The sequence below is a fragment of the Alligator mississippiensis genome, chromosome 12, assembly GCF_030867095.1.
Source record: "Alligator mississippiensis isolate rAllMis1 chromosome 12, rAllMis1, whole genome shotgun sequence".
Taxonomy (NCBI): domain Eukaryota; kingdom Metazoa; phylum Chordata; order Crocodylia; family Alligatoridae; genus Alligator; species Alligator mississippiensis.
The window spans coordinates 21,030,092-21,296,068 of record NC_081835.1 but is presented as its reverse complement, the minus strand read 5'-3'; the positions used below and the strand labels follow the sequence as shown (position 1 = coordinate 21,296,068).

Below are 265,977 nucleotides of genomic sequence, written 5' to 3'. Positions count from 1 at the left end.
GAGCCTATGAACTTCACGTCATCAACCTTGTGGATACTAAAAATCATGGACTAAATATAGACATTGGATTTATGTCACATTAGTACCTGCCTGACATCTGACTTCCCAGGTACCTCTCCACTATTTAACTGTTATGTTCATCCCCCTTCTCCCTCCCACCCAGCCTGTCTCTCACCCACTAACTCCTCAATCTACATCTTCACTGACTGCCTGTCTTGTGTGCAGCCCAGCCCAGCCTCTGGCTTCTTTACTTTTCATTCTACCCAGGAAGAGCACACACTAACTGCTGAAACTTCCTTAGCCTGATGAAGGATTTTTAAACCCGAAAGCTTTCTTAAAATTTTTTTCCAACTATTTAAGTTGGTCTAATAAAAGATATCAGATTCACCCAAAGAACCTTGTCTACTCAGTTAACCTACCTTTAATCAGGGCACAGTCCTATTGACTTCAAAGCTGAGATAAAAAATAAAAGTTGCTTAAAATTTGTTTCCTAGATGTATGATAAAGTTAGAGACAATGGAGTCTACATAAGTAAATTAGATTTTCAAAGAGGCTGACCAATTTAACTGTCTCCATTGACTTCAGTGAGCACACTTGTGTGTGTAGCCCCAAACATTCAGCATCAATAATTAGGTTCCAAAATATGAATTAGGATAGCATTTTTCAATGCTATACCCCACTATAGTAAAGCTGGCCACTGCCAGACCCCTCTACTTCAGCTGTTGCCATCACTTTCTTAACTGCTACTTCCCTCATCACTGATTGCTCCCAATTCCCATTGCCACACCAGCAGCCGCATCTACACGAGGCGCTGACTGCACAGTTGTTACTGCACAGTCATTTAGTACTTCCATACACAAGTACTAAATGACTGCACAGTAACCAGAGTTACTGCACAATAGTGTCCCCAGATGGCTTTTTGGTGATGCTGACAGTGCAGTAGCTTGTTACTACAGCGCAGTAGCATTGTGTCACGCTTTGTGCAACATGACGCTACTGCGCAATAGTAACTCTCCTGCTCAGTAGTAACAAGCTACTGCGTAGTCAGCGTCTTGTGTAGACACGGCCAGCAGCAATCAGTAGTGAGGGAATTGGGAGCAAGGGGAATTAGTGGTGAGGGAACCAGTTGCAGCTGCCACAATAGGGGCTGAAGTAGGGGGTGTGGTCAATTGCCACCATCATTCACATGCGTGCCCCCAGGAACCTTTTGTGCCCCCCTAAAACGGGTGTGTCTACACTTCGGGAAATGCTGGAATCTAGCACTTGTCCCCATGGTTTTAAGAAAAATCTTTGCCCATGTCAGGGCTCCCTCTGGCAGATTTAAAAGCAATATATTTTCAAGTAAATCACAAAGGCCCTATTCTTGCACATTCTTTCGTGTGTAGAGCTATCATTTAATCTACATATGAAATCTTACAGGACTAGACCCAATACACTCTTAAATACAAAAGACCTCTATATCATAATTTTCCTAACTCAGTCTGACTTAAGATACAAAATTCCTGAAGAAGGCTCTCCGGTTTCTCTGCTGATTTTGATGTGGATGTTATCTCAAGAAAGCCAGGGACGTGTAACATTCTTAAGGTCTTGATTTTTTTATTTAATCAGCTGGCCTTCTGATGGCCTTAAAAGGAAATCTTGGAAACAATTATCTGGTTTCCTCTTTTCTCATTCCAGCCCTTGATCTGCACTGTTAAAGGGCTGAGTTGCCTCAGAAGTCACAACTCCACTCAGACACTCACCAATGAGAAGGAAGTACAGAAGAAGAATAGAGTTGCTCCTTAACTCTGATCTGGCAACCTCACCAACACACCTTTCTTTTAAGTGAGGAGGAGAGGAGGTAAGAAAGGGAGAAAAACAATGAGTATTTGTTGATCTGAATCTCCCGTGATTTCACTAGAAAGATATCAGACAATCCACCCACTAACTAAGCAGTAGGTACAGAAGGCAGCAGAATGGTAAGGGTGAGGGATACTCAAGAAGGAGAAAAGTTATTCCTCATATAAATAGACTACCACCAACAGAAAGCATTATTTATGGAAGTGGAAAGAACAGAGTAACAATTAAGGCATAAGGAAAGAGGAACTGAATAATAAATATTACTGGTAAATACTATTTGAAAGGGGTATTATAGAAATTCAGTACTATTCAATATTGCTATCCAAAGATTCTGCTCCAGTAAACACTTTAAACTTTTTATGATTAATGTTTAGGATAAATGGGGGTGGCAGAAATATCAGAAAATATAGCAAAGTCTATGCCTGTTAGGGTTTTCATGATATTTACACCACTCATGCTACTTATGAACATTGTGCTGCAGTTTACTCATCATGATGTGATGAGTAAACCCTAACCTAACAGCTATGATATACATTTTGAATTCTTGCATGCCTTAACTGCATGCTTCTCTTGAAGATGACATAAAGCTGTAGCCTTAACTATCATGTAATTTTTTTTGGCATCAATGCAAACTTCAGAGCAGAAAAGGAAAAGGGTAAACAAAAATAAATTATAAAAAGCAAAAAGAAAAAGACGTAATAGAGGCAGTAAAGTTTTTATTGGAATGCTTAGAGAAAGCACATGACTTATGGCTGGCAAAGCAAATGTAGCAGAGGGTTTTCCCAGTCGCATGATAATTAAATTTTTGCAGCACTAAAATTAGCTGTATTATAAAGTTGCCACATATATACATTTTTGCAGCACAACCCTTCCTGAGGCTGTTGAAAGCCATTTAAAGAATAGAAGGAAGATTTTGTACATAGTTTACAAAATTGGATGTCAAGAGACCTAGAATTTATTCCTGGATCTACCTATATAACTTTGGGTTGGGCACTTCCTCTTGCCTTCTTGCTTAAATAAAACACACACACACAAAACACAATGCACAACCCCGGGTGTGTGTGTGTGTGTTACATATAATTTGTGTTTCTTCTTTGGTAAAATATTGTTTACTTTAAAAGAATATCCACAATGTTCTGTTTCCCTGAGCACAGTAGGAAAAAACAACAGGAGGCAGTTTCCTTTATCAGAATTTCCAAATCTGCCTCTCCAAGCTCCTCCCAGAATAAGTATCATATTTCACAGTGTATAGGTCAACATGGTGTATAAATTGACACCATTTTTCTGATTCAAAATATTAGGAATTTTGTAGATCCAGTATATAAGTTGACCTAACTTTGGGGGTCAAAAATATAGGGTCAACTTATACCAGCCCCTGCACGTCTTCACTGTGGGCCAGGCACCTGGGGGACAGATACATGCCTCAGCGCCCCTCACAGTGCACGGGGCCAGGTTCAGCACTCAGCTGGCACAGCCCCATCCACTGTGAGCAGTGCTGCCTGGGCTGTGCAAGCTGAGCACCAAGCCTGGCCCTGTTGCTGCAAGTGATGCTGCCAAGTGCTGAGCCCAGCCCCATACCCTGTGAGCAGCACCGGGCTCAGTGCTCAGCTGGCACAGCTGGGCTCGGTGCTCGGCAGCACCACTTGCAGCAGATGGGGCTGGGCTCAGCGCTCAGTTGTCATGGCCCAGGCAGCACCACTTTCAGGGGACCGGGCTGCACCCACTGAGCACTAAGCTGGCTCTATCCCTGGCCCCATCCCCTGCGAGTGGCACTGGGCTTGGTGCTTGGCTAGCACACCCCCATCCCTGGTGAGCGGTGCTGCCTCGGCCGTGCCAGCCGAGCACCAAACCCAGCCGCATCTGCTGCAAGTAGCACTGCTGAGACCGGCTGCACCAGCTGAGAGACTCGCCTCGCACCACTAGCAGGGGACGGGGCTAGGCTCGGTGCTCAGCAGCACCACGAGCAGTGGACAGGGCCAGGTTCGGTGCTCAGCTGGCACACCCCATCCCCTGCAAACAGCACTGCCTGGACCACGTCAGCTGAGCGCTGAGACCAGAGCCACTCACAGGGGACAGTGATACAGTGTATAAGTCAAGGTTGAATTTTAAGAGTTAAAAATTGGACTTCAAAACTCAACTTATATACTCTGAAATACGATCTTGTTTCTTGAATTCTTCCCATAACTATGTACCACTTCTTCTACTGCATACTGGTCTTTTCTTTGCTTTATTAAGTGAGCCTATACTTTGGGAAATTCAACTATTGTAAAATAAGAGATATTTAGTTGCTCCTTCATTCAGACTTCAGGAATAAAAGGTTCTTGGTTCACTGATTAACATTTATAAGGGCCGGGGCTTGAGGCTATCATAAACACTTTCCAGAATAATGATATTTGTTCCTTATTACAGTCCTGAAATCAGTGGCTGATGTCATGTCAACTTGTGTCATTATTTGTCTCAATTCATTATCATGTCATTATGACACAATGTCCACAGGGTGATAACTGTACCTTCTTGTGCTGTCTTTTTGTTTCATTCATCCACTGCTCCATTAATCTTCTATTTTATTTCCATTTCTACTGTGCTGTCTTCCACACTATGCAGTAGGTTCATCTACACATGAGCTTTACTGCTGAGTAGACTAATTAGCTCCGCAGTAAAGCATAACTATCTACACATACATCAGTATTAGGGTGTAGTCAATTAATTAACTTTGCCATAAGATAGTACTGTTGTGGACAGTACTATCATAAGACAAAGTAATTTACTGTGCTTAGATGCATGTGAAGACACTGATAGCTGGGTATAAATTGTGCCTGTTAAGCCCAGGCAGCAGGGGGCCAGACTCCTGCCTGCTGCCTAGCCACACAGCTCTGCATGCTACCACCTGGAACCTGGGGCTGATCCCCCAAGCCCTCTGCCAGCCCAAGTCTGCTCTGCCCCAGCTCAAACTGTTGCTGTCCTAGGTACAAGAGTAGATGCTGCGCCTGGGAGTAGTGTACTCTGGCTCAAACTGATTTGAAGTTTATTGCATCACATTAATTGCACATGTAGCTACATCTAGTATAACCAGCAGCTGAAGTTGTAGCACTGTGCCTAGTCCATACACTACCAAGCAAGTTCAACCTTATAGTGAGGGCAAACAAATAGACAGAAAATTAACCAGTACTCTTAAAATATTAAAATGTCTTCTTTTTCCAGCTTCCACTACAGCTATAGAATCATTCCTTACAAAGGACATCCCAAGCCCAATTAAAATGGTTAGCTTTAGGATTAAATTAGATGGATTACATTCAATTAATGCTTTTATTAAAGATAAGCAAGTTGTTTAAATTATAATTTATAGACAATGATAAAATTATAAATGTCTTATAAGTATAAAACAAATGTAAATTATGATTATTGTTCATGTCAGAGAATTTATCAACTTTATTTCATCTCCTCTCTTCTATCTCCTCAGCTCCAAATATAGATTCACAGATGCTAGGGTCGGAAGGGACCTCAACAAATCATCAGATCCAGCCTCCTGCCTAGGCAGGAAAGCGTGCTGGCGTCAGATGACCCCAGCCAGATGCCTATCCAGTCTTCTCTTAAAGACCCCCAAGGTAGGGGTGAGCACCACCTCCCTTGGAAACTCATTCCAAATTTTCTTCATGGCCACCCTTACCATGAAGAAGTTTTTCCTGATATCTAGCCTAAATCTGCTCTCTGTCAGTTTGTGACCATTGTTCCTTGTTACCCCAAGAGGCCCCCTGGTGAACAGAGCATCTCTAACACCTTTCCTGACCTCCTTTTCCAGTATAAGCATTCCTAAAGCTTCCCTTTATTCCTGAAAACCATCAGTAAACAAACCCGCTGTTCTCTCTGTAATGTTTCAGTACTACTCTCAGCTCCCTATCATCTGATGTGTACAACTCAAGCATAGCCCTCAGTAGGCACCCACAGTCTCCCAAATCTGCATCCAACTCTCCTCTGCAACAACTCCCCTTTCACCTCTTTAAGTTCCATCTCTATAACTCAAACTAAACCACCCAATTTCTTTTAAGGTTCTCTGTCTTCTACACTTCCTTTGTTCCCTACACCAGGCTTTCCATTTTTTCTAGTTTACAGTTCCTAATTGGCTACATTAACATAATTAAACATTTTAATGGAAATGTCTATCAGAAGAACTTTTTATTACACAAATGTATTCATTTTATTCAGAAACATACTTTTAAATATCTGTAACTAGGCTGCACTAAATATAATACCTGATTATCCAACTTCATTGCATCTAATTTTTTTCATTTTTTTAAGTGTAGTTAGTTTTCCTTTACAGCAATTAGTATAGGCTGATACAGCTTGGTTTTCTGTCCTTGTTAAACAAAGACAGGTATTTAGCTGTATTAATCTGAAGTCAGGAAGGTAGGGTAGATTTGTACCTTAGAGACTAACTAAATCAAAGACGTATATAACATACACTTTCATGACTCCAAGCTCCCTTCACCAGATGCAGATGAAGTCATAGAAATCATAGAAAAGTAGGGCTGATAAGGACCTCCAGAGGTCACTTAGTCCAACCCCCTTCTTGAGGCAGGATCATCCCTATCCAAACCACCCTATACAAATCCATTGTCTAACCTATTAGGAAAATTACACAGTCAACCCTGACACAACCACAAGACATAACATGCTATAACCTGCCACTGGGAAAGTAGGAGAACCATAGTGGCCAAAGTCCTGCTCCTGCAAAAGCTGTTAAAATATGCTTGCGAGCTCAAGCCAACAAAATCTTATGCTATACATCTGTGATTTAATTACTCTGTAAGTACAAATCTACCCTACTTTCCTGTCAAATAAATCCATTGTAAAAGGAAGTCTATCTCATGACCCAAGAATTCATTAATGTTTGCAAATTTAGGGGTTTTTTTAAAGCTAGAGCTGTAAATCCACATGTTAACCACAAGAGGGAGCAAATGGCATACGAGAAAATTATATCCCTTATCGAGGTTGAAAATCATTGACTTAGCTGTGAGGCATATACGAATTTTAAAGTTCATAATAATGGCAAGATTAAATTGCTTGACATATGGATGATTTATTTTACAACTAAAGGAAATATTTCTTTTCTATTCTTTTGCTTTCCTAGATCTCAAAATATTTTACACTGTTACTCTAAATAATATAGTTAGAACTATTATTCATAGAGAGAAATTAACTGGCATAGAAAAAGGGGAAAGATATATTTTCATTTAGACATAAGCCTGAGGAATAGAGACACAAGGATGCAGTCTCAGGCACTTGGAAATGCAGATAAGAAGGCTGTTGTATCAAAAGTGATGCAATTACATGGAAAGGTATAAAGGAAATGTAGCAGGCTGTGGGGAAGCAGGACTAGGGAGAAACAAGGTAGAAGCCACAGGCTGAGGCCAGGCAATAGAGAATAACGAGCATTAGGAACACTGTACATAAAAATTCTATTTCACAACAGCAATAGTAGACTCTGCAATTCCTATATTCCAGGTAATTATTAATGGCAATGATGATAATGGCTCTGCAAAAAGTCAGAAAACGTTCACTCATCTTAAAGTGCATAGGGTTAATAAGAGCAGGCCATCCTGCTGACAGATGAAAGTTGGCTCAGCAGGATATGAAGAGACATACTTGATGATAATGCCTTTGACTGCAACTCTAAAAAAAACCAGTCTGTATGTTCCCTCCCTAATCCAGTGCTTTTCCTGTGCATTGCAGCATATATGCAAAGCACCAGGAAGGTTCTCACCATGTCTCAAAGCAGAAAATTATGCTGTTTGAGGCAGTGAATTACAGCTGGGAACATTACCTAGGACCTCTTCTAACCATTCAAGAGAATGACTGGGCTAGTCTACACAAGACGATACTGTGCGGTCATTACTGTGCATTTATTTATTACCTGTATTAGCAACTACTAAATACATGCGCAGTAACCAGAGTTACTATGCAGTAGCATTAGCAAATATTTTTTAGGTGATGCTACTGCACAGTAGTGTAATAACACTGCGCAGTAGCATATTGGCACTGTCTGTTGCAGGATTTTTCGGCAACTGTGTAGTCAGCGTCTTGTGTAGACATGCCCACTGTATATTATTTCTGAGTGGAAGTCATTTGTGATTTATAACATGATTCAAACATTCATTAGTCATGAAAAAATTAACTATTTTTTGTGTTTTATTTGCTATTTTATAGTATATTCAGAACCCAGTTTGTTCCATTCTTCCAAGATCAGGAGCACTCTAAGTTGTTATGGTTAAATGTAAAACAGGCTGGTACAGAACACATACATTAGACCAGCTCTGGACCAAACAATAAAGCACAGCACTAAACCTTTTGCTGATATTCTCCTACCTCACTGCCAAAAGCAAGTGTCCTGCAACTACACAGATTAGGAGGAATTCAATTTATTGCTTTTTGTAATCTTGCCAAGCACAATAATTTCTTTTCTATTAATTAATTCACTCATTCATTTATAGGTCAATCTACAGAGGGCAAAACTGGAAAGCTATTGTGCCATACAGGCCCAACAAATTCTCAATGCTTTCTAAGGCTTTTCTGGTTTAGTGTAAGAAAGTTACTTAGATTCGGTCCAGTGCAAACCACATAATCTGCAGTGCCCCAAACTCCTGTGGTGTGCTGACTTCCAGGAACATAGATTGCTCACACCACGATTGTGTTCTTTGTGCTCCCTCCTACACTCTAATCTCAAATGCAGAGCTCTTCCCCATCCTACCTTGTCACTGAGCTAGGGGGGGGCTATGGCAAATTTTCGGGTGCCTGCAGCCCCTCCCCCCTCCCCCTCGCCCTGCTCCCAATGCCGCCACTGCCTGGCCTGAGTGCAGCCTGGCTCCAGCCCGCAAAGGCAGCCAGCCTGGCCGGCATGCAGCTCTGGAGGCACACGCCCCACCATGCCCTCCAGGTGCATGCCCCACCGCTCCCCAGATGAGCCATTTGTGGTCCTAGCCCATGCCCCGCCCCAGCTGTGCAGGGCCTGCCCGTGCTCCAGTCCTACTCCCCCCCTCACAGCTGCTGCAGCCCTGGATGAGCCACCTGGGCTCAATCCTCCTGCCACCCACCCGGCAGGGGCCCCAATCACCTTACCCCTTCTCCTGCCTCTGCAGCACTCTGTCCCTCACCACAGAGGCCTCCATCTGCCCCTGCCCCTTCCCTCCCCTATGGACTGACCTGCTGGACTGGGGCGCGCACGTGCATGCACATGTGCTCAGACCCCCCCCCCCAGCCTCAGACTGACTCCAAGAGCTTCCGAGATCAACTGATTGGTGACTGCTGCTTTACGTTAAGGGAACGTGGAATGAGTGTCTCTTCAGCACCTTAAGATCTCTGTATAAAGGAGAGTCCTAAGAACACAATTTTCCATCTAGTTTGTGCTGCTGCAATAGTAAAAGCAACCAGATCTTGTGCTAAGGGTCTAGTCCTAATTCAGTCAGAGAGGACCCAGTTTTACAAGGTGCTGAAAAGTCCCAACTCCTACTGAAAAAAATATGGGCTAGGTTCAGTTACATTTATCACACATAAAGTGCACAGAAAGTGCCTTGCAGCCTTAACAGAAAAGACGTTCATGGCACATAGAGTGCTTTAAAAATGGCACTAAATTAGCCCTGGATGGATGTGATATCGGACTGAAGTGCTTTAGGTTTAAGTGCCTTGCCATCTGTAACACATCCCATTGTGAGTCAAGGTAGACCACATTCTGCCAGCATCCCATGGGGATCTGCAGCACCCCGCTCACCCCACTTCGCAAGGCAGTGCTCTAGCCTCAGTCAGAGCTTGTCTGTTTTGCCCAAGCTCCAGGATGGCCCCGCGCTCAAGCTGTCACTAACCTGAGTCCTCCCTTCTGCCAACTGTGAGCCACAGTCAGGCTAGGGGCAGGGGAGAGGAAAGGGTCTGTGTCCCTGCACCAGCCCCAGCACCAGCACACCCTCCCAGGCAGCCGGAGGGCCCTGTGCACAGGCACAACCCTGCAGGATCTGACCTGGCTACCCCAAGACCCAAGCCAGCAAGCTAGGCTCTGGTCCATGAGGCAGTGGTCGTTGTTCTTCCAGTTGCAGGCAGGAGCTGCAGCTTGAGGCTGCGCTGCTTTTTGCTGCACCAGGAAGTAGGATGGTGGGGGGATGGAGCCCCCCTGCCATGTGCTAGTTCTGGTCTTGAGGGGGGCCCTGCCCTGGCCCCAGTTCCCAGTGCAGCAAAAACTGGCGTAGCCCCAAGCTGCAGCTGGGAGAACAGAGCCCCAGGGCCACACAGCCTGGCCCACCCTTCCCTAAGACCCAAGCCAGCAACTGGGGGGGTCCACAAAACAGGGGGGGGGGGCTCCATTTTCAGCCCCCCCCATCTCCCTCAGCCTCTGCTGTCAGCTGCCAGCTAGCAGGGGAGTAGGAAGCTGAGGAGTGGGACCACCCTGGGTGCCTCCTGGGAGGCATGTAGAAGTGCCCCCAGACTGCTGGCCTTGGCCAATGCAGGCCACTTCCATGCCCCACCCTCTGAAGGCAAACGTCAGTTATGTTCACTCCTGTACTAATCTAGGGCACTTTGAGTCAAGCGTGATACTTAGAGCGTTTCCACCTCAGGCTTTTTGAATGTCTGTATTTAGCCACAGTGACTATATGAGAGACTTGGATATTTCTAGTAAGTACTACTGACATTCATACAGTTGCTATTTTTTTACACTACTTTTTTATTCCCAATGCTTCAGTTTGTTCCCAGTACTTCAGTTTTTCATTTATCCTTTACATAAATAAAAGGATAACAAATATTGTTTTTGGTCTATTGCTGTTATTTTATCATTTTCCATACTGATTTTTCAACAGAACAAAAAGCCTTGAATCCTCATACAATTATGTAATAATTAGTCCTATACTATGATAGACAATATCAAACAAAAAACTAATTAGAAAATCAAGTAAATTCACTGACTCAAATCATGAGCTGCCACACAACTGGTTTCTAAACAACCTTTATTTTCTGTTCACTAACAAGCCATAATCTCAAATGTCTGCAATTACTGGCATTGGACTGAAATTAGTGGCCTATAATAGTCTTATGGCATGGTGGGGAAAAGGAAGCTGTTTGCAAATGATGCTATCTGTCGTTGAGACTAGTAAAATAAACCTTGGAATTCCTCTCTGGAGTCACATTTCCTTGTAGTAAAAGAGTTGTAGATCAGCATGGCATTAAGCTCTTCATACACAATGGTAAAAACTCTTGTTCTAATTTTATTACTTCAGTAAAAAAAAAGTACAGGTAGGATCACTTTGGGCCATTAATCAAGTATGGAGCTGATTTTTCTCTACATATTAAGGAAATGAAGCTTGCAGGTTTGCTACCACTTGCTGCTGACAAACAAAATTGGACTTTGCAATACAAATGTAAAATTGAGGATAGTTTGGAGACTGGATAGGAAATTAGTAAAGGAACATACTAAAAATCTTTAAAAATACTCTTCTATGTTACAATAATCATTTATATTATTAGAACTGAAAACATATTTAAAGTCTAACTTACAGCTTTTCTTAGAGGACAAGGAAAACTGATATAAAAGTTTCACTCTTGTTTATAGTCTGTGGACAGTTTTAGTTTCTCACAACACAGTGCAGTGCTGCAATGTCTTTATTTGATTTGGCTTAAGCTGTTTCTAATAAAAAAAATAATAAAAGCACAGACTGAAAAAATAAAAAATCACAGGCATATCCCTACTGATAGCTTCTAACCCTAAGAACCATTTTTTTATTTTGCTGATGTGTACATTGTTTAATTTGCATAAGGAAAATATCAGCGGTGGTAAATATTTTCTTAGTGTGTACTGATCATTTTAATAAGTAATTTTTTTTATTCATATAGATTTATTTCTGGTTCTTTCTACTTTGAGTTTCTATAGCAATTAATATGTTGTGTTACACCATACCAATACTGATACAAAATTAATTCTACTTAAACCTCTGCAGAGGGAAACTATGACACATATGTTGCTTTGGTTGACAAGTGAAGGAATTGGTGGAATGACATTTTTTATTAAGACCCCTCTTCTAGACCTTTGGAATTCACTCCTGATCTTGGTTGGACCTAGCATGAATCTGATTATTGTTGGGCCATGATACAAAGGATATCTTTTTTTGGTGGGTGATCTGGGCATGGTTTTAGGGATAGGATTCTTAATGTATTGAGGGATGAGTCAATGAAGTCAACAGAAGACATGGCCCAGCATTTTTAATTCTCTGTCATAACACCTAAAGTCTAATTCAGGAAGGCACTCCTAGTTAAGACTGGGCTTTAGGACGTGTTTACAGTTATGTCTCATTGGGACCATCACTCCCTGCAAGCAAAGTTCAATGGAATGGACTGAAATGCTAACACACGGAGCTGGCCTTAAGGAAAATGGCGCCCTGAGTAAACTTGTCCTTTGGTGCTGTCCCCTCACAGCATGGTGGTCTCTGCACCCCTCTGCAGGATGCCTGCCCCTGACCCTTGATGCAGGTCCTGGACTCATGGGGGGACTTCCCCCCATGCCCTGGAGTTGCAGATGGTGGTGAGATGCATTTCCCCTATGCTCCCCAGCAGAGGGGACCTCCTGGAGCCACCCAGGTAGCTCAGTAGTGTCCATGGGACAGGCACCTGCAGAGCACTGGCCTGTGCCCCAACACAGCAAAGACTCCTTGGTGGTGTGATTCTGGCTCTGCATCTGTGCAGGCCCAGCCCTGCCCCTGCAGCTAGGCTGCACCCAGAGGGACAAGTGGGAAGTATCCAGCACGGGCTAAGTCTTGCACCACACTGCTCCATCACCCAAGCTCTCCAGCTGTACCTGGCCAGACACTGCCTTCAGCACCAGGCTCCCCCCCCAAACCAGTGATTATCCCGTGGCTGCGGGATTCTGTGGGCAGCAGAAAAAAGCCAGTACCATGTGTGTGGCACAGAGACAGTGGCATTGTGGGAAATCACAGTCTCCTTCCCCTCCCATCCCCTCAGGGGTTGGTGGGAGGAGGAAGACAGATCAGGGAGATTTGCCTAGGAGAGCAGCACCAGGGAGGAAGAGGGCCACAGAATGATTTGTGCTGGGTGAGCTCCTGGTTCCCATCCCCCGGCCCCAGCTAATAGAAGAAGTCAGCCTAATGCCACCACTGAGCAGGGTGGGGCAGGAATGGAAGGGGCTGGGAGCATATGGGTGGGGGTGGGGGGTGGGGTACTGCAGTGGCAGATCACTCCTGCACCCACCTCCAGGTCAAAAGCAACTCAACAGAGGGCTCACAGTCCACACTCCCTGTGCAGTTACCCGTGTCGCCAGAGATTGCACTCAGGCAGCTCCAAATTGTGTGTGTGGTGCCCTACAACCAGAGCACCCTGGAAGGCCACCCACGTCACCTATCCTGAAAGCCAGCTCTGCGAACACTCAGGAAACTGTTCATCAACATCAGTAATTGTCATAGCCTCATTTCCATTTTATACGTGGTAAACCAATGCAGATGTTGTGACTTCACAAGGCCACACAGCAAGCCTAGGACAGAGCCATTAGATTTAAGAAGATCTGGGTTTGCTGGAAGAATATGTAAATGTAATACTTTGCTTTCCTAATAATATCCTGAATGGGTGATATATAAATTAAAGCCTTTGGTATATAAGAATGAAAGGATGTAAAACTGAAAAGGAATCAAATTGTGCATTCTGTGGTAGATGGAATCACCTTTCTAAAAGTTGCAAATGGAGTAATACACCTGAAATAAGTTGTGTCTACCCTGTGCATTTAGAATACTTGGGTTGCCTGAGCCCAGATTTAAGTATGGCACACTGAATTGTTTTATTCACTGCTTTCATAGGTAAGTATTTATTGTCAATTACCTCTGTATCTGTCTTATGAAGAACAATCCAACACTTTGGGATAAGAATGGAGTCTTTGTCTTAGAATACTCGATAATATGCTGGTCCTAATATAAAGAAATGTTCCGTGCCTTGTTAAATGTGGAGACAAATGTGAAGTTGGTAGTCCTTCTGTACTCTTAACGTCTCACTGCGCTCCACCTTTTAATACTCTGTGAAGAATGAGCAGTCCAGATACCATGCCAAGAGGAAGCCAAAAATATTGCAATGGGCAAAAAGCTGATAACATTATTGCACTAAAGAAACATTGTGCAGTGTCACTGACATTAATACTAATGAAGACATCCTGCTGTTAATGTTCACTAATTGAGAGGGCCACCAGAGTTGGAGCTATTATTATTCTCCTATTATATTCTAGTCCTCCTTTGTAAATTGCTTTATCAGTTTACCATTACTGGAGACAAATTCCGTCATGAAAGACATTAACCTTATTGAAGTGTTTGTCAGATAATAGAGTTTCTTAGGCATTAACCTGACTGGATTAGACTAATCTGTTGCTGCTGGAAACCTTGTTTCCAGCATTAAGTTAGACAATAGCTTCAAATTACCTGCACTGAGGAGGTTAAACTATGGTGCAGATCATGTTTTGAGGAAGAGAAAATGTTCCCAACATTTCCAATACCATCCTCATCTTCAGTACAGGCCGGATCAGGTATTCAGGTTTCTCATTCTCTCTAACTAATCCAAATGTTGATATTTTTCTGCTAGTTTATGAATATACATGGAGTTTGAGCTCAGCTATTTTTTTTACACAGTTTACACTGTTTACATTTTAATGTTATACCTTTGAATTGTTGTGTTAATAAATATAATTGTTTTATACCTTTTTGTATTTGAGCATTATATATTTCACACAAATATTTTGATTTTACCAGTTTAATTACATCAGTACAGTATTCTATATTATATTTCCCTAATTGAATTCTGAACATTTGGAAGATTAGGCTAAAAGTTGACTCAGAGCTATTCAAGATAACACTACTTAAATTCAATGTAAAGTATGAATTGTTAACTTTGCTCACCTTAATTTTATTCTTAAGTGATACAATATTTCCAGAATAAAAGCAATACTTACTAAAGTTAAGGTCTATTTTTTGTTAAATCCATAAAAACTATATGTTATTAATCAATGAAGCTCTATATTTCACATAAATAAAGCACCAAAGAAGTTGCAATAAGCTACAATGTAGCTTGGAAGGCTTATTTAATATTACTTTACAGCGATTATTTTCAGGAAAGTTCTCTCTCTCAAACCTCTAAAATATAGCAACAGATGTCTTACATTTGATATTTGGGAATGTATTTAATTCCTCCCATAACCTCTACAGACTCTTTGTAAATGCTAGGCAATATAAGAACATTTTTTTCATCAGGCAAAAGAAGCATTCAAATAGAATTTTCTTTCCATTCTGCAGACTAACTAACAACTGGGGTAGAAGCAATAAGGAAGTTTGAACAATCCCCATTTTCCCTTTATCCATGAATCTGCTAGTCAACTGGGTTTAGGAAAATCTGAAACTAGCAGGATTTCCAACTAACTCTATTTGAAAGTTAATTTTAGTGGGACTTTAAATCTGCTTTCTTCAGAAGCAGAAAAAGGCAGGGCTTTAATATACAACGCCTATCTCTTACAAGAATATATCTCATTGAAAATAATGTTCCTTGGAAAGTTATATGTTTGCTTAGTCCTCTTTATATTAAGCAAGGGAAGTGAAAAATAGAACATTTAACTGTTTTTCCACTACAGAGAACTGGAAGATTTAGGAAACTCCAGGTTGTTCTTGTTCTCATTTTTTCTCTCTCTGTCTCTCCTACCTCTTTTATGTACAACTGAGCTATATTATTGATAGGCTAAATTCCTAGGGGATTATTAAAATATCTGACTCCATAGCAATTAAATATTTGAGATAGCAGTTAATGCTAGAAGGAAATAAAATTGCTCTCTAACTTGGTGGTTAAGGTAGACACCTGGCAGTTCTGGATTCAAATCCCTGCTCCAATTATATTCATTTTTCTTCGTGGTTAGGACATCTAACTAGCAGACTTGATTTCAAATCTCTGCTCTATTTAATATATATATTTCTTTTACAAAGAGTAAAGCTTCAGTGAGAGAGACCCACCACAAACTATAGCTCAGTGGTTAGGCCATTCTCCTGAGGTGGAAGGATTTGGGTCAAACTTCTATTCTGAATCAGCCAAAAAGGAGATTTGAATCTGAGTCTTCAAACTTCCAGGTGATTAGTGTAAGTTTAAAAGTGTATGTTACTAGTGGGTACTAGCACTCCTGGTTTTCTGAATGTAGCCCTTTGCTTTTGTTAAAAACCCCTAAAAGTAAAACAAGACTATTAATTTTATGGATCAAACACAATGTTTCTATTTGCAAATATTCTGAAAAATCTCAGTTTAGTGTTAGATTAAAACTTATTTTTGATTTAGTTACCACCAAACTTAAAAAAAAGTATTTGCATAGTCTACAGTAAAATCTGGTTAATTCATTATTCCACAGGGTTTTGGTTTGATGGCTATTTATCAGTGAATGACTAGTTCTCAGGACTATTCATTTTCAGCTTTGTGTGAAGTGTATTTTACAAGTCATATTAATACAAAGTTAAGAATGATTTTGACATTTATAATACAGAAGAAAAACATACAAAAATAGCAAGTGCAAATTTTATGAACTCTGGCTTGCTATGAGACCTGTATGATTACATAAACTAACACCTAACAGGCAACTTCTTACTACCAAGATTCAGAGTGCTTGTGCTATAAGAATTATGTGATTCTGGGAAAAATTAAATAATTAGTCAAAAGATTTTTGTTTTGCATTCTTACATGTACACATCACCAAAATGGAAGATAATTCTGCAAAAAAGATTTGTTATCATCTATGTTTGGTTGAACCAAGAAAAGCTAAAGAGTATCCAATGCTTTGTAAGTATCAGCTGGCTTGACAGTTCACTATATTTTCAGTTGAGCTATAATCATGACCAAATTCCACTGTGATTTAGTATGTGTGTACATTTGGGAATGACTAATTATGCTTTAATAGATTATGGAAAAGTATTTAATAGATTATGCAAAAGTACTTTGTGTATAAAAATCAATGTGCTCAACTTCTTAGCTGGGTAGGGATATGTTTAAGCATGTGCATAGTTACTTCCCTATGTGAGGGTGATGGGAAATAAATTAAGTTTCTTTAGTAGAAGGCTTCATGCCTTTTTTCGATTAGTTCGGTGACAAATGCCAAGATCCCTGTTTTTCTTGTATCATCTGATCATTCTTTACCACTAAAGGCCTTATGGAAAATGTAATCACCCTGTTGTGAGTTATATTAGAAAAAATAAACAAATGATACAAGATAATAATTCTAAATTGGTCTGTTCTGAGGTCACTCAGCAGCTCCCAGGTTGAAGCATTCACAGGGACAAAAACAATGGGGAAGCTGGGATCAGAGTTAATTAAGAATTAACTAGGCAAACATTAGCTGCATGCACAAGAATAACAATATGAACATTACAAAAAATTATGATATTTTAAACTTATTTTCAGACTGGTCAATTGTTTGGCTAAAATACAAATGATCACATCCTTACTGCTAAACATCTTGCCTGTCACTCATAAATAGTCCACAACAAGTACACTGTAAAATCAGTGGGGGGAAAATGTAATTAAATTTCAGTAATATATATAATCAAAATTTGCTATAACGGCAGTAATGTTTTGCATAATTATTATTTTTAGCCAAACCTTTACCTTTCAAAGTAAGTGACATTTTTTAAAATAAAATAAGCCACTTACATTCTTGTATTCCTGCTGATTTTTCCTAAATCAGCAACCTCAAAGGACCAAATCCTCAGCTGGTTTATCCTCAGCTGGTTTAAACTGATACAAGTCCACTGTCTTGGATCAAGCTAGACTGATTTATATCATGTGAAGAACTACTGCAGCATTCTTCTTTGTAAAGCAAAAATATCTTTTTATCTTTTTTTCTGAAAATATTTATTAAAATATAAAGCATTTTTTACAAAAAGTGCACACTTGTAATTTGAATAATGTAATAATAAAGTATTTACAGTTTAATGAAAATCCTGATAAGCTTTCAAAACCAGATGTAAAGTTCCAAAGTAAAAATACTACATCATCAGTATTTAATACAAATTATGAATAGCAAGTAACAACTCATGTTTTACCACAGTAGCATAATGGTGAACCATCTGGCTTCTTCCTATTCTAGTAGGTTGGAGGTGAAAGTGTTTTTCACCATTAGAAACTGAGATTCTCTGTGGGATCTTTTCAGCTTTGCACGACGATTCTGGAACCAGATCTGAAATTTAAATAAAAGGAATACTTATCTGAAATTTGTAGATTTTCCTTTAATATTTTAAATGCAACACTACATGTGGAATAAATCTAAAAAATAATTTAAAAATTCTGACAGCTTACAAGCCAAACACAAGTTTCAAAACAGCAAATGCAGGTATATACTGGTAGTAATCTGTAGTCATTTTAATGATGTTAGCCAAACAAATTTAAAGAGAAATAAACTTTATTCTGTATTGCAAAACTGAAGATGCTGAGCATTCTGAACTAAGTTGCCAGCGGGAGTCTAGGGTACTCAATGCCTCAAAGAAGTACTTAGTTGCAGTATTAAGCTGTTACAATCTGATCCAGCTCCTGTGCAAGTAAATGAAAAACCTTCCATTGACTTCAGAGGAAGTACAAAAGACCAATCCACAGCACGCTGAAGTCAACAGGATGAATTCTATTGACTTTGGACTCTTAAAATACCTGTGCACACTGGGCTCTCAACCAAATAATATATAAGTTCAAATGTGATTTAAAATTTTTTTCAACCTACCTTAACCAGCAAAATCTCTTGAAAAGTATCAATATGTTTGCTTGCATTTATTTATATTAGCTTCAAATTTAATTTTCAAATTTGGTTCCAAACCCACTACTGACAGGGTTTATAACAACTTAAAAAGAGTTTCAAACTTGAAACACTACAGGGAATGCTTTATGGTAGATGGAAGGATAATGACACTAAATGTAGCAATAAATGTCAAATCAATACTAAGCCGGGGGGGTGGAATTTCCTTGACTTTCCTGCTACAAGTCACTGCAAGCATAATGAATATTAAAAAAGTACTAATTTGTTAAGATACATAAGAATCACTGAAACTCAGATTTTTGCTTCTATCTATCATTTACACAATAAAATGACAAGATAGTATGCATGCGGTAACAGAAATATTCTGATTTTTTCCCCATGTTACCTGGATTCTGTCTTCATCTAAATCTAGTTTGTGAGCTAGTTCTTCTCTGACATCAATGCCAGGATAGGAGTTCACTCTAAACACACTTTCCAGCACTTCAATCTGAGGAGAATAAACAAACAATGCATTAAAAGCAATTGTGAACTATATGCTATATAACAACAATTTTACAGTAAAAGACTTTCCAAAAAACTTTTGTACAAATTCTAAAATTACACACCAGTGAGAGTCAGCTCAAATAAGTGATGGTACTTTGGATTTACGCCAGCCCTTAATTATACATACATCTTGCTACTCTTCATACAGTGGGATACAATATTTTATTAAGCAGTCATTACAGGCTTCCTACTAATTAATGTGTTTTACTAAACTATGAACATAGGAAAATACATATTATTGTATTTATAAACAGGTAATTGAAACCCTACCTGACTTCTAGTGAAAGCAGTTCTTGGTCTCCTGCCCCTGTACCAGCTCAGTTCTCTTTTGTAAGACACCTTTTCAGTAACTGAGAAATATTTTTCACATTTCAAAAGTCTTTCCTCCTGCATTAGGTAATTGTTAGCATGCAGTAATGGCCTTTCACAGGAAATGGCAGAGAGCTGCAGTTGTGGGTTACCATCTTCTCCTAAAACTAGGAAAAATAGAATTTAAAGTTAACAGCTCTGTATTTGACATAGTTTTCAATTAAATATTTGTATTAAAATGTAATCCTGTAACAAAATGAACAGTACTTGAATGTTTCATGGATATGTCTAAATGTGCTTAAATACTTATGGAAACACATGATTAATAATATATACATTTTACCATGTTGTAAATATACAATTGTGTTCAAATATGAAATTGAAGCTACTGGCTTACCTGAGTTGTTGCACGTATCTATCCATGGTCTGTGAGGTTTTGCAGCTGGAATGCCTTCATCTTTCTGCTCTAATCCCAAGATACTTTCAATGGAAAATGAGGAATGTGTGGCTTTATTTTCCATGGAACCAGATGCTTTCTGGCAATTCTGAGATGCTGCTGTATTGGCAGAAGGTAATGATGTACTTGCCATTCTTTCACCTTCAGTATATGTGGTGCACAGACTGTACTTGCATTTTCTTGCATTTTCTCTTTATAACTGTGTTGACAAGGGGGTTGGATTTGCTACGTCATTAATTAAAATCTTTTATTAGAAAGTTTTAGCATGTCAATGAAAACTCTCCCACCAAGAGGCACGAGGAGTTAATTGTTTATTTGTTTGCAAGTAATTAGCAACTAATGGTGACACTAGGGGGCCACCAGGAGGGACAAAAAGTGTTATCTCTTCTAACCAGAACATCGACTTAACTTTCTCAAAAGAAGCTATGAACAAATATAGTGCTTTCCTTTTATTTGAAATCATTAATGTATAAAATCATTTTTTTCTTAAACTTTATACTCTAATGGACTCCACTTACCTAAACATAGCAGTATGATAGGAAACCAGTCAAGTAATAACTAATCTCATTTAAGTGAATTTTCTTCCAAGGAAATTTAAAAAATAATCTCTTAATGCTATTAGGGTAATCCTGATGAAAATGCCTCTGTTTTTTCATATGCATATGTAATGGTGAACGTGGTCAATAAAATAACAATAGTGTTTGGCATAAGGCACACTACAGTGGGTTGGCAATGTTGTCAAAGCTCAGTGTAATTGCCTTCCAAGTGCCTGGATTAGTTAACAGGAACAGTTGCACCAAATATTTAAAATAAATAATTCACACATTCATTTGCTTCATTTTTGTATTAAAATAATGTTGATATTGCTTTCTTGCAGGATGGTATACATGAAAACTTTTTACCAGCTTTTTAAATACTTGTAAAAACTTTTTTAAATGAATGGATTCAACGTGTCCTAATTTGTAGCTTTAAAAAAGTGAGAGCATATTTTGCTACCAGCTGTTCATCATAATCTCCTGTTTGTTTGTTTGTTTTAAACCAAAGGGAGCTTATTCCAATCAGCACTGCTAGTATTTGAAATAACCAAAGAGAGACAGAGAGAGAGAAGCTTAAGCCACTGTTTCAAAGTTCATAAGGGTTTGAAACTGGATTTGTGAATCAGCCTGTTATAAGGAACTACATCTTGTATAAAATTCAAATCTGGATTCATGTTCATATTCCAAACACCCTCAGCATGCAGAAGTGTTTGGATCTATCTTCTAGTACAAGACTATCTTTATGCATAATATATTTTTCCAGTCTCTTCTCATTGTAAAGCCAACTTTTAAATCAAGTCCTGACGTATGCTGCAATGGGATGGATAGCTCATTATGCAGACCTGTGTGCTTTCAAGGGCAGAATCTGGCCCACCTGTTGGTGTTTTTCTCTGCTTTGCTGATTTCTTCTGCCACTGTAAAATTGGATACATGAAGTTTTGGATTAATTCTGCTTAAATAAAATTCCCACCATGCACAAAACATGCAACAACTACTCTGATGCAGTTAGAAACATGGTAATTCTGGGAAACGAAAGATCTATGTGATATACACATTAAAAACTTCATTAAAACTTCATAAAAAAACAGAATTTCAGTACTGACCTGAGAGATGGTTTTACAAATATAAATTGTAAGAATTTAAAAACTGATAGCTGCATTTATTTAAAAAAAATTTTAAAAAAAATTAAATCTTAGTCCTTTAGTGGCTACTTGCACTGCATTAGATGCAGTTTCTTCACCGTCATAACCATTTAATGATACACATAATATTTGTTTATTTCAGACCTAGGTATGACCGTAAACTGCATCTGACTGGAGTGCCTGGTGGCAATGTGGTGGGGCTCTTTGTGGAGGGGTAGCTCCTATAAAATACCACACTATAGCAACCTCCAGAGTAAGGAGAGTATAGGGCACCTCAAAACCCTAGCGCCCACTGCTTTGTGGGTACTTCTTGGTTGGAGAAAGGCTAAGGGACATCACCAAGGATCCTGGTTTTCCCTGATAAAAAATCACAGATTTTCTGATTAAACCCCCCAAAATCCACAATTAAAATTAAAGACCCCCCACAGCCCTGCTGGTGCCCCTTGCTCCCCACCCCAACCTGTAAAGCCCTGCTGGTTCCCCTCACTCCCCCAACAACAACAATCCCCCAGCCCCACACATGCAGGCACAGACATAGGCATGCAGGCACAGGCACAGACAGACACCCCCCCCCCCCCCCCGGAGGTAAGTGTGTATGGGGGGAAGGGGTGGGAAGGGGGAAAGGAAAGGGGCTGGGGGGAGCCAGATTGAGAATAGAAGGTGGGAAGTGTGTCTCTGTGAGCTGCTCCCAGGAGCAGGGCCAGGTGAGCGAGGGCAGGGGAGTCCCTCTGCAGGTCACACATGTGCCACCCAGTTGGAAGGGAGTGGGGGTTTGGATGCAGTTTGCCATGGTGGGTCACCCTGCAGCTGCTTTGCCGCAGCCAGTTGAGCTCCCCATCCCGTCAGTGCCCCCTAAGGGCTGCACACACATCTCCTGGCCAGACAGCTGGATAAGGGGGGCTGCCACGACCCCACACCGCCACTGCCATACTGCTTGCCCACAGAGCTGCATGTGCAACCGGCCATGGCAAAGCAGCGCAGAGCATGGCAGCGGCAGTGGCAGCAGGATCAGGCACAGGGACATATTCCAAAGCCCTGTCTTCTCAATCTGGCTCCCTCTGGTCAGTTTCCCCCCACAGCCAGCTTCCCCCTCCAGCCCTGCCATGCAACCCCCAAGCCCCACTTACTTTACAGGCTCCAAAAATGAACAGTGAGCCTGATCCAAGCCTTGGGTGAGTGCAAGCCTCAGCCCACCCCCACCCCTCTCCCTCTCCCTCCCGACAGGGCTGGGGGTTTCCCCACCCTTTTTGCAAATAGCTCTGGCAGGCAAATAGCTCTGGAACTCTGCCAGTCTGAAGCACTCTTTGCAAAACCGGGAAATCCGTGGGAAATTCATGGTTTTCTCTGTTTTTCTGTGGGAAACGGAAAACCCAGATCCCTGGACATCACCCTAACAGAAATGTCCCCTTACTGAGGCATTAGTCTGAAATTCTTATCTGTTGCTCTCTGGCAGAAGCTACAACCATCAAGGAACTGAGCGTCTGGACTGGGTCTGGCCTTTGGATTCTGTCTCAGTGGTCTAAAGAGGAGATAGTAGGTTTTGGGTAGCCTCCACTCCTCCATACTCTTGCCCAGGCATATGCGTCAAAGGTCTTGGTGACTAGACTCTTATGCATACACCATGATCCAGAGGATTGACGGTTGCCTACTAATATTTTAGAACTTTCTCTTTCTGTTTTTACATGTAAGGCAGGAGATGTCAACTGGGGGTATATGTACCCCTAGGGGTACTTGCACTGGTCTTAGGGGTATGCACAGGTGGGTGGGGATGGAGCACTGCCACCTCCCAGGAGCAGGGCTGGGGTGGGGCGGGAACGCCCACCAGGCTGGGGTGAAGGCAGTGGCGCCCCTCTGTGGGGCAGGAAAGCTCGCACACAGCAGCTGGTGCTGTCACACACCAGCCCAGTAAACTTCCCAGCCCGCTGCCCTCATCCCAGCCTGGTGAGCTTCCCCACCCTGCCCTGCCCTGTCCTGTCCTGTCCTGCCCTTGCTCCTGGGAAGTGGCAGTGCTCTGTCCTCACCCACCCGTACACCGCCCCCATCTCCCTGCTTCATGTTTGGCTGTGCACCTCCCCACCCCCCCCGCCGCTCAGCGTTTGACCACACACTAACCCCCCTCCCGCCCCGCCCCTGCTTGGCGTCCGACTACATGCTAACCTCCCCCTCACTCGGCATCTGGCCGCGCACTACCCCTCCCCCAGTGTTTGGCTGCATGCTAACCACCCCCCTGCGTGGTATCCAGCCACACGCTCCCCACTCCCCTGGCGTTCAGAGGCTCCTCCCCTGCCACTCAGTGTCCTGCTGCCGGGCGGGGGGTACTTAGACTAAAAAAGGTTAAAAACCCTTGATGTAAGATAATGAGGATCTTCAACAACATGCTCTCAGCTTTCTACAGAAGGTGCTCAGCACCTTTCAGAACTGGACTTTTCATGATGTTACAAGGAAACAGAATGTGGTGGTATGAACCAGTGCAACAACTGTAGCAGTATCAAAGGATATGGCTAGAACCTGACAGGATGTAAATGTTACATATGCATGACAGTGATGTAAGTGTAGTAAAACTGTTCCATCTTTAACTTTGCTTCATTCAGAATCCAAATTATGGTAATTTAGCTCATTTTAATCACTACAAGATCATGCAGATGCAAGAATCACAGCCTAACAGCTGCCCCGCAGTCCTGAGCAACAGCTCTCCTTTCCTTTTTAAAGTCACTAAAATGTGCATTTGTCCATACCCCTGGTAGTTCCCAAAGAACATTTTAATCTTTTCATGTCCTTGTGACAAAGTATTTAGCAGAATTCGCAGATTAATTGGAATCTGACAGGGCTGCACTCTGAGTGCTTCTACTATGGCCTCAAACTTGTGTTATCTGAACTGTCAATCATGTGCCTTAGCACCCACACCGTCCCAGCCCCAACATTTTAATTAAATAGGCCAAAAGTCATCACTAGTCTCAGTTGAACTAATCTGGTATTCATAGAACTTGAAACAAGACTGATGCTGCCATCTAGTGTCCACAGCTTACCAGTGCTAGATTTGTTCAAAATTTACATTTCCTAATAATATTATACAAAACAATGGCACTAATAAAATCATAATATTTCTATGAAGTCCTCTTGTTCCAGGCTGAGAGGACTTATTATAAGTTAACTATAAATAGTAAAGAATAACCAAAACACATTAATAAAAAACAGGAGAACTGATTTCATGACAATAAATTATCAGGGGGAAGCTACCAAGGATGAGTATACCTACTGGGCTCGCACTTACAGGGAGGCAGTTAGAAAGGCCAAAGCAACTACAAAGTTGAGGCTGGCAACACAAATTAAAGACGACAAAAAGTCTTTTTTTAGGTATGTAGGGAGTAAAAGGAAGACGCAGGGCAGCAAAGGACCCCTACTGAACAAGAAGGAGCAATCAGTGACAGACAGCAGGGACAAGGCTGAGCTCTTCGATGAGTTTTTTGAGGGGTCAAGATAAGTCTCCTAATGGGTTCTTAGATGGGCATCAAAGGGACGCCAGCCTACCAACTTTCAACGCTGACTTGGTGCAGAGTCCCTTGGATGGACTGGATGTGTTCAAGTCAGCAGGCCTGGATGAGCTGCATCCGAGAGTACTGAAGGAATTGGCTGGTGTCATAGCAGAACCACTGGTGTGGCTGTTTGAGCACTCATGGTGCTCAGGTCAGGTCCCGCAGGACTGGAAAAGGGCAAATGTGGTCCTTATTTTCAAGAAGGGGAGGAAGGAGGATCTGAGTAATTATAGGCCAGTCAGTCTCACCTCCATCCTTGGAAAGGTCTTTGAAAAGATTCTGAAGGATCATATTTGTGCTAGTCCAGCGGGAAAAATAATGCAGCAGGGAAACAAGCATGGATTCATAGCAGATAGATCATGCCTGACCAATCTGGTTTCGTTTTATGACAGTCACAATATGCTTAGACACAGGAGTAGAGCTGGATGTCATTTTCTTGGACTTTAGCGAGGCCTTTGATACGGTATCTCATCCTATTTTCATAAATAAAGAGGCTGTGACAAAGATATTTACATGGTCCGGTGGGTGATAAATTGGCTTAGCGATCACACCCAGAGAGTGCTAGTAGATGGGTCGGTACTGACCTGGAAGAATGTGGGTAGTGGGGTCCCGTGGGGTTTGGTCCTTGGACCTGTACTCTTCAATATCTTCATCAGTGACTTGGATGTGGGTGTGAAGTGTACTCTGTCCAACTTTGTGGATGATACTAAATTGTGGGGGAATGATTGCAGGCAGACCTGGACAGGTTAGAAAAGTGGGCAGTACACAATAGGATGCAGTGCAAAAAGGACAAGTGCAGAGTGCTGCACCTAGGGCACTGTCATAACCCAGTGAGTTTGGTGCCTCGGCACTATGGAATTTTCTTGACACACGAGAGCCTCTTGCACAGCGAGGGTTTTTGCTGCATAAAGAACCCGCGTGCAGGAGGGAGTTCCCGCCACTTTGCAGCTGCCTTTGCAGGATGCATTTTCTCTTTGCAGCATGGAGGTGCATGGTGCAAAGAGTTCCCGCCATTCGGATGCAAATTCATGCCCCGCAATTGGCTAGTGCTAAATTATTCACACGTGGCGGCCGGTAATTGGCTTGCTGGCCGTTTAAAAACTAGCGCGACTTCCGCCCAAGTCCAAGAGCTTTGAGCACGCTGCAGAGTGCCTCTTAGAGATCCGACTTGCGGCTAGCTGATCGATAGACTGATCACCTATCGATCCTTCTTCCCGTCGCCGAACGCAGTCCCAGACGTACCCTTTTCCCGCCGGCTTGAATTACGGACGAGTTTACTGGCATTGGCCTCGCCAGCTGGAGCAACTCACATTGTCGTCCAGACGACCGAACCGTTTCCGTCGCAGCCACCCGCGACGTAAGTAAAGTTTTTTGCAACCATTAAGCTTGTCAGCCTCTCTATTCACCAGCCCGCCCTGATGAACGGGTAAATTCTGAATCACCTCGAGTCGGTTCAGCCCGGCCAAGACAGGCACAAAAATGTCCAGCGCACCTACTGGCTGGGAAGTGACCCTCACAGCAGCACAGAAGCATAAAGGGATCTTGGAGTCATAGTGGACTCCAGGATGAACATGAGTCTTCTGTGTGATGAAATCATCAGCAAAGCTAACTGCACTTTATCATGCATCAGCAGATGCATGACAAATAGAACCAAAGAGGTGATACTTCCCCTCTATGCAGCATTGGTCAGACCATAGTTGGAGTACTGCATTCAGTTTTGGGCACCATACTTCAAGAAGGATGTTGATAGACTCGAGAGGGTCCAGAGGAAGGCCACTCATATGGTTAGGGGCTCACAAGACAAGCCCTATGAGGAGAGACTGAGGGACCTGGACCTCTTCAGCCTCTGCACGAGAAGGCTGAGAGGGGATCTTGTGGCCACCTACAAATTCATTAGAGAGACGCAGCAAGGGATCGCAGATGCTCTGTTCACCAAGGCGCCTCTTGGGGTAACAAGGAACAATGGTCACAAACTGACAGACAGCAGATTTAGGCTAGATATCCAGAAAAACTTCTTCACAGTAAGGGTGGCTAAAATTTGGAATGGGTTTCCAAGGGAGGTGGTGCTCTCCCCTGCCTTGGGGGTCTTTAAGAGAAGGCTGGATAGGCATCTGGCTGGGGTCATCTGACCCCAGCACTCTTTCCTGCCTAGGCAGGAGGTTGGATTTGATGATCTGTTGAGGTCCCTTCCAAACCTAGCATTTATGAATCTATAGAAACAGAAAGGAGAAATTTGGGAGTTTCAGGAATTAGTAATAATGTCATGGAGGATTACTCATATCTGATGGGTTTTTGCTTCTGAGAAATCCATTGCAGATTAATTATTTTATTTCTTAAAAGATATTTTTACAATTTAAAGAGTATTATTGTGTTTAGACTCCCCACATGAGTAACTCTCTCTGAAAATAGTGGGGGGGGATGCTTGTTTTGTTTTGGGAGGGGTTGTTTGTTTTTTGAAGTAATATGCTATATATTGTACTGGAGATGAATAAAGAACAGATTGAGATTTTTGGCAGGAAGTTCACTTTAAGGGCTTCGTATTTCAACATTTGCTGTATCCATTTGGAAAATACACTGCTTGTTCATTTTAGCTTTATGTGTGGGGTGACACCAGATATAGCTTGTGGAGCTGTGGTATGTGACCCATAGAGCTAGTAGTGGGGCCAGGAATTCAGGGGCAGGGCAGGGCTTGCCACCCAAATCCTGCTGAGCATTCATGCTGACAGGGGTGGGGGTGGGGGGAAGCATCATTTGCTTGAAGTTGGTTTTATTACTAACAACGAAACCATGTCGGAACTCTGAGCCAGTTGAGCTCATTATGCAACCAAGCTGAATTTCTACCTTCTAGTACCAAGCCTGTTTGAATGTGTGGTTTTTGCTGCAGAATATTTCTCTGTGCTCAGCACAGATCTAAGAACTTTTATTTTCCATCTGTAGTAAAGAAAACCCAAACCAAACAAACAACTGTTGTCACCTAAAGCAACAAAGAAATGAAGCAACCAACTAAAACTCTTCTTCCTTGACCCTACTTGGTACCATCTTGAACCATGCTAAGGAAACACGTCCTCAAGCATACATATTGTACAAAATACATATACTGACTCAACTATAAGCAACCTTGTCAACTGTACTAATTTGTCATTAGTTAACTGAAGTAAAAAAGGAAAGCTATGTGTAACAATTACAAATCATGAGCAATGCTGTCACAGGGCTGTCACATAGATTCATAGATTCATAGATGTTAGGGTCGGAAGGGACCTCAATAGATCATCGAGTCCAACCCCCTGCATAGGCAGGAAAGAGTGCTGGGTCTAGATGACCCCAGCTAGATACTCATCTAACCTCCTCTTGAAGACCCCCAGGGTAGGGGAGAGCACCACCTCCCTTGGGAGCCCGTTCCAGACCTTGGCCACTCGAACTGTGAAGAAGTTCTTCCTAATGTCCAATCTAAATCTGCTCTCTGCTAGCTTGTGGCCATTATTTCTTGTAACCCCCGGGGGTGCCTTGGTGAATAAATACTCACCAATTCCCTTCTGTGCCCCCGTGATGAACTTATAGGCAGCCACAAGGTCGCCTCTCAACCTTCTCTTGCAGAGGCTGAAAAGATCCAGTTTCTCTAGTCTCTCCTCGTAGGGCTTGGTCTGCAGGCCCTTGACCATATGAGTTGCCCTTCTCTGGACCCTCTCCAGGTTATCCGCATCCTTCTTGAAGTGTGGCGCCCAGAATTGCACGCAGTACTCCAACTGCGGTCTGACCAACGCCCTATAGAGGGGAAGTATCACCTCCCTGGACCTATTCATCACGTGCCTGCTCCTTTAAGGGCAGAAGCAGCCTAGCCAGAGAGCCCTACAGGCTAGGAAGAGCTTCACAGCTTCAGGTTGCCTGAGCTACAAGCTAGTGAAAGAATTAGCTGCCACCTGCATGCGGTCAGCTGACTCAAAGGAGGCAAGGCCTTGGGTACATATAAGCCTCAGGACTGGGACTGGCAGGAGGTAGTTCTCTGGCAACTGCCAGGGGAAAGAGTTCCTGCATGAAAGAGCTGCCCTGAGATGTCTGGTCTGTTGCCTATAGGACTCATAAGGTACCCTGGGCTGAGTAGCAAGCTAGACTAGGGGAGAAGTTTGCCTTCTTAAAAAGGCAGAGCATGATCCCATCATTATTGTTATGTTATAGCCAGGGGCATCGACCATCCCTGGGGACACTGCACTATGACAAATAGTCTCAAGGTGCAGCAAGAGAAGTTTAGGTTACATATTAGGAAAAACTCTCATGAGGAGGGTAGTAAAGCACTGGAACAGGTTACGCAGAGAAGTGGTAGAATCTCCATCCTTGGAGGTTTTTACGGCCCAGCTAGACAGAGCCTTGGCTGGGATGATATAATTGGGGATGGTCCTGCTTTGAGCTGGGGGTTTGACTAAATGATCTCCTGAGGTCCTTTCCAACCCTAATTTTCTATGAGCTAGTACATGGCGTATCTAAATTAATTCAATGCGTAAGCTATTAATTTAGAGAAACAAATACAAAGGAAACAGTTGCACCGTAACTGTTATGTCTGTATGATCCTGTTGTAATATGAATGAGTTAAATCATTCTAACTTTGACTCTGAATGAATCGGGGTTAAACTGAAGTGGTTTTGCAATGTGTATTACAATAATCGTGCAAGTATAGTAGTTGCATTATATCAACTTGTATCTGTATCCTATGCTATTACTACAATTGTTATGTCTCTCTAAACACGTGGGGCCCAAAACAAAATTTTGGTGGGATCTAGCCACTGATAAACAGAGACACTCCAGCCTCTTATTTTGAAACTAGGTACTGCTATTTTATACCCCTGAGCCACTGGTAAGGTGGGTTTAAGATGGGGGTGGGCAAAATACGGCCTGCAGGCTGGATTTGGCCTGCGAGGCCATTCTATCTGGCCTGCGGGGCCCCTAAAAAATGTAGAAAATTAATATTTATCTGCCCTTGGTTTCTGTCAAAAATGACGGGAACCAAGGGCAGTAGGACCCAGGGGAAACCTGGCAGACTCCCACAATAGCAGGACCTGCCCAGCCCCACCTCCCAGCCAGAAGCCCCAGCAAGGGCTTCTGGCCCAGGAGCATGTGGCTGCCCCATGCCAGAACCTCAGGTAAGGGCAGGGGGGAGAAGGACAAGGGGGGAACCTGGGCAGGGAAGGAGCACAACAGGGAGGGGAAAACCGGCTCCTTGCCCGCCCAGTGCCCAGTTACCCATGCTGCAGCCACTTGCGGCCCGCCTGGGGCTGCCTGTGCCTGCTCCAGACAGCCCTGCACAGGCTGCGAGCGGCTGCAGCAGGGAGTGTCAGCCACAGGGAGGGACAGGGGCTGCTTTTGCCTCTCCTCCACGCTCAGCTTTTTCCTGGGCACCTTCCCTGCTCCGTCCGGGCATGGAGGAAAGCAGCCCCTCCCCTGCCCTGTGGTCAGCGCTCCCTGCTGCAGCCACTCGTAGCCCACAGCGGGCTGTCCGAAGCAGGCACAGGTAGCCCCAGGCGGGCTGCGAGCAGCTGCAGGGCGCCAGGCATGGGGCAGGTGAGGGGCTGCTTTCTCCTGCCACTCTCAACACCACCTTGTAATGCAGCCCCACTGCCAGTCTGGGCCCTGTGCCAGCTCCAGGCTTGCCTGTCGGGGCTATGCATGGCAACAGCAGCTGCAACCATGGTGCAGGGGAGGGGCCACTTTTCCCACCCCTGCACTTAGCTTTTCTCTGGGCTCCTTCCCTGCTCCTTCCTGGCATGGAGGAAAGCAGCCCCTCCTCCGCCCCATGGCTGGTGCTCCCTGCTGCAGCCGCTAGCAGTCCACGGCACAGGCAGCCCCAGGCAGTCTGCAAGTGGCTGTGAGGCACCAGGCATGGGACAGGTGAGGGGCCACTCCCCCCACCCCCACGCTCAGCACCACCTTGTAACCCGGCCCTGTGCCAGCTCCAGGCTTGCCTGTCAGGGCTATGTGTGGTGACAGCAGCTGTGACCCCCTCCACCCCCCAGCACTTGCTGTGCTGGGCAGCGTTTGCCACTGGTGCCTCTAGACTGCCCAGCGTGTGAGCTCCGGGCAAGCAGGAGCAGCCAACACTGCCCAGCACGGCAAGCGGGGGGACTGCAGCTGCTGCCGCCAACGGGCAAGCCCAGAGCCGGCACAGGGCCCAGGCTGGCAGTGGGGCAGGTTACAAGCTGATGATGAGCTCAGGGAAGTGTCCCCTCGCTCGCGGCGTGGCCGGCACCCTGTGCTGTAGCTGCTTGCAGCTTGCGTGGAGCTGCCTGTGCCTGTTCCAGACAGCCCCACGTGGGCTGCGAGCACCTGCAGCAGGAAGCACCAGCCATGGGGCGGGCAAGGGGCCACTTTTCCCCACGCTCAGCACCAGCTTGTTCCCTGCCAGCGAGCAGGGGGTCGGGACTGTGTGCTGCCCCTTGCCTTTACCGCGGGGCTGTGGCACATGGGGTGTGAGTGGGCGGGGAGCCAGCAGGAGCACGGGGCCTGCACCGGTGTTCTGGGACCAGTGCTGGTGGGGCCCAGAGCAGGGTGGCAGGAGCACAGGGTCCCAGCTGGCAGGGGCTCCATGGAGCTGGGCCAGCTCCCCCCTCTCCCTTCTGGTGCAGCCCAGCCCCGCTCCACAGACCCCTGCCAGGCTGCACCTCACTTTGGGCCCCACTGGAGCTGGCCTTGGGACACTGGTCCCAAGACATTGGTCCCAAGATGGTGACCAGGGGGCGGAACACCTGTCAAGGGGTGGGGCATCTGTCAAGGGGCGGGGCTACCCATGAGGCCCTGGACAGCCTGCCAAAACTAGGTAAGTGGCCTGAAATAAATTGCCTGCACCTGGTTTAAGAGCTGGGTTCGAGTTATGCTTAGGTGGAGGAAAAGAGCAGCTTGACAGCCCCAGCAGCAAGTTCTCCGGGCTACGCACAGACATTAAAAAACCTGAGGTAGAATTAATTTAAGTTATGCAATTTTCTGTAAGTGGCATAGTTCAGCAGTTTAGACCACTGGCAAGTATAACGCACATTCACCCTTTAGTTGAGGGAGGGGCAAAGACCAGATTCTAGCGCTTTTAAACTAGTTTGTGTGCTGAACTTCTGCTCTGTTATGGGTATATACTGGTTTCTGAGCACTTATACCAGTAAAAGTGTAATGTCTGTATGAAGAACAGAGCAGGCATGTATAGCCAGCAAGAAATGGAGGCAGTCCACCTTAAACTCACAAGTTCCCCAAAACTACACAGCACTTAGGCTCTGCCCTCTCCTCTCAGGTTCCTCATGTAGCATTCTCTGAGAGATCAGTCAACGCCCCCCTCCCCCCCCCGAACCTTTCAAAAACCAAAATTCTGAGCAAGAGAGCTAACGAGGGAGCATGTGACAACTGGCCGACCTAGGGCACTGCCTCTCCCTCTGTCCCAGGCAGACAGGGGTCTTGGATCCAGGACCTTGGGCTCCAAAGGGCAGCAAGGCAACCACTGGGCTACAGCTACAGCTACAACTCCTTTTTGCATTTTTTGGTTTTCTTCCTGCTCTGTCCCTTCCTGGGCTGACATTCTTCCAAGGAAGTGGGCCAAGCCCACCTGATTTGCTTCAGACTACATGGCGCATCAGTGGCTGAGCAGGGAATTAAAACAACTGAACCCACGTTCTTTGACTTCTGAATATCTTCCAAACCAATATGTAACACTCTCCCAAAGGACTTCAGGAGTTTCACAATTCATTGCTTACCTTTCCTTTAATCTATTTTTCAAAAGCATTGTATCTTATATAAACAAAGATCAAATAAACTCTTCATAACAATGAAAATACTGTACATTAGTTAATCATTAGCTCCATTAACTGGCTTACCATACTTTCTAATCTTGCTTTATGCTGTCTTTTCTACAGCTCAAATGATTTAATAGTGGAGAAAAGTTTACTTGCTTTGTTTTTAGCCCTAATAATAACCTTTTTTTTAATTGTGATTTTTATTTTTTATGTTTATATGGATTGTTTCAGAAGTGTTAAAGTCACCTGTGCCCCCAAGCCAAATCCAGAATGCAGAGCTCCTCATGGACTGAATCTAGCCTGCAAAGAACCTCCTGGGCTACAAATCAGACCAGATGGTAGGGAAAGTGCAGTGGCAGGAGAAATGGAAGCACACGGGTTAACATGGCCATTGCTTGCCCCCCATGGCTGACACACATGCTCATCCGGTCTCTATAGCAGAGAATTTGGCAGCAGGGTCCATCCCTGCTCACTCCACTCACAAATTCCTGGCCCTTCTGGAAGTCCTACAGACCACATGTTTGAAACCCCTGGATTGTTCTAACAATTTTAAATACACAGCTTTTCTTTAGTACTGGCTACTGCTGGCCTTTTCAAAGGTCCATATATATATATTCCTGCTCTATTTTATTTGACACACATACTTTTTTTGCATTTTGACTGGAATTACAATTTTGATTAATATTTTGTTTAATAAGGTGGGCATAGAACTCCTAAAACATTCACGATTAAAAAACAAATCTCTTCACCTGTAGGAATCATTCTAGTCAAAATCGATCCGAGTCGGGGTGTTCTATTTATAGAAGCAAAAACATTTAGGATAGGGACAGAAATGACACAAAAACCAGCACAAGAGAAGATCAGTGCATATAAACTGCTTTCAAAATAGCCAAAAATGGTTTAAGGTAAATCTGGATGGAGGTAGTATCAGATTTAACTGATTTGGATTAAATCAGTTTATTGAAATTCTGTCCTAGAATCTCCTCCAGATTCAAGTTAATTTATAGTCCCTGAGCATCCCAGGATACTTTGTATCTCCCCCATAAACCCCTCCTTGCAGAGTGGGCAGGCTAGTCTTATCCCAAACTGTCTGCTCCACCTGAGCAGGAAGGCATGCTCTAGCAGCCCCAGTCTGTGGCCCGAGCCACTTCAGCTAAGTGTAAACAGCTTAAACTAACCTGTGAAGAATTAACTGATTCAGCCTTGGGCTTTTTGACTATCTATACGTAGCCTTTAAGAGATGGGGAATTTTGTAATAGGCACATTGCATTGTTATGCCCCTTCACAACAGTTTTATGGGAGTTCCTACCAGTATACCAATCTCCAGCAGCAATCTGGTTCATCATAAGAAGGTGGGAGGTCTATTTTGAAAGTTTATGCTAGTCTTCCTCTAAACAGAAGGAATGCTTTTCTAAAATGGTATTTCTTTATACAGGTAAATTGGATACTAGCTGATTTGTAACTTGATAATGTATAGTACGAAAAAAAGTTATGGTAGGAAGGAACTCATCCTCCCTAACAGTCAAGGTGGTTGGAGAAAATAACAGAAGATATGGAGAGGAGGAATCTTAGGAAAGGGGTGAGCCTTGTAATGCCAATACAAGAAAAATGCTTTCATAGCAAAGTTATGCAAATGTTGCTACCATTGTACTGACAATAGTAATCATAGAAGTTTTGGGAAAAAGTATATTGTAGATAAGGCAAATATGTTTTGTAGCGTTATCATTAACAGGTGACTAATAGGACTTGGGTAAAAAACAAGTTAAAAAAGGGATTTCAAATTCTGTTGCGATATACAAAACAGCACTTTACTTTACAACCACAGAACCATGGTTTGATATACCAAGTTCCTAAGTTTTTGTTTTTTGTAATTTCTTTGTCAGCAAAAAATGTTTGCAGCAAACTCCCATAGCAGAATGCAAACAAGGTTTTTGAACACAGGTGTCAAATGCTGATGAAAATGATGCTGGGGTGATGGAGTTCAGTAAGATTTAAATATGTAAGCCTGAATGGGGATGATCTGTTTCTTACAAGTCTGCAATCACTACATGGTGACAACAGTTTGTTTTTCTGGTTTGGAAAACTTTTCGTGTTCCAGGTCAAATTTAGCCAGATCAGTTCCAAATCCTTTTGATTGAGCAAAACTCAATTGTCCAATCACCGTATGTGGCACTGGAACCAGCAAGTATCCTCCACCCCAGACTTTTCAGCCTGGGGCTTCAGATAATTCCAAATCCATCGGCAGGCATCCTATGTGCAGGCCCAAGTAAGCATGTAGCCAAGATCCTCCCATTGGAAGCTGGCCAGAGGAAGCTAATTACAAGACTCATAGGGTGTCCTGTCCACAGTTCATTTGGACAGAGCTACACCTTCCACTACACAATGCAATTAAAATCCATTTTGGCTTGGGTACCAGACCAGTACAGTGACTACACTTGATCTCAGCTGACAAGAGGGTGACAATGTAAGCAAGGTTCAAAACCACCTAAGACTAAATGTAGAATCCTGATGTCAGGAACCTACAACGCTTGGTGGGGGCTGGGGGGCAGGGTTGTGGGATGTCATACACATTTTCTTGGGGTTGTTTTATTGATAGGACATGTGTAACTTCTACATATATGTAAAATCAAGCTGTACTTAGCGCTGTCATTATGTCTGCCTAAACTGTAGTATTAAGATACAAATGTGATGTTGACATATTCCTATATTTTAGCCAAGAATATTTAGTAAGGCAGTGATTAACTGGAAGGACACTTCTCACTGTAGGGAAATTAAGAGACAATGGGTGCATCTACATGTTCATTAATGTACCATAGTTAGTATGTATTAAGTTTAGTACTTGTATTATCAGGTACTAAATTAACAGACAGTAACCAGTATTAATGTGCAGTAGCACACACCTTCTTAGTGATGCTACTGCGTAGTAGCCTAATAATACTGCGCAGTAGCATATTACCATTAATATGCTACTGTGCAGTCAGTGTCCCATGCAGATACACCCAGTATTGCTAGGATACTGAAATAGTAATCTTTATGTCTGAAATGATGCAACTATTCCCCTGGTTTTAATTAGATCAGGAAAGATGTTTAGTTTGGTAAACATGTACATCCTGGGGTAGGGAAATGGGGGGCTGGGTAGGAAGTAGTAGTTATATGCACGGAGTGAGTTTCCTAAGAATCCAATGGGTGATGCATGTAAAAGACCATATAAGAAACCACATTCTAACTTTACATTAACAACGAGTTTTTGTCTAAAGCTTTCTGGACATAAGGACTGCTTGAAGGTGTTTAAAAAAAAAAAACCCAAAAGGTGCTTTACTTCAAAATCCGCATGCTCCTGCACCGAGCCCAGCATATGCCCAGAAAAGGCAGCACATTGGTTGGACCCAGCTCACCCGACATCTCTATAGTTCAGGCACTTTAGTGGGGCCTTTCTGGCAGCTGGAAAGCATAGCTGTTTGCTGCAGCTTTTATTACAAAGACAGGACATAACTTCTCTGATCAGCTGCCTAGGACCACTGAGCTCCAGCTGATCAAAGAGAGCCCTTTGAAGGAAAAGGCAGTAAAGACCTGAGTATTTCACCCTTAATTCAGCAATTTACTGCATCTTCAACTGGATGTGAACCGCCTATATAGGAATAATCTGAGTTCTACTGTTTTACTATAACTTTGCTAATTGGGGGGGCGGCGGGTGTATCTAAAATAGTAATCCTAACGCAACCGTTAGTGTGGATGCAGTTATACCAGTCAAAAGGTGTGATTGCAGCACACTGGAAAGGATCCAGCTCCCACCAAAATCAAAGCGTACAGAACTACTGCGCTTACCACATTGCGGTACAGCTGGGAGACATGGATGTTTTGACTGGAGAAGCTCTACCAGAGGCAGTTTCATGCCCAGCTCCTACCAAGGCGCAGATGGGCAACACGTTCCCAAGCAGCTCCTGGAGCACAGAGAAGAAAGGGCGACTACCCACGACACTGCTTTGAGGGCCTCCTAAAGGCATACTTGATCACACCCTCACGCACCAAACTCCATTTTGAGGTCTGGGCATAAGCCAGCAGCAATGGAGCACCCAGAGAAGGCAAGATGCAGGCCTGGACGAAGAGGCACCGCCACCAGGGCAGAGACACCAACAGCTGCATTGCTGGGCGACGGCTGTGTGATTGCACGGGCACTGTGTAGGTGTGCAAGGGGTGGCGGTGACAGTGGTGGGCACAGGTGTGCAGGTGATGGGTGTCTGGGTGACCGCTACGTTGGTGAACTGGCAGCTGTGCAGATGGGAGGTGGATGCGGCGGGCACCAGCCCCGCGGATGTGCCCACAATGGCAGCGTGGGTGACAGTTGCGTAACAGGTCCGTGGGTCCGCCAGGCGCTGCCTGTGGGACGAGGGCCACATGCGTGGGCGGGTGATGGCTGTCAGCACAAACGCCTCGGAGCACGGTCCATGTTGCAACAGGGGTATTTAATGGCCGGTGCCACCCCGAGGGAAGGGCACCGCCGGGCGGGGAGGGGTTCACGGCAGCGCGCGGCCCCCTCCCCTCAGCACCCAGCGCGGGGCGCACGCAGCGGACCCAACTCCCGCCCACGGCCCGCCCCGTCCACCCGCCCGGGCCGCGCGATTGGCGGCTCCGCCAGCCAACGAGGAGCGAGGCGAGTCGATAGAGCACCCAATAGCTGCTCGACGTCGCTGCGCGACGTTGGGGCGGGGGTGGGATTTCCGGCGGGAGCTCGGGCCCGGGGCTGTGGCCCCGCGGAGGCGGCGCCGGGAGGAGCCTGTCCGCGGGGGGAGGGGCCGCGGCGGCCGCCTGGGCGCACACACCGCCCCGCCCCGTCCCGCCGCCGCCATGCCCGGCATCGACAAGCTGCCCATCGAGGAGACGCTGGAGGACAGCCCCCAGGTGAGGGGGCAGCGCGGGGCCGGGGTCGGGGTCGGGGTCGGGCGGGGCTGTGCAGCGCGGCCCGGCCCGGCCTGCAGGTGCGGTGAGGGGCGGCCGCGCAGGCCCCGCTGCTGAGGGGAAGGGAAGCGGGGGTGCCCGGCGCCACCTGCTGCGAGGCCGCGCGTTGCCGCCGCCGCCGCTCTCCGGGCGGGGCCGGGGGGCTCCTCGCCTGGCGTCGGCCCCCTCCCCAAGATTGACCTGGGGGGAGGGCGGATTTCGTGCTTGCCAAGCACGTGTCAGGGCAGCGACCCGACTGGCCGGCCCGGCGCTGAGGGCGGCGCCCGGTCACACCCATTGCTTCACTTTTTTTGGGTGGGTGGCCGTGTTTGCCATTAGCGCTTCCCTCTGTCATGGGAGTTGAGCCGGGCCTGTCCCCCCCCCCAGCCCATGTCCACTTACCACTTGCCTTTTGGGCAAGTCCAACCTTGTCCCTTTTTTTTTAGCTGCCAGTCTCCAGCCACTCATTTTATTTCGACCTTCGTGTCATACAGCAAATGTCCCAAGCTCTTGGTAGCCCAGGCATGCAGGTGTTAGTTTGGGGCCAGGGGGGTTGGTCTCTGTTGTGTCCCCTGTAGGAGGACGTGGAGGCTCTTGTTGCTTAGGGAACTCGAATGTTGCCATCCAGATCCTGCCACTATTAAAATCCTTACCTAAAAAGCTGGCAAACAAGACTTTTTTTTAAAGTAATTTCTTTAGGGTTTTTCCTTTCCTATCTGTAAACTACTGACATCAGCACATCACTATGCTGTGCTGATAACATAATATAGTGCAGCGATAACATAGGCTGACAGAGTCCCTATGTTATTTGGGAACAAAAGCAGAGAGAAGTGTGGGCTACGGAGCAGAAGTTTTCAAAGGAACTACCATCGCTAGAGCTTCGCTTAAACGGCACTTCAGTACGCTGTTGCTCATGGGGGAGCTAGAAGGAGAAATGAAGACTGAGGAGTGCTGACCACCACCGTGCTGAGAACGTTTCGTTTTAATGTGCACTGCTTAAGATTAGACCCAAGTCATATTTGAAATACAGATCTGTAAATACTCTGCAGCCTAAGATGACTAGCTTTGATCTCTTCTTCTCTTTGCTGCTTTTATGTTTTCTTATTATGTATCGTGTATATTCTTATTCTACTCAACAGCAGAATATTTTCGAAAGTATTGTTGAACAAATGTCCTATGACTGTTCTCCATACAGGGAATGAAAGCTATGGCTTCATTTTAATGTGGAGTCCTCAGTGGTACAGTCCTTGCTTGATATGCAGGAGACCCAGGTTCAGTTCCTGGGTGCTTCTACACCTACAGCCACGGAGGCACCATATGTCCAGCCTTTGGATTGTGGCCTGAAGGGGAGATGGAAGGTCTGGGCAGTCTCCACTTCCAAACTCCTATTTGGGCATGTGCTAAAAGTCTTGGTGACCTGTTGCTTGCCAAACCATTTTAATACACATAGACAGTCCCAAACTGTACCCATATGCAGAAGGCAAGGCAAAGTGGCATCTTAGAGACTGCCTTCTGCTTGACTTCATACTAGCATCACTCTAACTTGTGTGTATGGATAGGGTAGAAAATGCCATCTTCCTAGTAAGTTTATTCCATGCATTCTCTGATGCTGCCCACCTCTAAAAACCTGTTATCATTTTGATTCTATTATTTCAACATTAAACACACAATACCGTGAAGCAGAATTTAGGTTTTTATTTCCTCCCACTATTATTATTATTATTATTATTACTACTACTACTACTACTTTGATGACTACTATTACTATTCGGTTGTTATGTCAAGAATGGCATTCTTCATTCAGCAGTGGGCAATCTCTGATGATTTACAGCCTAACAGACACATACTAATGTACATAACTTTCTGATGGAAAATCCATAGTCTGTTACTGCTCTCATTTTAAATGACGGAAAACATTTTGTTCTCTTAAACTGAGGTGGGGGGAATTCCTTCCTAATTTAGGACATCAGATATCAGCCTGAAGGGTGATATTTGATGTTCTAAATTTCAGTCTTTCCTTTTATTCAGTTGCAGAATTAGTCATCTCTCAACACGATAGAAAAAACCCATTAACTTCCGTTCAAGATGGGATCCACTCATTGGTATTATGGAGAATATCAAAACCACCATGAGATTGTTACTCAGTTTAGTAAAATGGTATGCTGTGTGTTATGATTGTTTAGACATGTAACATTAGCTCTTTATTTGATGCTCTCCACAAACTTATGGTCTGCCTTTGAAAACTGTTGGACTATAGAATAACCAAAAAGACTGGGAATAAAGGCCCTGTTCAGTCAAATACCTTAATCTAGTAACATTTTTCATGTTTAAGAGGAAAAAAAAGGAGTAATTCCCACCTCCATCCAAAGCCAGATGCAGTAGTCTCTTACATTTTAAAACTAAAACATTACAAACATTAGTACTGCAATTTGAACACAGTTTTATTTAGTAGTTATTATTTCTGTATAATCTCATTTTGTTTTGTCTGTGATTGGAAAGGAAATCAGACTCTCAATACATTTAAGTTTTTACCTCCTTTGCTTTCATAATAACAGTCTCATAATGAGCAAAGTGCGATCAAGTCGTAATATTTTCTCTTCAGCCTTATAACTATAAATTCTAGCTGTTATTTATAGACTGAAACATCTTACAACCTGATTCATTTTTCAAGCTGTACATGAGTGCTACAATAGCTTTTTCCTTATTACTTGCTCACATTTGAGTATGCTGTCTTGTTAAAGGTTGTGTATTGGGTATTAGCATGAAACATGCATACACAGTTCCTTTACACCTGAAGAGTAGAACAACATAGTAGGAATTCTGAAAGCACAGGCATTTGTCAATGAGTATCTGCTAAATCTGTAATTCAGGGCTTCAAGTAAGGTCCTGGCAGATGTTAAAATAATGGTGCCTTTGATATCGGAGGAATCTTATTTGCCATCCCACATGTGCCTGGCAGGATACATAATGTTTAGGACAGGACATAAAATTCCTCAGACCCCAGTCATGTGACTGCCTGGGCCTGGGTCTGAGACAGTCCCTTGCCCATTCCCAGGGTTCAGGTAGGGGGTGGTTTTGTCCTGGACCCCAGGGTTGCAGGTGTCCAATTCAGATGCTCAGCTGAGCATTGAGATAGAGCAGGGGCTGCTCTGTGCCCAAAAAGGCATGTGTGGAGCCCATTTGGTTAAAAGTCAGTGTGCTGGGTCTCTGGACTCCAAGTCTTTAAACATCACTTACAGCCCAGTTGCATACACAGTTTTTAGACCCATGTAGACATTGACATAGGCAGCCCCTGGTCCCAGCTGGAGACCTGGGGCTGCCCCTAGTTTGATCCTGGGGATCAGACAGGGGACCTGGGTTGCCTGGCATGATCCTGACACTCAGCTGGGAGTGAGGATCAGGCAAATGGAAGCTCCAGGTCAGACATGTGGCTCACATTCAATTTAAAAGTAGGATACAAACCATCCACAAAAGGTGTAGCACTTAAAAAAAGAAAAAAAGTGTCAAATGATCTCTCTATTCTCCCTCTACAGCTGAATTTTAAGTGAAAGCTATTTACATAAATATTCAATGTTCATACAAGGCAACTTTTAATGTTGCAAGTAGAATATCTTTGTGGCTGGTTTGCCATTTTATCATATAAATTAGCTGAACTTATGGCCTGCTATAGTGATGAATGATTAACACATGTCATGCCACAAATGTCATGTACCTAAATGCATAAGGTACATTTAAGTTACCAGTGCACTGACAAAACTACTTTGTTTTTGAGCTAGTATGCTGTAAAATTATTTTCCTTTACAAATGATAGAGAGAAAAACAACTAGAAAGATAGGGTAGTACAAATGAGAGCAACTCCCCTTATCTTTAAATAAAAAAAAGTTCGAAGATTAGAAGTTAAGAGTGAGGGTAAGGGTAGATGGGTACATTTGCAACAGTTTTCTTGTTTTCCTTCCTTTACACCTATGCCCCACCCCCTTATTAAAATATAGATTTTTTTCTAGAATGGTTTTTGGGAAGAAATCCTGAAAAAATACCTGTTTTGAGCGCATGATCGTAACAAGGCAGGGTCAGATTTCATGTTGTATTTGAACCTGCTTGCTGTAGGAAAGCCATTTAACCTTGTGCAATAAATGTGTTTGGCAGATAGGAAAACAAAGGTATTTGATATGTAGAAAAAGATTGGAGGGGAACAAAACATTCACCTCGATTCTGTAGGTGCATAAGCAGTGTTTGATGATGCTTGTATTAGTTAAAACGGAGGATGTTTTCTCAACACTGGTCCATTTGACCTATTTTAAGAGAGCTTGTTTTTAGGATGCTACCCCAAAATGCTCATGCATTTTATTTGATAAATAAGTGAAATAGATTTAAAGGGCAGTTATTTTAGTAACTGTTTTTGAAGTCTCTGTTCAGTGCATTTTAAACTTATGCTTTCGAGCTGCAGATAAAGGGTTAACCCTGAAATCCAAACATGCAGTAACTTGAGGTAGATAAATGACTGATAGTGTTTGCTATTAAGTCATTAGGATGCTGGTATGACTCCCTGTTAGAATGAAGATTGTTAGTATTCATTCTGTAATGGCAGGAAACATAAATATGTTAATAAGGCATAAGCTTCCATGTTCAAGTTGTATTGGTATAATCAGACACTTTACTGTTAAGGTAATAAGGCTCATTCCACTATTAAGTGGGATTATGAAGCCATTAATTCAGCTTTATTTGGCTAAAAACAAGTGTCAATCATCTCACTTGTCTTTTTTCTCTAAAGCTTTGTTTTCAGTGGAAGTTAGATAAATACTCAATATTTATACCAGGTAATTTTCAGTGTTGATCACCAGCAAATCATGGTCTCTGATTTTTGTCAGGTTTGCAAAATGGATATCCTTGTAATAGCTCACAACTTTCACATAGTTGTAGCAAATTTCATGACCAAATCTGATCTAAGTGCACACAGCATGTTTTATCTGCAGTTTTGCATGCTGTATTTGTAAAGTTAGGCTTGCTTTTTACGTTTAACATTTCAGAATGATGTGACTGTTGGATTTTTGGGCTTTTATGTATTATAGCATCAACTAATGCAAGATAAAATAGCTATTGCAAATTTGAGATTTGATAGTGCAAATGCTACAACAGGAATAAAGAGGGTAGAGTCAAGTCCTTTATTGAAGAGTAGTAGAACTCAGATTGAGAAACAGATGCCCAGAACCAGTCTCCCCCTAACATCTATGTGTATGTGCAAAGAAGGGTCAAATAGCCTAAAATCTACTGGTTAACTTTTAATAGTATATTTTTTGGGGACACTTAGTTGACTCTGACACTTTGTTTTTCTGAATATTTGCAAAGCAGCTAGGCCATTATTGCATTATTTAAGCAATTTACTTAGAATATCTTAAGATTTTGCTATAAAGTTATTTTGAACTGGTTTTTAAAAATTGTAGCAATGCGTGATAGATATTCAGTTAAAGTATGGATATAGCCATATGGAATTTTAGAGTGCTGTACCTTCCAGATACAGTTTTTACCTCAGGTTCCTTTCTGGTGATCCAGTCATTGGGTGGCTCTTGGGATATAGTCCTCCAGTTAAGCTTTGTAGTTTCACTTTCAGCATACAGAATCTGAGTTCATAGTTCTTCATTGCTCCTCATCAGAACATCTGGCATTGAAGTCCTTCACTATCTAGCAAGAGTTGGAAGCCTGTTCCCATTTCAAATTAGTATTATTTAAGTTTAGTAGGATTTAGCACTACTGTCTCCAAACAGTACAATATAAAGAAAACTAAATCTTTTGATTTTCTAGGTTTTGGTCTGCAGATTCTTTACTTAGCAGCAGTTTGTTGTTCCTTATTGAGCAAGAGTTTATGATCTGTCTCTCCAGACCACTTTCTACCTAAAATTTCACTTTTGTTGTAGGTTGTTTTTTTTTTCCAACCTGCACCATGGACTATTTGTCTTCTGTAGAGACGTGGGGTTTTGGCTTTTTAAAACCCTTTCTGTCATCCTGAGTCTACAGCTCTTTTAGCTATGGCTCCTAGAGAGCCTGTCCAAGACTGAGCTCAAGCCTGTCCTTATATTTGGGACCCTACAAGTCACATGGCTCTCACCTGATCTCTGGACTTAGTCCTATCACCTGGGAGGCAGGGTAGCCAGACACAGGTGAGGCTCAGCATACCTCACTCTTTGATACGCATATCAAGTAAGAAACTTGCAGATATATTTTTAAATAATACCAAAATTTTAGTAAGGTTAGATGAAACTCTAAACTTTCAGTTGGAAATGTACTCAGTTAAAAAAGACCTTTTTTTTTTTTTTTAATTGAAGCTTTTCCTGTCTCTCCTTACAAATGAACATTGTCTTATTTGGTTTTACTATACAATTCACGAAACACATCCTGTTCAACTTTAAATACAAGGACATTCATTCCCTTCTGAATCTGGTTTTAAAAACAAACCCACAAATGAACATGCCATCCTTTCTGTTTTTACAGACACGTTCCTTGCTTGGTGTATTTGAAGAAGATGCTGCAGCAATTTCAAGTTACATCAACCAATTATATCGAGCCATGCACCGAATTTATGATGCACAGGTAAAGTTGCACGTGTTCTTGAATATATTTAGAAAGCTTATAAAATAGATTTAATATTGTTTAACCACTTGGTTAAATACAGGAAATTATATTTTTAAACTTTAAAATTTTAAATTTCAGTGAAATGGATTAAGGAAGAAAATTACTCTTTTCTTCTATGTTAAATAGAGATGTAGAGTGACATTCTGTATGTGCTACAGCATACTGTTTCTTAATAGAATTTTTCATACCAATTAAATGGGCTGTTTGCTTGTTAAAACATTTGCTACCAGATTTGCCTATCACTTTGGGGTGTGCTCATTTATTAGGGGTACATTTCTGGGGTCTCTGTAATTGTATCAGTGTGCTGCTTGTGTTACTTATGTTTCTATGTGGAGCTGTATCTCTCCCTTCTGCAAGTCCCTACCCACAATGGAGCTATCTTGCAGGACTCAGGTTCAGTGGAGCTGGGTTCCTCCAACCAACCGAATCAGTCAAACACATATACGCACACAGATCAACAGGGCATGCCTGAGTCAGGCCAGATTATTCAGCATTGACAGGTTGACACCCTCATGTGCCTAGAACTCAGTTCATCAGGGCAACAATAAAATGAAGTCAGACACAGGCATACGGGTTAACAGAGCCCATCTGAGTCAGACTGGATTATTCAGCATTGACAGGCTGACACCCTCATGTGCCTTGTACTCAGTTCATCCCTTATTTCAGCAGGACAATAATAAATGCAGTTAGACACACACACGCTAACAGTGGACATCTGAGCATTTTCAGCTGATAACTTTCATGCGCCTCAAAACTCAGCACATCCCAATCTCTTGTCACAATGGTTTTAGTAGTCTTAACTCCCTTGATGGGCGGACCTCACTGTAGTTTTGGGAATTACAGGGATCTTTGGCTTGGGTAAAGGAAGCATTGCTGCAGAGCAAATGGGGAGGTCAAGGGGAAGAAAGAGTAAATGAGGTTCAGAGAGAGAGAGTATAGCAACCAGTTTGACCATAAAAGTTATTTATTTCCAGGTATGTGAATTTATGATGATAGCAGTAGTAATAGCCATACAAAAGAGACAAATAAAACAGGTACAATATTACATGGTTTCAGTTAGGTATTTGGGGAAGTCTAGCTCAAGTTTAATCAGCAAAACTCGGGCTTAGAAAGCTGTGCCTGGAGTAAGAGAAACAGAAGTCAGGTTTAGAAAGCTGTAGTAAGAGAATTCTCTCTTACCTGGAGTAAGAGAATAAAAGTCAGGTTCCTAGAGTCAGAGAGAGAGTTGGGGGGTCTCACCACTCAGTGAAGCTTGAACCAGTCAAGGTTCCCAGGTGTTGGTTGGAGCTTACAGACAGGCAGAAGTACTGAGCACGATCAGTGGAGGGACTCCAGGTAGAAAAGGAGTGGAACTGGTGCAGCTTTTGGATCCAAGCACCAGGAGAGAAACTTGAGCTTGGGTTGGGGTTTTTGTAGAGAACTAACAATGGCTCAAAGGAGAACACCAGGTTTGTTTATGGGTAAACAATGGCTCATATCCTCCGTAATAGGAACTGATCACTCTTGGCTATGGGTGGCATTACTCTGATTATGCTCACAATGCAGACAGGCAGATTCAGTGTTTTGGGTACCAATCAAGGAGTCATTACTAGAGTTGATCTGATAAATGCTGAGCTGGGTGTGTGCAGACATGGGCTGATTAGCATTTGGAGCAGAGATATCCCATCATGCAGTGCTCCCCTGCTTCTCTGGTCCCAGAATTCAATGCAGTCCTTATCTTGGAATCTCTGTTCTCCATTCTGGATGCTAATGAAGATGCTTTCCTGTCCCGTCTCCCATGAAAATGAGTTGTCATCCAGTTCCATCTCCAATGTACATGAGACCAAGGGAGTTGCTTCACTCCTGTCACCCTTGTCTGGAGGGATTTAGGTGTGTCTCCCATTGCATCTTCATTGTCTTTTGTAAGTCTTTCCTCTAATCAGTTCTTATTGGGAGGGCTGAGTTCTTTGCAAGTCAGACAGGCTGTGTACTGTGCCAGGGTTCCCCAAGAACACAATGCTGCCAGGTAACACATGTTATCATGCTTTTACTTGTCTGGATCATTTGCTGCAGTGATCTAATTGTATAAAAAGAGTTGATTGGGATATACTATAAAAAAATGGGTTACTAGATCAAGCACTTTGTGTTCAGATGATTGGACTTCGATGTTGGAAGTAGCAGCTAGTGATTTTTTTTTAATGACCAATTGAGATTGTAGCTGTAATGTAAAGTTATAAATGCCCTTCACTGTTGTTGTATTTACTGTCTCTTGCTATCATTATTTCCTGTGTTTTGCATTTGCTTCCTTTTGTTTCCATTTTGACGGTGGTGTGGTAGATAAGTATTTCTTCTTGTGACCAACCTACATACCATCTGCATGTTCTTATGCTACTCATTTTATTGCCTTCCTTGTTTTGCTTTTTATTTCTGCACCCTTGATGCTCAAGTATATTATAAAGGATGCAGGTATTTCCTATTATGAAAATGCTTGTGTAGATCATTGCTTAGATCCCATCTGTATAACTTTGATAAAATGTGTAAGCAGACAGGTTAAGTTTACCATGCTAATTGACCGCCTAGGCAGGCTCCAAACACTGTGGGAGGGGAGAGGGCTACAAGGCAAGAAGGCATGGGGTTGATCTCATATCTAGAAGTGCAGAAAAGCTTCCAGGGCCAGACTAGACTGTTCTGTGGAGGGGTTTATAGGGAAGATGCTTGGTGGTTTGGGCTTCAAGCCAATCTTAAGGTTGGCCCTAACTATCTATGTAGATATAACTTTAGTGGCACAGCTTGTTCTAAATTTACCCTTCATATGTGATACTGTTGATACTTAGGAACCATGATTGCTAGTTTGAACTAAAACAGCTGCATCATAATAACTGTATAGAATACTGTTTTCTGCATGGAGACTTTAAACCCATTACTGAGGGTCTAGTAACTCCACATAGTACATTGTAGGTGCTGTTGGTGTGATATCCAGAAATACAGGCCTTCCACAACTCATGTAAACGTCAATACAAATTGTGGATGCTCACATCCTTTTAAAATCTGGCCGGGTGTATTTTGAGAGTGCTAATTTAACCATATTCAAATTCCGTCCTTTGTTGTCTACAATTTCTGCACATTGATATGAAAGCTAAATTAGGAAGTAATCAATTTTCCTTCTTTTTAACCAGAATGAATTAAGCGCAGCAACTCATCTGACTTCAAAACTTCTGAAGGAATATGAGAAGCAGGTATAGTATAAATTAGTGTCCATTTCCAGTAGTTTAGAGCATGGACTTTTGTAAGTTTTTCTTCTCCCAGAGCACAGTGCAAAATTGATCTGGGTAAAATCTTATCAAGATAAAATGTGTATTGGTAGCAGCTGACTGCTGTTTAATTTTATTCCATGTAGAAGGTACCCCCATTTTTGGGGGATGTAAATTAGTCTTGCTGTGATTCTGCTTCCCAGAGCAGTCTTTAGACTATTCAGCTCCATCACCCTCAGTAGTATTAGAAAGTTCTTTGGCTAAGTGAATGCTTGTCCTCTGGAGAATTTTAAAGGGACGGCAGCCTAAACTAATGATCTATTGCAAGGTGGCAGCTTTAATTTTAGTTGCCAGGTAAGAGAAGAGATGGTGTGGTCTGAAGTAGGGATGAAAAAGGATTAAACAGTTAAGCGACAATTATATTTATACTGTTTACCAGTTAGTGACCTTTGGCAGGAACAGAGCCAGCCCCTTATGTCTTCACCATGCGCCCAATGCTGCATGGGCCCCAGGCTGCTGGCAGGGAGCCTCTGGAGGGGCACAGCAGGCTTGGCTGAGCTACTAAGGGGTGCTGCCAACTGCAAAGTCATGGCTTCCCCTTGCCCCCAGGGATTGGGGCTGCAGACCTCTCCTGTACTTGGATCCTGCTGCCATGGGGAGAGAGGGAGGGAGATGCCAGGCCCTGCAACAGGGGTCAGGCAGGCCTTCCCTCTGCAGCAGCGAAACTCCTGGCCCTGTGTTGGGTTTGCCCGGCCCCCCAAATCCCTGGCTGTTGTTCCAGTTCTTTTTCTTGCATAGTATGGATCAAGGCTGTACCAGCTTTGGAGCAGATGAGGGCCACTTACCACAGAGGTCCCCTGTTGAGCCACATAGCAGGGATCCCAGGCCCTGCAAAGGCATGGGCTCCCTGTGTCTAGGGTGGGGACAGGAAACAGAAGCCAGAGGAGGAAGGGGAACCCAGAGAGTCAGTGCATGGAGGGAGTGGCACTCAGGCAGGAGCCTGCAGCCTTTGAGTTGGACAGCCCTGGTATGGTTTATTGTAACAAAGCTGTGATTAGTTTGCAACAGGAAATATACGTATATGTAAGAGTGTATTTGTGTGCACAGGGTTAATTTAAATCAGCTTGATTTTTTTATAAAAAGAGTTGAAGTTTAAATTCAGCATTAAAGTCAATAACTGTGCATATTGAAATGGGTGTAATTTATGTCTTTTTGGAAAATACTAGTATTAAAAGCAAAGTCCATATTACAGGAAACAGTGAAAAAAGAAATTTAGAGAGCTTTACATATTCTTACTTCATTATATTTAAAATAATTTTGTCTGAAAAAAATCAAAATGGGCTTAGAGATAGGTTCAACTTATAAGGATCAGTTACTTTTGTTCTTTCATAAATAAGAAGCAGATACCTACCCGAGCAGTTTTTATTACGGCATAATTTTATTAGAGCCCCATATCATGAGATGGTATTTAAAAGTATCAGTTTTTTAAAAAAAAATGCATTTAAGACTTGTTAAATGTTTCCAGTTTTTGTAAACATTTTGGTTGTTCTTTTCAACCTTTACTCCAAAAAGACAAGACTAGAAATTTACTTTCATAGAAGACTCTTATATAATTACCTGATAAGATCGACAGCTTTAAAGGTTAATATCTAATGTGAGGCTTGTGATAAAATTGAGACTTGGCAGAAAAAGAATAAAATCTTCATTTTCTCAGGTCCAACCTGCACCTTTTCTGAACCCTAGAACACATTTGAAAGATAGATTTAATGGTTAAAAAACAAGGTAAACTTTTCTGTAGTTTTCATAAATATTCATGTTCATATAAAAGAAATATGTTAGTAAAATGACACATGTAGTGGTACTAAATCTGCACTGGTATCTTAAGTTCCCAATGTTTTAGTTTTCATACATAGCATACATATATTCTGTTGTTAACACTGCTGTATGTATGACAGAAGAAAGCTATAACCAACAGATTTTCTTTTTTATTTTTATAGCGTTTTCCATTAGGGGGTGATGATGAAGTTATGAGCTCTACCCTACAACAGTTTGCAAAAGTGATAGATGAGGCAAGTGTTTTTGCATTTAGCTTATTTTTTTCCATCTACAGCAGGGGTGGGAAGTTATTTCGGGCGGAGGGCTGCTTACTGCGTTTTGGCAAGCTATCAAGGGCCACATGCTGGGCAGCCAGGGGCAGATGAATATTCATTTTCTAAATTTTTGAGGGGCCCCGCGGGCCAGATAGAATGGCCTGGCAGGCCACAGCTGGCCCACGGGCCACATTTTGCCCTGATCTACAGATTCCTAAATTAACTATCATTTGCTTCCTTTAGCTTAAGCATTCAGAAATCTCTTTCATTCATCTATACTAGTAGTAGTACAACAGTAGTAGCAGTAATAGTACAGCTACTGCTACTTCTATTACTGTTACTACTTTAATTATCATGTATTCTTGCATATAACATACCCCAAATATAACACACCTCATTTTTTGGAAGGCCCCTAGCAGGAAAAATAATCTTATCTTGGAATATGGGTAAGTAGTCTCTGGGGCTGGGGGCCATGCACAGGGGCTCAATCTGGCACTCTGCACTGAGGATACATGCCAGGTCCAACCCTATGACGCCCAATCCAGTGCAGTGGGGAGGGAGGGATCAGTGACAGCATGGAATGCTGTTGTTCCCAGAGCTGTGGCAATTAATGCTGACATCTCTCTGGTCCCCCTTCCCCCAGCCTAATTTCCAGATCCAGGGGGAGCCTTTTTCCTTGATTGTAATGCATACCCCAGTTTTCCATTGCTGGTTTTGGGGAGAAGGTGTAGGTTATATGCAAGAAAATACAGTACACACCATTTATATAAAGATTAAAATTGTTTGACCGGAACTTATAGAAGCAATGTGACAAAGTACAGTTTACGTAATTTAGAAACAGTGTCTCTCTCTTATTCTGTACTTTCATGTTGCTGTCTGCTACAAAATTTATTCTACAGAACAAGGAGCTACTAGACTTATTTTATTAGCACCAAATGCAGGTAAATTTGACACCAGTCTTTTCAGATGAAGATGGAAAAAAACTTCTTAATAGAAGTCTATTTGAGACACACACAGAGTCAAGATTGGGACTGCATCATGCCAGACAACATCTTCAAATATCTGAAGAGTTTGTAATTTAAGCTAAGAGGAGATGAACAAGTAAATGAACTAATATTAAAGTACAGTAAAAAGGAAAAGGTGAGGAAAATGAGGAAGGTGGGACTGTGGAAAGCACCTTCTAGATCATCAAGTCTCCCTCCCTACTATTGAATGAACCACCACCTGTAATCCCTATCATAGTTTATAGAACTCAGTCTTAAAAGCACTTAAAGCTTTTTGCCCCTCCACTTGAAATGGAAGGCTGTTCCAGAAAATGTTTGCTGTTATGTTTCACAGATTTACTAACTTCTGGCCCTAATTTATTCATGGCCAGTTTCTGCCCATTTATTCTTGTGCTGATAAAGTTGTGTAGCTTAGTAGCTTCATTCTGGTGTTAACTTCATTTGGTTTTATAGATAAAAATCAAATACCCTCAGCCGTTGTTTTGATAGGCTGAACAAGCCAAATTCTTCTATTGTCTTCAGATGGCATCTGATGAAGTAGGCTGTTGACCATAAAAAATGCATGCTTCTCTGTATGAGTTAGTCTCTAAAATGTCACCTGGCCCTGCCTTCTGCATGACTTCAGACTAATACAGTTAACTATTTCTTTCAACAGTTGTATATAGTGATCCAATAAAAAATATTATCAAACCTGTTTATTTTTATTTACATAATGGAGTTTAAACTAAAGTAATTGTTTTATCTGTTGTTTGGCTTTAGCTAGCTCCTTTTTTCCAGATGTGAAGAAGGGGATTTTGTACTGAAAGCTTGTCAGACATCTCTCCCAACTAGATAGTTGGTCCATTAAAAGATATTACTAAACAAACCTTGCTTCTCTTTCATATCAAAATAACTTTGTTCTTGAAGGTTACACTTTAAAGCGAGGAGGAACTGAAATTTAACATTTCCAGTGACTAATTATACTTGTGTTTTTCGGTTTTCCCCCAACAGCTCAGCTCTTGTCATGCAGTACTTTCAACTCAACTAGCTGATGCCATGATGTTTCCCATTACTCAGTTTAAAGAAAGGGATCTAAAAGGTAAGGTAATCAAATAATCAAATAGCGGCTGTTATTCAGAAAGATGCAGTAGTTCATCTCAGTGTTCTTGCAGTGCAATAGTAGGCTATTTAAATATGACAAGTTAGGGAGATACAGAGAGCTATATTCCTAATATAAACAGTTAACGTTTTGTCACTATAGAATGCTTTTTCCATGGTTTAGAAGTTAATCTAATATAATTTCAGCAAAAACCTGAATTCCTTTCTATAAACAAATTGACCTGTTTAAGTTACAGGCTTTGCACTCACTTTTCATCTTAAGTGACACAGACAGATCTTGATTTCTAGCTAAGCTTCAAAATAATTAGCAGGTCATTTGCAGGCTATTTGTTGTCCCCTGGATGTTTGTCCACATTGCAAAACCACTATATAATTTGTAATTACTGGCAGTTTCTCTTCGCGTGGAGCCCAAGGATAAAATAAGTCATAATCAGTACGACAGCTTGCTTCATGCTACCAGTAAAGTAAAGGGTCGTAGGCAAATGTCTAGGCTTGGCAGGATTTGATTTTTATTGATAAATAAACATCAATAAATCATCAATAAATGGTCTCACTGCATACTTGCAGACCAATGAAAATATATTTTCATCAGTAACAATTTAAATTTATAGAAAGGGGACTGTAACAGGGAACCCTTACCTTGTTACTGGACAGTGGATGAAAGAGTGGCGGAGGGGTTAAATAGGAAAACAATGGGTGGCCTAATGACTCATCAGTTAAGCAGTTAGTTGCTTCTTCATAGGTGGGTGAAGTGGGCTGGATAACAGGCTACTCAAACAAACCCCTACCCAAAGGGCAAAGAGTATACTAGGCTCCAGCCTGGTGGCAGAAGGGCCCTGGCTGGGCCAGATTGGCTAAGCCAGTGGTGGGGCACCGGCGCTGAGGGTGGCCATTGCAGGGAGCTGTGGGAGTGCTGGTGCCCTCCACTTCTGATCCCTGCCTGCCTTTCTCTTTTCTGATAAATGTATATGTATAGAATAATTTAGAGCAGGTATGATTTATTGATTTATGGAGATTTTTTTTTATATATATTTTGATGTGATTTTTATAAAGCTTTTAACAGTATACCGTCACCATTAATTGTCTGCCCCCCACAGGCCTAACTTCACACAGTTCTGAAAATTTAAAATTAATAAATATTGAAAAACACCCCTAACTTCGCACAATCCTGAAAATTGTGATAGATAAAAATCAAAATGCTTAAAAATAAATGTTTATATTAGCTGTCAGAATTATTAAAAGCTAAAAATAGAATTCTGCCAAGCCTACAAATGCCTAAAGTTCCTGGTTTTTATGAGTAGTGTATTAATACCTTGGCTAGACAACATAGAATCATAGAAAAGTAGAACCGGAAGGGACCTGTAAGATAATCAAGCCACGGGCAGGAGGTAGTTGGTCTCAAACGGGTTTAATGAGTTGCCTGTCCAGCCTTCTCTTGAACACCTCTAGGGATGCCGACTGCACCATCTCTGCTGGGATATGTTCCAGATTCTAGATATCCTTGCAGAAAAGAAGTTTTTCCTTATGTCCAGCCTAAATTTTCCCTAAACTAGCTTGTGCCCTGCAACAGGAGGACGGCCTGGGTCACCGTGCTCTCCCCTGCTGCCTCCTTTACTGTGTCAAGTTACCTATTACCACCCTCCAATTCTCGCCCGCCACAACTTTGATCTTATATATTTTATAGGGAGGCTGCCCTTCGTCTGCTTGCCCACGGTTCTCCTGTTATCTCTAGGTCTCCTCCGGTATTGAGTATTCTGTATACTCCCACCTTATGGGCTATGCGTGGCTCCAACCACCTCTTTGCCACGCCCCAAGCCTCGCAGATGTGCCTGACGTTGTTCGATCTGTCTCTGTCTCTCTGCGCCCTCAGTAATGCCACCCTCTCTCCGGGGCTCACCATGCCCACACTGGGGCTCCTCAGCAATGCCCCCTCTCTCGGGCTCCTCAACTGCCCTTCTCTGGGCTTACCATGCCTGCGCTAGGGCTTCTCACCAGTGCCCCCTCTCTGGGGCTTCTCAACTGCCCCTCTCTGGGGCTGGGGTCTGTGTTCCCCAAATGCTGCTCCCTCACTGGCGCTGGGTCCCCACACTCTGCTGCGAGTCCCCGGTGAGGCCTCCTCCAACCCCTAATAACCTCACCCAAACCACCGGTTACAAACAGCAACACAAACACAAGCCCTCTGGCTATAACTTAAATGGAAGCCGCTTGGCCATAACAACATTCAAGCCTACCCGGGGATTCTTCATCTCGCAGCCATGTCAGACGCTGCTCCTTCATCAGGCTTCTCCTCTCTTCCCTAACGGAGAACTCCTTCCTCCTTGACTGCTGGCAGGGAACTTTTTCTGGCCTCAGCCCCTGGGTTTTATATAGGAGCCAGGCCCTGCCCCTTCTGGTCAGCTGACCTCCTCTGGTTGCCCCAGCAACCAGCAGCTGGACTCATTACTCACTTGTAGGGCTCTTCCCCTAGCAGTTTTCTCCCTTCTTAGGAGCAGGGCACCTAAGTGCTCTGCAACATGCCCATTGGACTTCATCCTCCCAAGAGGTGCCTTTCTGAAGAGTTGCTCCCCTAGATCTTGGTGTTTGTCCCTGACATACTTGTAGGCAGCTATCAAGTCACCTCTCAGTCTTCTCTTACTCATACTGAACAAACCCAGTTTCCAGAGTCTCTCCTCATAAGGCCTATTCCCCAGCTCCTGGTCATGCATGTGGCCTTTCTCTGTACCCTTTTGAGCTTATCCACATCCTACTTGAAATGTGGTGCCCAGAACTGGACACAGGACTCCAGCGGTCGCCTCAGCAATGGCAATAGAGCGGGGAGGAGCACTTCTCTGGATCTATTGGCAGCAAATCGGCTGATGCATGCCAGAGTTCTATTTGCCGTGCTGGCAACTTCATTGCACAGATGGCTCACATCCATCGTCTGGTCAATTGTCACCCCCAGGTCCCTTTCAGATGCAGTGTCAGCCAGTGGATCACCACTCATCATATAGTTATGAGGAGGGTTCTTCCTACTCAGATGAAGGACCTGGCACTTGCCCCTATTGAACCTCATCTGATTGCATTCAGCCCATAGGACCAGCCTGTCACGGTCATTCTGGATCCTTACCCTGTCCTCAGATGTGTCTGCATTTCCCCACAGCTTGGTGTTGTCCTCAGATTTAATCATTGTGTTTTCCACTACCTCATCCAAGTCATTGATAAAGATGTTAAAGAGCACAGGCCCAAACACTGATCCTTGAGGGACACCACTTGAGATGACCCTCCAAGATGAGGCTATCCCATCAGTTAGAACTCGTTGGGTTCGACCTTTGAGCAGGGTTGCCAACCCACCTCACTGTAGACTGGTCTAGTCCTGTACCCTCCAGCTTAATTGAGGAGAATCCCATGAGGGACAGTATCAAAGGCCTTGCTGAAGTCTAGGTAGATGATGTCAAGCACATGTCCCATATCCAGTTGGTTAGTTATCTGGTCATAGAGGGATACCAGGTTTCTTAGGCATGACCTCCCCTTAACAAAGCCATACTGGTTGTTTCTTAATACCCTGCCAGTTACAAGGTTGTGGTTGATGGCCTCCTTGACAATTTTTTTTCAAGATTTTTCCCAGAACCAAAGTCAGACTGGCCAGTCTATAGTTGGCAGGGTTGTCCCTCTTTCCTTTCTTCAAGATGGGTACAACATTAGCCCTCTTCCAGTCGTATGAGATGCTTATTTTGGAATATTTTGCTTTGGCTGTTAAGTGTAATAGTGTTTTGTTGAAAATTGTCTTAAAGACAAAATGGAGTAAATAAAAATATTTTGATATGTAATTGAAATGTTACTAAACCATCCTATGCTAAATTTCCTATGGATATTTGAAAAGATGTTCTTGTTTCTGAAAGCAGGTTGTTAGTGGAAGAAGTGATTGTGGGACTAAATATGCCAAAGTTATTTTTTGGAACAGGGAAGCAACCATATTCCTCTACTCATATCTAAAAATTGTGCCACTGTCACAACTCTTAAAGACTTGAATATTTAGGGGTGTTTGAAAATGGCTCTTGATGATTTACTGACAGATGAAAACTTGCCCACGGGAAAGGTTATAATCTTTAGCTGATGCTGTACCCAGTAACTAATGAGATTATGTTCTTTTCATCAAATCATAGAAAATTAAGGTTGGAAGGGACCTCAGGACATCATCTAGTCCAACCCCCTGCTTAAAGCAGGACCATCCCTAACTAGATCATTCCAGCCATGGCTTTGTCAAGCCAGGCCTTAAAAACCTCCATGGATGAAGATTCTACCACCTCTCTAGGTAACCTGTTCCAGTGTTTCACCATCCTCCTAGTGACAGAGGTTTTCCTAATATCCAGCCTAAACTTTCCTTGCTGCAATTTGAGATCATTGCTCCTGGTTCTGTCAGTACTGAGAACAGTCTGTCTAGCCCCATCCTTTTTGTAACCACCCTTCAGGTAGTTAAAGGCTGCTATCAAATCCCCCCTCAGTTGTCTCTTCTGCAGACTACGATAAGCCTAAATAACTAAATATCTTTTTGTACTTTAAAATATTTACTGTAAGGCTTTCCTGCTCCTGGTTCACAATTACTTTATAATGTTTAAAAGTGAACATGAATATTATTTATTTATGTTGTCTTAGTACACAAAAAACCCACTCCAGATTGAGACACATTGTGCTAAGCACTGCACGTATACCTAGGAGATCACATTTCCTTTTAGATCTTTTAATTAAAATTGACAAGACAGGTCAAAAACATAAGCAGATATCAAAGATGTTTGTTTTATGAGTTACTGTCTTAAAAAGAAAACCTTTTCTAAGCCATTCTCTTTTTATAATTTTTCTCACTAGTCGTTACTTCGTTGTAACCTTTGCCCCAGAAGCTTTTTCTTTTTCTTGGCTGACCTCTGAACAGAATTTTAGATGATGTCTTTGGGTTACTGACTTCTCAGATTCTTTGAGAAGAACCTTTTTCCCTTGACATAGTACACTAAGAAGTGTCTTTGTGTCTGATGGCAGTATTTTATATGACTCAGTCCCTCAATAGAATCAGTCAGTTGGTGGAGAAATACCTCTGCTACCGCTGTACACAGGAAAAGGACACAGCCTTCAAAAGCTGTGTATCTGGGAAAACGCTTAAAGCTTAAAGCTTTTATGGACCAGTAGTTTCTTCTGGAGGGGCTGTTTCAGAGAGTATTTCCTCTTCAGCAGAAATTGAAGAACTTCTTTAAAAGAAGATAAAACTAGAGTGTTGTAGATATATGTAATAATGTTGTTATAGTGTTTTATATTCACCTTTTGACATAAATATGTTCTTTGTAGAGATACTGACTTTAAAAGAAGTTTTCCAAATTGCAAGCAATGGTAAGTGTATTTTTAAATGTTTAATTTGATGTGAATATGTATCATTTTCATATCTGGATATAAAATTAAACTTATAAGACCCCAGCTGACTTCCTGCCCCTTGGGCAGGGGGCTGGACTCGATGATCTTCCGAGGTCCCTTCCAGCCCGAATGTCTATGAAATCTATGAAGATACATTTAAAAAGGGTCATTTTCAGTGGGACCCAGGCACCCCTCTTTCCTGACATTTGAAAATTCCAGCCTTGACCCTCAAAAGTTTGAGGCAAACAAACAAATCTTACTTAGAAAACTTAGTGATGACATACTTCAGCATTAAAGCAGTTACTGATAACTGTGTGGGAACAAAATCTGGAATGAGGTAAAAAAAAAATACAATGGTAAAAAGGTGATGGTAATTAGTGTTCAGTTGCCTATGAAAAATATATGCTTTATAAAAATGGTTTTATTTAAACAATGGAAGTTTAGCTCCCTACAATTGTTATTCTACTTCTTTTTTTCTTGCATTAGACATTTTAAGCTTAGTTTTAAAATGCAGTTATAGAGGGTGGTTAAGATTGCACTATTCAGAGAGTTTCTTTAATTCTAGTAATTATTTTGCTGTTGGTTAATAAATGGGAAAAGTCTATATTAAATCTAAATGATTTCTAGATTAGAAGGTGTTGGTGATATTGTTATTAATAAAATAGCTTCTCTTTATAGAAAAAATTGCTTCTCTTCATCTTTGCCAGATAATTTTATATTTCAAGAAATTTCTAATTACATGAATACAAGCTGAAGTAGCTATGGTAATTGAATAATTGTCAAGAGGCCAAAAATTGTTCATGAAATTTCATTAAATCATAGAGTTGTTAGAGTTTTAATTTTGCAGACCTATGTATCAGCTTGGCATTGAACAAAACCATTTCAACCAAAGATTTTTTAAATTTTTTTGTTGATTGCTTGTTGTTATTCCATGTTCTGTTTTCTAAATGTATTTAATTTACTGAATTATTATAAAAATATTTTTATTGTTTAGATCATGATGCTGCCATTAACAGATACAGTCGGTTGTCGAAAAGAAGAGAGAATGAAAAGGTTTGTGTGATGCACACTTTTAAGCAGTCATTTTGGAGGAGGTAAAGCCAGAATACGTGTTCCAGAACGGATATAATGTCAACAGCTGCAAATATTATGTAACATTATAGATGCCTCTTGGAATCCAATAGTTTAGGTTCTAACAGCATAGACAACGATTAAAATAGACAAAAGCTTTTTTTTTTTCCATTGCAAGACTGACACATAATTCAGGTGTTTGGATGAGAGAGAGAGAACTTCTCAGTTCTGGGGAAAAAATATTCTGTTTCATTACCAGGAACGCCTTTTCCCTGAATTCTGGAAAAGAAGTCATGGGGCAAGAAAGTATCATTTCTTATAATATTTTATTAGGGTAAAGATTACTGTGACTGTGTTGGCACTTGTTTTAAAACCTGTACAGAGAGCACATGATGCCTAGTCTTGAACTTTGTTTTTTTTCCCCTCCTTCTCTTTAGGTCAAGTTTGAAGTTGTAGAAGATGTATATACTTCCAGGAAGAAACAGCATCAAACTATGATGCATTATTTCTGTGCATTAAATACTCTTCAGTACAAGAAGAAAATTTCTATGCTAGAACCTTTATTAGGCTACATGCAAGCTCAGGTGAATATTGCAGGCACTGAAAGCTGTGGATTTAAAATAAGGTGGAAGGGCACCAATAAAAAGTCTTCCCTCATTTAGGTACTGCCTAGACCTGGAGGTGCACAAACTCACTAGGTGCCTCCCTGTTTACCTAGCATTTTGTTTCTGCCCATGCAGATATCTGCCCTGGCATGAGCAGTTCAACTTCTCTCCCCTCTGAAGCCTGATTGGTATCCAGAAACTGGGCACTGTGTAACTTAGGGCTGTCCAGCTGGCAGCTTGTGGGCCACCTGTGGCCACTGGGCTCCCATTCTGGGTGTTGCTTGTGCCCCGCCCCCCCACCCAGTGTGCTGCTGCTGCTGTCTCTGGGTTCCAGTGCCCTCCTGATTTCACTGCCTGTCCCTGCTCCTGGGGGTGGAACAGGACTATTTACAGGGCCAAAGGTATCTGTGGCTGGTCTGTGGCCAGGAAGCATGGGGCACCTGGGAACTCCATGCAGCTTGCCATCATGATATGGCAGGGGAAGGGGTGCCTGCTATACAGTGCAGTGGCTGGGGGCACACACAGCTCAGGTGTGCTGGCACAATGCAGTGGAGTGGTAGCTTGCTGCATGGTTCAGTGATTGGGGGACACATGTTAGTGGCCGTGCTGCCTGCACCCCACAGTGTGAGGGTTACCTGGTATACGGCCCATGCAACATATGGGCTGGAGGGGCATGTGGTCCCTGGCCACTAAGAAATTGGACAGTCCTCGTGTAACTTATCCAAAGGTTGTTTAGCGTAAAATCCTGCAAGAAGCATGGGATTAGGGAAAAGTGCCAGGGACTTCTTTTCAGGGAGAGGGAGTGCTCTGTGCAGTAGATTACAGAAACATGCTCCCTTTGCTCCAATAAATCCTGAAACTACCATGTGTGCCGAGAAGAATCCTATAGGAATAGTTCCTTCCAGAGTAGCCTGCATCCTGATGGTTTGGGTTTGGCCTGGGAAGTGGAAAATACAGGTTTAGAATTGATAGTGGGGCGGGGGGAATTTAACCCTGGTCCTCGCTTCCTGGTGAATGCTCTAACCATTAGTCTGTTGCATAAAAATGGGTACTAGCACCACTCCTCATCCTCCTCTGACCATGCCTTGAAAGAAGAATAAACCTTGCTCTTTTTTTGGAAAGAATGGTTATAGGATTCCAGCTGTGGATCCCAAGGGGGGGAGGGGGGTGGATTTCAGACACATCCCTTACTGTTCCTGAAGGTATCTCTAAGGGAATTGCCTACTCAATGTGCAGGTTGTTTCCGATTACCCACCACTGCCCATGTACTGCATAGGCAGCCTACGAGTCTAACGTAGGGTTTTGGATTACATTCCAGAGCATAGATGCCTACAAGTTAGATTGGGCAGTGCCTCCTTTTAGGCACCTGTTTTATTGGTTCTAGCCCTCCCTCTTTAACGATGGCTGCCAAGTAAGTGCTTGGCACTAGCAAGTATACGGGGAAGCTGAGAATGAAATAGCCTTGGAAGGATGCCATTTTTCCCCCCTCTGAAGGAAAAAGTAATTCTCACAGGTCAGGATTTTGAGGGAATATGTGGGGGAAACGCATATGTTATTTTTCCTTTGGCAGCTGTTTGTGACAAGACCTAGAGTCATTAAAATCACATGCCTATCGAAGATGTGGAATAGATGGAATGTTATTCAAAATCATTCTGAATCAATTTTGTTACTAGCTGAAGATAAAATTGTTGATGATAAAGGTTTTTTTTGTGTTAGTAGTCAGAGTGAGGGTGAAGGTGACAAATCACTGCCTATATCTCAACCCAGCTCAGTCCCAGAGATAAACATTGGACTAAGTTTTGAAAAAAACATTTTGGACATATTTGATTTGGATTTCTTGTGTGACCATTCTGGGTGTGACCCCACTGCAGTCATGGCAAAACCGCCATGGATTTTTCCAAGATGCAAGAGTACAAGTGTCTCCTCCTGTGTCTTCATGTAAAACTATCTAAGATTAATTTCAAATGACTTTCTAGGAAGAGCATCAATGAAAAGATTTTCTGTACACAACATTTTGTGGTGACAGTATTCTTAAAACATAATTGTAGAGACTTCGGGAGAATGTTCCATTACCAGAGGAATTTAGTCTTCTCTTTCCTCCTTTCAAAATAAGATTATCTAATCCCCGAGTATTGATTGCAGTGTTTTCATATTCTTCTTGAATACAAGTATTATTCTTATGTTTTGCAGCTCTAACTTGGAAATAGGAATGAAAGATGGAGTATTTTTAAGGGAAAGCAAAATGACAGAACAGTATTTCATTTCTCTTAACTTGAGATGCTCAGATAGGAAAGAGGGACATGTTTCATAATTAAATTGTGGGGGGGGCACATGGCTCAAAGATTATTTGAATTCCTGAAGTTTGATCTGTTAATAGTCTGTATGGTATCATTCAGTAACTGATTTCCCATTTTTCTCATCCTTTTTTTAAAGATAAGTTTTTTTAAAATGGGTTCAGAAAATCTTACTGAGCACCTGGAAGAATTTTTAACAAATATTGGCACAAGTGTACAAAAGTAAGTTTTCTTTGTTCTTACTTCTATCTGTAAAACAAGCAACATGAATTGATTTTCTTTGGTGTCTCTCTTCAGATAGATCATCTCAGATAATAATACAACATGTATTTTATGTTAAGTGTTCGCAGGGAAATGGAATCTGAAGTAGAAAACATGCAACAGACCATAGAAGACTTGGAAGTAGCTAGTGATCCGTTATACTTGCCTGATCCTGACACTACAAAATTTCCTGTCCATAGAAGTCTGACCCGGAAAGCTGGATATCTTAATGCAAGGAAGTAAGAGCTACCTTCTATTTAAAATTTTCAAACCACTTTACTCAAAGTCAAGCTAGAAAAAGAACCAGTATCTGTAAAACCAGCTATATTGGGTTGTAGGTAAACATTTATATGGCCAAAATGAATTGATTTGCTTCCTTTCTATTTGCTCCACGCGACAGATTGTAATTATAAATTATTTTATACTAATTTCTAGTTACTAATTTTAGTTACTGGCTCAAGTAGTAGTAGTTTGCAGTTAGGTACAATTATTCATTTAGTGATGGATCTTTTTTAAAAAGAGTGAGTATATCCTCTGAATGTTACGTTCAGATGGAGACACTGATATGTCTAGAGATAGTGATGTGTGTGTGCAAGGTTATAGTGACCCAGTTGCAGTCAGAAATAGAACTGAGACCTGATTGCAGTGTAATGATTACAGAACTGATATACTTCTTAATTTAGACTTACTTGCCTAAATCTTGCAGCTATGAAAGCAGTTGGGAGATATGGATGGATATGTTTGTTCAGCATACATTTCAGATAAGAGTTAGGATTATATTATTCTAAGAAACACTACTGAATATTAAATTTCCTTCATTAACATAATTAGATTTTTGTGAACTTCAATGACTACTTGAAAATGTGGTTTTGCCCGCTGGAGGGAGCTATTGTTATGCCATACGAAAGTAAAGACAACCTGTTGCACGTTATAACTGGTTAAAAACAAATAAAAGCTATAAAGTTAGGAGTACATTTTCTGACTTATACCATGCTCTACATACAACCAGAATTTTTAAAGAATCAAACTTCAGTTGTTATTACTAGTGTAGGAAAGAGTTTCCCTGAATTCTTGAAATAGGGCACAATTTCTATAGTTAGTTGGTCTGTATAGAAAAAGGTAAAGTTCCAGCATACGTATGCTTGATGCAGTACCCCAGATTACCTACCCATTAGGATATTCTTTTTGTAAACATCTTCAGAAGCAATTATGTTGTGTTAAGTATCTGTGACAGCCTCCTCCTGTGAGTCAAAGATATTTGCATGAAAAATGGCTGTGGTGAAATTAACGTTTCATAAATTAGGTTTTCTTAGTTAACAAATTAAAACTGCATAAGTGCCCGTGTGGCAAAGCGGGGCTCCCTGACTAGCCACACTGCTGGTTTTCCCACTTGCTTTTGAGCACACCACCCATCCAACTCACCTGCCATGCCTTGTTGTTAATTAAATTGTTAATTAAGGCAGGAGGCTGCCCATTCTTGCCCTGATGCCAGGGGGTGCTATCTGCGGTTCTGCTCCTCCCCTACACTGCAGCCCAAGTCTCGCAGATGGCATCCAGATGACAGTCCTTCCAGCCTACAGCCGGATTAAGCTTAGGCCTCATTGTCAGGCCTCAGACATGCTCACATTCATACCGCCCTCCTCTCACTAGGACCTCTCATACTCCATCCTCTTTTATGTGTCAACAACTTATACTGCCTTGCTCCATCTTAGAGTGGGCCCCTGAGGCCATAGGCTTTAACTAGCTCATACCTTGGGTGGCAGATGTACCGTCTTTTGGGTCTCTCCCGCAACCCTCACCAGGGTAGTGGCCAGCCAGTTACCTGACTGGGTCTAAGCTTGCTCTGGCCCCTCCCAGGGCAACTCTGTACACTCAAACATCCCTCTGTACACTCCCAGCCCTCTGGTTCTTCCCCCGCCACTGGGGTCCCTCCTCTCTGCACCCTTTCTAGGGCCACCCCCCACCAGGGGGTTCTTAACCCACACCACGACTGGTGCTCCGGAGCCTCACAGGGACTCTCACACCCGCCCTGGAGCAGCAGGTGATTGTGCTCAACTATAGGTCTTACTTCCAACTCACACTCATCCTCCCAGTGGTGGAGGACTTACTGGGGTCAGAACTCTCCCCTATCTCTTGGACTGAGCCCCTTTATTTGGCCTCTGGCCCAAACTACAGCCTCAAGCATCTGAAGACATACCTTGGCCTACTCCCCTCACATGGGACTGCCCCTCACTGGGGCTCCTCATCTCTGCCCCCCTCACTGGGGCTCCACACTGCCCCCTCACTAGGGCCACCCCTTCACTGGGGCTCCACATCTCCGCCCCCTCCCTGGCGGGCTCCTGTGTCCATAGCAGTGTCTGGCCCCAACTACCTTTCTTCGGGGTCCTACACCCCACAGGGCTCAAGTGGCTGCAGCCATGCCTGGCCCCAGCTACCTCCAATGTTACGCAACCCACCCGAAGGTGAGGGCTGGGGCTCAGGGTGCCCCTACCCACCTTTCACGGGGGGTGGCATTTCTTGGGGGCTCCCGCACCACTGAGAGTCCCGCCAGGCCACCCACTCCCAGCAGGGTGCAGTTTTAGGTCATGTCCCAGACCAGGAGCCTCCAAACCATCCCCCCACAACTCCTGCCCTTACCTCCAGGATGTTGCATGCAGCCAGGTGATGTTACTGCCTGGCTTACCAGCTGCAAACTGCCCTGTTTATATAGGCAGTCAGAGATCTAAAATGGCCACAACAGTCAAGCACCTGCTGGCTGCTTGGCTCAGCTGTTAAAGTGGCAGGCACCAACAATGCCCTGCCACACCCTCAAGAAACTTTCTGTTTTAGTACTAAGAGGCTAAGTGAAAGGAAACTCTTAACTTTTTTTGACAGTGTATAAACCAATGCCCCAAACAATACTAATCAAAATAAAAGGTTTTAAACCTCTTCTAATTAAGTTTCTTACATAGTCAGTAGTTTGCTAATACTGTTTTCATGTGATGTCTTGTACAAGTCTTGAATATTTAAAACCTGTTTAGTATTAAAAAAATAAGATTAAGAAAACCAACCAAAGTATATAAATTTATATGAGACTACGTGAAAAGCCACATTCATAGGAGACCCAGTAAAAAAGGCTTTTCTTCTCTTTAGAGAATTTGGATGCCCTGCTTGTCTTTTTTATCTGTTTATTTAATTTAGAGGTCTGATAGAAATATAATCTATTAATTGAACGTCTGATTTCTTGTTCTAGTAAGACTGGCCTGGTGTCTTCTAGTTGGGAGAGACAGTTTTACTTCACTCAAGGTGGAAACCTTATGAGTCAGGCAAGAGGTGATGTAGCTGGAGGGCTTGTCATGGACATAGACAACTGTTCAGTAATGGCTGTGGACTGTGAAGACAGAAGATACTGCTTTCAGATAACATCTTTTGATGGAAAAAAGTTAGTAGATTTCAAATTTTTCCATGTAATATTTGAGATGTTAGTTTTAAAAAATAAATCAGGTGTCTTTTGTTACTGTTCATAATTTGGGGTTTTATTGTCTTTTACCTGGTTATACTGAGTAACATAGTTGCATGAAGCTCCTAACAACAAAAATAAGTCTTACATAGGAACTATAACATGCTCTTAAATTCTTAACAATCCTTTTTCATATGCTATAATGCTTTCTTACCTGTATCAATGAAATCATCTACAATTCAGTTCTCTCTTATTTCCTTCCTATTCTCCCCAATAATTTTAGAAGTGGGGCTGCTACAACATAAGTATTGCTTTCTCTGAAGAGTTCCAATTCAGTGTGGAACACCATAATTATGGTTTTTTTCTCTCTAGAAAGGATTGTTCAATATTCAGTTCTTTTTTTGTATAATGATCTCAACATCACAGGAGGAAAAATAATTGGGAGCTATCAACATTCACATTTTGCTTTTGTTTGGACAGTTTTATTTGGACACTTTCAGTTGGGTCTCGGTGTAGTAATTTTGAGCTGCCTTCTTGGGACTTAATGTACTTATTACTTAGACAAAAAAGATTTTTGTACAGCTACGGGGACTAGACCTTATTTTGCAACTGACAAAGTAGGTTGTTGCCTACAAAAGTTCATGCCTCTCTGAACCTTCTCTTGAACGTGCCACCCTGCTGTACTGTTTGCTTGACTTCAGACAAACATGGCTAACCATTTCCCACATCTTATTTCAGATTTTGTTCTAAAATGCAAACACAACTTTTTTTTTTCTTTTTACCTGAATAGGTAGGGGGAAAAAACAAAAACAAGTGTGTTTGTTGTTATATTTATTATTTTGACTGGCGCATCTGAAATAGAAGTATATTTAAATAGATTCAGAGAAATGATATTTTTTTTATAATAATCTCTTTTGAATGACAGACTTTGCCTTGTTTTGTAATTTCTGCCTATTAAATAATTAAATAAAAATATTGCTGCTATTAATTTAGAAAATAACTTCAAACCTCATAGGCTTGTAGCACTTTTATATGTGGGGTTATTTTGGACAACAGTACTCTTCTGCTAAATTATTGTATAAATTCAAATATAATTCTTTCCTGCCTGATCTTTTTATTAGAAATACAATTACTTATATCTTTAGTTGAATCTAATCTGTGCTTAGGATACATGCATAGCACCTAGGACCTGGACTTGTGACCCAATTTACATCCATTAAACAAACATCGGACATGTGATGCAAATTCCTGCACTAGTGAAACTTACTAGAATCTAGTATAGAATTGCCCTGGGGTAAAAATAGCAGTAAAAATGTTACACCAGTAAATAGATTCTGTGTCCAACCTGAGTTGTTGCCAGTTTCTCAACGCCAAGCAAATATTATATGCTCCCCTTCACCTACTGAATAAGGTGTTGTAACAGCACTTACTGATGCACTACCCCAAGATACCTAGTCATCTCTCAACTTTAGCTCCTAGTATAATTTACATCAGTGTACAAAATCAATACAGACTACACCAGCATTGTGCTGGGTATTCCATAGTGTTACTAATAAAAATTAAAATGAAGGAAAAAATGCACATCTAGACAGGAGAATCACTGAAAGCTGCTTTGTTTTTAAACAAGACTGAAAATGTTTTCTGTTCATGTTTTGTTCTTTCAGGTCTTCAATCTTACAAGCAGAAAGTAAAAAAGACTATGAAGAGGTAAGCTTATAGCAAGTGCTTGTGAAAAAATAATTGCATGAATGAAATATTTAAGGAAAAAGGCCATCATTACCACCTAGGAGGCCCAGGGTAAAGAGTGACTTCGTAATTTCTTGTATTCAAGCCTTCTACGTAGGAAGGCACCACTGTCCCAAGCATGGGAAAAATCTGTGCCAGCAAAAGTCATTGTCATTGAGGATCTATAGATCTAACATAGCAGGGGGAAAATGGCTGGAGTAGTAATTGACAATACATACTTACTGCCAGCTACTTTTTGGCTTGTTGTCAACCGAGATACCCTGAATGCCCTACTCCAAAACAAGCATGTTAGAAAATCCAAATATTACATTTTACCTCATCATTTCAGTTGCTTCACAGCAGTTAGTAAAGCATCTTATAAATCATATGTAAGGAGTAAATACAGAATCTTAGATCACTAGCCGAAAGCTGAGAGTGGAAAGGAATTTTTTTGTCACCTTAGACAAAGAATGCCAAAGAACAAAATGGCACCCTGCCCTGTGTTGCACAATCATAGATTCATAGATGTTAGGGTCAGAAGGGACCTCAATAGATCATCGAGTCCGACCCCCTGCATAAGCAGGAAAGAGTGCTGGGTCTAGATGACCCCAGCTAGATACTCATCTAACCTCCTCTTGAAGACCCCCAGGGTAGGGGAGAGCACCACCTCCCTTGGGAGCCCGTTCCAGACCTTGGCCACTCGAACTGTGAAGAAGTTCTTCCTAATGTCCGATCTAAATCTGCTCTCTGCTAGCTTGTGGCCATTATTTCTTGTAACCCCCGGGGGCGCCTTGGTGAATAAAACCTCACCAATTCCCTTCTTTGCCCCCGTGATGAACTTATAGGCAGCCACAAGGTCGCCTCTCAACCTTCTCTTGCGGAGGCTGAAAAGATCCAGTTTCTCTAGTCTCTCCTACTGGGCTTGGTCTGCAGGCCCTTGACCATACGAGTTGCCCTTCTCTGGACCCTCTCCAGGTTATCCGCATCCTTCTTGAAGTGTGGCGCCCAGAATTGCACGCAGTACTCCAACTGCGGTCTGACCAGCGCCCGATAGAGGGGAAGTATCACCTCCTTGGACCTATTCGTCATGCATCTGCTGATGCACGATAAAGTGCCATTGGCTTTTCTGATGGCTTCATCACACTGCCGGCTCATGTTCATCTTGGAGTCCACTAGGACTCCAAGATCCCTTTCCACCTCTGTGCCACCCAGCAGGTCATTCCCTAGGCTGTAGGTGTGCTGGACATTTTTCCTCCCTAGGTGCAGCACTTTGCATTTCTCCTTGTTGAACTGCATCCTGTTGTTTTCTGCCCACTTGTCCAACCTATCCAGGTCTGCTTGCAGCTGTTCCCTGCCCTCCGGCATGTCCACTTCTCCCCATAGCTTTGTGTCATCTGCAAACTTGGACAGAGTACATTTGACTCCCTTGTCCAAGTCACTGATGAAGACATTAAAGAGTATCGGTCCAAGGACCGAACCCTGCGGGACCCCACTGCCCACACCCTTCCAGGTTGAGACTGACCCATCCACCACGACTCTTTGGGTGCGACCCTCTAGCCAATTCGCCACCCACCGGACTGTGCAGTCATCCACATCACAGCCTCTTAGCTTGTTCACCAGTATGGGGTGGGATACCGTATCGAAGGCCTTCCTGAAGTATACGACATCCACCCCTCCTCCTGTGTCCAGGCGTTTCGTAACCTGGTCATAGAAAGAGACTAGATTGGTCAGGCACGATCTGCCCGCCACAAACCTGTGCTGGTTTCCCCTCAGCATAATTTGCCCTGCCGGGCTCTCACAAATGTGAGCCTTGATAATTTTTTCAAAGACTTTACCAAGGATGGAGGTGAGACTGACCGGCCTATAGTTGCCCGGGTCCTCCTTCCTCCCCTTTTTGAAAATGGGGACCACGTTAGTCCTTTTCCAGTCCTCCGGGACTTGGCCCGTGCGCCACGAGCGTTCGAATATTCCCGCCAGTGGCTCTGCAATGATGTCAGCCAGTGTCTTTAGCACCCTCGGATGGAGCCCATCCGGGCCTGCCGATTTAAAGGCATCCAGTTCATCCAAATGACTCTGCACCACCTCAGGATCTACGTATGGAAGTCTGGCGCCTTGCTGCTGCCTCTCTACAACCCCAGTGAGAGACTTGTCGTGCCCCTCACTTAGGAACACTGAGGCAAAGAACTCGTTGAGGAGTTCAGCCTTGTCCCCCCTGTCTGTCACCAATTGTTTCTGTCCATTTAGCAGGGGTCCTATTCCTCACTGGGCCTTCCTTTTACTCCCAATATATCTAAAAAACAATTTCTCGTTGTCTTTTACTTGGGTTGCCATCCTCAGCTCCATGGTAGCTTTGGCCCGCCTAACTGCCTCCCTACAAGCACGAGCAGAGGAGGTATATTCATCTTTAGTGATCTCGCCTTGTTTCCACTTTTTATGTGCTCCCCTTTTGGCCCTTAGGCTGCCCTGGATTTCTCTGGTCAGCCATGGAAGCTTCCTGGCCCCTTTCCCTTTTTTGCCTCGCTCGGGGATCGTCTTGCTTTGTGCCCGAAGGATCGTTTCCTTTAGGCACAGCCACCCTTCTTGGGCTCCCATCCCTTCAAAACTCCTACTCTGCAGTGCATCCTTGACTAATCGCCTGAGTGCATTGAGATCAGCTTTCCTAAAGTCTAGCACTTTCACCCTACTAGTTACCTTACCCACTCGACGTCTTATGTTGAATTCTATTATTAGGTGATCACTGTCTCCCAAATGGCTACCGATCTGGAGGTCCCCTATCATGTCATCCCCCGTTGCCAATACCAGATCCAGTATGGCATTCCCCCTAGTGGGACCATGCACCTCCTGTGTCAGGTGGAGGTCCTGTACACAGGTTAGAAACCTGCGTGAGTGATGGGACCTTACTGTCTGCGTCTCCCAGCAGATGTCCGGGTAGTTTAGGTCCCCCATAACTACCGCCTCTTTAGCTTTTATTATAATCAGAAGCACAGATTCATGTTTCAGATGAACAAATCTTGATTCAAGAGACATAGCTTGTTTTAGTTGTTGGTTGCATTCAGAGCTCCTTATAATTCTCATAATTACTACTTCAAAAGGGTGGATAAATCTAGCTCTATGGATTCTAAAAATAAAAAGTAATATGACAGACTACAATGAGCTAACAAAAAATGCTGCTTCTTAGAATTTAGGATGCAGTGGGACACCTTCCTCCTCATTAAGATCTGAAGACTGAAAGGGTTTTCTAGAAACTGAGAGGAACAAATCAGCTAAATTATAACATTTGCTGAATCAAAATTGTATTTACTGAAATGAATGTATAACAATCTGTTTTTGTGCAAGAAACACTGCACTATCTTCATGGTACTGTGTAAGGAACCTAAATTCTTCAAAATTCTTATTTTATTACTCTCTCCACACCCACACAGACCTATGGCTCATTGTTGAATGAGCTCATTGATGTAAAATGAAACAATTGCTTTTTTAAGGGCAGATCTTTATTTTTGCTAAGCTGCTCCATTTGGCTCAGCTCCTCTCCTGGTCTTCAGTTCTGTTGTTAAGCAGCCCTGCTCATAACTTCCTGTCCTCCTATGGTCCATGGAGCTAACTTCAGGTACCATATTTTCTTATATATAACGCATACCTTTCTCCCCCTCCCTTCCTCGCACCCCTCCCCAGCCAGCTGGGGAAAATTGTGGTGTGCATTATATGAAGAAAAGGGCTCTTCCTGGGCCTGGAAAGTTGGGGTGGGGAGCAATGGCACCATTAATTGCCACGGCTCCCTTCTCCCCCCGTGCCCCTGCTGCTGCCAAATTTCCAGACCCATGGGGAGTTACCCTTGCCAACCACATGCTGGACTGAGACAGCGCACAGAGTTGGTCTGTGACCACACCCCACATGCCAATCCAGAATGCAGCCCTGGACCTGATGTGTGGCTCCAGAGTCTGCATACAGTCCCTGCTCAGCGTGCAACCCCAAACTAGTTGACCAAGTTGGACCTGGCACACAGCCCCAGTGATGGCATGACCCCCAGTCTGGAGACCCAAGGTCTCTGGTATATACGTGTACACTCCCAAGGTAAGATTCCCCCCCCCCCCTTTTTGGGGCCTTCCAAACATCGCATGTGTTATATTCATGGGCATGTTATATGTGAGAAAATATGGTATCTCATCTCCCTATATCTCTGGGCCTTAACTGCTTCACTCTTCTTATGGTCCAGTTGATAAACGTCTGTTCCTGACAAAAAGCTATACTGAAGCTTTGGCTCAGTGGAACAGTGAAGAACAAGAGGGAGCAGCTGGCAGATTATAGTCACCAAGGGAGATGAAAAATAAAATATGTTCTAGATGTTAAAAAAAAAAAAAAAAGGACTAACTTCACAGCAAAAATATTTTGAGGGGAATAATACTTTGTTTTGTAACCATGGGATGTCTGTACACTTGCTCCAGAGGTGAGGTGGAAATATTAAGCAGGTGTCTTAAAATGATTATGGATTATGGATATAATGAGGCTCCCTTTTTACTTTTGCAGTGGATTTGTACAATAAACAACATTTCTAAACAGATATACCTAAGTGAAAATGCTGAGGTAAGTATAATCATTGATGGTATAATATCAAAAACTAACAAAGAATGTCTTTCAATTTGGTGCACATGCATTTTAAATGAGATTGAGTGGATGTAATTTGGTAGTGTGAAGTTAAGTTATGCTTCCTTCATATTTGATCATGAGCTTTTCAAGGCAGGAAATAGTTGCCATTATTTTATGAAGTTTGAAAAGCAAGTACACATTTTTTTTAACGCAAATGGTTAAGTGGAAGGCATACTAAAACTTGACATTTTATTGTATTACTATATTTAGGATTAGCATAAATCACTATGGTGAGTTATCTTAATGGGTAATTTTACTTGTGAATCAAATTAACATGGGCGGAAGCCAGAGCAGAGTGGCGCCTTATAGATTAACTAATTCAGAGAGGCATGAGTTCTTTTCGGCTACATCCTAGTTCATCAAATGCCATGAATAGTTTATGAATTAATAATGAATAGTAGGTATGGATAGAAAGGAGACCAGGCATGGTTTGAAAACAAGGTAAACATGCATGCTTTTAAACAGTGATTTTTTTTTTATATTGTCTTGTATGTCAAATACATCTAAAAGTAATATAAAATATGTTTTTGAAAATCCTTCTGCCGATTGCCAAATTGCAATCTGCTTGAAAGGAAAAAGTCAAAAAGCATTATCTAAATGAAAGTCTGAGTTAGGATTTTTCAAAGGTGCTAAGGGAATTAGGTACCTAATTGCAAGTGACTTTCAATGGGAAACAAACACCAGACTCTTTCAGGCAGATTTGGTGTTCCTGCCTTAATGTTAACTAAATAGCCTTGCCTGTTGGGAGTATAATGATTTTACTGTAATCCTAATACACTGAGCTTTTTTAAAAAGATACACCCTAAAAAAGTGTGCAGGCATAAACTTATTGACATCTGCTTTTATAATATTTTAAATGGCTCTTATCCCAATCTTACAAAACAAAATGACACGGTACTTTTGATGTGGGCAGGATCTAGGTGCTGAGCTAACTTTTGGAAAAAGGAATCAAAATCTGAAATTCAGAAGTCTGTAGTCAGATAATCAAATACGGTCTCTGAATCTGTACCCCAAGCTTAAGAAACATGTTTATTTCTCTTTTTGAAAATGTGGGCTTAAAATTAAGGTTATTAGTGATCATTATTCAACAAATGGATGTTGTTGGTAGACTTTTACGTAAGGCAAGAAATTTATATTAAATGAACTGAATATGCTAATATTTTGTTTTATCACTGTATAATTGTTATGTAATTATACCAGATATGCATTCCCCTAATTCATTTGGAATGTGTTGCTTTTCCACACTTTTCCATAAACGTAATTAATCAGTCAGAATTGCAAAGAACCAAATCCGTTATTTGGTGAAACGGTGTTCATGCATTATACATGCCCAAATTTCACTGAAAATTGTGAATGTCTCATAGGCATCTTCACACTTCATTGGTTTGAAGATGTGGGGGGGTTTTTACTTTATTCCTCAAATGGCTTTTTGCGGAAGCTGACTTTCCCTTCTCTTGCCCACTAGGTATGCTTATGTGAGTTGAAAAAACGTATTTAAAAGAACAGCAATAAATATGCACAAGTGTATTAGTGATACCACTGATAGGAATACGTGAATCCTGCAAAGATTAATAAAGATGAAATAATGAACACAGTATTTGTGTTCTGTCTTATACGAGTAACTGAATATTCAAGAACTCACTTTGGAGGAAATATTTACAATTACTTGTTTTCCTTAACATAGGAAATTGCTGCACGGGTCAATCAGTCTGCTCTTGAGGCTGTCACCCCCTCTCCTTCCTTCCAGCAGAGACATGAGAGCATGCGGCCAACTATGTAAGTTACAGAACAGGGGATCATTTAAAAAGCACATTTTTAACAAGTGTCCAGTAAAGGCATCTTCAATGATGACAGGATCTACAGAAACATTTTCTCCTATCTCCAGTAACCTTCTAATGGGGTGCAAAAATAAACAAACCCCGAGTTCTTGAACAATTCATTCAAATACTTTTTTGGTAAATATTTTAACATATTAAAAGCAAATGATCCAACTTGCTATTCTGATTTTAATAGTTTACTATATGCTGTTTTTTCTCACACACAACACAAACCTTTTTCCTTAAAATCAACCTGCCAAATATGGGGTGCATGCTTTAAGTAGGGAAGCTGATTTTCTGACCCAGATAGAAGCACCTTGCTGTGATTCATGCACACAAACAGCAGATGTTGCAGTTACTTTTTAGTCTGCTACAGGTGTTAGTTAACTTAATGGTTTATTGTTCTTCACTCCAGAGGTGTTAACAGCCATGTTGCCTTTTAATGGTCTTGATGTTCCACTAATCAAGCTAGCCTTTCTTAGGATAATTTTACTGTCTGCTAGCTGGTCCCAGTCTCTCCTACTGTTTCACAGCCTTAGCTTTTTTTCAAAACCATAGATCCACTCATAGAGACCAGTCAAGTAGGAAAGGGAGAGTGAGTCAGCTGAAAATTAATCTCTGTCCCTATTCTATCTATCTATAATTCTGGAAAATAGTTTTTCCCCTTCATTCTGACTTTCAAAAACAAGGTATGTATTGTTACAGTCTGCATGTGAGAGAGTACACTATGTCATATGACTTAAGATTTCACATTCTGGTATGTTGTTGTCTTATTGTGTTGATATCAAATACGGTAGTATATGATATAAACTGGCTGAGAACCTAGGCTGTATTCCTTTACTTTATAGTAACAATCTTGTTCCTCAGCAATTTCTTTTAGCTAATACTTGATTTGTTTTAGTTCCTTGTTTTGAAATATTACATTTGTGTCCACCATGGAATCTCATTTGTTGTCCAGAAGAATTGGGACAATCTTCTTTGTTCTGTTTTTGTTTTAGACAATCTCGTCCTCCCACTGCTCGAACTAGCAGCTCTGGGTCACTGGGATCTGAATCGGCACCTTTATCAACCCTTTCCTTGGATTCACTTGTTGCCCCTGACACACCTATACAATTTGACATAATTTCTCCAGTTAGTGAAGATCAGCCTGGCCAAGCAAAAACTTCAGGGCAGTCTGGCAGGTAGGAGGACCAGTTCAGAGAAAACTCTTTAAATTCTTTTGTTTTATAACAATGAAAAACTACTTCAACACTGTCTTTGCTCAGATTTTCTCTTGTAACGAGTGTACAAAGATCAGGTCTGCAAAACAAATATTTTTTGTCAAATGTTCTTATAAAAATGCCACACATCTGTAGGATTCAAAACATTGCTTTTATTTTTGCAGCAACATTTCTCAGCTGATGCTTTTTAATCTTTTGGTTTTAAAAAGTATATTTTCCTTTCCTATTGCTTGCTCACCCAGCACCTTGGGTATTTCCTCTTGGAAACTCAAGAGAAATTTGGTAGCCCTGACTCCAGGTGATGATGGCATTCTGATGACATTCTTCTTAAACCAAAAGGTGAGTGAAAATGATCTAGGCTTCTAGAGTATTCTTTTGCACAAAAAAACTTGAAAATTGCCAGAGTTCTCTCAAAAATAAAGATCGACTTCTTTCTCCTATTTTATTTATCTTCCCATTCAAAATATAAATGCCTGATAGTGTGCTTTGCCTATAGAGAACTGCACATGCAGAATTCAAGTACAGGTAATATCATTTGGCAATAACAGATCCAGTTAGTGTCAGTGAAACTGAAAACTAAAATCCATGGCTGAATCACAGAATTTTGAGTGGCTCTCTTAGAAAAATACTTACCGTGTGAATTGTTGGACACTGTTGGAGTGTCTGCTACCAAAATGAAGGAACTTAGATCTCTCACAATCACAAACAGTTACAGTGTTGGGATGTACATTATTTTAATTCATTTTTGACAGTTTCCTTTTTTCCTTTTTGTGCAGCAGCATAGTTTGACTGCTAAGTAGTGCATCAGATTTATTACATTACTTTGATTAAAATAGACCTGAACTGGATTCTAGAAAACACTTACTATAACAGCTGAAACTAAAGCTTGTGTCAACAATGATAAATTTCCTATTATATACATTCATTATGTTGTCTTGGGTGGGAAATGTTACAAAGGGACACAATCAGTATTTCCCAGTAAATATATGTTAAATAGATAGTTCTCAAAAGAACTGCTACATTTGATATACTTAGATAACATGCTATTCCTTCATACCATTACAACAGTACTCTTCAAATTAGTTCTCTCAGCTTCAGGTATCAATATAAAATGTATCTAATAGATTTTCTTTGCATTTTGCTAAACCACAAGAAACTTAGAATTTAGTAACTCCATCTGACTCTGATTTTAAATGATAGGAAAAGACTGAGCACTGAAAACTCTAGTAGTGGGTATTTTCCTAACATACTGGAATAATGAGCATTCCTTTTTCTGGGATTTCTAGTATTCTCTTTTTTGTTATGCAAACTTTAGTTCAGAGTTCTGTTATTTAATTCAACTGTTTCCAAAGGCCATATACTCGACTTGTAAGAAAGATGCTGGCATGCCAGGGGCAGATGTCAGGGGAGGCACAAGAGGCCCAATCCTTGTTGTAGCAGTGCAGCTCCGGTCTCTTCCCTACTGTTTGCCCCTGAGATGCACGTGCCAAGCAAAAGGCTTTAGTGCACCACACTCTGGCACCCATGCCAGGGGTTGCCTACCTCTCTGTGACATATTTTAAAACTGAATTTCAGAGCATGTGAGAGACACTGAAAAATGGCAGCTTCACTTGTTTCCCCGCAAATCTTGATTTGAAGTTTAAATTCCTTATCTGCTACTTACCTGAAAATTTTTGTCAAAGGATGTCAGTTAGCCAAAAGAAAGCTTTTCATTTTCCCATTCTCTTTAAGAATTTTCACCTATTTTCAAACCTCTCCATTTTCTGTTTTTACATTTCTTCCCTTCTCTTGAAAAACATAGATTGGAAGCCTAGAATATTTTCACTTTATTGTGATTGAAAGTAATTATGTCTTTGCCAAAAGCCAGAAATAGCCAAATTTCTCTTGACCATCTCAGGGGTAAAATCCCAAGAAAGATTTCTAAGAGCTGCATCCAAGACCATGCCAATGACTTTTCCACAGGTATTTCAACAACTTGAAAAAGTGAGGGAAGATGTGCTGCTTCAGTCACTCACTGACAGGACTAGCCTTTTTGTTTAGTAAGACTCTCTTTTAAAACTAGGATTTTTTTTTTTTTAAATGTGACTCCTAGAAGTTGGATTTAACAATAAATTTATGGGCCCAAATGCATTCCCACAGCAGTGGAATAATGTTAGCTGATGTTTGTCAGCTCTCTCTGTTCTGAGCCCCCCCCACTCAAATGCAGCAGCTTGGGTTTTGTCCCAGTGGTTAGTAAATCATTCTTCATGACTCAAGATGAGCTATCCATTTTGACCACCATCTCATGAAGCTATTAAATGATGCAGCATGAGTAAAGATTGTTGCAATTTGGTTCTTGCAATCTCCTCATGTAATATTCTAATTTCCTAATAGACGCACAAATCCATTCGGTGAATCTGGAGGCTCAAAATCTGAAACAGAAGGTAAAATAGGATTTTATGAAATACAGAATTTCCTTGATTGAACTACTTGAATGGAATTACTTTCTACGGAATATATGTATATATGTGTGCATGTGTGGGTATATATATATATATATAATACACACACCCACACACACATATATACATATATTCTGTAGCGTGTGGGTGGGTGGGTGGGTGTGTATTACACACACACACTGATATATTATATATTTTTATAAAATATCAGTAGTCAGGCAACATATTTGGTTGTTTTCTTCCTGTGTAAATGCTGTTTCAAAGATAATTATCTTAACACCAGTTTGTGAAATTTTGGATTAAATTAAATGTTGCCTCTGAGTCATGTGAATTAAGTCAGACTTCAGTCTGGAATCCTGTTAATTTTTTAATATAGATCTTTGCATTAAGTCCTTTATGTTCACTGAATATTTGTGAAAGAGCTTCATAGATGGATGTATAATTTGCTCTTTAAATAACTGTATCTGGCGTTCTGTAGTGCAACTTTCAGTTAATGTGTGGGGTTGGATTTATTGCTTGCAACATGTTATTAATTTGGAGATCTGCCTTTTTAAAGGCATACCTAGAAGGAGTTTGTACTGCTTATTAAAATCTCTTCTCTGTCCTAGATTCCATTCTTCATCAGTTATTTATTGTACGATTCCTTGGCTCCATGGAGGTAAAATATGATGAAACTCCTGATGTTGTTTATGAAACAATGCGTCAGATACTAGCAGCCCGAGCTATTCATAACATTTTCAGGATGACAGAATCACATTTATTGGTCACGTGTGACTGTCTGAAGTAAGTGTTCTTCATGCATTTTACTGAAGTTGGCTTCCACAGATATTTGCAGTGGTCCTTTCCGTTTGCTAAAATTTACTTTCTGATTTTTTTAAAATATTTTTTAGGTTAATTGATCCACAGACACAAGTTACAAGACTTAGGGTAAGTTACGTAAAAGCTTAAGAAAGAAAATTTGTATTTTACATTTATTTTTCCATTTTCTGTCTACCTTTCTTTTTGTTTGTACACAGTGTTAATTCCATATTTAATAACACTTGATCAAGGTGATAATGCTATAATGAGATTTTTAAACAATTTCCCCCATAGCTTGTATTATCATTTTTACAGAATTTGGACTTCAGATATCTAGGTGGAACACACACTTTAGGGGATGATTTTCATTTGATTAAACAAGCATTTTAATTATTTTAAATGCAAACACCACAGTGAAAGAGCAGTCAGTCTGTTAAAAAAAAATCTGACATCTTTCTATTTTAGCATTGCAAACAATTATTGCACTTCCATTTAATCTCTTTGGATTGTTTTAGATATCTAAAGGATTTAAATGTGTCTGTAAGTGTTTTAAGGTGTACTTTTGTTTATTAAGTGTGTAAAACTTCATAGAAGTAAAGCTAGTTAGGAGCACTGAGGTGATTCTCAGTCCTTAGTGGAAAGCTGTCTCAAGACTGGAAATTGAAAAGTTTTAACAAGTTATCACAAGCCCATTGATCTAAATTACTTTAGGATTAATGCAGAAAACCCATATCAAGTGATATAAATTAAAACATTAAACTATTTCAAATCTAGGTACAGTAGTTTTCAATCTTTTGTGACGTTTTGTAAGTAATCCAACCTGGAAATGTATAGCCTTGACCTCTTTTGGTTGTGAGACTGCACGCACTACAATTGAATACCTTACAATTAGGGAAAAAAAGAGAGAAAGTAGTTGGTCCCCCTTTTGCTTGCATAAATCCAAAGAGCCAAACTAACTTAGGTCAAAAGATTTCAAAAACAAATTTCCTTTGGGTTTTGACTGTAAATTATAAACTTAGTCCCAGAACTAATTGGTATGGGAGAGATGGACATCTTTAAGAAGTGGCAAGGGGTTGTTTGAATGTGCTTAAAATCAGGAACTTCAGACTTATAATTGTAATGCTTGCTGGATGCAAATGCTGTCTTACTACAGAATGATGTATTTTGGAAAGAATGAATACTGTCAAGTCACTGAATTTTTCTTGGATAACCTTTCTTTCAGTGTGCTCCCATGCAAACACATCACCCAAAAATTTGATTCAAGGTGCAATGAAAAATATCTTCACCCAGTGAAGTTAGTTGTCTTTCACCCAGTGTGTTCATTTGTTTTGTTCTTATAGTCATCTACAATACATTAAAATGTAGTGCATACCTAAATCCCATTATTTGATCCTTTCTTTGGCAGTTTTCTTTGCCCAATATAGCTTTGTATGCTACACATCAGGAGAACAAGCGCCTTTTTGGATTTGTGCTTCGGACTTCAGGAGGGAGAGCTGAGAGCCGTCCAACTTCAGTCTGCTATATTTTTGAGTCAAATAATGAAGGGGAAAAGGTATTCTTCCCAAGCTATTTATGTGTAAACTGCTTCATTTGCCATTTTAAGGGGAATAGAAATAATGGCCAATATTAACCAATTATCAGTAATTAGGGGTGAGGAGCATTGGCAAGGAGTTGGAACAATCGCAAATTAAGCAGAGGCAAATTAACTAGTGTTTCCATACTTTTACCTTGTTAAAACAGATGTGGATTACAAGATTTTAGCTCCCATTCAAGCTGAAGGAGTTTTGTTTGTAAAAAATTGGTTTGGCCTTGGACAAATGTAATTTTTAATGACTTAAAGGTGGAAGAGAGTTGCTGCTTCAGAGTTTGCCTCTGCTGTTAACTTATACCCTAATAGCAAGACAAGTGACCTAAATCACTGTAACTTTAGTGCTGAATGAAAGACAGAATTTGATACTGATAAAATTGTTCTGTATATCTATACACCCCATGAGTCCCAGGATCTGAAAGTACTTTAATACACTGACCCTTTATGAAGCATTAGGAATTTGTCTTAATTTTAAAGGCATTTTTGTTCCATACTTACTGGATATTTAATGTTTTTTGTTTAGATCTGCGATTCTGTTGGATTGGCAAAACAGATAGCTTTGCATGCAGAATTGGTAAGAGTTTTAAGTAAAAAAAAAAAAAAAATACACAACTTTGTTAGGGTGTGTTTAATTTATGTATTGTATCTAGATAGTTATAGCATGGTGCATCTGGCAACAGTCTATATTAAGAATGCATAAAGAATCTATTACATATATGTTGGTATGATTTAAATTTACCAAGAAGAACATAAGGAAATACTGGGTCAGACCAATGGTCCATCTAGCCTAGGATCCTGTCTCCAACAGTGGCTGCAGTGGATGCTAGCAGAAGAGTATTATTGCACCAGCTAGATCTAGAGTTATCTATCCCCTATCCATTAGCCTCCCTAGCATCTACCATTATTGGTTTAGATATACCAGATATCCAACCTTTCTGTTCAGAAAGTGATAACCAGGATTTAAGGGGATGGGCAGATGGATACATTATACCAAGCTAACTGTGGTAACAGTTTTGTGTCCATATCTATTCAGTGTTGTTAAGTGGAAACTAAGCCAGTAATTTAAGCCTACTTCATTCAAGGGTAATCTGATGAGACCTCTTTTAACTCTATATTATTACTTGGTCCTGTCCACAGCAGAGTAGGTTTCGTACCAAGATTTACTGGCAGGTGGTTTTGCAGCTATATTGTGTTGCTCCTTTTGGCAACAAATACTTCAGGAATCAAACATTGATATTACTGTCTTAAAGAATTTCCTGTAGTTTTTTACATTCTATTTAACGAGGTGTAGTCTTATATATATCTTTGCACTATAGGATCGTAGAGCATCAGAAAAGCAAAAAGAAATAGAAAGAGTAAAAGAGAAGCAACAGAAGGAACTCAGCAAGCAGAAGCAAATTGAAAAAGTAGGCCTTTTACTTACTATTTTACTAATATTTTTCTTATTCATGAATATTTAGGCTGCTTTTCATAGCTCTGAACCCAAAGCTAAAATACAACATTCGTTAGAAATAGTGGAAAAAGATTGGTTTGTTTTGGGGTTCTTAGTCAGTAAGCAGTAATTTTGTGTAAATAATAATGTGGCAAAAGCCTCAATCCTCATATCTGTTTTGGCAAATGCATGCGGTCCCCTGGGCATTGAACTTTCCTTGTTACTTCAGCAGAGGGCCTGCATGGCCAAATGCTATGTGGAAATTCCAAAGCTGTAATGTTAGTGTAGATCCTGATTTGTACAACCTAAGGTTGTAACAGGAGGTGTAATTAAACACAGCTGAGCAAGAGAACGTTTTAAGAGTTAAGCTGTTTTGAAAAAAATACTTCATCCAATCTCTCCTGCACAAATTACTAATGCGTTATTTTACTAGACTTACATTTAAAATATAGCAAAGTAAATTTTCAGGTTTAGATGACCTCTTATGTTGGTGTCCAACTCGTTTGGCCCTGCAGGCTGGATCTGAAGGCCAGAGCTGTATCATCTGTCCCACAAGGGTGAAGTTTGGCTGTGGCACTGTGAATTGCTGCAGTACCCAGAGCAACAGTAGTCCTGAGAGCCAGATGACATGGCTCTGCTTTCCAGGTCCAGCCCATGGGACTATTCACAGGCCTGGAAATTTGGCAGTAGGATAAGCACCAACAGCATTAATTGCTGTGGTGCCAGGAGCTGCTACAATTAACGTTGCCATCCCTTGCTACATCACCGAATTTCTGGCCCCTGGGGAGCCCCACAGGGTGGATGACATGGCTTCGTGACTGGATCCAGCTTGTAGGCAATACCTTGGTCATCCCTGATCTGTTACATAATCTTCTGCATCAAATATCGTTATTGTCAAAATGTTTAGTTATTTTGCTGCAATGCAGCTAATTGGTTCTAAGTTGAAGTTTGCCTGGGATATAAATGCATGGCTTCATTTAGGGGCATGAAATATGGCCTACAGAACCCTGTCATCTGGCCAGAGGGTCTTATAGGAGGGCCAGGGATTCAGTGGTGGGTCAACTATCAAAATCCAGGGCATGGAGCCCCTTTGGGGATGCATACTGGCAACCAGGGGGTAAGCAGCAGCTGTATTAACCCCTACACCACTGCCATTTGACCCACCATCATCACTGTATCCAGATCCAGTCCACGAAGAAGGACGCATCTGATGCCTTTGGCTTACCAGAATAAAATAGATGCTTTTGCCAGCTGTGTTTCACATAGTGACAACCATCAAAAAGATTTTTCTATTTCAGTTTCTAAAAAGTCCTTCAGAATCTGCTCTAGAAGCAGTTCAATAATCAAATTGCCCTTGCTTGGCATTAAATACATCTTAGATTTGTACAGTACCAGTATCCTGTTTTCATTGTGGAAAATTTTGAGATGAACGTTATTTTTATTTCTTCTTTCCCTCTTCTCTTCTCAAATTAGGACTTGGAAGAACAAAGTCGATTGATAGCTGCTTCCAGCAGACCCACTCAAAGCAGTGGAGAGGGACAATTTGTAGTCCTTAGTAGTAGCCAGTCAGAAGACAGTGACTTGGGAGAAGAAGGAAAGAAGAAGAGGGAGTCTGAAGCCTGAGGTTACTTGTTTTATTAAAAATAGAATCTTTGGATATACCTGTGGTGAAATGGCACAAGTTACAGAAGAAGCAAAAATAGAGCTGGGAGTGTCTGCTTATTAAATAGAGACTTAATAATAGGTGGATCCAATTTATGCTTTACATTTTCTTTATATGTTAATTTACTTTGCCTGTTAATGTAAGAATATTCCTTCTTCCATATGTTAGAAGGAAGCATGGCAGTACTGTTGTATTTGTTATCTTCTCAAGACTTTTAATATGGAAACTTTTTTTTCATTTGCCTGGTGGTGCAACTGACTGTTTTGAAGCAAAAAATTAATCTTTTGACTGGACTTCAACAGTACACTGTAATTCTGTTCTTTGAATTGCTGTAAATAGAACAATTCGCTGGAAACAGAAGTGGGCTTTAAACTAAAACAGCACTATTCAATATCTAACTTGTTGCAGAGGATTGTTTCTGGAGATAGTTAAAAAAAATAGCCCCCATTAACACCAGTCAAATGTGCAATAGTTCTAGACTTATGGGAAAAGGGATTTTAATTTTTGTGCACTGAATGGTACTCTCCTGGTTTTCTACTGAGCAATTTCAGGACAGTTGCTTAAATGACAAAAGCATTTTACTCGTATTAAACCTGGATAAAACTTAAAGGGATATTTACATCTTGGTGCCTGGGGAATTGCATATAAACCTTTTCACATCAAGATGGAGGGTATAGTGTAGACCTCCTTGAAATGCAAGAGCCGCATTCTAGTTTTCTCTTATGGAACTAGTTTAGGGATGTGAATGGTTAAACGATTAGTTACCAGTTATCACTGGGGCCGGGCAGTGTGGGAAGGAAGTGGGGGAAGAGAAACCCTGTGGTGCCCCAGCAAGAACTGGAAGGCGGCAGGGCAGGATGGAGTGGGGGAGAGGTGTCTAATACCTAATAGCTAGGCTACACAGAGGGAAGGAGGGGGAGAGGAGTGGGGAAGGGGAGGGCTGACTAATATACTGCCTAATACCTAGGCTATGCAGAGCAAGGAGGACAGGGGAGAGGAGGGGTTGCCTGCTTCCTCCCTTGCACTGGACCCGCAGCTGCAACAGGCTGGTAAAGCCTCTTGCTGCCTGCCACTCTCCTCCTGCACTGCTGCAGCGGGCCACAGAAAGCTGTGCACTGGTGGCTGCAAGTCTCTCATTGGCTGCTGCCCTCCTCACCCACCCCCCAAGGGCTTCCTGGGCTATGCTGTCTGCCTCTACCTGGTGGGGCTGCTTTGACCCAGCTTCTCTTGCTGCTAAGGGTGGGTGGGTACAGACCTTCCTCCATAGCAGGGCAGGCACCAGCCTGGGCCTAACACCCGCCCCCCGACTTTACAGAGCCACCGGCTAGAGCCCAACACTGCTGTGCCCATTGATGCCTGACCAATTAATTGTTTAACTTGTTGCATTTACAACAAGTTAAATGAATATAAATATGTATTTAATTGGTATTTACATCTTTAAACTAGTTATGGTTAACAGGGACTTATATTTATAGAAAATTGAACCCCAAAGGTTTTGTAAGTATGTCGGTGTTATAAGAATATTTGAGTTTGAACCAGTGGTTTGAAGAGAACATACAACCTATTAACTAAAGATTCTGGAAAGCAGGTGCAAAGCTTTCTGCATAACTGCATGAAACATTTGAAAAAACATTAAAGGGCAGCAGAGAGAACACTAATCCTGCTTCTTCCATGCAACCCAGGGAGCTTCTTTTCAAAATAGTATCTGCTTACAGCTCTACAGCTTCCTGACTGTTCTCAGTGTTATTTTTATTCTGTATACAATTTACTGCATACTAATATTCCCAGGGCTTTAGAATGCCAATTTGCCAAGATGGAGACACAAATAGCATAAGCTATTTTTTCCTTCAGGTGCCTGAATCTAGACTCATGAAAGGCAGCACGACACCAGGAACGTTAGTGGTGGTGTCTCCACAATTGTATTAACTAAAATTTCTCGCTCACCTTTGTCACTGACATCTCTTTCTCTGAACAGCATCCTTTTCTTCTTTCAGACCAGATGACAACCCACTTCAAGCTTATTACATCTTGCTCTTTATCTTCTTTCCCTACATGTTAAAAATACAAATAAACGCTCCAAAAAAAGGTACAAAAAAAATACATCACCTACGTAACTCATGCCAGTGCAGGTTACTTAATGTATTGGCCGACTTCATGTAGGAGATAGTTCCACAAAGTAATAGATCTGTCGAGGTTTTCTTGATAGACTAAATTCCCCTTATTTTCATTTCATCCATTTTATTGAAAGGATATTTCACATTTGGGATTTTTTTTTCTCTTAATAGATAGTTTATCTCTTGATAAACTACCTTAACTAGAAATATGTTATAATCTTAAACATGGAACAGCTCTACAAGAAAAAGAAGGAAAAATTAGTACCTAGAACTTACTATGATACCTTGATTTTTCAGATGTAGCTGGACATTGCATTTCTTCCGTTTGTTTATAAGTTTTGTAAGTTCTTCCACTAGCAGCACTATAGATGGTTCTTTGTGCTGAAGAGCACAGGAGTGAGAAGTATCTCATTTCTATCATTCTAAAAAGACACTTTTGGTCACTAACAAGACCCTACAATCCATTTGAAGTGAAAGTTGAGGTGGAAGTGTGCCATAAGGAGTGTATTGAATGAAGAAGGTGATCCCTTTGAGAAGGGAAATATGGTGTGATGGATGAATGAGGAGAGGTCCTGAGACTTGGAAATAGCTTCAGGAGTGTAGAGGGGGCTAAAAAGGCTTTAAGGAGATCCAGGAGAGTTAAGGAGGCAGAACTAGTGGATGGCCTGCCCAAAGATGTTAAAAGATGAACCAGTGGAGAGCAGTCAGAAGAGCAGAGATTAGGAATACTGAGTTTGCAGTATTAGTGGGTGAAATACCTTGAACTGTGTTGAACTACCTCAGTACAGAGAGGGCAGTTCAACTTACTGCATAAAACTTCTCCAATGGGGCAAATGTAATTTTGTCCAGGGGTCTGTATTTTGTGTCTCCCCTTCATTCATGTTTAATTTGTCATTATGGCAACTAAAAAACATAGTCTCTTTTTGCATCGTGAATCTGGATGAACTGGGTCAGGGAGGGACATACGTTGCATGTATCTATGGTTATTAGGCAGGCAAAAATAGTAAGTCTATTGAGGTGCACCTTGGTAGGAAATGCATGAATGAAGAACTATCAGTAGACATTTGCTGTACGAAGAACCAGCTCCATGGTGGAGAACTGCTACCACCTGCTGAAAGCAGATTAATGTATTGGTGCCACCTGGCTTTCACCCAGGCTGTGTTCTCACTTCTCTAGAGACTGCATTACTATTTACCTGTTATATAGCCTATGGCACAGTAGCTTTTGGCCCTTTGGAACAGACTTTACTCAGCAATGTGTGTAAGACAGTGTAGCGTGATGGTAACATAATTCTGTAGTAGACCCACTAACCACTAGCCTGTGGCATACTCTATAGTGTCTAAGCTTGCAACAAGGAAATCTGCCCTTGCTGGCTCAATTGCTAGTTCAGGATGCACCGTGCTGGCCAGTGCATGATATAACAGTTAGTTTTTGCAGCTGGGCCATTAGTTATTTTACAGTATAGTTGCTAGTTTCAAACTAGATTTTTAGATTACTTTTTGTGCAGTAGCATATATTTTTCCCTGTATACAAGATGCAGAACTTTTGATACCCCCTTGTTCTGTAAAATTAGCAAATCAGTCAGTGGAGGGAGTGTTGCTCTTGCAAATACTTTTCTTAACCTTTAAGTAACCGTAATTGAATGCTGTCTGAGTGAAGAGTCTTAAAACCAACAAAAAAAGTGCTGGTTTCAAGACTTGTATAGTAGCCTTAAATACAAATATTTACTATACTATACAGATTCCATGTTCTTTTCAGAGCTGTTTTGGCAGGACTTCGTCTCTGTTAATCTTTGACCATGGTTGTTGGATTGCTATAAAAGTGCACGTGGGTCTCTAATATTGTTTATTTATTTTTCCAACACTTTACACTCCCATCCTTCTGCTTTTTATTAACACACCAATAGACCTCCTAAATGCAGCAGCTCAATTTGCTGTTCTACAGCATCCAAATCCAGCAGGTTTACTTTTTGGAAAGTTCCCTGGAAAGATTAGGTTTTTTAGGTGGCTTTTAACACATTTGGTTTTATGGCAGCAATGATGTCTAGAACCAATTCTTATATTGATAAATTGCATCTTAATGGATATTACCACATATTTTTGGTTAATTAGATAGTATGTTTATTAAACTATATACACCTCACTTCTGTTGAGGTGAATATCTTGTTTACCTAAGAGGTAAATATTAGAATTAACAGTAACTTAATATTTACAAGTTAAAAATACACCCATTAATACATGTAGAAACTGTGTAACAAACATCTAGGTTAAGTGCTTATAGAGCTAAAATGCATGATATTATAATATGTATAATACCTGGACATTTCCTTCATGGCCATAACCGATTTTTCTTTAAGCACATCAGTTGTAAGTAGAAGATCAAGTTTAAAGATGTGTGTTCTCACTCCCAAGGATCTAACTACAATCAGGACAAGCTATGCATAGTATATTATAGTGTTTACCTCCTGAGGCCTGGAACTGAATCTTAGCTGAAACACTGAGTCAGGAACCATAAAAGAGTTTGTTGTGTATTCAGCAATAGAAATGAATCAAATTATGCCCAGTGACATGGATCCAATTCACCAATAACTCCAGAAACAGTTGGAGTTTTCAGTGGAGGCACTCTTGATATACCATACACAGGACCATCCCCCGGGGGGGTGCAAATTGGGGTGACTGCCCAGGGCCCTTTGCTTTGGGGGGCCCCACGGAGCCGGGTGGAGCAGTGGCGGCATGGAGCTGGGTGGAACAGCAGCTCCACATCCAGCTGCTCACTATCCACTCCCCCCCAACCCCGTTGCCGATGGTGGCAGTAGCTTCTTCAGGTCTGGGATCGGAGTGGGGGGGGGGCCCGCATGGGCTGATTTGCCCCGGGCCCTGCACCCTGCTTGGGTCGCCTCTGACCATCCATATAAAAAAGCAGCATTTGGTGCTGCATGCAGTTGAAGATGAAGTTTTACAAACTGAATTGACTGTTCAGAGTTTAGGCAGAAACTGACCAGGCATTTAACAAGCTGACCAGGTTAAATGTTTGGGAGGAGAACGTTAAACTTGAATTAAGCAAAAATTCCCTCTCCTGACAGACAAGTAGTTTGAATCCCTCACTCTTGCATCAGTTGAGGGATTCAGATCAAGACTTTGTGTGGCTTTTATTTTTTTATGTCCCTTCATCTCTTGGCATCACAAACCTCCATGGCATACCAAACCTCCTAAACATTTGGGCAAGCAAAAAAGGGGCTACACCTTCCTTTTTTTAAAGAACAGCAACATGATTACAAATGACTTTATCATTGACACCCACTCAAAAAACAAAAAAAGCCTTTTCTTTTCGGGCCTGCTTCTGTCTCTGCTTAGTTTAAGAGAAAAAGAGCCCTTGAAACTGTGGAGTGAATTCAGGAGAGGGACTTACCTTTCTTACTCTGTCTTTCCTCCTTTGCTCTTCTTACAGATTTCTTCTTTCTTGTGAATCAGAACTAATCCCCAAGTTTCTTAATCAAGCAATAAGTTAACTTTCTTCTGATTACAGCGCTAAGTTGGCATGAACAAGTAAGTCAGTTTGCCATTGTGAATGAATTGATATTCCACAATGGAGTTCACATGCAAACCAGGAATTTTACACAGTATATTCAGGTGACTTGTAATGTGGTGGCTTGGTCAAATTCTTATAATGTGCTGGGTTGATCCTGTTCTAGTGAAGTATAAGTAATTTTGGAATGTTTAAGGGTTCTATAAATTTTTCCCTGAATATCTGTATTAAAAAGCATCACCTCAAATGGTTAAAAATAGTGTCAGTTTGACAGTTGTGTTTAAAACTCAGAAATGGATATATTGACCTGGGCTTCTGTTAACATGATTATAGGTTCAGTTGGAAGTTGGCTTTGTACAGTAACTATTTGAGTAAGACTTGTTTTAAAATATAAGCAACTTGCTTTTTCCTAATACTGACTTCTAAAAACATGCTCGTTTTCCATGAAGCATACAGTAATTTCACAAATAGTAGTAGCTGTATGTTGTCAAAATGTACTTTCAGTTTTATGTCAGTAATTCAGGAATGCTCCCCAGGTATATTCAAGGAAATTTACTGTACTTAAAAAGGTCAGGAACAATGCTAATTTATATCTGCGAAAAGGACTGAAGGTTAAAGGTGAATTTTTTTAACATATTTGCTGGCTGTTTCAATGCACACCTTGTTTGGTTTTGTCACATGAGTGTGTAGCACTTTCTAAAGAACTGTGGTTATGTTACCCATCAAAATTCATGTGTACAGAAGCTTCAACCAGCACAACCCAGTAGATTCAGACCCATTAATGCAGATACTGACTCACACTTCCCATGTGCTTCACTAGTTTTGTTCATTACTTGATTAGACCCCATGTGAGACAGTGGCTCATAACACAGTAGCCAAATCTGTATTTTATAAGGTTTGTAGATTTTTCTGGAGAAAAACAGACTTTTGAATTATGTAACTTAAGTGATACAGATGCATGTATAAATAAAAATCTATACTTACTTGAACATAAACTTGATTATGAAAAAAATAAATACTATTAATGCCCATTGGGTTAGTGAACTACTCATTTTTATACATCCACTAGTTTCTTTTGGGGTATTTTGAATATTTTTCCTACCTTTGCAAGTTCTCAGCATTTGTAAATGTATTTAGATGTAATGCACTCTGTTAAAGCACAGATTCATAATGTCTTTATCTACTGCATAATGGTAATCACAAACCCACCCACGGGGTATCCCTGGAGCCCCAAGTTTCTCCCCCCGCTATCCTGCTGCTCGTCTCTGACCAAGGTTTTCCCTGGGATAACTTGATCCCTGCAAGCCTCAGCTCCACTGACATTCTACTAGGCCTCGCAGTTGCTGCAATGGAATCTTTACCAGCTCCAGGTAGTTTCTCCTTCAGTCGTGAAAGAATTTTAGGTCTCACTTTCTGTAGAACGGGCTAACCTGGAATACCACTTGCCCTGAGATCATGCTTTACCACAGGCAATCAGTAAGGAGACAAAACAAAATGATTTATTATATAGGAGAAAGGAATTAAACAAAAATTGACCAAGTCTGAAGACAGAACAAAAAAAATAACAAAGTTTTCTTACCCTGAATACAACCTGGTGCCCTGAGAATCCTGCCAGTATTTCCCAGGGTCAGCTTTCCTGCTGATCCTACCAGCCCTGACCTCTGAGCACTAGAATCTAGAGGTGCACTGATAATGTCAATTTTCCTTTTATCGGTGCCGATACGATATGAACAGCAATCAGCATTTTTGGCTGATGTGGCCAATAATGTCACCAATAAAATGCCAGATGCGTGGGCGCAGCTGCAGCATGCACATGGCCAGGAGTACAGTCCCGCAGCTTGGAGAGCAGCATCTGGCCAGTAAGTCTGTTGGGAGGGGGAGGGGAATGGAGGGGCAAAGCGCGGCCCCCACAGTGGTGCTGGGGCTGGCACTGCACAGTAGGGCTGTGCAAAGCTTTGGTAGCCAATTCTATTAGGAAGAGATTCGGCCCGATTTGGCAGCCAGATCTTCGAATCTGAATTAAATTGGGAGACCCATTAAAAGATCCGAATAGATTCGAAGCTTCAGAAGACGCAGGAAACAGAAACTGAGAAGAGGGAGGGGGATGTAGTGTCTTCCATTTGTGGAAAAGGCTGAGAGGGAGGGAAAGACTGCTCTGATACTGACATCTGTAGCTGGTCAGTGACTGTGATCTTTCTCTTGAGTTCCCTTCCAATCACAGTGCTACCATCCCTGCTGTTTTCATCCTGTTCCGCCTGAACACACAAGTGATACAAGTTTTGCTTTCAAGTTTGATGTGCACTTTCAAAGAAACCCCTGCACCTATTTCCTTGAAACTTGGTAGGCATCATGCGCTCAGAAGGGGCTACCATCCCTGCTGTTTTCATCTGAATGTGCAAAAAAATGACAAAGTTATAGGTATTTTAGTGATTCCCCATTATAGTCTATGGCCGAATCTGAATCGGCCTAATTGAATTGGGACAGTGATTCAAATGACCGAACTGAATCGCTGTCCCTCCAAATCGGTCAAATCCGCAGTGAATACTTAATACTTTGCACTGGTCTACTGCACAGCTGGGGCACAGTGGGACATGGGACAGAGCCACAAGCAGCTCATCTGGAGGGCGCAGGGGCGCACACACCCTCAGATCTGTGCACAGGGTAAGTGTAGGCTGTTGCTGGGGGCTGGGACCAGGAGCAGCGCTGGGCTCTTACTGTTAGGGGGAGCTGGGCTGGAGCTGTGCTTGGTATTGGTGACAGCAGTGCTGGGAGGGGGCTACAGGGTGGGCTATAGCCACCCCAAAATTTGCCGTAACGCCCCCCCCCCCCCCCCCCCCCAGCGTTGCCGCTACCTGCCCCAAGTGCAGCCTCGGCCCATCCCCTTGCCAAGAAGAGCCTGGTGCTAGCCCCATGCACAGATCTGGAGGTGGTACATGCCTCCCCTGGGGGTGCGCACAGCAGTGGGAGCTGCCCCCACTCCCCGCACCTCCCAGACAAGCTGCTCATAGCTCTGTCCCATGCCCCACCCCAACTGTGCAGTGCCTGCCCCAGCCCCTCCCTTACCATGGGGGCCTTATTCTGCCTCCCCCACGCCCCTTCCCCCCAACAGACTTACTAGCTAGTGGCTGCTCTCCAAGCTGCCGGGCTTGCATATCAGCAATCGGATCAGTATTGGTTGATATGGCTCATTAATAATTGGCCATCAGTATCGGTCCAAAAAATCTTTATCAGTGCACCCCTCCCCCATCAGCATTGTCCCAGTTGCTGATGATTTTAAGAATCTGCCAGAAATTTCTCTCTTTCCTAGGACATCTGGAATTCCTCTAGCTAATGACCCATGTGTCTGCCATAGCTGTTGTGGGGTTGGTTTCTCCATTAGAGACAGATAGTAGCTTGGGTGATCATTCCAAAATTAGTCTCTTCTGATGCTTGGGAGTGGCACTCATTCTTGTCCTAATAACACAGTGGCAAGAGATACTTAGCACTTTTGCCTGCTCCCATTTCCATTAGTTCCTTTGACTAAACAATGTCCAAGATCATACAGGTAACATATAGACAGCATAATATAATCCATATAGTGCTAAAAGCAACATGAATGAGTACAGCATAACACTGACTTTCCAAAGAGCCCACACATGCCATACCAGCAGAGCTAACTCAAGAAAACATGCATGAAAATCCCATGAATACCTCAAAATATTTTCCATGTTTCAGGGGTATAGGTTGTAGCCATGTTGGTCTAAGGACATTATCCGCATATGTCCTTAGACCAACACAGCTACAACCTATACCCCTGAAACATGGAAGATATTGAATTTTGCCTTTTGAAATGGAAATTACGCAACATGAGAAGGAAAGAAGCCAAAATTAACAGCGACATATATTTTCTAATTCTATACAAGAAACAACATTATTCCCACAGGACTAAACATCTACAATCCTCTGACTACTATACACAACTCCAAATATTCTTCACAACTTTGCAGGAGAACTTCAGAGAAACTTAGAAATCATCTTCACTTAACCTACTTCAAAAGAGATCAACTCAGGAAGGAAATCACCACATGCTACAACAACTTAGAAAACCCAGACATCTTCCCAAACATTATACAATGTATACAAAGAGACTACCAAAGATTTTCTACAACATCCATAAAACATAAAAAGAAGAAATGGAAGCAGTTACTCCAGGAACATCTTTCCCAACCACAAAACAACCATCAGAGAAACAACACCAATACCGTACAGCATTCCAGCCTCAAACTTGAAACTAAAAGAAGCGACCAACCATTAAATATTATCCATCTCTCCATTCACACAGTTACCAAAGCTGAAAAACCTGTCCTCCCTAAAGACCTGAATTTCTGTCCAGGAAAATACTCTAATAAAATACCTCAGTGTGGAGAACTAAAAGAATTCTAACGCCTCTGCCTCCAGGAATATTTTCACAACCTAAATGAATCCACTTCCAACAACATTTTATCCTTTGGCCACATCAAGGAAAAGATCAACCCTGCCTCACAGAGGACAAAATTCTAACCTTGACTGCTGTATTGACTGCTTCAGGAAAAAAATGAACAATGAAATAATCAACAACACACGCCACCATAACAACCTCTCCGTCTCAGGGAGAAGGGCCATAGAATCTCTTAAAATCTAACCACCAAATAGTAATAAAACCAACAGATAAAGGAGGAGCTATAGTTATCCTGAACCGTGAAGACTACATAAAAGAAGCCAACAGACAAACTCTCTGACAAACCTTGTCTGTCAAAATATTTTGGCGTTTATGACAGTTGCATTATCACTTCACCCCACAAAGCATTGACTGATCAAATGAAAATATGCATTGATATGCCATTCTGGAGTTCTCTTTGTCAGAGGTGCTACAAGAAAAAGCTATTTTCAATTCACCAATAAAGCCTAGTCATGACTTGGGTTTTACACCTCCCAGATTCTTCCCAGCTGTTCTATTGAAGATTATGCATGCCATCGCCTCTTTCCCAAAAATATAGCAATGGGTAGACTATGACCACCACTGCTACATGAAAGTGCAAGAGCCTGGTCCAAGATGTATTCCAAACATCTGCGCAGATCCTTTTAAAGAACAATTCTGAAAAAAAACTAACAGACTGCCCTAGATCTAGAACAACGCTTACGTAGCAAGGTGGTAGGACAGTTCAGTATCTGAGAATGAAAAGCAGAACTACCTTGAATCTCAAGAAAACAGATTTCTGACTAAAAAAGCTTCAGTGTCTCACATTCATTACTGAATATCTGTTTATAACTGGAGAATAGCTGCTTAGAAGTGACCAATGACTAACCAGATGAAATAACCAAATGTAAGTACTGTTTACATCAGTGTTTAAAAGTCAAAACTGTGTCAAGCAACTGCAACTCCTTCCCTCTTTTTCATAGGAAGGCACAATGGAAGCAGAAGATTAAACAGCCTCTGCCACTTCTAGTTTTAGTTCAAAGCTAAACTGCTGCAGCAGTAGCTGCTCTCACCACATTTTGGTCCAACCAAAAAGCAGATAGAACAAGTAGTAGCAAAACCTCTTCAACTCAAGGTTGTGGGCCATTTGAGGGCTAATTTCACCATTCCTTGAATTATTTGAAAATGTTGACATAAATGTGTTTACTAGTATAGTTTCAAATTATTACTGCCATATCCTTCATACATCTGTTATATGATGGAAGCTCTCTCTGCTATTAGGGATGGATGCTGGCATATCTAATACTTACTCTACTGTAGTTTAATTCCTTTGCATCCAAAAGAAATAGCTGGATTTGTGATGCCTGTAGGATTTTAAATCCCAACGGGAAAAAAACCTGCATGAAACAGTCTTTATCCAGTTGCACGTTCTCTCTCAAATACAGGACTACGATGCTATCCAGTTGATGTCCTCAGAAAGTTCCTTTGAAGTTCCCTTGTCCATAAAGATCATATTCCTTGAATAGTATATATTCTTTTAAAGGGTTGGGTAGAGGAAGGAATGTCATGAAGACAGGACAGCGCAGACGCAAGCGCCCCATGCATTTCCGGATCTTCAAACGACAAAGATGTTTCAAAGTGCGAGGATTTGCTAAAAAAAGAAGAAGAATTTTCTCTTACTAATCAAACTATAAACACTTTATTCCATTTTTTGTGATTGCTCCATCCCACCTTTTAAAGAATTGGGTCTAGATTCTGATTCATTTATTTGTGTTGAATAATACATTGAGATTAGGGACTTCCATAGAATTAATGGTACTTCTTCTGGAGCACCCAACATGTGGAAGGATATCAGCATGTGGTCCTCTCACTTGTCACCAGTTTCACTTGCAAATGCCATCAAACAACCTACTACATTTATTCAAACATAAGACAACCCCCCTGCAATAATTAGATTCTATTCTATAGGCATCAGGACAGATATGAGAGCATTTTGACTTTCCCCATTATGCTCCTAGTCATCCTTTCTCCTTTTTTGAACTCTTCTTTGCAGTTAAAATACTATGGAAAAATGATCAGGGTAAAAAGAGTTAATATTACCCAATATGGCTGCATTAAAATGTCATTTGAAAGAAGCAGAGCTAATTTATTGAGTTTCTTTCAATAAAGCCTATTGACATTGCATGTGGCTATATGGAGGGGAGGAAAATAATTTCGTTTTGAACACACAAAGGAAACGGCAGCAGGTAGGCTGTAGTCTGCTTTGTTATTAGGAAACCACTGAACATGAATAGTTCTAGTGCCGTGATTCTTCTGAGTAATGTTTATCTTAAACACCTCCAAAGCCTCCAGTTTTTACAGGCAGTCCTCAACTTACGGCGGCTTGACTTGCAGCAATCCGCATTTGCGGTGCTCCACATTTTACACCCGTTATTACTAACGGTGCTGATCCTCGTACTTACGGCAGGCAACGGCGGAGGCACCGGGGCCAGCGTGGGACACTTACCGGAGGTAAACTCAGGCAGCAGCTCCTCCCAAAGGCCATGTGATCCCAGAGGCGAGACAGGGATGGGGGCTGGCGCAGGGGAACTACTCCACTTCCCAGCCCTGATGCCACGTGCCTCCTCGCTCCCAGAGGCATGGTGAGTTGGGGATGGGGGCTGGTGCGGGCTATCCAGCTCTGGGGAACTGCTCCGTGGGCTCTGCCAGCTCAGAGGAACTGCTCCACACGCCCCCATCACCTCAGGGAGCAAGGAAGTACATGGCATCGGGGCTGAGGAGCAGAGCAGTTCCCCGGAGCTGGCAGAGCCCACGGACCAGTTCCCAGCCCCCGTCCCCGCCTTGCCATGCCTCTGGGAGTGAGGAGGCGCATGGTGTCGGGGCTGGAAAGCAGAGCAGTTCCCCGGAGCCGCCAGAGCCCGTGCCAGCCACCAGCCCCCATCCCTGCCCTTGCCTCGCCTCGGAGAGGAGCTGCTGCTTGCCCTGCGTGAGGACTGAGGAGCTTACCTTCAGTAAGTATCCCATGCTGGCCTCGGTGCCTCCCTTCCAGTTCTATCAATCAATTGTGTCCGGCCCATGGCCTTCTGATTAAATCATTTCTAGTTGATTAAATAGTTGATTTAAATATGATTATGGTCACTTCTATAAAAAGTTAGGCATCAGGCCCTTGGTCAGGAACATAACCCTTTATTATAACATTGTTTCTAAGGGAAAATCAGATTTGACTTGCATTGTTTCGACTTACAGCACCTCTTCCAGGAATGTAACCCGCTGTAAGTGCGAGGACTGCCTATACAACTATTTTTACTTCTCTTGGCTGCTTAATTGCCTTTTGTTCTAATAATAGGCAGGACAAGATAACAAAAAGCAGTGTCACTGTGCATTATGGAAACAGAAACAGTCTCTGACACTTACTTATCATGGATTCAATTTCTGGCCACAGCTCCTGTTCTTTGAGAACTGGTTTCAGCTTACCGCAAATGTTAACATGATCAATGTAATCTAGCATTACTCGCACTACTTTCCCAGACAAGTGTCTCAGCCATGACAGCGTTATCACCTCACAGAACTGAGAAAAATCAAAAGAACATTCAAAATTTCTGTGAATCATTTAATTTATTCCCCAAAGGTCAAAACAACCGAAAATAAGTTTTGGAAAAAAAAAAACAAAAGCGGGATAAGTGTTCTACAATCAGGGGTTTCTCTGGTGGTCACTGAACTTACGTTACATCAGAGTATAGAAAGCTGACAGCCTTTGCAAAGGCCTTAGGTGCATCCATGTTTTTGGCACTGCATCACCTAACTTTAATCTTCCACTTGTTAGAGCAGAATCCTGTAACTCCATGCTTACACTCGCTATGCACTACAGAGAGGGGAAATCACTTTGAATTGGGACCCAAAGCAACCTTATACTCTACAGGGTGCTACATAATTCTAGTCAATGGGAAAATGCTGTGTGCAGGGATGTTCCTGAAGTCCCACGTCTCAAGGTGTATCCCCCTGGGAACACACCCCTGAATGCAGCCATCTACACAGTCTTTCAAAGAACTGAGCAGGGCTTCCCTTCCTTCTATGCCTGTCTTGGATCCTCAGATGTCAACTGTATTTTTGTCAGCTGCTGACTTAACTCATGGATCAAACAGTCTTTTATAAGAACCAGACTGGTATTCACTTGCATTCTTTGATATATTTGAATCCATTAAAGCTGCTTTATTCTAATGATTTATCATAAACAGGGCTTTGTGACCAGTGTCCACTAAATTGTCTTCAAAACTTTGTCTACTACCTTTACCCAAATTTTTCTATATTGGCAGATTGTAACACATTAATCAAAGAATGAACATATCTTCATTTAATTCTGAGGAGTACAGGCAGCAAAACAATGATATGCAACGTCTTTTGAAGTACTTACCATTGTGTCTTTGATAACAGTAGAAGTCCATCCTGCAAACACGTATTGGGAATGGGAGTTGTCTCCATGAGGACAATCAAAGCAGCGGTACACATCATACCCATAGTTCAACAACATCCTTAACGTGACTTCGTCTTTCAGAGCATACTGCAAAGCCGATGGGAAATGCGTTGTATTCACTCTGCAGAAGTAATTTACGTTGGCCCCATGGCGAAGCAAAAGACTCATTAACTCATAGTTGCCCATCCTCAAAGCTAATTGAAGACAGTTAATGGGGTCTTGATTTGGCAGGGCTCCAGCATTCAGGAGCAGTTGAGCTGAACAGATATCTGCATTTGAGACAGCAAAATATAAAGCTGATTTCCGCTGGTCATCATAGCCCTTGCGAATTCTCTGACCCAACATGAAATTGGCGTCAAACCCAGATTTGAGAAGAAACTCAAGGCACTGAGGATGTGCTCCTGCTGCTGCAGAGTGAACTGGACTTATCCCACTCTCCTCAATGGCATCAAAATCAGTAACTGGAACCAAGCACTTCAAAGCTCTGAAGAAAAAAAATGAGAATTTTAAATATACCGTTGAACTGCTCTGTGCTAGAACCTTTGTTATGAGAGTCTGAATGAGTTGGATTATAGAGTTTAGCACAAACTTTGCTCTGCTTACACTTAAGTTAATCTTCCACAAAGTCAGCATCCTGGCAGGTAGCATATCTTCACTGGTTTTATCCTCTAACTGTCATAAGGTAGCCAGTCTCTTGATTTCAAAACTACTGCAAAGGATCAAACATCGTATCTGTCTATCTTTCCTTTCAGGAACAATGAACGTCCCCTTCTCAGTAAATGGAATGACCTTATGGCCTTTTCTGTCAGTCTGAAGAAGCCTGCTAAAGGTTCTATAGTCTCATTTCACCTGGAGATCCAAGAGCGGTTCCTGCTTGGTTGACTATAATGTAGTATCACTAGGGGTTAAGAATTAGGATTTCTCTTCCTGTTTTGGGCACTGATTTATCTATAATGAAAAAGCCAATACTGGCTAGTCTCTCTCTTTCTTGATCTGTAAAGTGGGGGTAATTTCCTACCTTATGGGTGTGTCTGATAGAATAATGCATTTAAAGCTCCTTCATCATTCCCAATTCTTAATTTTCAAGTACATTCCAACTCACAAATAGTGTCCTCTATATGCAGCTCTATGGATAGGCAAGTGACCCGAGTGCTTTGGTACATTGGCATCAGCCCCATACTCCAGTAAAAGAGCCACTGAATCTGGATTTCCTCCTCCGGCAGCTTCAAATAATATTGAAGCACAATCAAAGGCCTGTGAAGAGACATCAGCACCTGGGAAGAGGGAGCAAGGATTTTCACAGCAATCTTTGCAAGTATCCACCTTCTGTTCCCAGCTCCCAAATGTTTAGATTGGTGTGACTTCTACTCTGTCTTGCAGACAACACATGCATAAAAGGAAAAATAAAAAATATACCAAGCAACAGAACAGATTTAAAAAAAAAAGAAGAAAATACTTTTCATACACAAAGACAAGCAGACTCCAAATGGAAAGTGGTTCATTTAAAAAGCCACTGTCATTTTCCAATTACGTTGCCTTTGCAGGCGAGAGAGAATGCATGCACACACCCTGGTGACAATTCCATGTCAAAACAGTTAAGACTTTAGGGGACTGCGTGCAACCCCTTCACTTCCAGCACTGCGTATTGAAGGCTATAAAATAATTCACCCCATAAGCATATTTCAGAGTGTATAGACAGAAATAACAACTAGGGATGTGCGAAACAGCAGGATTCCTCTTCGACTTCCATTTTGATGTTTTGACGAAACACTGTTTCATTTTGAGTTTTGTTTTGTTTCGAAATCACTGTTCCATTCCGTTTCATTGAAATGGTTTCGCTGTTTCGAGGTTTTGCCCATAGGCTATAATGGGGAAGCACGAAACAGCCTATAAGTTTATCATTTCTTGCCTGATTCTGATTAAACTTGGAGGGATGGTAGCCCCTTCTGAGGCCATGAAGCCTACTGAGTTTCAAGGAGATCAGTGCAGGGGTTTCTAGGAAACTGCACCTCAAGCTGCTGACAAGCAGGAGTCAGGGAGCAGGAGCAGTGTCCTGTGATCCAGCAGGCAGATCTGCCGGACTGGGAGGAGTCACAGTGTCCTGTGATCCACCCCTGGAAGGAGTCTGGCAGAGCCCCTGCAGCCCTCCTGGGGGTGCGAGCAGGCCCCCGATCTGCCTGTCGGATCACAGGTCGCTGCTCCTGCTGCCTGGGATCCTGTGCTGGAGAACTGAGCTTGGCTGGGGGAAGCATCTCCTCCAACCAGGCTGAGTTCTCAGCCCCTCACAGCACTGGGGAACTCAGCCCAGCTGGGGGAGGTGCTTCCCTCAGCCTGGCTGAGTTCCCCAGCTCTGTGAGCCACTGGGAACTGAGCCCGGCAGTGGGAACTGAGCCCAGTGGGGGGAAGCTCCCAGTCCCGTGGAACTTAGCAGTGACAGGAGGCCCCGGCTCTGCCCACCTTCAACCACCGGGCTGAGCTCCATGGGGCTGGCAGAGCTGATCGGTGCACAGCATGGTGGCAGGAGGCAGGGAGAGCCATGGCTGTGCTCCCTGCCGGGCTGAGCCACATGGGGCTGCAGCCCTGGCTCTCCTGTCTCCCACCACCTAGCTGGCTGCTGCAAAATTTGAAACATTTCAAAACTTTTGAAACGTTTTGACTGGCCTCATTTTGTTTCAAGGCTGTTTCAAAGCCCTTTGTTTCGTTTAAATTTCACTGTTTCGAGCTCAAAATGCAACAAAACAGCATCGAAACGAAACAGCTGGCAAAATTTCGTGCAGCCCTAGTAACAACTTGTATTAATATCAAAGGATACCGATACAAGTTGCTACGTTCTGCATGATTCTGTAGCGATATCCAAGTGTAGCAAAACCATTCAGACTTTAACTCTGGTTCATTCAGACTCAGAGTTAGGTCGGGTTAGCTAACTTGCATTGCTATAAGATCATGCAGATGTAAAAGGTCATAACAGCTGCTGGGTGTTCCCCAGCAGCAGTTGACCTTCCTTTTTAAAGTGGCTAAAATGTATGTATGTCCATACTCATGTGCAACAAAATCCCATTGCATTTTAACATGGCTGGGAACACTCAAACTGCTATGATGCTAACTGCTTTTTTTTTTGGTTGGTGTACATAAAGACAATGTTCAGCGCTGTCAGCTTCTGTCTTAATGATAGAAATTTGATGCTTACAAAGCAACTTTTTGTAGAAAAGTTAATGAAATTTAAGAGGAAAGGAAAATGCTATCTTATTCCCCCCCCACCGCCACAAATTTAAGAACTATGTAAAGGATGAAGCACCATCTTAAGTCTGAAAACTTGTAATGAACTGTGACTAAGGGACCAGGGACAGACATTACTCATAAACTGGAATAAGTGAGCGGAAACTGGTTTAAACCTGTAACAGAACATAAGTTCAGTGCACATAAACCAGTTTCAAAATGGCCAAAACTGTGGTTGAATATAGTATCAGACTTAACTGATTGAGCTCAAACCGGTTTATGCAACTTCTGTCCCAGACCCCTTGCTGGTTTAACTTAAACCAGAGTCCCTTAGCATCCCAGGATGCTCTCTGGGCTGTGCTCTCTGTTTCAGCCCAGCAGGTCTGGCCCCAGCCCTCTGCTTCCTAGTTGGAGGAGGGACAGGCAGGGGCAGGGGCAGGGGCCTGGCTAGATGCTGGCCCAAGAAGGGGGCAGGGAAGAGGTTTATTCCCCACTCCCTTCCTCCCCTGTCCCACCAGTGCAGACCTGCATGTCTCTGCTGGCTGCTCCAGCAGCAGGGGCATGGCCAACCCTACTAGGTCAAAGTGAACTGGCCAGGGAGGGGGTTTAATTTCTATGGCACGGATAGCGTAAGTGGTATTGAAATTGAATAGATTATGCAATAATCCTAAGGGGTATCAAGTACAAATAAAGTTTATACTGTATACCCTATGAGGTAAACTCTTCAAGCTTACTGAGGAGTCAACAATATGAACGCTAGACTATAATTCACTGCCAAAGCAGTTCACAGAAAGCTAATGTATATACTGATATCTGACCATAATGTGCTATGTAGGTAGTAATATGCCACTCAAAACATTACTCTTGGCAATGCAATATTGTATTGGTAAGTGAGCTAACAGTTCTTCTTTGCTTCTGCAGGCAAGTCATGCCCTTTTGATTTCCCGTGACTGGAAGGAAGATAAGCTTTCTCAAATTTCGAAATCAGGAATATCTCTTTCAGTGCACTTGACTATAATTTCAGTCCTTGAGCTAACAGAACATTTTAGGTTATTTCTGGCAACCAGAAGTTCCTAAAGCAGAATGTTGAACTGTAAAGATCCTATAATAATTCTCACCTTTTTTCAGTAAGATTTCCATTATTTCTGTATGCCCAATCTGTGCTGCCAGAGCGAGGGGAGTGAGCCCATAGGCACTGCAGGGATCAGGATCAGCTCCAGAACAAAGCAGAAGGTTAACCAAGTCCTTCCTGCCCAGTCTGGCTGCCTCATGTAATGCTGTCCTCTTATTGACGCACTGTAAATTTACATTTGCTCCAAATCTGATCAGCAGGGAGGCGATTTCATACGAGTCATGTTTAATTGCTGCAAGATAGTAAGTGAAGCATTAACTATTTAAATATTATTCAACACTATTCTATATACTATTGCTTCTAGTCTGCTTTAGTCTCTGCAGTGTTATTTATATATCAAGAAATGTCATGCAGCAGTGAGAGGTTTAAATTAGCACCAAGCCTGTTTTTCAGTTCCTGAATAACAAATGTTATTCCCTATGCAATTCGTAAAACAACTTATTTTGCAGAAATTGTTCATTGCATATTTTCTCTCTCCATGTTGTTCCATACTGTAGTAGTGAAGTCCTTCCCTGCTATTAGATCAGGGTGAGCAAAATACGGCCTGCAGGCTGGATTTGACCCACCAAGCCATTCTATCTGGCCCACGGGGCCCCTAAAAAATTTAGTAAATTAATATTTATTTGTTCCTGGCAGCTTGTCAAAGCTGACAGAAGCCAGAGGCCGTAGGACCTAGAGGGAGCCCTCAGCAGGCTTGAGCAGCCCCACCCCACCTCCAGCCAGTTCCCTGCTTTCCTGCCACCACCCTGCTCCAGCACCACATGGCTCCTGGCTGCATCACCAGACCATGGGACCGTGCTGGTACAGGGGGAGGGGAGCGCGTAGGCTCAGGGGCAGTGTGAGTGTGTGTGTGTGTGTGTGTGTGTGTGTGTGTGTGTGTGTGTGTGTGTGTGTGTGTGAAAGAATGCGCACGCAGACACAGGCAGAGTGTGTGTGCGCGCGTGTGCAGGCATGGGCAGTGTGTATGTGTGTGTGTGTGTTCGTTCATAGGTGAATCCCACCCCCCCACCATACACATGCACCCACCCACACACACCCTCACACTGCCATACACAAACCCCAGAAACCCTTCCCCCAAACACAGCCCCCCACAAACCCCATACCCACCCACATGCTCCCTCAACCCACATACCCCCCCCACAAACCTATACCCTGCCTCACAACATACAAGAGTAAGACTTCATTTTAAGCTATTGTGCAATCATCTCTATGTACACAACAGAAACACATGTAAATCAGGACAAATATATGTTTTGAAATCAGATTAACAAATGTTGTAGATGTTTGCTTTTTAGAATATAATTTGGTATTTTTCTGGTTCCAAGATGGCAAAACTCCTTCCTGAAAGGAGTACTTCCAGGGGCAAAGAGAGGGACTTCTGGTGGCAAAGGTCAGTGGCTCAGGTGTGGGACTTCTGATCACAAGGTGGTGACCAGGGGGCAGGGCAACTGTCAAGGGGTAGGGCTACCCACGTGGCCTTTGACAGCTTGCTAAAACTTGGTAAGTGGCCCTCCACCTGAAATAATTGCCTGCCCCTGCACTAAATGGATTCAGAACTTTTGGGTGCTGCTATCCTGTGCATAAGTGACTGGCCAGCTCACACAACTGAGATGAATCTTCATAAGCAGCATGTGTTATTTACTAAGCAAACAAAAGCGTAAAACTCCTTGTTAGAAAAACCTGAGCTATGAAGAGAGCAGTGATCTGACTTGAAAAGATTCTAGAGAAATAGAATTAGTAGGCAAAAAAAAATTCCCTTTCTCTGTTTGATCTGCTATGCTGTCAAAAGTAATGGAGTGTCATAGAAAAGAAAAAAATGATGCAATGATAGCATTGATGATTTTACCAAATGATGCAACGATAGCATCTGACAAAGTGGGCTGTTACCAAGAAAGCTCACGCCTCTGAACCAGTTAAGTCTCGGAGGTGACACCCTGCCTTGCCTTCTACCTTCTATAAAAGGTAATTTCAACTAAGTTTAGTTGTTCTTTGGGAAGTCCAAGGAGGCCAAGACTGTCATGATTGCTTACTCTGCGTTTTTAAAGGAAGAGACACTGAGGCTGTGAGAGGAAGCCAGTGTGTAGGCTTCAAGACTTATGTGCTTTCAGATCTTGGGAAAAATGGGTGAGTAAACAAGCTAAAGACCCTGGATATTTCTGAGACTGCAGGGGAAGAGGCACCGAAGAAAGCAGAAGAAGCTGTCTTGTAGACCTCAGTGAAGGTAACATGAATCTTCTGGAAAAGATCTGCCATTTTCCACCTGGACCACTGACTCTTTGCAGCTAAAGATGCCTTGCTGATGTAAGGTCACCTAGACCTCTTTGTATGTAAGAGGCTGCTAGAGAAAGATTCTCATCTATCTTGAACTTTTTACTTCTTAACTTCACCTTGTCAACTTTTGTATGGGAGAAAAACTGCTGCAGGGCCTGGTTTGATAGTAAGAATCCAGAAATATGGGCTCTTCCTGGCGCTGCAGCTCCTGTGAACTTAGCTGTGTTATGACCCTACCGGGCAGGCCCTGGCTCCTTAAATGTTGGAGCAGCAGCTGCTTACTATTTGGAGCAGGAAATTCTCATAGGTTGCCGTAGCCCACTCCATTTCCGAACTTTTTACTCACTGAACAAAGACACTGGAGCTCCAATTATATTGCTCCATCTCAGAGTAAAACAAGCGAGCAGTCATACCTGAAAAGAACCTGATATAAAGAAAATAACATACCAAAAATTCTCTATAGGTGCAGACAGAAGTGCAGCTCTAGGGTCTAATTCATGGCACTTCATAGAAAGTGCTATGAGTTATACCGATCCTCTAGCTCCACTCCCACCTCTCCCTGACTCTCACAGGGAATACAGCTCCAATTTAGAGCTGATCCAAGAAAAAGGCTGCATGTCTGCAGCCTCTTCCCCTATTTCTACCCTCCCCCTCCCCACTCCCCTCCTGTTCTGACTCAGGAGGGGAGGCAGAGAAGGTGGGGGAAGGGAGGTCTGCTCTGGGGTTCACCCAGCAGCACTGGAGTGGGGGGTGCACTTGTGTTTGGTCACAGTTCTAGAGCACTTTCAGGGGCCAGATCGAGTGAAAACTTGTCACTTCTGTCTGTGCTTTCTGTCTCCATTTAATGGCAGAAAGGAAGTATTCATCATTTATCATTCCAAGCAATGATGTGGTTAAACTCAAAACCTATAGGATTTTTTTGTGGCTGAGAAAGTATTTGGTTACTTTTAGAACCATTTCAGACCTCCAATAGGTGTCTCTCCAAAATAGATTGTCTCATAATATTGTGACAGTTTGCCTGCTACTCTTGGCCACATTCCAAAAGTGCAGAAATGCTGAAAAAGTATCTGCTCTTAGGAAAAAAGGCTGGCTTCTTAAGGAAAGATTCACAGAACTGCTTATCTTGTTTGAGAAGATTCACCACCTCCAATTAGCTTTATATATGGCTCATATTCATTACAGTCAGATCTACTTGAGAAAACCTGTTTAAGCATACAGTTGGGAGTTGAACTCATGTTTCCAAACATAGTGGGCATTAGGCTTTAGTGTGGACTGAGGACCCTGCTAAAGCACCACTGTCACTGAGATAAAGGAACACAGTCTGTTTTTTCGTCTTTTTCAAAGTCAATGCAAATAGATTAACCTTTAATATACAGGATTTTTTAATATATTTTTTCAGCCAACATCAAAAGATGTTAAGTAGAAATCGCTCAATAACACATCAAATATAATTTACCCAACAAGAAAAGTTATGATTTACCTATAACTAGAGAAGAGTCTCCTTCTTCATTCTTAATGTTGGGGTTGCATCCATTGACCAGGAAAAAATTGACATTGTCTACAAAGCATTTTTCTACTGCCAGAAAGAGAGGAGTTTCTCCTTTCAGATTGGTTTGCTCCCACACAACAGGATGCGAGGCTGAAAGATACACATGAGAACTGCACGTTTGAAAAAAGAACCAATCGTCAAAACTGACCTAGCAAACCTCTTCACACAGGGAACACAGATGGCTGTTTACCTTTCAGAGTTATTTCTAGGATGTTCTTGTTTAACTGTGCTGCAGCTTCATGCAGAGGAAGCCAGCCTTGGTGATCTGCTTCCTTAAAAGCAGAATGGTGCCTCATTAACTTCTGCAAGACTTCTTCTTGGCCTATGAAGTATTGATTCATATCCGTATTATTAAGCAGAAAGCATTGGAGTCTAAGATCCAGTGACACCAAGGAGTATTTTGAGGACCATTAATCCCATTAGTCCCACTAGAACAGGCTTCAGCTTCTCAGAACAGCTTTCTATCAAATAACAGTTTAAAGTAATGCATCACTAATGGTACTGATTAGGCTCATCTTCCTTCCACAGACTGTCTAACCAGAGTTATAGGCTTATAATGCATGTGAAAAAAAATAGAAAAATCTGAAATACTGCCCCCTCTGAAGTAGAACATGAGAGAGGGTTAACAGCACAAAGCACTTTCACTTTGTCAAGAAAAAAAGTCCAGAATCTGACCAGAACTCCAGAGCTGCTTTTACTACCCCAGCTTGTGCTACAAGTGCTGTCTTTAACAGCCTCACAGTCAGGTCTTCAGTTTGGGATCTCACCATGAACATGGGATCTTTAGCAGGACGGGATTCAGGATTTTACACCCACATTTTCTGCCTTCCAGAAGAGTGCCCTAGCCACCAAACTACTGGCAAAGCTGAAAAGGAACTCTCCACCTGCCCTGGAAGTTGTTGCAACATGCAGCAAAGAATTCAAGATTCTTTGGGCCAAAAAGAGACAAGAAGGTGCATAATTATTGATCCAGCCTATTGATCAAGGCACTCATCCAGGAGGGAAGAGTCCAGTATTGCACTCCCTGCTCCAAGGTCTGTTCATACAATTTACATTGACTAGTCATTGGCTGAACAACAGAAACGTCTGTGGAGCAGGGACTGGAACCCAGCACTTGGTCCTCTCAGGCGAGAATTTTAACCAGTAATAATAATTTCTCTTCTCCTTTCTCAGAGCCACTAAGTATTTAACTATTGCACACAGTGTGATACATCTGCAACTGGAGAATACTCTGAAGCCTGGTAGTTTTGCCACTCTCCTGGATGCTGAGAAATACAAGCTCAAAGGCCCTTCAGTTAGGAAGAAAGGATGATGCTTCTCCTATAGCTGTATGACCACCAACCTATTGGTCCTTCACTTTTTTTTCCTCTTCCTCCTCTTCTGTGAGGAGGCATCTAAATCTAGGACACAGTTCAGAGCTATGAATCCTGAGTGGCAGAAGATGCCTCTTTCCACCCTGAATTAAACACCTAGAGTCCCAGCACGTTTTGCTTTGGCTACTTTAGCTTCCCACTCAGCATGCTGGCTCTTATGGATTCCATTCTCCCCAAGCATGGTACAGGGAGCCTGGACACCTAACTTGGGCTGTCGATTTTACAAGACAGTTTGGCACCTAAAAATTAGGTGATGAAATGCTCAAGTCTCTTTTCAGATCTAGCCCTAACTCAACTTCCCACACAAATCAAATGAGGGTAGAGGAGGGATGATTTCTGTGTTTGTACTTAACTGTCCGAATAGCTGTGATTATCTTCCCATGTTCTTTGCTTGTAACATATCGAAAGCTGCATAAACAAAAAGAAAAAATAGTTATCATTCAAATCAGTTAAGGGAAATACTTATTAGTAAAGCAAAGATTAAAAAAGTAAATGCTGCAATTATCTGCTACTTATTAGCAGATCAGAGTCGTTCTGGTCTGTTAAAGTGTAAATATTCAAACATTTACTTGTTTGTTTTACTTATTTTCTGTTATCTTCCCATTTAGCACTAGTTACCTATTGTGACTAATCAATGAAACACATTCACTTTCACAGGGAAGCTGCATTTCATATTCTTTCATAACAGTTCCTACATTACATAGCAGGGCCAATAAAAAGGATAAGTCCAAACTATTATTAGATCTTAGTTTAAATACAGAAGAAAAAATTTTACTATATGCCACAGCTGCACAAAACACAGGAATTTTGCTGTTAGAGTTTATACAAATATAAGCAATAATTCTTAACATGTTTAACATTTTTAAAGGACTATAAACATAAATACCATCCTTTAAATTTCAGTCCACATAAAACAACAACTCTCTCCACCCCACCGCCCACACTGTACTAAGAATTCTTAGTTTGTGCACAAAATACTTGGTTTTAATATTAAAACATCAAGGCAAAACAAGGGCAAACTGCTGTTCTACTCTCTTCTGCATCATATATATTTTCTACCTAGACCTTACATTTGCTTTGGAGTTTGATGCAAAATGTCACCTGAAAAACTTAGGAGTCTTAGTTACCCTAGTGATGTAAATTTTCAACAAACCCCGAAGATAAGTGAGATTCACCTGGTTTCTTATTTCAGTGGGAAAATTTCAAATATCTCACCTGTATAGTATGTATGTATAAAGGGAAGGGTAACTAAAAGGTACTTCTCAGCAATGTTAAACCAGATGAGAATAGTAAACATTACAGAGCAGCATTACACGTAACAAAACTCCCACATCTAGACTATTACATACACTGCAACAAAGATACTGCTTACATTACCAGAATTTAGTTAACAATGCATGTTTACCTATCAGTCTCTGCTGAATCTGTAACTGTCTCACTTTTATGGATATCCTGCAAGCTTTGTTGGATAACATACTGAGTAGCAATCTCATCATCAGAGTCATCATCATGTGTATATGTAGAATTATACATGTCAAATTTGCACAACTTGGACCACAAACAGTGAAGGAAAGCAAGTCTCTTCTATTAGAAGGCAGTTTTTAAATCATCAGATTAATTCTGAATTTCTGGCAACAATAGCAGCTGCAGAGGACTTAGGTACTGAAAGAAATAATAAGCATAAATAAAAATGCAGAAACAATACCCTGGCTTCCTCCCCAGTATTTAAATACTGTACAGTCAAACAGTTATTTTCTAAAATACAGCAATTATGTTCCAGTGCATTGTTTTTCCCTAGCTTTTTCTCTTGTCCCACTGTAAGAAAGAAACATTTAGAATAGCTACAGTACTTTATCATGCCAATACATTAAGAAGCAAAACCTCCTAATTCATTAGTAATATTAATAACTCCTCCCTCTTCAGGCTTTTTGCCTCCTTGCTTCTCCTTAGTAGACCATGGTATTACGTATTCTAGATATTTCCTTTGTAGGAAAGAGGGGATGTCCAGTAAACATTTCCTATTGTTTTCAGGGGGAGGATGGGGGTCAATTAATAGATCACCGAGGACCATCTAGGCCATAATTTACTATAAAAAACACACTGTAGAACTATGTTAGATTGTATGTTTGAGTCTTCCAGCTGAAACTACACCAAAACAATGTATACCTGAAAACTGCCAGGTAGTCTGATCCACATAATGTGCATCTTAAGGACCCATTTGGAGAACAAGATTAAAGCTGCTCTGAACAACACTAAGTGTGTCTTCATCATCAGTATGTGTCTGTATTTCTCTAAACATTTTTCAAGCTCCAAAAAAATTACTTACCTAGTACATCAGGTGTACATTGACATCAACACTGGTGGAATAAATGTTTATTGGAATAAATAAAAAGGCATCATATTAATATGGCCTACATTAGCAATATAGGGAAATGACACATTAACTAACATCAAGGTTTGCCAAATGGAAAGGGTTAAGTTATGTAAAAATAATTATTTTCAATCTTTTATCAACAATCGTAAAATAATGAAGATTAAAAAATGGCTAATATTCTCTTTTTAAAATGTGGCAATTGGTTTTGATTGAATGATTTATGGACATTAATTATCATCATCAAACAGATCAATATACATTTTAAAAGGAAGCCAAAAAGGAGAAATAATTGCATTTAGCAATCAGCTTTAGCACAGCTTTCAAGGTAAAGTGGATAAATAAAAATACAGTGACTGCAATGATGACTCATCCTCCTGCAGCATGGTTTGGGTGACAATGCAGATCTGGCTGCTGTTAGAGGTGAATTCCACATATTGCTGTTTTTGCAAAGTTAGATACACACTGATTAATTGAGGGACAATTTGTTAGTGTCAAATCCTACCACCCATTTTCACACAGACAAAACTCCCAATATTGCCTTTCAGGGGGGAGTCAAACTAAGTAAGAACTTCAGAACTAATTCTCATTTACCTACAGGCTAGACAGAATGAAAGATGTCAACAGGATTTTTGCACTAGTTGGAATAATCCTAAAACATATTAAGGCTGAGCAGCAAGGATACATATTAAGCTTGGATAATATATTCCCTCCATTATATATATACTTACAATCCTAAGATGTCTCTACAATTAATATATATATATATATCTATATGTAGCAGAGAGATAAATTAGTAAAACCTGCAAACAAGGAAGCATTTGCCTTATAAGTAGTTCATTAAACTGACCAAAAGACCACCAGTATATACACACATTTTAAAGCTATAATTATATTTTTGGTAAACAGTGCATTAAAAAATTAACAAAAATTCACAAAAAATGTATTGTTTTCCTCACCTTTTTTTTGCTTTTGAAAGAACACCAAAGACTTCACATTTCAAACAAGTGAATCTTAGGTTGAAGGTGATATGTTTATGTATTGAAAAGTGATCTCAGCAGAGTTCATGTCCATTAATAGCTCACTATAAATACTTGATCATAAGATACTCTGGGACTTTTTCCATGTTTCTTACACATACATTAGCTATCATGATATGACTTTACAAGTTACACCAGTAAAAGAAGAGATTATAACTCCAGATTCCTTGCTATAAGACTCCAGATGTAATTCCTTTAATAATATTAATTTTAAGAGAAGTTACAGGTTCATTTTCTATATCCGATTTAAAGAAAAATCCTTTTTACATGCTGTATATGACAGTTTGTTTAAAGAGGAGGAGATTCAGTACTGGAAGTTTATCTAAAAGGAAATCGCAGGTAGCAGGCACAACATGATAGGGGCTCAAGTGCAGCCCCTAGTGGCAGACTGAACCCACATCCTCTGAGGTGTTATCTCTTTCACTCGCCTGCCATGCCTCAATGGAATTGGGCTGTCTCAGGAGGTTGCCTGTAAGTCCCCTGGATGGAAGGTGCTACTCTGTTGCTCCTGGACTCTAGCACAGTTCTGAGGTCAGATCATCCAGCCAACCCTGCCTCTTTTCCCTTCTCTCTAGAGTAGGTGCCTGCACCACCTCTGGTGGGAGTCTATTCCAGGCCTTGGGGGCTCAGACAGTAAAGAAGTTTTTTCCTTATGTCCAGCCTAAAATCATCTTGGAGGAGTTTGTGACCATTGGTCATTGTCATCCATTGGGGAGCTCTGGTGAACAGACGTTCCCCCAGATCCTGATGCACACCCCTTATGTACTTAGAGACTGCCACCAGGTCACCCCTGAGCCTGTGCTGTCCCAGGCTGAAGAGTCCCATGGCTCTCAGCCTCTCTTCATAAGGCCTATTCTCTTGTCCTCTGATCATGAGGTGAAGTACCTTGCATTTTTCAGTATTGAATGTCATCAGGTTTGTATCTTCCCACTTTCTAAGCCTATCCAAGTCAGCCTAGATCACCAGCCTATCCTCAGGTGTGGATGATCTACCCCAAAGTTTAGTGTCATCAGCAAAATTGGCCCGTCCACTTCTGACGCCAGTGTCCACATCATTGACAAAGACATTAAAGAGAACTGGTCCAAGGACGGAGACTTGGGGAACCCCACTGTTCACAGAGCACCATAATGATTCACTTCTGTCAACTACTACTCTCTTGGTCCAGCCTTAGAGCCAATTCCCCAGCCATCGAACTGTGATGTAGCCAAGGCTACAGCTGGCCAATTTTTCCATGAGGAGATTATGGGACACCAGATCAAAGGCTTTTTAAAAGTCCAGATATATGATATCAATCTCTTTTCCCTCATCCAGGTGATATGTCACCTGGTCATAGAAGGAGGTGAGATTGGTCAGGCAAGACCTACCTGCAACAAACCCATGCTGACTGTCCCTCAGGATATTGCCATCAGCCAGCTTGTCAAGAATGGTCTCTTTAATAATTATTTCCAGAATCTTATGGGGGATTAAGGTCAAGCTGATTGGCCTGTAGTTCCCCAGATCTACTTTCCTCCCTTCTTAAAGATGAGCACCACATTGGCCTTCTTCCAATCTTCAGGTACTTCAGATGAGTGCCAAGAGTTTTTTAATATTTTTGCCAATGGTTGGGCTATGACACCTGCCAGGTCCCTAAGTACTCTGAGGTGTAACCTATCAGGACCAGTGGACTTGAAGGTGTCCCAGCCTCTCAAAGTGTTCCTTTACAAGGTCTACATCGATGGTAGGTATAAATTCACCCTCACCCTGGCTGTTCCTCATCATGCTAGGCAGGGCAGTCCCTTTGGGCTGATGAAAAACTGATGCAAAGCACCCATTAAGCAGGTTGGCTTTTTCCTGGGTGTCAGTTATCAGTTGTCCCATTTGGTGTAGGAGGGATCCAATGTTACCCTTGCATTTCTTCCGACTCCCCACATATCTTTTTATTGTCCTTGATGTGTAGCCAGATGGAGTTCGGTTCCAGCCTTGGCTTTCCTGGTTTGCTCCGTAAGGTATGGACAAGTGCAGAATACTCCTTGGTGGTGATTCTAGTCTTCCATCCTTTATAAGCCTCTCTTGTTAAGTGTAGGAGGTCCACGAGTTCCCTACTGAGCCAAGGGGGTTGCTGTGCCCTTTTGCTACCCTTCCTCTGAGATGGCATGGACATGGACATGTTTAAGTGATCAGAAACTGGTTTAAACCTGTAACAGAACTGATGTTCAGTGCACATAAACCACTTTGAAAATGGCTGAAACCAGTTTGAGATAAAGCTGGCTGAATGTAGTATCAGACTTAACTGATTTGGGTCAAACCAGTTTATGCAATATCTGTCCCAGACCCTTAGCTGGTTTAAGTTAAACCAGACTCCTACAGCATCCTGGCATGCTCTCTGGGCTGGGTGGGGCTCTTTGCTCCACAGCAGACCTGGCCCCTCCCCTCTGCTCCCTGGCTGGAGCTCCAGGAGAGACTGCAGGCATCTGCCTGTCTTCCCCCTGTTCCTCCACTCCCCTCCCTGTCCCCTCTGCCTTATACAGACACCTCTCAGCATTAGCTGGCATACCACATGCTGGGTGCAGTCCATGCTGTGCTAGACGGAACGAAGGCAGAATCAACACGTAGCTAGTAATGTCCTTTTGTTTTCCTAATGGGGTGATAAACACTGAGTTATCAATTCCCTGCTGGGCTGGTCAGAAGTGTGTGTGTGGGGGGGAACCTCTCCCTAATCAGAGTGTCCTGCCGGGGCCTGGCCACACCCCCCGCCCCAGCTCAGCACTATGGAAGGGAAGGGAGGGTTGCTTTAGTGCCCCCCCCTTGCTTCTAGCCTGAGCCACTGCAGGCATGTGCCTGCATTTCTGGGATGTCTGTACTGTTACGAACTGGTTCAGCCTAGTCAGGTTAGACTAACCTGCAAAGATTGAATCAATTCAAGGTCAGGCTTTTGAATGTTTGTCCCTAGCCTTAAAGTAAAGGAGCCTTTGTTCCCTGTTACAAGGTCAAACTCAAGAGTTTGAATAAATCATCAATGCTTATCAGTGTAAACCAACATAAAGAAAATAATAATACAACAAAATGAATGTTTTATGTTTTTAAAAGAAAAATACTACAATAGAAATTGTTCACAACCTGTCCAACTATAATTTTCATGTTAATGCAATTCATAAAAAAAATGATAAATATAAATACTCATGTGTACATGGAGTGAGGATGAACCTAGGCTAAGATGAATGCCATGTATCAAAAGCTATGGGGCTTTGCAAGTTTTTATATATTCATATAAAGGAAATTTTTAGCATTGGGTACAGAAAGTTAGCTTCTGTATTTTTTTTTACTATTTGAATCAGGTGTGTATTCACATTCCACTTTGTCCCTCTGCTGGAACCTGGCATAATGGCAGAGATGGAGAAAGCTATATTTCTGAGAGTCTGCTTGTGCATCTGGATGCTTGAATGCTGGTACATCTGGACATTTGAAGTTCTCTAGTACTATAAAGCTTCCCATAGAGGAGATTGAACAGTTTTCACTTTTTCCTCAAGATAATTTTGCAATATTAAAAGAGGGAACAAAAACACCTGTACACTTGCACGGGATCCTATGCTGAAAATGTATCAAATGAATACGCCAGATTCATTTCAAAGATAGTAGTAAGTAACATCACATATTCATTTAATTAAAAATATTAAGGATTAAGAAAAAGTTTACTGGATCTCCAAAATATAAAGCTGTCCCTTTGACACAGCATGCTGTATTTCCTGTACCCCGGAGAAAGAGCAAGACATATATGGTGACATTTGAATCTGATTTCCTCAAAGTTAGTCATCCAGCTGGCAGAGCAGAGCAACACCTCGCTTGATCCAGTGCTGGACTGGTTGATCAGTGTCTAGCAACAGCGCAATGACAAAGTTAGTGGAATGTCCAGTAGTTGATAAGGTTCCTTTACGCTCACTTGTCTTGTACAGTGGACAAATGTAGGCATTAGATTTCTTTATGTCTGATTTTTTATCTTCAAAAAGAAGAAACAAAACCATAAATTAAATCTTTCAGGTATAGTGTATCGCAGAAAATCATCAAATTTTTACTCTAATTTACCATTCTTAGCTATTTGCTAAAAATTAGCTATTTGTTTTCAGTTTAACTTAAAAAAAGAAATTCCTTGTTTTTGTTTCCTTACAACAGGAATGAAGGTTTCTCTATGGTCCTAGCTGCTGTTCAAATCTTTAAGAGGTATTCAAATCTAAATAGGCATAGCATAATCAAAGCATTTGATTCAAATACTGGGGTTATAGTTTTAAAAGCCAGTAGATGCACTAGTTCTATATGTAAAAGCTAGGAAAATTTGATTCAGCTGCTACAGAACTTAAACACAGTCATTTGAATTCCAAGGCCATAACTCCATGGGAATTTACAGTGTGTCTAGATTGTTTATGCATAACTTGGATAGACTTAAATCATGCTCTTCTGACAGAAATGAAGTTCAGTGAGGTTTCTTCCGATGTCAACAGGAGGCACAGATTAGACGAAGGGGTGGGCTGCCTGGTAGCTAGTTACAGCTCAGCTGAAACTAGGTTATGGTGAAGAATGTTGTTTTAAAAAATACATGTGCATTTTTTGACAGTGTACTGCTCCTGATCAAAGAAAGGTGGAACTAGCTGAAGGATGCAAAACTAAAAAAGTTTAGCAAACCCTGGACAACCGCAGACACTAACAACATTCTGAGCAAACGTGGGGGAAATCTTGGCCCTGTTTAAGTCAACTACAAGGTCCCACTGACCTCATCAGAGTCAAGATTTAAAAAAAAAATGCTCTGCTGGCAAGTCAATTGTTTTGCCTAAGGATCCAATTAGTAGATAGTGAAACGGATTTACATAAATATATTTGCCTCACTAGCTCCATCTTGTTCTAGTTCAGACCAAATAAATCTTCGTGGGGAAAAGGAGAAAGAGACACACTGACCAGATAAATACCAAATAAAAGACTGGGTTTAGGCAGGTTAAAAAGTCAAGGTCAGATATATAGATCATTATTTATATTTGGGCTATCTGGTGGGGGACAAAGGTTGGTCTTTGATTGCAGAAAGAAACACGTTGCTGCCATTTCATGCTGCGTTTTAACCCAAGGAAACATTTGTTTCAAACCAACTTCACTTACTTGGTTTTATCCAAATGATTGGCATCATGTCAAAGAGCAATTTGGGATACTGCTCAGCTAGTATTCCTCTGGCAAAAGACAGCAACAAAGAAACAATTATTAAAATCATATTACAGGCATCTATAGTGTTGTACAAATAATTGCTTTTTGATTTGGGGGGTCAAAACAAAACAATGAAAATAATGTGTTTGGACATAAAATATTTTAAAATTGTTTGTTTGTTTTCTTTGCCAAAATGAAAATCACATTTTGTTCTGCATAAAACGTCCCATCTGTCCAGAAACAGAATGCTTGTTTGAGGTTCTTATAGGAAAAGCAGAGAAAATACAGGGCTATAACACAAAACTACTGGAGGAACAAGACATTCTTCGAAAGCAGCAACTGAAATCAGACTTCTCAGAGGAGTGTAGTCTGTACAGTGCAGGGCCTCCTGAGGTGGGTCTGTTGGAGCTGTTCAACTTTTTATAAAATGCTCAAGTAATCATTACAAGTAAACATCCAGAAAGAAAGCTGAATGCTACTCAACCTGGTAGTTAGGAAACTCACATGTGGATAAAGGAAATATGAGTTAAACCAGCCTCCAGCAGGAGTTTCCCATTCTGTAGGTGACTGCTCTAGCTCCTAAGTTGCTGCATAATAGGCCTATGCGAAGCAGCAAGTATTTGCTTTGGTTTCGGCCGATTTGGAGGGACAGTGATTTGATTCAGTGATTCAAATCACTGTCCCAATTCAATTTGGCTGATTCAGAGATTTCACTACACAGTCAGCAGTCGATAAACTACACAAACTATAGACTATTTGATAGACTATACAGACAGCAATTTTCAACAACGCTGGATGCAGCTGCCTCCAGCTGGTAAGTCTACTGAGGTGGGTGGAGAGGGGAGGGAAAGGGTGTGAGGGGGGGCAGATCAATGCCCCCAGAGCGAGGGAGGGATTGGGGCTGGGGCAGGCAGAGCCAGGGCTGTGCTCCAGGTGGCAACCTCCCTCAGCTCTGGCTCCGCCCACCCCACAGAGCACAACCCAGCAGCAGGGGCTTGCTGCCCGGAGTGCAGCCCTGGTTCCACCTGCCCCACAGAATGCAGCCTGGCAGCGAGAGGCTAGGGCTAGCCTCCCGGAGCGCAGCCCAGCCCAGCCCAGCCCAGCCCACCCCATGCAGATCCGGGAGCACATGCCCGTTCCCATGCCCTCCTGAACCGGCGGTGAGAGCTTCAGGGGAGCCACCAGAAGAGCAGCTCCCGGATCGGTGATGCGCAGCAGTGTGCAGTGGCAGGAGCCCCCCTCCCCCTTCTGCCCACCACAACAGACTTAGCAGCTGGAGGCAGCTGTGTCCAGCATCATTGAGGACTGCTGCCTGTGTAGTCTACAGTCAAATCTCCAAATCAGCATAGAATCTCTCTGAATTGATTTGGAGGCTTCCGATTCAATTCAGTCCTTTTAGTGGGTCTCCCGATTCGATTCAGATTTGGAGATTCGGCCGCTGAATCAGGCCAAATCTCCTCCCAGAGCTTCGCACAGCCCTACAGCATAACTCCAGTTCCTCCTGTTTTCTAGCTCTGCCATTCTTTTCACAGGCTAAAACTAGTTAGTGAATTTGAACCAAAATTATAAAATTCATTTTCAGTTAGTTACCCTTCATTTATCGTAGGATAAGAGCACATACACACAGGAAGTTACCAGAAAGTAATGAGACCTCTACCCTTGTTGACCTCACCTTAACTTGTTCATCTGCCCATGCCCCAAGAATAGGACTAGGCAATAACAATCCATTCTCTGCTCTGACCTTGCAGTCCCTGTCTGTAACTTCTGTAATAAAACATGCTACTTTCCTTGCTCAGCTGCATTATCTTTAAAAAAATCCATTATAACACAATTATGAAAATTTAAAAGCTGCTCTAGATTCTAATTTTGTGCAACAGGCATTTGTATTCATGAAAATGACTGTGAAAATACAAGTGGAAACAGTCATTTTGTTTGTATAAATCAAAAGGCTGGATTTTTGGAGGACAAATCCATGCACCTTGATGTTCACTATGAGCCTTCTTAGGGCCTATATCATTCACCATTGATACAGAAACCTTAGAAAGTAGCAAAAAATATCTGTTCAAACAGTTAAAACCTAGTGGGACAAATTATGACATTCTTTGCATGGAACCAAAGGATGAGATGGTGCTTAATGTCACCCACACTGATTCTGTACTAGGTGATTCACCTCCGGAGAGATACTCAGTCCCTGGCTCATGGGCTAGATCCAGTGCCCCCACAGTGCCATGTCACCTGACCTGCAGGGCTTCCCAGGGACCAATGGGGATCCCTATGGGCCATGGCCTTGTGTGCTAGATTGGGTGCACAGGGCCCAATCCTGGCATGCAGGGTCCCAGAGCCCAATGCCAGAACTTTGGCCAATGCAGGACCCCGGGGTCCAAACCTTGTATGCGGAGCTGGCATAGGGCCTCACACCCCAATCTCGGAACATGGGGCCGGGCAAGGGCAGCGCAGGGCTTGATCCTGGTATGTGGGGCCAAGTGGAAGTGGCATAGGGCTTAATCCTAGCATGTGGGACTAGGCAGAGGTGGTGCAGGGCCCCAGAACCCAATCCTGGATTGTGGCACCAGACAGAGCCAGCGTAGGGGTGGAATGGGGCCCAATTCAGGCATGCAGGTCCAAATCTGTTGTACAGGTTATGATCCAGCCTGTGTACCAGTCACCACCAACCTAAATGATGGGTAAGTTGGCTAGAGAAAAAGAAGGCATGGGTCACATCACTGTTTTGTTGCTGGAAGCAACAGAGCTATTCAAGTACCAGGGACATTATGTAAAAAAGAGAAGAAATACTAGATCAGAGGTAAACAATGATTTTTGGGCAGAGTGCCAAAAACACCTGCAACCTCTACTTGTAAGATGTTGGCCTGCCAGGGGAGTTGTGAGGGGCCTGATCCTTGTTGTGGCAGCGCAGCCCCAGCCCCTTCCCCATCATTTGCCCCAAGGCACGAGTGCCAAGCAAAATGCCTTCGTGTGTCATGCTCTGGCACCTGTGCCAGGGGTTGCCTACTTCTGTACTAGACTATTCATGCAGGAGAGGCATTGCTCCTGAGAAAGTATTCTGAAAACCATGAACTTCTAAGGTATCTCAAATTGGATACACTGAAACAGGGTAAGAGTGGTGGGTGGTGGTACCCAGCCAGTTTGAAAGTCTTTTGAATCTTTTGTGACTTGCACAACAGGGAAATTTAATGAAAAGAACTGCATTTTGTTTTAAGCACATTCCAAATTCCCCTCACTGTAATATAACAGATTCATTGCTTTTTCCTATCCACATCTCATGGTAAGAAGGCAAGTATTTTAAATTGTATTAATGAAATATTTAAAACGGTGCTAAAATATTTAAGCAAGTTAATATATGCACACAGGAATGCCTTCCTTAAAACGGTAGTCAAATATTAAGTACTGACTTGGTCCTGTCCCAGCGAGCTCCATCTAAGAATAATCCATGGATATAAACACCGTCTTCTGGTGCAGTATCAGATGTATCTGTAGGAATAACCTAAAAGGAAATAACTTACGTTACATGTTAATAAGCCGCTTAAGAGACCCTCTTAAGCTGTTTAAGAGCCATTAAACCAATACCCAACTGCCAATTTTCAGAAGAACAATCCAAAGCCAGGAGGAGAATCACATATCTTTCAGCGAAACTTTATTTACAGTACTTGTAAATACAAGTACTATCCTGCTGAGGAGTAAAAAAACTCCACAGCAGCACACACGTAGATGCTTGAGGTACTAGCTAGGGCATGAGGGTGCTTTAGCGTGGGGGCTGCCTGCTGGGTAGCCCCGCACCGAAGCAGCCTCACGCCCCAGCCAGCCCCTCTGTAGCACGGTGAGGTGGAGGGAGCAGCACTAGCAGGTTGAACCCTTGGTCCCCTGCCAGCCAGGGCTACTCTGACTTGGCTCAATTTGCTGCTGTCCCAGGTGCATGTGCAGATGTGTGCTTAGCAGCAATAAGCTCTGGAGCATTAATAGCACATGTAGATGCACCCTTCCTGGTACTTAAGAAACTCCATTTTTAAGTGATTTGCTTGTGTAATAATATGGTTCTGTGTAACCATGAGAAACCTCTTAATGGGTTTCCTTTAGAGGTGCAAGGTTGAGAAAACATTACATACTAATATAGTGGGCTCGCAGAATCTACCACTACACTACTGGTTAAGATCCTGACGGGTTATGTGCAAGTAACGCCTCCAGTAACAGACAGGACTCCTCCACTTAATGTATCACACAGCAATACTGGGGCCCAAATCAGAACACGTTTACAACTTAGCCATACCTGAAATTCATATCCCAGGAGGTCAATGGGGATGGTGTACTTCCTGGCATAGTTCTGCATTGCTCCAGTTAAAAAGGCTTGAGTAAAATAGAATCCTGACAGCCAAAAAACAGTGGGCTTCCCTAATTCATACCAATCCTGTGAAAAGGAAAATGGAGATAGTTCAAACACCTTTCCTATTCAGAACCAGGCAGTTTTCTTTATAAAATTATCATGACTCATTATTCTGAATCATATTCCACAAAACTATCTTAAGAAAAGTTACATATAAAACAGTAAATGTTTTGCTAATTCTCCAAATACACACTCATTTAAAATCAAATAGAAAAGATCATTAGTAATTCTCTTGTTTTACCTGTAAGAATTTCAGCCTAGCTAGAAAATCCAGGATATAACTCCCCAATGGTTTAAGACTTGGGTATGAACGCTGAGCCCAGCTTTCTGGAACTTTTCCAATAAGCAGACTGCCACACAGGGCCTCCAGCTCTGAATCCATAACCACCAAACCTTTAATAGCCTTTTTCAGGTTTATTAAAGTAATACGTATAGTCCGGATTAAACTAGAAATAAACAATAAAACAGCAGAAGTGTCAAATGTAATACAACTGGTTTGATATCACGTCACATCTTTGGTAAGGCATCTCATCAGTGCATCAGCTAAAAAACATTACATTATTGCAAGGTTATGAATTAAGTGTATAATGAGCTGTTTCTCCTCAACAGGAATCCAGGTTTCCATCTCCCACAGGAAAATAGAGAAAAAAGCTGGTTTTCCCTTTACCAGAGAAAAACACAGATTTCTCATTTTAATGAAGAAGCACATGTCTTTTGCACATTTGCAAAGAGCTCTCTGCAGGCTGGCAGAGTACCAGCCTGCAAGGGTCTGGGGGAGGTGGGAGGAGGGCGGTCGGGCAGGGGGTGTCATGTGCATGTACATACACATGATTGCCAGGTAGTCTGGAGAGCAGCTCCTGCAGGTGAGTCTGGTGGGGTGGGAGGGGGGATTAAGGCCCCCATAGGAAGGGAGAGAGTGAGCTGGGCAGGGCTGGGGCTGCTGCCCAGCCCAGGTGGTGCATGGGGCTTGGGGCCTGGAGCCAGAATGCGCAGCTGCAGGGCCCAGGCACGGAGTGGGACAGAACCACAGGCGGTTTGTCCAAGGGTGGGGGGGAAGGGCTGGCTCCCTGCTGCTACACACACTCCAGGGGAGCACAAGGGGGCATGTGCTCCCCGGACATGTGCAGAGAACAAGGGCAGGCTTCCCACTGCAGGCTCATGCTCCCTGCCCTGCTGCCCTCCCCCTGGGGCCTCTGGGGCCCAGCAGGTGGGAACCAGTGTGGCAGGGCAGAGTGGGGCAGGGTGGGAAGCTCCTTGCTGCCACTGCACTGCCATGGTGAGGCATCACCTGTCTGTCTGGCAGCGACAGAGTCGTGCCCCTCGCTGCTGTTGGGCAGGCAGGGGGCGCCTCGCCATGGTGGTGCGGAGCTCCCAGTTATGGCACCAAGCTTCCCTGCCCAGCCCTGGTGCGCCATGTCCCACCTGCTGGGCCGCAGAGGCCCCAGGGGGAGGGCAGCAGGGTGGAGAGCCCAAGCCCAGAGCAAACAGCCCCCCGTCCCCGCAATGGGCTCTGCTCCAGCCTTGCCGCCTGTGGGGGAGAGGGAGCTGGGCTCCATGCACCATTCTGGTGCAACAGCCACTGCTTCCTGTGGGTGACAGCTGGGGCTTGAGCACTGCTGTGGGGATCAGGGGACTGCAGACCCAGGTTCCTGGCCCCATAGCCCTGGCAGCTGGGGCTCCACTCTGGCAGGGCTGGGGGGAGCAGGGGTCTATGGGTGGGGAGCGAGGGCACAAGCAGGGTTGGGGGAGGCTGTGGATGTGGAGTGAGGGGCACCAGCAGAGGTGTGGGGCTGTGGGGGATGTGGCTTGGGAGTGAGAAGCTTGGACCTGAGTCCTGGTGAGGTAAGGGGGCAGGGGGAGCTCTGATTTTCTTTGATAAAAAACCCAAAATCAAATACCAAAATGTATAGGTATTTAGAATGTATGCTACTGAGGCACTGGTAGGCTTCCAAACTGCTTTAAAATTGTAAATGAATTGTTTTAAAATTGTCAATAAAATATCGTGTTCATCTGATACCTATATATATAGTGCCATTTAATTTAATTTAATCACAGATTTTGGAAGTTCTATCAGAATTTGTGATTTTCATCAGAGAATTTGTGATTTTTTTTATCAGAGAAAACCAGGATCCCTGCTCATCAACAACCTGCAAAATCTGCAAAGGTAGAGATTGTGTTCATATTGTTGCCTGTTACAAGTCTTTTTTTCAGTGTGTATAAATGTACGTTAGGAGACACCTTGGTATATCAATTGAAGAACATGACAATCAAACGACCTGAGCTCTACTTCAGATACTGGCACTGACTTGCTCTGTCACCAGGAAGAAATCACTTTAATTTACAGTAATGTCTAAGTTTCTCCATCTGACTTTCCAACATCAAGAGACTTAACCCATTACAATCTGCAACATGTCAGAAATGTCTGGAAGAAAGGTCAGATGGAAATTTATCTTTGTTTGATTATAAAGAGTTGAGAGAGCAAAACACAACCTGAGCTTTAAAACCCCAAAATAAAAGAAAATTATGATCCAGAGCTGAAGCTTGCAGGTGCCTGAAATTCCCAAATCTTTGGGAAAGCTTTTGTTCAGCCCCAATGCACCAGGAAGATGCAGGCCTTTGCAAAAAATGGTAGTACCATGCAGTGGATGCTTATGAGGAGATAATGATTCAGTGACAGATTTATACATTCATGTGTTTCTCTTTATGTGAAATAAAATATTTCTGCTACCATACTTTTAAAATCTAATGAGGTATTTTGTTTCACACATTTTCTTGTTTCATACTGTCTACACTCTGGAAGGATAGTAAAACAATAATCCTAAAAACGCATTGGGCGGGGTGGTAAAGGGAGAAAAATAGTAATGGGAAAGAACATTAGGAGTTGGGAAAAGGAAGGAGTCTAGACTAGTGATTTGAAGGAAAGAAAAAAAGGCAGGAAGAAGGGGCAACCAGGGAAGGGAAAAAGAAAGTGTTGAAGACAGATGGGAGGAGGTAAAAAATAATAAGGAATAGAAGTAGGAGAGGGGAAGACAAGCACAGAATCAAAGAGATGGAAGAGAACAGGTGAAAGCAATGAAAATAGGAAGGTAAAAATAGAAATGAAAAAAAGCAAACAATGCATAAGTTTACATGCACATCCTCCAATTCCCCTTTCCAAATCCTCTCCTCCGGTCAGCTACATGACACACCTTCCCAATCAATTCATCTGCCCATTAGGGCTTCAACCATAAATTACGCTATGGTCTGCCTTTCCAAATGGGGGAAAGTGCTTGGATTGTAGATATCAGGGAATTATAACTGGAACAAAGAAAACATGCTCTCATGTTAAGAAGTGAGAGTCCACACTGGACACACTGTGGGATTGCCTCTTATGGGAATGATTAGAGGTGTGTTTGAATTAACTAACACAATTCCTTACTTGTTAAATCTCTCCATTTCTTGCACCAGCACAGTGTTCATACTTTCTTCATATCTCACAGGATACTTTAGTAGTGAAGCCTCAATGTCAAAATCATTTGGAAGCTGTAAATGTCAACATATTTAAATATACTTTGACAAGTGCAGATGAATTATGACTTATAATTGTTTTTAACTCATACTCAAAGCAAACAAGCTCATAACAACAATGTAACCACCACAGGAAAAGATATTCTGTAACACCCTTTAATGAATATCTGATCAATACATATCTGATATTGCAATTAAAAATGTCACTTTAAAAATGACCTTTAAAATTTTTAGCATCATGTACAATTTTCAATAAGTGTTTAATGGTTGTAAAGTGGTTCTGTAATACTTAATTGACTTCCCAGGCTAATTGCACTGATTTCTCTCCTTCCTGTTTTCTGCTGCTCAATGACACCTCTTCCAGTCTACTTATACTTGCAGCCTTTTCCCCGACTGGTAAGTTTTGCACTTTTATTCTGTATTGAATGGTCTAATACTTCCCACAGCATTATTCCCAGAGCAAAATGACACACAGGGATCACAGATTTAGTACAAGAGGGGTAGCTAGGAGGTGAGGTGAGAAAGAGAGGATCCTACTACAATAAATAAATGTTCTATTAAGAAAAACACTGTTCTCTTCCAAATTATTACACCAGGCTCAGCACCATGGTATCTGACCCCTTCCAGAATTATGAAAGCAAACAAGAAGATCAGTTGATTGTAACTACTCTCTTTTCCACCCCTGCACAGTTGGTGTGAGAGCTCTGAGAGTTCTTGTAGCCCAAGTAAGTTAAATGTCACATATTGGGGTAATTCTTATTGGGGAAGGAAGGTGGGTGGGGAGGGGTGAGAGTGAGAGAGAGAAAGAGATTGTGTCACTATCTGAGGCCAGACCCCAAAAGAGATCCTCTGTACTGATGAGCTTCACCTGGAGAAGAAGTTCCATTATTCAGGAGTCATAAGGGATGGTCCTAGTCTTAGGGAGAAAGTCTTGTAGGTATCTCGAGCCTAGAACTTTTAGGAAATGTCATCACTGTGGTCACAATGTATTCCCAGTAGGGACCATTCTGAGCTCTCCCCAGTCACTCATACTAGCACACTACAAACCCAGAACTATGCTGGTGAAGACATCACAGGACACCATGAACGATGCATACCCCTGGCAGCTGGGGGGCACAGCTGCAGCAAGAGTGCGGCAGCGATAAGCGGGAGCTCCTGCAGACACCTCCAGCACTGCTGGCGGTGGGCGGGGGTGATAAGCACCGACCAGGGGTTAACGACCACCCACAGATGCCACAGGCAGGCTCTGGGGCAGCCAGCAGGGATCACTGACTGCCTGCAGATGCTGCCAGCAGTGCTGGTGGGGGAGTGGGGTGGTGAGTGGCAATTGGCCACAAGTGCCTTTTTGTAAGGGGTGCACCGCCACGCTCAGGGAGTTCACGTGCACTTGCGTGCACCCCTTACACATTGCCCCTGCAGGACACCCATCTGCAGCTGCTCTCAAGACCTCGACCAATGGCATGCTTGAGAATAGCATGATAGATACCCCAGAGTATCTTCAGAGACGTGCATGCTTCTGGGTTAGGAAGACATGAATGAAATAGGTGGGTGGGGTGTCACTGTATCAATCCAGGCTCAGACATGCCACCCTGAAGTGTAGAGGTGTCACTTGTGCATCAAAAATAATAACCAGGACCTTAAACAATGTACTGTGTGAAGTCAGCAGAGACAGGCTGTAGGTTTCTCAGCAACCTATGTTGTTACTGAGGAAGCTTTTGCATTTTGGGCAGTTGCAGTTTTTTTTAGGATGGATGCTTTCAAGCACAAACAGACTGTACTTCTGCCATCTACACAAGAGGTGAAGGCAGCATTTGAGGCAACACAACCACCTGTCCACCATGCAAATCAAAATCCTCAGGAGGGCCATAAAGTTGGCCAGGTCACAGAGAGAATATCTGTAGGGGTGAATTAGCAGAAAACTTTAATGGCTTTCTACACTACCTTGCTGAGAACATCGTCAGCTATTTCATACAAAGTACTGTCGCTGCTGCCAGTAGAGCCTCCCTGTGTGCTTCCTCCTTGTGTTAATATCAGAGACTCGAAGAGGAGTTTTGTTTGCTGGAGATCCTTTGAAATATCCACATTTTCATGCAACCCAAACACCTCTGGCTGTTGACTAAATGGAAGATTCTACAACAAAACACATTAAAGAAATACACATCCTCATTAGATAAAACAGTTCATTTACAGGTCTGAGCCAAAATTTATTGAAGTTGCTGAAAAAGCTATCACAAACTCCAGTATGAGTTGAATCAGGCCTTTACAGAACAACTGCACACAATAATACTGGCTATAGAACAGCATCTTTACAAATGCAGAAAGCCATTGTCAAGAGATTCTCATCTCATTGCCATCCTTAGCTAACTGCTGACCACCTCCAGGAGCTGCGCACACTGAACTGCAACAAGTGTGGAGCTTCAAATCCTAAAGATCCTTAGATCAGTGGTTCTCACCCTTTTTGAACCTGTGAGCCACCTCAACATCCCCGCAGAAATTTATGCAACTCCAGAACTGAAAGGAGGCAAGCAGAATCTGAAGTAGCGTGGTGTGGACACCTTAGTGTGGCAACACATCAGTGCAAGGCCATGCCTTGCAGTTACTCAAGCTAGCTCTGCACATGCTCTCTTCCAGTTAGGAGTGATATGGCTGCATTAGTGAAGAGCTGCACTTGGGCTAATGAGTGTGCATGCAGGGCTGCACTAGGATAACTATACTGCTTCTCATTTGAAGGTTATTGCACATGGCGCAGTGTAGCAACTCAGCCCAGTATTGGCTTGTGCCACAGGAAAATTTGGGCTGGAGGAATGGGGTGGTATAACTTCTCCAAGTATCCCCCTTGCAGCATGGCCATGGCATAGCTGCAGTCAACTGGTTAAGAACCACTGTCTTAGATCATGAAAAAACCTACAAGGGAACCCAGCATTTAGAGGTAAAGGACACCCAGCTAAGAAGGACACACAGGGAAAAAAATGTTAAAAAAAAACCTATTGAGAAGCCTGACCCCTGAGGGCTGCTTACTTACATATTGGTTTCAGCTTTTGCAGACTTTGCTTCTACTTTTGCTAATCTGAATCCAACGTAAGAGTAACAAGAAAAAATTACACCACCAGCCATGACCATTAGGATCTGTTTAAAGTGTTTCTCTTCCCATGTTTCCGAAGTCACCCATCCTAGGAACAATTCCTATGCCCATAAAATGAATCCTTGTTCCCAGCCCAAGACACCAGCTGCATTCTTAGCAGATGTTCTGAATGAAACCACCTAATATTTCACACTGATCCCTTTGTGCTCTGGTACTGTCAGACTTCACAAGCCAGTGAGAGACTGAGCAAGTCAGTACTTTGATGAAAGACCTCTTATAAAATATCTAATGCTGCAGTGCTACAGTGTGCTACAAAAATACTTCTTAGAGACATTACTGCCATGGCGTATGGTGTTCAATATCACTGAAGATCCATTTGCATTTTTTTGTATGAGCAGGCCTGTTTTTTTGTATGAGCAGGCCCTGATGCCTTAAACTAATTTGTTTGGTCTAAATTCCCTTGACACCCTAATTAGATATGGCATTCTTCACTTGCTATACAAAATGGCAGTAGCTTATATCCTGTGCTCTACCTTGGAAGTTACTTCAATTCAGTCATGTAAAGATATTGTGAAGATTAATCATTGTTTAGTAAGGCAGTCTGAGATTCTTGGAGGAAAGATACTATAAAAGTATTAAATATTGTTACAATCATTCTAGCATTAATTTCTTACATTCACAAAGAGGAATTTTTTGTGTAATATCTGAACAAATAAGAGTTAATATATATCACTGAAAGTTTTTTCCAGCAGTAAGTAATCTAAATTGACCAAACTTCTTGAGCTTTCAGTATTCAAAGAAAATAAGATACCTTAATAAATTCAAGATAGTCCTCATAGGTTCCTTTTGGTGGCGCGTAGTAGTTCCCACTGGGAGAAAATCTGTAATGTGGATTTTCAATTATATCTGGATTATAAAAATCATCCAGCATAGTCAGTAGCAAACGTCTGTCCCAATCATCTGTCACTCGACCTCCATAGTTACATTCACCCGTTAGATAAGATATAGCTTCAAATGGCACCTGGTTATACTCATTTATGAATAACTGAAACAGAAAATACAGGCAAATCTAAGAGATTTCATACCACCCTGAAGCCCTACAACTAAGCTCACTTTATAAGTCTGTACAGTGGTTAGAGAAAAGGCACATGATCCATTATTCTGTAGGAAAGGAGAGGAGATGGGGCCAGAAATCTACCACTATTCTCCCATGCAAAGACCCAGAGAACTAGAGTGGCACACTGCAAGGGGGGAGTATGCCATAAACAATGCAGAACTGCAAGAAAGGTTGCTCTCCTCCTATATAGAAAGGAATTTAAATTATGAAGTCTTTTCTCAGGTAGAATTCCCATTCGAAGTTAATAGTAGCGTTACTGGGGTAAAGACCTCAAGATTCATCCCAGAATTAACTAACCATCCAAATTATTCTTACAGTATTTATAGTAATACTGTCAAATGCCCATCAAGAACGACAGGTGGGGATAGAAGCCTGCATCCATCCCACCCTGGCCAGGGCTGGAATTGCTTCCCAGCTCCTCCCCACCTGCCACTTCCGGCCAGGGCTGAGTCTGGGTTCAGGTACGCTCCCCCCTCCCCTCTGCCACTTCGGGCTGGGCCGGGGCCAGGGCTGAGCCCACTCTCCCCCTGCCCCCCCGCCCACCACTTAGGGCCAGAGCTGCCCCCGCATCCCGTCTGTTGCTGCTGTCACCTCAGGCGGCAGGGTGGCACCTTGCCCCCACACTCTGCCACCACCATCATGGTGGCATGGCCGCCAGCTCCTGTCCAAATGCTCACACTCTGGTTGTTTCAGACAGTCAATCAGAGTGCGAATAAAGCAATAGGGACAGACAGACTAAGGCTTTTATAATATTAGAATATTTCCTCAGCCTACTTTTCCTACCAAACCATATGTCTTTCTGTTGCCAGTTCCCTTGTGATGTTTCTTGGGCTAGGAAGACTTTGCATTTATCCTAAGACCAGGTGTGTCTGTTTTTGTACCGGAACAGAAAAGTCCTGGTGACACTTTTTGAAAGCTTTTCCAATTACTCAATTTCAACATTTGTAATTACTTCCCTAAACTCTTATGATTCTTGTCTATGTAGGTTAGTTGGTCACAAACTGACATGACCCCTGGACCTACTCGGACAGGAATTCTCTGACCATCTTCTGTGTCTCAAAACTTCTTCTGATAGTCAAGACCAATGACCAACCCCCAAAACAGCTTTCCCTAGAGTAATATTACCCACTAGAAAGTGATTCCTCTTTTAACACACAGATTTAATTCCATTGTTATGCATTCTAAAAGGCTTTGTGAACACTTTTAGATTTCTCTTAATCTCATGAATGACTTAATATTTTCATAAATATAACAACAGTCTTCATTATTTATCTCTGTCTCAGCACCCACAGAAACATGAATTATAGTTGTGGAAATCTGCCTACAACTGTATGAGCATGACACAGCTTCTATTATGCTGTACATTACTTTACCTGCAGCTGTCTGATACTGATTCGCAAATCTGATTCATTAAATCCATAGGGGATATTCCAACCAAGAGGCCCAAATTTCCTTCTTTCCTGAACCAGAGCATGAAAAAAGCAAACCCCAAACAGCAATTTTTCCCATATCTTTAAGAAAAGAAAACAAAACAAAACAAAAAATATTATTAATTAGTCTAGCTGCACATGATCTTCAGTTTAGGCAGATAGCTGGTAAGCAAACACAGTAAAATACCAAACAGTGAGTGTAAGATAAAAGCACTGGAATTTGAATATCATTTGATATTTTTGAAACCTTAGTATATAACTGTATAACAAATGTACTCAATATTTGATGTGCTAGAGGCTAATCCTGCCATACCTTACTACTAAGGTCCTGAACACTGCCAGTTGGTTTCACTGAATCCAATAGTACTACATTCAGAAGCAAGAGTCTGCAGGACGGGACCCTTCTTTATTAACTAGTAACAGATGATAACACTGAACTCTGCTAATGAGAAAATCTTTCCAATGATCATTAGCTCAGCAATGATTATCCTGTGTTTTTATGGGAACAAGATTAGGTTAAGATACTGGTGATGCGATAGTGTCAGGTCTCCTTCAGTTCTGTCAAACTTATCCTTGACTTCAGTTGATTGCCAACTGGGATTAAGGAAGGGTTTCCCCTGTCAGAACAGCACAATAGTCCCTCCTCCCCCTATCTCCACTTCTGTATGTTTAATAGGCATGGCTCATGAATGGTGTTTGTGTATCTGGGTTTTGCTTGGAAAGAAGTGATTTAGTAGTTTTTTTCAGTTTCATTTAATTACTGTACCTTTACATGGAAAGGAGTCCTTTGCACTAACTGTGCACTTATTCCCAACAAATAACAAGCTGGGAGCAGTTGACAATGTGCTGCAATGAGTGGTTCAATAACCAATAATTCTTATGGCGAGGGACAGACATTACACATAAACTGGTTTAAGAGATCAGAAACCGGTTTAAACCTGTAACAGAACAGATGTTCACTGCACATAAACCAGTTCAAAAATGACTGAAACTGGTTTGAGATAAGTCAGATACTACATTCGACCAGGTTTAACTGATTTGGATCAAACCAGTTTATGCAATGTCTGTCCCAAACCCCTTGTTGGTTTAAGATAAACCAGACATCCCCAGCATCCTGGCATTCTCTCTGGACTGGGCAGGGCTCTCTGCTCCACAGCAGGGCTGGCCCCTCCTCTCTGCTCCCTGAGCAGAGTTCCTCCGCACAGACCTGCAGACACAGCAGGGTCTGCTGGCTTCCCCATGCCCCCCTCCCCTTCCCCCCCACCACTTACTGCTTAAGCAGGGATCTCTTCCTCCCATCTCCCACAGCATGGACCATAGCCAGCATGTGGTAGGCTAGCTAGTGTTGTATAAGGCTCCAGCAGAGTGCAGACACAGCAGGGTCTGCTGGCTTCCCCCTGTCCTACCCACACTCGCTGCTCAAGCTGGAAATCCCCGCCTCCCTCCCTCCCATCTCCCACAGCATGGACCCCAGCCCCATGGACCCTAGGCATGTGGTATCCTAGCTAATGCTGAGGTGTCTGTGTGTGGGTCCCTCCAATTCGTTGAAACAGGCAGGCAGACAGAACAGAGCTTTTGGAGCTAATTAACACCCCAATAAGCTGTTTAAGAAGAATTTGAAGTAATGGGAGAGAGGCTATGGTTTTGCTAATTGGGCAATAAACCCTCTTATCAATTCTGGGCTGCCTTGCTTCCCTGTCAGTTTGCTGCAGACAGTCTGACAAGCAGGGAGGGAGATTGAAAAGCTCTGTATCATCAACAGATGCATGCACTGCACACCCTCCCTTTCCTCAGAGTTTTAGCAAGGGTCTGGGGGCTGACATCACTCCCACCCCTTGTGTAGCCAGCAGGGAAAAGCCTGGGACCTGCAGGCAGACCTTCCTAATGAGGAAATCCTGCTAGGGCCTGGCCATGCCCCGCCACTCAGTTTAGCTCTGTGGAAGGACAGGGAGGGCTGCTCTAGCTCCCCCTGACTTCTAGCCTGAGCCACTGCAGGCATGTGCCTGAATTTCCTCAGTCCAGAGGGATTGTCTGTATGGTTGGCAACTGGTTCAGCTTAGCTAGGTTAGACTAACCTACAAAGGCTGAATCAAGGCTTAGACTTTTTGAATGTCTGTCCCTAGCCTATAAGGCTAAGACTGGTTGAAGATTTTGTTTTATGGACATCTTGCACTGGTAGAGCCCCATTGAGGGACTTCCTACTGTTTTTGTTTTACTACAGGGTAACTGGCATGGGGATTTCCAGCTTTGATAATTTAATAACACCTGAATGTTCATTTGACCTATACCTGCATGGGAGTCTTCCTTCATTTTCTTTATTTATTGTCACTCAGAACAGGAGTTCATAATTTTAAGAAATGTTTTAGATTTGAATTTGGTGATAAAGTACATTTGCTGATTAAAAACATATTTAAAAAATTGCACAAAGCAAGCAAATTACCAACTCCTTTTCAGGGCAGCCAGAGAAGAAACTGGGATCAGAAATGGGATCAGAAAGATACGATTGTAGTAGGTTTAACCGGAGGCCAGTAGGAGGTTCATTTGTCATCTTTACTCCATTCTGCAGAATGGTAGCTGGAAACTAGATGAAACAAATAGTAACACTGCATTAGGTGAATGTGGAGAATTGTTACATTGTAAGGATTAGTGCTTCTCTGTTGTGTCTCTTACCAGATGGATACAGCATATAGCTCTTTCTTCAAATGTATATATTACAATGTATGTATTAAAACCGGCAAAAGATTAGATGTCTCTTGGATGTATTTGTATTTTTAAGGTGTTCTTGATATTCAAAGCCTTAAAAATTGAATGCACAATGCCAAATTCAGGCCTTAGATAATTTGTGGCAAACTGATGGAGAGCAATAAAATGTGCAGATTGTATGCAAAGGGACAATGCAGTCACTTGTGTTCAACAGATTTACATTTCTGCCTAAAACATTAAAAACCCAAGACCCATCCTTACTGGGTTTTTTGTATTGTAGACAATGACTAGACTATACACTCTGGCTGGAACAACCTCTGCCTATATGAGCTAGGGGTATAAACACTGCTACAGTACACGAAGACCTAACAGCAAAACCACTTTTTGCCAACATAAAAAAAAAAAGTTAAGGATACTTTCACATTTTCTCCTCCTTCCTAATAAGAATGTGTTTTCAGGATTAGGTTCTTAGACTGTAAATTCCTCAAAGCAGAAGAGGTGCCTTAAAATGTTTGCAAAGCACTGAGATAAGACTTTATCACTTTATAGTTGATTTTGATAAAAAATGCATTAGTTTTTTTGTAATTTAAAATTAAATTTAAAATATTGACATAATTTTTTTCACTAAAATAAATTAATGTACATGACTCTTCTGCAAATAAAATATCATTGTTTCATCATGATTTGTTCCAAGCAATAAACAGTCAAAATATAGATGCTGGAACTGAACATAAAGCAAAACATAAACACACTTTTTAAGTACCTTGTACCTTTACTCTCTTGACCATTAAAAATTAAAACCATACCTTTGAGTGCAAAACATAAATATTAAGCAGAAAATTCACTGTTTTATAATAAAAAATCTACATATATTTTATTCTAATATTTGTTGATTCTATTTTGATAAAATAAATAATTTCATAATAATCTTGTAGTAGGATTGGTATATTTTTTAAAAATGCGCCCCTTCCTTGAGCCAGAACTGCATTGTGATTTTTTTTGGTGGAAGTGTTTATTACACAATTTCAAACAGATACTATGCCTTAGGAGATGGATAACTGGTGAGCCAAAGTCTGAAGAAAGGATGACAGGTTTCACTGTTAAATTCTTCACAGATTTTCTCTAGCATTGGCATCCAGGAAACAGCCAGATGACAATTCTGCAAGCAAACCCAGGTCCCTTCTTCCATTCCTTCTTTAATCATTTTTGCAGCAATAGGTCCTTGTCCTTGTCCCAGTGAGATGGCTTGAAACTTATTTCCAACCATGCTTTTATCATTTGCAAATTTCAGAAGACCTTGGATGAAAGGTGCAATCTTTCAGCATTTGAGTAAAAGTCAATTAATCTTTGATGGCAGGGAAGGGAATTAAATAACTCTTTTGTTGAAATCTATGTACAACATAATGGTATATTATTTAGATGCAAGTTTTTTCATAATTTGTCAAATGTTACAGTATATAACCAGCCTGACCCAACAACATTCTAAACCTACTTACTAAGGTAAAAATGAACCCACAAGGTGCAAGAAAAGGGAGAAACAGGCCTTTAATCTGAAAAGCTGTACATTTATAATAGTCTGTATCTCTGTCATTGTGTTGTAGAGCTAGGAAGTAAAAAACTCCATAGCATATACTTACTGGACATAGGATCTGCTCCTGGAGATAGCACAAATATTAGTGGGATTGTTGAGTTTGAATCCAAGTAACTTTTTGTTAGATCAAATGGTGGTGGCTCTACAAACTTCTTCCCCAGTTTATCCGTTACAAAGATTGTTATGGCCAGACTAATCTGTTTAAAAGAGTAAATATAATTTTTAGCATATAAGGTTCTGTTGTATGCAAAATTGCTTTCATCCTATTTGTTGTTTCTCAAATCATTATGTAAACCAAAGAGCTGGATAGGGATAATACAGCAACTGAGTAGCACAGTTACTCTGTCCAGCTCTTCTATATCCTTGGGACCTAATCCCTGGTATTCTTGCAGCTATCTTGTGCCAAGCTGTGATGCTGACACAATACAAAGAGACCACTGGGGAATGCTCCCACAACAAGGGGCAGGCAAGGACAGAGTCAAGAAAAAGTAACAATTCTGCACTGAATTAAAACAGTCTATTATACTGCTATTCCAGCTACAGAACTAGCTGAAGAGTCACTCAGTGGACTAACAGAACTGTTTGGAACATCTCAATCAATGACAGTGGATTCCAAGGAGGGTATGACAAGGGATAAATCACTCTAGATAGACTCTATTCATATGCTCTCCCTCTAAAGCACCCACTTTTGTCACCATCAGAGACAGGATACTGAGCTAGATGGACCATTGTCCTGACTTAGCATGGTACTTCTTAGGTTCTTATAAGCAACTCAGGTTTAACAGAGTTAAAACTGGCCAGCCAGCATCCTCAGAAAAGGAAGGATGAACAAGGTCTCTTCTCCACTGCATGCTGGACAGGGCCAGATTAACACATAGGCAAACTAGACACATGCCTAGGGCCCTAAGTGAAGAAGGGACCCAGCTGTGCTTACTTCACATATTATAATTATTGAGTGAAAAAGTAATATAAATATACAGTATTAAGTCGGGACCCACAAGTTTGTTTGCCTAGGGCCCACTAAAGGGTTAATCTGGCTCTGATGCTGGGTAACTCAGAACCCAGCATTAAACATTAAAACTAAATTTGAAGGAATCTGATAATGTTCAGAAAATAAGACCTTTCAAACATCCAAGCTTAGATAAGATAACATTCTTAATACATGTTTCTGAGGTCCTACCCAATAGGTTACACATGTTGCCTAGTTGCTCCATGACTCTTCCTCCAACCACCAGCAGCCACCTGCTGTAATTAAAGGGCTCTGTTACTGTCTGGGTGATCCCACCTCCATGATCCTCTGCAAGAGACAATGGGATGTACCCTCTCATTCTAGCTTTTGAGCATCTACTCCTAGTGGACTAGAAACTTATCTGCAAGACTATCCATTTACAAATCCAGGACTCATTCATGGAATAGGGGGGACCTTCAAAAGGACAAAGTAGGATTGCATGGGATGAAGCACTCTCAGTGGAGAAGTATAATGCTCTCATTTTATCATTTTAGCTGCATTGCCTTCATGTTGTCCACAGCAAAGCCTGGCCTGAGGTAGCTGCCATTCAGCACATTTTACTTTTCATGAATTCTAATAGAAATCTATGTTTTTGCCTTGAAAGATGCACAGAACATAGATAGATGTAATTAAAAACTGAGCCCACCTACTACTGTTGTACAGACAGAAACACAAAAAATATATATTTATAAAAAAGGAGTTTTTATTCCAAATATTCTGCAATTTTAGGTGATGTTAAATTTTAAATTAATACTGATTAAAAACAATGCCTTCTGATTGTTCTTACAGTGCTGCTATGACTCAAAGAAAAATTAAGTGCAACTAAACAGATATTTGAAACAATCAAGTAGTTATAGATCCCTAATATCTAAGAGGTGAATAATACTTGTAAGTGGTACTTTAGGCTTACTTCGAAGTCATAAACTGATCATTGTAAGCAAGAGCTAAATATATAACGCATATATTAAATATGTTCACGTAAAACTAGAACACATCTGATGATTTTTACATCAACGTCACTGGAATTCCAGAAGGCAAAAGTGTAAGAAGAAAATGTAAACTTAACAGAACGTATATTCTATTTATGTTATTTTTAGTTAACTGAAAGAACTATGTGGTCAGGTATACATACACACCACCATGAATACTGCTTGCCCCCGGTGGGTGGGGGGCACAGCGAGCTCCTGCAGGCAACAGCAGCGCTGTCGGTGGTGGGAGCATGGTGGTGGCAAGCAGGGAGCTCACATAGGCAGCCATGGCACTGTTGGCAGTGGTGGGGGAGGGTGGCAAGTGCTGACCAGCAACCGGCAACCACCCACAGATGGCACCGATGGCGGCCAGCAGTGATCACAGACCACCCGCAGACACCACCGGCAGTGTGGGAGGCAGGGTGGGTGGCAAGCAGAGACTGCCTGCAGGCACCACCGGCAGTGCCTTTTTGCAGGGGGTGCCCTGCCACATGCAGGGAGTGCATGTGCACCCCCTAAGCATTGCTAATGCACACCACCTGACAAGAAGGAGGCAAGCAGTTACTTTTGGGTCAAAGTAACTCCTTGTTACTTTGTGACTATTTATTTCTTTGCCTCCTCTTTCCTTTTGATACAAATTTAATAATCTTAGAAAAGGTAAATTCCAGAGAGACCTAATCAAAGAGCTGAGTCTCCTTTGCCTGCACCTCCTACCTGGGCAGTGCTGGTAAGAGTCCAAAGTCAGCAAAGGGCCCCAGCAATCTGCTATGAGAGGTCTAGCCATAGCAGATCCACTTTACAGTAACTGTATTTTTCTCAGATGTAGCATCCACTTGTATTCTTATCCTGATTCACTTATACTAAACATATTCAAGCTCATAAGTTGCTGGTGTTGTAGATGCACTTTGAATATCCTCAAGGTGCATCCACAAAGTATATCAACATATAAAGGGAAGAGAAAAATTACCCTTCAGTTCCTTCACCAATACAGAATCCAAGCCAGTGGTTTCCAAAGTGTTTCAGCTATCAATAAACAAATGAGCATGTAAGTGTTACCTCAATGGTGCCAAAGTTACAAGTATCAGGTGAGGAACTGGGGATGCTGTCCTCTTACTAGGAAGTGCACCAAATGGTCTGGTCCCAATGTTGGGCTTTGCAGGCCTTTCAGACTTAGAAGGGTGAAGTTATCTTTGTCTTCCTATCTAAAGAGCGGTGCTCCCTCACGCTCCTGCTCCCAAAGACTCCATCTAGGGCAGCCTTAGAGGAAGAAGCACAGAGGCTGGAGGCTAGATAAGAAGATTCTTGTCAGGACAATTTTGCTTGCCTGGAGCTGAGAATGGCCTCACTGAATGGTCCAAAGGAAAGGTTTGAGGCAAACCTACCAAGTTCTTTTTTGAAAGAGACCAACAGACAGACAGAACATTTTTTAGTATGTACCCTCTTTTAAGGCAAACAAAACCACCTTGTGGCCATCATTAATGATAGCCAGCCACTTCATAGGAAAGATAGTTCTTGAAACTCAGACTTTATTTAAGGTCTTGGCTAACTGCCAGTTACCAGAATTTATTTTCCTAACACAAATTTTAAAAAAGTAATGTTTCTGAATGGCTAAAGACTATATTAGATGCACTAAATCCCTGCTAACACCAGATGCCTTAAAGCTACATAACAGTACAATTTGCTGAGTCCACCAAGAATATGGATCTTACCATGGCTCTGAAGCTCTAAATCATTAGAAGGGGGTTTCTGAGCCCCTTATGCCTTGGTATGTATAAGAGTGATGTACAAGAGTGATGCTGTAGCAGTGAAACAGATGATGAAGCAGATAATGCCCATGGTACAGGATCAAAGCACTTATGATGGCCAAAAATCTTCCCACCCATCTTAAATATACAAAGTACACTTGCACTGGAGGAATGCCAATGTACAGACAAGCACTTGAAGAAGAAACTAGATGCTATAACAATCAGTACAAACTGTATTACGTGAAGTGTTATCATCTACAAACACATTTGCATATCCTTTTACCTTGTCTGGTCTGAGGCACCGAATAATGATCATCTTTTGTAGCTCATTCAACATCGTATTCATTGGTTTTGGTAAAGGAAGGTTTTGTGGATCTTTATCATCGTAGATTTTTCGCCATTCACTTATGTTTTCAGTAACATGATTCCTAAAGGAAAAAGCACTGACTATTATTGTAAATGTTGGAGTTTAGTTTTTCATGCTGATTAAAGATAATTAAATTGGAAGATCATGTGCAATGCAATTAATAAAATTCATTCTATATTATCATCGCTTCCAGCAATCTGCAATGAATCCTATGGTTACTCTACTACTTACTAGACCAGGGGTGGGCAAAATACAGCCCGCAGGCCGCTTTCAGCCTGTGAGACCATTCTATCCAGCCTGCAGGGCCCTTAAAAAAAATGTAGAAAAGTAATATTTCTCTGCCCTTGGTTCCTGTCAAAAGTGACAGGAACCAAGGGCAGTAGGATCCAAGGGAAGCCTGGCAGGCTCCAACAACAGCAGGGCCACCTGGCTCCACCCCCCAGCTAGAAGCCCCAGCCCTTTCTGGGCTGAGAGCATGTTGCTGCCCTGGCTCAGGAAGCTCAGGTAAGGCTGGGGGGGGGGACACATGATCCTGGGCAGAGAAGGAGCACAGGGGAGGGAGGGAGGGAGGAAGCAGCCCCTCCCCACCCATGCCCGGTACCCTATGCTGCAGGTGCTTGCAGCCTGTGTGGAGCTGCCTGTGCCCACTCTGGACAGCCCCATGCGGTCTGCGAGCGCCTGCAGCATGGGGTGCTGAGCATGGGGCGGGGAGGGGCTGCTTTCCCCACCCCACTGCGCTCAGCACCAGGCTGGCAGTGGGGCGGGTTACAAGCTGGTGCTGAGCATGGGAAAAAGCAGCCCCTCGCCTACCCCCTGGCCAATGCCCTGTGCTGCAGCCACTCACAACCTGCCTGGGGCTGCCTGTGCCTGCTCTGGACAGCCCTGTGTGGGCTGCGAGTGCCTGCAGCACGGGGCGCTGGCCATGGGGCAGGCAAGGGGCCAGTTATCCCCATGCTCAGCACCAGCTTCTTTCCTGCTGGCGAGCAGGGGTTGGGGCTGTGCACTGCCCTCCGCCTGTACCACGGGGCTGGGGGGCACTGGGTGTGAGCGGGCAGGGAGCCAGTGGGAGCCCGGGGCCTGCACCTGTGTCCCAGGGCCAGTGCCAGCAGGGCCCAGAGCAGAGTGGCAGGAGTGCGGGGTCCCAGCTGGCAGGGGCTCTATTGAGCCAGGCCAGCTCCCCTCTCCCTGCTGGTGCAGCCCAGCCCAGCTCCCTGCCAGCCTGCAGCCCAAGCTGGGCTCCACTGATGCTGGCCCTGGGAAATTGGTCCCAAGATGGTAACCAGGGGGTGGGGCACCTGTCAAGGGGTGGAGCACCTGTCAAGGGGTGGGGCTACCCATGCAGCCCTTGACAGCCTGCCAAAACTGGGTAAGCAGCCCTCCTCCGAAAATAATTGCCCGTCCCTGTACTAGACCTTCCCTGTGCTGAAACATAGGTGCCTCTTCTCCCACTCCCCCCCCCCCACTGCTGTGCAGGAACAAAGCCTCTATTCTGCTTGGCTCTGACCACCAATAGTTCCTCCAGGTCTGCTTGGATCTTGGGAGATGAATTTGTTTTGGGAAGTGAACCTCATGATTCTTCCAGATAGATGCGGCAGAAAAACCCACTCCCAAACAAAAGAATTCTGAGATTTTCCTTTCCACAGGGGAAGCAAAGGGAGATATTCTGGGCCTATCATGAGTCCAGATCACAGTCCGCTCTCCCCCCTGACCCTTCTACTAAAGCTCATCTTTATCTTTAATAGAAGGAATGCATGTAAGATCGATCCCTCCTGAAATACCTTTTTGGTTGTTCTGTCAGAAAATGGGGTTTGTTCCTCCATGAAGTAAGCTACAGTGCTCAGGCCCAAGCCTCAAAGATGCCCCCAAATCAAAGCAGGTTATGCTATTTGTGTGCACTGGCTCTAAATTCCTAGGGCAAGGGTGGGCAAAATATGGTCTGCAGGCCATATCCAGCTTACCAGTTTGAACCTATCTGGCTTGCTGGACGCTGCCAAAAGCTTGAGGAGGGAGGGCTGTGCCCTGCACTGCTCTGCTGCAGCCCAGGCCAAGCAGCATGCAGACTTCTGAAGGTGAGGCATACTTTATGTGGTTCAGTTATAAATATAACTTTAGTATTCTAGGGTCTGAAATGACTTAGAAATATTTATTCCTTTTACCAAAATGAGTTACAGAGAATTTCGCACTGGATGTTTATTGGTACCTTAGTCCTCTAAAAGCTGGAATTTCACTTGCACGACACAATTCATCCCAGCTCTTATCTGGTAGCCACGATGGATCTGGGTTCTTGTATTTGTTCTTGAGACCTACTCCTCCAGTTAATAAGAACATAAATTCTTGAAGTTCTATGTCTTTCTTAGCCCTGCATTCAGAAGTAATGCCAGATAATGCTCAGTTATATGAAAAAACAGTTTGACATACCATAACATAAAAATTGTTTTAAAAGAATTATGCTCCATTATTATCTAATAATATTTATATTACAATAGCACCTGAGATTCCTGGATCAAGATCAGTTTAAAAGTGGAAGATCAAACATACAATCACACGTACAAGTTCCCTTTTATGCTTAAATCAGTGGTGGTCAACCTTTTGGCCCCATGGACCAGGTGAGTGACCTGGGGTTGGTCTGTGGGCCTGACAGCCTTGCAAGCCAGGACCAGGTCCTGAGGCCCAACACCAACCCCTCCATGCACAGGGATTGGGTCCCAGGGGCCTTTTATCACCCCTTCCCAATCTTTCACACTGGTAGTAGATTCTGGAGCCTGGTGCCACCCCTGCCTAGCCCTGCACACTGGGATCAGGTGCCCATCCAATATGCAGGGCCTAGGGCTCCCCATAGATCTGGAAATCCAGCAGCAGGGGAGTGGTGCCAACATTCCCCCACCGCCAATTTCTGGACCTGGGGGAGCTCTGAGGGCTGGATGACATGTGGGTCAGGGGTTGAGCACCCCTACTTTAATGATTGAAAAATTTTTAAAAAAAAATCAACTCTGCCTATCAATAATAGACTGGTTTCTTCTGGGTTTTATGGCAAAAGCGGGTCTTCTACAAGACACTTGAAGAGGAGAAGATAGTAGCTTTATAAATCAGTTCAAGAAGGGTGTTGAGTCTGTAAGGTGACAACATGGAAGGAGGTGTGGACACATTTGTTTGAGAAGTTGGCAAATGCTGTATATTAATATGGTTTACAGTTAAGCAACATAAATAACTCCCCAATTTTTTTAGAAACATATACATAAAAATGCTACTGTAATGCTTCCAATAGAGCAGGGGTTTTCAACCTTTTTTAATAAGTGTACCCCTTCTGTCTCAAAGTTTCAGCTCATGTACACTGTAACAGGAGGGACGGCAGGGTCGCCGTGCTAGCCCTTGCCGCCTCCTCTACTGTGCCAAGCTTCAGATTTGCACCCTCCTATTCTCGCCCGCCACAACTTTGATGATATGTTTCTTTTGTAGGGAGGCTACCTCTCCTCCACTTGGCCACAGTTCTCCTACTCCGGGTGTCTGGCGTGTCTAGGCCTTGCGGGCCTTCTCTATACGCCACCCTTCTCACCGGGGCTCTTCCCTCTGCACGGCTGCCCCCCCCACCGGGGCTCTTCCCTCTGCACGGCTGCCCCCCCCACCGGGGCTCTTCCCTCTGCACGGCTGCCCCTCTCACCGGGCTCTTCCCTCTGCACGGCTGCCCCTCTCACCGGGCTCTTCCCTCTGCACGGCTGCCCCCCTCACCGGGGCTCTTCCCTCTGCACGGCTGCCCCCCTCACCGGGGCTCTTCCCTCTGCACGGCTGCCCCCCTCACCGGGGCTCTTCCCTCTGCACGGCTGCCCCTCTCACCGGGGCTCTTCCCTCTGCACGGCTGCCCCTCTCACCGGGGCTCTTCTGTGGAGCTGGGGTCTGTACTACCGAACTCCGTACCCTCACTGGGGCTGGGGTCCTCACTCTATTGTGAATCCCCTATGAGGCCTCCTCCATCCCCTTATAGCCTCACCCAAACCACCGGTGTTAAACAAACTGCAAACACAAACAACAACATAAACACAAGCCCCTGGGCTACAACGCAAACATAAGCCTCCAGCTATAACTAGGCTCAGGCCTACCGGGTTCTCTCTCCTACCACGGTGACCAACGCTGCTCTGGCATTCAGGTTCTCTCTCTTCTGGCCAGAAGTTTCCTCATCCTTCCCTGTTGGTAGGGAACTCCTACTGTCTTAGATGCCAGTCAGCAACTGCCTCTGGTCTCGGCTCCCCTCCTTCTTATAGGAGCCAGGTCTTGCCTCTTATAGCCAGCTGACCGCTGGCAGGTGTGGGTCGTTTGCTGGCTCCCGTTGCCTTGGGAACCAGCACCTGAGGAGTTTTCCGCGCTCTCAGTAGCAGGCACCTTAGTGTCCTGCTACATACCCCTTTATATTTTTTTCATTTTTAACATTACTGGCAGGAGCACACAGAGCCCTCTCAGCATGGGACAGCCACATGGGCTTTCATGGCGCGAGGGGAACCAGCCGCAGCCACTGGTTGCTGGGCTGGGGTAATAACACTATGGCACCCCTGGTTGCCCCCAGGCAGGGCTGGCTGCACACATCAGACAGTGCTAAATGGCGCCCTGTGTCATGTCTGGCAGGGCTGGGGAGGGGGGCGAAGGCAGCAGTGCCCCTCTACAGGCTGCACAGGTGCCACTCAGTGGGATACAGGGTGGGCTCGTACATGACGGTGGCAGCAGCAGCCTACAAACAGCCTCAAGCCCTCACAGGGTCCCAACCAGGAGGCCTTAGGAGGAGTCCTGCAGCCTCTGGCAGAGGCATTGTGGGCCCGGGTGTGAGGGACGGGCAGGGCTCAGCAGCAAAGGAAGAAGTCACTCAAGTGCAGGAGGAAGAAAGTCAGTGAGTGCCTCAGCCCCTGTAGGACAGTGTGGCTCCTCCCTGCTCCAAGCTGTGCCCCTCACCCATGGTGCAGCTCGGCTGGGCTGTGAGCACAGGTGCTGCTGGCCACCAATGCTGTGCTCCAGCTGGAGCTTCTCCAGGGTGCCCCAAAGGCCCACTGTGGCTGAGCTGGAGCCCTGCTGAGGAACTGCGCCTTTGCCGCTGCCTGCCCACCCCCCGGGGCCAATGCCATGGGGCTTGCCCAGGCTGGCACAGAGCTGCACTGGTGGGGACAGCCTCTCATGGGTTAACATACATCCTGGCTTCCTGCTGGGTTTGGAGCTGCCAGATGTGCTGGGCCCAACCCCCACCTCCCATGTGAAATGCTTCCTTTTAATAAAGGGAGGGAGTAACAGCGGAGTGCCCAGTGCAGCTGCCAGCTCCCACAGCTGCACCCTCTCCCGGCTGGCCCTGGGCCCACACAGTGCTGCAGCCCTGCCCCTCTCCCTACCTACCCCCCTCATGAAGCAGCTCTGCACCCACAGTGCAGGGGGCTGGGGCTCGCTGTATGTATTGAGTGGGGAAGAGGGCGGGCTGCTGCTCTCATGCTGACTCTGCCTCTGAGACAATCAGGAGAGTGAGCTGGGGTGGGAGGCGGGGAGGTGCCCTGGTGTGTAGCATGGGGCCGGTGGCATCTGGTGGATCCCTTCCCCTCCCCCAGGTAAAAGGCAAAGTGCGAGAATGTGCTGGGGAGACATCACTGCCACATCCCACCTGGGGCATACTCCATCCCTGCGCTCTGTCCCCGCTCACACACCCACATACTCCATACGATCTTTCTAAGTACCCCTGGGGGTATATGTACCCCTGGTTGACAATCCCTGCAACAGAGAATTTATGCTTCTCTTTCCTCTGCCAGCCACTATACACACACACACAACACACATTGTGTGGTAGGATCAGCAGCACTTTTTCATCTTTGCCATGAAGAAATGGGCAAAGACACAAAAGTGAAAAGAAAGGGGAGGTGAAGAAGAAACGACCAGGTGACCTATCACCTGGACAAGGGAGATGAGATTGATGTCATATATCTTGACTTCAAAAAAGCCTTCGATCTGGTGTCCCATGATCGTCTCTTGGAGAAACTGGCCAATTGTCGCCTTGGGTCCCCCACGATCCACTGGCTGGAAAATTGGCTCCGGGGTCGGACCCAGAGGGTAGTAATTGATGGAAGTCACTCATCGTGGTGTCCTGTGACCAGTGGGGTCCCCCAGGGCTCTGTCCTTGGACCCATACTGTTCCACATCTTCATTAACGATGTGGACACTGGAGTCAGAAGCGGACTGGCCAAGTTCGCCGATGACACCAAACTTTGGGGCAAAGCATCCACGCCAGAAGACAGGCGGGTGATCCAGGCTGACCTGGACAGGCTCAGCAAGTGGGCGGATGAGAATCTGATGGTGTTCAACGCCGATAAATGCAAGGTTCTCCACCTTGGGAAGAAAAACCCGCAGCATCCTTATAGGCTCGGCAGTGCTATGTTGGTTAGCACTATGGAAGAAAGAGACTTGGGGGTCATCATTGACCACAAGATGAACATGAGCCTGCAATGCGATGCTGCGGCTAGTAAAGCGACCAAAACGCTGGCTTGCATCCGTAGATGCTTCTCAAGCAAATCCCGGGACGTCATTCTCCCCCTGTACTCGGCCTTAGTGAGGCCGCAGCTGGAGTACTGCGTCCAGTTTTGGGCTCCACAATTCAAAAAGGATGTGGAGAAGCTTGAGAGAGTCCAGAGAAGAGCCACGCGCATGATCAGAGGTCAGGGAAGCAGACCCTACGATGACAGGCTGAGAGCCCTGGGGCTCTTTAGCCTGGAAAAGCGCAGGCTCAGGGGTGATCTGATGGCCACCTACAAGTTTATCAGGGGTGATCACCAGTATCTAGGGGAACGTTTGTTCACCAGAGCGCCCCAAGGGATGACGAGGACGAATGGTCACAAACTACTACAAGATCGTTTCAGGCTGGACATAAGGAAGAATTTCTTTACTGTCCGAGCCCCCAAGGTCTGGAACAGCCTGCCGCCGGAGGTTGTTCAAGCGCCTTCATTGAACACCTTCAAGATGAAACTGGATGCTTATCTTGCTGGGATCCTATGACCCCAGCTGACGTCCTGCCCTTTGGGCGGGGGGCTGGACTCGATGATCTTCTGAGGTCCCTTCCAGCCCTAATGTCTATGAAATCTATGAAAAGTTTTACAAGGAGTAGTGATATATGCTAAGCAAAGCTGTTGAAAAGAGAAACCACTACCTTGGAGAATTTTAACCTGAAACATTTTTAAAATAATGGCAATTGTTATTTAAAAAAATAACTGCAACCCGATTACACAGCATCATCCCACCTCTTTGCAAAGGGCAATAAAGACCTAATAGGAGGACGTTAATAAAATATTTGGGGGAAGTATAAGCATTGACTTCATGACGAGGCTTTAAAGATAGAATCATCAAAACACGTGCAGAAGTATTCCACCATTTGCACATTATTTCAGTAAAAGAGAAATAATTGTTTTGTATTATGAAGAAATTCCAAAAAATATGAATCTTACATGAGAAGGTTACAGCATAGTAAAAAGGAAAACAGCAGCTTGTCCTTCTCAAACAAAGAGCGACACACATTACAATACAAGTTGTATGTGAAGTGATCATTCAAGTAACGAAGGCGCTTCTCCAAAATTTTAGATTTATTACTAAAAGAAAAGAAAGAGAAAGAGAACATGAGTGTTTATATTGAATCAATGAAGCAAATAAAAGAAAATAAAAATAATTTTGAACAGGTTTGTAGGATATAGACTAGGGCTGAAATTGTCCTTAAGGAAACTATGCACCTAGCTCTCACTGAATTCAATTACATTCAAAATGAGTTAGGCATCCAACTCCCTAAGTCTTTTCTGAAATCCCAGCCAAAATGATTTTCTGAAATCACTATCACACTTGGGTATCAGAACTCTTACCACTTCATCATAGTTTTAATTCAACACCAGACTTGGACTCTTCCAAGGCACACTGCAACAGATATCTATAAGCAGTGTTATTTTTTGAAAAACATGATTACAAAGGGAACCATTTGGGATGCTTGGTGCAGGGGCACACTAAGCTGAAAGTAAAGCACTGTTTTGTTGTGTTTTTTCACGCCTGTAATGCAGCCTGCATTTACTAAATTACTTATACAAAAATGTTGGGTGAACCGGTCAAGCTAAGAATTGCATTTCTTTTTTTAGTAAAAGATCTATTGTATTTGAAGAGTCTGTGCTTAGAGAGAGATGAGTCAGTGGCTAATGGTCCCTTTCATATGACTGTTAGGGCTTATCTAATTCACATCTTAGGGCTTATCCAGTTCACATCTTAGGGAAGTTGAACCCATCCTGTCCACACTACTGGTAATCAAATTGAAGAACTGTTATCAGGCATGGGTGCTGACAGACAAGGTAAAAAAAAAGCAAACTCCAGTGCTTTCCTGAAAGAGGAATCCTTTCCTGCCGCCCAAGTGCAGGGAGGGCTGGACCTGATGATTTGTAGGGTCCTTTCCAGCCCCTAAAAAAACTATGAAACTATGAATCGCATCAACTTGACCCAGCCCCCCACTGTCTGTATAGCTCATGTGCTTCAGCAGGGCTTTTTGGTGCTTTTATCTAATAGCTAACTGAATCAGCTTGTGACAGGGGGCTTTTCCTGGGCCATATCTCCACGCTGGCCCACCCACCTGTCTAGGGCAGTCTGCCCCGACTCACCTGCCATGACTTGAATGTTAATATAATTTTTTAAGTGGGAGGCTGCTCTTACACTACCCCGACACTAGGGGGGCATTATCCATGGCTCTGACCTCCCCTACACCATGGCCTGTGCCTTGCAGATGTTTCTCCAGTTGGTTGGCACTGGGACCCGAGCTCCGGAGTCTCACCGGGACTCCCACTGCACCAGAGCTCATGGTCCCAGCACCCTCACGTTGGGTTTTTTCACTCTGAGTAATTCTGCCCTCTTACCAGGGTCACTCCTCTCACAGCCCCCTCAACCAGACCACTCTTCACTCAGCCCCATCACCAGGTCCACTCTTTTCACTTGGCACCCTCACCAGGGGTCCACTCTTCTCACTGGAGCCACACTCAGATCCCTACTGCAACCTCAGGTCTCTCAATGAGCTTGGGCAGTGCTCCAGGTCCCTCCCCTGACCTGGGACCTGCCTCAGGACTTCTGTGAGCCTGAGTGAGCTCCCCCTGCATGATCTCAAACCCACCAGGGATGTGGGGCTGGGGTTAGGAGGCACCCCATACTCACCTTCCACTGGGGAAGGTGCCTGGCTTGGCATTTCTGAGGGGTTACCCCAGCACAGGTAGCCCCACCAGGCCTTCCTTCCCCAGCAGGGTGCAGTTTTCTGTCATGTCCAGGTCATGGGGCATCCTCCTTCCCCATAGTCCCAGCTCTTACCTCCAAGATGTTCCAGGAGCTGCTCAGCCTGATGTTGCCTCCTTGTCTTCCAGCTATGAACTGCTGGGCCAGCCTGTGTATCTGTGCCCTAAAATAGCCACCCTAATCAGGCACCTGGTGGCTGCCTGCTTCCAACCCTTAAAATGGCAGGCACCCAAAGGTGCCCTGCCACACAGCTATTAGATAAAAGCACCAAAAAGTCCCGCTGAAGCATGTGAGCTATACAGACACTGGGGAGCAGGGTCAAACTGATGTGATTGAATCAGTTATTATAAAAAAGTGCCAAAAAGCCGCACTGAAGCACGCAAGCTATACAGATGCTGGGTGAGCTGAGTCAAACTGACATGGTTCCACTTCTGGGCATGCACTGTGCTTGGTGCAGGGGCACGCTAAGCTGAAAGTAAAGCACTGTTTTGTTTTGTTTTTTCACGCCTGTAGCACAGCCTGCATTTACTAAATTACTTGTACAAAAATACACCTGCAACCACTTGTAGAAAAAAATCATACCGCCAAAATTTGAGGATGTTTCTGGAAATGTTTCGATACAAAGAAGAAGAAAACCTGATTTAAATCCTTTAAATGAAGGGAGCTGTTGGTGAGAAGAGAAAGAAATATATGGGATTTTACCCAGAAATATTTTATTTACCTGTCATGAATTGAGTTGATAAAGAGGTTAACAAACCAACTGAGAGAGTACTGGTACATGGGATCAATGTTAGCCAGGTCTGCAATACTGAAGAAGAGCACTGATGAATGCTTTGCAATGGGTCTATAGCCTTCTCGAGATTCTGCTAATTTAATTTCTGTTTTCTCTGCAACCTAAAAAATGACACACAAGTTAAAAAAAAAAGCTTTTAATATTTCCCTTTGTACAGAAATAGTTATTACTACACACTCATTATTAAAATTCACTTATTGTGCACTGTACAATACATTTTCCATGCTCAGATATGTTTGCCATCTAAGGCCTCAGTCCTGGAGCGAGCCTTAGGTGGGTCATACAAGGGCAACTTGACTTCAGTGACAGACTACATGGAGTGGAGTGGAGCCAAAGACAGAAAGGCCAAGACAAAACTAGTCAAGACAGTTCCACCAAGTCACTTGGCATAAGACGCATCAAACTCAACAATTATGTCTTTAAATATGCCTGGATTTCAAATTTTAAAACAATCATTCTAGCAGTAGGTATTCTACAATAGTCACTTTTTATAAATATATTATATGAAAACAAAGAAACTAGAATACATTTAATATAAAAGTTGAGAGTTATTTGTTTCTTATATATTGTAGCTTTAAAATTGCTAGGTACTAATAAATGAATTGCTAGATAACAGTAGGTGTTAGTTCTGCCAGTCTACATCCCTATGCTGACATGCTCTAAACCAAGGGCTGTGAAGATGAGTGTGGAGAAAACAGTACAACCCCATCCCAGTTATTTTTATATCCCTAACCTAGATGTGTGCATTTTGTGTGGGAATTCGGCTCAGTAGTTGAGAAGAAGGAATGGGTTAAGGCAGGAGGGCTGGGGCTGGGAAAAGATTACTATTATAGGTGGCAAATGCTTCGGCCCCTTCTCCGAAGGACAGAATTCCTGTATAAATTAGTGCCGATTATCATCACAATGGAACCCAGGTTTAGAGATAACCCTCTGCTATTTTCACTACAGGGCACAATTCTCCACAAATAGGATATTTCAGAGAAAATTCAGAAATGGCATCTCAATGAGTCTCTTCTTCCCAAAACGTTTCTCCAAAACTGGGGAACAAAATAACTTGCTATAATTAGCATATATAGCTATTCTCAGTGTGCACAGCCTCCTCTACTACGTCCTGTGGAATTATTATTCTCATTTTACTTATTGGAAAATTAACATACAGACAGATGAGATTCACCTGTGACTAACAAGATGAGTTTGAGGCAGTTGCAGTATTAGAACTTAGAAGTTACTGGCATGGAATTTCATATCCAGTTGCCTAGGTAATTACTGTCTCCTTTAAAATGTTGCTTTCTATTAGTTTAACACTTAGACTCTTACTTTATCCTAATATAGAGCCCAATTCTGAAGTCCTTACTTTTTACTCCATCCTTATTTGGGCACAACTCCTTTTGAAGACTGATATTTGCCTTGTTAGGGCCGGATTAAGCCATAAGAAAGAACTTCAGGATTGATCCATAGTTTTGTTTTATGAGTTGATCTTACCATTTCACATGCAGAGTGTTTTCTTTATTTCACTTCTAATTCATAGTCTTCCTGCTAGGAAGCAAAGCTTTAGGTTTTTACACAGCACATTATCCAATTTAATTTTGTGAGCACTCTATTAATTTTAAAGCAAAGTTTAACTTTGCTTACTTGTTGCTTCTTAGTGATTTCATTAGACATTATTTTAGCAGAGTCTAAGACCATAATTGCAGTCTCATCTTCCAGTATATTCCCTTCCGATACTTGTAAAGTCTCTAAAATTTTCTTCTCAATTTCTTTTAGCTGTTTATTATTGGCCGCAGACTGAAGGATGAGAGCATTCCTCTCCTCTTCTAATTCTGGTCTAAAAAAACAAAACATATACCCAAGTTAATGTATTATGTATTACACATTTTGATACCTGTATACAGTTAACCTATATTTGTAAAATTAATATTTGCCAAGATTAGTGCTCATTAATCATGTTATATTAGTGCTACAGAAAGCAATTACTTTTGGAGATTTTGTGTAGTATTCCATTAATTTTTTTCCATTTAGAGGAAGTCACTTAAATTATATTACAGCTAATTCTCACTATTCACTCTATTTAACAAGATATTAAGGCCAAAGCTAGACATTTGGGGTAATTTTTTTCTTATATTTAGTATATTTCCACTAACTTCAATAAAGTTATGTAATCATAACAGAATTTGTCCTCTAAATCCTTTATGGGCTCTAAGTGCTTATCATCTATTTGGATGCCTAAACATGTAACAATTTAAACTCTGTGCTTTAGTTTTATGGTCTAAAACTTTATACTCAGACTCCTGGAAATGTCAGCTAATATTGATTTTCTTGTACTATAACACTTGTATCTGAGTAAATATTTGCACAAGTATTGTACTGCCTGTGCTTATCATATGGAATGTTCATTAAATGTAGTCAGATTTTTAACAAGTGGACTCTAACATGTTTAACCAGGCAACCTGTAAAAGACAGGACCATCAGAAAATCCAATTAAATCTGTTTCTATGTGACAACAAATAGGAACTGGAAAGATTTTCAGTTACCATCAAAAATTAAAAAATAAAATAATTTAAAAATCCAATATCCATTTTACATGTGCAAAGTTATGGACTAGATAAGAAAACAATAATTATGGTTGTGCAGTAGTAAAGTTAAATATCCATATAGTTTTCCAAATCTCATCTGAATCTGAAAAATACTGATGGCCCTTGCACACATCTTAGATAAGACAACTGAAAAACCAAGGCCTCTGGTTACACATTACATATAACATGCAATTAACTGGTTAACTGCGCAATAAATTTAAACTGACCACACATGCAAAGTAAGACCAGCCACAAGTGTAAAGTAACTATCACACAATTAACCAGTAAACTGTGCAATACATTTAGACCAGCCACATGCTATAAAAATGGAAAGAGCTATTATAAAAAGAACCAACAAGCTACAAAAGTTAGTGCTTTTGAAAAATGTGTAACAATTCTATATCTGGTTTCTATCTAGCTTTAATTTGAACATGTAGCAGGGCCCCAAGATTATCTTATTAAGGACTACTTAGAACAAAGAACAATTTTGTTTTTGATATAAACATATATTTTATTTGTTTCTAAAGCTGCTAGTTTAAAATATTTAATTTGGTTATTTTCAATAAACAAACACTTACCTTTCCTTTGCAACAACAATACCTAGCAACTGGTCTTCAAGTCCCTCTGGAGTTATCATAAAGTTGAGTAAAGAAACTTTTGTAGCTAGTTCAGGCAAATAATGTGGATTTCTTAGTTTTGTAGTAATAAAGAATCTGAAATCACTGGAATACTCAATAATTGCCTCACCAAGCCTGATACAATCCATTCCCCCTAAAGTTAAGAGAATAAATATTTGTATGAGTTATTTATGTGTTTATCTCAGCTATTTTCACAAAAATATTACTCCTGTGATCAAGTAAAAGCAAAATTCTTCCTAATAGCAAATCAAGCATGCTCAAGTGGTAAGCAATCCTAGCCCCAATGAAGACAATACTGAAGTCCACACAGACTCCCATGAGGTTAGGAATTTACTTATAGGTGAGAATAATAGTGTTTCATATACTGCTAATAGTGTTTCATATACTGCTGCACTACTCTACTTTTAGTGTCTGTATAAAAATTGGAAAATAATTTTTTTTAGGTTTGTTCTCAATTTTCCTATTCTTATATCATTGTAACTACGCTAAATCATACAATAAAGCAAGGTATCAAAATGCATAAATGGCATCCTAAGCAAGAACATATTTTTATTATAATCCAGGTGTCCTGATGCTATTTGTTATGCTTTTTTAAATCTTAGGTTGTTACATTCTCATAGAAGTCCTCTTATTTGCCTGCGAAGCATCATGTATACTGACGACCTGGGGAAATAACAACATATAGTAGGGGATAACAGCATATAATCTATAATAAGCTGCCAGTCAGCAGCAAGAAGGTCCTCTGAGAGGGGAGGTTGTTCATGACACAGCTTCATACATATTCTCTTCTGACTATTCAGATGGAAGCTTTAGACGGGTGGTTTCTGCCCAGTGAGTGCCTGGAGCTCTGGCTCCAGCTCTGCCTGCCTTCTGCCTGCTTGGCGAGATGAGCATTTCCTGAGGGGGAGGCGGGGAGGAGGGGAGCAGGTGGAAAGCAGCTGGAGCTGGAACCAGAGCTCTGTGCACTGGGCAGAAGCCATAGGGCTAAACTTCCACCTGCCCACCCAGAGCCACGTGGCAGCAGTGGTGGCAGCTGGAGGTGAGGGAGGCAGAAGAGCCCCACTGGCCCTGGCCAGTGCACAGCCTGTGGTGTGACTGCAGCTGGCAAGTGCTACACAAGACAGGGTGTGTGGCAGGGGCTGCAAGCCCCTGTGGTGGGTGGCTGCTAGGCTCTGGGCCTGCTGGCGTCTCTGAGCCAGCCTGGGCAGTCCACTGCTGAGCCAGCTGCTGCCCGTGCCCTGCAGCCTGGGCCGGCCCCTGTGCGTCCACCTTCAACAGCACCTGCAGACTGGCCCAACTCAGCCCACAGCCCCAGCACTGCAGCTGTGGTGAGGTAGGTGGATGCTGGTGCCACGGCGGTCAGTTCTGGCCATGCCCCGACCCCTGCTGCTGGAGTGGGGAGAGGGGCAAATGCCTGATGGGCCGCTACACCCGGTTCAGGCAGACCTCAACTACAGTCCCCCAGTGGGAGTGGGGGAATAAACACTAGGCCTGTGCGAGTCAGCAGCGATCCAATCCGGCTTCGGATCCAGCTGCTTTGGATGGCCGCGATCCGATCCGGATCTCCGGACTGGGTTTCCGCCTCGATCCGGCCGAAGCGGCTCCGAAGCTTCAGAGCCACCTTGGAGATCTGGCCATAGGGTATAATGGGGAATCAATGAAATATCTATAACTTTGTTGTTTTTTGTATGACTTGGATGAAACTTGCAGGGATGGTAGCCTCTGCTGAGAGCATGAAGCCTGCCAAGTTTCAAGAAGATTAATGCAGGGGTTTGGGGGAAACTGTACCCCAAATTCTTGAAAGCCAAACTCCTGTCACAGCTGTGTTACAACACAGGGGTGTCAAAACTGCAGGGTGGTAGCTCTTACTGAGGCCACAAAGCCTGCCAAGTTTCAAGAAGATAGGTGCAGGGGTTTAGGGGGAACTGCTCCTCAAGCTGCGGACAAGCAAAACTAGTGCCATGGGTGACACTGCGTGTGTTAAGGTGCAGCAGGGTGACGGCTGCAGGGATGCTGACCCCAGTATGATACCTGCCAGCTGTGGAGGGGGTTGGTGCAGGGGGGCTCTGGGGCCCTGCACGCCTAGCTGCTGACAGACAAAACTGGTGCCAAGGCAGTGTCTGTCTTGGGGCAGTTGATTGCCTGTATTGATTCTTTCCTCTCCTTAGCCTGGTTTTGTAGGTGTTAATTGTTGCTCATTAAGTCGTTATGTAGTAGCTAGGTCCTGTGTATTGAGCTGGTCCCTGAGTCCCTGGTCCCTGAGTGAATCATGATTGATTAACTGGTAGCTGGTAACACAGCAGTGTAGCAGCAAGGCCTGCAGTAGTGTCTCCCCTGCCCCAAGACAAAGAAAGTCAGTCCCACAAGCACCCATGGCACGAGTTTTGCTTGTCTGCAGCTTGAGAGGCAGTTCCCCCCAAGCCCCTGCACCAACCTTCTTGAAACTTGGCAGGCTTCATCCTCTCTGCAGAGTCTACCACCCCTGAAAATGTAATCCAAAACAGACAAAAAACAACAAAGTTATAGATATTTTATTGTTTCCCCATTATACCCTATGGCCGTATCTCGGAGGCGGCTCCGAACTGCTTCGGGAAGCCTAACAAGGCCAGCACTTCGCCCCAGATGTGCTCCTTCAGACCCCAAAGCCTCCAAAGCTTCTCCAGATCCAAAGCTCTGTCCAAAGCCTCGCAGGGCCCCAGCAATTTGTGGCACACCTACCAAAGGTATGTCCGCACTGGACTAGAGCCTCCCTAAAGAAAATTTCTGACAGTCCTCTTCTCCAGAGGAAGGTTCTGCATCCTTATCTCCAACACCAGGTATCTTACTAGAGAAACAAGTTCACAGCAACCTGTCATGGCAGCAGACTGTATGGAGTCTACTGCTGCAGGTTTTGTGTATACAGTTCAAAATCATAAGTGCTTTATGCAGTTGTAAAACTCTACAGTGTATTTGGGATTTTCCAGGTGCACCCTAGGAGATTTCATAGATTTCACAGACATTATGAAAGGCTGGAAGGGACCTTGGAAGATCGTCGAGTCCAGCCCCCTCCCCCCGGGGCAGGTCAAAGGATCCCAGCAAGACAGGTGTCCAAATGTTTCTTAAAAGAGTCCAGAGTAGGTGCTTGCACCACCTCTGGAGGGAGTCTATTCCAGGCCTTGGGGGTCTCGGACAGTAAAGAAGTTTTTCCTTATGTCCAGCCTAAAATGGTCATGGAGGAGTTTGTGACCGTTTGACCTTGTCATCCCTTGGGGCGCTCTGGTGAACAGGCGTTCCCTCAGATCCTGATTTACACTCCCCATATGCTTACAGGCAGCCACTAAGTCACCCCTGAGCCTATGCTTTTCTAGGCTGAAGAGTCCCATGACAGCCTCTCAACATAAAGCCTGTTCTCTTGCCCTCTGATCATGCACATGGCTCTCCTCTGGACAAACTCAAGCTTTTCCACATCCTTTTTAAATTGTGGAGCCCAGAACTAGGTGCAGTACTCCAGCTGTGGCCTCACCAAGGCCGAGTACAGCAGGAAAACGGTCATCTTGTGGTTAATCATGACCCTCAAGTCCCTTTTGACTGTGGTGCTAGCAAGCGTAGCACTGCCAAGCCTATAAGCGTGATGCGGGTTTCCCCCTGCCCCTTGCAAGGTGGAGTACCTTGCATTTTTCAGTATTGAATGTCATCAGGTTTTTATCCGCCCATGTATACAGTTCAAAATCGTAAGTGTTTTATGCAGATTTTCCAGGTGCACCCTGGGAAAGATGGCTGAGAATTCATACTTCCCTTCATGACATGTTTCAGTATAAAACAAATACTGTTATTTAAATATGAAAACATTTCTTTTTTAAAACATGTTCTCTTTTTAAAAAAGAGAACATGTTCATGTTCTGCCCTATTTCCACTATCTTATTGACTTTTCACCTTTTTTATTTTTTAACTGGAAAGGGAAAAAACAAATAGGAAAGGAAGTAGAATGATGGGAGGGGGATCAAAAATGTATTACTGCCCAGTTTGTTTGCTTTATTTACATCTTTTCCCAACCTCTCCAGAAGGAAAAGGCAAGTGAAATTCAGCCTCAAATCTGGGCCTGTTCTTCATAATTGCCATCTTCTGACTTTATGAGGACATTTACATAAAAAACTGCATCCTTTGAAAAAGCTGCAATTTTTCCAAGCTTTTGCAAAAAATCAGTGCAATAAATATTAGTGATTATTAAGTTAAAACATGCTTTAAAGATGTTTTGCAGTCTTCTATACTTTGGGGAAAAGAAGATAATCAATGTCAATAGGAGTCTTACCTGTATGGAGTCAAGCCTCCTGCATTTAAATCTACCACTTCTGTATGATGCGAATTGCAAGAAAAAAAAATCTATAAAGTGATATTAATGAGCTTTAAAAATAAAACATCAAAATCAAAATTTAAAAGGCTATTATCAAATTACCTTCCTCTGTTCACAGGCAGTGATAGTAAAGAAAGTAAAAAATATATATTAGCTGTTACAATATGTCAACAGAGGAGCATTAAAGATGCATACATTGGGACTCATAACTAAAGTTCTTGTACCTTGTTTAAAAGTTTGTCTAAGCAGCAGGGGTTCGAGTGATGGATCTAGTTCTTCTCCAACATTTTCTAGCAGAAGCGGAGTTCCAAACTGAATGCAGTTCTCCAAAGTTCTCATGTAGTCTGTATCTGTGAGCTTAATAACACTCAGCTGGTTTTCTTTCTCAAAGTTCTTTATCCATTTATTTGCTTGACCCTGTGGATCAATCATTAACGGCCTAGAATGTACAGGACAAAAATTCTGTTCAGTATCTTTGAGTACAAATGCCTTTTAAGTCTGCAATTATTTTTACCTTGGACTAGCTAGAAAAAAAGTAAGACATGCTCTAAAAGCATGTGTTTAAAAGGATGAATGTCCAGTGAATATTACAGTCATATCTGAAATAATTTAAAATCCAGGGAAAATATGTTCATAATCTTTTCTGAATGTAGACTAGAGTCCAGAACTTTTTTCCAGCCTCTCTCAGCATTGCCAGGTAGGTGTACAATAATCATAGTATTTGCATGACAATTTCAACCCTTGTATGATATTAAAAGTGTTCAAAATGTATGATGATTTTTGAGGCAGTTAATTGATGCAGCATATGCAAAACCCAAGTCACTCTCAGGGAGCCTTAATCAATTTTCAGCTTCACTGTCAGCACTTTCTTATGACTGCTTGCCTTGAAATAAAATGCTTCAAACTTTGATGATCCAGTTTTCACTCACTCATTGGAAACTTAAGAGTGAGCAATGTAAAGTAAATAAGAAGGAGGCTTATTTGCATACTTGCTTGCATAGTGTTTTTTTCAGTATACAATTGTTTTTCAGAAAATATGATAATTTGAGCTTCTAATACGATAATTTCATATTTAAGACCAGACAATGCCCATTTTCCCATGAGAATTCTCATTGGATAAAATTGTTTTATGTTCATTTTCACAATATTTGACTCTATTTTAAACAAGAATTGCCAGTAATTTGAAACTAACAGAACTAGTATCTCACAGGGTCTGGGAGGGTGGTCCTATTCAATGGATCTTTACCCACTGCATTAGCTGAGGTTACATTCCATACTTTTTTGGAAGAAAGCACAAAAGTTGTCAGATATATTAAGTTTCCCCCTAATAGCATCTCTCAGAAGGGATCATAAATAGTAAGCTAAGTGCCTTCTTCCAGTGGGTAATAGTTTCCAAACCAGAATTAGTAACAGAACATTATTAATGCAGATTGTAATTTGTTATTCATATTTAATGACATTCTATGCAAAAGGAAATAGGCAGACCTAGGATTTTGAAAAGGGGGATGCAGATGGTGTGGTGCATCATCACGTATAACACAATGCATATTTTTATCAAGTTAAAAAGATACTAGAACCTTTAATAATAAAGTAGTGGTCTAGGGTTATATTGCTTAACTTAAGATTGGAGCAAAAACAAATATAAATACAGTAAAAGCTCTGTTATCCAGCATCCATGGGGAATAGGGGTGCTGGTTAATCAAATATGTTGGTTATTTGAGAGCTTCTTTTCAGCGGGTTGGAGGCGTCTGCTGGTGCACCAGGGCTTTCACTCCCTGGTGTCAGTATGCCAGGGGACAGGGAGGGAGGCCCTGTGCAGGCTGCTTGCCCTGGGCTGTGGTCCTCAAGGAAGAAGTGGGACTTAATGAAACCAAAAGTGCCACGGTGGGACTTCCGGTTTTGCTTTTGCTGCATCAATTCACTGCCGTAAACAACGGATGCCGGTTAATGGAGCATTCCGGATGGTAAAGTGCTGAATAACACAGCTTTTACTGTATATTGGAATGTATATTAATTAATCTGTCACACCACATATTATGTATAACTGCCCCCCACCCGCAAGCAAGGAAAAAAAAATCAAAATATATTATTTCATTAGTCCTGCAATCATTAGAATTAAATGGACATCTCTTTTTCAGATTCGTAAAACAAAATCTAGCCTTCTTGAGTATCTTGACAGGGCATCCAATGCTTCACTGAAAGTTATTTCCATATCTTAGTTAATATTTTTAGAGTTAAAAACTGTCTGCAGGGCTGTGAAACAGGAGTCACCATTACTAGGAGCAGCTACCAGACAGCAGCAATGCAGCTAAACATTAAGACCATTTAAAAGGAGAGAGGGTTGTTAACACCTGCAGAATGAAGATTTTAGAAGGAATCAAGTAGATTATATTGAGCCATGAAGTCAATTGACTCCAACACTGCTGCCTGAATAGAAATGCTGCTGCCACTACCAAGTTGGTTTTAAAAACTTTGGGTGGAGCAGGAACCAAAGCAGGATGCAAGTGCATCAGTGCACCCCCTGCTTAAGTTGGACCCAACTCAGCAAAATAAAGCTTGAATTGGATGTAAAAAGGCAAAGACCTTGGCATGACCTTCTGTACAGATGTGGATTTCACCCAAGAATAAACATCTCTAAAACATGTTAAAGATTTATGGGTTTCCTGGTAGCCATAATGGTAACGCTGAAGTTTTTGCTTCTATTCATTTCTAAAACTGTTTAAAAGGAGAAGCTACTTGACTTTTCTTGGCTGTTTCATTAGTCAACTGATTTACTATAAAAAGCCACTGCATATAGTAGAGACATTTAAAAATTAACAGTAGCTGTTTCAAAAGAAAGTTTAAGAACATTATAAGATCTACCAATGACAATTCAAAATGAAGAACTAATTGTAGTCAATAAGGGAAAAAAGTCAGTAATTGCAAATACTAGTCCCAATACTGTAAGATTTTAAGCCCTCCCCATTTCCATTTAAAGGACTGGGAGATGAGAATGCACAACATGCCTGAGGTATTAGTTTCCTTGTTTCTAGTAAACAAGCAAAATGACATTTTATCTGAAATCTGTTCTTTTAGCAAATTATTAGCTTCTTTGTTACCTACCAGCGTCTGGAGTTATCAACAATCACACCGTTATCTATAGAAAACATGTCTGTTGGCAATCCAGCAATATTCCAGGCTCGGATTTTTATTGGGTCACCAAGGGTTTTACTCAAAGAGAAATTCTCAGAACAAGGGATGTTTTTCTCCTACAAGAAAAAAAAAATCTATTCTATATTTATCTTTTATTAAAATACTGCTTCATCATGAAATATTAGCTTATTAAAATGCATAAGAGACACTGCATCAGAGACACAAAGGCAGAGTTTCATAGGTGCGTAAGAGTCTAGGTGCAAAGAGTGAAGAAGGATAAGATGTAGAACAGGCATACGAACAACTATTTTAAATAACACTAGTTACTGGTATCTGATTTCTTGTCCTTAGTCTTAGGCACATTCTACTGTGGACAACTCTGAAGTAGTGCCCAGTATACCTGGAGGCAGGTCTCGAAGGTTTGCACAAGCAATATCTGAAAGACTCCTTTACCAAAGGTAGTATTTGCTCTGCAAACCTCTACAGTGGCATAGTGCTTAGTGACATGCACAAGCCTTGCACGTATCTGCATAAGACAGAGATGTTTTATGGAAAAGACTGATGTTGCTTGGGCCCTGAAGGACTGAGCTCTGATTAGTGCCAGTATGCTCTCACTTTTGTGATCTCATAATAAAATGTGATCTGGTGTAAGATCCAGGTAGACAGTGCTAGTGTAGAAATCACTGTTGCAAATAGAATTGACTGTGTCTCACTTTCATGGTACGCACAGAATCAGAGGTGTAGTTAAGAAGGCACACAAGAGCTTCCCATATCCTGCAGTGAAGAAGGCATTAGATAAAGAGCCCAGGATGAACTTCACCCTCAGAGCAAAAGGACCAGCACTTCCTGTTGATGTACAAAGCAAACCAGTTTACTTGTAGATACCCCCAGTTCAATACAACACTTGTAAGATTAAGTCCTGACTCCACCTTATTTGTGACAGAGAGATATATCTGCTGAAGCTGTTGACTTGGGTATTCTGAAAGCCTGCAAGCTGTACCACAGAGGTAAAATAAATGACACGCACCAGTCTCAAGGTTGAACTGCTTCCCTGCATGAGAGAAGTTACACCCTTGTTTTATGATATGAAACTGTTTTGGAAGTTCTGTCCATCCTGGTCTGAACACAACATCTCTTGACACAGTTTAAGAGTAACTGGCAGGTTCTGCTTATAGGACTTTGCTTCAGGACATTGTTAAGTAGCTTTAAGTTCCCTGAAAACCTTACAGGTCATCAGTATGTACACCCCAGCCAGAAAAAGGAGGCATCAAATCATAGCTGAACTTCCCCTTCCTTTTTAGCCTCAAAAGTCAATCATTTGTAGATGGAACTTCCTTAGGATATGGGATTTCCCCAAAGAGTAAAGGTATTAGTGTGCTGTAAGAGACAGACTGGAACTCTCTGTCACTCTAAGGCTAGGGACAAACATTAAAAAAGCCTGAGCCTGAATTGATTCAATCTTTGCAGGTTAATTTAACCTGGCTAGATGTTTACTGTGGAGTTGCTTAAAATCTCAGTATCTACACACGTAGCCCTATTGGGCCACAGCAAATTAATAAATGCCACTGTAGGTTAGTACATGTAAACACAAGTACTATCCTATGGCAGTGTTATTTAGTGCACCGCAACGCACATGTAGATGCTGACAGGGCTGGCTGGGGCATGAGGGTGCTTCAGTGCAGGGGCTGCCTGCTAGCTAGCCCAGCACTGGAGCACCCCCATGCTCCGGCCAGCCCCTCCATGGCATGTTGAGCCAGGTTGGAGCAGCCCTGAGCTGACAGGCTGATGCCCTGGACCCCCTGCAGCCAGGGCTGCTCTGACCCAGTTCAACGTGCTGTGGTTCTGGGCATAGGTTCAAGTGGTGTGCCTGGGAGCAATGAACTGAGCTGGAATTTATTGCATCACATTAACAGCACGTGTAGATGTGCCCACTCACATGGAGAAGCTGCATGATACAGGACAGGGGAGCGTATGATTCACCAAGAGAATGACAAAGACCAGAGGAAAAATACGGAAAAGGAAAGAAAAAGTGTTTTCAAGTTTTAAAAAAGAAAAGACAGAAGATAAAGAAAATGAATTCAGAATCTCAGTCTCAAGCCAAGATGGTAGAGAAGAGCTCAGGTGCTGGAAGCACATATCTCTGGATCTTTGGCATCCAGCACATAGAAAGGTAGGGTACAAATGCATGGTTTGGGTACTGCTGGGGAAAAACATCTTAAAATGCAAGTGCCTGAGGTACATATACACTCCAAGGGAATGCACATATGGAAAAAACATACAAAGGAAAATTTCTGGATTTGGCTTTCAGATTTTAAAGCATTTTGAAAATGTCTGGTATGAAAGCACTATTTAAATCCAAGATAACTTTTCTAACCTTGCACAACTTGCTCCAATCTTTTGTACACTCTTGTCGGAAACCAGCAGTGAAAGCACCCAGATAAGCTATTACTCCAGCTGATACCAGAACATCTCCTGTCAAATTATCATAGGTATTTTGAAGATCTTTTGCAGCATTACACCATCTAAGAGCAAAAATACAGAGTAAAAGAAGGTTAAAACCTCTGCATGCACAGTATTAGTAATAGTACACATTGTCAACTTGTATTCTCCCTCTTTGTTAAGAGTGAAATTCAAAGGGAGGATTAAAACATTGCATTTATGCCCTTAACTGTTGCTATAAAAACCTCCTGATTTTTTCCAAGTGTTTTGATGGGTCCCTTTCAAATGACAAAGGTAAACCCTTTGGAAATTTCCAAAGGACCTGAAATATCACAGCCTCCAAATGAGGGGGCAGAAAATTAAAGGCTCAGAAAAACAGAACTTGGATTTGTGTATGTGGCTGACCTTGATTTTTCTCCACCAAGGCCTCCAATCAACTTTTCTGCTCTTTCTAGTTTCTTAGCGCACAGATCCACCTGGAATTCTAGACGAGCCTTTTCTTCAGTTTTTTCCTCAAAGGTTTGTTGCAAAGCTGCCAAACGATTTTCCACTGATGTAAGCTCATCTCTCTTCTGATTTAATAGTGCCAAAGTCTCTGCTAAAGACTGCTGCGCTTCTCCTAAACGGGCTTTCTTAGGAGCAACCACCTATTCAATTAGAATTAATGCACCAATATTAAACCTGTATATTACAACTTTCCTGTTGTAGTAAGGCTGGAGTACTGTTGTTGCCATGATGGCCCAGGAAATGTCCAAGAGGCAAGAATTTTTTGTGATATTTATCAATAGACCAACTATAATTGAGAGAACTATTGGACAAGCATAGGCATCAAGGGTGCTGGCAGACATAAGGAAAAATAAACAAACCACACTTTAATGGAAGCAGCAGCACATTAGTTTGGCTCAGCTCCACAGCATCTGTATAGATCAGGTGCTTCAACATGGCTTTTTGGCACTTTTAGCTAATCGCTGATTCAATCAGCTATTAGATAAAAGTACCAAAAAAGCCTCACTAAACTGCCAAATCTATACAGACATTGGGAAAGCTGGGTGCAATGAATGCCTCTTCTGGGCATGTGCTGGGCTCAGCGCAGGAGTACTCCAAGTTTAAAGTAAAGTGCTGTTTTGTTTTGTGTTTCCATGTCTTCAAGAAGCCCAAGTGTCCTTCATCAGATGGCCTGACCTTGATGCCTGAAAGCTTGTCTAGCAGCTCCCCCAACTATGCAGTTGGTCCAATAACAGACATCACAAAATCGTTGCCTCTCAAACTTTAGCTGATACATATGTATGTGCACCAGTAATTTAACATAACACTTTGGGTCAGGATACCAAGGGGATAAAGGAAAAGATTTTGTAACATTAATATCTGGGAAGATACCATGATGATAAATAGAGAAGTGGGTCCTGACATTGTAAATGGACTACACCTTACTGAGTGTGTTAGCTGACTGTCCTCTCTAAGCCAATATATATATTCAGTTTATCTCACTTGAATAAAGAAAATAAATATTAACCAGGCTCTGAAACTTATGCACCTAAGAAAGAAAACTGCTACAGATGCAGCAAACATAATATGGTGATGCTTGCCAAAGACTTGGAACCAATATCGATTATGACAACAGCAATAGCACTATTAATGCCAAAAATATCACAGGGAAATAGATGATGACTACAGTAAACGGAAATGGGTGTGCTTTTTAAATTTCTTTCTCTATGTTAAAAAATCTACATAAAAAACCTCGAACAACATGGTTTCTACATATCTTCCACTAAGCAAAAAAAATGCTTCATGTATACTATAAATTATTTTCAATTTATAAATGGCAGTTTAGGCTGCATCATTTGAAATAAAAGCATACAAATCATACTCTTTTAAGCTTCTTCAGTAAAATGGACATAGATCGTGATGCAGGTTCTATTTTATTAACTATCGCCGCTCACAGCTTTCCATTTGATCTGCCCTCTAAAAGCTTGACCACTTCACAAGCATGGACTGTCTGGACCATGCAATTTAAGATGGCCTCTTTTATATATGTAACTGCTACTACAGTTTTAGATAGAAGTCGAAGTTCTGCATATCAGTCTATAAGTTATTTGCACCTTGCCCCTATCAAATCTGACAGGTATCTGCTTTCTCATAAACAATCTGCACAGAATTAATTTACTCTGGGCTTCTTACATTTTAAATGAATCAACCTTCATTTAGTTTCTGACAAAGAGCCTTTCAGTTTCAGATTAACTGCAATCATAATACAAAACCTAGATTTGCACCCCTCATATGTATGTGGTTTCCAGCGGGGTCACTGCAAGTCTGCAGGGCTGGAATCAAAACCATACCTTTGCAATTCTGTCATAGACTTCCATTGCCATAATCCATTTACACAAACCCTCAGCTGCTGAAGATGCTTTAGCCACCTTAGGGGGATCAAACTCAGGATTAGTCAGATAGTCAGAACGAATCTTCTGCATGACAGCCACCTAGATGATAAAAAACATGACAGCCGTATGAAAATGCTATTTATCAAGGGCCCAGTTCTGTACCATTTCTTCACTGGTCTGATTTAGGAAAACCTAGCTTTCTTAAAAGACCTATTGCTTACACATTCCTGGATAGCTAAACCCACGCAGAGAGAGACTTTTTATTCAAACAGATGACAGACAACAGCACAGATCCTTCTTCCACCACTGATGAAGAGAGGAAAGAGCATCTTTGCAGACAGGCTCACTAACCTAGTGAAAAGGGCTTTAAACTAGGTTTGCCAGGGGATGGACATGAAAGCCCTGAGGGTAAGTGGAGAAGTCAGTGACCTGGAGGAAGAGCAAGCAGGATTGAACAACAGGGGAGGTATTCTCATATTTCCTGACAAATCAGGGCAATTGACTAGTTACAGGTGCCTGTACACAAATGCACAGAGCCTGGGAAAGAAGCAGGAAGAATTGGAAGTCCTTGCACAGTCACAGAGCTATGACATGATTGGATTAACAGAGACTTGGTGGGAAAGCTCACATGACTGTCATGGATGGGTACAAATTGTCCAGGAAGGACAAGCAGGGGAGAAGAGGAGCAGGAGTTGCACTTTATGTAAAAGAGCTGTATGACTGCTCAGAGCTCCAGTATGAAACTGGAGATAGGCCTGCTGAAAGTCTCTGGGTTAGAGTCAAAGAGGAGAGCAACAAGGGTGATGTTGTGGTGGGAGGGTCTGCTACAGACGACCACACAAGGAGGAATTGGTGGATGAGGCTTTCTTCAAACAGCTAGCAGAAGTTTCCCGATCATGGATCCTGGTTCCATGGGAGACTTCAATCACCCTGACATCTGCTGGGAGGGCGATATAGCAGTGCACAGGCAATCCAGGAAGTTTTTGAGAGTGTGTTGGGGACAAATTCTTAGTGCAAGTGCTGGAGCAGCCATGCTTTTCTTGACCTGTTGCTCACAAACAGGGAGGAATTGGCAGGGAATGTAGTAATGGATGGCAACTTGGGCAGCAGTGACTACAAGATGATTGACCTGGAAGATGGGATGCAGTGCACTCTCAGCATGTTTGCAGATGAAACCAAGTTGGGGGGAATAGTAGATATGCTGAAGGGTAGGCCTAGGATTCAGAGAGACCTAGACAAATTGGACAATTGGACCAAAAGAAATCTCAAGGGGATCAATCAGGACAAGTGCAAAGTCCCGCACTTAGGACAGAACAATCCCATGCAGTGGTACAGGCTGGGAACTGGCTGGTTACGCAGCAGGTCTGCAGAAAAGGACCTGGGGGTTACAGTGGACAATAATCTGAATAACAGGTAGTGTGCCCTTGTTGCCAAGAAGGTTAATGACATGCTGGGCTGCATTGGTAGGAGTGTTGCCAGCAGATCAAAGGAAGTGATTATTTCCCTTTATTCTGCACTGGTGAGGCCACATCTGAAGTACTGTGTCCAGTTTTGGGCCCTCCACTACAGAAAGGATGCGGACAAATTTGAGACAGTCCAGTAGAGGGCATCGCAGTAGAGGGCATCGGAAATGTTTAGGGGCCTGGAGTACATGACTTATGAGGAGAAGCTGAGGGAACTGGTCTAATTTAATCTAGAGAAGAGAAGTCTGAGAGGGAATGAGAGGGAGCCCGGATGAGCTCCATCTGAGGATGCTGAAGGCACTGGCCAACATCATTGCAGAGCCACTGGCGGGAATATTTGAAAGCTCGTGGCGCACGGGCCAAGTCCCGGAGGACTGGAAAAGGGCCAATGTGGTCCCCATCTTCAAGAAAGGGAGGGAGGAAGACCCGGGCAACTATAGGCCAGTCAATCTCACCTCCATCCTTGGCAAAATCTTTGAAAAAATTATCAAGGCTCACATTTGCAAGAGCCCGGCAAGACAAATTATGCTGAGGGGAAACCAGCACAGGTCCGTAGCAGGCAGATCGTGCCTGACTAATCTAGTCTCTTTTTATGACCAGGTTACAAAACACCTGGACACAGGAGGAGGGGTGGATGTCGTATACTTAGACTTCAGGAAGGCCTTCGATATGGTATCCCACCCCATACTGGTGAACAAGTTAAGAGGCTGTGACTTGGATGACTACACAGTCCGGTGGGTGGCGAATTGGCTCGAGGGTCGCACCCAGAGAGTCGTGGTGGATGGGTCGGTTTCGACCTGGAAGGGTGTGGGCAGTGGGGTCCCGCAGGGCTCGGTCCTTGGACCGATACTCTTTAACGTCTTCATCAGTGACTTGGACGAGGGAGTGAAGTGTACTCTGTCCAAGTCTGCGGATGACACAAAGCTATGGGGAGAAGTGGACATGCCGGAGGGCAGGGAACAGCTGCAGGCAGACCTGGATAGGTTGGACAAGTGGGCAGAAAACAACAGAATGCAGTTCAACAAGGAGAAATGCAAAGTGCTGCACCTAGGGAGGAAAAATGTCCAGCATACCTACAGCCTAGGGAACGACCTGCTGGGTGGCACGGAAGTGGAAAGGGATCTTGGAATCCTAGTGGACTCCAAGATGAACATGAGCCGGCAGTGTGACGAAGCCATCAGAAAAGCCAATGGCACTTTATCGTGCATCAGCAGATGCATGATGAATAGGTCCAAGGAGGTGATACTTCCCCTCTATCGGGCGCTGGTCAGACCGCAGTTGGAGTACTGCGTGCAATTCTGGGCGCTGCACTTCAAGATGGATGCGGATAACCTGGAGAGGGTCCAGAGAAGGGCCACTCGTATGGTTAAGGGCTTTCAGACCAAGCCCTATGAGGAGAGACTGGGGCACCTGGACCTCTTCAGCCTCCACAAGAGAAGGTTGAGAGGCGACCTTGTGGCTGCCTATAAGTTCATCACGGGGGCACAGAAGGGAATTGGTGAGTTTTTATTCACCAAGGCGCCCCTGGGGGTTACAAGAAACAATGGCCACAAGCTAGCAGAGAGCAGATTTAGACTGGACATTAGGAAGAACTTCTTCACAGTTCGAGTGGCCAGGGTCTGGAACGGGCTCCCAAGGGAGGTGGTGCTCTCCCCTACCCTGGGGGTCTTCAAGAGGAGGTTAGATAAGCATCCAGCTGGGGTCGTCTAGACCCAGCACTCTTTCCTGCCTATGCAGGGGGTCGGACTCGATGATCTATTGAGGTCCCTTCTGACCCTAACATCTATGAATCTATGAATTTAATGGTAGCCTTTGACTACCTGAAAGGGGGGGGCGGGGTTCAAAAGAGGATGGAGTTAGACTCTTTTCAGTGGTGACATGACAGAACAATGAACAATGGACTCAAGTTGCAGAAAAGGAAATTTAGGTTGGATATTAGGAAAAACTCTCTTACTAGGAGGGTAGTAAAACACTGGAACAGGTTACCCAGAGAGATGGTAGAATCTCCATCCTTGGAGGTTTTTAAGACCCGGATAGACAAAGCCTTGGCTGCGATGATCCTGCTTTGAGCAGGTGGCTGGACTAAATGATCTCCTGAGGTCCCTTCCAACCCTAATTTTCTATGATTCTAGACCTGCACTGAGGGACTGATCTAAATCCTGACAGATTGTCATTGGTGAACCACTGAAAGTGGTGAACGAATTAACATATTTCCTATCTACCCTGGCCATGTTCCCCTCCTGGCCAATGTTATCCATGTGCTATCCTGTATGGGCGTGTGAAACGGGCCATATTCGATTTGGATTCAGCCCAAACCGGGGACAGTGATTCTACTTGTTGATTCGGATCACTGTCCCTGATTCAATTTGCCCGAAACCAAATCTAAAGATTTGATGCTGATTCAGAGAATCAGCAACTCGGCCATAGACACAGCTTTAAATGTTTTTTCTACATACCTCAAGGTACCAGACATGGCCTGTGAATGCTGTGATGCTGGGGTGGATGGAGCGTCCCATAGGAGCACGGGGGGCCTCCCACGTACTCAGCAGTGAACCCAGAAGTGAACCAGAAGTACTTCCAGTCCACTTCCAGGTCCACTGGGAAACATGCAGTGGGGACCCCCCACATCCCCTCAGCTCAGCGATTGGCCACAGGGGGATCCCGGGTGCCCCCCCCAGACCCAGGAGGTACCAGTCACCAAGCCAGGAGGGCATGGGGGTGGGCGAGGGCCCAGTGTGCTCCCCGGTGGACCCAGAAGTGGACCGGAAGTGCTTCTGGTCCACTTCCAGGTCTGCTGCTGAATGCACTGGGGAGCCCTCCGCACTCCTGTGGGACGCTCCGTGCACCCCAGCATCGCAGTGCTCATGAGCTGCCTGGTACCTTGAGGTACATAGAAAAAACATTTAAAAGCTGTGTCTATATCCAAGTTGCCAAATCTTTCCAAATATTGGAGAGTTCCGATTCAATTCAGAGAAATTAGAGGGTCTCCTGATTTGATTTGGATTCAGAGATTTGGCCACTGAATCAGGACAAATCTCCACCAAATCGAATCAGGGACTAAAGCTTCGCACGTTCTTATAAAAGCTCCCAGGTCAAAGAGATTTCCAGCTTTCGATTCAACTTCTTTCTCATTCAGATTATTTCCACTGAAGCTAGGAGTGAATTTGCTGCCTGGTATATTAGCCTATATGTTTCTTTTTTGGAAGCAAAGTAATCATTTAAAAAAGCACTGAATAAACACTTACTGGAATATTATCTTTGTCATATTCTTTCAGATCCTTCAAGAAATTCATGTCACCCAGAAGTTTCTTGCTAGGCCCCCAGTAATCAAAGACCTGAAAAGGGAATTGGAAACTAAAATATGAAATTTTAAAAACTAAAAAAAATTCATAAATAGTCTCTACTTAAGACAAGCATGTATACTCATTACAGAAATTTGTTAAGAATCAGGAACATAGCACATTTCAAGATTTAGTCCAGAAGGGTGATATTTTGCAGACTTAATATACTGTATTTACTCAAATCAAAGTCAACCCTGAATTTAAGATGACCCCCCCATAATTAGATTCTATATCAGGAAAAAATTATAAATTTGTTATAATTTTTCAGATATAGAATCTAATTATCAGAGGGTTGTCTTAAACCCAACATACATTCATCCCCCTCCCACTGCTACAGCAGGAAAATTGTGACTGGGGTGGGGGTCAGGTGGTGGTGAGGGAATCAGTTGACTCCCCTTGGCCTCAACATACCTGACTTCTTCCTCCTGCAGCCTACCTGCCTCCCTCTCCCACTGGTACCCCCTCCCCACAGCCTCTGTCCCTCCCTCCAACTCTCCACAATCTTTGCCCCTCCCCACCTGCTCTTTGCCATCTCTGCCTCTTCCCATTCCCCTCCACCCCTTACTGTCAGATGCTGCTTGGGTTCTGTTCCCTCCTGAAACACAGCACATGAACGCTCAGACCCTGCCAGGCCATGCAGCAGTGTCAAAGCTGCTGACTAGCTGGGCAGGGGGACAGAGTGTCCATGTGCACTGTGCCTGGGAAGGAATCCAGCCTGAGCCAGAGCCAAGCTACATCTGACAGTAAGTGGGGAGGAGGGGGAGCAGAAGCTGCAGAGGGAAAGTGGAGTCGGGGAGAAACAGGAAGTTGTTTTGGGTCACTTTGTAGGTGAATCTAAGACAAGGGATTTTTCTCCCATGCTGACTGGAGAAAAACACCCCATCTTAGATTCAAGTACATTGGTACTACTAATCCAGAGAATCTGCCACTATTTCCTCAGATATATTTCTAATTTATGGCTTTATCTACCCTAATGTCCTAATATCAGGAAGAGGTTCCTTATCTAGATGACAATGTCAAGAAAAAGAGGAAAAAATTCTGAACTGCTTATGTTTCATGAAGATGACTTCTCTCTAAGGAGGCAGTCAGGGACAGAGAAGCCTCTGTCAGAGCAAATATTTCCCCAAATCCAACCTAAAATCATACTGGGGGAGAGGTGGTCATTTGGAGATGCATCCTTACAGAATGGCAAGTAAATCACCTGAGTTCTCTCACAAGCGGTTCCATAATACTACAGTATACAAGTTAGAAGTTTTGTTTTCTCCTTATGGTGGTAGACAACCTGCATACACGGTTTTATTATATATGGCTTTGTAAACATCTGTCAATTTTATGGGGTCTTAAGAATATGTATTTATATTTTTTCATTTGAGAAAAAGGGATATGTATTGAGAAGAATTAAACATATTATGAATTTTTATTTGAAACTTGCTATCTACCATTTTACCTTGCCTCCGGTCCCTGTAGGATCTGCAATTTTTTCAGGTTTTATATCTTTCATGACACAGACAGCAGCCATCACTAGTTTGACACCAGATGGAGGATTTTTCATTGATTTCACAATTGTTATGTCAGAAGGCTAAAATGAAAGCGACATTTTAAAAATAAAATGCACAGATTAAAGTATTATATTACATTAAAAATATTAAAGTGAGGTATAATCCTTTAAAGTGCTGAGAGATTTTAATTCCCACTGAGACAGTAAGAGCTGAGGATGTTTGTTCACCTTGTATGAGGAAAACAGCTTCCTTCTATAATAAAGACCCATGTGGTTTAAACGGATGACAAAAATGTATAAAAAGTAGTGTTCAAACAGGGCAGTCCTTTCTTTGTGTCCCAAAAGCAAAATAAGATTCTAAAAAAAGTGTTCTGGCATTCAGAGAAATAATGCAAGGAGAAAATCTACTGAACTGCAACTGTGTATCTTGGTGTCAAAAACAAACAACAAAAATTTTAAAACTTTTTGTTTCCTTCTTAATGTATTCTTGGGCAAATAATTCCAGTTGTGCAGAAACATTAAATAACTCTTTAGAGAGTTTTTTTTAGCTTGCCTTCAGAGTGTCAAGTGCAGCAAGTGCTGCTTCAAGGGCTGGAATTGCTTCTGCCAGGTCACTCTCACATTCATTTTTCAATTCCTGGGCTTCTGCTGCTTTCTCTGTTGCAATCTCTTCGTCTATTTTCACAGTTTTCCTTTTTGCTTCCACTTCTGCAGACTCCTTCTCTATAATCTAAGGAAAACAAAGATCGTCAAGTATCTCATAAATAGCGATTAATTGATCAACTACCTGAAGATATAAATTCGAGTGGTTGTTTTAGCTGATTGTACATTTCAAGTTAGTACATAAATCCTTTTTAATTTACATTAATCTAATGTGCATTAAGAATTATCTCCTGAACATAAACTGAAAAGATCAACACATAAACAGAATTTTGTAAGAGTAACATGACATCACTGAATTCATATCATTAGGTATACAGACACAATTAGGTAGCTGAAAGAATCATAAATAGCTTTTAATCTGAAACTAGACCTGGAACCGAGAGTGGCGTTCTCTAAGTAAAGGCACTCTGGGTACAATATCAATTCTGGCCTTAGAGGCATCCAAACCACAGAGTCTTTATGTATTTTACATTAGACCATCATTGCTTAAAAAAGCAGAAATCATGCTAGCAGCAACAAGGCCTCTTTCCCTGTGGAGGACTGTTGCAACCACCAAAATAGAGAACTCCCTCTTGCTTGTCTTCTAGCTCCATGACTCCTGCAGTTTTGTATGCAGAGTGACACGTCGGTAGGAGAGATGGAGGATGTTCCCCATACAAATAAATCTGCTGGTGGTTATGGCATGCTTTGGGGACGTGGGACTTGTGGGTTTGAATCTTTTCAGGCTGGAAAGGGCCTATAACCCAGGCCTTCAACTCCCTGGGTGAATATTTTTATTTAACAAGCTACTGGGAAAATGGTGATCACCATCTCCCCTGTCCTCAGCATTTCCCACTGCCTAACTTTTGGCACCTCTGGGCTTCCTGGGTTGCCCTTTGAAGGTACTTGCTTTACTCCCCTCTCTGTGGAGAAAACATATTCACCTACACCTGATCAAACTGTACTGTGCTCTTGTGTCAAGACACCTAGATGTTGGACATTCCAACTTTGAAATATAGGCACCCCTGAAACCAAACTGGATTGTACCTTAGATCAGTGGTTGGCAACTTTTCAGAGCCACAGCCTGCAACTGTTTCTCCCTGCCCCTCAGCTATGGCACGGGCACAGCTCCTCACTAACCAGCAACAGCACAGCAAAGTCTTTTGCTGGGGAAATGCTGCTAAAGGCCACTGCCAAAGCCACACATCACCATGGGCCGGATCCAGCTTGTGAGCTGTATGTTGTCAACCCCTTCCCTCAGTCCCCAAAACTTTGAAATTCCCATCATAAAACACACCACATCTAACAACAAGATTATATTAAATACAGACAAGACTTTTAAAAGTGTGTTTAGAATATAGAAGGTAGAAAACTTACTGGATAATGTTGTGTACATTAGGCAGCAACTTAAAATATAATTATAGTCTGTAACAGACTACATCTATTGTATTTTCAAGTGAGGAATCAACATTATTCAGTGTAATGATTTTCCTGCCCCTAATTCTCCCCAGTTTCCATAAAATTAACATTTAGTTTCCTCAAAGCTTACTGTACAGCAATTGTTGGAGATTCTGGCCTGGAATACAACTTTATGAGGAGGAAGATATATAAATATATTTGCAAAAAATATTTTTAAGGTATAATCAGCTTCACAAATACATCCATAGTTAACTTGCCTTTCTCTGGTCCCATCATAACATCCTGGAAGACCAATCATATGTATTTACTTGGCTTGTAATACTTAAAGAAGCTATTCTCAAAATACCAGCCTATAACTTCAGTGCATGTAATGACAGGCATTTCAAAATTCAGGGTCTTGTCTTGTACTCAGAAGTCTTATTCCCCAATACACTGATGAATGCTCATACCCATGGAAGAACCAGATCTAATAGCTAGGAGCTATGAATTTCCCTTCCAGAGCACAAAAAAGACCTTCTCTGCAAAGCCACTCTTCATCCCTCTGATTAAGAGGTTTGAGGGATCATTATAACTATTACATCCACAATTCTCACAACTACAGACCTACTGAAAAAGAACACAGTCCAAAGCCTGAACTCATATCTCATGTCTGAAATAGCATACAGGAATACCAGAGAACAACCCCTCCCTCTCATTCACTTGAAAGCCCACCTCTGAACAGTTAAGGTTCTGAGGTATGGACAAAATATACTGTACAGTAGGGCTGTGTGAAATTTCAGCAGCCATTTCATTTTGGAGGTGTCTCGGGCTGTTTCGGCACCTGAAACACTGAATCTAAATCAAAACGGAAGGCTCCAAAACATCTCCAAAATGAAATGAGGCATCCAAAATGTTTCAGAAATGTTTTGGAAAATTTCAGAATTTCAGAGCCAGGCTTGCAGGGAAACAGCTGTGCGCTGCTGCCCTGCTGCATGACTCGGCTCCAGAGGGAGCAGAGATCCGCACTGGGGGGGTCTCTTTGCTGCTGCTGCCCTGGTGACACAGAGCTGCACGGGGAGGGCAGCGGTGGCAAGGAGACCCCAGCACAGATCTCTGCTCCCTGCAGAGTCAGGTTGTGTGGCAGGGCAGTGCTGGTTCCTGCTGCACGACCTGGCTCCACAGGCAGCAGAGATCCAGGGCAGCGCGGGGTGGACAGCAGCGGTGAGGAAACCCCTGGCATGGATCTCTACTCCCTGTGTAGCCAAGCTGCACAGCAGGGACCAACAGGCTTGCTCGCTACTCTGCACTGCTTTCCTGCTCCGTGACCTGACATGACAGGGATCAGAGATCCTCGTGGGGATCTCCTCGCCTCCACAGAGGGCATGGGCCCTCCCTCTCCCCTGGACGAGCCACCCACAGTCCTGTCCTGCTCCCTGCTGGGGCCCTGCAGCCCCCAGCCCCGCCTGGCTGGGGAGTAGGGCTGCACAAAGCTTGCAGCCCATTTGAAACAGATTCAGAGGAGATTTGGTGGAAATGAAACAAAACAGTGATCTGAAACACTGAAATGAATCACTGTCCTCTGAAACAGCCGAATCCGAAACTGAATTGAAACACAGCTGTTTCGCACAGCCCTACTGTACAGTAAGCATATTATTATGCAGATGATGCTATGTATCCATACTATTCACACTCATGCTGTAAACCACATTTGTGGGATTATTTGCATTAAAAAGCTAACATTGAACAATCTCTTTTCAGAACTCTAGCCTCTTCCCATTTGGACAGGCCTTACCCAGTTGGTATTTTGGATTCATGCAAAACATTAACAAAGTATTTGCAACATATAAAAGAACTCCTAATCAAAGGAGCTGTAAAATATATTACTGCACTGAGTCTATTGTACACCTTAAGTCAGGGGTGTCAATCTCAGCTTCTGCCCCAGGTTGAATTTGGACCAGATGGATCTTTGTAGGTCAGATTCAGCCTGGGGTATGTGGCAGCAATGATGACAAGTCTGACTCCAGCCCAAGGCATGTGGCAGTGGTGATAACAGCTCCAGGGCCAGCATGGGGGCATGCAGAGGCAGAATGGCAGCTCCAGCTTCTGCCGTATGCCTGCGCTGCATACACTACAGCATAGTGGCAGCACTGGCTCCTGTGCAGAGCATGTGGTGATGACTCCAGCTTGGGGCAGCAGTGGAGTTTGTGGTCAAGAAGGTAGGCTGTGGCAGTAGACAAAGTGGCTGGAGGATGATCGAGGCTGTATCAGCCATCATTTACCCTCCTGCCACCAATCACTATGCCCCATCCAGGCACAAGGGCCCCAGATTCTGTGGCAAGCCACTCCCCTCAATTTCCAGGTGCCTGCCAGGACAGACAGAGCAGCTCTACAGGGTTATATATTTGACACTCCTCTCAAAGGGGTTTATTCCTGAAGAATAGTTCTGACTTTCCTCTTTATCAGGGTGCCACAGGATATGGTTCTCAACCTTTTTAGACTCAAGACTCCCCCCCAGAAAATGCCAGCTCTTCACTTCCACTCTTCTTTTTGATTATGTAAAGATAACAGCAACTTATCCTTATTCCTATTTGACATCTTAAGAGTTTGTTTTGTGAATCATGTGCCAGTGTTTGTACTATGGGGTACAGCTTGCATAGGAGCTTTCATCAGCAACAGCTTCTACTGAGAGGATATACATGTCCATACCTACTGAAAACTTTGGAAATCCCGCTTTTTCAACATGATAATTCTTAATTAAAATAATTTTCAAGCCATGACAGAAACAGAAAATTAAGTATTTTATCAATGAAAAAATATCGGTATAGTTCTACCTTCATCATATTTGCATTATCCAGTTTAGCTTGCTCCAGTTTAGGCTTCAAATCAACCAATTCTTGCTTCATTTCTCCAACCTAGACAGACATTTCTTTATAAAATTATCACAGTAGCAAATATATAAAATAGTGCAAATAAAAGAAAAATTTAACTGTGATCTTAAATCAAATATATTATTCAGATTCATCAATATTACTCAGAGAAACATCAATATTATAATAATAAAAAGTATGAAAAGAGCATGTGAAATTATATTCTACTGAAATCAGTAGTAAAACTGTCATGTACTTCAATAAGGCCAGGATTTTATCCAGCAAAGGGTTATCCCCTTGTTATATGTTTATACATATAGCATAGGGAAGCTAAGATCTCTAATTATTATCACAACAAAATAAATACATAATGACTGCAGAAAAAGGGAAAGAGTCTATTTATGTTGCTTTTAGTTTCTAAGACACTGCTGTGAGTGCAATAACCACTGAGGGACACTGCATGAAGGGAAGGTTACTGAATTGGAAGGGAAGATATTTGGACGATCTGGGTGTGGTCCATAAGGGAATGCACATTTCCTGAATACACACAGGAAAAAAAATCATGGTTCTATTTTTAAGACTGAAGCCTATAAAACCTAGTAATCTTTCCCTGATTGGAGATTGAAATAGGAAATTAGAGACAAGTTGATAAACTGAAGACATGGTATTTGGAACAAAATACATGTGAGATATTAAAGAGATTTTTCAAGTTAAATCAAGGCTCATGTTTGGATTATTCACTGGAACAGTCTCACAATAACACTCTCAAGCTTTCTGTCCAAAATGCATTGTCTTGGATTGTGAAAATCTTTCACCTTGTACATTAGAAATCTGTCATTTTGGTACATTTTGTACAAACCACAAATTCTGTTGAGATTTTGGCCATATCAGAGCCAAAAATGTTTTTACTGGTTTTCATTAGACTTAGTACTGAATTCAGAAGGGGGTCTGTGATATAAGAATCTGAATTATGCTCCTCACCCTGAAAAATGTTGTAGTTGATTCAAAGTTCTGCTTTGTGCTTGTCTTTCTAGCAACTGTTGTTTCTGGTTTGCATTTTGGTGCTAAGCAAGTGCATCTGCTTACCTGCGATTCAGCAAAAGCTAGTTTATCTAGTCCATTTATATATCCTTTTTTTGCTTTCATCACAGTGTCACGTTTCTGAGTCAGAAGTTGTCGGAAGGCAGCAATAAGTTCAAGGTAAGATGTAGGAGTGACATAATTATGTCGTCCTAAGTCTTGCAAGAATCTATGGAATAGAAAAATTATTGTTCTAATTATAGCAAATTGAACTTAAAAGGTGGGATTAAAATTAAGGTCTGACAACTAACAGGAGGGTCAGTTAGTTTAAAGAACGACTGCTCCACTTCTAGTAGTGATTTGTGATGTTGTAGACATGAGGGTCCAGAAAAAATGCAAGAGAGAAGGGTTTTTTGTGGGTAATATCTTTTATAGGACCAGCTGCATGGATAGGATAAACTTAGAGAATCTTTAAAAGTACCCTTCCTCAGGGCTCAAGTAAAGAAGCCTGGGAAAGATGCTATCCCAACCATACAGTTAGTCCAATAAAAGATCCCACCCACAAAAACCGTTATTCTACTTTTAAAGATTTTCTAAACTTGCCAAGATCTTTATAATACAGTTGATCGGTAAAAGAATTTAATTAAGCAATACAGTCCAGCAGCCAGTTTCTTTACTAATATTTTCTTGCCTATAACCTGAATTTCAGGTTTTTGTTTTAGATTATTATTTTTCATTTTACCATGTTCAATAACATACGAAGTAATCATTTCCATCTTTTTACATTTATTTACATGAAAAAATATTGGACTGTTTTTAAAAGATATACAAACTAACTTTGAAGAGAGTGACAAAACAGAAGTATGGAAGTGTTTACAGATGGGTACAACTTCTTGACGTTCATTGTCTGTGAGCTGAAGTGTTTCTAAGAACTTATTAGCCACACGTTCAAGGGCTTCTTCAGGCCAGGGCTGGGGAGAAAATGAGAGAAGACATAAAATTTATTTATTAAAAAAGTCTTTTTTTTGTTTTCTTTTTACAATTCCTGATAAATAATCCCTTTCATAAATCCAATTCAGTATGTCTCAAGCAATGTTTTGTTGTTAACTGAATAGTGGATCCAAATATAGTTCAAGTGCTGAAAATACCAGTTCTATAAGAATTGATTTTTACAGCAATTAAAAGCAATTTTCCAGACATTCATTCTTCTTCAGAACCTCTATGTTTAGCTTCCCTAGCAGAACAGATCACTACTGAACACCATCACAGAGTGAAACCTCTCTAATATGGCCAGTCATTTTCCCTTTGCTGCCAAAGTGGAGCAGACTCCTGTAAGCTGGCAGCAGTAGTTGTGAAAATTTTAGATTTTCAATTGACTGATTTTAATATAAAAAGACTCAGGTTAATTATTCACTGCCCTATCTAGTAACAACATTAAGATGTGAGCAAGTATTTTAAAATAACTTCATGTGCCTTGAGATAGAGACTATCATATTATCTGATAAGATTTAAAAAAACCACAATCACCAGAAAAGTAAGCAAAGATCATTAGACAGCATAGTTATTCATGGGAGTAAAAACTGTCATAACCATCATAAAACATCCTGCATTGAAAATATTTTTAAATCTTTTCAACTTGCACAGGACTGCATGTCATCTCTTGCAATTGAGTGAAGATGGCTTATTGGGATATCTTGTGGTTCAGATACAACCCACAAGACCATCATCTGGCTCATGAGTCCAAACATTTGGCAGCAGGAGAGTAGTGTTTGCATTAATTGCAACTTCCCTACTCCCATATTTCTGGACCTGTTGGAGCCCTGCAGGCCAGATGACATGACTAGATCGTGTTGGTTTACAGTGGGGCTGGTGCGAAGGGTTGGGTCAGTGTGACACAGCATCTGGTGTTCAGGGTCAGGCTGGCACGCAGGCAGATCCAGTAAGTGGGGTTGAGTTGATTAGTGACCAGATCTGGCACAGAGGTTTGGACCACACAAGGTGTCAGGCCAGTGAATGAGGCTGGGCCAGCACACCAGATTGCACCCATGGACCAACCCCATGTGCCATATCCAGCCTTTGGACTGGCCCTGTACTTCTCATTTGACCCGCAGCACCAGAAGGTTAAAGCACAGCTGTCTTAACTATTTTCAAAGAAAGACAGTTCTGCCAACTGGGTGGTAAAGGAAGATTTGGTATGAAAATATAGAGATTATTAGAAAACTGAAGTTATTTGTAAAGACAGGAACAGAAATATTTCTACAAACCTGGAACCAGTCAATAGTACAACAGTTGATGAGGGATGGGAACTGTCTTAGACGATTGCGGAAAGCATCTCCAATTGGGCTGAATGCAACTACTACATGGAGATTTTCTTTGCAGCGGTTCACAAAGAAAGCAAACAAGGCCAAAGGACTGAGTTCTTCATGTTTACTGCCAGCTTGAGCTACTACACGAACACCCTGGAAATAGCATTTGAGATAGAGGAAACTTACTACATAAAATTTAACTAATTATTTCAAAGTGATTTAATGATCCTATTTATGGATTGTTTACAGCAGCATCCCTCTGATCTAAAATGCAGTACAGGTAAAATAAGAAAAAAAAAGATGATAAAATAAACTTGGAAGAGCAAAAGCTAAATAATATTGTTGGGTGGCACACTAGTATTTGTCTATAACCCTGACACCCCCATACTCTGCTTTTGACTACTTGAGAATTTTAGATTAGAATAAATATTAAACTGACTAATTTGGTCCCGAAAGAGATATTATAAATCATCTTTTGAAAATTACTGTTTGAAATGAACTCCCTCAGGGAACAAAGTATCTTATGCTTTTAGAACTAACATAACAATAAAGTGCAATTAAAATCAATCTTCAACCACTCATAAAAAACATTAAAAGAGTTATAAACAGATGGGACAACTTATTATCTTCATTATTAGAAACGCCACTGTCATTAAAGCGGATGTTTTTCCTTATCACATCTACATTTTAAGTGCCCTACCAGTCTCCTAACTAAAAATTCATAAAAAATGAACCACTTACTAAAAACATTTTTGGGGGCAACATTCAAAAACCTTTCATTAAAAGATATGCTGCCTTTACCTACAGGTAAATGAAAATTCAAATTTCCAGACATCAAAACATGTCACATTAAGACTTGTACAAAAACGCCTCCTAGGACACTCCCTCCCGAGATTTTGACTAAAAGAAAAAGCATGTCCCCATTACCATCTACTACCATGCTGTCAAAGCAAAATTACCTTCCATTATGTAGCAAGGCACAAGAAGCACTTCGAAAAGACTATCGAAATCCCCATAATTCAAATTACTTTTCCACAAAATCACCGCTATTTGTTATAATCTAGCAATTAAAATAAATTTATAAAAAACCCAGTAAAGTTACAAGAATAGATTCAAGGTTAAATTATTCTGATGCAACATATTTTCATGAATAATGAATTTACTCTAGTTGACATATTACAAAACAATTACTACATTTAACTGCTACATCACTATTTTAAATTAAAGAATATGTTCAAAGGAACCATAAAACTGACAGACCTATAATTCATCCAACATACTTTACTAAATACTTGGCTAAACTCAAAATATAATTCTATAAACACTGAATCAATTAAATTTATAACCTAACTTCTTACCAAAATATATGGAGTGCTGAATTCAACATACTGATTAACATACCACATTGGGGAGAAAAACACAAACATATCAAACAACATAGCTAATTAATCAAAATATCTGAGTAGGTACTGAAAAACAATTTGAATGAGTGAAACAAAACACCATGGATGGTGTGCTTAACATGGACTTTTGAAAAGACTAAAACCTACATTTTCAACGTATTGTTTATTATTTTTAGGTGCCCAATTTAAGACCTACAAGGCTGATGTTCAAAAATGCAGAATGACAAAAATTAGTGAGCACTGTGTGAAAATGTAAACCTAAGCCTGTTTTATGAAGGTGTGACTGAATAAATATATTTATGGATCATTTCTGCCCTCTGATAAACCAAAGCAGGAACTTTGTTGTAAGCTGCAAGTGTAATGGAGAGCAGAATTTTGCTCTTAACACAGCATTCAACAAAAAGACAGAAGCAGACTGCATTGTCCAGGGAACTTTTTGGGCTTCCAGCAAGTGAAACACAGGCCATTCATCTCCTGTGCAGCATAATTAAGTCTTTAGAACATTTGCAGTTATTCAGCGTTGGCTACATGCAAAGATTAAATACGTGATGTATTATGGTGGGCAGAAGTACAAGGGCAAAATAAGAGGCAGATAGGTATCAGCCACTCCATTTTACAAATATATTAATTAAGGACATCTACACAAGTAAAGGCAGTCTGTTGGGAAGGCACTCTAACTCACGTCACTTTGTACAAAGTGCCGTGAGCTAGAGTGCCATTGAATCCAACCAGCATTTGCCAGTTGGCTAGTGGGGGCATGGAGTCTGCCTGGAACAGCCCTCGCCAAAAAGCAGGGGCACACCAGCAGCCTCCCAGGAGGCTGCCAGGCCACCCCTCTCCCCAGCCCTGCCTCCCCCTGCCAGCTGGCAACTGTCAGCAGCAGCTGGGGGAGAAGGAATGGAGCCCCTCCCCCACATAGCTCCCTCTCTGCTACCCCTGCTGGGATCTTGGGGGCAGCCAGGCCAATCCTATGCAGCAGGGGGGCTCCCTTCCCCACCTTCCCCCACCCCATGCAAGCATATTGACAGCAGCAGAGTCTGCCATGTCCAGAGCTGGGGGGAAGGGGGAACAGAGTTCGCCACTGCGCGGACCTGGCCAGGCTCCCCACAAGACCCCAGCAGGGGTAGCCAGGTTGGGCCCATGAGGTGGGGGGGTTCGTCCCACATGGAGGTGGGAAGCGAGCCCCCCCGAGCCTCAAGGGCCCAGCACAGCTGCCACCAGGACCCCAGTAGGGGTAGCTGGGGACGGAGCACATGCAGCTGGTGGGGCTCCCTTCCCCCACCCCCTGTCTCCCCTGCGCAGCGAGGAGACTCTTGCCTTCTCTCTGTGGCAGCCCTGCAGAGCTGCATGGGATGTGGGCAGAATTGCCTGAAATTAACACTCACAGGGAACCTATACAGAGGCTCCCTAAGGTGCTCTGCTTTACAGCACCACGTCTGACACTTCATCAGATGCGGGTTAAATTTTCACACAGCTGGCCACTTTAAAGTGCTCTGCAGCCATGAACATTTAGCACTTTCAGGGGCCTCATCACGCGGAAAATGTAACTTCTGAAAACACCCTTAAGGACTGTAACAATGTTCAGTAGGAATCATTAAATGAGATGTACTTAGCCTAAGACACTCTCTTTATTAAATTTGTACTATGCTAAATTCTTCATGATAGATCAAAGCAAAAAACCCTCAGTTTAAAACCTATTTTGTTTTAAAATTGTGTGGCAGTGGCTAGTTGATGTATAGTCCCCTTTTTAAAGCTTATTAAGGAAGAGTACATTTCAGAAATATATAATCAATTCATAAGAATACCTCCATAATCTCTTGTTTTTCATCTGGTGCAAAAAGGTTGGGTACTTCCCCAGTATTGAGCACACTGTCAATATCTTCCAAAAAAGCTTCTTCTTTAATCTGCGTGTCTGTGATTATAAAAACAGTTTTCAAGCCCTTCACACCTGCATTCTTCAACAGGTTCTAAAAGATAAAATCAGTTCATTCAAAACATTGTACTATCTAGAATACTCCTCTGGAAAATTCAGAAACATATATACACATATGTGGTAATACTTACCTTCAGATCATCCCTCCACTCATTCAAACCATAACTCTTAGAGATCTCTGGCTGAAAAACACACATTTTTGCCATGAATGTAGCCAGACGAGTCAAGGACTGACGTCCACTTCCTCCCATTCCAACAAGTAAGGCATTTCCACCTGACTGCTTCAAAATACGGCTTATCCGAGACAAATGTTCCAACACGTACCTAATGTTGAAATACATTAATCATGATGATGACAAAGAACAACTTATGTACGTATGAGATTTTTCTAAATCAATACATTTAAGTTCTGTCAGGAAGTTAGGAAAGTTGTAAAGAAAAATATGTCTTCCCAACATAAATACAAACACATGACCAGCAACAAACTGATCGTTCAAATCTGTTAAAACTATAACCACTTTACACATATCACCCTCTAGAGATTGGGGAAAGGAAAAAGAACAGGTCTGCATTAAGAGGTACATCAATCAAAAAGAAGGAAATAACAGAAAAGAACCTCCCAGTTCTAATGCACGGTAGTTCCATTACTCATACATTTTTGGTAATGTAAAAACAGTATGAATCTATTAGGGAAGGATCCATAAGCAAAAACATGGGACAGATAAAATATTTCCCACCCCCTTCAGAATACAGAGTATAGCTTATCTGGGAAACAGAGTGAAACATTCTTTGGAAGAAGGCATGGTTAGGTGACCCAACCTCCAATCTATTGCAGAGATGCTGTGCCTTGGAATACGCACTACTGCCCAAAAGAAGAACACTACTTATTGAATGACCAATGGAAGAGTCATATATATGACAACTCAAGTGGACCACTATGCTACAATTACTCAAATGTATTATATTAATTTATATTCATATTACATGTCACAATAACAGGATTGGATGAAGGAATTGTTAGTGGAATTCTAAATGCATTTTCCTGTGTTAATCTAAAGGAATAAGCATAAACGTGCACATCTTTTCCAATGAAACTATTTGTATTGCCACAGATATCTGCCAATAGGTAAGAGAGGTGTGTGTAGACGTGTGAAAGGACAGAGAAAGGCAAAAGGCCACTCCTATGCAGAAGTATGGAAGAGATGCTCTCAGACTTTCATGTACCTGTGGGATGGAAATGATACTCGAGTTTGTCTGAGTATTCTAACTGTTCTAATGAATTCTACAAAAGAGGACTGGAAGCTTTTTACTGTCATCTGCCTTTTTAACAGGTGGTTTATTATCAGCCTGAGCCTTGTCCAAATCAAAATGTTCTCCTTTTACAAGCGGAAGTGGAATTAGATGGATGAAATGCAATACCCTTTAATTTTTTTTCCTTTTAACTTTTAAGTGACATATCACTTCATGTACTTTTATCAGATACCAAGGTTTTAAAATAATATGCTTAAAATATAATAAACTATAAATATAATCATTATCTTTGCATTTATATAACTTTGCATATAAGGTTCCTTAAAGATGGGTTCATATTATTCCCATTTTCCAGATGGAAAAACAGAGACAGTGATTAAATGATTCATTGACATGTGATGGATTAGAAAGTATATTACCATTCTCTAACTTTAGGTCTCAGCTGTAATCAGTAGACAAGAATGTTTTCCTTATGAAAAGAACCACTTGAAGAAAGTAAAAGTTAGTGCACTGGAGCAGGAAAAAAAGCTACTGTCCCACCCTCATTTCTGATAATTTTCTCAACTAGCAGATAAAGAAGCATCTCTACCAATTTACTCACCCGCCCCAGAAAAGGTCTTGCTTTTAACTTTTACTAAGAGGGAGCAACAATTCCTTTTTAAGGAATGTAGGGCTCATTTAAAATGATGCAAAAACCCAAAATTTTAATAGTATTCTTATGAGCTAACTTTTTTCCTATTATCATCTCAAAGACAATAAATTTTGACTTGTCCTAATTGGACAAAAAATACATCAGAAGCTATGTCAAGATTTTTGTATGTGCATTACATTTCCAGATCAATGGCTTAGGCTGCATAGCCAAAATCTTATAGACAAGCTACAGCAGCAAAAATGGACCATAGTTGTGCTGCACCTTAGACTCAGGGTAAAATGAAAGTCTGGAGTCTGCTAGCAAGGACAGAAGGTCCATCCAAGCTTAATGGTCCACTGGGATAGTGTTGTTAAGACATACCAGAGTGAAGTGGCTAGCACCATGTCTGGTTACCTTTGATTGCATGACCAAATACCCATTTATAGCTAAATCAACTGTATATGAGCCCAGAGGAGGGCTAGAACTCATGCTTCCAGAACTGTAGAAAGACACCTGAAGTGCTCTGTCACCATGCCCCTGGCTGCAAAACAAGTGGTATGACTCCCCACGAATTGAAGAAGTGCCAATGCACCAATAGAGCAGCACTGGAATTGGTGCAGAGGTTTACAGAATGCTACCCCAGAAGCAACTCAGTAAAGGGCCCTCATGACAAAAACATCGCGTCAGTCATCAAACAGCTAAAGGAATAAGCTGCATAAGCTTCCCAATCAAATCACTTCAATTGCCCAAATATCTGCCAAGAGATAAGACAGATTGGTCTAGACATGTGAAAAGGAAGAGAAAGGCAAGGTACACCTTCTAAAATATAATATGGTCACATTATCTAGCACCCCAAACTACCATATTTTCTCAACTATAAGATGACCCTGATTATAAGATGACTCCCCAATAATTAGACTCTATATATAGAAAATATATAAATTTGATACAATTTTCCAGGTATAGAATCTAATTATGGGAGGTTTGTCTTTAATTTGTCCCCTTCCCACTGCTACAGCAAAGAAAAGAAACCTGGGAGGATAGTTAGTGCCTTTGCCCTCTGCTCCCCAGAACTTCTTTCCCCTGCAGGCTCTTCCCCTCTTCCTCACTGTCAGACTCTGCTCTCCCTGAGCACGTGGCAGTGAGGAACGAATTTGAAAAAACTGACCTTGAAATAAATAAATATCACTGTAGTAAGTTACACATAGCACATATAGACCTAGTTCACCCTGAATTGATTCATTTAACCTTTTTTGAGGTAAAGTTTTAGCACAGGTATTCCATAAACACATTTTTAACTAGCATTTTGGCACTTCCTTATATATAGCATAAACAAGGCTTTTTTGGGGGAGGCTTTTTTTTTTTTTTTTTTTTTAAGGAAAATTTTTCACGTTCCAAGCCAAATCATCCAAATCAATCCCAAAACCACGAGTCATTCAAGAACCACATATGGCCCTAGTACTGGCAAACATCCTCCACTCCCACCTGAGGCTTCAGATGTTTCCAAATCATTTGGCAGGCATCTTACGTGCAGGCCCAAACCTGAAGGCTTGGGGTTTGGATGCCCCCAGGTTTTGCTTGCCCTCAGCCATATGGCTGTAGGAGCAAGCTAGGGAAGAGTCTCCCAGTTCCATAAAGTGGGCATAAAGCAAGATCTTCTCACTGGAAATGGAAGTGGGAGAGTAACTATCAGGGATCCTGGTTTTCTCTGATAAAAGAAATCACAAATTCTCTGATAAAACCCCCAAAATTCATGATTAAAATTAAAAGCCCCCTACAGCACCCTCTAGCCCTCCTGGTGCCCCTCACTAACCCCTCAATAACCCCCCCAGCCCTGCTGGTGCTCCTCACTTGCCCCCAAAGCCGTCCCAACCCTGCTGGTGTCCCTCGCTGCCCCCAAAACAGCCCCCCACCCTACTTGTACCTCTTGCCCTCCCCCACAGCCCCTGCCCCCCACTCCTGCCAGAGGGGACCTCCAGCTGCCAGGTCTGTGGGGCCAGGGACCCAAGTCTGCAGCTCCCTGCCCCCAACAGCAGGCAGCTGCAGCAGAAGCAACATGGAGCTGGCTCCCCTACTGCTCTGCCTGCTCAGGTAGGTGCGGGGCTGGCTCCTGGCTCCCCCCAGCCCTGCCGGTGCCCCCCAGCCATGACCTGCAACCCCCCCCAGCCCGAGGGACCCCCAGTCCCCTGCAAGCCCCACTTACCTCAGGCTCCAGGAGCAAAGAGTGCAGCTGAGCTAAGTGGAACTGTGGCCAACTGAGCACCTCAGGCCACGCCCTTCCCCTGTCCCCTTCCCTTCTGGGCAGGGCTAGGGGTTTCCCACCCAGTTTCCAAAAAGATCTTGCAGGCTGGAGCTCAACCAGCCTGCAGAACTGTTTTCAAAAGCAGGGAATCTGTGGTTTTCTCTGCTAAAAGGAGAAATCCATGTTTTCTCGGATAACAAAGGGCAAATCTGTGGTTTTGTCTGTTTTTCCATGGGAAACACAAAACCAGCATCCCTGGTAATTATACATTACCTCTGCCCAGGTACTACCCAATGCCAGAAAAACAGCCATCCCCTGCCCCTGGGAAAATTGCCTTAGTGGTAACAGTACTTCCCATATCTATCATAAACAAGGCATGATATTAATCCAAAGCCAAAAGGCCCATGATTTACTATATAGTTCACTGGGCTGGGCCCCACCAGAGTCAACAGCATTCCAAGACACAGTGCCCCCACAGTTCAGAACTACTCAGTATGTGTGCATTCCAGATACCCCTGACAAAGGATACATGTGCTAATGAGCACCCACTCATGACTGGAACTGAGCATTCTTGTCATGAGCTCTGGGATCCTCCAAAACAATTATATGCAGATAAGGCACAGGGAAATCTGGTCTGGCTTCACCTCATGGGCTACACTAATCATATGCGCCAGCCTGAGAGAGGGACTAACAGAGGGATTCTGAGTGAACTGTTTGGGGCCCTGGCTTGATGTTTGTTACATGTTTAAGGCTGGTGAAGAAACAGGACTCATTGGAAATAGGAAAGAAAGGTGCAGCTCAGCTGTGGGAGTGAAGAGGAAATCAAAATGTATGCAATGTAGTAGATCACCCAAGCTGAGCGGCAGGACAGCATGGAAGAAGACAGAGGCAAAGATGAAGCAGAAACTGGGGCTGTGGCACATGCACTCTCTCTCCATGTGGGGGCGTGTCATGCTTGTGAAGGCGGTGTTCTTACCAGTGCTTCTGTACACGGCACTGGTCTTCCCCTCTTCTGAGCGTGTCACCCACAGGATCCAGAGGTCCATGTGCATTTTCTTCTGGGGCTCCAGATGGGAAAAGGTCACCCAGAAGACCTTGTACAAAGACAAGGGGTCCAGGGGCATTCTCCTGTTCCTGTAGGCCAAGTATATGAGCCTGATCTGCAAGCTGGTGACGGATGCAGAATCCAAAACCGCTTGCCTCGTGAGATACTTCGTAGGGTACATCCTGAGACACTGGGGAGTATTCACCCCGACCAACCATAGACAGTGGATCTTGGGTGCACCCTGGTTCTACGAGACCCTGAACCAGTGCCACAGTGTGTACGGCAGGGGAGAGCAAGTATTTTGGGCAGAGAGCCGCTTACTGGGTTTTGGCAAGGCATCAAGGGCCGCATGACAGCCAGCCAGGGGCAGATAAATATTAACTTTCTAAATTTTTTAGGGGCCCCATGGGCCAGATAGAATGGCCTGGCAGGCCGCATCCAGCCTTCGGGTTGCATTTTGCCCACCCCTGGTGTATGGCCTGCAGAACGCAGGCCCAGCGACCATGAGAAACCACAGCAAGATCCAGGACATGGTGAGACTAAAGGATACTACATGTCCCATGGACCTGCTCCCAGGTGACATGTGCCAGGCTGTGTGGAAGCGCATCCACCACAAGGATCTAAGCAAAGATCACAAGGACCTGAACTAGTTCATAGCTCACCAAGCTCTACCAGTGAGGGCCCGAAGACATAGAGGGGGCAGTTGGGGAGACCCAGCTGCCCATGGCCCAACTGCCACAGGGCCACTAAGACAATTGACCACCTCCTCTGGCTCTGTACCTGCACCAAGGAGGTATGGAAAAGGGTGAAGCAGCTCTGTGAAGTGGTGACTGGTGTCAGCTGGCTAACTAGAGAAGCAGCGCTGTATGGGCACCTCACCAAACACTAGGGGAGCCCGTCACTCTGTTTTAATCAGTTTGTGTCCTGCATCAGGAGCAGCCTGTGGAAGGCCAGGAACCTCCTGTTGTACAGGCAAATGGATGCAGAGGTATTAGGCTGCGTGAAATTGGCTCTGAGCGAACTCCAGACCTACTACCAGAAATTGGTAGTGGAGGATGAAGAGGACGTGGCCAAAGTCACCTGGCACAGAGACATGTGGCACAGGATCATCCAACGTCCCCCGAGTGGAGAGAGGGGCGGTGGCAGCAAAGAAAAGGAAGGGACAAGCGGAACAGAGGATAGCAACAGCAGCAGCGGGTCCTCCAGTGGGAGCTGGAGCAACAATGGAGAGGACACTTGAACTGAGTATGTGACCCCACAAGCGGGGTGGGGATGGAAAGGAAGTGTTGCCTGGTCCGAGGAACCAGGTTTTCCTTATTTGTTTTGTGTGTGTTGCACACGATGCAGATATTGTAATGGGTTCGGGTGGCCAGAGGGCCTTTGTACGGGTGTGCGGGTGTGGTTTTGTAATGGGTGAAGGTTTTTTTCTTTTTGTGGTGTGATACTAGGAGTGTAGATACATATAATCTTAGATAGATAGATAGATAGATAGATAGATAGATAGATAGATAGATAGATAGATTTTTACCAAAAAAAAAAATCACCATAACTTGAAAAGGGGGGGACTGCACTCAGTGAGCACTACCACACATGTTATTCAGATGGGTACACTCAGCATGTTTGCCCAATATAGACAATATATTTTATGGTCATGCTCAGTGTTGGCTGCATTTAATCAACCTCATAATTGGTTTCCATTACTGATCACATATTGCTTTTAACAGCAGTTAGAAGATAGACAAAGTACTTAATGCACTTTTCCTATATACAATAATATAATACAAAATAACACACCTGAAAATTACAAGGTTCATTCTTGTCTTGTGGGTTTGGTTATATTCATCTAAACACTGCTCCACAACATCACTGAACTGTTGAACACTTGGAATTTCAATATAAAGTCTTTCATCTCCTTCAAGGTCAGGGGTCATATAGTCACCAAATACTAAACTCCTAGTATCTTCCTCAGTCACCTATGGTATAAATTTCAATAAATTATGAAGTGAAGTTTAATGATCAGTTTCTTAAGTCAGAACTTTCCAACACAAATTAGATAATAAATAAATGTACACAAGGTGACTGGTGCCTCTTGAGTCAGCAACTGGGGTGGGGTGGGGCCATGGCAGCTGATCCCACTGAGGGGGGTGGCCCCCACAGCCGATTACACTCACCAAAAAATGATTTTGCTAGCAGCCCTGCTCCCCGGCCAGCGCTCGCAGGGTGTGTACCGGCATTCCCACCTGCCCTTCTGCCCACCAGCTAAACAGGGAGAGTGGCCTGACAGGGATGCACTGGTGCTTTCAGGGGGTGCATGTGCACCCCCTACACGTCGCCACTGAATGTACATGAAAATGAACAGAAGCTCTGAAATGCATTACATTAGGGAATAGCCAAAATCACCAAAATAGTATTATCTATTCCTAGTTTCTATTGCTCCTATACTATGGATGTGTCTACATGAGAAACTAACTGTGTGGTAGCTTATTAACACTGCCCAGTAGTGTGCAGGGCAAAACCCATGCTAATATGCTACTGTGCAGTAGTTTTAGGCTACTAGCAGTTAGCATCACTAAAAAGCCATGCATTGGCACTATTGCACAGTAGCACCAGTTCCTGCTCATTGATTTAGTACTTGGTTATGCAAGTACCAACTTAATGCACAGTAACTACAGTGCATTAATGAACACATAGATGCATCCAGTATGTAGTAAACATATTTATTAATTCTTGTAACACAATTAACTCAAATTGATTCATATTCTCATACACCAAAATAACCAAGACCTCAAGGGCATCATAAATTAACGCCAGCATGGATGTAGTATCCTTCCTCCTTTTAGGAAATCTGAACTAGAGCCATAAGGTTAGTTCTTCTCCTACACATAAATTAACTGGTTAAAGACAAAAAGGGAGGGAACTTACATAATGAAAAACATCCAAAACGTTAGAATGCAATAACAATTACAGAAAACAAGTTATGATACAATAAGCAATTTATAGGCCAAATCCAAAGAGGGAAGGTTTCTTTATCCATTAAACCAAATTTTGACAGTTCATTAAGAATCTTTATCATCAAATTTCCTCCTGTAGATACCACACTCACAACTGAAACATTTCATTTGGAAAATATTCAAATGAAACAGTTAAACCTTTTCAAACATTTTCTTCTCAATTTTAGGACAAAAATAAATACCAAATTTTATACAAATTCACAAACGTTTCTGTTGACAGGAAATTGCATTTTTTTGGCCAATAATTTGCCTGGCCCTAAATTATGATACGGAAAATAAGGAAAAGGAATGTTACAATGCCAAAAGTAATACTTACAGCTGCACTCCCTTGTTTAAGATGTGCAAAAACTTGGTCAAATCCTTCTTTGAAATGCTCTTTCACTATATCTTTCACCAATCTGAACAACCAGGCTCTATCAGCATCATCAACGAGGCGGTCATAAAATACTCGAAATACTTCATGAACAAAGAGACGAATCATTGTTTGCTTTTTTTCAACTGATTCTTTCTTAATGAGCAAGCAGCCTTGGATAACACGTGAAAAGTCACGCAGATTGAATGTATAATGGGATTTGGCTGGTGTGGGCAGGAGGTTTTTCATGGCTTTCTTATACACCTTAAATATGAAAAACAATGAACAAAAAAAATCTGTAGATCATATTTTTCCAATAACAGTACTTTACTTTTCAATAGCCTTTGATACAAGGAATTAAAAAAGCACCTTGAAAATATTCAACAACCCTTAGAGTAGGCCTGTACAGTAGACACATTACAAATCTAAATCCACAAATGTAAGGTACAACAAGTGTAAATGAACTATACATAGAAAACCTGTAGCAGAGCTAGTATTACAATCCACGCCTCTTGTTCCCAGCTCTGTACTTTAACCACAAGACCCTTTTTCCTCTTGTGAAAGACTGAATCATAGAAAATGTCAGTTTCAGATCTTTATATGCTGAATCACCTATATTTTGAAACAGATTATTTAATTTCCAGAACTCCAACATAATTGGGAAAAGCTATATGAAATCCCTACACCATGGATCAAATAGTGAAAAAATAGAACATTCATGAAATTCTTCTTACCTCTAAAGTACCACTGACAATCTGGTTTCCAATTGTGAAGAATTCAGGGGCGAATTCATTATTTCGGAGGTAGAAGGCTACTATGGTAGAGAAGATACGGACCATAGTTTCATCGCTAAAGGAATTAATGGTGCAAATGTTGAAGTGTCGCAGAAACCGAGATGTAACAGGATTCCTTCCACCACCTGGAGGTCCCATAGCAGCTATCAGCTGCACATCAACCAGTGTAATTTTAGAAGTATCCTTTAAATCATACCTTCAAAACAGATTGCAGTGCAATATTTACACAATTACAACCACAGAAGGTAATTTTAAATGTTAGACATACCTAACATTACATATTATTTTAGATATGCCACTTTAGCTTAAATTAAGACAACTATGTCTATGGACTCCAGTTAAACAAGGTGAAGCTTCCTTTGGGTTCATGAATTCAGCCGCATGATTTCTCTGTGTATAACTAAGGTTTTAATCATTAGTTTTAACTTCGGATACACAAACCATGGGATGAAATTCATACATGAAAGCTAAAAAGATGGCATTTGGAAAGTTATACAATTGAATTTTTTTTTGTTTTTTGTCTTTAGTTCTGGAGATTACATTTAAATAAATGAATAACATAACAACAATTTACTGAAAATTTTAACTGTCTTGAATAATTACCAAATTCCATGATCAAAAAACTGTCTTAAAAGTTCAATAGGAGGCTGAGCTCCATATTTCTCCAAAGCAGGCATATTCATATCATCCACAAAGATGACACACTTCTTTCCCATAGGAGGGCCAAATACTCCTTTACGTCTTTTGTCTAGCCTGGCCATTATAATATTCTACAATGCAGAACAGAAACATTTACAACATGGATTTAATATATAGGTCAACCATATTATATTAAAAATAGTGTACTGTATTTTAAATTTTTCACAAACATTTATCATTAAGAAGATGCTGAATTTGTAAATATATATGTAAATATATTTTTTCATATTCTTCAGTGTTATTCTACATTTATTTGCTGAACTTATTGAAATAATATAATGTTTTAATTTATTTCTGATTTCATATTTGCCTGCCAGCTGACTTCAGGCTTTTTTAAATGATGAAAGTCAATAATGCACTTTGGTGGCTCTGCTAGATCAGAAGAACAGTCAACACCTCACTGGAACAAGCCCTCAGTTTTTCCAGACCTTGATTTCACAATTCACTGCTTGAAATTGGAGCATATGCCTGCACCCACACAAGCTCCCCTTAGAACATCCATTTGTAGTTAATTACAGATTTAGGACCTAAATTTAATCATGTCAAGGAAACCACTCATGAAAGATACATTACAGTACTAACTCAGGGCATAACCACACAGGGAAACTGAGCCACGGGGAAAAAGAAGTGGCTGCTGACAAGTAATTACTCCAGATTTAGGTGGGACTTCAACATGCTATAATTACAGAAAATATACAATACCTCCAGTGACAGAGAAAACAGGTCAAATTTCCACCAGCATCTACAGCTGCACATGCAATTTTAAAGCTAAACAACATTAATCCTACAAAAGGATCCACCCACGTGGGTATTATTCAGGCAAAACGAATCACACGTGCAAATCCCTTTACAGCATCAGGACTAAAGCTTTTATATAACAAAAAGCTGTCATGTCTGTATGTACAAATAAAGAACCTTAGCTAGAAGCCTACAGTAGACATTCATTTTGCCCAGTCAAACAGATTGCACACATACACCTGAGTTTTTGTGATGATAGAATGATTAGATATAAAAGAAACAAAGCACTTGGCTCATAAAAACTTAGATATAAAAATCACTGGTACAATGTTAGTGTCTGAAGATGTGGTTGTAAATATGGACATTTCCAAGTGTTTATCAACATTTCAGCAATGTATTATTATCCAAAAGCAAAGAATAAAATAAAAAATACCAGGTTGTTTTAAAAATAAAATGAACCTCCCACCTTAGTGTTACATGTAGCTATATCTTCCCTTTTAATACCACAGTTTATCTGTGTTGAATAACAATAAGTTATTATTTGATTTTCTTATTGTTTTATATTTTTTCCAAAACAAATAATTTTTATTTCTTTAAATTTTAGATTTCTAAAACCAAATCCCTCTGGCAATTCTTATGATCTAACAATAAAAACATGTGTTTGATAAATATCAATTAAGCATTAATAGATTCAAACTTCCAAATTAAATCAAGCCACAGATTTACCCACTCAGGCAAAAGCTTGGGTAACCAAATAGGCTCTGCATTACAGCATGAAGATTGACAAAAGGAGCTGTGAATTCCAGAGCTAAGTGCAATGAGTATAAATACTGATACCTGGTTCATTATTTCACTGACCTGCCAATACTGTACTAACATAAAAAGACATCACGATAAAAATACCTTAGAACGAAGAGCCAAAGTTTGTCAACTGAACAAATCCCACAAACTCACATTTGGCTCAAAAATGTATATACAATCTAATGCAAACCATCTGTTCTCACCAACCTGGGTTTGATTGGCACTGGTCCGTGCTGAAAAATTAATGAAGAATGGAAAGTAGCACTCCTTTTCCAAATTATTCATTAGCTTGTCCTTTACATAGACAGATTTCCCAGTACCTGTTGGTCCCACTAAAAGCAATGGTCTTTGCAAAAACAATATACAATTATATTAGTCTATCAAAAGCAAAATGGACAGCATAGAAAAAAATTATAAATCAAATATACCACATAGAAATTAAACACTAGGGGCATCTTCACACATGTGCCAGGAGCAGGGAACACTTTAATTAAAGCAGCTCCAAGAGCCACTCTAATTAAAGCACCTGTAGAGTCTCTTGTATTCAGTATCCCATGCTTTAGTTGGTGCACCCCCATGCCCTTTTGAAGTGTGGGGACACTGAATACACAAGATGCAGAGGCTGTTGGAGTGCACTAACTACAGTGCGTCAGAGCAGCATCCCCCACACATCTACAGGCATCTAGAACACTAGAAATTAAAAGCTACATTATTTTGTTCTGCTTGTAAATACAGCTTATTTTTAAAAAGACTGATGATGATTAACTTCTGTTCTTCATTATGCACCCAAACAACTCCACTAACGTGAAAAAGCGTTTAAAATAAGCCTGGTTACTGGTGTATAAATGAGAATAGAATTGTGCAGCTTATTCCCTCTAAGATAAATATATATGGTCGGAACTGCATCTCAATGCATTTACAAAGTAATCCTATTTTGGCATCCTTTAAGTCTAACACCATGACATAGTAGTCAGACAGCCTTTTCTGAATGTTTCTAAACTGCAAAAAATGTTACCCACTGGAAATAAGACACTAAAAATATTGATCTGGGATTTCCAAAAGGATTTGTTTAACTCCCTTTGAAGGTTAACGGGTTATGGACACTTAACTCTTTCAAGTTACAATGAAAACTCCTGCCATAATCAAAATGCCACTAATGACACATAAGCATAGCCCCTCTCAACAAAGGGTGTCTGATACTGGCCAAATTATGACAATTCCGGTTTATCTTGAGGGAGGTCATATCTGGAGGAGAAGGGACAAAGTGGAAGAATAATTCTTCTGCCTCTAGGTACTGAGGGGGAAGGAAATTTCCCCTAATAATTTTAAGAGTTATGTTGCAGTTTCTTGCTTTAGAAACCTTCCCTCGATTCCTGTGTATTTCATTCTCTAGCTCTGCTCATTGTTGGCATAGCTACTGTTTAGCTCATGACTAATTTAAGACAAAATAATCATCACATTTCATTAGAAAAGGCAGTAAGATGGTTTAAAATCTCAGCAGTAATTCTAAAAGCATTGTAGAACACTGTAGAATGAATATATTTTTTAGAAATAATAATATAATGGAGCAATAATAATATAATGCTGGGCCATAAGAAGTCTAATACTTTTAAAGTGTATTAAAAGGATGTAACCAGTTGCATTGAAGGCTGTTTTATGTACACAAAATGGGTCAAGAATATTCTAATATTGACAAACTCGGATCCTGATCTGAAAAATACTGATATGAATGGAAATACTCTTTAGATAAGGCTTTATAAACAAACAATTAAGTTATTCACGGTTTTACATGGAATAGATTTTCTTACTTTCCATAGGTGATGCATAAGTCCATTAAATAGGTATATCTGACTGTATCTATTGTTGGAACGATGATATCTTGAATCTTAACACTTTTGTTATCACCATATTTAATGCTTTTAATGGATTCATTCCAATGTACCCAGCGTCCTCTACCTTTCAACTAAGAAGAAACATAGATTTTAAGTAGTGTGAGAGGTTAGTGCTGACAGACATAATATAGTACATGTAAAAGGTTTTCTCTAGCACTTCATTCTTTTACATGTGAAGGAAGTGAATACGCTTCTGTGATACTTAACATTTTCCTCACTGCATTTGTAATAAGCAAACCTCACAAGCTGTGCCACTCCATTAAAGTGAATATTTAAAATTCAGACTTCTGTTTTACCCCTCCTTATACAAGGTGCTTTAAAGGCATAAACAAAACACTTAAACATTAGGGATGTAAATATCATTTTTAAAAGTATCTGTTTAAGCTCCTCCAAACATATCTGTTAAACAGTTAACCGATAGCACATACCAGGTTTAGTGACCTGCGGCAGAAACAGCCCCAGCCCCTTACGTACGTCTTCACTGTGCTCCAGCCCCAGGCCACTTGCAGGGTGCTACTTGCAGGGGGCAGCAGGTGCAGCTAGCCATTAGGGGATGCTGCTCAGCTGCAGAGCCAAGGCTTCCCCTTGACCCCACGAGCAAGGGCTGGGGCTGGGCTGGGAATGGAACTGGAGCTGGAGATCTCTCCTGAGCCTCGATCCCGCTGCCACAGGAAGGGTTTGGGGGAGGGGAGGAGGTGCCAACCCCCCACAGGCATCAGGCAGGGCCTTCCCGCTGCAGCAGCAAGACTCCTGACCCCACAATGGGTCTGCCTAGCCCCCCTGCAGTGTTGGGGCCAGGTAGGGCGACAGGCTTCCTGCACCTCCCGCTGCACCTGTGCTACTGCGGCCCAGACATGGAAGGCTCCTCTGTGCTGCTGGCACAGGACCTCCCCAACTCGGCTCAGGGGAAAGGGGGTCTAGGTCCCAGTGGTGCTGCATCCTTCCCCCTCCCGCCTGTGGTGTTGGGGGTGCACAGAGACTGGCTCAGTCCTGAGATGGGACTGGGCACATGGCTGGTTCGGCCTGAGGAGGCGCTATGGGAGCTGGAGCAGGTAGCACCAGCTGGCTGCCAGTCCCTCACGCAGTAAGCATGGACCCGGGGCATTCCTGAGGGGCAGTGGCACAGCAGCTCCAGTCTGGGAGGTCACTGTTATAGCTCCAATGCTCCTCTGAGTACCCCTGCTGCACTAGCATGGCTTGTTGCCACCACTCAGGAACTCCCTGGGACCGCACTCAACACTTGAGGGGTCAGTGGTGATCCCTCAGCCTTGAAGCCACCTGCTTCAGCTGCTACAGCACCTCCTCTAGCTGAGCCAATCCCATGATCAGCCCCACCTTGGGTCTGGGCCAGGCCCTGTGTGGCCCCAGTGCCACAGGTGGGAGGGGGAAGGACTCAGTGCACTCCCCTGGACCTCCCTGCCCCCGTGGCGAGCTGGGGAGGGCGCAGCCCAGCAGTACAGAGGAGCCTTCCATGTCCGGACACAAGCACAGCGGGAGGTGCAGGGAACCCATTGCCCTGCCCAGGCCTTGCTGCTGCAAGGGGGCTAGGCAGACCCACCATGGGGCTGGAGTTTCACTGCTGCAGCAGGAAGGTCCTGCCTGACCACTGTGAGGAGCCCAGCACCCTTCTCCAACTCCTCCCTATGGCAGCGGGATGTGGGCACAGGAGAGGTCCACAGCCCCAGCCCCAGCCCCAGCCCAGAACTGTGGGGGCAAGGGGAAGCCTCAACTCTGCAACTGGGCAGTGCCCCCAGTGATTCAGATGTGTCCGCCATCTCCTGCCCCTGTGACTCCCCACCAGCAGCCTGGGACCCACGTAGTGCCAGGAACGTGGTGAAGATATAAGGGGCTGGGGCCAGGGCTGCTTCTGCTGGAGGTCGCTAAACAGTAAGCGGTAAGTGGTAAACAGTATAAATATAATTGTCTTTTAACCATTTACATTCCTATTAAACATGTATATAATATCACAAGCAGTCCTCGTAGGAAAATGTATCTGCAAATGTGATTAAAGTATAAGCATGTGCTTCCTGGACTTAAGTCAGATTGCCCTTCTGTCTAAAACCCAGAAACCTAATGGCACCTCCCTGGGTCTCGACTACAGCTCACTCTATATAGCTAATATAGATTGGCAGATATTTACTGAACAGTTGTTCAGTCAGTGCATTAATGATTCCAAAAAAAATAATGCAATTGTTAAATAAAGTAGTTTAGTCCTTCTCCAACCCAGAATATTCTTACTCCAGCAATTCTCCCCCGCAAAAGCGTTAAGCAGCTAAGTTTTGTTTCTCTCATTTAAAGGATATATTTGAAGTACTATAAAATGAGCAATCATACCTCATACATGTAGTCATAGACCAAGCCTTTATCATCAAAGGGACAGTCCCATTTACCCACAACTGGTGGTACTGGACTGGATTCAGACTTCCCTGCTACAATTTCCCTCAGGAAAGCATCAAAAATAACTCGACTATCACTGTCACAACTTCCACCAATGGACCAAATCAAAGAGAAAGCAAAGCAAGCCTGAGAATGTAAAAGGATAAGAAATGACAAAGTGACTGGTCTGCTAAAAAAAATAAAATATGCAGAATATTCTTATGTTGAACGGTTCTAATGGCAGTCATTAAATTAGCTTTTGAGCCAAAGGCAATCACAGACCTGGTTAAAGATGGGGAAAGAAGCAATTAACCCCCATATTTAGCAAGATAGCTAGAAACAATTAAAGCTATTGCCAAAGGCCATGTGTACATGACATGAGATTTAATGTAGACCACCACAAAATTTAAATGCAGCTTTTTTTTTTTGGTGTGGTGCAGTTCTGTTTGCACAGCCCGGTGTTCATGTTTGCACAAATGGCGCTTTCAAGCAAGTTAAGCCCCTGTGTGTCATTCCCTGCAGATGTCAGTAGAGGGAGTCAAATACCAATTTATCCCCTAAAATGTTTTTCCTATTGCATTACAACAGGAGGAGCATGTGAGCCAACTGGGCTCCCCAGTCCCTGGACTCTCATTGGACTCTGACTGGTCACTGTCACCCCCAAATCCTTCTCACTCATACCCGCCTATGCTTATTCGGTCTGGTCTCCCTCTACATCAGTACATGATCGCAAGGAACACCGTCCCAGTCCCAAAAGACAAACGGCACGGGTGAACCCTTCCCTCGCATTGGTTTCTTTCCTTTTCCCTTTCCATTCCACCATGGAATTTTTATTAATATAGCGGCTTAATTATTACCTATCATAAAAGTATTGGGTGGGTGGGTGGGTGTCCGGTATGTAGCTTGGCAAGGCTTGAGCAGAGCTAGACTGAGTTGTTAACTGACTTCAAATGCAATGCCTAAGAGCTGGGTTTGAAAACTCTGTGAATGTGTGCTACATAAAAGCCAGAGAAACTGTTGTCAACGTGAATTTGAAAGGAAGCACAGAAAGGGAACTTCTTACGTACAAAAACTTATGACACGTAGACTTAGGAATTTCTGAGCAAGGAAACTCTGCTGTTGCTTGTTTCCACTGTATTCAGGGTAACAAAACTCTGTGTATATTCTTTGTATATAAAAAAGAGAAAATAATAGTAACAGTAATGTGACCAAACTCATCTTCAAGCTCCTGTGAAAACCTCTGAACATGCAAGGCATAGATGAAGCAAGATGCAACTTTCTGTTGTCTGAAGCTAAATCCCTCCTAGATCTCCCTACTGAGGACTGTCACAGTAGCAGAAGGTGTTTACCTGGAATAACTGAACTCACTTAGATCCTAACAAATAATTTATCTAACATCAAAGACAGATCCAACAAAAAAAATGTGTTTCCTTTTAATGGTCTTCACTAAAGAGTTCCCTTTGGTTTCAAAGGTTTTGTAAAGACATTTTCAGTATTAGTGAAATGTCAGGAGAAAAAAAGTTCTGGAACCTCAAATGCAGTTTTTAGCTTCAAATAATTCAGGGATGTCTACATTTATATTTAAAAGCATTTAGTACAAAGTTACTAGTCACATTAAAGTGAGCAAGAGGGAAAAGGTTATGTGGATGCTCAGAGCCTCCCCTACTTGAAGAAAAATTATAAGCAAGAATGGAAGATGATAAGGCTGACTCTAGTTGACCTTGTCCTATATGGAATGGATATTTTATATATTTACATTACAATTAAAACTACAGTCTGGAGTCTTTATAAAGCATTAAATAGTTAAAATTTTTAGCTAAAGTAATTAAAGTGCCCAAGTTATTGACACATGGCCAGAAGTGCCCTGTAAAATGTAACACTAACTCTTTATCAGAAGACAAGTGTTTCTTGTGTATTCATCCTGATATTGAAGAGGAATGTAACACTGTTGTGCTTATTGTAATAATTTTCTCATTTGAAATTGCTGTCTCCCAGAACTTTGAAAGTTAGCAAAAAACAACTACCATCCCACTCTTTATCTTTATTATAAACCTTGGACTTGAATCCTAATGGCTGCTAAATATCTGCAAATCCCAACGATTTCACTGAAAATTGCAGAGGCACAGTGCTTCTTTTGGGATTAGACCCACTGTAAGAGCTATCTATACAACAAGAATTGTAAGACAAATATTTCTAATGTTTTGCTGTGTTGTGTAGACCATGCGTCCTAATGCTAAAATTTTTAAAAACTAACTTGTCATAAGAGGAAAATATATTCATCCTTACAGCATACATAAAACATGGGATCGAACTCTAGATGTCTCCAAAATGAATGTGACTCACTCCACCCACATATAGTTTATATTCAGACTCTACATGAGTGGAATACAAGGAACTGAAAAAATATCACCCCCCAACCCCCCTCCCCACAGCTCTCCAGCAAACCCAGATCCAGATGCCTTTCTGCAGTTCCCACTTCCCCTTATGGGCTGAAAAGGCAGGTACAGTTCTTCCATATTAGCTGCATGGGTCACAACATGGATCCATTATCACTCCCTGGATGCATTTACAGATCAATGTGATCTTCTAAACTAGTCCTGCATTAAACGATGCTGAGGCTAATCCAGCAGCATAAAGGTCTCTGTGTATGGCCACTCTTCTAGCAGACTCGCAGAAGTCTTTATGTGGGACAAAGTAACCAGGGCTTTGGGGTGCCCTTCTGTGTAAGAAATTAATCTCAAGCATGGATTCTAGGAAAATCATCAAATAAATAGGTACAATCATTTTGTAAATAGTTGCAAATCCCAAGCATTGTTTTAGCTTAATATTCATTTTGGACCTTTCTATTGGAAATGTCACTCTTTTAAGAACATTTTAAGCTTAACATACAAACCAGAAGCTGCCTTTCAAATACCATGACATTCTGCACAACCAAATAAGTGAATTAGTGTTACCTGAAAATTATTCTTTCCCCAAAACATAAACACACACATTGATCACTTGCTCTAACTGAAATATAAATCTAATTGTAATATTATCCAAATTAAAGGAAAACAAACAGAAAAATAGTTAAACTACATCCACTTATGTATCTATAAGAACCTAATCACTGCTGCCCCTGAGCACCAATCAAAAGAAAAATAAGAAAGCACTGTCATATGCTCTTGCTCTCCCACTGCCAGGCAGGTTCATTTTGAACATCTGTACACACGAGTGTATATGTATGAAGGAACATTGGAGGAAAGCTAAGGCAAAGAGATGAATTTCACAGGAGATCTGTTACTGGTTAATTAATTTCCTTCCTTTTGAAAAGTAAACCCAGGAAAAGACCAACCATAATCCATGAGCGGATGTTTTTGTTTGTAGGATCCTCTTGGAGAGTTTTACATAGCAACATTTCAAAAAGTCGAGTTAAAGACACAACAGTGTTGCTGTTGCTTGTGGGAACCAGCTCCTACAAGACACAAGGAATGGAGAGTACAGAGTATGGTATCGCAAATACTAAACATATTTTAGTCTATCATCTGGGGTTTTAATTGGAAAAGTAATTAAATTGCATATGGCTCTAAACAAAAGACGGAATGGAAAGTATACAGTACTTTCTTTAATTTTTAGTAGAAAATAGTTTTCCCTCCTTTAGTGCCTAAAAACCAACCACTTGACATAACTAAAAAATAAAAATGAAAAATGACAAGAATTACCTTGCACTGTTTTTGATGAACTCTTAAGGCTGCTGGAACTAACCAGTTAAAAAGCCCAAGCAAAAGAACTTGATATTCCTTTTCATTCAGGGGTTCTGGCAGTTTGCTCAACCAAGAAGTTACCAGTGGCATCCAGCCTAGCTGTGAAGGCTCCAAATAAATCATACCACAACGACTGACTGTAGCTGGCTAAAAGAGAATTTTAAAGATCCAATCATTATGGCTGCTTGCAGATGTTAACTCCCCCCAACCCCCTCTCCCCCTCCCCCCCAAAAAAGGCACTTTAAACTCAGTGCACTCCTGTGTTGAGTCCAGCGCATGCCCAGGAGAGGCAGCATCTTAGTTGGACCCAGCTCGCCCAACATCTGTATCAGGCACTTTAGTGGGGCCTTTTGGTGATTTTATCTAATAGCTGATTGACTCCATTATTAGATAAAAGTGGCAAAAAGCCCTGCTGAAATGCCCAATCTATACAGCCATTGTGGACCCAGGCTGAAGTAACGTGCTACTTCTTCTGGTAAAGCACTTACTTTTTTTTTTTTACGTCTGCAACCAGCCAATATGATTAACAGGATTTAATACATAATTTCATTTATGGACTTACTGAAGCCTGAGACAGGTCCATTGTTTCAAAGATGAGACTCATCTGAGGAGACATTTGGATGATTTCCCCACTCATCAAACAAAGCTTGAAAAAATAAAGAAAAGAATTTCTTTAACAAGCATGTTTAGGTTTCTTTAGCTACTAAAGAAAACTGTATATAGTTCAACCACCTAGTAAGAAAACTGTATATAGTTCAACCACCTATTACACTGTAAATTAATATGTTATATCTGGATGATGTCCCTTTCAAAATATGCATAGTCAACAAGTGTGAAAGTCACAATATTTACTCAATACATGCCAATTTTTTACTTTTTGGTTCAAATCCTGCACTTAATCCTCTCATTTCTTTTGCCCATTTCAGGCCTTAAATATGAAAATGGGAACTACCTATGAAATTAACAGCAGCACAGGATTCAAATGATCCCTCAGACATTGTTAAAAGAGAAAAAACAGGGAAAGGGCAAATATTTGATCCTTACTTATGCCACATTTATTCTTATGAATGTTTTGACTTAAATGGCAGACAAGGTTCTTTGGGTGAATCTGATATCTTTTATTAGACCAACTCAAATGGTTGGAGAATATTCTTTCTTGCAAGCTTTTGGGTACAAACACCTTTTATCAGGGAGCATCTGCAGTTGTTCTGTGCTCTTCCTAGATGGAATGAATAGTCAAAAAGCCAGAGGCTGGTATACATGCAAAAAAGCCAGTCAGTAACAATGTAAATTGTCATGATGTCATAAATCCAGTTACTACACCCCACAATCAAACCATCAGCATTCCCAGATCTTACACCTGCACCTCCAGAAATGTAATATATCTCATCCAATGCACCAAATGCCCTGATGGAAAATACATAGGGGACCAAACAACTGCGCACCAGAATGAACGCACACCAGAAATCTATCAGAGCCAAGAATACCTGTGGGGGCACATTTCTCACAAGAAAACTACTCTCTCTCTCCAATCTCCCAGCTGAATCCTCAAAAGGGAATTTACAAAACACACAGATGAGCCCTTGAACTTCACTTCATCAGTCTACTGGATACAAAAAATTCATGGACTAAATATAGACACTGGATTTATGACAAATTACAACCTGCCTAACATCTGACTCCCCAAGTACCTCTCCACTATTTACCAGCTACATTCAGTCCCCTCCCCCTACCCCTCAACCTCTCTCTCACCCATTGACTCCTCAATTTACATCGTCACTGACTGGCTTTTTTGCATGCATACCAGCCTCTGGCTTCTTTACTATTCATTCTATCTAGGAAGAGCACCGCAAATGTTTCCACCGCCTGATGAAGGGTGTTTGTGCCCAAAAGCTTGCAAAGAAGATTTTTTTCACAGCTATTTGAGTTGGTCTAATAAAAGATATCAGATTTACCCAAAGAACCTTGTCTGCCTATGTCCTTAGATCAACACAGCTACTACCTACACCGTTGACTTAAATGGAGTTCTTATCTGCACAGGTGTGAAAAGGCAAACACACACACTATCTTTTATGGAACTTTACAGAATGATTGAGGTCTTAAGTAATTATCTTTCAACACCAAAAATATCAATTAAAATATTTAATAAAAACATGCTTCAACTTCTGGAGTCTCATGCTTCAGATAGGAAACACTGCGACAATTTTTTCAGGACCAATAAACTTTTTCTAGGCATTGTTTAAACATTCAGTATCCAAGACCCTGGAGACCCTTCCATCCATTACTCCTTGTAGTCCTTGCTGGGGCCTGGGTTAATACCATTGATCATCAAGCCTGTTAACAGCATGAGCAATAGATCTTGATGACTGAAAAGCAAACTGTATGTAACCTAAGCCAAAATGCTGGGAAAGTTAAAAGCATTAGCATTTGGGCACCTCAGAAGGTCAATAGATAGAAAATGGATAAGGTGGGTACAAGACACCAAAACAGAGATCAAACAGGAAGTTATTTTGACCAATGTATAAAAAGGACCCTTGAGCTCTGAATACTTTGCTGTGTTTTATGCTACTGCCGTGTTTGCAGATAACCTAGCTATCACCAGGGGCAGATCAAGGACTGGGGACAGGGACTGGATAGTGGCAGGGGAAATGTGCAGGGGGTTCCACCTCCCCAAACCTGCTCTTGGGGAATCAGGCAGGGAGGGGGAAATTACTTTTCTATTGCATTGTTGACACTGTGCCCATCCCCAGTTGAGCTCACCCTGTGTGGCCCTGTTGGTGCAGGCAGAAGGAGCTCTGGAACTTCCCTTGTCCCCGGGATAACAAGTAAAGCAGCAGCAGCATGTGGAGTGTCGCAGGGCACTAAGGTGCCTGCTCCTCTAAGAGCAGAGACTGCCGGGGGAGAGAGCCCAAAGAGCCAGACAGGAGCCCAGGTGCAGGTTACCATGGCAACCAGCTAATGAGGAAATTAGCCTGCACCTGCACCTGATCAGCTGGCCGGAAGAGGCAGGGCCCTGGGCCCATATAAACCCCAGGGCTGGGACTAGTGAGTTCAGTTCCCTGCCAGCAGCTGACAGGGAAGGAACCTCCAGGGAGGAATGGCCCCGAGATGCAGCAGCCACCAGATACGCTGCCCTTAGGGTTAATGGGGCTCCAGGAACTCACAAGGTACCCTTGCCTATGAGGCACTTAGAACCAGGGAAGAAGTTTTGCTCTTTTAAAGGGGCAGAGCACACCCTGAACAGTGTTGTTTTGTTATAGCCCAGGGGCTCATGTTTTGTTTGCTGTTTTATAACACCGGTGGCTTAGGTGAGGCTACTGGGGAAGGAGGGGGCCTCATTGGGGGCTCACTACAGTGTGGGGACCCCAGCGCCAGCATGGGCGCAGTGACAAGAGGGTGACCAGGCCCCGGTGCCAGAGGGCACAGTGACAAAGAGGGTGACTAGACCCTGGTGCCACTGAGGCGCAGAGATAGGGCTGTGGAGAGCCCAGGGAGGACAAGGGGGCCAAATTATAGCAAGGCTCAGGCGAGACAATGTTGGTACCATCTGTGAGGCTTGCGGCATGGTAACGGGGTGGTTTGGAGCCATGCATATAGCCCAAAAGGCTAAGAGTGTCCCATAAAGCATCCATCAGGAAGTGGGATGCCAAAGGGTCTACAAACCCCAGGGTTCGGTGGGGTGCAGCAAGACTGTGTCCAAGTAATAAGATCAAGGGTAGCCTCCCAATATTAATAGTACCAGCAAGACATGGCGGGCAAGACAGAGGGTGCCTGTCAGATGAGATTGGCACGATAAAGGGGCCCTAGGGGTATCACGGCCATCCCTATGGACACCATCCTGCTACGTGGAGGAGCAGAGGGAGGGAGAGGGGAGGAAATGTGTCTCTGAACACCAAGGGGAAGGGTGGGGCTTTAGGGAATTAAGAAGTCCCTGCAGGTGCCTACAGTGCACTCCAGTCCAAAGGGGGATGCAGCTGTGCCTCTGCACCCCTTCTGGATCTGCCTCTGGTTAACACCATGACTAAATGGGCAATGGATATTAGTGTCTAAGCTTTTTTGTGAGCAATAAACAGAGAAGAGCCCTTAGTTATTAAGAACCAAAGCCTGTGGTATCTTTATTATAATTAATAAGGTTTTTAGGAGGAGTAGTAGATTCTTGGCCTTTTGGCTCAGATCAAGTATACTAGCTTCATCTGTCATGCCTGACTCAAGTGCCTGACACTCAACAGTGCCATTCAGTATGGGAATTGCAATAAGAAGTGCTGAAGGTGAGGCTATGAAACAGGGACCCTCCCCCATGCACTTGCAAGCCCCATGCCAGAACATGGCAGCTCCACCACAACACTGTCCAGGACCAGCTGGTGAAAACCATCCCAGACTCGGCTGGGACCATGTCTGCAAAAGCCAGCTGTGCCCAGATATTGTTGTGGCCAACGAGAAGAACAGGTGCATTGTGATGGTTGACCTCACCATCCTGTTTGAGAACTGGCAGCTAGCCTTCGTCAAAGTCTGCAAGCAGAATCTGGCAAAGTACAAGCTGCTGGTGGACACCCTGAGGAGATGGGGATATGAGGTGATGGTCAAGGTGCTAATCATCAGGGTGTTCAGAGCATGGGAGCCCAGCAACAAGAGCATCCTGCATGCCTGCAGAGTATCCCTCTACTGTGCCAAATGGATGAGGCGCCTCATGGCGTCTGACACCGTCTGATGGTCCAGGGACATCTATGTCGAGCACATCACAGGTGAGTGCCAGTATGTGAACTCCAACAGACCACCAGCTAGAAATGGCTCAAAGGGGACAGGCTGACCGCCTCCTCCAATGGATCATGACCGAGAACACTTATACCTGGACTCTCCCTCACCTTCCCTTCCCCCCCCAATTGTATCCTGCATGCTGTTACTTGTATCTGCGTGTATCCTTTAAAACTCGCTACTTTGTAACGATGCGGCTACCTTTGCATGGGGCATTTTGCATCTTCTCTTCTTTATAAGCATTGTACCCTTATCCTCCACCCCAACCTACCCCCTGGGCTAAGTAGTCTACATTCTATGTAATATAGTTGCATCTTCCCAGTAGCCACCCTGGGCTTGGGCTCTGTATCTCCATCTACCTCCTCAACTCTAACTACCATTTAACATTCGCAGATGGGATCCCAGCATCACACATCGTTCAGAGGCAGCTTGATGTGACCTGTACTACTTCACCCCAACCACACCTGTCACTCCTAATGGAAGCCACAACCCAAGCATAATTATCCACCACATAGTTTATTTTTTATTTTTACCTTTTTATTGTCATCCAGCACTGTGTTCATACTCTCAATCCATAGAGTATCAATAGGGCCATCAAAAATAACCCATTTGCGTTCAAGTGTCTCAGCTAAAGCAAATTCCCGGAAAGTGTTAGCAACAATTCCATCTGTCCACTGGGTTGAGAAAAAATATAAAAGAGATTTTTTTTTTTTTTTTAGTTATAATTCTAAAACCAATAGGACTACTCACATGCCTAAATGCTTTGTTGAATCAGGTGTCTATTTGGCTCCAATAAACAAAGAGAAAAACTCATTAAAAACCATCAGGAACATAAATGTTTTTAAAAATATAGTTTCCACTTTGCCAAACAGTGGCAGAATTCAGAGTCCAGCAGGTTGGTTTCCCATTTGGAGCAGATAGATGAAAAATGATCAGGTGTTTTTTGGCATAATTTAAAAAAATGTAATCAAGTCTTTTTCTCCCTCAAACAAGTACCCTGGAGAAAAGTGCAGAAACTTGAGATAAAAATCTTGCGCACACTGTTTTGCATTTGTTTCACCCCCAAGGCCTCATACAATCACATTGATTCAGTTTCCTCTTCCTGCCATAACCCAATGAGTTTTACACTTGGGAAGTCCTTAGTCCTAGTACTTATCTACCCATCTTTTGTAATGTTTTAATTCCAGAGGTTTGGAAACTTATATAGTTAAAGTGGCATAGTGTAGACACAGTGGGTGTCTTTAGACATGCTCCAGGGGTGGGGAGAGGGCGCTTTAGAGTGGCTCGAAGAGTCGCTCTAATTAAAGCACTCACAGCTTCTTGTATATTCAGCATCCTGTGCTTCAAAATGGCAGAGGGGGCACTTTACTTGAGGCTCATTTAACGAGCTTTAGTTAAAATGCCTCCACCACCATTTTGAAGACTAATTCAATCGAGTCTGCTCTGATATGCTGTAATTACAGTGCTTCAGCACGGTGTTCCCACACATCTACAGGCACCCAGTTATACCGGTTTAAAGGTCCTCAGATTCTCACTACATATTTCCTTCAGAGAAATAAACTATACCAGTATAATAGCCTTGATAACAGTATTATTGCATCTGTGCTAGGATTTGTACAGCTTTAAGGGGTTGGGGGGAAAGGAACTTGATAGTGGGGGTCTACTACAGGCTGCTACATCAGGAGGAGGAGTTGGACCTAGAATTCTCCAGACAGCTCTCAGAGGCCATAAGGTCAAGGGACATGGTTGTTATGGGTGACCTAAGCTACCCAGACATCTTCTGAGAGGAGCAGTCAGCGAGATCCAACCGTTCACATAGGTTCTTAACCTGCATACAGGACCTTCACCTAATGCAGGAGGTATATGGTCCCACTAAGGGAAATGCCTTGCTAGACTTTGTCCTGGCTACAGGGGATGATTTGGTGGATGATCTACTGACGCAAGGTAACCTAGGGGACAGTGACCATCACCTGATTAAATTCACTATCCGGTGTAGGGTGGGAAAGATAACCAGTAGGGCAGAAGTGCTTGACTTCAGAAAGGCTGACTTCAGTGTGCTCAGGAGATTAGTTAGCGAGGCAATGAAGAACAGAATTGGTGTAGACCAGCTAGTTTCACCTCTATCCTTGGGAAAATCCTTGAAAAAATTATTAAGGATCACATTTGTGAGAGTCCAGTGGGGAAAGCAATGCTAAAGGGCAACCAGCATGGATTCATAGCAGGTAGATCCTACCTGACTAACCTTGTTTCTTTTTATGACCAGACTGGATTTTAAGAAGGCCTTTGATATGGTACTTCATTATATTCTCATAGATAAACTACGCGACTACAAAGTAGATGACTACATGGTTAGGTGGGTGGCAAATTGGCTTAGGGGTCATACCCAGAGAGTGGTGGTGGATGGGTTGGTATTGACCTGGAAAGATGTGGGCAGTGGAGTCCCACAAGCCTTGGTCCTTGGACCGGTGCTGTTCAATGTCTTCATCAGTGACTTGGATGAGGGTGTAGCAAGCGTTCTGTCCACATTCGCTGATGATACCAAATTATGGGGTAAAGTTAACACACCAGAGGGTAGGGAACAAATCCAGGCAGATCTGGACAGGTTGAAAAAGTGGGTGGAACAGAATAGGATGCAGTTTAATAAGGACGAATGCAAAGTGCTGCACCTAGGAGGAAGAAATCAGCAACACACTTACAGGCTGGGGGAGGACCTTCTCAGCAGCACAGCAGCAGAAAGGGATCTTGGAGTCACTGTTGACTCCAAGATGCAGATGAGTCATCAATGTGATGAAGTGATCAGTAAAGCCAACCATGCTTTATCATGCATTAGCAGGTGCATGACAAACAGGTTTAAGGAGGTGATATTTTCCCTTTATGCAGCACTGGTCAGGATGCAGTTGGAGTACTGTGTCCAGTTTTGGGCACCATACTTCAAAAGGGATGTGGACAACCTCAAGAGGGTTCATAGGAGAGCCACTCGTATGGTTGGGGGCCTGTAGGCAAAGTCCTATGAGGAAACATTGAGGACCCTAGATCTCTTTAGCCTCCGCAAGAGAAGGTTGAGAGGGGATTTTGTGGCCACCTACAAATTCATCAAGGGAGGGGGCAGCAAGAAATAGGGGATGCTCTGTTTACCAGGGCACCCCTTGGACTCACTAGGAACAATGGTCACAAACTGATGGAAAGCAGATTTAGGTTAGACATCAGAAAGAACTTCTGTATGGTAAGGGTTGCCAAAATCTGGAATGGACTTCCGAGGGAGGTGGTGCCCTCCCCTACCTTGGGGGTCTTTAAGAGGAGGCTAGACAGGCACCTGGCTTGGGTTGTCTGACCCCAGCACTCTTTCCTGCCCAGGGCAGGGGGTTGGACTCGATGGTCTACTGAGGTCCCTTCTGACCGTAGCATCTATGAATCTGTAAGTATGCTGGTATAAATACAATGGCCTACCACAACACCTAAAGCACTACTTAAACTCTGGTCTTTTCAACACTTGAAAGTTTTTGTCATCCATACATCTGTACCAGCAAACCCTTTACGAGTGGTAATTCAATTTAAGCTTGCAAAAGAATTATCTTGGTGGTACAGCTTAAACCAGCTCTTTGAAAGCTACCATGGAGCTGAGGATGGCAACCCAAGTAAAGGACAACAAGAAATTGTTTTTTAGATACATAGGGAGTAAAAGAAAGGCCCAGGGAGGAATAGGACCCCTGCTAAATGGGCAGAAGCAATTGGTGACAGATAGGGGGGACAAGGCTGAACTCCTCAACGAGTTCTTTGCCTCAGTGTTCCTAAGTGAGGGGCACGACAAGTCTCTCACTGGGGTTGTAGAGAGGCAGCAGCAAGGCGCCAGACTTCCATGCGTAGATCCTGAGGTGGTGCAGAGTCACTTGGAAGAACTGGATGCCTTTAAGTCGGCAGGCCCGGATGATCTCCATCCGAGGGTGCTGAAGGCACTGGCCGACGTCATTGCAGAGCCACTGGCGGGAATATTCGAATGCTCGTGGCGCACAGGCCAAGTTCCGGAGGACTGGAAAAGGGCTAATGTGGTCCCCATTTTCAAAAAGGGGAGGAAGGAGGACCCGGGCAACTATAGGCCGGTCAGTCTCACCTCCATCCTTGGTAAAGTATTTGAAAAAATTATCAAGGCTCACATTTGTGAGAGCCCGGCAGGACAAGTTATGCTGAGGGGAGACCAGCATGGGTTTGTGGCGGGCAGATCGTGCCTGACCAATCTAGTCTCTTTCTATGACCAGGTTACGAAACGCCTGGACACAGGAGGAGGGGTGGATGTCGTATACCTGGACTTCAGGAAGGCCTTCGATACGGTATCCCACCCCATACTGGTGAACAAGTTAAGAGGCTGTGATGTGGATGACTGCACAGTCCGGTGGGTGGCGAATTGGCTAGAGGGTCGCACCCAAAGAGTCGTGGTAGATGGGTCGGTCTTGACCTGAAAGGGTGTGGGCAGTGGGGTCCCGCAGGGTTCGGTCCTTGGACCGATACTCTTTAACGTCTTCATCAGCGACTTGGACGAGGGAGTGAAATGTACTCTGTCCAAGTTTGCAGATGACACAAAGCTATGGGGAGAAGTGGACACGCCGGAGGGCAGGGAACAGCTGCAGGCAGACCTGGATAGGCTGGACAAGTGGGCAGAAAACAACAGGATGCAGTTCAACAAGGAGAAATGCAAAGTGCTGCACCTAGGGAGGAAAAATGTCCAGCACACCTACAGCCTAGGGAATGACCTGCTGGGTGGCACAGAGGTGGAAAGGGATCTTGGAGTCCTAGTGGACTCCAAGTTGAACATGAGCCGGCAGTGTGACGAAGCCATCAGAAAAGCCAATGGCACTTTATCGTGCATCAGCAGATGCATGACAAATAGGTCCAGGGAGGTGATACTTCCCCTCTATAGGGCGTTGGTCAGACCGCAGTTGGAGTACTGCGTGCAATTCTGGGCGCCACACTTCAAGAAGGATGCGGATAACCTGGAGAGGGTACAGCGAAGGGCAACTCGTATGGTCAAGGTCCTGCAGACCAAGCCCTAGGAGGAGAGACTAGAGAAACTGGACCTTTTCAGCCTCTGCAAGAGAAGGTTGAGAGGCGACCTTGTGGCTGCCTATAAGTTCATCACGGGGGCACAGAAGGGAATTGGTGAGGATTTATTCACCAAGGCGCTCCCCCCCGGGGGTTACAAGAAACAATGGCCACAAGCTAGCAGAGAGCAGATTTAGACTGGACATTAGGAAGAACTTCTTCACAGTTCGAGTGGCCAAGGTCTGGAACGGGTTCCCAAGGGAGGTGGTGCTCTCCCCTACCCTGGGGGTCTTCAAGAAGAGGTTAGACGAGTATCTAGCTGGGGTCATCTAGACCCAGCACTCTTTCCTGCTTATGCAGGGGGTCGGACTTGATGATCTATTGAGGTCCCTTCCGACCCTAACATCTATGAATCTATGAATGGAATAAGCTAGGTGAAGCAAGAATTTGTGCTAGTATAATTGAGTCTACAACACGGCTTTTGTTAGCATAACTTTTCCATTAAACATGTTATTTTTGTCACACACCTAAATTTTACTAACTTAAGTATGTTAGAGATACTTAACGAATTACACCCTTCCCTGGTATAACCATGCCAGCAAACTTCAGGACAAACAAACCCTGTATGCAGGCCAGACCAAAAACTGTACAGAAGGATTATATAACATGACATGGCCAATTATGACAAGACATTTTAAAAAAATAAGCATATATACACACACATTACCTCATGAGACACAAGATCAAACTGTCCAAAAAGTTGACCCATGGTGATAGATTTTGGATTCACAGTTCTAAAAATTACTTTTTCTTCTTCGCCATATCCACGTTCATTCATAAGAGAGAGTGTATCTGCCAACACATGCAGAACTTTGGTCTTCCCAGAGAAAGACTCTCCTACAAGCATAAAACTACAGAAATAAAAAAAAATATTAAACTCTTATACTTTCCTGAAACAGATTTCGTGATCTTGATCCAGCCAGTTGCCAAAATGGCACTATTCAGGTGCTTACCATAAGCACAGACCTAAGTTTTCTTCCTGGATCTGAAGCTCTATGTAGCAAAAATTACAGAATACATTTTATTGCATCAATGAATCAATGGTTAGGAGGTAACTTTTTATGGGGTCAGTTAAAAAACCTGGATTGAATTTGCATGCAAATCAAGTATTTCATAGATAAAAAATGACAAGTTAGTCTAAATGGTCATTTGTATATGCAAATGTTTATTTGCACATGCAATTGTACATATTGACTGCACAACTGAGTAAGTCAGTCAAAGGCAAGTGAGTCTCTTAAAAAACACTGGCCTCAATTGCTTAATGTCTCAATTCTGCAAACAGATGCACATATAAATACCAAGCAGGGGTTCATACTAGTAAATCTAATCTATTTGCAGAATAAGTTCTAACTTTATTTTCTCATTTTCTTTGCTATTTAGGGAAAAGTTAACATGAAATTCTGTTGGAAGACAGAGGCAGGTAAGGACCCTGCCCTAAAGTAAAAATCAAACTGTTTTGTGTCCAGATTAAGGATTTATTACTTAATTCTTGTAGAAGACTTTAATTATGTAAAGCGATACATAACAACTGAGTAGTAGTAACAGAATCATATACCTAGAAGGGACCTCAAGGGTCAACTGGTTCAACCCTATGTACAAATGCAGGAATGCTATTCTTAGATTGTCCCTGCCAATGCTTATCCAGCATCCTTTTGAACATCCAATGAAGGAGATTACACAACTTTTCTGAGCAGACTATTTCACTACCCTACTGCTAGAACAGGAAGAAAGTTTCTCAGTTGTTCTCCTTCTTCTTTATGGCAGTCTTTTGAATATTTGAAATCTATCATCTACCCACCTCCCCGCTTAATCTATTTTCTAAATTTTTTTTCAGTTGTTATGCTTCCCAGTGTACTGCAGTACAGATTACAACTACATATTTACTGCTCAGTAAAGTTCCGCCCCCCAAAAGAACCAAAAACAAAAAAAACAACTAAAATGGTAGACGTGTTGCACTGATATTCTGATAGAATTAATCTTCTACAGTACCAGCTTTTCTCCACAATAACAACCTAACCTGCAACCACCATTAAAGAAAGAACTACCAATGAAGCCAGAGTGTTGGGAGTACAGGATCAAATATATTAAGATTCAAAAACCACTAGTATTTTGGTCACCAAATTTGCTTTAAAATTAAGAAATCCAGAGTTGACTAAAATTAATGGCTCTTAGGATTCTTCTTAAAATGCTAAAATATTTTCCTATTCTATTTCCATAAATATTTTCTACTACCCATTATATAAACCATAAAGACAATATGTGGTCATTTGGAATCAGGACTTTGTAATCTTACCCATGTCTGACAATCATCATTTCATAAGTCTGTATAACTTTCTCCATAAAAACTTTAACAGGCTGAACATTATGCTTTATACAGCATTCATTGGCACATTCCAGAAAATCCTAAAATTAAAAAAATCCTTTTTATTTAATAAAGTTTAAAACAATAATGTCATACTTACCTAGTATGACATAATACACAGTTTACAATAATATTTTATAAACCTAATATAATTTTATTTTCTTCATGAGCAACATGAACGTGGTTTATTCATCATTCCACATTATTTATCTGCTTGTCTGGTGTATCATCCAGCATTAGAACATTTGTGGATAAAGATTTGATATTTATTAATTATTGAAATATTTTTCAGGAAAATCTGGGAAATAGCCACACGAAAAATCTCCTAAGTACTTCATTGAACAGTAATTTATAGCAAGTCCATGGAGGCAGGGAGAGTTTCTGCTCGTTCTGTTATCATTGCCTAAGACAGCCTGGCTGACTCTACCTCTACAATAAAATGGAACATGCTGAAATCATACCAAAAATTACAGGGTAGGGGAAAGTAAGCCACTTACAAAAGCCACTTATATTCAGATAGGAGTGAGTATGTACCTGTGAGATATATTTAAAAAGGGTGCTTCAAGTTAAAAAAAAAAAAAAAAGTCTGGTATGTTTTGCTCAGGCAAAACTGGGTTAGAACTAAAAAAAAAATAAAATTCTAAGAGCTCCATATATGAGGGACCCAAGCCAGGCCTTGAGATCACAATGAAACCAAGTGAATTTTCATTCAGACAAGTTCTATTATAAACATTTTACTTTCTGTCTCAGCTTGCAATTATAAACAGATTAGGGAGTTAGTTAAAATTGATACAATGCCAGGAGTATTGCTGAGAAAAAAATACTTAACAATGATACTTACATTGTAATCTGCTTCAGGCAGTTTAACACCAGGGAATAAATCACTAGTTATTCCCATGAACAGAGGTATATCGTGTGACAAAAATTTTGGCTCATTCACATCTTTGATTGATCGAAGAAGCTAAAGAAAACAAATACACAATTTTACAGAAAACTGATGTTCCAATGTACATGGCAACAGTAGAATAATTATTATGCTGTTCAATAACTAAAATAGTCTACATGACGTGTTGTACATATGATACAAATCAAAGACTGCACAGTTGCCATTGCCACACTGCACTGGAAAGCTCAGGTTTCCCTTAAGAGTAAGAACATTTCTGAAACTACTGGGGGCTTGATGGAGGAATCTAAACACACTTCATTGCCTCCCAGGATCAGTATAGCACTGCTGCCTTTCTGCAATTTCTCATCATTTTTAGCACATCTAGAAACCACTCCTCTTTTATCCATAAACGTGACAACGAAGGAGATTTTTTACCTAAATCTGGAGCATGTAGAGTTGCCAACCCTCTAGGATTACCCTGGAGTCTCCAGGAATTAGATATAAATCTCCAGGAAACTGCTGAGAGCCACCCAGGAGATAAATGATAGGGTATTCATTAAAATAAATATTAAATATTAAATCCTATTTATACATTAGTCCAGTGGGTTTTTTAAATGTAATAGTAATGTGCGTTTGCCATCCTGACAAAGTCTACTCATTGCAGTCTGCAACTTATATATGTAAACACGTGGGCACGTCTGTGTTCCGGAATAGATTCAAACACGAGTTGGCAACCCTAGCAGTATGCCAAGCAAGCTATGTCCCCTGCTTTACTGTTTCCTATATTCTTGGTTCTCATGCACTTTGGATATGATATACTCATAGAGGAGCTGGGAGATGACACAAATAAGGAGCAAGTCGGAGAGACTGCCTGCAGAGCAACTTCAAAAATGCAGCAGTGTGACAAGACTCAAGAGATTTCTTGAAGGATTCAGCGGCACAAGAAATTTAAAACGAAATCAGAAATGCCCTGCCAAAAATTAGGAAACATATCATGCTTTATCTTTTAAATGTATATAGGATCATCCATTGTACGATGATGCTGCAGTGCTTTGGAAACTTAGTTAACTAAACATCAATTCCACAACTATTTTATATCCATCTTTCTTTCCTTGTCATTTAAAAATGTAACTTTTTTATTTACATCTTAATAAATAAATATAGTAAACATTTATGTTGAGTTTCACATTTACAAAGTGCTATAAAAATATTAAGTAGTTTATCTTTACAGATTAAGCATTATGAATAAAATCTGATCGAGTGGTTCAGTGACAAGGCAGAACACAGGCAATGCCAGAGCTGGATACAGATATCTAAAAAGCAGTTAATCTAGTGAAATTCACTATGTACTACTGTCTCACAAGCTTACCAGGATATCTTCATTCTCCTTTGGGAATTTCAGCTTTAGATTACCAGCAGCCACTAATACAGCTTTAACTGCTCGCATGCCATAGTCATAATGAAACTGAGAGGAAAGCTGTTCTGAACAAAGCCTGTAGGTCATGACTATCTTTACTGATAATGGCTTAGCATTCAGAAATCCATATGAGTAGAGAGAGATTTCTGCTATCAGGGCATAGTTAGGAACCATCATGGCTACTGTTCGGAAAAGAACCTGAAATACATATCCCAAGAGACATGCTTAGATCACTTAAGAATAAGAGAACAGAAATAAGAAATCTTTGACCAGCACTTAAAGCGTGTGGATGTATAAAGTTATACCGTTACAGAATTATCAACATTAGAAGACAAGAACCATGACTCATTAGGAGCCAGACACAAACAAGATGCTTGGTCTCCTTTCATGCCATATGATTTGCTAAGATCCAGACTGTAGCCTCCCCCGTTGCTGTTTTCCTCCAACTTTCTGTCCCTACATTCTTACTCTTAAGCGTGCACAGACTGTTTTATTTGCCACCTGAGCCAAATATCTCAAGAATAGCAAGGGGGCAGCTCCAGAAAGAACATAGGAGTGTGCTTGCTCCCAGTTCAGAAAGTTCCTAAATGAATTTGGCATTCCTACAAAGCCTTCCTTTGAAGCAACATGCCTCTAATACAGACCAGCTCTGCAATACTGCTTTCTAGAAATAGGCATAAGCAAACATAATAGGAAGTGTTTAAATAGCAGATTCATCACATGAACTAGTCAAATTTCATTAGCACTGTTTTTGTGCAATACTTTTGGAACATTTTTAAAAGCATGTTTACTTAAAATAATTGGATCCAACATCATAATTTCTTTAAAGTAACTTAGGATGAATTTCTGAAGTTCCTACACAATTTGTATTGGGATAAAACATCTCCCTAGAACTGCAAGCTTTGACCAGCCACACAAAAAAGAAAATTAACAAACAATTTTAACAGACAACTTTCAAGGACATTCCTCTTAAAAAAGAAATACATAGCATAAGAAAAGTAAATTTTATGAAGTGTATATATTCTATGTGCCACATTCTGTTTTAAAATCATCAATGCCCATTTGGTCATGTTTTCGAAGGTATTATTAAGTGAATTAGTTTATTTTATTGTTTTACCTTGAGGTTGTCTGGCAGCTCAGACCGTCCTGCATAACCTGGATTCATGGTAATAGCTACAAAACAGTTGGGATTGAGCTTCAGTTCAGTCCCTTCAAAATTAAATGTTTCCACCTTCATCTGTATGGCTCTCTGAATGCAAAGAATCTGCTGAGCCACCACAGACAGTACTTCTAGCTCAATGCGATTGAACTCATCAAAACAAGCCCAAGCACCTGAAGAAGCCAAACCCTTAAAAAACTGCAAAACAAGAAAGAAAGGATGTAATTACCATGGATCCTGTTTTTCTCTGATAAAAAAATATCACAAATTATCTGAGTAAAACCCCCAAATCTCTTATCAAAATGAAAGGCCACTATATATATAAATAAATAAATAAATAAATAAATAAATAGAGAGAGAGAGAGAGAGAGAGAGAGAGAGAGAGAGAGAGAGAGAGAGGTATCAACTGAACACAATGTTTTATTGATATATTTAACATTTTAAAGCAACTTGGAAACCTACCAGTGCCTCAATCACTATAATAAAATATTTTCTAAATACCTATACATTTCGGCATTTGATATTAGGTTTTTCATCATGGAAAATCCTCTGCTGAGACCACTCTGTACACCCCAGGGTACAGAGTGCAGAAAAACTCAAAATTGTGCAGAAAAACTCAAAATTATGCAAAATTACTTTTATTTTTATTACAAAGTAAACTAAATATAGCACTACTTCAATCTTCTTTAGAAATATATGTAGGTACTTTGTATGGTTGGGGTGGCTGTAAGGTGTGTTTGGGGGGTGGTTTGTGAAGATGTGGAGGAGTATGGGTGGGTGTGTGGGTATGGGAGTATTTGGGGTTTGTGGACATGTGTGGGGTTTGTGGGTGTGCGTGGGGGGATTTGTAGGTAGGTGTGGGCCCTCCCCCCACATTCCACCTCCCCCATGGTGCACAGCCACCGCTGCCAGCAGCTTAGCAGCAGCAGGTGGTGGGCTCATGGCCATGGCAGGCAGAGGACCTGGCAGCACACACCTCTGGCTGAGTCCCAGGGCCTGAACATGATGGCAGGGAGCCAGTTCAGCCTGCTGGTGCATGTCTTCAGACCACACCAGACCAGAGTGGCTCCAAGCCAGCATGTGCAGATCTTTTCTGTGGGAAATGGGAAAACCCGGATCCCTGGTAATTATGTCTCTAACACAGCATGAGAAGATTTAAAATAAATAATTGACATGAGGGGTTCAGCTGAATTATGTGAAATACATTTACTTGTATATTTTGACTAAGATTTTAGCCTAATTGAAAATACAGGTCAGCCAAGGATTCTAGGAAAACAAGTTAACAGAACTTTTTCATTGGTTTCAATGGAAGCTGTCTCTGCCTCTTTGATCCTACAAGCTCTTCCACCCATATTTAACTTTACACATTGTTAGTAGTCTCAGGGACTTCAGTGATATTATCTGCAGTGTATTAAGTTAAGCACATGTAAAACTCATTGCAGAATTGAGACCTTGGATTGGCAGTTGTTTGGGGCAGTGGATCATTGGTCAGATCCTCAAAAATGCTTTGTGAGGTAGGCACCTAACTTGCATTGGAAATTAACACCTTTTTCCTGACATATACAAATCCTGAGCTTGCAATGCAATTCTGTTTACCTTCCCCATTGCCAGATAATCAAGGCCATCAGAACAGTTGAAGACAACACATTGCACAGCAAGAGCCTTAGCCAAGTCTTTGGTGGTCTCAGTTTTGCCTGTTCCTGCTGGGCCCTCTGGGGCACCACCAAGGTTTAGATAAAAAGCTCCAATCTAAAGAAAAGAAAAGAAATGGTTTATGAAGATAACCAATAATTTAATCCTGGAGACAACTTTAATAATAGAAAATAATTTTAAAATCAATTGTAACACAAAAACTGAAAACACGTACTATATAAAACAGATTCATACTAAATGGAAAAGGCTACCCTAACGTTTACTTACAATTTCCAACTTCAAAATAAAGTAAATGAGTTCAGCTTGAAGCTGTCTTTTATTACAGGTACCTAGAAAGGGGGATGCAGTCTTTTTTCCCTTAGTATACTAATCCTGCCTGGATATTTTCTGTTCTGGACTGGATCTGGCAGTTCTTACTTACAGGAAAAAACAAATGGGTCCTGATCTTGACAGCTTCTCTTTGTTACCATTTTTCCCTTTTTGTCCTTAAACTTGTCTCTTCCTTCTCATTCCCTGTGTTCTTCTCTACCCAGTCTCCATTTACTCTGGCCCTGATCTATTGTCTACTTACTATTTACTATGATCCATTATTATTTACTATTATTCCGTTACTGTTCTCCCCCAGATGCCAGTCTCTTCCTCTGCTTTCCTTTCCCATACCATCCTACCTTCATCACTCATTCTCTCTCCCATCTTTCTGGATCTGTCAATCACTGATCATTATTTCTTCCTTCCTTCTAGCTCCCCAACATAACCCTTATTCCTCCCTCTAGTTCCCAGTACTCTTTCAAGTGCATTCGGGGTTTCTTTTCTGTCCCAATTTTAAGAACAATATCATAGGTAAGTCAATGGCAATTTCATTTGCTAGCTACAGAGCATCACAAGTGGTTTACCCCCTCACTGTTAGCCAGCTGCCAAGTTTGCTTTATGCTAGATATACAACCAAATCATCCAGTCACATTTCAGCCATGTTGGTAAACGTGCACAGTTTAGCACAAAACATGCACAATTAACAATAGTTGCAGGTGTGGTCAGGTGTGGTAACATAAGATAGGTCAGGTTTGAAAGTTTAAATAAGAATCACAAGGCACTTACACACATGTGAGGAGCCTGCTCCAATGCGCTGGAAATCTAGCACATCAGAGCAGACTCAATTAATTGAGTCTGATAGAGCACGTAAACTGATGCGCTCTGGCAGCCGCGTGTGTCACATGCATCAGCAGCACAGCACACCTCCGCACTGAGAAAATGGCAGTGTTGTGCTTTTAACTAAAACACGTTCAATGTGCTTTAGTTCAAAGCGCACCACTGCCATTTTCTGAGCGTGGAGTGCTACACCACTGATACACATGCTCCCTATGTGGAGCCTGGCACTTTTAATTAGCTCAATTCACTAATTAAAAGTGCCAGGTGCCACATCAGGAGCACATGGAAAAATGCTCACAGGCCTCTGAATACTGGATGTTTTAAACAGAAATGCTGAGTCCCATAATTAGTGCTGTGAACCTAACAAGTATGAAGTAGGAAAAAAACATATTACAATTAAATTAATTCTGTAGTCATCTCAACTGTGTGTTTTTATATAAAAGCATACCAATGTGCGGTAACACCTATCCGTAAGTGGAGTAATGACAAGTCGAGGTGAGTTTCCAAGGTATTCATAGGCATATTTTACATTGCAATTAATGATGCGGACACGAACATTCTCATATTCCCAATAATATCGCAGTTGAGCGAGCCACTGAAAGTCTGTTTCATTTTCCACACCTAGTAGAAATGGAATTAGCACTAGAGCTGAAAAAAGTTTTATAAAATCGGATATAGTAAAGTATAAGATACATTCACAGATATGAAATACTGGTAGTTTTGTAATTATGAATGTTTTCCTACTTAAGATGCTTACATTAAAAAAAGGAAGGAAATCAGATCATAGAAGTCTATTTCTCTGTTTGGGGTAAATCTATGGTAAAAACACATCAACAATAACATTTTAAAAAGATATGTACCACTTTTAATCATTTCCATGACGACATCTCTAGCATGCACATCAATAGTCACCAAAGCACCTAGTGTAGTTCGTGTTTGCTTAGATAATTTTCCTCTTACCAAATCCACAATATCATTAAGCTGAAGTTGAAGTGTGTCATAATAATCAAGTAAACCCTGAAAGAAAAAAGTGTAATGAACTGGATTTTAAAATCTTTGAACCTTAACCTGCAGTCTTTGGTTCTCTTTTTTTTTTCCACAAGATAAACAATCTTTATTAAGATGCCAGTCTAATTGACCATTTTCCTTTGCTGTAATTTCCCCAGGGATCACCTCCTCTTGCTCACAATTATGTAATTACGCCATAGAAACAGAAGCAAAACATGTATATAGGGTTTGTCTAAACAGGAACATTCAAGAAAGCCAAGGTAAATCACCTGAAAATGTGAAGTCACTGTGCACAGATTAAGGCACATAAACCATCATGTATATGGTCGCATTCAGGACCACACAGAAATTTAGACATCTTTTAATTTATACACATTATTTAATTTGGCTTAACTTCCCTGAATGTCTCTGTGCAGACATTAGATAGTGACATGATGGAAAGTATGCAGATATCTGTGGGCTCTTTTAAGGACTGATCCAAAGCACACTGAAGCAGAAGGTACAAAGCTTTCTTTTATTGTAATTGTTGTAAATGAATAGGAGGGCCCAACACCATATGACCTGTCTACTCTGTAAATAGTTCTCTATGCACCATCAGTGGTTTTTGAACTGTAGTTTGGAAAACTCTAAACTACACACACATAAAATAGGACCTGGCATTAAGAAATATGGGACCGGACACAGTGTATATTTTTTCAAACATTAGTTTTAGTTTGCTTTTTTTTTTTTTTTCAAAGTATTGCCAACATTTATATGTTGCAGTCTTTAAAAAACTGTTACAGATAGAACACTTAGTCAAAAAGAGGCCTATATTAAGACAATTATCCATTATTCTTATTGGAAATGTAGATTGAAGCCATCTTTAAAAAACCTGGATTACCTAATGCAAAAATTAATTCAGGGGTCTTTATTTCTTTTCACTACCTTTCTGAATTAATTTAAACCAAGAAGTAATAATGTTTAATTAGTTGCAGAAAATTTGCTCAACTGTAATAATAAATTGTTTGTATAAATAAATGGTTGTAAATATGTACACGTGTGTGAATTTAGCACAGCCACATTTTTAAACTTTCCAGTCTGCCTGGTGTTTTTATTTTTTTAATCCCTTCAAGCATCAGTGGTAGTACCATTATTTTTGTGTTTTGGGGTTTTTTAAGTTAGAACAAAGACTACACAAATAGTTTGGCTTTTCTAACAGAAAACTCAAAGGTAGCAAGAGAGTTACATGTGAGCCAACATTGTTTTAAAAAAATTCAAAACCCAATATTAAATCCAGGAAATTTCTACAGATTTCTATGGGACTTTAAATGTAGGGAAAAAATGTAAAATTTGTAGGCAGTACTCACTATCCCCATTCTCTGTGTATCACTTGTTTGAGTATCCTCTAGGAAAATGAAGACTCGGCTACTTCCCAATCTTTGGATTTTAATCATTAATTAACATTTGAAACACCCAAAGGTAATTTACACATTTATGTTTTAATGTTTCTTATCAGTTGCTTTATCCAAACTTATCTTGGGTGAGGAAGATGAATGCCTTAGTTGAACAAAATAACAAAAAAGCAAAAATAATGAGATTATTATTACCTCTGGCCCACTGCAAATGGCTTCATGTACCTCACTTGTCCAGAACATTTGAGATACGCACAGAACCACCTGTCCGGGCCACTCCAGAACCCATTTTTTTCTCTCAGTCTCTGGATATGCCTAAAGAAGTTAAATGCATTACTTAACAGTGTCACAAGTAAATAACTGGATGTGTACTGTTAACCATGCCTTTGCATTACAATCATCAAGGTAATAATATAATATAATACAATAATAGGCTTTGGAATGCCCACTATCTGGGGGGGTTTCAAAGCCACCACAAAATACGTATTTTAAATTGCCTTTCTTGTTTATGGTTTCTTCCTTCTTTGTGTTTAAAGAGCAAAAAATGTTTGAAATGTTCATGTTAATTATGAAAATCTGCCTAGCATACTAATTTGGCAATTGTGGTTCTCTTTTAGGTGAAGTCAAACTTGCAACAAGCATTTTGATTACTTTTAATTTTTAATTAGCTAAAAAAGGAGTGAAAAACTAAAACAGGGAATCTTAGAAGTTTCCTATTGCTGTCAGGCTTATTTTACACAGAAGAAAACACAACATAATTCAGTCCTTATTCAAACAAAACTCCCACTGACCTCATAGTTGTATAACTACAAGTCTCAGATTAATAAATTGAACTTGATCTAACAAACCTTCATATACTTAAATTTAATTGAAGTCAGGAGGACTTCTGGTATAAAAAGCCTGCTTAGTGGGCCCTAAAAGTGAAGTAGGGACTCTGGGTACAAGCAAACATTTGCAGGATGGAGCCCAAGTCTGTATTAGAAAACACACCTCTCTTGCATTAGTTATAACATCATGTATACTCCTTAGCATAATATCTTCAACTTGGACCAGCCACTTCTCCACTGCACCTCGAGCTTCAGAAGTAGAAATGGTTGAAATCAGTTCAACTCGTTCCCCTTCAGAGCTGAACATTGCCTTAATATCCAGATTAGGAAGGAAATGCAGTTTAGCAATGCCCTCGAAACATTTTTTCAAGTGAGGCTGAACTCTAAGAGGATCTTTAGTTTCTGACAAAATCTCCAACATTTCATCATTGGATAAGAAGAAAAATCTAAAAAAAGATTCACACAAAGAACAGAAGTATTAAGTTATTATATATGTCAAGCTTTTTATACAGTAGAACAAGCATCGAACAATGAACAAGCAGTATACCGAGGAAAGAAGAGACGCTTTTTCTCAAGATAAGCATTAAGTCCTTTCATGATTTTGTCCAGAAGCTCATTACAGTTCTGAAGCTTCTCTAATAAACCTGTCAATGAAGTGGCAGAAAGAACCTGTAATAAAAGATACGTAATCACTTGCGGATTCACATCAAAAGTCACAGTCAAGGTACAGTGTATAGTAAAGGCTATAAAACTGATAAATTTATGATGAGTGCTTTTATACTTGATGCGAGTGGGATGAAAGTTCATTAAATATATTTGGTTACTAAATTACTGACAGAACTGAATGGGGAAAACATGTCTTCTTAATCATCTGGAGTATGCCATGCCTTACTTTAGGGTCTTTGGTACAATATTTCATAATGTCTCTCCAATATCTGTCTACAGTCTGGAAGAGACGTCCCTCCTCTGGCATCTGTTGCATGATGTCCTCTGAAGAAAAGATGGGTTCCAAGTAAAGCCACTGAGCTTGCACTTTCAGCCATTCATCGATAATCTCCTGAACTCGAATCAGATGATCTTCCCATTCCTTTACAAATGTATTAAAATTTTTACTGCACTACAGTCATATTATATATGTTTAAAGAGAGTATATGAACATAAAGAAAACAAACTTTATAGATAGCATAACACCCTTCCAAGGCAACAACAGAAACAGACAAGAAAACCACAGGAAAATTGAAGTTCTTCCCTGGACATATAATGCTGATACAGTTTACAAACTCTAATCTACCAGGGGACTAATTTGCAGATTTCAGTGCAGATTGCTCACTTAAAGGCACTATCAGATTATAGATTCATAGATGTTTGGGTCGGAAGGGACCTCAGTAAGTCATCGAGTCTGACTTGCTGTCCTGGGCAGGAAACAGCGCTGGAGTCAGACAACCCCAGCCAGGTGCTTGTCCTGTCTCCTCTTGAAGACCCCCAGGGTAGGGGAGAGCACCACCTCCCTTGGAAGCCCATTCCAGATTCTGGCAACCCTTATTGTGAAGAATTTCGTTCTAATGTCTAACCTAAATCTGCTCTCCGTCAATTCGTGGCCATTGTTCCTAGTTACTTCAGGGGGGTGCCCTAGTAAATAGAGCATCTCCTATTCCCTGCTGCCCTCCCCTGATTAATTTATAGGCAGCCACAAGATCACCTCTCAGTCTTCTCTTGCGAAGGCTGAAGAGAGCTAGGTCCCTCAGTCTCTCCTCATAGGGCCTTGCCTTACTTTAGTATTAGCATTTTTCAATAATCTCATGTTTAGGGGCCATTAGAAACAGATCATGCTCCCTGGTATCCAAAGATACTCTTGCTCACACCACTAAAGCAGTTTATAGTCTATCACTTTATAAATGGGGCCACATTTGAAGGATTTGTGTAAAAGGTGTAAACCATCTGCATTCAGTGAACTCACCTGTGCATTAATGAGATACAGATGCAGTGACAGAGACAGCAGGTTCACACTGGAAGACTGAATTTAAAGTTGGGGAGATGCAGTAACCACAAAGACTACCCTAGCCTTTAGATTACAGAATGGCATTTGCAGGTGACTCTACAGTTTTTCTGCAGCAGCCTACGGAATTTTTTTCCAGCCCTTAAGGGGATACGATACGATATATATGACCATATAGAGTCCTCCATTTAAGCACCACAAAATCTTTAATGTCTTGCTCCAAAAGGCATCCTTTATTCACCGTTAACATGTCCGGTAAGGATGGAGCTGAAGTGACACACGAGGCTTCTAGGCCCCTCCTCATCCTGAGGGGACACAGACCTACATCTTGAGAGAACTTAATGCTATCCTAACCACTAGACTACAGGCCAAGATAGGTGTGAACTCCCTCCCAACCACCCATCGACACTTGGCTACTGTGAAGTCAAAGTACAAGACACTGATGGGGCCAGAAGAAGAGCAAGCAAACCGGAGTGACATGGTAGTCCAGTGGGCGACCGCTCATCTCAGATGAGGGGCTGGGTTCAAGCCCTCACTACCAAGGCTCTTTTTGCTTTTTACCTTATATAATCACTGACTGTTTCAGATGCTTACAAATTTTATTTGGATCTGGCTCTCAGTACTGAAGATAATGAAAACATAACTGCAATACATTAAAATGGGTGTAGAGATTCTTATAAAATGATTTATAATGTGCATGGCTTCATGTTCTCTCTACTGAATTCAGACTTGTCATAGGAAGAGAAAGAAATTTCAGCATTTCAACATAAAAAAAAATAAAAACACTTTGGGTATACTTAAAATTATCCTCAAGAGTAATTTTTGAAATATTAGATTTTTCTAATGAAAAATACCACAATAATGAGACAATACAGGTGGTCTTGTACTTTATAATAGTTGTCCATTGAATAAAAATGTCACTTTTAAAAGGTGGTTTATCATACCTTGATTTCTTTTTCAAATGGTTTAATGAAAGGTGATCCTCTCATTGTTTGAGTTTTTACAATCTGATCATCTAGAATAGTCTGAATTTCATCTACTGAAGACAGAATACGAACTCCAGTCTCACGATAAATGCTTGTATTGAAGGACACTGAATCCCAGGTTTCCATCATAGTATGCATTGCCTTCTCTAAGGAAAATTCCTAGCAAGAAGAAGGAAGGAAGGTTTTGTAGTCACTGTTTTCTCCATTTGATGCATTCAATATATAAGTGCACATACTTAAATAATCATTAGGTAAATTTTCATTTTCTTCTAACATCAAACCATTGCCTTCTGTTACTATTTTTCTTGATATTAAATTTTCTGAGATATAAAAACCAGGTACCATTAATGATGCCAAACAAGCCACAAATGTGCACAAGTTCAAAATTATGTTCAATACTCCATCCAGTGGCTCACACTGACAATAAGTAGCTCTAATCAAGAGTCTCATAATACCAAGAAAACAAAAATGGTAGTTTTAGTAAGCCATAAAAATAGTATAGAAACATACTTTACTCTTCATTTCTTTCTTAAGAGGTTTTTACAACCAAATCACTCTGCTCACCTTACTTGCACCTATACTTATGGTTTCAAATTGTTCCAGATAAGGGCCAAGGTTCTGCTTTAAAACTTTTCTCAGGGTAGTTCCAGAGTCTGGAGTTAAATCATATCCTATTATATCTGACATCTGCTGCCAGTGGCGAGTCCTTATGCCAGGGTTACAAAGGATAGTCACTGTAGGGATATATTCCTAGTTGGGGAGGGGAAAAAAGTAATTATAAAACAGACTTCCATCTATGTAAACAAACATTTTGGAAATTATGTGAATTATGACTTACCTATATTTGCTCATCCTCCTTTTTTGCATCTAGCATAAAAGGTCACTTTCAACACTTGCTGCTGCTCAACATTTCTACTACTATTTCCAGAGAGACTGAATATTAAGTGACTGTCTGTAACATCTAAGTCTACTGTTATTTTCAGTACATCAGTCCACATTCCAATACCCTTGGAAGATGCAGCTGTTCCTGATACCCAAGTTATATCTCTTAGACACTTTCCATTTCAGTCTAAACCTTGTCTAATAAAGCATTACCACCAATGAACATGTACTGATGGTGAACTGGGGGTGAGAAATTTGCTGATAAACATTCTAGAAAGTGAAAGATAGTTTTTTTTATATTTCCAAATTCAGATACCTTCTTGCAACAATCGGTTACACAAGGCAATTGGTTACCTAAACAATACAGATGGCTCCATTCACTGCCCTCCTTAAATTATTGCCAAGGTTGTACGTTAATTGTTGCAGAACAATTACAAAATCATAAATGTAGACCTTGGCAGGAGAGTAAAAAGAAATTACTCTAAATTAGGGTTGTAAACTGCAGTTAACTTATGCCAGAGGTTTTCAACCTTTTTAGAAAGTGTACTCCTGGTGGCCAGTCGTGGAACGGGGAGCAGAAGGTGGCACGCAGCCAGATGCAGAGCGGCGGCAGCACAGGGTGGTGGGAAGTGGCCGTGGCCACTGTGTGCGAGCTTCCCCTGCCCCCCATGTCCAGCCGGCTGGGCAGTGCTTGTGTGATCCACACAGGGGAGCCACTGCCCCCATTTGCCCTCTAGCCCTGCTCCTGGGAGGCAGAGGCGTGGGGTGGTGAGCAGTGGAGCTCTGTCCCCACCCATCCACACGTACCCCTAGGGCCCTCCCAAGTATCCCCTGACTTACGTGATTAACACAAAACAAATTAACACATTATCTTTTTCAATCATGCACATCATTTTGACCAGCAAAGTGGACCAGCTCCAGACTAGCCAGAACCTGTGCACACGGAACCTGACCCTGTTCTGTCTTGCACCTGCTCCAGACACCCACCCACGCCAAGCAGCAGCAGAAGCAGAAGCAGCAGCGGCTGAGCAGAAGCTGCTACTCAGCACAGGGGAAAAACAACCCCTCCCCCTCACTGCTCCTGGGCCCTTCTTGCTGCATGCTGCAGCCACCCAGAGGTGGCACCCGGGTTCCCTGTGGCTCCTCTCTGCTGCCACCACCGCCACCTTCAGGCCATCTAGCAGGGCAGCAGTGCCAGTGCACAGGAGCTGCAGGGCAGCCCAGGCGCAGGCTCCAGGTTGTTGCAGCAAGAAGGGCCCAGCAGCAGTGACGGGGAGTAGGCAGGTGGCCACTGCCACTGCTCAGCGTGGACAGGTGAGTCTGGAGCAGGCGTGTGGCAGGCCAGGGGCAGGGCTGTTCACACAGGTTCTGGCTGGTCCACTCCAGCCAGAGTGAGTCTGGAACAGGCACGGGGCAGGCTGGGTTCGGGGCTGGTGTTGTGCACTATTGGTGGTGGTGGGGAGGAGCTGAAGGGCACACCAGTTCCTGGCTGTTGGGTGTGGGAGGGTATTGACTATTGTTTAACCATGAGATTAAAATCGCAATTAATTGCAACTATTTTTTTTAATCTCACAATTAATTGCAATTAATTTTTTTAATCGTTTGTCAGCCCTACTCTAAATATTTATCTGTTATTTCAAGAAGCCAAGCCAAGGCAGCCATGAGCACTTTGTAGAAGATCTTAGGAAAAATCCTGTTGCAGCAGTTCACTATTATTATTTTGGGTTTGAGCCTTAAAAAATGGCAAGTTCAGCCTTCTAGACAATGAAGATTACTCTGATGAATGGATCCAAATGGGTTGCAGTTTGTCACTTCCTATACTTTGGGCCTGACCCTTCCTGGTTCCATTAGGGTAGTGAGGAAGAAAGAGATCTTCTGTTCCTCTCTTGCCCTATCTATCGATTCATGGTGACCCCATCTGGCCCCTATAGATCACTCAACATTCCACAAAGTGCAGTCATTTTCAAGGGGTTTCCCCAGTAATTTATATGAATGAACAAGTTCCTACTGTAACCAAATTATAAACATTTTGTAAACTATAGTTTCTCATGGAGTTGAGTGCTGTGCTCATGATTTGCCCCAGATGTTAAATATTACTGTATCTGTATGTTAAATATTACTGTATCTTCTCTCTTTTTACCTTAAAGTCTTTGATCTGCTCCAGTACAGCAGAACACATTTTAATAGTTGGATTTGCCTTTTTTTCTTCTTCTATCTTCTCTTCTACTAAGGTTCTGCGCTGCGTTGTCTTCCTCTTTTCTTGCTCTGCTTTCTTCTGTTTTTGTTGAAAGACCTTGGACATTTTGTATAGCTCTCGAAAAACCTCATCTATCTCAGACTCCATGATTTCTCCATTTAGATCTAAGAAAGCACCATCCATCCATCTGAGGAAAAAAAACAAAGCTTGAATGCATCACAAGTGTCAAACCCATCCAGCCCTGTGGGTCAGATGAAGGGCATGGGGCTAGTCTGTGGGCCAGATTGAGCCCACTGATCACCCCATGTACAGGAGTTAGCCTGCAGGTTGCAGCAGTGTCCCTGGACTGGCCCCATGTACTTCTTGCAGAACCTGCCCCACTTCCAGCTCTGCATATAGCAGATGCCAGCACCATCCTCAGCCCTATGAGGTACACAGTGGGTGGGACCAGCCTGGCATGTGAGTTCTGGCACATGGGGCCAGTTTATGACTCCGTTCTGGACTGATCCTGGATCCAGCACACAGGACCAGTCTGGCATGAGTGCCCATTCAGGGTGTACACTGCATGGTTTCCTGCACTAGACCAGCCCTCTGTGCTGGCTTGGGCACATGTGGCCAGGATCATGACTGGCCCCAGATCTAACATGCATTCAGCACACACCCCAGACTGGCCCCCTGCACTGTTTGCTTCAAGTGCCAGCTCCAGTCCCTGCACAGACTGCCCCAAACAGGTTTTGTACATGCCACATGAAGAGAGGTGAGGCCAGGGCCAGAATGGGCTGCATGCTGTGTGCCATGTCCAAGACCCACAAGTCTGAGTGATAGGGCATTGTGGGCCGTGACTCTGACACTTCCCTTATATATAAAGCAGGATGAAAAGCATATCCTGTATGGATTTATAAGACATTTTAGAAGTTTACATAACTATTTCACTGTAAAGAGAAAACAAGCACAAAAAAAAGGAATGGATATGCAGTCATGAGCTTGTGTCTCGCTCAGTTCTGTCATTCTGTGAAAACCACTGAAGAGCAGCTAGCACAGCATTCACATTCTTAAGCTAAAATCAGGTCTTGTAACCTCCACAGCATGTGATCACTGCAATGGTGATTCTCAACCAGGGTGTTGTGCAGTATTAGCATGATGAAGTGTGCAATCACCTACACATTTCACAATAACCCAGAGATTTCCAACACGAATCCATAGTGTCAAAAACATTCTGCGTAGTTGTGGTCTTCGAGTTCTTTGCAATGGAAGAGTTGCTCTATTATTTTTTTGTAGTCAAAAAAGAGTGAAAGCTAAGAGACAGTATTTTCCAAGGGGTGCCTTGAGTCTAAAAAGGTTGGGAACCACTGCAGTGTTGAGGAAATTGGCAGGGGTTAACAGGGGCCCCTGGCACGGCTTTACGAGCACTCATGGTACTCTGGCCAGGTGCCAGAGGACTGGAAGAGCACAGGTGTCACGGTGGATGTAGTCTTTCTGGACTTCAGCAAGGCCTTTGACACTGTCTCCCCACCCCATTCTCATCAAAAAACTAGGTTACTGTGGCATTGATGCCTACACAGTCAGATGGACTGCAAATTGCCTGAAGGGTCATACTCAGAGAGTAGTGGTGGACAGGTCTTTTTCGACCTGGAGGGAAGTGGGCAGTGGAGTCCCCCAGGGCTCGGGCCTTGGGCCCGCACTGTTCAATTTCTTTATTAGTGACTTGGACGATGGGGTAAGAAGCAGCCTGTTTAAATTTGCTGATGATACCAAGATTTGGGGTGAGGTGGGCATGCTAGTAGGGAAGGAGAGATTACAGCAGGACCTGGACAGGTTACAGGGGTGAGCTAACGAAAATAGGATGGGTTTCAATACTGACCAGTGCAGGGTGCTGCACTTGGGCAGCAGGAACCAGCAGCACACTTATAAGCTGGGAAACTCCCTTCTCGAGAGCACAGTTGCAGAAAGAGATCTTGGAGTCACTACTGACTCCAAGATGAACACGGGCCGACAATGCAAGGTTATGGTCAGTAGGGCTAACTGTACCTTGTCGTGCATCCACAGATGCATTTCAAGCAGGGCCAAGGAGGTGATACTCCCCCTCTATGAGACACTGGTCAGGCTGCAGCTGGAGTACTGTGTTCAGTTCTGGGTGCCGCACTTCAGGAGGGATGTGGACAGCATTGACAGGGTCCAGAGGAGGGCCACCCACATGATCCGTGGACAGCAGGGCAGACCCTATGAAGAGAGGCTACAGGACCTTAACCAGTTCAGCCTTTGCAAGAGAAGGCTGAGGGGGGACCTGGTGGCCATGTATAAACTCACCGGGGGGGACCAGCAGGGTTTGGGAGAGACCCTGTTCCCCCGAGCGCCTCCCAGAGTAACAAGTAACAATAACAGCCACAAATTGTTAGAGTAGGTTTAGACTAGACATCCGAAGGCACTACTTCACAGTTAGGGCGGCTAGGATCTGGAACCAACTTACAAAGGAAGTGATGATGGCTCCTACCCTGGGGGTCTTTAAGAGGAGGCTTGATGTCTACCTGGCTGGGGTCATTTGAGCCCGGTTTTCTCTCCTGCCCAGGGCAGGGGGTTGGACTTGATGATTTACAAGGTCCCTTCCAACCCTACTTCTACAAATCTATGAATCACTAGGTGATACTCTCGCAGACTTTTAACCTAACGCTATTATAGCTTGTGCAGCAGTCTAATACGGACACTAGAGGGCACTGTGATCACTTGAGCATATCTGTGTTCCATTGTGGAGGCAGACAAATTAAAAATTGCATAATACTCTACATACATAATAACCTTGATAATTAGAAAACTCTTCCTCTAACATGTAAAGTAACCTTGGTCTCCTCTAAATGCGAACCTGCTTGTTGAACAGTTTTCAGAAACTACTTGCACGACCTCTATCTCCTTTTATGTTTGACCAGTGCCAATATACAGGTACAATCATCATATACAAAAGGAGTTGTTTTCTTACTGGTTTACAAAATAATAAACTAATATAATAACAATATAAACTATGCCTGCCTATACTTGGATACACAGGCAAAAATACAAATATTCATATGGAGACCCCAAGCTTCAAAAGAGCTCATGCATCTTGCTCAGACAAATAAAAGCAGCTTGACTATTTCAGCTTCTCTCTCATTGGGACTATCCAGTGTATAATTACCGTTTTTCTGTTCGTTGCCATTTCAGTATAAGACCAAACAGTTTCTGATATGGCTCAATATTAACTTTTAAGTTCTCAAGGACTGGATACTCAGTCAGCTCCCACTTGAAAAGTCTCTCTTCCTTATTAATAAAAGCAACCGCTTCATCAGCTTCTTGTATGCGTTTCTGTAATGCCCTCATGTCAGTCACATACTGAAATCAAATAATTGGACAAACTTTTGAGAAATTCTGTTCATGCTTTGATAGGTATATTTAAATGCTACTAAAGTACAAGACAAATGTAGCTTCTTGTTCTTTGACAAAGGTAATATTTTTTCCCTCAAACAGATATACTATGAGATTCCCTGTACTGAAAAAATAGATTAATATTGAGAATATTAAAATTTAATATTGAGAAAATTAACATTAAATTTTATTTTATTCAGTTCTAACATGAGAAAAAAAATCCAAATGATTTGATATTTAAAGTAATGCTGTACCATAAAGAAGACAATAACTTTTCACCAGTTGATGCACAGTCTCAACAACTGGGATTTCTTATTTTAAGTAACCACTTCTTGCTTTTGAGTGAATTGTTTTAATGTACAAAATCACTCAATCAAGAAGTTAGGCACCTTCTCTTTTAAGCATCTTATTAAATCAAAAGCACATGGAAGGGAGTGTTTTAGTGGTTAAGAAAATGGGTTTGGGAAGTCAGTTTCAGCATTTAGCCCACTGTTAGCATACAGTGGAGCTTTGAGGTTAATGTAAATCTCAAATTCCTATTACAATTATGAAACTAAAACCATCAGCAAACCAGACTTGATAATTGTTTCCCAGAGCTGACTGCACCAAAACCAACTAATGAAATTTTGGCTCCAAAAGTCATTGGAAAACCTCCTAATGACTTCACTGGATTTGGGATTTCACCTAACATGTCTTGCTCGGACCCAACTCAAAAGGATTCAGGCTGCCTATACACGTGCTTGGAGGTGGGGGAAGGGAAGGAGGCATTTTAATTAGAGCAGTTCCTGGGCAGCCGTTTTGATTAAAACACTTCACTGTTGCATGTATTAGGCCCCCACATGTTTAAAAATGGCTAGATTAATTGAGTCTGCTCCGACGCATTCTCAGTAGAACACCAACGAGCACGTGTATAGGCAGCCTCACTTTCCATATCTTTAATACCAGACCATTCTGAGATTACTTGATTGGCTCGCTGGAACAAAGTCATTAATGTAAACTTTCCAACCAACCATAATATTAGTGTCACTATAGTAGCTACCAAGTACCTGACTGACTAATGAGTTATATCAACATGGCAGGTAGTAAGCAAATTAAAAATGTAACTTTAAAGATTAACTTTTGTGTTTGTTATCAAAAGTATTTGCCACATTTTTAATTGCCTCCATGATCCTTCCATTAAACATATTTGACTATTTGAACTTCTTTTATACTTTATTTATCAAACCTGTTGCATGCGATCCAATTCAGCATATTCTTCAAATTCTTCCATAATGCGTGTCTGTTTTTCTACTTCCAACATAAGCCTCTCACGTTTGGCCAGTAGTTCACTTTCACCTTTACGTTTAGATTGTTCAATAAGCTACAAAAAGCAGATCATTTTTGGGGTTTAAAGACAAATCTCTCAACAAGCATTTCAATGATCAACACAAAGCATCAATGCCTCATAAGTTAGTGCTACAAGACCGGAAAGAGGAAAGATAAATGGTAGCGAATAGTTACTTAACTTAAAGTAATTGGAGTTGAGATGCTTTTGTCTGCAAGGATCACATGATAGGTATGTGTTTCCTGTGCATGTGAGCCCAGAATCTTTTAGCCAGTGGTGCCTGGCAGGGTTGTTCAAGTACCCACAACAGCAATAATACAAAAGATGGAAAACACCCAGCTGCCTACTCAGTTTCATCACTAATATATCAGTGGGGAACAGATAAAGATCTGTGAGTACAAAAGCATCTTGAAGAACTCCACTTGCAATATGACAAGTGACCTCTTTTTCCCTTTTCAAGCATTTGTGCCCACGATCTGAACATAGATGAGTAACTCATATATAAGCCTCAAAGAAGTTGTTAAGAGGAGTCATATAAAAAATACAGAACAGTGCTGTCATCTGGGCATCTAAGTCAGAGGCTGAGACAATGGAGTAGTGATTAGTAGATATATAAAGCAAATTTCACTGAGCTGCTGTTCACATTTAAGAAATCAAGACATCTTTTCTGGAAAAATAAATGTCCACTGTCTGCAGTTTATCTCAGCAGCATCACAAGATTAGAAAAATACACTGGTAATTGTACAAAACTAGTTTATAGGAAAAGTCCCAAACCACTTTTAGTAAACATTTTGGATGTGGTCTGAATAATTCTTTCCAGGTGAAACATGAAGGGCCACCCATCAAGATTTGAAGCTTTCTCTCTCTCTCTCTGCCAAGGTGATAGCTATAAAGAATACTATTTTGACAAAGAAATGATAAAAAAAAATACAGTAACATGGATTTCAAATGGAAGGGACATAAAAACTGCATGAAAATCCCTGGTAGAAAATGGTTCTTTAAACTAGTGGAAATATGTGAATTAAGCCCCTAAGAAACCTAGATACTGTGGGATGTGGGTACAGGGGGCAAACAATGGTTGAAACAAAAAGAGTCTAAAGACTGAATGCAACTCTGAATAGACAAAACGCCTTCACTCAGCTTGATGTCTGCATTTCTTTTCATATCAAAACCTCTTGGTACAGCTGTTGAACTGCTTCTGTGCATACTTAGTTCCATGTTGTCAAATTTAATCTCTGACAAAATGTTGTCTAGTAGGTTTGGAAATGCAATAGATAGTCTGGCTGTTAGTGTATCATGTGGAAGCAGATAAATGCGGGGTTGGCAACATTTTTGGCCAGAGTGCTAAAAGCACCAGCAACCTTGACTTGTAAGATGCTGGCATGCCAGGGGCGGATGGCGGGGAAGCCTGATCCTTGTGGCAGAGAAGCCCCGGTCCTTCCCTGACATCTGCCCCAAGATGTGCACACCAAGCAAAATTGTTCACATGCCACACTCTGGCACACATGCTGGGGGTTGCCTACCTCTGAGCTAAACTGACATACTCAGGCTGAAAATATCATCACAGGACTCTTCTGATATCTCTTCCTTAGAACTCTGAGCAATAACACAACGTAAGAACATGAACAAAACAGGCCTTTTCCATCAAATCGGAAATACCTCCATCACAGGTCTCCAGCAGGCTTAGGATAGCCTGCTGGATTAATAGGATTAATATTTAAGCTTAATTAATAGGATAGCCAGTTGACCTGGTGCAGAATATCACATACAACCTCCAAAGAAATCTCTAAAACAGGCAATCACTCTTTTAAGGAGGTCCATAAAAAAACTCCAAAATTGTCTGTTATCGACATAACAGACAGAGTCACAGCTTCACCTGGTGATGACAATAATATGTCTGGAAGGATAGATTAATTCCATCAAGAAGTTTTCCTCCTTGCTACAATGTAATTGCTCACCAGTGTACAGGAGTTCCTGACAAGATGACTGGGTTGTTGGTTGTACCCGTGTTGGTCTAAGGACATACGCAGGCAAGGTTTTTTGAGCAACGTGATATCTTTTATTAGACCAACTGTGTAGTTGGAAAAAAGAGAGACTCTGCAGAGACTTCCTATGCCTGAAGAAGGGTGACTGCACCCGAAAGCTTGCCTAGAACTTTTTCCAGTTACTCAGTTGGTCTAATAAAAGATATCAGATCTACTCGAAGAACCTTACCTGACAAGATGACTGGGACTCCTATGACAATCTGAGTAGGAGATAACCTTATTTTGGACATAAATGTAGCCAAATGAGAGTAGACGGAAAAGGCTGAGGGTTTCATAGTAAACAAAAGGGCAAGTTCTGAACCCTATGTGGGGAAAGGGTATATGGTAATACAAAGGTAGAAACCTGACACAAGGCCACTCTGAAAGCATGAGTTCTATAATGAGAGGGACACCTTCCAAAATGACTGTAAGGAATCAACCTAGACAGAGATCTGAGAGAAGGGTTCATTTTGCCATGCAACAAGGCAGACAAACAGAATTCTTCAAGAAGATAGAAATAGGTATAGAAATAGGAGTAGCCTCAGACTCTAGCACCTCAGAGGTAGTCACTAGAACTGTAGGTATTGGATGCAAAAATGTTGTCATATTTGGTTCTTTGAGCTTTGATACTGGCAGTCCTGGATACTACAGTCCAAGAAGAGAAATAAAGTAACAGGGATTCCAGTTCTGAAGAACTGGTCAGGCTAACTTCAGCTATAGTCAAGAAAGTGCCTGGTACAGTACCAGCACCCATGGGGCCTAAAAAAGTCAACAAAGATAGAGGACACAGTACTGAAGCTGAAGAATGTGATTCCCCAGACTCATGATACTAATGCAGTTTCAAAGTATTACATTTAGACAAGTTAGTATGCTGATATTTAGCCTCTCTCTTGACCAATATGAAGGAAGAAAACTAATGTTAAAGTCTATCTGAAACATCTTTAGTCCTCAATCAGTAGGACTAAAATAAGAAGGACTAATGTAAAGGTCTAGAGTTCTTAATAAAAGCATTAAGTCTCAGAGCTGGATCAACATCTTAGACCTTTAAATGGCGTCTTGTAGCCCAACCACTCAATGAAACTGGCTACAGTAGGGAAACTATTCTTTCTACTCAGCAGGTACCTAAAAAGAGAATATCTTGGAATCAGGCACACTCTACGTTTACCTTTCAAAGATAGTTTTAAATAGACATCACAAGCTCTCTGCATATTTGTAGAGGCAGAATTCAAGTGACATTTGCTAGGGATCTGAAACTCCCCTAAAAAAAAATTTTTGTTCAATAAAATAAACATTGGCATGCCTAACCATCCTGCAGGCTGGGTAAATTTTCAGTTTCAGAGACCTGCTTTCCACCACTAGGCCTCCTCCTCAGTACTAAAACACCCAGTGGACTCTGTGGGCAAACATTTAAAGAGGAAGCAGAAAAATAATAAAGTAATCTATTTACTAAGAACTAGAATTATACATGGAAAATTTCAACATTGACATGTTTCATTAGCAAATTTTTATCAAATAATTGGAATTCCTAATTATTTTAATTAGAGAACACAGCATCATGTGAAAGAATTAGGAGTAAGCTTAGAAACAAAAATAACTTCTTCATATACATTTTAGCTAACTGATGACTGAATTCCTAAAAGGGCCTGAATACATTGCCCAGCCATGGGGATGCTTCTAGAATCTGGATCATCTTCTGACCACTAACAACATTTATATTTGTGCAAATTAAAATGACATTACTCAACTCACATGCTTCAAGGCAGATTTCTTCCAGGGGGCCGGAAGGAATCTTACTTAATATGTACTTAATATTGCTACTCAATTGACTAAGTGCACTGTAGTGAAATTCTGCCTTCCTCTGAATTAAGAGATATCCAAGAGGCAAGGCTTTTTTGTGATATTTCCAGCATGGCTAAAATACTCTAACACCACTCTAAATGATCAAGTACTGGACAAAAACCAAACATAACTGACTTTCCAAAGGTTTAAAATTCAAATGGCAATTTTATAGATTCATAGATGTTAGGGTCGGAAGGGACCTCAATAGATCATCGAGTCCGACCCCCTGCATAGGCAGGAAAGAGTGCTGGGTCTAGATGACCCCAGCTAGATCTATATTTTTAAACTACTGGTACTTAGTAAATATACAATTATTATATTCTCTGCAAGTACACCAGTAGGTATAGATTTGCATATAGATATGTAAATCTGGTACTATGGATCACCTTTTAATTACTGTTATTTTATATGACTGGCTTGGACAATAGTTAGCAATGATGAAAATGAACTGTTGAAATGCTGTATTACACCGAACAAATTAGAATACATAATGTACAAAGAAAATATCTTTACATCATCGTTTTCATCAAAAATGGGATTAATCTTCTGAGGCCACAGAAGGACTGTTGCATTCAGCATCAGATCTTCAGGAGTAAAGATAAAAACATCTAAAAGGTAATTCATTCGCTGATGGCATTCCTGTAAAAGAGATTCCATGGAAATTTACATTTCATACATTTACTAAGGTACAGGAGAGAATAAATTACTTAAAAATAAAAAAGCAGTATAAATTGCTTGGAAGTTTTCCAGAACTTAAATCCATTCTTCACCATGTTAATACAAGTGTAAAATCCTGGCCTCACTGAAGACAATGGCAAAACTCCGACTGACTATTAGGTCTAAGACTACAGATTGTCAAGAAATTGTCCTCTCTTTGCTCTGAAAGGGAATTAGAACATGCTGAAGATTCCCACTTAGAAGTTTCAGAGAAAAGATATGCTCTCTCACAATGATCAGCTGTTGGGGATTAGGCTTCTTGATCTCCCCTTCTTCAGGAGACCAAAAAACATCTAAATTTTCATTGCACATATCACTGTACAAGTTTTCTTTCAGACAAACTGGAAATCTATTAGAAAAGCAAACCAAAGCCCATGTCCCTTAATGTGCAAACTTTTTTATCTTCTTCTTTTCCCATCACCTTTAACCTGGTGCAGGGAATTCTTCTTGCCAATTGTTTATGACAGCTATTTATCCTGGAACAATTCTGTGCATCACATGGACACAAAGATCTCTTGGTCCTCTGAGATTTTATGGCTGGGTATGTCACATAATTTAGACTGTAATTTTGCTACTCTGTTTTTCATGTATGAAGAGTCAAAGTCCTAGTGCTAAATGAAAATAGCTTCTCGTTAATCCCTTACGCATAAGTGACTGATCTCTGACATTTACAAAAAAAAAATCTAACGTCACAGGATAGTTGCAACTGTAAAAAAATGCATTATTTACATGAACCATTATACATACCCATTTGTTTCCTTGGGTGTTCATTAAGCTAGTGAATACCATTTAATGGTTGGATATCAGGCTTTTTTTTGCAAAAAGACTCAATTTTATTTCCTGAAAGTTTGGCCTTCAAAGTCACTGAAGTAACCTAGGCTAGGGAAAGCCTCTAAAACTTAGTGGTCTTGCAAAATGACACACTTGTGATAAAAGCTTAAGTTCTAGTCCTTCTAAGGTGAGCTATAATAAAGGAACATCCTGCCCACACCATCTCACAGACTTGCATAACACAGGGAAGTGGAAAAATAAAATGGATAGGAGTCCATACAGAGGGTGCACACAGGCTTGCTTAAGTGCCAATATGTAATGGAGATCCAGAGACAGGTCACTGACAACAGATCTGCCAGCCTCATGTCTGGGGGCTCCTATACACATGCAGGGAGGCTGCTCCAATATTCTGTAATTACAGCACATTGGAGCAGACTCCAGTGTTGTCCCCACGCTGAAAAATGGTGGCAGGGGTGCTTTAGCTAAAGCTGGTACGACGACCTTTAGTTAAAGCGCCCCCACCGCCATTTTCAGCATGGGGACGCTGATACATGTCAGATGCTCCAGGCACTTTAATTAGCACAGCTCTCAGAGCAGGTCTATAAATGCCCTGAAGTAGCAATGTAGAACAGTTCCATTGATACCTATGGCCTAATCAGGAAAAATTCTTGCTCTAGTCCTAAATAAACACTACAGAACTGTGTGTTTGGTGAACGATTTAAATGTAAGGGAATACAGTCATTTACCTTGATCCTTACAATCAGCTCTTGAATACCTGTGGTTTTTGCTTTTTCTACATAAGTTATTGTTTCCATCATTTCTTCTGTTGTCTCAGGAACTTTTAAAGCATGATCTTTAATTGTTTCAAATTCCTGGCATATCCTGTAAAAACATTCTTATTTAATATATGTCAAAGTTTTACAATGTTGTTTAGCTTGCTTTCTAGTTCAGATATAACCTCTCTAATATACATTCTGTCAGCTGCTAAAGATCCTTGGAATTACAGTTCAAATTACTTTTCTAAAAATAATGGGACTGTAACAGGGGGCCATCTTGCAGCCAGTCTAATATTTGGCCCACCCACCTGTGTTGAGCAGTCCGCCCACCTGCCACATCTTTGATGCAACTTAATTAGTAGTTGTTCCTAAGGTCGGAGACTGCCCGTTTACTGCCCGATGCCAAGGGCATAATACACGGCTCCGAACCTCCCCTTATACCATGTCCCATGCCTCACAAATGGCATCATTTTGTGGCTCCGGCCCCACAATGGACCTCATTCTATGCCCACCTGGCTTTTGGACCCCACCTGGATCCCTCCTCCTCAGGCAGTCTACTCTGCCCTCATTCTGGGCAGCAAAACTCCCTAAACTCTTTTTCCTTGTGGCTGTGGCCCCTTCTGGGACCTTTGGTCTCGCTGGCCCTCGCCTCACCTCTAGGCCAGTCAGGACTCCCAGCCTCTAGCCTCTGACTATGCCTCCTGATGGGCACTCTGGCCCTTTGTCTGGCCTGGTCCTGGCCCCAGCATGGAGCAATTAGGTTATTTAGGGTAGGTACTGAGCCACTCACTCACATGCCCATACAGGTCCACCTTCTTGGGCCCCTCCTAACACATCTCACTCTCAAGGCGCCAGACTTCCACGCGTAGACCCTGAGATGGTGCAGAGTCACTTGGAAGAACTGGATGCCTTTAAGTCGGCAGGCCCGGATGAGCTCCATCCAAGGGTGCTGAAGGCACTGGCCGACATCATTGCAGAGCCACTGGCAGGAATATTCGAATGCTCGTGGCACACAGACCAAGTCCCGGAGGACTGGAAAAGGGCCAATGTGGTCCCCATTTTCAAGAAGGGGAGGAAGGAGGACCCGGGCAACTATAGGCCAGTCAGTCTCACCTCCATCCTTGGCAAAGTCTTTGAAAAAATTATCAAGGCTCACATATGTGAGAGCCCGGCAGGACAAATTATGCTGAGGGGGAACCAGCATGGGTTCGTGGCAGGCAGATCGTGCCTGACCAATCTAGTCTCTTTTTATGACCAGGTTATGAAACGCCTGGACACAGGAGGAGGGGTGGATGTCATATACTTAGACTTCAGGAAGGCCTTCGATACGGTATCCCACCCCATACTGGTGAACAAGTTAAGAGGCTGTGACTTGGATGACTACACAGTCCGGTGGGCGGCAAATTGGCTGGAGGGTCGCACCCAGAGAGTCGAGGTGGATGGGTCGGCTTCAACCTGGAAGGGTGTGGGCAGTGGGGTCCCGCAGGGCTCGGTCCTTGGACCGATACTCTTTAATGTCTTCATCAGCGACTTGGACGAGGGAGTGAAATGTACTCTGTCCAAGTTTGCGGATGACACAAAGCTATGGGGAGAAGTGGACACGCCGGAGGGCAGGGAACAGCTGCAAGTAGACCTGGACAGGTTGGACAAGTGGGCAGAAAACAACAGAATGCAGTTCAACAAGGAGAAATGCAAAGTGCTGCACCTAGGGAGGAAAAATGTCCAGCACACCTACAGCCTAGGGAATGACCTGCTGGGTGGCACGGAAGTGGAAAGGGATCTTGGAGTCCTAGTGGACTCCAAGATGAACATGAGTCGGCAGTGTGACGAAGCCATCAGAAAAGCCAATGGCACTTTATCGTGCATCAGCAGATGCATGACGAATAGATCCAAGGAGGTGATACTTTCCCTCTATCGGGCACTGGTCAGACCGCAGTTGGAGTACTGCGTGCAATTCTGGTCGCCGCACTCCAAGAGGGATGCGGATAACCTGGAGACGGTCCAGAGAAGAGCCACTCGTATGGTTAAGGGCCTGCAGACCAAGCCCTACGACGAGAGACTAGAGAAACTGGACCTTTTCAGCCTCCGCAAGAGAAGGTTGAGAGGCGACCTTGAGGCTGCCTATAAGTTCATCACAGGGGCACACAAGGGAATTGGTGAGTATTTATTCACCAAGGTAACCCCCGGGGGTTACAAGAAATAATGGCCACAAGCTAGCAGAGAGCAGATTTAGATTGGACATTAGGAGGAACTTCTTCACAGTTCGAGTGGCCAAGGTCTGGAACGGGCTCCCAAGGGAGGTGGTGCTCTCCCCTACCCCCTGGGGGTCTTCAAGAGGAGGTTAGATGAGTATCTAGCTGGGGTCATCTAGACCCAGCACTCTTTCCTGCCTATGCAGGGGGTCAGACTCGATGATCTATTGAGGTCCCTTCCGACCCTAACATATATGAATCTATGAATCTCTACTCAGGCCAGACTATGTGCAGTCCTTCAGGCCTTATTCTACATGGCCTACACGCAGTCCTTTAGGCCCGCTATATGGACCCGACTCTACGCAGCCCAATCAATCACTCTTATACGCCCTCTCACTGGGGCCCATACTCTGCCCCCTCACCGGGGCTACTACACCACCCCATCATCGGGGCTCTCAGGCCTTCTGCCCCTTGGGTCTCAGGTCTGATGACATGCTTGGACCTCTCACCTGTCTCCTCTACAGGGTAACCCACCAGGTCATGAAGGCTGAGGCTATATGGCACCCCATACTCACCTTTCACTAGGGAGGCACCGGTGTGGCATTTCCTGGGGACTACCCCACCACAGGCAGGTCCACCAAACCATCCTCCCCCAGCAGTGTGTTGCTTTAGGTCATTCCCCAAGACCAGAAACCTCCTCCATTCCCATAGTTCCTACCCTGAACCGTCAGGTGCTCTGGGAGCAGCAGCTCTGGCTGGTGACGGAATCCCTCCGGCTCCCTGCAGCAACTGCCCGCTCAGCTCTGCAGGCCTGGGTTTATACTGAGGTTGCTCAGCCCCATCCTCCAATCCAGGAGCCCTCTCATGGTCATGTGACCACCTTGTTAGGCTGCATTACACCTGCTGGCTGCTCCACAGCTTGCGCAAGCCTCTTAAAGTGGCAGGCACTAAAAGTGTCTTGCCACAGGTACAATCGGCCCTGATATAACTTTATGATTCCAATTAAAGAGTGAATGTGGATGTACTCTAGGTGCTGCTCTCTTTATTTTTAGTCTTCCATTAGCCCTTAAAACACTTATTATCATAATACTTATTTAATACTTATTAAAATCAAATTTTGCTATTCTGGCAAAATAACATTCTGGCATCATAAGCCTTGACAGGAATCTTAGAATTTTACTGTGTTATCATAAATTTTATTTAACTCTTTCCTGCAGTTCATATCATTTATTATATATGCAGAGTTTAAAAGAATCACGCAGTTTTCTTCTCAGGCCAATTCTGGCAGCATTACTGCAATTTAGACTGCAGAAACTAGGAATATAGCCAAAGGGAACTCTTACCATCCAATTTCCCCAGCACTAGCAATGTTTGGTTGCACAATTGTGCTGTTCCTGGTTTTAGGTCTGGAGAACACCATTCAATGCAGGTTCCTTGGGGACTTTCAATCAACCAAAATGTTGGTTAGATAATGGTATGACATGTTGTATATTTACATAATGCATGTATGCAAATAAGTGTAACGTGAATCATTTTCCTTTATAAGCAAAAGGTCTACTCACTTTTCATTTTCTTCTCTGTGATTAGCAACTATCCTTTCCAGCAGCATGTTTGCAAAGCTTTTTGCTTTATCAGCCAAACCTTGCTTCAAATCATCACAGTCCAAGCGCATCATAGGAAAATGAGCCAGCTGGGGTAAACTCATAATTTCCTTAGCCAGACTGAGGAATTCATCTATGAACTTCAAAATAACATTGCACATTTTACTTTGCAGACTTATTATTTAAAAAATTTGGATCTGTAAGATCAATACATTATAAAAATAAGCTTTAAAAGTAATTAAATACTGGATTCTGATTATCACATGCATTTGGGAGGCAGGGGGGGAAACAAGTTGTTGTGGATTCTGGGTACTTAAAATGTTTTTTGTACTAATGGCAGTATGCCTAATTTCCTTCCTTTTTATTTAACTATAGCAAATAAAGATTATGCATAAAATGTAGAATTTAAACTTACAATAGTATATTCATCAAAACTGTGCTTCTCTGCTTCAAAGGTATCTATTCGCACTTGTGCAGTTCCATCTACAAGCCAGCCATACCTTTCAACTACAATGCAATAATCTTATTAAAAGTGCATTAAACGTAACACAAAGTAAGCTAATCTTTCCATAAACTTCATTTCAAGTAATACATTTTGTCACAAAATGCACTCATCTCACTTACCATAGCTTTCAAAATATTCTTTTGGACCTTCCAAGTTGTCCTGGATTGCTTTTTTCAGTGTAGATGAGGCCCAAGCTATTACATGATCAGCAAGTTCAGTGTCCAGGGTTGTAGCTGTGGCCCCTCCTGCTAGCCAAGAATGTACGGTTTGAACATGCTAATATAAGTAAAAGACAAAATCAATTCATTAAAGCAAACAATAGAACAGCCATATGCACAGTCAGATGCACATCCTTGCAATGAACTTTTTACAAATCAGTCTTATGATTTTCTTGTATTAGAAAAGCTCTTAAAAGCTTCAGTCAAGATTAGGGTTAGAATATTACACACGCACAGACTCCCTGGTCCAAACAGATTACAAAATAAACAGGCAAGATACTTTTTTTGTCTATTATTGTTGTTTACAGATGAAGGACTAAAGAATAAAGAACTTTAGTGCTATGTTCTATCCCCCTCTCATATTAAATTTTACCTTTTTTTTTAATAGCTACACTGAAATACATAAGCCTATTTTCAAAATAAGGTATTATTAAAAATAAGAAGGATGGCCATCAGGGACTTGTTCAGAGTCACCCCAGAAGTCTGCAACAAATTTCTGGAGTACAAGTCTGGTACCTTAACTATAACACTTTATGATAAATATATAGGCTTGTGATTTCATGTTTTAGGAATTTCTTTCCTTTGCTTTAACCTTAGCAAAAATGGCACTTCTGGTTTCCCCTGGTTCTGTCTGTGAACCTTACGATGAGTTTCAGCACATGATTATTGTAAGCCCTTGCACCTTAATTTAAGGGACTTGTTAACAGAGATCTCTTGCACCAGAATGTTAATTAGCCTGCAAATTAATTTGAGAGAATCCAAAGAAACCAAAACAAATTAGAGTTTTAAACAGTCTAAAATCCAGGGCCCTGTCCATTACTAAGGTCCCCAATGAACAGACTTTCTTTTTGGCGCACACTACCTGAATTTCCAATGTTAAGAAAAATAAAAATCAGAATATTTACTAACCTACATACAAAAGCATTTTCAGAATTTCTAAATATATCAAAAGAGAACATAATAACACAATCACCTTTGACCTATAAATTGCCTTTCGGGATAAGTTTTCTGTCTGGATTCTACCTGTACTTGAGCAAAATTTCATGTACATACATACATGTACAAACTTGAAATATAATACAACCTCACTATAATAAACTCTGCTTAGAACAATCCCCCATTTTAACAATCCCAAAACAAGACACTTTTTTTTTTAAATTATGATGGAGCAAACTGACTAGCCCTATTAAGCAAACACAATCTTTTAACTTTTCTCCTGGTCCCATAGGAGTTCATAATAATGAGGTTGTACTGCTCTCTAACACCTGTGCCAAACGAATGTTGGTGCAAACTCTATTTACTGGGCTGTTCACTATTTCCTCAGAGGGTTGCAGGCTGTAAGGCAAGGCAATGTCCAATTTCCTTCCTTTGAATTGGCAGTTGCCAAAGCGTATACTAAGCATTAAATGGAAGATAAGCAAGATATTCCTGCAAAAAGGAGCTTGAAAAGACACAACAGAGCTAAGCAATCTGGCTGTCTGAAGGCATAATGTTCTGGGTTACTGAATCCTTATAGCAGAAAAGATGCATTAGGCTACAACTGTCCTTCCCATTAACAAGCTGGCCAGGGAAGGATCTGATCCTAAATTATTAATATGTTCACATACCGTGTAACATTGCACTTGCAAATTTAAGAGGTAAATACAGTTAAACAGCACCTGAAGAGTCTGCCCTATCCGAGTCACTATAAACAGAATGGTGTCTTCCAGATCTTGAAAGCTTGGATAAAACTCCATTTTCTCATCATCAAAAGTCAATTCCATTTTAAATAGCAGTAGGCTTCTTTTGTCCTCAGGATCAAAGAGCTTCACATAAGCTTCAACAGTTCTTCTCAACAGCTCTTTCAGCTAGATAATACCATATGTTGATGTTGTTACAGGAGAACACAAAATCACATTTCTCTTCCACCTTTGTACAGTTAATCAGAATTTCCATTTCATTTCAATAATTTGAGACTGATGCAGAGCCTACATACCATATTTACTCAAATCTAAGATGATCCTGAATTTAAGATAACCCCCCTAATAATGATATTTTATACATGGAAAATGTATACATTCGTTATAATTTTCCATGTATAGAAAATAATTATTGAAAGGTTGTCTTAAATTCATCCCCCTTCCCCCATGCAAAAGGTGGCAGGAAGTGGAGTGGCAGGTGGTATAGGGAGGTCAAGCAGCTTGCCCCTTGCTTGTGCCTGCCACCCTGCCACCTGTTCCCCCATAGCCTTGGGTCCCCTCTTCCCCCTCTGCCTCTGCTCCCCACCCTGTCCTTCATCCTCAGTCTCTGCTGCCCTTCTTCTCTCTCCCCATATGTGGAGGGAGAAAAAAATATCTGAGGGGGGCGAGAGTGCGTGTGCACGTTACCCCCCATAGCAGAAAAGTCTATGGGGGAAGGGGGGGGGCAGATCAAGGCCCCTGCGGTGAGGGAGCAAGTGAGGCAGAGGTAGGGGCAGGGGTGGATCATGGGAGGGTCAGAGCCTGGGTGGCTCGGAGCCCAGGTGGCTCAGAGTCTGGGTGGCTTGTCCAGGAGCACGGGGAAGCTCCCGCTGCTGTGCACACCCCAGGGGAGGCCAGGGGGACACTTGCCCCCCCTAATTTGTGCACAGGATGGAGATTGGCTGCCAGATCTGTGCATGGGATGGAGGTGGGCTGCTGCTGCATGCTGGGCTCTGTGTCTTTCTGTCACTGCCTCCAGAACCACGCAACACCATGTGCCTGCCACTGCTGGGCTGCGCCATGTCCCCTGCCCACCCAGCTGTGGGATGCACATGGCACTGCGCAGCTCCAGAGGCAGTGGCAGCGGGGCACAGAGCCCAGGGGCAACCCACCTCTGCCTCGCACACAGATCCAGGGGGCAGGGGCATGTTCCCCCTGGGCCTCCCCCAGGTTGTGCACAGTGGCGGGAACCCCCCTGCACCCCTGGATGAGGCACTGGAGCTCTGAGCCTGGCCAGGGCCACATTCACCCCAGCCCTTCCCCCTGCCTCTGCCCCACTCCCTCCCTCAATGTGGGGGCCTCGATCTGCCCCCTGCCAGCCCCTTCCCCTCATATTTGTAAAATTGAGCCAATAGTCAATTTCTCTTCCTTATATCTGTGTATGAGTTTTAAAAACACAGCAGGAGGGTAGTAGAGGACTTTTTTATTAATAGGAAAAGTAATTGTAGTACTTAAACCTAAACTGGAGCTCACTTTTTAAAACATGTTAGATTTCAAGTTAAGGTGATCTCTCTATGACATTTTTAAAGCTAGGGACAGAAATTACACATAAACCAGTATAAGTGATCAGAAACTGGTTCAAATTTGTAACACAGCAGAAGGTCAGTGCATATAAACTGCTTTCAAAATGGCTGAAACCAGTTTAAGATAAATCTATATGGATGCAGTATCAGACAAAACTGATTTAGGCTAAATCGGTTTATTGAACTTCTGTCCCAGATCCCCTTCAGATTCAAGTTAACACCAGCACCCCAGGATGCTTTGCACCTCCCCTGCATCTCCCCCAATTCTTGCAGGGTGGGCAGGCTAGCATGGGTCCAAGTTGTCTGCTTTAGCCAAGCAAGGAAGCATGCTCTAGCACCCCCAAGTTTCTGGCCTGAGCCACTGCAGGCACGTGGCTACATTTCCAGAATCAAAAGTGAATGCCCATTCACTTGCTTATTGATTCAACCTACACAGCTTAGATTGACCTGCGAAGATTTAATCAATTCAGCCTTGGGCTTTTCGACTATCTGTACTTAGCCTTAATGTCCAAAATTATTGTTCATATTAAAAAAAAAAGGTTGAGTAATATCTTAGTCTTTTATTTAAATGCTCAAAAATCAACAAAAGGTAGTATTATTAGAAAATATTTTCACCTGATTAGACATAAGTGTAGCCACACAATTATAAAAAGAGTCAGCTTTGTCTGACTTGACACCCTTTAATGCTTCCTTTCTGGTAAAGAGATTGATAACTCTTGGATACCATGTGCTCAGTAACTTTTCTTCTGTTTTTGAGCAGCTTAAAGATACATCATTCTTCAGTGATTCACATTCAACTGGACCTTTCAACCTAGATAAAAGGAAGGACTGGTTTGAAAACTGAAATTCTATGATCTAAAACCAAATAACTAATGGATTCAGTATCTTATTGTAGTTTTCAAATTCCAGACTCTATTCTTTCTTTTCAGGCAAGTAGATTGGAAAGGATATGACCAGTAAAAAGGTGAAAGAGAATAAAACTGGACCTGTCAACATAAAAGACAGGAAAAATAAAAACACCTAAATAATGGAGAGAAAAGGTAAAAATGAAAAATGAGGACATTCTCAGGATTACCATGGGATTCCCCAAAACTATTTGTCTTGCAAGAAAAGCATACAGCAGTTTCTTTGAGTAAGAAAACTAGGACACAACCAGCCAAATCTTGGTCCCACTGATTAATGAAAATTTTCCCTTTGAGTTACCTGACTGGCCATAGGAGAATTAATGGGAAATAATGTAATGGCAAATAAATTATATATCCCTAGCACAAAGCAGGAAAATGATATGAAATGTGTCTCAATATGAGGTTTCCAGATTACAGGACTAAAAGAAGCAACAGTGGATATGTCTATACGTGCAATTAATGCACATGAATAAACTCCAGAGTTTACTGCTCTGGAGTATTTTGCTCCCAGCCGCCACTCCACAGCACATGGAGCCCCACCGAAACAGCCAGCCCAGGGCTATTTCAACATGGCTCCACATGCTGCAAAGTGGCTGGCTGAAGCATAAGGGTGCTCCAGCACAGGGGCTGCCTGGCAGCTGGCCCTGCACTACAGCATTGCCATGGCAAAGGCAGCAGGAGCTGGTAATGGTCCCTTTGTTGCTGAGCACAGCGCCCTGGCACCCACTCCCTCTCCCACTTCTTGCTGGGACCTGTAGTCTCCTGTGGGCTCAGGCCTGTGGCAGGGTGCAGGGACTGAACTATGCTCGCCAGGGTGCTCCAGGCATGAGGCCATAATTATCAGCTACAATGACCAAAAAAACCCCAACAGCCGATAATAAAATGTCTACTTTTATTGGTGCCAATCTGATAGCCAACCGATATATCAGTGCACCCCTATCATACACACAATATTTAGTATGTGAATTCAATAGGAAATTTTACCTGAAACTTGACAAATCCACTACAAGTATTTTGGAAAATGTTGTGTAACCAATATCCAGTAAAATTTTCAGGGTAGGATGAAGAATGTGTAAGTTTGAAATTATTTGATTTTTTGCTTGTATAAAACTCTCATGCCATGGTCTAGAAAAATCCAGGCCTCTAAACAAAGTGAGGAGAACAAAGAAAACAAATATTAAATTAAATCTCATTTTATTTTAGCTCAGTAAAATATCCACTCTATCTAAAAAGTGTGAATAAAAAGACAGAGATCTCTTTATGGACACATATATTTAATCAGACAGGTGTGTTATGTACATATCCCTAGCACAGGGTAACGGAAAGTTAAGCATATATTTGCTAAGTCTTCATCGGATAACACACTCCAGTATCTTTGAAACTATTTCAAATCAACTGTTTTTACTGAAGGTTTCCCACTATCTACTGTAACTTCGTTAGATGTTATCAACTATGAAATATCAGTTCTTATTTAGAGAGCAGATACAGTTACCGGTTAATTCACAAGCAACAAACTTGCTTCAGAATATATACCCTAATTTGGTATTATGTCAACCAGATGTAATATTCCTCGCATTCTGCCCTAGAACTTGACCCTGCACTGATATCCATGGAAACACTGCTGCTGTCTTCAAGGGAGAAGCACGTAGGGTTTTTTTGACCAATGGATATCCAGCGGTCAAAATAACCCACGGAAAAAAAAGCTGAGCAGTGCACGCACGGGCAGCACACACTGCTCAAAAGCAGAGTCAGACCACCCAGAGTTGTGCTGTGGCTGCTGGCCAGGCTCTGCACGGGAGAATTGCTGCTGCTGCAGCCCTGGGAAGCCCCCACAACCCCAGAGAATCATCGATTCAGCCATAGACACAGCTTTAAATATTTTTTCTACTTACCTTGAGGTACCAGGCATGGCTCATGAATGCTGCAATGCTGGGGCGGATGGAGCATCCCACAAGAGTGCGGGGGACCCCCCCACATGCTTGGCGACAAACCTGGAAGTGGACCAGAAGTGCTTGTGACCCACTTCCGGGTCTGCTGCCAAATGCGCTGGGGAGCCCCCACGCTCCTGTAGGACACTCCATGAGCCCCAGCATCGCGGTGTTCACGAGCCGCCTGGCATCTTGTGGTATGTAGAAAAAACATTTAAAGCTGTGTCTATATCTGAACTGTTGAATCTTTCCAAATATATCCGAATCGATTCAGATGGTTCCGATTCGATTTGGAGACATTAAAGGGTCTCCTGATTTGATTCGCATTTGGAGATTTGGCCACCGAATCAGGCTGAATCTCTGGCAAATCAAATCAGGGACCGAAGCTTCTCACAGCCCCACTAGCCAGGGAGCGGCATGTGGAAACGGGGGAGCAGGCAGCCCTGGGCTACCCGCTCCATCTCCGCACACTGTAGAGCTCCTGCACTGGGGCACCCTGTGCCCCAGCCAGCTACCTCCCAGCTGACTGGGGCATAGTGTGGCATGAGACACGGGAGCATGCAGCCCTGGGCTGACTGCTCCTCTGTCTTGAGGCATGCTGAGCCCCAGCCAGCTGCTCTGTACCTCAGTGTACCTCAACACAGGGGCTCCACCTGCCTCGCAGCAGGAGCTCCACAGTAGAGAGCCCACACTGAGGCAGAGAGACAAGGAAGCAGCCAACCCAGGGCTGCCTTCTCCCCTGTCTCGAGGCACACTGCACCCCAGCTAGCCAGGGAGCAGCTGGCTGGGGTGCAAGGTGCCTCAGTGCAGGGACTCCACAGAGCACAGAGGGGGAGCTGGCAGCCCTAGGTGCCTGCTTCCCCATCTCCACATTTATCCTAGCACACACCACTTTGAAATACTTTGTGCCGCTTTTTTCTTGGGTGTTTTTTGCTACCAAGAAATCCAAGTAACAGATTTTGTCCTGGAGCTTTAAATTAGCAATGCTATACACAGTTTAACATGCAACGGGGGCAGTTTTTGGTGCTGCAAAGAGGTTTGCAGCACCACAAACTGCACATACCTGGATTTCTGGATCTGGGCACAGGGTGCATCTACAAGTGCACTTTCCTGCTGAGTAGATTAATTAGCTGTGCATTAAAGTGTCACAGTGTACACGTGTGCCTCTATTACAGTTCAGTAAACTAATTAACTCTACTTTAAGGTAGTATTGTCAGGAACTGGTGACATATAGGGGGTGCACGTGCACCCACCGAAATTGGCAGTACACCCCCTGAGAGAGATCCCCACTGCCCCCCCCTGCCACTGAGCCCACCAGCAGCATCTGTGGGCAGTCGCCAATCGCTGCTGGCCACTGTTGATGCTGCCAGCAGCATCTGAGGGTGGTTGCTGACCGGTGGATGGCACTTGCCACCCCCCAACACTGACACCATTGTGGCTGCCTGCAGGAGCTCCCTGCTCAGCCCGCCCCTGCCACCCACACCACCACGACTGCCTGTGGGAGCTCCGTACTCACCGCCGCTATACCCCTGCCAACGCCTGCGGGCAATCACTGTGCCCCCCCAGCATCTGGGGACATGCGCTGTTCATCTTGTCTGGGACAGAACTGGGTAGAGTACTTTACTGTGCCAAAATGCACATGTAGACAATGACCGGGGGTGTGCATTGCACCTTTTCAACCCAGCCAGCTGGGGACCTGCTCCACCCTAGCTCAAATTGCTGCTGTCCTGGGAGCACATATAGACGCTGCACCCCTGCTCAAACTGCTCCAGAGTTTATTGCGTCACTTTAAATCCATGTGCAGATGCACCAATAATGAAAATCTGTAAAGCACTTAATAATATAATAAGCTACCTATAAAAACAAGCTAGCTGTTATTTCAGGAAGAATATTAAGAGCCTGTTTATCTCACAAATGTATTTCAGTTAGAGTTGAATGCGTGCACTGGTACCTTGAATGAGCACTGGACTATTTACAAACTTAATTTACTCACAGTGGTGATACAGGTAAAGGTTCCTCCTTTTCATCTTCAAGTCCTTTTACATTAGGTTTTATAAGAACACTTCGCACTAGAAGGCATTAATGAGGGAAACATTAAAAGGAAATTAAAACACCTTCCATTTGAAGAAAAGAAAAATGGCTGGTCTTTGCTCTGTCATTCTTTATCAAACACCAAGACTAATATGGTGGCAATTGAACTAAATTGATCAAATCTTCAAATGTGGGTGTGGATGTGTGTGTGTATGGTGGGGTGTGGGAGGATGTATGGAGGATGTGGGGATGTGCGTGTAGGAGGGGTTATGAGAGGGTGTGGTTGTGTGTGTGTCAGAGAAATAGGGTATGTTGGGGGGGTGTATATGTAAGGGGTTGGGGGGGCAAGGTGTGAGTTTGTGCAGTGTGAAGGAGGGTGGAGGGGGTGTGGGGACACCCCCCATGCACTCCTCCCATGGCCAGCAGCAACAGCAGCAGGTGGGGATGCTCGTGGTGCGTGTACCTGGTGTAGGCACTTATGCCCAGTGGCGCATAGCTGTGGCCAGCACTGCATGTGAGAGGCACAGCCCCTGCTAGGACACCTCTATCAGTGGCACTCCCTACCACACATGCTCAGTCCCCTGCTCTCACATACCATGGGAAGAAAGTAAGGGTGGCCAGAATTTGAAATGGGCTTGCAAGGAGTTGGTGCTCTCCCCTATCTTGGGGGTCATTAAGAGAAGGCCTTGGAGGTCTTTAAGAGAAGGCTGGATAGGCATCTGGGTGGGGTCATCTGACCCCAGCACCCTTTCCTGCCCAGGGCAGGGGGTCGGACTCAATGATCTACTGAGCTTCTGACCCCAGCATCTATGAATCTATGAAAGCCCCAAATGTTGGAGCTGGCTGTCTTCCCCACCCCCTGCCTCAGGTCCTGGGACTCTATGGGGAAGTGGCCCAGCAGGGGCTCTGCCCCTTGCCACAATGTGCACCACTGGCCAAAACTGTGCACCACTGGGCACCAGCCCCTGCACTGTGCACAAGTGTCCTGAGCACCCCATCCTGCTGCTGCTGCTGCCACTGCCTACCAGGTCTGTGCACCATGGAGGACTGTGGGAAGGGGTGTCCCCACACCTCCCCCCCAAACTCCCTCACACCCACACCTTGCTGACCTGAGCTCCACACTGCCGCCAACCCCTTGGGTGCAAACTAAGCACTGCTGCCAATCCCAGCTGCATGCTCTGTGCTCCTACCCAGGTGCAGCTCCCTTATAGCCCCCATCCCTGCTCCCGCCCCCACTGCTCCCCTACCTGCTGCCCAGAGCAAGCAGGATTCTGGGGAAGCCAAGCAGGTCCAACTGCAGCAGCAGCAGTGGCAGCAGCCCAACCTGGAAGCTGTGCGCTGGCTGGGCCTGGCCCTCCCACCCACAAGGGTGGGAGCAAGGCACAATTGTATATGTTGGCAGGGGGTGTGTATACATGGGCACCTCATTTCCATCATTGTGGGTGGAAGGGCTGGGCAGGGTACAATTACCTGGTGGGCGCCGCAGGCCAGACAGAAGTGCCTGGAGGGCCGGATCTGGCCTGCACGCTCCATTTTGCCTGCCTCTGGTTTATACAGTGCCTCCTATGAATGAATCTGATCCCTGATCTTGGTCCCACAACAATAGAAATATTTTAAGAATCATTTTCTTCTACTTTCTTCTGTTAATTAATCGTATATTATAAAGACCCATTGTAACACATAGATATGTTCTAGCTGACAAATACCTTTTTCCCTTTTCTTTTTCAAATTATAAAGTGAGGAACTCAAAACTGGGACTTAACTATTTTTCTCATAGACATGTGTCTAACATTTTATATAAGTTTTTTTAAATAGAATTTTAAAATTATATTCTTCCACCTAAATGTTTTACTAATATTAATTTTTTCATACTAACATATTCTGAAAACTGCAAAATGTTTAAGGTAGGTGTTTAACAAGTGGCTAATATTGAAAAATATGGTGGGTGATATTTTTATGGAAAAAGTTGCCAATGTTCATAGTATCCTTGCTATTAATATGCTTTTAATAAATGTATTTAAATGTTTGATTACTTAAGTATGAGTTTTATTCATTTTCTGGTTTTGGATAAAGGAGAAACAAATGGGGAATGAGCCATTTTATTTGATATTAGTTTTCAGCCCAAGCAGTGACTTAAATTTTTTAAACTGCTTCACCAGTGATCTTTGGGAACATATATTTGAAATCTGATCCCTAAGAATTTACTTTTTAGTTCTTATGCAATCACCTCTACATACAGTATGCAAACACAAATCATAACAAAAATACTTTTTGTAGTAAAATTAAAATATGTTATAGTAGTGACTTCTAGTGTATGATTTTGTTTTTTTCTGGTTCTAAGATGGCAACCCCTCCCCCCAAATAGAGCATTTCCAGGGGGCAAGGGGAGAGACTTCCAGTGGCAAAGGGCAGGGGGGTAGAGGGCAGGACTTCTAGTCCCAAGATGGCGACTAGGAGGCAGGGCTCCCCATGTGGCCCTCAAAAGCTCACCAAACCTCGTTAAGCGGACCTCCACCCAAAATAATTGCCCCCACCAGTATACACCTACCAAAAAGACAGTTTCTGTCCCAGAAAGCTTACAAACTAAGTATATTATAGCAGGCAACAGAGAGCAGAAAGAAAGGTAACAGTGAAACAATTAGCATTGGTATAATGAGCAGTGACAGTGTAATAGCTGCCTAATTATGATAAATGACTTTATAGATAGCATAACAGAAGAGAGTTTTATGAGAGATTTGTAGAATAGTAAAGTATTTTTGCTGATTCTTATTAGGAGTATTCTCACACACAAGGGGAAAGATTAAAGCAGTTGCTGGTAATAAAAGCTAATATCCCTGGGAAAGAGGTAAGAAATAATGAGACTATACCATTGGTGGTCAACTGGGGGTACGTGTACTCCTAGGAGTACTTAAAAGGGTCATAGCGGGTATGCAGAACTCCGCATGTATGTGCGCAGCCTCAGCACAGCATGCAGGTGACCAGGAGTGCAACCTGGCCACGTAGAGAGCAGCTGGGTCTGTCTGGTAAGTTTGTTGTGGGGGAAGGGAATAGGGCTGGGGCAGGGGCGAGACATGGGACTGAGCCATGCGGGGTGGGGGGTGATGGCTCCCACCACTACACACACCCCAGTTAAAACAATACAGGAAAGCATGGGGGGCATGTGCCCCTGGATTTGTGCGCGGGGTGGGGCGAGATGGGGCCAGGGCCATGCTGGGCTCTTCCCAGTGGAGGGCTGGGCTAAGCTCTGCTTGGGGTGGACAGCAGCACTGGGAGAGGGGTTGGGAGGAGCTACAGAAAATTCTGGAGTGGCTGCAGCCCCTCCCCCTGTAGCCCCACTCCCGTAGGCCCCCACAGTGAGGCTGGGACTGGGGCTGGAGCAGGTGCTGCCCAGCCAGGGCAGAGCATGAAACAGAACCACAAGAGGCTTGTCCAGGGGTCGTGGGCAGTGGCGGCTCCCATAGATGCATGCACCCTGGGAGGGCTTGGGGGGGTGCATGCCCCAAATCTGCTTGTGGGGTATGGAGGGCTGCGGGTCACTGTGGGCTGGGGCTGGGGCAGCACTGAGCTGGCTGGCACTGGGAGGCAGGTTGGGGGTGCTATGGTGAATTCTGAAGTGGCTGCAGCCTCTCCCGTAGCCCCCTCCCAGTGTCGCCACCACTTGCCCCAAGCACAGCCCAGCCCTTCCCGGAAACAGCCTGGAGCAGCCCCAGCCCCAGCCCCAGCCCGCCCCACCCCATGCACAGATCTGGCAGCAAGCACCCCCCATACCCCACGAGGTGTACGCAGCAGCAGGAGCTGCCAACTCCCGCACCCCCCTGGACAAGCTACTTATGGCTCTGTCCCATCCTCTGCCCCAGCTGGTCAGCGCTTTACCTGCTCCAGGCTCAGCTCCAGCCCCACCCCCTCCCTCATCATAGGAGCCTACAGAAGCAGGGCTATGGAGGGGGGCTACAGCCACTCCAGAATTCACTGTAGCATCCCCCCAACCTATCCCAAAGTTCATGTAATATGACTGAAACTATGACCCATGAAAATGATCTTTTTAGGCAAGAGAATTTTGAATAGAAGATAACATTTATACAATCATACTTCAAATATTAAGATTATGTAATTTGTAGCACTTACCTACACATCTCTTCATGCTCATTTCAAAATCCCTTGTTACCTCACCAAAAAGCTCTTCAACCAGTAACTTTCTGTCCTTGCCTTCTCTGAGGGACTCAGGAACACATTTGAGCATGGACATAAGCCACTGCTGTTGAATAGGAACTACTGGGTTACTGGCCACACACTCCTTCATAAAGAGATAGTTGATCTGAAAGGACAATATTATTATCAATCTAATAATTTGTTCTTGAATGTTGACATTATACTGAATAACAAACTCCTTTTGTGTGTCACTCCTATATTCCATCTGTAGTGCCACAGTATTATCAATCTTTTAAAGTAATATAATGAAGGCTATTCTAAGACACACAAAACCATTTTCACGCCTCTTCTTATTCAGAGATGGTGTATGATACTATTCATGTACTCTGTTCTTTTTACCCCCCTCAATTTCTGCTAACACTTATGGAGCAGATTATTATGACTGATGATCAAACAGGCAAACTCTTCTAAAGCTAATATTAAAGTTGCAGAATCCTAGTGGGGGATACTTCTTCTGGGTAACAGGTTTATTAAAACCCAGAGAAAGGGCTGACTAAAATTCTTAAACATTTTAAATTAGCCTACCTAACAGGAAAAGATACAAACACTTTGATGAAGTGGGTATGACCCTCTCCCTTTAGCTAATTAGGGCATATATTGGGACATCAATTTGGACATTAGGGCAGAATGACTCATCAAGATAAATTTTTATTCCAGAGACAAGGCGTATCATTTCCTGGATTTGCACTTCTGCACACATACACAGTTTTCTTCTTAAAATCAGATGCACAACCCTCCCTGATTCCTAAACCTTTCCTCCTGCACCCCTCCAAGAGGCTAGAATGTGATTCATAGCTTCAGTCCAAAAACCAATAATAGGAATCCTGCCATTAATTTAAGTGTAATTTGGATCAGGTCTTATACAAAAGATATGACATGCAGTACTTTCCTTCTACTAGACATGGAAATGATAACTCCCGTTTCACTTCTTGATCCACCTCTCCCACAAGGTACACGCTAAAAGTTGAACTAATTTATTAGCTACTAATTTCTCATATACATAATTTCTGTATTATTTCTGCATAAAAATCATACAGTAGCTGTCTTAAGAAAAGTAAAACACCAGACGATTTAACTCACTCTTCGCTTTTTTTGTTCACTATTCATCTGTGAAAAGAGAAAGACAACAAAAAACAGGTAATATGTTAAATTAAGACTGTAAGAACAAAAGTCAAAACAGAAACTTAATTCTTTATTTTTAAACTTTGCAAATATTATTGTGTAAAAGCTGTATCCTGAAAATATATATGCATAAATATATTGACTTAAATGAGACAGCTCAACTGGACAGAGTTAAATAAGATAGGGCTCTAATTATCTACATTTGCAAGCCTGAAACCGAGGATGCACAATTAAAGGAATTGAAGATGTTACATAATCAAAGTGAGAATGCACCTGAAAGGAATTCAAAACTCACAGTGGAAGGCAATTCTGGCTCTGGAGGTGTAGGAACTCTCTGATATAGTTCTTCCGTGGTTGCTTGATAGTCTTTTAAAGCTCGATCCATTCTGAAGTATATTATAAAAATGCAGTTATTTTATAAAGCTGCAAATTTCTCTTTCAGGTGTACAAACTAAATATTTCAACCCTACAGAGTGAGATTTTCCCAATTACTTTCTCTCTTCCTCTACAGTGAGGTACCCAGGTCTCAGTCGTAATTGAAATATTATTTAAAGGGAAATGTGGCAAGTTAAAGACCAGACTCACTACTATAAATAATGTTCACTGGATCCTGAATTAATCTATCTCTATAATTATATTTTTCAAATGTGATTAGCAGCAGCTACATCAGGAAAAGGTTCTCCTTTTCTCCATGCATAAATTGAAAAAAGTTACATAACTTAAATAGCTAAATGTCCAGTAGAAGACTCTTCATGACTGGTACTGATTTATCCTGTTCATCTTACACATCAAAACATCTCACCCATTCTAATTAACATACATATCATGTACACTGGCAAATAAAATGTACCTAGACTGCTCCAGACTCATCTCTCAGCACAATTCAGGCTACAGGCCCACAGGTGGCAGTAAGGCCGTCACTAATAATGCAGATACATAATCACAATTCCTAATCCTTCAAAAGGCTCAGAGGCAGTCAAAGGGAGGTGCATCAGGACATGTGCTCCTATTGACTCCACTAGAAAGCCCTCTGACAGATAGAGGCACCAATACAGTTGTTTTTCTTTCCAAGAAGTGAATCCTTCCTTCATTTAATTTATCCACTCAGAAGAATAAAAACTGTACCTGCTATACCTATAGAGGTGAACCTGGCACAGTGGGAACATGATCATTTCAGGTGCCTTATACCCAATATTTTTAATTTTAAAATATTTAATTTGACACATACAAGCTTTACCCACCAAAATTTCCAAGCACATGCAGAATACCATAAAATCCACATAATGTAACAGGAACCATTTAAAAATCATAATTTATCTGAAAATAATTTACCTATTATTTTTATACATGAATCCCCAAATGATTTAAAACTAACAGAGATTAAGGGAAAATCTAATTATTTTCTATTGTTTTAGTTTCATTTTTATGTAAGTGACAGCTTTTGACCATTTCTTCTCTAATGAATGAAGAAGAACAAAATCATTTCACAAAGGAAGAAACTAATTAGGAAAAAAAACTAGCAGAGGGGCTTAGGGAGAGATGTGATATATTAAATTGTTTTTATCTTGTTCTTTAAAGCTAAAGCTAGATTTCAAGGTGATAGGGTCCCTTTAACCAAATCAAAGGTTCTCTGTCTTGGTATGAAATTTCTATCTAGAAAGAATGAAATTAATAGAATTTTGAATCTATTCACACTATTTGCATATTGTGCACCAACATTTAGGCACTATTCTCCAGTGACAGCATTGATACAGTGTTATAAAAATATTTTGTAACATAATTGCAAACAATATTACTTAGTCTATTAAATATATCAAGGACTATAACTTACCTTACTTTAAAAAAAGCTCATTTAGTACTCAAATAGCTTAAAATAATATTCCAAGAGAGGTGTCTCAGCCCATCAGAAAGTTCTTTTATTTTATAACAAATTAGCAATGTGACAGACAGCTTTTCACGCATTCTAAATGGCCTCACTGTACTCATTTGAAATATTACTGGAGGATCAGGATTTGGTTTCTAATATTAAGAACTAAAAAAGATGGTAATTAATTTTTAAAGTTTGCATTACCATGGACTGTAAGATATGAAGGGCAACAAATGTCTCTTATTCTGTTTGTAGTGTCTGTCTATATGCCTTTGAAGAACTTAAATTTACAATTGCTATTAAAAAATACCATTACCTCTCTCTTGCTTACCACTAATTCAGTTCTTTTTTGTGATAAACCCCTTTTACAGTCTGACCTCATACCAATTATCAAAAATCAGGTGGGCTCTGAACAAATGCAAGGATTCTCCAAAACTATAAAAGCTAGGCTTTAATTTATCCTTTCAGGAATTTAAAGGTTGCCCAGGAAAACAGAAGGGGTAATACCAGAATTTCATAAATACACGGTAAAAAGAAAAATGGTTTATACTATGGACCTAGAAGTATGCAGCACAGCTCTTAAAATGAAGAGGTTTGCACTACAATTATGCACATATACAACATACTTCTATATACAACATTAATGTGCTTTGATTTCTAAACCATCAGAACAGCTCCCCTAGAACAATGCAAATTACCAGGCCAAAGATCCACCAGGTGAGAGCTGGGGAAAAACTGTTCTCGGACTATGGAATATTTTTTTCCAAAGATTAGCTGAATCTAGACTTGGCCCATCCATGGGAAAGGCAGAAAAAAGTCTTTCCATGTAATAAGCAGCCCCTTCTTTCCTCCCCCTCCCCCACTCCTCCTTTTGTGCATTTGTTTTTCCTTCTAAGTATTGTCAGAGACCTAGCACACTCATTGCAAGGGTGTGGCAAGGCTCAGAGCAAGCCAGAAAGCTGAAAAGACTTTCTGTAGGAGAATCCTACAAACTACATCTACATATTGACTGAGCTAAGTGTCACTAAAAAAACCAAAAAAACTAAAATATCTACTTCAAAGACTGTAAATATATCCTGGTGCTAACCTAACCCATTTACTGTCCCCCAGTAGCCTTTGCTTCTCAGTATTTCACACTGCATTTTTATATATTTCTCACAGTTCATTTTTATATTTCATCTGGCTCATCTCTACCATGGCATTTTGTATTTAATAGTTAATACTTGTAAACCCTTAAGGAATGTACTCCCTGTAGAATGAAGTTACACCATTGTTAAAAACTGCATTGAAATTGTTAAAATTGTGAAATTGTTAAAAACTGCATTGAAATTGTTATTGTAAAGTGCTAAAATCTGCTATACTGGGCTGGTCCCTTGAGTGAATGCGAGTATGTATGATGATCAGTAGGTAATTAAATGACAAAGCAAGAACCTCTGGCTGTTAATTGACAATAGCCTAGCCAGAGGAACTTACCATTACAAAACTCTACTCTACAAGCCATTTTAGGCTAATCAAGCCAAGGAGCTGGTTCCCGGAACTGAGCACCCACCCTATTGACTATTCCTGAAACCCATGGAAATACAGCCATTGAGTCAATCAAGTCAAGGGTGGACTCCCCAAACTGCACGTACTGGCAGGCAGAAACCCCTGTGACTGACAGCTGTCATGCACTACTCGAGACCCAAATGGGACAGTGACCTCCAGATTGGGCAGCCAAGATGATGCTGGGGGATCACACAAGTCTGCCAAAAAGGGATAAAAGTCAGTGAAGCATGACCCTCAGTGGCACCCTCCCATCCAGCACCTGACTTAACGAGACAGAAGGACAAGCAGGTGAACCCCTTCTGGAGAAGACATTGCCTTGAAGGAAGCCCAGCATTGATAGCAGACTCCAGGGCCTCAGATAGGTAGATATACTGACACCAGTGCTGTCACAATCACTACATTATACACTATATTACATGGGCACGTCCACACATGCAAGCACGTGCGCTTGCAGCAGCTCAAATAGAAGCGGTGCAAATCTGAGCGGGGGCTTCTTGCCTCAGCGCATGTGCTCGGACATGCACTTTGTTGTGGAGCAAATTGTGCCACTTGGGGCAAAATAACCCTGCCTGGCTGCTCCCGGATCTGCAGCTAGGGGGAGCTAGAGCCCGGGGCCAGAACCTGTGCTGTCCCCAGCAGTATAAAAAGCTGCCCTGTCCTGGCCCCATCCATACAAAAAGCTGCCCTGGCAAGCAGCTCAGAGCTACTCGCTCTCCGGAACTTCTGGTACTCGGCCACTTGGTACCTGGGGACATTATCCCTTGTGCCAGCTGGACTGCTGCAGCAGCATCCCAAATCCATTTTTAATAATACCCCAAAATCCATGTTTTTCCACATTTAACACAATTGGGGGGACTGTGGGTGTGGGAGACCTTGTGGGGAGGCTGCTCTGGAGGGGTGGGTCCCCTGGCCCCCACAGGGTGCAGCCCCCCTACACAACACACGGAATGCGCCCATCCCCCCCAACAGGGCCCCAGCTCCCCCCTGGAGGCCTATAGCCCCAATCCCCCAGAAGGCCCCAGCCTCCCTGCCCAGGGTCGCAGCTCCCTCTGGAGGGCCAGTCCCCCTGCCTAGGGTCCCAGCTCTCCCTGGAGGGCCCCAGCCTCCCTGCCTAGGGTCCTAGGCACCCTGGAGGGTCCCAGGCCCCCTGCCCAGGGCCCATAACTTACCTTTAGCAGCAGCAGCAGCAGCTGGAGTGGGGTGCTCTGAGTCATGGCAGCAAAATCCGGCACGGCATGCAGAGACCGTGCACCGGGCCCAGCCAGGTCCTGCTGGCCCTGGGGACCATCTGCTGCGTGGTTGGGCCAGGCCCTTGCTGACAGGACCCAACACGGCACATGGAGACCACATGCTGAGCTCACCCAGGTCCAGGGACCTCTCTACTGCCGGGCCGGGCCCTTGGTGGCAGGACCTGCCGCCCTTGGGGCCCCTCTACCGCCTGGCCAGGCTGGGCCCTTGGTGGCAGGACCTGGCGTGGCACACAGGGACCATGTGCCGAGCCCAGCCAGGTCCTGCCACCCCCAGGGCCCCTCTGCTGCCCGGCGGGGCCGGGCTGGGCCCAGGGCAGCAGTACCTGGTGCAGTGCACAGGGACCGTGCACTGCACCTGCCGGGTCCTGCCAATCTTGGGGTTGCTCCTGCTGCCCTGGGCCCAGCCTGGTTGGGCAGCAGAGGAGCCCTGAAGGTGGTAGGACCCTGCTGGGCAGGGATTGGGAGGCTGGTGGGGAAGGGCCAGGCAGAGCAGGGATCGGGGAGGCTGGGGGAACAGGCGGGGCTGGCGGGGATCCCCCCCCATGGTCCCCTCCCCCAGCCCCCCCGACCCCTTACTCACCATCACCGGAGCCCTGATGCTGAACACGTGGCCTGGCTGGCCGCATGTTTCAGCACCAGGGTGAGGGGCCAACCGTGGAGATGCTCTGGCAGCCAGAGCATCTCCCTGGAGGACACAGCCTTTGATTGCCTCAGGGCACGGTCCGGGACTGTGCCCTGCCCCACTTTTTTTTGTTTTGGTTTTTTTAGACCCCTAGTTATCCAGGGGTCTAATTTTCTCCCCGCGCTGCAAACCTGCAGCGCAGGGAACATTTTTTTTGTTCCCACACGTGCCTCTTGCCCCGCCTCAAAAGGGTTTGAGGTGGAGCAAGAGGCACATGCGCGCTCATCTGGACACGCCCCATGAGCTTAAATTACATGGGTTTGAATGAGTGAGTGCACGTGTGTGTGTGTGTGTGTGTGTTAAGGTGACCAGTATCCCCCATACCTCAAAGTTAGCATTTATGATTATATTGGTAACGTCACATCCCGACCAATAAACTAGAATTGATGATGATCCTGAGAGTTGGTCCTTTGCAGCCAACATCCACCATAAGTGCTACTTAAATCTAAACACTTCCTTTATTCCCAAGCCTACGCCAGCAGAGTTATGACCCTGTAAAGAAAAAAAAAGATCAAGAAATTTCACCATCTTTGCTATACAATTTTGTATGGATGATGCTTAAATACTATAGTGAGCATTGCACTGGGTAGCAATGCAGAACGCTAGACAGAAACCCTTAAAACCTCTCAGCTATATCAGAGTAAACTGATGTTTTAATTTCAAGCTTGAATACCACTTATTTATTGAACTGAATGTAACTCACACTATCTGATGAAGCATCTTTTGCTGTTCCTTGAATCTTCGGTGTTTCAATAGCTTATTGTGTGTTGGTGAGACATCAGCTGTGATTGCTGTAGGAAAGACGATCGGTGGCAACCGCACGCTCCAACTCTCTTTTTCAGTAGGTGCTGTTGATCTGTTTGAAAGCTCCATCTAAAACCATAATAAAACAAGATACTAAAATACATCTTCCCAAAAACAGATAGAACAGATCACAAACTAAATTGTACTTGCAGCAGAATGTGTTACTTGCAATAATTTCCATAATCCAAGCACCAGAGCATTCACGTTTCTGTAACAGAGAAGTCTATATTTTCTAAAAAAAGAAAAGTCTATATTTAAACTTCAAAGTACACTGAGATAATTAGGGCGCTCTTCTTTCATTGGCACATACAAAAGCAAGTAACTAGATCTGGTATGTGTGGCTCTGAATGCTGTAAGATGAACTTTACTTATGTTGTTCTTTTTGTTTTGGTAGATCTGCATGGCTAGGGACAGACATTCAAAAAGCCTGAGCCAGAATTGATTCAATCTTTGGAGGTTAGTCTAACCTGCAAAGCTTGAGCCAATTCTGAGGTGGATAGACATTCCCTTTTCATTCTAAAAATGCAGACACATGCCTGCAGTGGCTCAGGCTAAAAGCCGAAGGTGGGGACAACGGGGGTGCTACAACAGCCATCCCTTCCCTTCCACAATGCTGAGCTGAGGAGGGCATGGCCAGGCCCCAGCAGGATGCTCTGATTAGGGAGGGGTTCCCTGCCACTGTCTATTGAGCACTTAGTTACACAGCAGGGAGTTACACAGGGAGTTATCAGCCCATCAGACAAAAACAAAGCCTCTCTCATTAGTTCAACCTCTTATTAAACAACTTTTTCCAAGCAAGGAATGAAGGGACATTACCAGCTACCTGTTGATTAGCTTAAAAAAGACCTAAGCGGACACTGTTCTGTCTGCCTTTGTCCTGCCTCCCACAGCACGTACCGTAGCCAGCATGTGGTATGCTAGCTAATGCTGAGAGGTGTCTGTGTAAGGCAGAGGCGAAGGGAGGAACTCCTGCTTGAACAGGGAGTGGTGAGGGGGACGGCGGGAGCAGGAGGAAGCCAGGCAGATCCCAATGTACCTGCAGTCTCTGTCAGAGCTGCAGCCAGGGAGCAGAGGGGTGGGGCCAGTGCTGCCAGGCTGGAATAGAGAGCAGAGCCCTGCCAAGGGTTGCAAAGCATCTGGAATGCTGGAGGACTCTGATTTAACTTAAACCAGCAAGGGGTCTGGGACAGACATTGCATAAACTGGTTTGACCCAAATCAGTTAAGTCTGATACTACATTCAACCAGGTTTATCACAAACCAGTTTCAGGCATTTTCAGACTGGTTTATGTGCACTGAACATCTGTTCTGTTACAGCTTAAAACCAGTTTCTGAACACTGAAACCAGTTTGTGTGTAATGTCTGTCCCTAGCCTATGTGAAAACTGGGTTGCAGACAAGTTTCCAGATCACTACTGCTGGTAAATATGGTAAAGTTTCCCTTCAGGATTATGCTAACCTTCCTATCTTTTGGCTTTTGCTGGAGGTGAAGGCTTTTCATTCAGTTGTCTTGCATTCCAGCCTCTCAATTATAACTCTGCCTTTACTTAATGGACTAGCAAATTGCCCATCAAGAAAGATGGGCGGCTGGGGGAGGGATTTGGAGCAGGAGGGGATGGGGGTAAGCTTACTAACCCTAACTGTAACCCTAACCCCCACACCCCCGTGCCACCACCGCTTCCCAAGAGCGGGGGAGGGGAGGGGGAAGCTTGCCCCACCATCCCCCTCTGCTGGTAGCCTATGCTGCCGCCACCTCCAAGAAGCAGCCAACTCCCCTCCATCCCTGCAGTCACAGTGGCATTCCAATGTCTCCGGGGAGCAAGTCTATAGGTGGGGGTGAGGTTAGCACCTCGCCCCGCCCACTCTCTCCGCTCCGTCCCATCTGTCATGGCAACGCTCTGCTGCCACCTCCAGGAAGTAGGACCAGGGGAAGCGGGTGAGCGCCTTGCCCCTGACTCCATCCCTGCCAGTGCTCCACCACCTTCAGGGATCAGGGTCAGGAGGGGGGGTGAGACCAGAGGCGCTGGCCTTGCTCCCGCCATTCCGCCCCTTCTGTCCTGCAGTCATGGCAGTGCTCCGCCACACCGCCGCCTGTCCATGACGTTCTTGGAGCACTCTAATTAGTTGTTTCAGTAACTGATTAGAGTGCTCCAAGTGTGTTATGGACAGACAGACTGTCTGACTAAGCCCTTTATTATATTAGCATTGTCAACATTTTTTCCTAGACATACAGTCAGGCAGTAGGCTAAGAAACTGATGATCACTCTCTCTGCACTTTGATTAGCCAAAGATTGGTGCATTAACTCCCACAAACTCCTTCCCCATATCCTTACCAAAGGGAGAGGGTACACAAGCCAGGGAAGGGTGGAATTGATCCACAGTACCAAGGAATGGAATCTGTACAATGACCTTGTGAAATTCTTCCTCTTGTGAAAACAAGAAGTCAGTGAGTGGAAAACTACAAGGCAGTATCAAAGAACTCAAGGGAAAATTAAAGATGATACAAATGTGGAGACTTAGTAAAGAGAGAAAAAAATAAATCAGGGAGGAAGAGTAATGGAGAAGTATTTCTACCTAAAAAGCCTGTAAGGGACAAATACACTACTATCTGCTTCCTGAAGATGTATGTATAAAGTGAAAAATACCACATTCTCTTTTAAATTGTAAATATGTAAATTTGATCTTAGGCTTTTCAATGGGTTAATGGAGACAGTCTGATCTCCAAATATAGGTCTTTGTCCATGCTGCTTTGTTTTGAATTTAGCTTGTGCCCCGTTATAGCTACAATAAGCAAAATAAGATCCCTAGCCAGTCCTTTAATGGAACAGAATGCAGATAAGCACACTAGGAAAAACAGAGACAGTCCAGAAATATGTTCCAAGCAGTTTAGCCAGTGTGTGTGTGTGTGTGTGCGCGCACGCACGCACGCACACGCACGCACATGCACACGTGTGTGTACTGCCTCCATTCTAAAATTACCAATAATAAATAGTCTTGCTATATTATGGGCCTAGTTTTCATAAATTGAAGTCAGAGAGCTGTGCACATGTTGTGCACTTATATTTGTGTGCAAACTGAACATCTGAATACCCCTTTGGGCATGGAAAAATTATAAGAGTGAGACAAGCCCCCCTCCCCCCCCCCCTTTTTTTTTTTTTAAAAGAGAAGGTATAATTACATTAATGTCAGTTTTTCTTTTGAAGAATCCAAAAGCTCCCTGGCCCTGCAATGGAATCTTTTATATACCAACCACAACAATGAATCATATTTTATGCTTGCTGCTTGTGGTATATAGCGATTGGTAGTATTCCTACACCTCCCTGGAATACTACTCAGTTACTACACGTGCTGTACCGCTGTTAACACATCATAAAAATATTATGTTTACATTTCATCTTTGAAATATATTGAATTAGCAGATTCTAATATAGTGAATGGAACATCCCTTTCATACCTCCTCTGG

General features: G+C 42.5%; 4 protein-coding genes across 4 annotated transcripts; 1 reads left to right on the top strand and 3 right to left on the bottom strand.

The window, feature by feature from the left end:
• Positions 1–17,770: 17,770 nt before the first annotated feature.
• Positions 17,771–21,490, bottom strand: HESX1 (HESX homeobox 1). The gene is made up of 4 exons (XM_014596548.3): positions 19,875–21,490; positions 19,439–19,644; positions 19,011–19,112; positions 17,771–18,058 (listed from the first exon to the last, which is right to left on the bottom strand). The coding sequence occupies exons 1-4, from the start codon at positions 20,065–20,067 to the stop codon at positions 17,960–17,962; spliced, it is 600 nt and encodes a 199-aa protein (XP_014452034.1). The 5' UTR covers positions 20,068–21,490; the 3' UTR covers positions 17,771–17,959.
• Positions 21,491–37,624: 16,134 nt separating this feature from the next.
• Positions 37,625–88,930, top strand: APPL1 (adaptor protein, phosphotyrosine interacting with PH domain and leucine zipper 1). Its single transcript, XM_006262011.4, has 22 exons — positions 37,625–37,801; positions 44,324–44,422; positions 47,620–47,679; positions 49,692–49,763; positions 51,779–51,866; positions 57,200–57,241; positions 58,257–58,315; positions 58,771–58,917; positions 61,372–61,454; positions 61,574–61,732; positions 64,726–64,914; positions 66,597–66,639; positions 71,182–71,238; positions 72,986–73,077; positions 74,117–74,299; positions 76,712–76,761; positions 77,388–77,562; positions 77,670–77,706; positions 78,983–79,129; positions 79,689–79,739; positions 80,482–80,571; positions 82,071–88,930. Exons 1-22 carry the CDS (start codon positions 37,748–37,750, stop codon positions 82,218–82,220), a joined length of 2,127 nt encoding a protein of 708 aa, XP_006262073.1. The 5' UTR covers positions 37,625–37,747; the 3' UTR covers positions 82,221–88,930.
• Positions 88,931–91,018: 2,088 nt separating this feature from the next.
• On the bottom strand, positions 91,019–108,439 carry ASB14 (ankyrin repeat and SOCS box containing 14). Its single transcript, XM_059715999.1, has 9 exons — positions 107,752–108,439; positions 106,695–106,754; positions 105,164–105,378; positions 104,905–105,063; positions 101,140–101,385; positions 97,908–98,079; positions 96,746–97,289; positions 95,749–95,902; positions 91,019–93,985 (listed from the first exon to the last, which is right to left on the bottom strand). The coding sequence occupies exons 1-9, from the start codon at positions 107,877–107,879 to the stop codon at positions 93,807–93,809; spliced, it is 1,857 nt and encodes a 618-aa protein (XP_059571982.1). The 5' UTR covers positions 107,880–108,439; the 3' UTR covers positions 91,019–93,806.
• A 4,351-nt stretch (positions 108,440–112,790) lies between these two features.
• DNAH12 (dynein axonemal heavy chain 12) lies at positions 112,791–265,597 on the bottom strand. Its single transcript, XM_014596590.3, has 73 exons — positions 262,416–265,597; positions 256,664–256,754; positions 256,327–256,353; positions 255,163–255,352; positions 251,000–251,075; positions 248,063–248,221; positions 246,789–246,984; positions 244,591–244,779; positions 242,834–242,990; positions 242,625–242,716; positions 242,171–242,349; positions 238,387–238,522; positions 236,666–236,791; positions 232,191–232,325; positions 230,739–230,932; positions 227,516–227,759; positions 225,058–225,243; positions 224,452–224,652; positions 222,404–222,598; positions 222,059–222,180; positions 221,675–221,957; positions 220,880–220,999; positions 219,146–219,302; positions 218,734–218,906; positions 217,083–217,235; positions 215,445–215,684; positions 214,280–214,525; positions 212,866–212,985; positions 211,956–212,065; positions 210,330–210,513; positions 205,102–205,242; positions 200,379–200,462; positions 199,775–199,963; positions 199,408–199,527; positions 196,032–196,220; positions 193,614–193,768; positions 192,013–192,151; positions 190,171–190,337; positions 189,508–189,763; positions 188,738–189,037; positions 187,205–187,383; positions 180,373–180,565; positions 180,114–180,275; positions 176,864–177,058; positions 175,437–175,570; positions 174,666–174,828; positions 173,544–173,624; positions 169,226–169,402; positions 168,622–168,753; positions 167,079–167,168; positions 162,329–162,469; positions 160,398–160,639; positions 159,928–160,075; positions 157,524–157,669; positions 154,646–154,860; positions 150,032–150,224; positions 148,513–148,705; positions 146,809–146,981; positions 144,287–144,427; positions 139,033–139,191; positions 136,749–136,893; positions 132,790–132,940; positions 132,195–132,448; positions 130,890–131,030; positions 128,393–128,530; positions 126,714–126,947; positions 124,762–124,950; positions 122,732–122,835; positions 119,555–119,759; positions 119,200–119,337; positions 118,328–118,419; positions 114,876–114,943; positions 112,791–113,730 (listed from the first exon to the last, which is right to left on the bottom strand). Exons 1-73 carry the CDS (start codon positions 262,583–262,585, stop codon positions 113,540–113,542), a joined length of 11,898 nt encoding a protein of 3,965 aa, XP_014452076.1. The 5' UTR covers positions 262,586–265,597; the 3' UTR covers positions 112,791–113,539.
• Positions 265,598–265,977: the final 380 nt, after the last annotated feature.

Bases quoted from the DNA above. Each gene is read 5' to 3' on its own strand.
- DNAH12 (XM_014596590.3), bottom strand. From the start codon at position 262,585: ATGGAGCTTTCAAACAGATCAACAGCACCTACTGAAAAAGAGAGTTGG. The intron at 232,326-236,665 runs GTAAAGATATTT...TGCTTTTTGTAG, and splicing joins TTTTTGATGAAAACGATGAT to CTTATTGAACAATCTAAACG. The intron at 189,764-190,170 runs GTAATTATTCAA...TCTGTTTTGAAG, and splicing joins TTTTTTGATCATGGAATTTG to GTATGATTTAAAGGATACTT.
- APPL1 (XM_006262011.4), top strand. From the start codon at position 37,748: ATGCCCGGCATCGACAAGCTGCCCATCGAGGAGACGCTGGAGGACAGC. The intron at 37,802-44,323 runs GTGAGGGGGCAG...CTGTTTTTACAG, and splicing joins CGCTGGAGGACAGCCCCCAG to ACACGTTCCTTGCTTGGTGT. The intron at 47,680-49,691 runs GTATAGTATAAA...TTATTTTTATAG, and splicing joins TGAAGGAATATGAGAAGCAG to CGTTTTCCATTAGGGGGTGA.
- HESX1 (XM_014596548.3), bottom strand. From the start codon at position 20,067: ATGGCAAGTACATCATTACCTTCTGCCAATACAGCAGCATCTCAGAAT. The intron at 19,645-19,874 runs GTAAGCCAGTAG...TATTTTTCCTAG, and splicing joins AGATACGTGCAACAACTCAG to TTTTAGGAGAAGATGGTAAC. The intron at 18,059-19,010 runs GTAACATGGGGA...TTTAAATTTCAG, and splicing joins TAGATGAAGACAGAATCCAG to ATCTGGTTCCAGAATCGTCG.
- ASB14 (XM_059715999.1), bottom strand. From the start codon at position 107,879: ATGTATAATTCTACATATACACATGATGATGACTCTGATGATGAGATT. The intron at 106,755-107,751 runs GTAAACATGCAT...TTGTTTATGCAG, and splicing joins GATTCAGCAGAGACTGATAG to CTTTCGATATGTTACAAGCA. The intron at 97,290-97,907 runs GTGAGTTGGAAT...TTTTTTCTTCAG, and splicing joins GCATATAGAGGACACTATTT to AGCTTTGAAGTGCTTGGTTC.